Consider the following 288358-nt stretch of genomic DNA (forward strand, 5'->3'; position numbering starts at 1 on the left):
GTCCATGTCGCCCTCGCTGCTTCGCCTCTCAGCTCCTCCACTGCTGTCAGCTCCCTAGGAGCCGGCCGCGGGTTCAAGCCCAGTTACAGTCGCACCCGCAAAGCCGAGCGCGCGGGCGCCCCAGGAGCAGGCGCGCCCGCGCGGGGAGAGGGCGCTTTCCGCGGTGCTGAACTTCGCCGCGCCCGCCTCGGAGCACAGGGAGAGGCTGGCGGCTGGGATATTCCTCCACTAATGCCCCTTTCCCGTTGCGACGTTTCTGAAGGAAAGACTCTATTTCTTACGTTGCAGGAGAATATCAGCTTTGATTGGCGATCCACTTTTCTTTGTTTTTTTTTTTAGATTTATTTATGCATACAAGAGCTGGGGTACAGGCTAGAGATGCGGGGGGTGAGAGGATTCACCAGAGACAGAGTGGGGAACAGAACAGGCAGACTGACAGAAAACACTGCTGAGGGGAGCAGCGGGCGAGACAGGAGAGGTCTGCTGCGCCATGTGGGTAGCTCCCTGGCCGGCCGGGGATCGAACTGGTGCTGCAGAGGCTGCAGATTGCTTCATAGTGCATAAGTAAATAAATCTTAAAAAAAAACCAAAAAACTAAAAAAAAAAACCAAACATAAGGATTAGATTTTTTTTTTTTTGGTTCACATCCCCTTTGTCTTTGAGGTTGTCCCATCGGATGGAGTATAGTTCTTAAAATGTGCAATTGAGGGCCTCACCGGTGGTGCAGCCGGTTGAGCGCTGCGCTGTGAAGCTGTCTGCAGTCTCTGCAGCGCCGGTTCAATTCCCAGCTGGCCAGGGAGAGTCCCACATGGCGCAGCAGACCTCTCCTGTCTCCCCTGCTGCTTTCCTCATCAGTGTACTTCGGTCCGTCTTCCTGTTCTGTTCCCTGCTCTGGCTCTGGTGAATCCTCTCACCCCCACACCACTGGCCTGTACCCCAGTTCTCGTATAAAAAAAATAAAAAAACAAATCCTTAAAAATTTTTTTAAAAAATTGTGCGATTGTGACCACTTTTCTTTTTAAAAGTAATGACAGTGACCTCTTTTCATGCCCATATCCTAAATCAGATCATGGGCTTTTATTGGATACACACACAAAACTCCACTTCTCCTTATGTAATTCCCTGGCCAGTTTAATTGGTGTCTGTGATTGTCAGAAATTTCAAAGCAGGGGCCTGCCTGGTGGCCTAGGGATTAAGTCTCAGCACTATCACTGCTATGGCCTGAGTTTGATCCCCAGCCAGACCAGGGCCAGGGAGCAACCCACATGGCACAACAGACCTCTCCTGACTCACCTGCTGCTCCCCTCAGCAGTGTACAGTGTATTTCAGTCAGTCTGCTTGTTCTGCTCCCCACTCTGTCTCTGGTGAATCCTCTCACCACCCCACCTCTAGCCTACACCTCAGTTTTTCTATGCATAAATAAATAAATCTTTTAAAAAAATTTCAAAGCACATAGCAGAAATCCGGGTTTAAATGTTACCCTTTGCTTTGGTGTATTTTGAGAACTAAAGATAAGCAGAACATATAATCGGTGAGTCACCTTCTCAGACATTAGATACCAACCTGTTCAGCACTCAGCCCCGAACTCTTCAATAAATTATTTACTCACACACACTCTATGCTCTCTTTACCTTGATATAGTTGGATTAAAGATTCCATAGGGGTGGTTTTGATCGCTAGCTTCCTCCAATTTTCATTGCTATTATAATCAGAACTCTTTATCAGGTGTTTTTCAGACCAATACAAACAAATTCTAAGGAATCTTCCCCTTGCCTTGGGCAAGAGGAACCAGCGTAAACCATTTGAATTACTTCTCAAACTTCGGTTTATTTAAATGGGGGTTCAACTTTTTTTTTTAGGATGGACTTAAGAAATTCCACATTTTTTCCTCACTGGCATTAAATTAAAATAAAAATATCTTAAGTGTAATTGTTCTCTCTCCTAGGGTAAAGCAAAGCTTGTGACTTTAGTTAGAGATAAAGAAGATATGATTTTAAAGCAGAGGAGATTATAAAGTAGCATGGTTAAAAAGAAACATGGTATCTAAAACATATGCAAGGAAACAATCTTGATTCCAAAGCCTGTGGTTTCTAAAGAACATGCTTTGCAATAGATGCTGCTCTGCTCACACTGCCCGCCAGAGGTCACCCCGGCTTTAGTCAAAACCAAACTCCAAACTAAACCACCTCCTTTGAAGAGTTTCAGTTTGGATAAACTAAGCGCTGCCCTGATTACTTCTCCCAAGACACAGGTTGTTTCTGTGGACTTTTCTTATTCCCATTTTATTTTGTTTTATTAGTGTATATTTTCTTTATTTGGTTTCTCTATTACATACCATATATGAGTGAAACCTTACAGTGTTTGTCTTTCTCCATCTGACTTATTTCTCTAGGTATAATGCCCTCTGGGTTCATCCATCTTGTGACAAGTGACAGGATTTCATCTTTTTAAAATAGCTGAACAGTGTGCCTATGTGTGCCTGTGTGTGTGTGTATCATATGTTCTTTATCCAATTACCTATTGATAGGCACTTAGGGTGTTTCCAGCTCTTGACTATTGACTATTGCAAATAATACTTTCATAACTATGTCGATACATATATTTCTTCAAACTAGTGTTTGTATTCTTCAGATGAATGCTCAGACATGGTTCATATCCCTGTTTTAGTAGATCACCTTCAAGCTTACTTTTCACTTTATTTTTCATCAGTTATTTTTCTATCAATTTTTAATCTCTCCTTTACTTAAAAAAATTAACATGTCAAGGTGCTGTTGAAAAGCAAGGAAAACTACGACATACTCTGGAAGCCTGTTGCTGTCAGGTGCTGATACGTTCACATGATCTACTCCTACTCTGCATATACTCGGCTTCTTTTGCCTTCATTTTTCCAGTCATATCTACCTCATCTGCCCCAAATCACGTATACATATTCAGACTTTATGACAGCTATTTCTGGAGCTGTTTCAATCCATCTCACATCCACTGGTAACTTACTCTTTGCCAGGCACTGGCTTAAGCTAAAAGACAAAGACATAGTATGATGTAAGTCCTCTATTTCTATCCTCTGTGAACTGTTAATCTAGATGAGTGTAAAATTTACTTGTGTCTGGGACCGTAATTTTTGTTTAGTCTCATGTATGACTAAGTTAGCAAGAATGTAGTGATTTATGCCAAATGCCTGGACAATAATTTTAGCTTTCTTTATTTGCCTCCTATTTTTAAGGAGTGAGCAGGTAATGACCAGTTGTATTTTGATAGACTGTTACATTTTTAGATATTTTTGTTACCAAATCTACCCTGTTAATGTTTATGTTTGAATTATCCATAAAGGAAGGATGCAGAGCTTGTTATGTTACATACATAGTTTCTGTGTCTTCCCCCTTCTACAATGAGATCAGGTTGTGATGGATACCTGGAGGAAAATTCTGTTAGCAACAAAAAGCCCTTTCTCCTTCACAGTGGCAGAAGAAGGGAGATTGAAATCTCCTGGATTGGCATTGTGTCTCTCACTGACTGGCTGGGACCCACTGGTTCTCTTAGGTTACCGAGACCCACTAAGTCTCCCAGGTTACCTGGCCCACTTTCCCAAAATAAGCTTTGGCCCGTTGCTTTAGCATTGTGTCACTGTGTTGGTGTCATGAATGTTCCATTGTTAACTGGGTTGAGGGCACCTTGACTCCAACCAATTGTTTCTCAGTCAGATTGATAAGTGGACTTAGGGTACCTGGGTTTGGCGGGGGGGACCCTCCTGTTCCAACTGATTATTCCTTATCCAGACTGATAAATGATCCTGGGACACCTGGACTTGGGTCTTGGGGGACCCTGTTGCAAACTGACCACCTGTACCCCTTTCCTAACTTCCTCATTTTAGGCAAGTCATTCGAGTAGGCAACAACAACGAACCTTCATCAGCCATGCATGAGACCATCCTGGGTGGAGTGAGACATGCCAAGCGCAGGGTGAGTGAGAGTCTCATCATACAGAGCCCAGGAAGAGTAACTAACTTCATTCAGAATCCAATGGGAAGTCCCCGGAGGGATGTCAGTGCGGGGTGTAGCTGTGGTGATGGGCCTTTTGCCCATCTCTCCTCAGCACATGCTGTTTCCCTACTTATCAGTGTGACATTAAATTACCAGCACTTGGGATTCTCTCTCTGTAATGGGGAGGCTGGGAAAAGAAGGACTTTATTGAAAGACTAAGAGATTTCTTACAGACATGTTGCCTTTTTGAAATCCCGGTGGAGAAGTCAAACAGGCAGTTGGAAATATAGTCACATGGCAGGTAAGGGGGGTTGAACGGACCTTTAACGTCAGAACAGAGGAAGTCACCTGAGAGAGAGAGGACACACAGGGGAAGGTCTAAGTCATCATGGGCACTGCAGAAAAGGTTGGTTTCTGAAGCTGCAGTTCCTGTGGCTTTTTACATGGAGGGTTGTAGGGAAAAAAGGAGTTAAATCAGACTTTTTGTCGCCCTCCCACTCCAGCCTCTACCACCGGCAGCTGCGGTCTTGCATTCCTGCTAGGTCGCAGCACCGGCACTGGGGCAGAGAGGCATGGGGCACACACACCTGTAATTATGGACACCCAGGCCCAGAGCATGTGTGTGTGCATATGTAAATGCAGACACTTGGGTCTAGAAGGGAGGGATAAAGAAGCAGATTCACTCAGGCTAAGAGGGTTTAGTTGCTGTTCCCTTGCTGGCTGGTCTGTCCCCTGATTCAGCATTAAAGGCCTGTAAAAATCTACTGAGGGCTCCAAAATTCCCTTCTACCAGAACCTACAATGAACCTGCTGTAGGGTAAGTGAAAGAAAAAGTATCAGGCTTTTCTGCCCTCCCACCTTTAGGATTGATGATGGATCCTTGCGGTCCTGAATGCATGCCTGATGGCGGGCACCTGGAGTAGGGTGTGGGCATGCGTAAGTGGATACACCTGTGCTTAGAAGGGCGGCGTCATGGGGACGCCAGCAGGAAGAGCAGAGCAGCAGAGAGAACAAGAGTGAAAGAGAAGCAGAGACCACTAGAGAACGCCAGAGAGCCCAGACAGAGTGAAGACTTGCTGTGTACCTGGTAAATCCCAATAAAAGCCTGAAAAGCCACCAAGGGCTCCAGGGCTTCTCCTTACCCCCTCTACTCGGGGTCATAGAAAACCTGCCCTGTGTCTTCCTGCCCCTTACACCTACCCAGTCTAGGATGGTTGCACAACAAGGAAATTAGCAGGATGAGCATTTCCTTTAAGTATTTGTTTTTATTTTTTATTTTTTAAAGGTTTATTTATTTATACATACAATAACTGGGGTACAGGCCAGAGGTGTGTGGGGGCAGGGGGAGGGGGGGAGAGGATTCACCAGAGACAGAGTGAGGAACAGAACAGGCAGACTGACTGAAATACGCTGCTGAGGGGAGCAGCAGGCAAGACAGGAGAGGTCTGCTGCACCATGTGGGTATCTCCCTGGCCAGGGATCAAACTCGTGCTGCAGTGGCTGCAGATAGCTTCACAGGCTGTGTCCCAACCCCTGCACCACCAGGGAGGCCCAGTACTTATTTTTATATAAGTTCTTGGAGAAAACTAGGACTATCTCCACCAAGCTGATGCAGATAATGAAGACTAATAGAAAATGTTAAAAAAGGTAAGTTGAGCATATCTTTACTGAGACCAAGAGCAGGAAGAATATGATAATATAGTTGTATAGGAAACAATTCATACAGATGTGAATGAAATACAGAAAATACACTGTCTCTAGGACCTTTCACAGGCTGAGAGAGGCCTGGGCCTCCTCCAATATTTTCCCCATGCTCCTGATACAGACAGATGGATATAGATATAGACAGATTATATAATGACATACAATCCAACTATGCAAAAACTGAATTGAAAAATAATATTGTTATAATTTATATATTTACTTTTAATTTTTAAAAATATTTTTTTACATTATTATTCATTTTTGTACAGTACATGCTTTCTCCTCTCACTCCCTATAAAATTCCCACCACCTGGGTCTCCCGGTGGTGCATGGGGTTGAGTACAGTGCTGTGAAGCTGCCTGCAGCCTCTGCAGCACAGGTTCGATTCCTGGCCGGCCAGGGAGATACCCACATGGTGCAGCAGACTTCTCCTGTCTCACCCACTGCTCTCCTCAGCAGTGCTTTTGGTCTGTCTGCCTGTTCTCCCCACTCTGTCTCTGGTGAATTCCCTCACCCTGCCACGCCTCTGGCCTATTCCCCAGCTATTGTATAAATAAAAAAATAAATCTTTAAAAATACATATGTTTAAAAAAAAATTCCCACAACCAAGTCATCCATGAACCATCACCTCTGTCCCCTGTGCTCTTGTCTTCCCTGTTTTAACCCCTTTTCCTTCCCCTCCCTTGCAGAATGTCTCTAACAGTTTAATATTTTAACACAGAAAAGGCTGAGATAAAACAAAAGCCGAAGTTTGAAGTTCTTTACAATCAAGATCCAAGCCCGTTTCTCCATCCCCCTTACCACCCATTCCTTCTGATGCCAGGGCATCCTTCTAAACCCAAGGAGGGCACATCTCATCTTGTGAGTAGGAATGATAATTTCTCTTCTTCCCTGAAGAAAATAAATCTCTTCCTCCCTCTGCCCTTTAATAAAGTTTAGGCTGTGAAAAAAAGGCCTTATTTGCTCTTGAGCTGAGGCAGTTGTGCCCTGGCCTGGGCTGGGCACTGTCTGGGTGGGTCAGGACATTCCTATGGAAGGAGTTAAATTGAGATCCTTAGGTTGTGAGCCCCAAGATAAGGGGCTGGATAAGTAGTCCTCTATGAAATTTCTCTCAGTGGCTGGAAAAGCTTTGTTAAAATTTTTGCTTGAATTTAGGAATAAAAAAATAGATCTGAATCCATGCCTAGAGTAGGCATGGATTTGGTGCTGGGAGAGGAAATAGCTGGAAAATAGCTGGCAAGAGTTACGGGACTGTGTACTGTCCCCTGAGTTCCAGTACACCGGTGATAAATTCAAAGCCCACACTACTGGCAGAAGGGACAAACAGCCACTAGGCAGATTCGTGGAAGATGCAAGCATTTGTCCTGGATTCTTGTGGTTTCTTGACAAGAACCTGCCCCTAGGTGTGGATGGATTCTTACAATCCTCCAGATGGAGCTTAGAAAATGATCTCTGGGTATAGGGATAAAAACTCTGACCTCATTTTGTCATGGTTAGATGTGGTAATCAGGAAGTATGTGCTGTTAAAAATGTAGCAACATCCATTATGTCTAAGAAAGTCTCCCTGCTGTGTTTCAAAACGATGAAAAACTGGCCTTCTGATGTGTAGGTACGTATCCTTAAATTAGAGAAGTAATATAGTGATATGTGAAAAGTTGAATAAATACAGACCGGACTTAAAACCTTTTAAGATGGAAGAGGATGTATAAATACTCTAGACTTTCAGTTGAAACCCCACAAGGGATACATGCTAAGGGTACCTTCTACACCCTATTGTCACCAGAAAATATACATTTTCCTCAAGTATAGTTAGAATGTTCACTAAAATATACCAAAGGCTGGGCCAAATTTAAATGTCAACAAATTTTAAAGAATAGAAATCATACAAACATATATTTTAAAGCACAGGAGAATTTAAAAATCACTGAAAGAATGATAACTAGAAGCCTTTAAGTATTTCCAAATTAAGCAACACACTTTTAACAATGAATGAGTCAAAGATTTGACATTTACAAAATGTTATAAAGTAATTACAAATTAGAAGATATTTTAAGGTAAATTATAATTAATTATGACTTATCAAAATTGTCTGATGCAACTAAAGCATTACTTAGTGGAAAATGGATCGCTATATCTGTGCGTTTTTAAAAAGAAGAAAGGTTAAACATCAATAAGCTTCCAACTCCACATATGATAGGAAGATAAATTAGTTTCAATGAAAGATGTTCGGGAATGTTAAAGATAAGACCTGAAAGACAATGGAGGGTCCCCACCATGTCAATTCTAGTTTCTAGACCATAGAGATGTAAGTGGAGGGGTCTTAAGAGAGGACCAGAACAGGTCAAGGTGTAGCTACTCAGGGGGTTCAGAGCACAGAATAACCTATAGATACAAAACTACATAAACATTTTTTAAAAACTTTACTGTTTTTTTTTTAAAGACTTATTTTATATATTTATCCATATAACAATTGGGGTGCAGGCCAGAGGTGCAGGGGGGTAAGAGGATTCACCAGAGACAGAGTGGGGAGCGGAAAAGGCAGATGTACTGAAATACACTGCTGAGGGGACCAGTGGGTGAGACAGGAGAGGTCTGCTGCACCATGTGGGTCAGCTCCCTGGCTGGGGGTCAAACTCAGGCCACAGTATCTGGTCATAGCTTGATAGTGCTGGGAATTTAACCCCTGGACCACCAGGGTGGCCCTCTAAAACCTCTACTGTTAACTCACTCAGAACAACTGAATATGAATATGAGGTTTTCTCTCCACCAGCAACAACCTCCCTAATGCTGAACACACTAACAATCCCCCGCTGGTCATTTCCCGTATTTTGATAAGCAGTCTCCTTCTCTTTTATTTCTCCACTGTGTTCTCTCTGTCTAAAGAATATTTCTCTCCTATCCCTATTGTCTGACTGGAGAACTACTAATTGTTCTTTAAGGTTCAACTTACACATCATTTCTTCTTTGGAAGAGTTTGTTATTCCTAGGACTTCCTAGACAAAATTCGTCATGGTTTCTGTGCTTCCATATTGTATGCCCTGTTTTGTTTTGTTTTTAAGATTTATTTATTTATGCATAGAAGAATTGGGGTACAGGCCAGAGGTATGGGGGGGTGAGAGGATTCACCAGAGACAGAGTGGGAAACAGGACAGGCAGACTGACTGAAATACACTGCTGAGGGGAGAGGTCTTCAGAGCCATGTGGGTCTCCTCCCTAGTGGGAGATTGAACTCTTGCTTCAGTGGCTGCGGATAGCTTTATAGTCTGCATCTTAACCCCTTGTGCTACCAGGGAGGCCCCTGTATGTCTTTATTATGGTGTTTATTATTGTTTCAGAGAAACACAACAACAAATACCTCCCCTGCCTCTGAACTAATTATCTCTTGAGAACTATAGTCCATTTCAAATTCATCTTTGTATCCTCAGCAGCTGACATAGTGCCTGGAAAATTACACACAGCTTGAACCCATGAATGAGTCATTAATTCCACTTCTTTACTAACCACTAACATTCAACAAGAAAGCGATTCCCAGCTGGAATACTCTGTAGTAATCTGTAAACCGTTTCACATGCTTCTCCAGTCCCCCTTTCTACGTCCCACACAATCACAACTTGGGGCTCGCCATGCCCAATGTAGAGGAGCAATATACCTCCTGCCCTTTGTTCTAGTTAAGGGAGCCTTTATAATTGGGGAGAGGACTATGGTTCCCAGTCAAACAGTTAATGGAACTTATTTCACAAGAAGATATTAAAACAAACCTGGATTACTTCACAGTTTTCTGAGGGCAAACAATTGTCAGTTTAATCATTTTTCTAAATCAAATTAAACCTGGTTTCAGGCTTCCTTGACTAAGTTGGAGAGAAATCAAGACTGACTAACTTTAGTGACTTCCTGCTCTTTCTTCTTGGGGTTATACCTCGGAAGAGAGAGCAGGTAGACATCTGGAGAAGACAGGCGGGTCTCTGGCCCACCTCCCATGCTGGCCCAGTGCTGCTCCTTTTACTGTGTCCAGATCTGAGTGGCCTAATATTTTTGGGAAGTTCCACAAGCAACTTGGTTCTTTTCATACCAAACTCGAATCTGGAGACCTCCTTTGACTGTTTCAGTGTTATAGGAGACCCATATAGTCATCTTCGCGCTGCAGGTGCATTGAGGTGAGCTCTGAACCCAAACCCCTTCTGAAATCTCCACCCTTCCTCCTATCCTAGGATTCATGATCTTCTGGGGGTCATCACTTCCTTCTTTAATTACTGAAACTCCATTTTTTTTAACTATTGAGAAATCACTCTCTCATGCTCTCTAAAATAGCAGTTCTCAAAATGTGGTCCCAGTCGGCAGTATCGGCATCACTGGGTTCTCTAGCCCCATCTCTTGTCTATACTGAACCAGAAACTCAACGGCCCAGGCCCAGCAACCTCGGGTTATCAAGAACTCCAGGTGACTGTGATGTATCTAAGTTTGAGAACCACTGTTCTGAAACCAAGACATAACTTTTCCCCACTCCCCACTCTGAAATGCTTAAAAAGAAGAAAGGACTTTATTTTATTAAAGGAATTTTTTTAAAAAGTTTTACTTATTTATTTATACAAGTTTTACTTATTTATTTATACAAGTTTTACTTATTTATTTATACAGTCAGAAGTGCGGGAGGGTGAGAGAATTCACCAGAGCCAGAGCAGGGAGCAGAGCAGGCAGACAGATGAAATACACTGCTGAGGGGAGCAGCGGGCAGCAGGAGAGGTCTGCCACGCCATGTGGGACCCTCTCCTGGCGGCCAGGGATTGAACCAGGGCTGCAGAGGCTGTGGGCAGCTTCGCAACCCAGCGCTCAACCACTGCACCACTGGGGAGGCCCAAGAAGAAAGGATGTTATCTACTCTTCCCCATAAAGAAAATCCAGATAGCAAGACAACAAGGATACGACAGAGGAGGGGGTGTGGATTTGGGGAATGTCTACTTTTCCCTTCTAAGGTTATGAATACCAGTCAGAGAAAAAAAAAAATACACAGCAAAATTTCTGTTGCAAAATAACCTGCTGATGCCTATTTCTTCAGCTGTCTCAGGATCTCTTAAGGAGCAGGAAACATTCCATTCTCTGGGTTCCTCCCCTAGGAATGCTGGTTTAATAGGGCTGAAGTGAAATCCAGATGTTCTTTTGTGTGAAGTTCCCCAGGTTATTTTCACATGCAGCTGGGGCTAAAACCCATCACCCCACATCCCTTATTGTTTTGAGGATGACATAGCGACAGATGCTCATCCTTGTGTTAACTTCTTGGCTTGCTTGTGACAATGAAGATGACCCAGAACATCTCGCCATAGGTTCTCTCAGTTGCTTCACCTTCAATCAACAGCTGATATTACTGCTCTTTACTTGCTGACTGAATCCTGATCAGAGGAGCAATTCTACCATTCAACATAGGTCTGACAATTACAAAACCAGTAAGGAGCACTTTTGAACACCAGGCCCAACGCTCTTCCCACTTCTATCACTGCAAGCTACTGTCTTAGACAGAATTTTCTTGTGTAGTTATTAGGTTCCTTTGTTAAAAATCTGTAGTCAGGGCCTCCCTGGTGGCGCAGGCGGTTGAGCACAGCGCTGTGAAGCTGTCCGCAGCCTCTGCAGTGCCGGTTCAATCCCTGCCGGCCTCAGAGCAACCCACACGGCATGGCAGACCTCTCCTGTCTCGCCCACTGCTCCCCTCAGCAGTGTATTTCAGTCAGTCTGCCTGTTCTGCTCCCTGCTCTGTCTCTGGTGAATCCTCTCACCGTCCCGTGCATCTGGCCTGTACCCTGGCTTAAAAAAAAAAAAATCTGTAGTCATCCGTAGATAGAGGTGGGTAAGAGATGATCTTGTTTCCACCTCCCCACCATCCCTTTACCAGGTTTCAAATAACAAGTTATGTCACACATTTATTTGTAAATAAAAATAAAAGAATACTATAACCCATTCTGTAGCCTCAATGAATCTATAATAAGGTTCTCCTGATAAAAATGCAATTATGGGGCCTCCCTGGTGGCGTAAGGGATTTGACTCAGCACTGTGAAGTGGTCCGCAACCTCCACAGACTCCGCAGCATGAGTTCGATCCCTGGCTGGCCAGGGAGCAGCCTGCATGGCTCAGCAGACCTCTCCTGTCTCGCCCGCTGCTCCCCATCAGCAGTGCATTTTGTCAGTCTGCCTGTTCTGTTCCCCACTCTGGCTCTAGTGAATCCTCTCACCTCTGGCCTGTACCCCAGCTCTTGTATGCATGAATGGATGAATCTTTAAAAAAAAAAGGCAATAATGTTCTATCAGCAGCATATGGCTAATGAGTTTTGGAGTTAGACTCTAAGAATCATCTAAAACTAGAGACTAGACTATTTATTAATTGGGCCAGTGATGTCATTGAGAAAGATCAACTAGCATCTAGATTCTAAAAACATGTTTAAAGCTGATATAATTGACACAAAATTTGCACATACTTATGTGTCATGCCCAAAAGTTTCCTCTTGCCCATTGTAATCTTTCCTTCCTACATATTCACTCATTTTGATTTAACTTTTGTCACTATAGATTAGTTTGTTTACTATAATTTTATTTATAAATGGAATCACACAGTGTGTATCCTAGTTTATTTTAGTCTTTTCACCTAGCATTACTTTAAGATGCTAGCATATTGCTCAGTATAGTTTTCTCCTTTTTATGACTAAATATTATTTTATAGTAAACATCCAGCTATGATGTATTTGAATTGCTGTCACTTTTTAGCATTGTAAATGAAACTGCTATAAATGTGTGTACATATGCTTTCATGCCAAGGAGTGAAGTGACTAGGTCATGGGGTAGGTGTATATTTAAATTTTTAAGAAGATAGCAAGCTGCTTTTAAAAGCGGTTTTACCAGGCTTCCCTGGTGGCACAGGGGTTAAGACGCAACCTATGAAGCTATCTGCAGCCACTGCAGCACAAGTTTGATCCCCGGCCAGGGAGATACCCACATGGCACAGTAGACCTCTACTGACTTGCCCGCTGCTCCCCTCAGCAGTGTATTTCAGTCAATCTGCCTGTTCTGTTCCCCATCTGCTTCTGGTGAATCCTCTCACCCCCCCACACTTCTGGCCTGTACCCCAGTTCTTGTATGCATAAATAAATAAATCTTTAAAAAAAAAGTTTTACCAATTTACATTCCCAAAAGCAGTGTATGAGAGTGCAGTTCCTTTACAGCAATATGCCAATATTTGATGTAGTCAGCCTTTTAAATTTTAGACATTCTACTGTATAGTGATATATCATAGTTAATTTGCATTTCTGTAATGACTAATGATATTCGCCATCTTTTCATGTGGTTATTTACCCATATATCATTTTTGGCAAAGTGTCCATTTAAATATTTTGCCCATTTTTATTGGTTTGTTATCTTATTGAGTTGTCAAAGATCTTTATATAATCAAGGTACATGTCATTCTTTAGATACATAGTTTGCAAATATTTTCTCTTTGACTAACTTTGTTATGAATGCTATAGTATCTCTTTAAAGATCAATAGTTCTTCACTAGTTACAAGGGATATATATGCACTCCTATGTTCATTGTAGCACTGTTAACATAGCCAAATTATGGGAAGAACCTATGTGCCCACAGAAAGATGAGTGGATTAAAATGTGGTATATATGCACAGTGAAATACAACTCAGCAATGAAAAATGATGAACTCTTGCTGTTCGCAACAACATTGATGGAACTGGAGGGAATTATGCTAAGTGAATTAAGTGAGAAAGTGAAAGAAAAATAGCATATGGTTTCACTTATATATATATGTACAATATAAAGAAACAATACGAAACAATACAAATGGCCAGTGAAAACCAAACCAATAACAAACCTTAGAAATACGTTGGTAGAATTGAATGTATAGAAGGGACAGGGAAGGTGAAGAGCAAAGTGTGAAGGAGGCCCAACAGATACTGTGGAGGACTCTGGGTGACTTGGTGGTGTGTGTGATATAGTGACATACATCTGAACAGGTGTGATCCTCAACCTCTGAATCACATACGGTGGTATAAACCAATATCACATAAATATAACAATAAATATCAAAAGTTTTTGATATTTGAGGAAGTTCAATGAATTGATTTAGAATTTATATTTGGGGTTGTCTAACCCAAGCTTCATAAGAATTTTTCTTAATTTTTTCCTAAAGTTCTATGAGAGAGGATGCTTGAAACACTGTCATAGAGCTCCAAGTAGTGGCCAACACCCCACCTTCTGCTGGGGTACATGTTGTCTTTCTTTGGAACAAATGTCCTTTCGGTGAATATTTATCAAAACTGTTGCTCTCAGCAAATCCACAAAGGGAGATATTTATCCCTGAGGTCAAAGGAAGAGGGGATAGTCTAATACTAAATGAGAATCTATTTCCTAAAGTCGAGTGGGAGTTAGGAGAGGAAGTCAGCTCTTTAAAATAGGAGACTCTCAATGGGTCTCAAAGTAGAACATTCCGCACTAAGTCACTCCACCCATACACTCATTCTTTAATCAAATATTGGCCATTTTTATCTTTCGGTAAAATGCAGAAATGAATAAAACATAGTCCTTATACCTAGGTTATAATCAAATGGAAAATTAATCATGAAGAACATAATATTAATTAACTTGAACCTCATTGAATGAGATGCAGCTATTTTCTAATTCACTACTTGTGATAACATCATGTCTTTCTATGAATCTTTCAAAGATTTCTCTTTGCCTTACATTCTAATCCATGCATTCAATAAATACATCCTATGTACCTTATTTTCTCACACGAGCTTTCAAAGACTCCATCTGTCTTTCTATGCAGGTATCCCCCTTCTCACCTTCAAAAGATGAATCACAAACACCTTAATCTGATCATGAGCATCCCTCTACTGCAGGAAGTATCGACTGAATCAATACAACACTTTGCTCTTTCAGCTCTCAGGAGACTTGCTACAGATTGAGCGGGAAGGCAAAACAAATAAGTAATAGTGTGAGTCAGTATCTGCAAAACTCAGAGGAATTACGAGGCAACAAACAGGGGCTTCTTATTACTAAGAAGGTGATCCTAGCAGGCACCAATTGGAGAGCGTGGCAGAGATGGATAAAGGGGTTAGCAGAGACATCCAGCCCTCTGCTGGCTGTCCCCTGGGCCTCATGAAAGAGTTGCTGACAGCACAGCCTGGCTTTCTGTGTTCTGAAGAATCAAAGTGCTGTAAATACCCATCTCGTGGCTGTGAAGATAACCTAACCCTGTCTGACAGTGTGGACGAGCTCTGTTGAGACTGCAAAACCATAAAGAGCTCTTTTATCTTAATCCAGGGTTCACTTCAAAGCTGATTTTTTCCTTATTTTGATGTGCATCTTTTAAAATTACTTTATCCTGAGGAGAGACACATACTATCCACTGAAAAACAACTGTTGGAATTTTGGGGGCCTTGCTGTATCATTGCCAAGAAAGATCTTTAACTTGAATTCATAGGATTCATGCATCTGTCTGATTTTAGGCTAGGTATCTGTCACCAAGTTTCCCTCCACTATTTTTTCAATGTTTAACAGGTAAACTAGTGAATAGACCAATTGCAGTAGATGCATACAGTGAAATACTATGCAGATTACAAAAGGAGTATAGGGATAGAAAATGTAATAAGAATCTCAACTATGTTGAGTGAAAGAACACAGACAAAAATGAGCACAAATATTGTATAACTTAAGTAAAATTCTAGAAATGCTAACTTATCTCCAATGATGTAAAGCAGGATGGTGGCTCCCTGTGGTTGCACATGTTGCAAGAGAAAGGGATTACCAAATGGTAGAAGGAAGCTTCAGGTTACACATACACAGCCACACATCAAGACTTTATCGTGGTAGGCCTCCCTAGTGGTGCAAGGGATTAAGCACAGCACTAGGAAGCTATCACAGCCTCTGCAGCAGGAGTTCAATCCCCAGCTCACTAGGGAGCTACCCACATGGTGCAGCAGACCTCTCCTGTCTCGCCTGCTGCTCCCTTCAACAGTGTTTTCAGTCAATCTACCTGTTTTGCTCCCTAATCTGGTAAACCCTCTGGTAAACCCTCTCACCCTCCACACCTCTGGCCTATACCCCAGTTCTTATATACATAGATAAATAAATCTTTAAAAAAAAAAAGACTATCATGGTGATTGTTTCTTTTTTTTTTAAAGATTTATTTTTTTATTCATACAATAGCTGGGGTACAGGCCAGAGGCGCAGGAGGCTGAGAGGATTCACCAGAGACAGAGTGGGGAGCACAACAGGCAGACAGACCAATAGCACTGCTGAGGGGAGCAGTGGGCATGACAGGAGAGGTCTGCTGCGCCATGTGGGAATCTCCTTGGCCAGCCGGGAATTGAACCTGCACTGTAGAGGCTGTGGACAGCTTCACAGTGCTGTGTTCAACCCCCTGCGCCACCAGGGAGGCCCCCGATGGTTTCATACTCTATATATGTGTATGCATATAGCAGGTGTACACTGTAAAGAAGTGTCTTCTCGGCTCCAGTCACTCAATAGGTTTTCATGATTGTCAGTATTATCCACAAACCTATGATGATTTTCGAATGTATACCTCCCATATGATGCTCTTTCTGGATTTGTCTAGCCAATGGTCTACTTGGCATTTTCTTTCGAATGTCTAATTGTTCTATCTTTGACTGGTCCATAAGGACATAACATACTATGTTGCATGAAAAAGGAGATAAAGGATGTAGAGGAAATTAAGGTTGCTGATCAGCTGACTTTAAAAGAGATTAGCCTGAAAGACCTGGGTGAGTCCATTGCAATCACAAGGGTCCTTATAAACGGAAAAGGGGAAAACAGGTGAGCTAGTGATGGGATGGTGTGGCTTAGGGACTTGGCTGGCCATCCCTGACTTTGAAAACGGTGCAAGAGGGATATGAGCCAAGGAATGTGGGCAACCTGTGGAAGCTGACAAAGACTAGAAAACAGATTCACCTGCACAACTTCTAAGTGGACTGCAGCTGTGTTAACATCTTGATTTTTTCACTCAGGGAGATCTGTCTCAGACTTCTGACCTCCAGAATCATAAGATAATTAATTGGTGTTAGGTCCCCTAGTTTATGGTAATTTTAAGAGCCACTAGAAGAAACTAATAGGTACCCCTTGAAACTTCATGTGTACGTGTATCCAATCTGAAATCCTTCAGACGATCTACCCAGGCCTGTGAGGGCCCCCATGCGTTTGAGGACCCCCCACTGCTTTGGCTAGGCTGTGCTGCCAGTGCAGGGTCAGATGCAGACGGCTGGTTTTGCCCTCTTCCCTGGGAGGGCTGGTGGTTGGCTGGAGGCCGTGGAGAACCAATACCAGGGCCAAATTCCTCCTGGATGGAGTAAGGAGGCCTGTTTCAGCTTAGAGGTGCAAAACTCTGGCTGGATAGCCCAGTAAATTGTCAGGATGCCTGGCAAGCTCCTTGGTTTGTGGCATTCTCTCTGTGATGTAAAGCTTCTCTGGCGGGATGTCCCCTCCATGTGCAGCCTGGGCAGATGTACTGCAGAAAATACCTTCACACTCCTGGGCTGGTCCCTTCCCGCGCCCTCCTGCTTTCCTTCTGGATGAGCCCAGGTGGGTCAGGAAAGGGGATGGTGGTTATAAAAGAAGGCAGGCACCTGAGAGGCCTGCAGATGTGGGGCTCGCAGTGCTAGGGTGTCACCATCTCACCTACAGACTAAGGGGGTGGAAGGGGCTCGCAGTTTAGCTCAGACGGTTTCCCATTGTGTGACTTTGTTGTAGAGCAACCCCGATACAAAACGGGGTGCCTGACTGTGGGTCCTCACCGCGTGCTTAAAAGGACTTATCAATGCTCTACTGCAGGCACACGTGAATGGTTAATAAAAGGGTCCACAAAGCCTGTATGGGATTAGCTCAGGACATCATTTCCCCCTAACAACTTGACCAAGAGGAAACTTGGTTTTTCTTTTTTGCCAAAGGACGTCCTCATCTTCCCTGGAGGAGAATCCCTGAAGTCTGATGAGGTGAGGGCTCTGGGGAGCGCAACCTTAGGAAAAGTTCTGGAGCTGGGGGAAGCAAGGCGGCAGCACTGAGCCGGCGTGAGGGAGCGGGTCCCTCGCCCCTTCTCTGCGCTCCACATTCTCCAGCTCTAGGGCCGGGTGAGGGGCTGGCCCGGGGCCTCTCAGGGAGTCCCGCCCAGGGTGGCTCTCCCGGGTCTCCCCTATTTGGCCGGCAGGCCCGGCTCTGGGCGGGGCTGAGGAGGGGGTGGGTGTGTGTTTGGGGGGAAGATGAGCCCAGCAAGCGGCTGCGAGGCGCGCGGCAGGCCGAGGGGTGGGGATCTGGGGTGGGCTGCACCCTCCCTCCCTGGCCCACTGCACACCCCGCGGAAAGCAGACTCTGTCCACCGAATCACTCCCCTTTCGGACGGAGGGAGGGGACAGAGGGGTAACGAGCCCCTCTCTATTTCAAAAAAGCAAAGGGAGATCGTGGCAACTCCGCAGCCGCTCCCCCCCACTCCTGGACCATGCCCCCCCGCCTCTTCCTGCTCGGCCACGGGCGAGGACTCGATGTTCTGAGCTGAGCTAAAACTTGCTGCTTCTCCCCAACAACCGAATCATGCCATGTGCCCAGAGGAGCTGGCTTGCAAACCTCTCCATTGTGGCTCAGCTTCTTAATGTGGGGACCCTTGGCTATGGGAGACCAGCTCAGCCGGGCCCGGTGCGCTTCCCCGACCGGAGGCAAGGTTAGTGGCTTCTCTTTATTTCCTTTGAAAGCCTTGGTGGTGAGACGCGTGAAAAGTTGGTTGCGCCCTCTTCCCTTCCCCCACTCGGCTGAACTCTGCAAAGCCTTTGGGCCCAGTTGCAAGAAGCTTAGACTGGGAAATGCAGGGATTCTCAAAATTCAGTGTCGAAGGTGATGACACCTTGAGTCTTACCGGAAGGTGAGGATCCTGATCTCTAGCCCTGATGAGGCTGCAGCCCACAGCCTAGAGGTAGCTGGTAAACCTCCTCCTTCTCTTGTTTTGTCTCCACTGTGAATGCTGCACTGTCTCAATCCCCTGCTTTGCAGATTCTGAACAGGAAAAATGACTTTTTTTCAACAAAAATTCCAACTGGCCACTAGCAGTCAGTGCAGTGTTTCTAGTTAGTTTTAACTGCTCAGGGCAGGGGAAATGTGGTTCTGCCCCCATGCTGAGTGAACTTGCCTCTGTTTTGGTTTCCTGGAAAGATTAAGGGCTGTGTTTTTTAAATAGCAGCCTTTGGGAGGGGTAGGAGGGAGGTGAGAGGAGTAATTTGTCCCTGGGGGGACTCACCTTTGCCTGTCCTGTTTTCCTGATCACAGTTGCCTGCTGCTCTTTGTGAATTTCCTGGACTCATGAAGCTCAAGAAAGCAATGGAGAGGAGATGGGCAACTTTTTATTAATTTATTTTAAGCCCCACACTGTGAGCAGGGTGCTCCTGTTGCCTCTGTTTTTTTTTTTTTTTTTTTAATTGAACTGGGAAGAGTAGGATCAGTTTCCTGTTTGGTGGGGAGAGCATGGGCCAGAGCCATAGTGATGGACGCCACGGCTCGATGGCCCCAGTGTGATGGGCCTGGTGGTGGCTGGAGCAGGTTCCTCAGGTAAAGACTGCTCAGGCACTCTGTGTGGGTCTGATGGAGGCTTAGAGTAGAAAATTTGGGCTAGAGGCATCACAAGACCAGAAACTGGAGGTGGGGGTAGAGAAGTTTAATATCTTCATTAAACCAACTCTAGAACCATTCACCACCTTTCAGGAGATGGGGTATGGAAGTTGTCAGTCATTACAAAAGGACAAAATATCCTAGAAGTGATTAATTTAACAATAGATAACAATTCCACACAGGAATGAAGCCCTCCCCCAAAAGGAACCCATCAGAAAAACAACTGCCCCAGGGAAGGGCAGCTCTCTTCCCAGCCTGCCTCTGCAGGCTTCCTCTCCTTTCTTTTTTCTCTAATGAACGTGTCCTTTTGGAGGTAACCTTTGTATGCTTGCATCTGTGAAAAAGTCTTCGTCTCCTTGCCAAACTCACCATGTGCCAATGAAAGAGGAACTCTGCTGACATTTTTCTCAGAAGTAAAGTGCTCCGAGCTTATTAGCCATGCATATATTTAGGTTTTAAATATTTCAGATTGTAAAAACCAAGGACCTCCGCTCATCCGAACCCTACATCTTGTCAATACCCCGTCAGGTCCATCCACTGACCAAGACAACAGCCTGGTGGCCGGTGCAGGGACCACTGTGACCAGTGCTGCCTGACAGATGTAGAAGCTGAAACCCAGAAACTGATGGGCCTGGCTGATAGTGGAGCATGGGAGGCCACTGTAAACTCTGGTCACCTGACTCCTTTAATCAAGCAGAAATTGCCCTGAGCAATATTCAGGAGGATACCCGAGGATTAAGTCCTGTGTCTGCTGTGTGTGCTCAAGACTTGGGAAGCTTCCATAACTTTTGACCCCCTTTAATCCTCAAGACTACTTGGGTGGCAGGCACCCCCAGCCTGTGCTTGTAGAGGATTTCCACTCAGGGTTTTCTGCCTACGTTGCAAAGTTTGAATGCTGCTGGAGAGCTTGCGGCTGTGAGAGCTGTCAGAAATAAACCCCTTTGCTTTACTTGGAAGCTGGCGCCCACAAACACTGGGGTTAGATGTCAGTCAGCCGCACTGCTTGTGTAAACGGTCCAGATACAATCTCCCTCCCCCAAGTTTAAAATAGCAGTGTTTGTTGTTCTTTGAAAAACAGCCCCTTTGTGAAAAGTCTCTCCTCTGGGGCAGCACAAAGCCGGCCAGCACTTCCCAGGGCATTTGGAGGCGATTCGGTTCAAAGACACACATTCTCCTGGGTTGATTTTCAGTTCTGCTTGCTCCACATCTTTGTGAGCAAATTCAGCTCCGTGTGGAGTAGACACCACTGGGCTTTGCTTTCTCCTCTCTGGAAAGTGAGATGGTTGCTTTCCCTGTCACTTGGAGTGTTATGGGCTGAGGGTCTGCCATGCTGAAAATAGATGCAAAGAGCTCCTAGCTTATTAGCCATGCATATATTTAGGTTTTAAATATATTGTAGCAGGGTGGTCCCCAGGAAAGGGGGAGGTTCCAGGCTGTCCCTCTCCCTGCCCTGTAACAATTTCAGATTTAAAAGCTTTTTCACCCAAATATTAGTCTTTTTTTTTGAACGTTTAGCCAGACTTTAATAGGCAAGAAGGAGAAAGGTTGCTTTGGCAATGTATTAAATGGCAACTATTGTATACAAACCTTTATTTGGTCAACTTTTATTAAATATTAAAATGCAATAGTTCTTAATAAACTCACCAGTGGATTTAGAATTAATTCACATTTTGTGCAAAGGAGAAATTTCTGAGCAGATTTCCACTGAGAACTAAGGAGGGAGGGAAGGAAGAAGAAAGAGACACAGTGGAGAGAGAGAGAGAGAGAGAGAGAGAGAGAGAGAGAGAGAATAGAGAATATAAGGGCAAACTAGTGAGCAGGAAATTTGAAGGCTTCCTGGGAATAGGATGACCTGGGCTTTGCTTCCAAGTGCCCTGCCAGCCGCTGCCTCGCAATAATCAATCTCCCTAGACTTCTATTTCCACTCTGACAACATTTTTGAATCGTTTCCAAATTCCAAATATTTAAATTTGCAAATTACTTCAGCTATCATCTCGCCCATCCTTTTTCCCTTTATAGCTGAGGAAGGAAAGGCCTAGGCAGCTCATCCCTCTGTTAGCCCAGCTATCTTGAGGCCGCTCCTACTGAACACTCAGTGGGTGAAAGCGATTGTACAGGGACCCACAGCTGGAAATATGTTCACAACCTAGGTAACCATTAAGGTTTCCGCAGTGGGAGAAATAGGGCTGAGGCCAAAGCCGTGGGGGTGAAAGAATTCACCAGAGATGGAGTGGAGAACAGGAAAAGGCGAATTTATTGAAATACCCTGCAAGAGAGCTGGGGGCTGGTAGGGAGGAGTCTGTGCTCCAAGAGGGCTTAAGCCTTTCTTTTATGACCTGTTATCTGCTCTGCTGTCTGTTCTTGGGTGTTGACCTTTGACAGAGAATGTGTCCTGGCCCTGTTATAGGACAGGGAGAGGGGCAGCCCAAGCCCCGCAAACCTGCCTATTCTAAATGGGTTCTGCCATCCGCCGCATCAACACAAAACATAGGAGACTTTAATGAAAAGGAACTTTAATAAAACTAGGAAACAATACAGGTAAGGCAAAGAGTCTAGTTTCTAAATGAAGCACCCAAAGTTACCCGTCCCCTAGTGGGTAAAAGTCCATCCAAATGGGATTGGCCCAGAGCAAGGCCCCAAAGCCTGCCACAAGTCTAAAGCATCTTCCAGTGGGGACCCACAGAAAAGGGTCACAAACAACCGGACAAGCCCGGAAGGAAAAGAGCAGAATCAACATCAAGATAAAAGCTGCCATAGTCACCTCCCCACGGGTCTCACCCACATCTGTGTCACCCAGTCCACGACTAAAAGACAAGCGCAGTTTCTTCACGTGTCTCTAGGCTCCATGCGCCTCCTCCAGGTCTCCTGGCTCCATCCTGCTTCCTACCTCAGTCTCTTCTTCAGCTTCTCCTCTTCCTGCTCAGCTCCACCCTCCCTTGGGTGGGGCAGGGAACCTCCCCCTTTCCTGGGGACCACCCTGTTACAGCCCTGCTTCTGCATTCATGGTCAAGGTGATCGACCTTGTGGCCTGGTTCCCATAGCAGCCTTGGTGATTTCCCCTTATCTATTCTAGGCTCCCAAACTTGCCTGCTGGGCAAGGAATGGGGGTTTAGTTTTTAACCTTAGAATGAACCCCAACTGTTTCTAGTTCTAAGGGTCAGTCTTAATTAGGATTTTGTATCTTCATTAAGATTTTAGACCTATGGCCTCCCTGGTCACTCAAGGGGTTAAGGCAGCCAGGGGGCTACCTACATGGTACAGCAGACCTCTCCTGACTTGCCTGCTGCTCCCCTCAGCAGTGTATTTCAGTCAGTCTACCTGTTCTGCTCCCCGCTTTGTCTCTGGTGAATCCTCTCACCCCCCACACCTCTGGCCTGTGCCCCAGCTCTTGTATGCATAAATAAATTTTTAAAAAAAAAAAGATTTTAGACCTACAAAGGAATATTGAGATAAATTCAATACTTTCTGGAACCAAAAGGGCAGATTTGATCAACTCTGCCCAGTGCTCTTTCCACATCATTCCTTTCTGATGGATGAATCTGCCCTGACTTTCAGAAGGAAGTACCAGAATAGCGGGAAATATTAATCTTCTCTTCTGCAGAGCACAGTATTCCTTAGGTTCTTTGTTTCTTGGTTTACCAGTTACCAGTCACTTTAGTGGTCTCATTTGGGGCTGGTTACCTGTAAGATCACCAGGGCAGGTGCTCCTCCAGATGTTCCAGATGTGCATTGGGTCACACAGGCTTGTTATGTTGGAACACAGCGAGTGTTACAGCACATTTCAAGATCAGTGTTAAAATTGTGCATTTATGCTACTTGCAAAAAATAAATCCTGCCAGGAGAAAATGATTTCAGGTGTTTTCATAATGTAAAAAGAGACTTCACAGTTTTGATATTTTATTTTGTGAATTATGAAATTATTTATGTTAATTAGGCAATTCTAGGTTGGTCACATGTAGGGTTGAAAATTCTGTTTTTCCTTTTTAAAACGTTTTTATTTTGAAATGCATTTTGACTTACAGAAAAGTTGAAAAAAGTACTCATCACTCAGCTCCCTTGAATGTTCATGATAACATAACCATAGTACAGTATATGAAATTAATATCAATGCTATGAATATTACTATTAATGTTATTAATTACTATCAGTTCACTACAGGCCTAGTTTGAATTTCACTGGTTCTCCCACAATGTGGCTCTCATATTGCATTTAGTTACTGATAAACAAATCCAATCTCCTGTGGCATATTTTACAATTGCAAGGGGTTCAGCACCATCCTCCACAACATTTCAATATGTTAATTTTCCATATTAAAACTATACTTGGGCCTCCCCGGTGGCACAGCGGTTGAGCGCTGGGTTGCGAAGCTGCCCGCGGCCTCTGCTGCGCTGGTTTGATCCCCGGCTGCTCCCCGGCCACCGGAGGAGGGTCCCACATGGCGCGCAGACCTCTCCTGCCGCCCGCTGCTCCCCTCAGCAGTGTACTTTGGTCCTTCTGCCTGCTCTGCTCCCAACTCTGGCTCTGGTGAATTCTCTCACCCTCCCGCGCTTCTGACTGTACCCAGTGCATGTATAAACAAAAACAAACAAACAAAACAAATAAATAAAACATGCCTCTATTAAAAAAAACAAACAAAACTATACTTGAGGTCCTCCCTGGTGGCGCATAGGGTTTAATTCTCAGCACTATGAAGTTATCTGCAGCCACTGCAGCACGAGTTCAATCCCCGGCCAGGGAGCTACCCACATGGCTCAGCTGACCTCTCCTGACTCACCTGCTGCTCCCCTTAGCAGTCTATCTCAGTAAATTTGCCTGGTCTGCTCCTCGCTCTGGTGGATTCTTCCACTCCCTGCACCTCTGGCCTGTATCCCAGTTCTTGTATGCATGAATAAATAAATCTTTAAAACAAACAAACAAACAAACAAAAACTATACTTGAAAGTTACAATAGCCCATGGAAGCCAATTATGAAAATAAGCTCTTGACCATTACAGGAATTCCCTGCTCCTTTTAGTAAGTGGGCTAACAAAGTGAAAGTTTTCTCAGACAGATTTAATCTAAACTTTATAAAACCTGGCAGGTAAGTATCTCTCCTTTCTAGACAGAGGGCAAAAGATCACTTGGTATGTGGTATTTCCAAAAATACTTGTACCAACAGGCTTCATGCAAAGTTTCTCATGAGGTATCATTAAAGTTTGTGGTCAAGGATTTCAAATCTAATTTTAAATACAACAAGTCAAACTCTTCAGGACTTAAATGTATTTCCATAAATCTTAGTGTAGATCATGAGTAATTACAGTGTGACTCAACCAACTTTGTTGACAGCCCACTATGGAATCTGGTTCTCGAAACTTCAGGGGCAATGAGGGTGTTATGGCAATTTTCCCAGAGAAATCAGGTGGCACTCAGAGAGGTAGAGAGAGAGATTTATTTGGCACACCGGCAGGCCCACTGGAATAGCTCCCAAATTCTGAGCCCTGAAGAGCAGAAATGGCAGGGTTTATACAATTTGTATGCGGAAACCTGTCACCCCATCCATCATGGACTTTCCTGATTGTTTAGGAAGGGGGTCAAGGTAACCACTGCTACTACTGTGGGCAGCACACCCAGTCACTTTCTGCTCCAGCCAGCAGCAGGATCCAAGCAGCAGATTCCAAGCAGTAGACTTAGCAACTTCCTGCTTCAAGGGCAGATGTTAGAGGGATTGTCTCTGGGGTCAACTTGCCCGAGTACAACTCATCTCTTTTTATTGCCTGATTCCCAGAGGGAGTGAAAGCTAACCTGAGGGACACTGTTACTAATGCCCAAGAGAACTGCCAGGATGAGACAAGACCAAGTTGGTACAGTCTTGATGCTTAGCCGGAGTAATAGTAAAAACCAGGAGCTGTTATTGTTTCCCCACTGCTATCTTATCCCCTCTGAGCTCTGTTTTCTGTTTGCCCCAAGTGATAGCCAGCTCATTTTTCAAACTGAGCTCCTACTGAGAGGAGACCAAGGTGTGTGCCCTATCTCTTGAAGGTTATATATACAGTCACCCCTTGAACAAAGGGGTTTGAACTGTACAATTCAGATTTTTTTCTATGGGGGCTCCACATTCCCTCATTTGACCAACTATAGATGTCTGTTGGTTGAATCTATGGATACAGAAGACTGACTAGAAGGGACTTGAGCGTCTGTGGATTTTGATGTGGGCAGGTTGGGTCCTGAAACCCATTCTCCTGGGAGACTGAGGGACTGTGGTTAAGTTTTGGGGGGGTCAAGTTATGTGGGTCTTGGCTTCCCTATCCCCCATGTTCAAGGGAAGTCAAACCTTGCATAATTCTTGACTCCCCCAAAACTTAACTACAGTGATCTCTGGGAGCCACGCTTCTATCTCTAATATCAACAATAGCTAATGTTTAGTGGACGTTACTTGTCAAGCACTGTTCACAATCTATTACAGAGAGCAATGTTTTGGCGCCTAACAGCCACCGTAGGAGGTGGCTACTGTTGTTATTGTTATAGGACAGGGAGAGGGGTAGCCCAAAACACCGCAAACCTGCCTATTGCCTATTCTAAATGGGTTCTGCCATCCGCCGCATTAACACAAAAACATAGGAGACTTTAATGGGAAGGAACTTTAATTAGGAAACAATACAGGAAAGGCAAAGAATCTAGTTTCTAAATCAAGCACCCAAAGTTACCCGTCCCCTCGCGGGTAAAACTCCATCCAAATGGGATCTGCCCAGAGCAAGGCCCCAAAGCCTGCCACAAGTCTGAAGCACCTTCCAGTGGGGATCCACAGAAAAGGGTCAGAAACAACCGGACAAGCCCGGAAGGAAAAGAGCAAAATCAACATCAAGATAAAAGCTGCCATGGTCACCTCCCCACGGGTCTCACCCACATCTGTGTCACCCAGTCCACGACCAAAAGACAAGCGCAGTTTCTTCACGTGTCTCTAGGCTCCATGCGCCTCCTCCAGGTCTCCTGGCTCCATCCTGCTTCCTTCCTTCCTCAGTCTCTTCTTCAGCTTCTCCTCTCCCTGCTCAGCTCCACCCTCCCTTGGGTGGGGCAGGGAACCTCCCCCTTTCCTGGGGACCACCCTGTTACATTATGTCTGTAGTATAGATGAGGCAGCTGCAGCTGGGTCACCAGCTTAAACCACACTCTAAGTAATCTCTCTCCATCCACACCTCTGTGCTGACATGGCTTAGCTGCGTTCTTTGCAATGACATCAAGAGGCAAATTGGTCTTATGTCCCAGCACTCTGCCCAATAAAGAGGCAATTATCTCCACTTATTGCTGAGCTAATTAAAGCTTCTTAAAAAAAGCCAAGCAGTGCTTTTCTTGTCAAGTCATCATCCCCAGGGGGCAATGCTCATTCTCCTACTCTGTTATACTCTCCCAAGAACAACAGCTCATGGAAGTAAGAAGGTGATTTTGAAATCACTAAGAAGGTGATTTTGAAATAAGAAGCTCTTGATTTTAATCCAAATAATGGCACATATGAATTAGCTCTGTAATCCAAGTAATGATGCATATTGAGCAGCACTGTGATCTCTTATCAGTTTTTTAATCCACAAAATGGTTTAATAACAAATTTTTATCATCATATCATTACTCAAACAGCTTATACTGATTCTCTCAAAAACCCATCAGATCAAAAGCAGTGGATTCAGGGCCTCCCCGGTGGCGCAGCGGTTGAGCACTGGGTTGTGAAGCTGCCCGCAGCCTATGCAGCGCCGGTTCGATCCCCGGCTGCTCCCCGGCCACCGGAGGAGGGTCCCGCATGGCGCGCAGACCTCTCCTGCCGCCCGCTGCTCCCCTCAGCAGTGTACTTCGGTCCTTCTGCCTGCTCTGCTCCCCGCTCTGGCTCTGGTGAATTCTCTTACCCTCCCGCACTTCTGACTGTACCCAGTGCTTGTAAATAAATAAATAAATAAACAAACAAATAAATAAATAAATCTTAAAAAAAAAAAAAAAAGCAGTGGATTCAGAAGCTGTAAATTTGTTTGCCTTTATATTTTTTGGGCAAAATGTGCTGGGCTTAGGTAAGCTTTAGTTTTTTATACTTTGACAAACTGTGTTTAACTCTTTGAGCTTTATCTTCACAGGCAGGCTAATCAGGGGTAGGAGAAAAGGAATCAACATCTGGAGAAAAGGAATCAACATCTGGACATTGACCTTATAAGGGGCACCATTACAAGATGACAGTTATACCCAGTGGAGCAAGACTTTTCCTGCCCCTGACTTCCCCATACTGTTCCAACTCTGCAGGACGCAGAGATATCACTGCAAGTAAAAGGACAGGGGACATAGGAGAAATACTGCAAAGCTGAACTATATGCACCCCACTATGCTGGCCAGTCCTCTCCTAAGGTTCTGACCTTGAAACAGAATATCTGATCGTAATAGGTCCAGATATTCCTTGGAAAGCAGGTGGTACAGAGGACTGGTCAAGTTGACCCCTAGTCATGGCTCTAGTATTATTAATTTGCGTAAAACCCTTTTTTTGTGTTTTATTTATGCATTTTTAAATCCCCATTCCCACTCCCATTCCTCATAGAAAACTGTTCCATTTTAATGGGTTCCATTTGTATCTTTTTGTTGTTTGCTTATATTCTGGCAAACTTTGTATTGTTTCAGTGTGTGTGTATTTGCCATTAATGTAAATGACTCTGTATGAACTTGTTTTTATTTTCATGGAGCATTGTTTCTCAAGATTTATTCACATTGCTGGTGGTCTGTTGCTCCTAACTGCTGCAGAGGAAGCAATGGGTCTGGGCTTTTTACTCCTAAAGATGGAGACTGTTAGTTTCCTAAGAGTGAAAGCTGTTCTCTGTCATGTTTCTGAGGCAGAGAGGAAGAATTCTACAGAGTGTGTTTGAAGGCAGTTGCCTGGGGAAAGGGGAGGTCTTTTTTAATTGTATCTGATAAAGTGCAAATCTTTTAATTATCTAGCTACAAATGTTTTCACAGTTACATCCATGCGTATGAATCAGGCATAGACGATATGCAAATATGCAACATTCTGTGCTCCAAAGAGTTTGAGGAGAAATAGTGTAATGAACAGAAAAGCATTGTAAAATAAGGCTGTCTGATATCTACTGGAGGTTCAGAGGAGAAAGAGAGAACTTCAAAACTTCAACCAGGGACATTGGGAGAAAGAAGAGAGAGCATCAGAGTTGGGGCTTTAAAAATATTGTTGGGCCTCCCCGGTGGTGCAGCGGTTGAGCGCTGGGTTGCAAAGCTGCCCGCGGCCTCTGCAGCACCGGTTCGATCCCCGGCTGCTCCTTGGCCACCGGAGGAGGGTCCCACATGGCGCGCAGACCTCTCCTGCCTCCCGCTGCTCCCCTCAGCAGTGTACTTCGGTCCTTCTGCCTGCTCTGCTCCCCGCTCTGGCTCTGGTGAATTCTCTCACCCTCCCACACTTCTGACTATACCCAGAATAAAATAAAATAAAATAAATAAATAATAAATAAATAGATCTTTAAAAAAAAATATTGTTTAAAAATTAACAATGTGTGCTCCCCTCTCTGGCTCAGGTGAATCCTCTCACCCTCCCGCACTTCTGACTGTACCCAGCGCTTGTATAAATAGATAAATAAATCTTTAAAAAATAATAAAAATGAAATGAACACTGATGTAAAAAATAAAAAAATTCAGAAATTTGCATTAAAAAATAAACCAAACCAGGACTAAACAGGATATTGCTAGCGATTGCAAAGGACATACTAAGTAGCTGGGGAAGGACATCAGCAAAGCAATGCAAGTTAGTGCAAGGACTGCAGCTGGGAGGTGGCAAGTAGAATTTTCCCCTTCAATCCCTCCCTCTCCCTCCCACCGTCCTCTCCTTCTCTACCTCCCATCCTTGCCTTTTCTGATTAGTTTATCTTGCTAAGTGGTACATGGTTTGTTTTAACTAACCTGTAATCCAGAGTGATGATTAGTTCCAGCTAGTTAGATCCCTTGTTATTCTCAAATGTCAAAATGAGGAGGCAGTGGCGGGGATGTAAATTTGAGGAAGTTAAAAGGTGGATGTATTTTTTTCAGGTGGAAGGAGTGACTGCTTCTGCCTTGCATTTGTAAGATGGCAGTTTTCATATTTTAAGACTAAGTCTCAGATCCTACTGTGTTCCCCTACCACTTTATTTGTATATTTTGTGTTTATTTTGCATAATTTGTGAAACTATAAAAAAGGAACCCCCAAGTCCTTTGTGCACTCTGGCTACCTTATGGAACACTTAGGCTGTAGCTGGTGCAGCCTGGCAAGTGGATATGCTGGGCTCACTGTGATGTTGTGTTTTTCCACTACCCTGCCTCAATGGGAAGTTCTGGACACAATTAAAGTCCTGTAATAAACAGTGAAGCTCTGTGATATGTACTAAGTGGCTCTGGACTTGAAATGTTCCTGTTCATCATGGTGACCTTGCCCGGTCCCTCAAAGTATTTGTCATGAAGTAATTCTATCTTAATTGGTCTCTGGTGAAACATCTGGCATCCCTGTTCTGCCTGTCTGCTCAGGCTGCCACATGCTGTCCAGGAGGGCCCTGTCTCAGCTGTGAGTTGTGCTGGGTGTTTTCTGTGGGCAGCGTCCAGTAATTGTGTGGTGGACGGGACCTCTGCCGGCAAGTCAGCCTCGGAATTTTGCAATCGATCAATTAAAATCTAAGTTTCACAGACAAAACAAACCAATGCAAACCCCAGAAACCTGACTTACAATTGAGTCTGGGGGTTAGGGGGCATGAACAATGGAGGGAGCCCAATGAACTATAATAGAGAATCGTGGGTCCTCTGATGGTGGGCCTATGTGCTAACATATCTCTAAAGAGGTGTGAACCACTAATCAAATCATATACATGTAAAACATTGTTACCACAATAAAAATAATACAATTTAAAAAAATCTAAGTTCTAAACAGAAGTGCATTTGCCTTGCTTATAGACCTGCCCAGCAGGGATCTCTCTTGGTGTTACTCTAGGTCTCCTTTTCTTCTAGAGCATTTCATCAATGCCCTGCCAGAATACCACGTGGTGGGTCCTGTTCGAGTAGACGCGAGTGGGCATTTTCTATCATACGGTTTGCAACATCTCATCACCAACAGCAGGCGGAAGAGAGATGTGGATGGCCCAGAAGACCGGGTGTACTACCGAATTTCACATGAGGAGGAGGATCTGTTTTTTAACTTGACGATCAATCAGGGATTTCTTTCCAAAAACTACATTGTGGAGAGAAGATACGGGAACCTCTCCCATGTGAAGATAGTGACTTCCTCGGCACCCCCCTGCCATCTCCAGGGTACAGTTCTGCAGCAAGGTACGAGGATTGGGACTGCAGCCCTCAGTGCCTGCCATGGACTGGTGAGTGCCCACAACCACCACCTCCTTCCTCTGCCCCCAAACTCATGGTGTCTTGGCCAGCATGCCAATGACCAATGGCCCACCAGTGCTCCCGCACAAGCGAACTGAACCGGTGATGTGCATGGTTCTGGACTCCAAACGTGTTGGGTAGAAAGTATATAATAAATAAAACATGATCAATTAGTCGGGAGGTACAGAGAGTAAGGACACTGGGGGTTCAGAGGAGGCAGGGAGAATTTCAACCAGGGACACCAGGGGAAGAAGAGGGAGGACTGGAGTTGGGTTTCAGTCTCTGAGGCAGCTCTGAGGGGTATTGCTGACTGACCGACTGCCCAGCCCCTTTTGAATTGGATTTGGATGGAGTGAGAGGCTTCCTGTGACAATGGCGCTGCCATCAGCCTTTACGTTCTCATAGTTGAGTGTGTGTTCTTGGTGAGCAGGCTTCCTGTAGGATGGGGGCTGTGCCTTTGTGCCTCTGTTTTCTCATCTGTAAAATGGAGATCAGGATAGTGCCCATCAGATAGAGGAGAGGTTGGCAAACTATAGCACACAGGCCAGATCTGGACCATCCCTTGTTTTATAAATTTTATTGAAACACAGACACGTCATTGTGCTTAATATTGTCCATGACTGTTTTTGAATTACAACAGCAGAGAAGTTGCCAAAATTATTTATTATCTGGCCTTCACAGAAAAAGTTTACTGATGCTATTGTTAGCGGGCAGGCAGAGGGGTGCCCCAAGACCCCCAAAATTGCACACTCTAATTGTGTTCTGTCATCTGCCACATAAAGACAGTTACTCTTGGTGCCTAAGACCTTCAACAGAAAAAAACTTTACTATAATTAGTGTGCATAGAATGAGGAGCAAGAAGAAAAGGTAATAGTTTCCCAATGAAACTGTCACCCATCCCCTAGTGGGTAAATGACCAGCCATACAGGGTTGGCCCAAAGTGGGCCACTGAGGCCTGTAAGCTTGTCATAAATCTGAGGCACCTTTTGGAGGGGAACCACAGGAAAGTGTCAGAAGGGGCCAGACAAGTCTGGAAGAAAAGTAGTAAAATCAAACCACAAGCCAAGATAAAGGCTGCCATTTTCCGCCTCCCCACTGGTCTCTCAACTATGTCTCTTTCAAGTATCTCCTTCCATATCCCCCAAGTCCCAGGTGCAACTCCAAGGCTGAGAAGCAAGTGCAGCTTCTTCACATGTCTCTGCTCCACAGGCCTCTTCCAGTCTCCTCTCTAAATCTCTCCCAAGTCCTCTTGAGCATCCCCTCGCCCTTTGCTAGGTGGGCAGGGAACATGGAACCTCCTCTTTTTAGATTATACCCACACTACATCTCAAAATGTGGCCAGCCTTATTTTTTTAATTTAAAACTATTTTAAAAAACTTTGATCCTTTTGTTCCCCCAAAGAGTATCAGCCCCATGGTAACTGCATGGCAGACAATGCTTTGGGATTTAGGGGTAGGAGGTTTTTGACTTGAGTAGGAGGCTGGCAGCAGCCTAAGGGTGTGTTTCGGGCGTGGCCTTAGGGGAAGAGATTCCAGAGTCCTGAAGGGCGCTCTTTGCTGGCCAGGAGGACTGCTCTTTACCCTGAGGCAGGGCTGGTTTGCTGAGCAGAACCAGCCTTAGGGTGGCATTTGCATTTCTACCACAGGTACTCATTGCAAATCCTGCCAGTGATACTGCTAGTATGGTACAAATCCTGTTCTTTATAATTTAGGATTCTGTTTATCCCGTTTGTGTAGCTTGACTTTGCTAGGAAACCAGGAGAAAATTAATGTAAAATGTGCCAGTTTAAATGTACCAAGAATGTTGAATTTTATGAAGGATCTCTGGGGATGAGTCGTTTTGTGCAATCACTGGAAAGACTTCCTTTGCTTTTTCTGTAAGTCTGGATTTTCATGTATTGGCATTTATCATTCCGCCCCTAATTGGTCACACTATGTGAAATCAAGAATGATGCCCTATTCTCTTTCTTCTTCTTGGGCCTTACCCATCGTGCCGTTGAACTGGGGAACAGCTCTGGCTCCATGGGCCTCATTCTTTGGGCTTGCTCTGAGTTTGCATCACATTTTCCCTTTGAAATCCTGGCTTTCATTTCTCTGGGATAGCCCTGGAAGTATCAGTGACTCCTGATCCTGCATGACTAGGGAAACAGAAGAAAGAGCCCCTGTTCTAGAAGGACAAGCAAACAGGGATGAGGGGAGCCATGAGACAAACATACAGAGGCCACAGTGCTCCAGGGTAAATGGCTGTGGGCTCACATTTATTTATTTGACCTTGAAATCATTATCATGCTCATAAAAAAGTTTAAACATGGGCCTTCCTGTGGGCTAGAGTGTGGCCTGTGGCCCCATAGAATCAGTATCCCCTGAGAACTCATTAAAAAAGGCAAGTTCATGGACCGCACCTCCAGACCAAGAGCATCAGAGTCTCGGGGGTGGGCAAAAACCTACCTGCGTGTGTTTTAACAGCCTTATTGAGATATAATTGACATACCTACCCTGACCCATGTCAAGTGTACAATTCAGTGACTTTAATATATTCACAGAGGTGTATGACTGTCACAATAAATTTTAGAGTATTCTCATTAGTCCCCCAAGAAATGTCTTAGCACCTAATCCTTGGGAACCACAAATCTCCCTCCAGTCTCTATTTGCTGCTTATTCACACTTTTTGTTTTAACACTGCAGCACATTCTGATGTCACTGAAGCCTGAGAAGCTAGGATTTAGAGCAGTCACTCTTATCCCTGGCTGAACATGAGGATCAGCTGGGGAGTTTTTAAAAGTATCCATGGCCTAGATGTTCTGATGTAACTGATTTGAAGATGGAGTCCAAGCATCAGTATTTGTTAAAGCTTCTCAGGAGATTCTAATGTGTAATAAGTGCTATGAAGCACCGAATTAGCATGAGGGGGTGTTGGCTGTATTAGTCAATGTTACTCCAAAGTGGCAGTTCTCCCGGGTGATTCTGTCATGCAGCCAGAGTTGAGAACAGCACCAAGGTTGGGAAGACACCAGAAGCCCAATGAGAAGTGTTCTCTCAGTTGTCCCCTGCTTTCATTTATGGCTTCTAAGGAAAATTACATACTGGTTAGCATTATTCTGAGCTTGGGAATAGAATACTGGGAAATTGCAATCTCAAATGACCCTAGGGAGCAGTGACTAACTCCATATGGGCATTTTCAGATGCAGATTTCAGATCCATACTAAGTACAAGAATATGAAGAAGCAAATATTAAGCAATGGATTTATGCCATAGCCAATATTATAGAAAATTGTTAGATCCGCGTCGATTTCTCCCAAAGAAACAATTCATTGGAATTATTTTGGAGCCTTTCACATATATAATTACCCAGTGAATGGATGGTAATACAAATGGCACCAAAGCCATTTGGTGAATTTCTTTCCTTTCTGCGAGTCCGCAAGTTGTCTGGCTTCAAGTTCATTTGCTCACGTGCATCATAGCCAGTGCCCACTTAGAGTGATCCTCAGTAGTCAAAAGGCTGTGCTTGGATTTGTAGTTGATCTTTCTCATCACTTGTCTGGAGACTGACCTTTAGTACGTTTATTTTCCTTTTCACCCAGGGATGACCCCACACTCAGATTCACAGGATGGCAGATTTAGGATGAGCTGGCGCTAAGCCTCCACCACTCCCAGGACACAGTCCCATCTGGGAAGACTTACTTGGGAAGGAATTGCCATGAGAAGCAGGACATCTGCCTTTCATTCCCACGGCTACGGGCTGGCGTATGCTTGGCCTCAGAGGTGGTTGTCCTAATGTTGGAGGCTGTGTTCCCACAGTTGTCTATAATTTGAAGTTCATTTTGTCTTCCTTGGAGCAGACTCGGAGAGTTGAAAACTGAAGACACAAGAGAGTTGAAAACTGAAGACACAAGGTTGTCGCTCTGAGACAACCTCTTCCTTCCATGTTCTGACCCATTTTCCTGGAGGCTGCTTCTAACTCTCAGCCCCAGCACCCAGCCCAGCAGCTCGCTGTGTTATCCCCACCATTTTCACTGTCTTTCTCCCCTCGGTGCTTTCAGGACTTTAATGTTACAGAATTTGTTGCATTTGCACAGTGTAGTCGATTTGGTACAGTGTCAGTTCTTCAATGGAGGAAGTGTATTTTCAATCAATTTGACTCTGAGTTCATCTCAGCAGGAGCTGTATCCTGATGGGGTGGTTTGGGGGTTGTTAATGCCAGAAGCCCTGCAGGATTTGTCCCTGGGTAGTTTATTAGTATTTCATTTAGATTTCTTTTAAAAAATTTATCTTATTATGCATACAAGAGCTGGGGTGTAGGCCAGAAGTGCAGGGGTGGGAGTGAGAGGATTCGCCAGAGACAGAGCGGGGAACAGAACAGGCAGACTGACTGAAATACACTGCTGAGGGGAGCAGCGGGCAAGACAGGAGAGGTCTGCTGTGCCAGGTGGGTCAGCTCCCTGGCCGGGTATCGAACTTGTGCTACAGTGGCTACAGATAGCTTCATAGTGCTGAGACTTAACCCCTGGTGCCACCAGGGAAGCCCCTATTTCATTAAGATTTCTGCACTGGGAGCACAGTGCAAAATAGACTCCACAGGTATGCATGACACTGGGTTGGGATTCTGATTCTTCACTTTCACCAAGAGCCTGGTCTAGACACCTACTTCCCGGACTATATAGCTAGGTCAGTAAAGAAATATTTGTAATTCCTCTTTATTGTCAGGGACAGTATTTCTCGACTCAGACTTTATTAAAGTGAGCACAGTTCTTGCCTCTATCCTAATCCCTAGTCCCCAAATTCCAGTCCCTGCTGGGAAAGTCATTCCTAACTCAACACGAAAAGCTGATTATGACATGAGGGTCTTTCAGCTTCAACTTGCTCTCAGTTCTCTTTCCCTTTTCTCAATGGCACATTGAGATTTCCTTGTTTTGAGCTCACGTATGAATTAACATTTTGAGGGTTATTATTTTTAGTGTCTGAAACCTTTTTATTTTAAGACAGTTGTAGATTCATGTGGAATTGTGAGACCTAATTCAGAGCTGCCCCAGGTACACTTTCTACAGTTTTCCCCCATTGGTAACATCTTACCAATTTATTATATCACATCATTGGCAGGATTTTGACATTGATGGGCAAGATGCCCATCAATTCCATCACAAGAGTCATGCTGTCTTTTTATCACCACACCCTTCTTCTTCTCCCACCCCTTATCTTTACATTTTGCACTGCAGTTCATAGCCTGTTTTGAATTAATTGAAAAATAAAACAATAATCCATCATCCATTAGGTCCACTTCATTCTTGTTCCCACCCTCATCCAACAGAATCTTGTTCTCTTGTCAATGTCTATTGGTTTGTTTTGTTTTGTCTGTTTATCTCCTTTTTCCTTATATTGCACAAATGGGTAAATAATTTTATCTTTCCTCTGCCTAATTTTGCTTTGCATAATTCCCTACTGTTCCTTCTGTTTTCTGGAAAATGGCAAAATTTCATCTTTTTTTTTAATAGCTGACGAGTATTCCATTGTGTATATATATTACATCTTCTTTAGCTAATCATCTATCAGTGAGCACTTAGATTGTTTTCATATCTTAGTTATTATAGATAATACTGCAGTAAACATTGTGATACTTATAACTAATGTTACATTTTTCACATTCTTTGGATAGATACCAGAAGTGGAATTAATGGTCATATTTTTCAGTTTTTGTGGAACTTTCATACCATTTTCCAAAATAGTTGCACCAATTTAGTCTTTTGATGAATTCAGTCTGCTAGTGTTTTGTTAAGAATTTTTACATGTATGTTCATTTAGAGATATTGACCTATAATTTTCTTTCTTTTTTTTTTTGTGATATCCTTGTCTGGTTTTGGTATGCAATTTTGACTTCATTAAATGTATTTGGTAGTGCTCACCTTCAGTTTTGGGAAGAGTGTGAGAATAGGTGTAAATTCTTTGAAGGAATTCACTAGTAAAACCACTCATTCCTGGACTTTTGTTTTTTGAAAACTTTTTGATGGTTATTTTAATTTCCATACTTGTGATCTGTTAATTTCCATATTTGTGATCAATCTATTTGAGTCTTGCTGGTTCTGTCTTATTAGGCTGTATTCTTACACAAATTTATCCTTTTCTTCTATATTATCAGATTTATTGGCAGATAGTTGTTCATAGTAGTTTCTTATTATCTCTTTCTATGTTTTATTTCTGTTTTCTGTTGTGATTTCTCCTCTTTCATTCCTGATCCTATTTATAAGAGTTTTTGCTATTCTTTTCTTTGTGAGTCTAGCTAAATGTTTGTTGGTTTTGGTTGTGTTTTCGAAGAACCAACTCTTAGTCTCACGGATCTTTTGTATTGTGATTTTGGTTTCTGTTTCATTTATTAGCAATATAGGCACTGAATTAAGCCAGTATGCTACCTTTGTGAACCCCACACCAGTGGCGCTAAAGCCATCTGCAGGTGTGAGCTATAATCACTATCATATATCTCTAACTCTGTATATGGATTGAATAACTGCTAAATTTATAGATCTGGCTCTGCTGTTTTCTTGGAACTTCACTATCTGCTAACCACATGGATGTCTGATTGGAATATTACATTTAACACGTTCAAAACAACATTCTTGAGTCCTTCTCCTGCAGTCTTCCCATTGCTGTACATGTCAGCTTTATTCTCTCAGTTGCCAGACCAGAAACCATGGAATCATCCTGCCACTTACTCCTCTCAGTTCCACCAGTGACTCTCTCACACTCAATGCCTATTCTTATCAGTGAACCTGTTAACATTTCCTTCAAAATATGTTCAGAATTTCCCACTCTTGTCACTTCCACAGCTAACACCCTAGTCCAATCATTCTCAGCAGGGACAGTTTTGCCCTTTAGGGGATATTTGGCAAAGCCTGGAGACATTTTTGGTTGTTACATCTGGGGCATAAGGACTGCTTCTGGTGTCCAGGCAGTGGAGGCCAAGGATGCCGCAAAACTTCCTACAGGGCATGGAACAGGCCCCACCACAGAGTTATATGGTCCAACGTGTCAGTATTTGGGGTTGAGATACCCTGCCCTGGTCTTGGTCACCCTCTTCTCTCCACTGAATCACTGCATTGTCCTCCCAAGTGGTTCCTCCATTTTTGCTCTTAATTCTCTGTGAGTCTTTTCTGGTGTAGTTGCCAGACTATACTTTAAAACATATTTGTAGATCAGTTGAGCTCCTCTGCTTAACTTCATGTACTGGTTTCCCTAATCTTTGTTATATTCTAATTTCAAGGAATGATTGAATTAGGTAGTCTCTTCATTTTGCTGCGTGAATGCTACAAGTGAGATCAGCAACATTTAAATATCTGTGCCATTCCGTGGCTTCTCTGTTGAGAGAGCTGTGCTGTGCTCGCTCCTTCAAATGAACATTCATCCTTCAAGTGCAGCTCAGCTCTTGGCTCAAATGGAAGGTCCTGCCGGCTTCTTCCCCAACAATCAAAGAATGTAACCACTTCTGCCCTCTTGTTCCTGATCTCCAACTGCAGTCCGGAGTAATGTCGCTGAGGAATGAGACCCCTGGCAGCGTTGTGTGGGAAAAGTTTCCCAGGGTGGCTTCTTGCCTGGCCCCTTGATCTGGAACTCCCAGCTCCTTTGCAGACAAGGCTCATTTGCCTTTTGGGAAGCCTGCAAGTCAGGGTTTGTTGTTTCTCACCCAGGGAGGGCAGAAATGCTCTGTGTATCCCCTAACCCTGCTCTCCTGATGATGTATTCTCTTTGATCCTTGACCTCTGGGGGGCACCTGGCAATACCCTTCTTATTCAGACCTGAGACTTGGGAATGGGGCCTCTGACTGGAGGGGTTCCTCTCCTCACAAGGCGTGGTGTGGCCGGCTTGTAAACACAAGTGGTCTTTGTTTCTGTCTTTTTGTCTTGCTGCTTACTTCTAGTGAGTTCATCAGGTTTGTTTTGAGAGCTCGCAGTGTGATGGTGTGGCAGTGGGAGTGGAAGACTGAAGCATTGGACTTCAAGAAAAAACCGTGGTTTTCTTCCTTTTCTGAGTCTGAAGTTAGGGACTTGCCTGTAGGTCTAGGGATGGTGCTGACCCCCCACCATTTTGGAGAGTGGGCGGTGGGGGCGGGGGGGAGAGGTCACATGCTCTGCGTATTGCCCTGTCAGTTACTTAGCTTATGGGGCCACCCCAATGCAGCAGAGAGGTGTCACTCCCTTCCCCTGTGTGTCTCTTGACTTTTCTTTGAATCTCATTTCTGTTTTCATTACAGACTGAGACTAGATGTCCAGCGTCTCCATGGTGTTTGTGTATTAAATATTTCTGTTGTATTTTTTTTTTTTTTTGGGAGCCAGCATGAATTATAGGTCCAGGGAACTACAACACTAGCTTTCAGAGAAATTTAGTTACTTTTAAAAAAAGTCTCTATTGGCTGACAAATATATATATTTTTAAAGATTTATTGGGCCCCCCTGGTGGTGCAAGGGGTTAAGCACCACACTATGAAGCAATCTGCAGCCTCTGCAGCATGAGTTCAATCCCCAGCCGGCCAGAGAGCAACCACATGGTGAAGCAGACCTCTCCTGTCTCGCTTCAGCCAGTCTGCCTGTTCTGTTCCCCACTCTGTCTCTGGTGAATCTTCTCACCTCCCTCACCTCTGGCTTACACCCCAGGTCTTGTATGCATAAAGATTTATTTATGCATACAAGAACTGGGGTACAGGCCAGAGGTAGAGGGGGTGGGAGGGTTAGAGGATTCACCAAAGACAAAGTGGGGAACAGAACAGGTAGACTGAAATACACTGCTGAGGGGAGCAGTGTGCGAGACAGGAGAGGTCTGCTGCACCATGTGGGTAGCTCCCTGGCCGGCCAGGGATCGAACTCGTGTTACAGAGGCTGCAGACAGCTTCACAGTGCTGTGCTTAACCCTGTGCTCCATCAGGGAGGCCCCTTGGCTGACAAATATTAATAAGTACTGGGCCTCCCCTGGTGGCGCAGCAGTTGAGTGCTGGGCTGCGAAGCTGCCTGCAGCCTCTGCAGTGCCAGTTATATCCCTGGCCTCTGATAAGGGTCCCACATGGCGCTCAGGCCTCTCCTGTCGCACCCACTAAAAAAAAAAATAAAAAAATAAAAATAAGTACTTTAGAAAATGAGAAAGCAAGAGACTCGGATCTTGAGTTTTATAATGAAAAATTGTTTTACTTAGTTGCGGGAGATGAACTTTTGGTATGACCTGACTGATGCGTTTTAAGCAGACAACCTATGTCAGAGACATTGCCAGGTCTGTGGAGACAGAGGCATGTTTTTCATATGGAATGATCCCGCTGGCTTTGGGAGTCAGAGGATCTGAGACCAAGTCCTAGTTCCTGTGTGACCTTCAACGAGATCCTTTGCCTTCAACGAGATCCTTTGCCTCTTTGGGTTGGTTATTTGTGTGAACTGGGCCTTTGTTACTAAGTGCGTAGTTGGCCCCTGGGCCAGCAACATGAACATCATGTGGGAGCTTATTAGAACCACAGAGTCTCAGCTCATAGTCTGAACCTACATTTTAGCAAGATCCCCAGGTGATTTGTAGGTACATTAAAATTTGACAAGTATTAGCCCATTAAACCCAGAGACAAATATTGCACTTGAGTTCACCCTTTTATGTGTTGCATCCTTCTGGCAAATTGTTTGGCTGAAAGTCTAATTAATGATACTTGGAAGCAGTAGGGGAGAATGCTGCTGCTGTAATTAGTGTGATGGGTGAAGGGGTAGAAGAGGAATCAGCTAATATTCAGAAAAAGACTAAGATACATACTTGGGATTTTGTTCATTTTTTTTTAAAGATTTATTTTTGCATAGAAGAACTGGGGTGCAGGCCAGAGGTATGCGGGTGAGAGGATTCACCAGTGACAGAGAAGGCAGCAGAGCAGGCAGATTGACTGAAACACACTGCTGAGAGGAGCAGCGGGTGAGACAGGAGAGGTCTGCTGCGCCATGTGGGTAGATCCCTGGCCAGGGATCGAACTCATGCTGCGGTGACTGTGGATAGCTTCATATGTTCTGCCTTTGCTGCTCTCTGGGCCCTGTGGGGTTTTGTTGCGTTGGAACCCGTGTCCCTGGCATGGACAGCTCTCTCACCAGGGCAGATGCCAGTTCTTCTCAGGCTCTTTATCTCATCTCTCCAGTGGAGTGTGCAAAGTGACAGTCTCTTGGTGTCTTCATCTAAGTGCTTGAGAAGAGACAAACTTTCTGTCCCTGTCTATACCCCCAAGGTTGGGACTGACAAAAACATGGGGCACTGTTTCGCCTTTGCCTTCCTCCCACAGGGTATGGGGATTGTGGAGGCTAAATTTGGGTTAAGAATGAGGAGACTAAGGCCTCCCTGATGGCACAAGGGGTTAAGATGCAACCTATGAAGCAATCCACAGCCTCTGCAGTACGAGTTCGATCCCTGGCCAGGCAGCTGACCCACATGGCACAGCAGACCTCTCCTGTTTCACCCGCTGCTCCCCTCAGCAGTGTATCTCAGGAGATCTGCCTGTTCTGCTCCCAGTCTGTCTCTGGTGAATCCTCTCACCACCCCTGAACCTCTGGCCTGTACCCCCGCTCTTGTATGCATAAATAAATAAAACAAACAAAAAAAATGAATGAGGAGACTATACAAAGGAAGCAAGGGGGGCTGGGGTGAGAACGAAGTGGGGAGGGAGCACAACAGACTATGGTGGAGCACTCTGGGTGCTTTGATGGGGGAAGCACCGTGGCAGCAACACCTGAAGGGGGGAATCCTGCACATCTAAAATACAATGACATAAACCAGTGATAACTCATTCTTGAAAAGAAAAAGAATGAAGAAACTTCAATGCTTATCAATATTCCTTAAGAGACTGTCAGTGTGGAGTTGTGCAGGATGTTAATGAAAGTCTGGGTATAAAAGGGAAGTGGCCAAAGAAGAATGAGGCTTCCTCCTCAGCTCTGGGGGGACAGATCCGTGCAGGGAGGGCCGCTGGTGGCTGTGTATTTCTTGGGAATAGGGCCAGGACACACGGCCTCTGCTCCTGGCCAGGGCCACCTGGCTTCTGTTAAGTTCCATATCCTTGACTAAATACATTGGGGAGTTCAAAGAGGTGTCTCCTTCCCCATAAACCATTGCTTTACTCTGCAGTCATCCTGATGAATTGTCTTCATCATTGATCATGCCTGGTTATTTGCTTTCGGGGCTTTTCAAGTAGTGAAACACAGAACATGTTCCTTTAAATAAATGCCTAAAACTGACCTCCTGGTTTTTCCTAATGTTGCATTTGCTTATTTCCTGGGTGAGAAATTTTCAGGGCTTTCATTTTGAAAGAGTGACTCTCACACTATGGTGCTCCCTACAGAGCCAGCTTCTCTAGCTGTCACACCACACCTCCCCAGTGACACATTCCTTCAAGGGTCGGAGGTGGAGTGGGTTCTGAGAAACAGATCTATCGGACTGCTAAAATCTCACTCTGCTTGGTCCCATTTGATAACATTGATCCCCCTCTTTACAATCCACCCTCCTCTCCCTACTCGCCACCCTGTTTATAGACAGATTTTTCTCTGGAAATTACTTGCTCACTTGATTTCTGCTTTGGCCCTGAGGAATGAGTCACCCCTTTAAAAAACAGTCTCTGCAGTTTCTCACTGGGTCCTCAGATATCACTGCCTTTCTTCCTAGCAGACTTTTTCTAGAAAGTCTTGTTTAAAGTTTGCAATCTAATTTCTCTTTTTTGATCATTCAACATTCTTAACTTATGGCTAATGACTGAGCCCCAACTCCTGCTCCCCGCCCCAACACCCCCCCCCCCGAGGTTTTCTGTTTGGCTTTCCTTTCTCCTTTTCACTCTTGTGTTTTAGCTCTGCTTCCTTTTTCTTGTTTGTCAATCTTAGTAACATCTGCAGAAGAAACACAACAGGTTGAGCTGTTTGCTAAAATAAAGTTTTAGGAGTAGTCAGTAATTTTTTTCTTTAAAGATTTATTTTATTTATGCCTACAAGAGCTGGGGTGTAGGCCAGAAGTGCAGGTGGGTGAAAGGATTCACCAGAGACAGAGTGGGGAGCAGAACAGGCAGATGACTGAAATACGCTGCTGAGGGGAACAGCGGGCAGTACAGGAGAGGTCTACTGAGCCATGTGGGTCACCTCCTTGGGGATCGAACTCGTGCTGTAGTGGCTGCGGATAACTTCATAGGGCTGAGACTTAACCCCTTGTGCCAACAGGGAGGTCCATAGTCAATAATTTCTTAGCTCTTCTCCAGCCTTTGCATAGCTTGCTTTGGAAAGAACATTGGAAATAGGCTACTGATTACAGAGTTTCCAGATAAACTGGAGTTTATTCCAGGTAGAGGAGCAGGGTGTGTGTGTGTGTATGTGTGCATGTGCGTGCATTCACAGTGGGGAAAGGAGATAGATAGCAAATTCAGAGTAAGTCCACAGAAAGAGGTTTTCACCTGAAGCTCTAGTTGAGATGAACTGGATGAATCACAGTTAAACTTGCAGTTAGAATTACAGATACAAAACTTTTTTGATCAACATTTATTTGAAATGGCGTTGGGGCAGGGGGCACTTCTGAACGTGGTGGACGATGGGAGATAAAGACCTCCTTCCTTCTACGTGGGTATTGTTTTCTGCCTGGAAGGCTGAGATGGCAGTTGCCTGGAAATGAGTAGGAAAGGGTTGAGATCTACTGATAAAGGCTTTACATCCTTCCTCTGGAAAGGATTTATTCTTTTATTAGTTAATTCTGTTTGCATTCAACTGTTTTAGAAAGATACAAGTTTGATAGGCAGATTTTTCTTCCCTTTACTTTCATCTCTAGCTCTGTCCTTCATGATTTAAGCTAACAAAACTATTTTATTAATCAAAGACATTGGACAAGGAGTTGAGAGGCCTGTACTTTTTGTCTGCTCTGCTTCTAGCTCGCAGGGAGCCTTAAGGCAAGTCCTTTAACACCAAGGTCTCAGCTTCCTGGTCTGTGAAATGAAGGATGAGCACTCCCCATGATTTTTTTTTTTTTTTTTTGTAGAGGCATGCTTTATTTATTTGTTTGCTGGTTTGTTTGTTTGTTTTGTTTATACAAGCACTGGGTACAGTCAGAAGCGCGGGAGGGTGAGAGGATTCACCAGAGCCAGAGCGGGGAGCAGAGCAGGCAGAAGGACCGAAGTACACTGCTGAGGGGAGCAGCGGGCGGCAGGAGAGGTCTGCGCACCATGTGGGACCCTCCTCCGGTGGCCGGGGAGCAGCCGGGATCGAACCGGCGCTGCAGAGGCCGCGGGCAGCTTCGCAACCCAGCGCTCAACCGCTGCGCCACCGGGGAGGCCCACCCCATGATTTTATTGAATTTAGGAATTCCGATATTATAGATCAATCTGTGGCTGAGGCATATACCACTATGTGATAATGTGTGCAGAAACAGAAGGATTTAAACAAAATTTGGTGGGTGAGTAAAACTGACAACTGAACCAGAAAAACTAAAGGCAAAAAATATTAGAGTGGGAAACAATGTTCTAGCCTATTGTTTACCAGGGTGGGCATTGGTATTTCCAGAGCTGTCAAGAATGGATGGGCAGCAGAAAGACGATGATATCAAAGCTTTACTTGTGAGAACTTACCCTGGAGATTTCCCAAGCCCACCTGGGTGATTAGCAAGGCTGGTAGGCTCCTGAGTCAGGTAGATTTTGGTCATTGCCTCTGTAACTTTGGGCAAATTATCTCTGAGATTATAAACTGTGGCTAAACTAATAATACTTATTCTATTGGTTGGTTGTGAGGATCAAATGAAATACTGTATGTAAGCAACCCTGAATCGTGCACAGAGTAAATGTCCTAGAAAGTGCAGTCATTATTATTGTTGCTATTATTGATATTATTAATGTTACTGTAACAATTACAGCATAACCAGGAATTTTAGTGTCCTGCAGAAAATGTCTTCTGATGTTCATTGAATAATTTCATTTATTCACATTTATCTGCAATGTTCTAGAATTATTATATACTTTGTTGTTTTGTCTTTTGGACAAAATTAGTTAAAATTTAATTGTTTCTACCTTGAACTTGGCCATTTAAAGTGTTTACCCTCTCTGTCCATATTCTTTTTTTTTTTTTTTTTTTTTTATAGAGGCATGCTTTATTTATTTGTTTGCTGGTTTGTTTGTTTTGTTTATACATGCACTGGGTACAGTCAGAAGCGCGGGAGGGTGAGAGAATTCACCAGAGCCAGAGCGGGGAGCAGAGCAGGCAGAAGGACCGAAGTACACTGCTGAGGGGAGCAGCGGGCGGCAGGAGAGGTCCGCGCGCCATGTGGGACCCTCCTCCAGTGGCCGGGGAGCAGCCGGGGATCGAACCGGCGCCGCGGAGGCCGCGGGCAGCTTCGCAACCCAGCGCTCAACCGCTGCGCCACCGGGGAGGCCCCATATTCTTTTTTTTCACTGGTCCAGGGTAAGAAAAAAAAATAATTTAGAGAACAAATCATCAAAGGAGAGGACTCCAGATTTATCCTACATTTATAATAACATCTTTTTTCTTTTTAGCAGTGAATATATTCACATATTGCAGCATCTAAAAGGTCACCATATGTCCTTCCAGTCCAGATACTCTGTGACCTCATGCTGGTCACCAGCTCTCCCTTGGTGTTTTCTGTGTGCCCACAAGGTCTGATTGCTTCCTGCCTTGCCTTTGCTCCTGGCTTTGGTGTTCGCACCTCACTGTTAACCCTGGCACTTGCTGTGATGCCCACTGTCCTGGTGTTCTAGCGTCTTCTGTCCCCCTGTGTCTCATCTCCGGGGCCTCTGCATCAACTGTTAGAGGGCTTGAGCTGGAGAGGCTGCCCCAGTCCCTGGCACTGTGCCTGCTTCCAATTTCCCTGTGTTTTCCCAGCTGCCCTTGGAGTTTTCTCAATAGTTCTTTATGCAGCACTGTGGATAGTAAGTAAACTTTATGCTAGTTTCATCATGAAAAGATCTGCTTAAAAGTTGCCACATGGACAGTGCTGTCTTCAATTCCCTTTGCTCTAAAAAGTTTTTTGTGAGCTGGAGACATTTTTTTTTTAAGACTTATTTATTTATGCATACAAGATCTGGGGTGTAGGCCAGAGGTGAGGGCAGTGAGAGGATTCACCAGAGACAGAGTGGGGAGCAGAAGAGGAAGAGTAACTGAAATACACTGCTGAGGGGAGCAGCTGGTAAGACAGGAGAGGTCTGCTGTGCCATGTGGGTAGCTCCCTGCTCCCTGCCTGGGGATAGAACTCTGTGCTGCAGTGGCTGCGGATAGCTTCATGGTGCTGAGATAACCCCTTGCACCACCAGGGAGGCCCTGGAGACATCTTTTTGTTAGCCCTCTGTGGACACATTACTCGCAGTGGCGCCATCCCCCAAGCAGATTCTATTTTATCATCCACTGCCGTGTAATTTAAAATATCTCTAAGTAAAGCCCCTTACATTTGTGTAGCATTAGAAAGGAAGAATAGAAATCAAGAAAGGGAGATGGAAGAGTTACTGAAAAAGCAGGGGAGAACCCGCGTCACTTCTAGGTGAGGGATATTTTCTTTCTCTTTGAGCTATAGATCAACATTTCCAGTCACTTCTTGGGCCTACAAACACAGATATCCTCACAGAGTAAGCCCATAATCCTTTTTTGTTCTGGAGATTGAGGAGGCATTTCTGAGGGATGGCTAAGGAGGCGTGACTGAGGCTTCTCAGGTGTATGGGGTTAATTCCCTTCACGCAGGTATCCAGGTATGCAGGGAGCACGTGCAATCAGAAAGGGGATAGAAACTGAGGGGGTGCCAGGGTGTGGAATGCCATGGTGAATGTGAAGAAGAGAGGCAGAAACCACAGAGTATTACAGGGAGGAAATTAAGCTCCAAATAGAGGCCTCTCTTTTCGAAGGGGAGAAGAAGGACAATAGGTAGAGAGAAAGAGAAATAAAGCACTGTTTTGGGTTGACATTTTCTTTTGAGAAGTTGGGAGAGACTTGAGAAGCCATGGGTATGGCCGTCAACCATACCGAGAACCTAGCTGTTGAAAGCAGGACAGTGAAGAAGCAAGAAGACCCTAGACCCACAGGGCAGTGATTAGACTTGACCTTGGATGGAATCTTTTGTTTTTTTAAAGGTGTGGCATTTATAAAGACTTTTTGAGTATGTTTGTGCTTTTCTATTAGAGAGAAATAAATGCTAGGGTGTCCGGCAGGGGCCCTGGGATTGGGAGGGGGTGGCTGGTGTAACCCCAGGGCCTCTGGCGTGAGTCACCGGGTGTTCAGCGTGCCCCCTTGGCCTCTGTTGCGGGCCTGGATTTTAGTAGGTCCCGTTCATGCTCCGTGTTGGGTCTCCACTCACATTCTGAGGCCCCTACTCCCGGTGGGACCTGCCGGCCACAATGCCCATGTGCTGCTCCACCTCATGCGTGTCCTCCACGCTCTGCCTCGGCTCTGCTGACCATCCCACGATTTCTCTGGCTGCTCCTCCAGGGCCCTCTCTTCAAGGATGTGCTCCACGAGTTACTCAGCTCTGTCCTTTTCTCTGTAACATCCTCCAGTGGCCTCTCGGCCCCCAAGGGTAACCCCCATCCTCCCAAGGGCTGCCCGCAGCCCAGGCCAAGGCGTCTGCCCGCCGCATCTTCCCCACTTTAATCTCCAGAGTGATGAGCTGCTCGGCCTGTAGGTGAGGGGTTTGCGGGCGGGCTGCTCGGACATTGGGCAGCGGTGGTCTCTTTCACATGGGTTCCAGCTCGCTAGGCATGTGCTTCTTGCAGGAGTGAGGCTGGAGGCCAGCGTGGTGCCCACCAGGCAGGCCAGCTGCTGCTCTGAACATCTGTGTGCCCACTGCATGCAGCTTGGGCACGAGGATGTTCGGGAGCAGGCAGAGGGCGTCCAGGACAAGGGCATGGGGTAAGGCCTGGCCGTGGGTAGCCTGTGCCATACCTGGCACCACTCCCTGGACCCTTTCTGCTAACACAGGAGGGTAGAAGTGAATGTGAGTGACGGTAGAAGTGTGGGGATGCAGGGCAGGAGGTGAGGGGAGCTCTAGTAAGTCCGGAGCTTCTGAACACTGGTCAGAACTGCAAAGGGTTGTAGCTTTCAGACCTTAACTGAGGAGTCTGGAGTCAGGGGTGAAAATTCAGTGTGTGAGCCAAGAAGCTGTGCTGAAGGTCAGATAGGAAGATGGGTGAACACAACAGGGCTGGGCTTGGCTGCAGCTTAGCTTAGGAAGCCTGGGAAGTTCTAGTCTCATGAACCCGTGCATTAAACTATGGACCTTGGTAGCTAGAGACCTAGGCTGATACACTGGCTGGATCGGAAATTAAACAGACGCTGAGTTTTTGAGTTCCAGGTTGTGAGGAGCGGAGTCCAGGGAGGGAATGAGCTGGACTCTGGTAAGGCTGCAGCACTCCTGTGAGCTTGAGATAAAACTGAATGCTGTTATGATGATTACCAGCTTGAACTGTATGTGGTAGGTACTGTCATTGGCATCTTCCTTTGTTCTATTTGACCCCTGCCACAAATCTGTCCCATGGAACAGTTATGATCTCTCTTCAGAAGAAACTAAGGCACAGGGGAGATAAGTAAGTTGCTCAAGTTTGCACATCTGTCAAGCAGCTGAGCCCTGGGTTAAACTCAGGCTATTCCAGTCCTGATTTTAGCTCTTAGAATGTCAAAGAGACCAAGGTCAATTTAAGGGTATGAGGAAAGAAACTGAGGCAAGGGAGGAGTCAGGAAACCTGCCCAGTCACAGCTGGTGGGGGCGGGGGGAGAATTTGAACACATGCAGTGGGAACTTGGAGGCAAGTATGGTTGTGGCTTTACTTAACCTTACAAAGAGGAGGTGAAGAAATAAAAGGCATGAAAGAGGCCATGCTAATCTTTTGAGTCCTGGACCTCGATCACGCTGCCTTTGTAAAGCCTTAGAGAAAATACAGGTACACATGAACTCCTCTCAGGCACTGATTCCTTCATTGAAGTTTGGCATCTTTCTGCAAATGGAGCCTGCTTAAGCTTTGCCAAGGAATGTCAGTGAATGGGGAGTTAGGGGTTTGCTGAGAAAAAACCCTACAAGGGAGGTACTGTCAACTCCCATTTATAAATTTTTTCCATCTTTTTATCAAAATACATTTAGAAAAATAGCTTTGATTTCTTTGATGCCAAAGTCGTCTTTGTCTTGTATCTTTCACCCTTTAGCTAGTCATCTTTTTCGAACCTATTAAAACTCAGTAGAGTTTCCTTATTTTCACTGGATGAAACTACCAAGCAAAGTACTGTAGATTATTTATAGTGAGCATAAATTGTTAGTGGCAGAATGAGGCAGAATTGTTAGTGGCAGGATCCCCCAACTTTGCACACCTTGAGTAGGCTCTGCCATCCACCACACAAAGACATGTTCTTCGTGCATAAGACCTTCAATCAGAAAGGAACTTTAATAGAATTAGTGTGCAATAGAAAGAAGAGGAAGAATGTTCAAACAAAGCACCTAAAGTTACCCATCTCCTCATGGGTAAATGCCCAGCCAAGCAGGGTTGGTCAAAGCAGGGCCCCTGATTCTGGAAATCTTGCCACAGTCTAAGGCATCTCCTCATGGGGAACCATAGGAAAGGGACAGAAAGGGCCAGGAAAGTCTGGAAGGAAAAGAGCAAAATCAAAATACAGTCACGATTAAGGCTACCATCATCAGCCTCACCCACAGGGTTTTCACCCAAGTCTTTTCCAGGTGTCTCTTTCCATGTCCCCTAAGTCCGTGGTACAAGTTCAAGGCTGAGAAGCAAGCACAGCGGCTTCTTCACATGTCTCTGCTCCATATGCCTCAAGTCTTCTTCCTTCTCCTAGTCCTTTTTAGGACTAGGATGCTCAGCTCCACCCTTACTAGGTGGGACAGGGAACATGGAACCACTCTGTTTCGGATTACACTGTTGCACAATGGTAGTGTAGATAAATCCCGGGAAGCAGGGCTAAGTTATGTTTTTATTGCTTTTGTTTCAGCTAAGAACTCTGTGAAACCTTTCTGAATGGGCAAGATGTCTGGAGATAGGAGTGGGGAGAGCACAGTATTTGTAGAAAGAGTTTTGAAAAGTGGTCAGATAAATGGTAAAAAAAGAAAAAAATCTAGGAGGTAAGAACTTGACTTGATGCGACTCTAGCAAGGGTGCCCCCTGTTAAGTCTGCTTTCCTCAGCATGGACCGCAGACCTGTGTCCTCTGGTTCCCTCCCAGTGTTGGGAGCCAGGAGGCCAACTGCACATCAGGCTGGAAAGGGAGATTGAAAAGGGATCCTCTAAATTAAAGGAAGCTCTTTGCTCCAGTGTGACTCATTATGCATTTACTGGGGCAGACATTTGTCATTTGGTGTCTGCAAAATATCTAACGGTACATGGCAACATTCTGATAAAAAATGGGGGTAGATACAACCCCTTACCCCTACCCCTCAATAGTAAAAGGGTGATTGGAATTTGGGATAAGAGGTCTCTGCTAAAAAAAAATAGTTGACAGTCATATATAACCAGGCACCATTCTGACTCATTCAGTCCTTAGCAGAACCCTACAAGGGAAGGACAATCAACTCCCATTTGTAAAGGAACTTGAGCTACAAAAACAGTTAAAGGACAGACCTGGGGAGGAGATGAAAGAATCTTACCTCCTGTTTCTCTGCTTTAATGTCAATACTGTTCTGCCTTTTTTTTTCCTACCTCCAAATCACAGATGGGTCAAGTTTGAAAAGACTTGTTTGGGAAACCTCACTTTATAGACAGGACTTGGAATGGAGGGAAGTTGGACACACCTCAGATTGGAGCTGGGACATCCCAGATCAAGTTGTTTTTCCAGTCAGAAGAGGAAGTTACTATAATCATGCTCTTATTGTTTTCAAGTGTTTTTCGTCAATTGTCTATCCTAGGGACACATTTTCTCTTAGAAATCACCCCCCTTTGTCGATAGTAAGTTCTGCCTTTTCTCTTTTTTCCTCCTACACATGTGTGCCCCATCACCTCCTTCCCATTATGCCTCTCCTTCCCTGCCTTACCCTGTGTCTGTCTGTCTTTCTCCCTCTCTCTCTCCTGTTAACTTCTACTTCTCAGATACCTTGCTGTGCTGCAATTCTCTTTAGCTTCCCTTCTCTTCTCGAATATTATCATTTCCTTTTCCTTTTTTATCTTTGACTCCATTGAGTCTGGCTGTTGGGTTCTGAGAAACTATGTTTTTGACATGGTTCTTCTTATTGAACATCTTTAGTCCTTTAAACTCTTGAAAGATCACTCCACTGCTTCATAGTCTCTAAATTTGTACACCCTGTGTTCGTACGGAGGTCTAGACATGGATGTGAGGCCACATGAGGCATGGGAGGAATTTCTATGTAAGCATTTCTGTGGTGATGTTGTGGAGCATAATTAAAATCCAATGTGATTCTTCATGATGGTTCTTCTTTTAAAAAATGCGAGGGATTTTAAGTTGAACCATTCATACTGATCTAATTTAATTGTGACACTTTAATGTTCTAATGAATTATAGTTTCTATTATATTGTACTTTCCATTGTATACAAATTTAAAATTTCTTGAGAGTAAGCTCTTTGAAAAGGCAGGTTATGCTCAATAGGAAACTTATTTCTCTGGTAAAAAGTTACAATTGAGATTTCTTTAAATAATTATCAGCTGTCTTCTGAATGCAGGGCGTGCTTGTTGAGTAATGGGGTGATTGAATCCAAATATTCAGTGCCATTGACCTGTCTCCTTGGCTGTGTTTTTATCATATTCCACACTTTCTTTCAACTTTCTTTCACAAAATAATCCTTCCCTTCAAGAAGATATGATCATATTCCTCAAGCAGGAAAGCCTCTGGGGAGGTAATAGAAACTGCTCTTACCTAAGCCCAGGAATCCCATTCAGCTGAAAACAAAGACCTTCCTTGTCTTACAGGCTCAGATTCCTATGAAATGGATGCTTTTCAAGAATTTCCTGGTGGGCCCAAATTGTTGACTGTTGAAAGACTTTTGTTTATATGTGGGAGTATGTGAGTGGAATCCCCCCCTTTTTTTTTTCTGAGTGGAACTCTTAAGATGATTTCTTACAGTACTTATTAAATCTGACACAAAGGAAATGTGATCCCTACTCACTAGTCCACCATCACATCTACCCATCCACAGTCTGCTGATTCTGATTCCAGAGTATCTTTGAAGTCCTTCTCTTCTTCCCATGTCCACTCTCACTCTGCTCCATTCTAGGCCCTTCATTCCTTATCTAGTCTCATTCCTGTTTTTCTTGCCTGTGTGTGTTTTGTTCTACAGAGAATAGCTAGAGTGACCGTTCTAGAACATAAATTGGGTCTGACCTGGAACATTTAAGCCGTTTCAATGGTTACCCATTATTCTTGGGCTCCAGTGTAGACTCCTGCAGAAACCAGGAGTGATTTCTCTTTACCAACTTTGGTCTTTCATTCTACTTGTTGGTCCTTGAGGCCATTGCCTACTTTTGGTGTTTCTGGATACCTCAAGCTCTTCCTCTTCCCAGAACTGTGAACATGCTGCTGTTTTTGGCCAGAACATTCTTTACCTGCATCTACTTCCTTCTGCATTTGGTCTTCTAGTTCTTAGCTCACTCATCACCTCCTCTCAGAGTCCGCAGAATGCGCCAACTCAGTCTCTGCCCCACTTCATTATTCATCACTGTTTACCCATTTCTTTGCTTCCCAGCAATTTCCACAAAACATAATTTGTGTTCTATGTTGCCTTAAACCCATTATCTGCCTCCCCCACTGGAATGGAGCCTCCCTCAACAGTAGAGGAGTCCCATTTTGTTCATTCTTGTTCTCTATTCTTTATATTTCATGAATAGGAAGGAAAGTTTTATTGAGTGAATTTGTTTTTAGTGTCCCAGGTTGTCTAGCTGACTTGTATCCTCCCCTTCCAGAAATTTAATGTGCACCCCGTCTGGGCATTTGCGTTTTAAAAGAGGATATTTGGAAAAGGCTGGTGCCAATACAGGGAGTGAGTCACCCATTGGAGAATGTCGGGCTTGGGGGAGGGACATTTTTCCAGGGGTGGAGGGACTGCCTGGCTTCTTTCAAGCCTTTCCAAATTGGCACCACCTGTTCCTCTAGGCAGAGGGAATTTTTTTGTGACTGGTGAACCCCCTTCTCCCTCCACCCGACCAAACCACAGTGGGCCTGGCCAAATGGCTTCCAGATTCTGCACTCACATTCACTCGGCTTGCTCACTTGGGAGAATGCTTTGTGATAACTTAATGTGCTGAGCATGTAGATGTCAAGAAAACAAAAAGAAAACCAGGGATACTGATAGGTGAACAGAGCTTGTGCAGCACTTAGCTCTCATTTGGGTCTCGATGGAAATTGTCTGTGGACAGTCAAGACAGTGGATGGATGTTATCCTCAACTTGATTCTTCAGTCTGTTTAGGCAGGAGAGAATCTTGTACTGCTCTGTATTTTCCAGTCCTGAGAATGCCACACATTTAATTTCTCCAAGTCTCAGTTACCTCAGCTCCAGCATGGAGATAATAATGCTGCTTTTCCAAAGATGCTGTAAGGATGAGGGAAAATGTTTGACAAGCCCTTGACTGGTACTGGAGGTTCTCAGCAGAGGACGCTAACTTGGGGGCCAGGGTGTATGGTCTTCCTCGTTGAGTACTTATTGTGGCTTCTACTGTGCATATAACAGACTAGACAAGGTCTGCCTTTGTGGAGCCCGTGCTCCTGAGGGTGATGAGTGGGGGCTTTGGAGATGGCCAATCCTGACTCAGCCATGTATTAACAGTGCAGCCCTAGGAAAGGTAACTTCTCTAAGTTTCAGCTTCCTCATTGGCAAAAAGGAATATGGACATCAGAATGGACATCATAGACTGTTCTGAGAATTATGGGGATAACATTTGAAGCCCTTTAGAGTGTTCATGGGTAATGAGGGGTCCTGTGAGAGGGTGACTGATACTTGTAACTCATTGATGGCCTGCACAGGTGTCCCCACAGGTGCAGCTGCTTTTTTTTTGCTTCTTGCCTCTCTCTGTGCCAAATACCACCTGGGACTTAACTGTTCCCAAGGATGTTAGCTGGGTTGGAATTAGTCTGGTCTTCCTGCATCTCAGTAAAGACTCAGCCTTTCACTTGTGACCTACATATGTGCTTGAAGCAGGCATTTGAAAGAAGCATCCTTAGCCAACAGTGTCATGCGTGTGCACAGCTGGAGCAGTGCCTTAATCCTCCAGGGACCTGGTGACATCTGTCTTAAATTTCTCTCTGGCAATATGGGTGACACATATATGTGTGAAGGAGGAAGATGGTTAGGAGGGGCTGATCTGACTTTGGTGGGTGGTCTTTGCCTTTTGTGCTCCTCCAATGGGGCTTGTGGAGTAGGGCAGGGCTACTGGCCTCCAGGAATGAAAGCCAGGAGTGCAAAGGTGGTCAGGGGTTCCTGAATGAGGGGTAAGCCATGCTTGACACATGCCTGGCAGCTGGTTCATTGTTAAGTATGCAGCTTTGCAGGAAAGTCTTGTGTTTCTCAAGAATGCTAAGAACGTGTTTTAAAAATAACCTTTATTATTTTTTCTAAATATAAAATTAACATCTTATTGTACAATATTTGAAATTTTCATAAGATTACTAAGGAGAAAAATGAAATTTGCTGCTGATCCCATCACTCAGGCACTATTGTGTATTTAGGTAATGTCTAGGTGGGGTTGCCTGTGCCCCTCCCCCATATTCATATGTTGAAGACCTAACCCCCAGACCTAACCCCCTTCACAATATGACTGCATTTAGAGGTAGAATCCTTTTAGAGTTGAGTTAAAATGAGCCCTGAAGGGAGCCTTAAGCCAATTGGACTGGTGTCCTAGGAGACCAGACTCAGTCACACAAACTGGGAACCTATTGTGGTAGTTTAGGAAAGGAATTTTTAGGTTTGAACCAAGGCAATGACAATGGAAGCAGAAGAGGGAATGTAATCAGGAACCTTTAGGAGATAAAATAAGTGAGATTTGGGGCTGGTCCTTGAAAGATGAACCACTCACTCTTTGTTTCTGAAAAGAAAAGAGGAATGATACAGAGGACAAAATTCCTGGGCTCCTCTAATGAGACATCTGGGAGAACCCACAGTACAATGCCTGTGATCTTGTGTGTGCGCTTGTTAGTGCCATGGATCCAGAAACATTTATCAGAGCTTAACCTTTTCATTTTAAGCCCAGTGAAGCTAATTTGTGCATCGATGCATGAACTATAAAAGCAAACACTGCTATGTGTCAGAGACATACTTGGAACTTTCTGGAACAAGTAGAGAAATTTGAGTGGAAATTTATTTTCTCTCATCCCCCATTCCACCCGCAACCTGGTTATTCATCTTTATCATCTCACACTAATTACTGTGTGTCTTTATAAATTATGGGGACAGTGACTCATGTCTTTTTTGTGGTGACTTATTCATAGATGTCGTACTCTTGGGAGGTCTATTATTAGAGAGAAGCAAATGTGTTCCTGGAGCCTGTGCTGATGTGAGGATTATATTGACTGAATTTAAAGAAAGGAAGAGGAAAAGGTTCATCAAAGGATGACGGAGAGTAAGCAAGTAGCTTTTCCCCCTTTACTTTTTGATGTCAAGCCAATTGTCCCACAGTCTCTGCTTCCCACTGTTGTCTCTGGTGCATGTGGGAGAGTCAGGAGTGAGTCTTATATTTATATTAGAAAGAATGAAGGCAGAACATGGAATATATTTAAAGAAGGAGTAAGTCTAGCTCTTTCATAAATCATTACTTCGCATGAACAAACAGGGTATCATTGTCCCCCAAATCAAAATAGACCAAGAGGAAACTCCCCAAATGCTAGTGGAAATTTTCTTCCCAAGCATGTGCCAAGTGGGAGAAATTGTGCATACTATGTGTATTGCAGAATTGTTCATGTATAACACATTTGCCTGCATATCAGTTGAATGGACCTTAATTGAAACAACGAAATTCTGTTGTATTTGAGAAAATTCCCAAATGCATTGATTATTTTTGGTTTTCATATTGTAACTGTAAAAACATACACAGTATCCTTGCCCAAAGGTTCCCCCCCACTCTTCTTTTTGTTAAATGTTCATTTATTCGTTAGGTCACTGACTTTGAAAAACAGTCAGATGGGACCCGTTCTACAGTGCAAATGAGGAAACTAAGGCAGGGTAGGTTGGATTTTGATGAAGCTCCTGCAGTGACTCAGAGGCACAGTTTAGAAATGAATAAAAGACTCTGTTTCCTCTTTAATTACTCTAGCCACCAGCCTACATGCTCTCCCACAGAGGCCCAGACTTTGCCTATAAAAAACGAACTGCTCCTACTGTTTCTCCCTCTTCCATTGGAACTTTTCCAGATAATTTTTGGCAACAGGTTACACGTGGCAGTCTTGGTGATCACCATGAAGCTGAAACCAGCAAAGGGCTGCATTCTCCAGAAGGGGAGCCACTGTGTTCGGTCCCACGCAGGGCCTGTGGCTCCCCTTCTAATGGGGACCTTGTTTTATCCCGCTTGGCAAGACTGCCCTGGGTTCAGGAGCTACTTGAGAAGACCTTTCTTTCTGCTTCTAGCTCCCGCAGAAACATTGGCTGTGGGACAATTTTTCCCGATTGCCTCTGCTTCCTGGCCCCTGGCCCCTCTTCCAGTCTGGGATATCTTGCCTGTATTCCTTCTTATGGTGGTGCTCAGGACTCAATTATTTTACAGCGTCAGAAGTTTAAGTTGACCAGGAAGGTTATGAAGGGGCTCTTTGAATGCCCCTGAGGACGTGAGGCTGTTGGTCTTCCCTATCCATCACTGGTGCCAAAGCAAGGCTGAATTCTTTGAGAAAAGCTGGTTGACATTAGAGCAGGACTGGAAGGGCCATTCTTAAGGGAGGCTTTGTATTTACTGACCATAGTTGCTTAGCGGAATGTGCTCATAGTTGTATAGGGGAATTGTTTCCAGGGAATGAGTTCATGACAACAGAGAGGCCCTGGGAGGAATTAATTATTAAGGCTCATGGGGGTTGAAGGAGGCAGGGCAGCCCAAAGGTCAGGGGTCAGACCATCCTTCCATGCAATGCCTGGGAAACCACTGCTGAACTTCCAGGCTGTGCATCAGGAGGAGAGCAGACATAGCAGAAAGTTAGTTGTGGGTTGCTTTGGAACGTTGGGGAAGGGAGGTTCTGGCTAATGAGACGAGGGATGGAAAATTAGCCCTCAAAGTTTTAGAAAAGAGTGGCTGAGTTTGAAGTATGTAGTGAGAGATTGTGACCAGCTAAGGCCGTGTTAGCCAGGCAGATGCGGATGCCTGATCCCTGAGGCCGGTTTCTGCAGCAGGCCTGGGGGGTCTTCCCTGGTTATGCTCAGGGGGAGCCACTGAGGAGGAGGCACAGTTCATGAGTCTGGTCCTTTTAGCGGGTTCTTCCCCTGGAGTGCTCTAGGCTGAGGAGCGACGTCATTTGTTTATCTCACTGGACAGTTTTGTGATGAAAAAGATTTTAAGAGGGAACTGGCATATGTTGGAAGAGAACACATTCAGAGCAGTATGGTCAATTCCAGCTGCTGAGGTCACCAGGCTTTTCCCTGCCATCTCCCAAGGGAAAATGGACTCTGGGTTTTAAAAGAAGCAGATAAATTAAGATTAGTCACAGTAAACCCAGGCCAATGTTCAGGACAGTTCTGCTGAGACAGACCCTTCCTTCTGACTCTTCCCGTCAGTAACATCTTGAGTCACTACATCTTCCCTCCTCCAGACTAATTGGGGTCACTGTGGCCTCCTTCCCAGCCCACCCCCATGTTTCTCACTACAGGGTAAACTGCTGGAGAGATGGTGTTAAGAAAAGTGGCTCACAATATTAGAAAAATAAAACCAGACAGTGCCATCCATATCTGCACTTCACATAGAGTAAGGACTGAAGTGAGAAAAGTAAGTGTAAAGATGTCATTGGGGGAAAAGTGGATAATAACTTAGTTACTTTATAGTGGAAAATATTTCTTAAAGAAATAAAACGCAAATTACAAAGCAAAATATTGATGAATTTGATCACAGCAAATGACAGATTTTGCATTAACAGAAAAATACCACATTGGGAGATAACAGAAGAATCTAATAGGACTGTCCAGAAATAAATAAGAAAAAGACAGGAAACCTAGTAGAAATATTGGCAGTGCCTATGAGCAGGCAACTCACAAAAGGAGAAACCCAAGTTTAATGTGTATGAAGTGACCTTCAGAGTCCTTGAAGCGCAATTTTAAAGAACTGGAGGACATGGTTATGCCTATCAAAGATGTGGATGTTAGTAAATAATGTCAAATGTGTCTTAAAAGAGACAGAAAACAGGAACGCTTGCCTGGCGTAACTATTCGAGAGAACCATCTGAAAGCTCTTAGTGAAGTGTTCATATACCCTGGGGCTGCCCCTCCCAGTTCTGAATATACACATTGGAGGAATTCTTAGATAAGATCATAAGGAAACATTTGTGAGGGATGCTTATGGTGCTGATCGGAGGAAATTGAACGCCTGCTGAGAAATATGTGCAAAGAAAAATGTAGTAGAGACACATTATGGAATGCTTTGCAGCAGTGCAAAGAAATGTGTTAGAGCCACAGCAGCTAGGGAATCCTGAGGAGATAGATGAGTGTAAAAAAAAAAAAAAATCAGTAAATAACATTTCGTACACGTGGTGCAATACTGTTGATGTAGATTAAATTATGTACTAAAAAATTACATTTTTCAGAGTCAGATACAAATTCAAGGATATTTGTCAACCACAAGCAGAGCAGTTTGCCTGGAGATAGAGGGTGATAAGGAGAGGAGTAGATCTAAAAGGAGATTTGCAGAGATATTGGCTTTCTGCTGTAAATGAAATGACTTTGGAGCAATACCCATGTATTGTAATGTCCACAGTTCTGTAGGGGAGATGTCTGTGACAGCAGGGCTGGGTTCTCTGCTGGGGGCAGCAAGGACTGAAAACAAGGTGTCACTAGGTTGAACTCCCCTCTGGAGGCTCTGGAGAAAAGTCTCTCTTTAAGCCCTCTTCGTTGAAGTCTTACAGGCCCCTAGTCTTAAGTCCTAGAGGCTTAAACCAGGCTCCTCCTGGTTGTAGGACTGAGGTTTCTGTTTCCTTCCCGGCCATAAACCAGGGTCACCGCCAGCAGGATCCACTTCTTGCATTCCTTGCCACCTGGCTGCCCTCCATCTTCAAGCCAGCAGCCCCGCATAGATCCTCTTGTGTTTCCAATCTCTGTCTTCCCCTTTGATGAGCCAGGAAAATCTGCTTTTAAAGGGTTCATGTGATTCCATCATGGCTGCTCTGATAATCTCACAATTTTAAGGTCATCTGATTTGGGCCTTAATTACATCAACAAAACCCAGCACAGCAGTCATTCTCTGACTCTGAGAAGCTGTGCTTGCAACAGTGACTGGGTCCAGGGCTGGCTCTGCCTGCTGCATTGACCCAGGGATCAGATTTCTTCCCTTCAGGGCTCTTAATCTCCAGGAAAGGGCGTCATATTTATTTGTTTATTAATTTGTTCATTTAACAATATGTAGCCTGCAAAGACCTCATCCTCATCTGAAATCTTGGTCTGGGAGTGAGCGTATCATGCAGTGCACCACAGGGACATCATCTGGCGTGGATATAATGAGCTGCGTGCAATCTTGCCGTAAAGGAAGCCAATTTAGGCTTATCTAGCTTAAGTCAGTGTTCCAAATACCATAAAAACACCATGTTCTTGTGAGAGATTTGACTTGGTCACGCTGCCTCATCTGTTCCCAGCAGCCTGCCAAGTGGAGCAGGTGCATCCCCTCGAGCTGGGGAGTGATGTTCTTCCCCACAGGCTTTCAAGAATAGCTTTGGAGTTCCAGGTCTTTCTCACCTGGGATGTTCTTCTGTCTCCCTGGGCCTTTTCTACACCATCTTCTCCTAGTGCTCTGCTTGGCTTGGTGTGAGAAATGGCTGTGTGAAAGAGAGATTTGCCTGAAATGTCAAGGTTTCCTCTTAAGTCCACTCTCAAAAGTAGTCAACCAAGTGCAACACCTGCTTATCTTTTTCTGCAGAACAATCCCTTTGGAAATACAGAGTAGAAAATGAGAAGTAAGGATGGATGACTGATGCAGCCAGAGTGCCAGCGTTCCTTCCAGATATTCTAGGAGGAGTATCAGGAATTTAGTTACCTTATGCTGTTGCTGTGAGTTGCTTTTGCACTTTCTTGAGTAATAAATGAGAACAAAGTGCATGAGAATGCATGAGAATCAAAGAAAAGCCCTTTGCTATTCAGACTTTGGACCTCACATTTTTAAATTAATTTCTGTAGTTTTTAAGGAAAGCCCACGTCACTCTGTGTGTGCGACATAACATTTTCCCAGGGCCCTTCCCATGGCTTCCATCACAGCCCCTCTGGGTTTAACTATTTTATGTGTCTGGGTGACTTTCCCTTGAAATCACATGTTCTGAGGATCTGCTGCCAGATCTACTCTTCATCTTTAAGTGTTCTCTTTTGCTTCGTAGCAGCTTAAAATTTACAAGTTAATTTTTCTAAGTGGTGATATGCAAAACACTAAACATAAAACAATAACTAAGTGTTTATATGCTAAGCATTGTGCAAAATGGTGTCAGGGGTCATACGGTAGCCCAATTTTTTGTAAGGGTCAACTAGAAAATATTGCAGTCCTTGCAGTCATGCAGTCTTCATCACAGCTACTCAGTTCTCCTATCAGGCGTGAAGGCAACCACGCAAGGTAGGTGAATGCCTGGGCATGACTGTGAAACTTTATTATGAAAAACAAGTGGGCTGGGTTTGTCTCGTGGACCATGCTATGCCAACTTAGGAGTTATATTGTTCAATCCTCCTAAGATCCGGTTGGGTAGAAAATAGTGTTCTTTCCCCCACTTTACAGAAGAGTTAATTTGTCTAATATCACACAGCAAAGCTAGGATTGGCTTTTTCAGTGTGATTCAGGACTCAGCACTTATTCCTTGAGTTATCAATTCTCCTGCCTACCACTAAAAAATAATACAGCAAAAAACACTTGGGTCTCATGTTCTGTCATGGGCATTGACAAGAAAATGTCATCTTCCTGAGCTACATGCACAAAGTTTTACCATTATCTTTTCCTCCATTTCATCAAAACAAATAATTCGGACCCTCTCTGCTCCTTACTTAATCCTGGTTGATGGTGGTCAAGGCTGGGGACTCCTCAGGGTTGATTCAGAACGTGCTGCCTGATTTACTTGTTAGCCTTGAGCAGCCTCCTGATGGGCTGATAAGGGGCCTGGCCTTTCTGAGAGGAAAGTCAGGTCCACAGACTTTAATTTCTGTGCTTGACGAGAGCTATTTAACGGCAACAATCATATGAGTAACTAGGGGTTATTACATGCTAGCATCCACGAACCAAAAATAGTGCATGTTATATGAGCTTATGAGGGACTCCAACTTGGTGATTTTATTTTATTGTATTTTTTTAAATTTTTTAAAATTTTAAAATTTTTAAAATTTTTTTAAAATTAAATTAAATTTTTTAATTTTTTAAATTTTTTTACAACTTGGTAATTTACTAGGTAGCCCTGTTTTCCTGTAATGCCCACTGCCATCCAAACACATGGGTGACCATAGCTCTGCAGATTTTGGACAAAAACTCTTACAAGTTTACCACCCAGGTATTTTTTAACTGATTTTGTGTATTTGCTACCACCCTTGCTTTTTAAATACACATTATGCTTATTTCTATCAATTTAATTTGTTATTTGTTACATAGTTAATCAAATAATGCATGTAGGACACATTTGCATATATTTGTGTGTCTACATATGTATGTGTATGTCGATATACAACCCTATTGTTCCAACCTTTGTGTGTGATCTCTCCCAAATTTGCCAGTGCTCTTCTCACTATTTTTCCATGAATGAGTTTTTAAAATGTGTGATTCATGAGCTATGACTTTTTTTGTCACCACAGAGTAGACTGACATTTAAAAAAAAGTTTCAATTCCGTGACTAAAGAGGAAAAGTTCTTCATTTCAGAGCACACTATTATGGACTCTATCAAAAGGCATAAATTGAAAAGGAACTTCAAGAAAAGAAGAAATAGAAGAACCAATTTATTTCTTGACTCCCTTTGGAAATGTTGCTAACTCTTAACACCATCAACTCATCTAGGAATATACAGCTGGAAATATCATGTATTTTCATCTTCTTTGTTCTTAAGAGGGTGTTTTTTTTTTTTTTAACACCCACCCTGAACAGAAGTCAGACAACTGAATAAAAGACACGCCACAGCTGCCCATACATCCGTGCAAGGGAAGGATTAACCCCAGGGTGCAATTTTTAAATTCAGTTTACAGAAGGGACTTGGAGAGCCACATTCTCTGGAGCAGCCTGAGCCTGCTTCTAGAGGGGAGCGTGTCATTAAGGACAGCACGCCAGAAGTGTTGAGCAAAAATTAGGGTGGAGAATTGCTTGCAGTTTGATCCAACTTTATCTCCCATTTGCAGAGAATTTTCATGTAATCGGTGCTCCTTCTCAATCACAATTTGATGAGTGAAATCCATACATTTTAGAATCGTCCACTGGAAACGAATCCTTTCTTTGTAAAATTTAAAACAATTCCGATCATATGGTTTTAAAAAACTAGGTAAGAGCTTCCCGTGTTTATTTTTCTTGTAAACTCTTTTTGGTTTTGTGAGGCATTTGAAACACAAATTCTTGGTGAGCAGATGTTCCTCTTAGCAGGAAATCCTGCCACACTTGTTGGTCTATCAGCAGGAAGTCATTAAGCTTTGACCAGTGAAATGATAATGTCCACCCCAGTTTCCCTCCCTGAAGAGTTTGGGCCCAGTTTATCCACAGGTATCTCTGCCCTTCTGGCCTCCTACTCATTTCCTTCAGATTCTCTGTGCTCTTACGTGTGGCCGGGAGAGTGTATCTGTGCCACTCTTCACACACATGGGGAGATCTTCAGCAGGCTCTGGGAGGTCATCTCTGGGGATCTCCACTTGAAGGGTGGTAGAAGTTGTGCAGAGTGGATTCTTGGTTAGCCCTAGAAAGCCCTCAAGTTTTCCAGGGAACTCTATTAAGATATGCTTGCTTGTGACTTTAACACATAGCTCCCACATCTCCGTGGCCAATCACCATAAACGTTTCTCGTTCACATGATGGCCCGTCTGGGTTGGCCTCTCTTGTGGGAGGCTGTCCTCTAAGTAATAGCTCCCTCCAGTACTGGCTCCATGGCCCAGGTTCCAGTCCATCATGTGGCTTTGCCAGGTTGGAGTCCTTCACTTCCCAGCCCACGCAAAGCTATCAAGAGCGAGCCGAGGATCTCCTAGATTTGTAGGGACAGGTCAGGAAGTTATCAGCCTAGCCATAATTGCATAACTTCACAGGGCAAGTGATGCTGGGAACTAAGAGTGTCTTGTGTGCCCAGAAACAGAAACTGGGATTGGTGGACATCTAGATGGATTCAGCTACAGCTGCTGTCACAGGAGCTTTCCCTTCATTTTCCTTCTACACTGACTTAGATTTCAGTTTGCTTAGGTCAGTTTGCATTTAGAGCCTTCTTAGTCCAATGGCCTCCTTGTTGGATCAATTCAAAGAGACCTCACTGACGGATGCCACTCTTAGACAACTCGCAGAGCTCTCTCCCTCCTTATTTACTGCTCCTCTGGTTGAAGACTGAATAACTCGGAGTGGAGAAATCAGTTTTTTTTCAAAAATGATTATGTTGTTATTGTTCTTTATTTTTATTTTTATGTGGATTAAACTGCCTGATAAAGCTTTTAAAACTGACTTGGGGGGCAGTTTCCTCTTCTACAATGAAGAGACAAATGGTTTTTTAGTGTAGAGGGGCTTGCCTTCCGGGGCAGTTGAGGTCCATAGTTATAACGGGGCTGCTACAACCACAGGTCTCCCCACACTGCCCCCTTCCTTGGCAAGCAGCTTCATGGGGTGAGACAGAGATGGTAAGAACATGGTCTTGGGGTAGTATCTTGGGTTCAACATTTAAAGCTCTGGGATCTTGAGGGTTCAGTGAATTTAATCATATAAAGCCCTAGCACAGTATCTGGAATATGGCTCTTAGTATATCATAGGCCATGTTATTATTTTCTATTATTATTGAGAAGGAAGAGGCCCCTCTCCATGATGTGCTTTGCAATCTTGCATAATTGCCAACTTTAGAGATTGGTTTTTTCCATTCTCCTCCCTTTATATACCTCAATTCCCCTCCGTTTTTTTTCATTCTACAATGTGACCTTTGTCTCATCAGAGGTTCCTTCTGATTGTTTTTTTGGGGAAGGTATGACCTGGTCTGACTGCACAAAGATACATAACCTATTCTATTGGGCTCGCATAATACTATAAAGAAACCAGAACTAATAGGTAAAATAGCAGGAGTTTCTGCCCAAAATGTGAAGTTCCTATTTCTCAAAAGACCTGAAGCTCTCTCAGTGATAGGATGCCCCTGCCTGCCGGTGAGGCCCGAGTCAAGGGAGGAGGGGGCCAGGGTCTGAGTCATTCTCTTTCCCCTGGGGGTCCTGTCCAGGCCACCGCAGCCCTCGCCATTTCTTACTCTGTTTCTGACACCCAGGCTGAGATGGGGCAGCCACCACTTGTCATTATATTTCTGTTGAGTAAGTTGTTTTTCTCATGGACAACTGTATACAAAAGAGAGAGAAGCAAAAAACAGCACAACGCTGTTAAATATATCATGAAGACGGGAGAAAGAATTCTTCATGAAAGTGGAAATCATTCCTGTGTCTAAGTAAAAGCATATGCCTGTTCTGACAGAATACAGCCCGGCATGTTCCACTCGCGTAGATGACCGCTTTGGCCGCTGAAAGCAATTGAGCTTGCCACTGGGGAGAAAAGCTCTTAATTGAATATAATTAACTGACAGAATAGATAGTGCAGTAATTATTGTGGGTAGTCTGAAGGAGGGCATTGCATTTTTTTGATTGAATTTAATTGCTAGGCAGTAACATTTCTTAATTATTGATGTCTAGAAATTCCCTTTTCATTGGGACTTCAGGGGAAGACTGGAGAGAGATAAAGGAGGTCTTCCGTGTGTGTGCCCACACGTATATATTCTTGTTTCCTCATTTTCACATGAGAAAAACTGAGGCTTAGAGAGCAAGTGTGTATGAGTAATATCACACAACTCAGATCTGCCTCTTGTTCTGGCTTTTCAAGTAGCAGCTCCCCGGATGAGCTTTGTCACTTGGAGAGTTTCCAGAAGTGGATTTGCTACACAGGGTTAGAGATCATGTGGAGCATCTCATGGCTTTTCATTGTCCCGGCATTAAACTGAAAGAGATCAAGGGTTAGGGCATTTCCCCAGTCAGCCCTGGGAGAGAGAAACACAAGCTCTGTAATTGTGGGAGATGGAACATTTCATCATAAATACAGATTCCAGGAGCAGAGGGGGCCGGGGTGAAGGAAAATATATTATACTTATTTTTCATAGACAGTATCCGAGACATTTGCAAAAACAAAACAGAACATGGCGTGAGGACTCCTAAATCTTGATCAAACACATTTGGAATAGAAACTTTTACTATTTCAGTCTAGACAGGAAGTAGATGGTTTCAGCAAATGGGGCACGGGTGGTGGGCAAGGTGTGAAAATACACATTTGTAGAGGTTTAAACCTATAAACCCCAACACAGTTTACCTCAATAAATATAATTTGGAAAAAAAGGGCAAAACAACTGAATATATCACAACTTTTTTAACATCTAATTTTTTTGTCATTATTTTGACTATGCCTATTTCTTAGAATTATTGTACAAAATGCCCATTAATTCCCTATTATATATGATATAGTTTAAAGTATATTGAATTAAAAAAATGAAGAATAAACATTAGAGCTTACAAAATGCAAAACTGAGCAAATCCTAGTGAAGCGCGGGAAGTGAGTAATCAATGATTTGGTTGTCTTATTTGATTATTATACTGGAGACTTTTCAATAAAGGGATTCATGGGATGCAGTTGGGAAATTAGAATCCACAGGGTAAATTCAGACTAGAGAAAGGAAGGAAGCATTTTTTTTTTTTTTAAGATTTATTTATTCATTTATACAAGCACTGGGTACAGCCAGAAGCGCGGGAGGGTGAGAGAATTCACCAGAGCCAGAGTGGGGAGCAGAGCAGGCAGACTGATGAAATACACTGCTGAGGGGCGCAGTGGGTGGCAGGAGAGGTCTGCGCACCATGTGGGACCCTCGCCGGTGGCTGGGGATCTAACCAGTGCTGCAGAGGCTGCGGGCAGCTTCGCAACCCAGCGCTCAACTGTTGCGCCACGCGGGGAGGCCCAGGAAGGAAGCATCTTGATGGGTTTCATAACACTATGACAAAGTAGCTAAGTCTTTTTTCATTTGAAATTTTAAGTAAAATATATTTGTTGCCTATCAGATTTCGATTACTTTGAAGTTAAAGGGCTGTTTCTATGGAAGGGAGAGGGCATGCCTGGGAGTGATGGGTTGGAATGGATTATGGCATAGGCATTCTGAAGGGAGGATGTTACTACAGATCAGAACAAACCTTTGTATGACTTATGACCCAGTGATTCCATTTCCAGGATTTTATTTCTGTATATTCTCAAAAATGCAGCCATATTCACAAGGTTTACAGAAACACTGGCCACAAAGAACAGAAACTGGAAACAAGCCAAACGCCTAAGAGTCTGGAAATACTCAGTTTCTTCATACAATGGAAAATTCTATAGACATTCTCCATATTCTGGAAGATTATTTGATGACAAAGAGAAATATACACAATGCCACTAAATGTAGAAAACAACACATAACTTGATTCAGAAATTTAAAGGGTGACGATTACAGCTGTTAGCACAGCTGTGAGAATCCCATCAGTCGTCATTGCTGGTTCTATAACCCGTGGACATCATGCTTTAACCTACAGATTCCAAATTTTCTTTATACTTTAGCAATAAAAATTTATAGACTAGTAATAAAAACAAAGCCTAAACCTATAACAGAACTGAAATTTCCTCTCAGTTGAAATTGGCTTTGATTCTACTGGCTCTATTATAATGTCTCTCCTCTACTCATTAACTGTTTTGCAGTGGTCTTTAAGATCTGTACAAATGCTACAATGATCTACTACTTAGATTTTAAAAGCTTTTTATAAAGTCTGTCTCTCAGGGGTCTGGGACAGGTCACATGTAAAGCATCTTAGAAGCAGACAGTCCTTGTGGTTCTTTCATTATGTTGCCCCATGATAACAGCAGGCTTGTTATTAGCCGTCTACACTATGATTAATCTAAACGTACTGCTGCTGGTTTCCGGGAGTGAAGTTTTCCCTGTAAAGAGCGAAGTCCTAATTTTTCTACTTTAAATATCCACAAATAATTCTAGTGATTTCAATTTTTTCCCTCTTTTCTTTTCTTTTCTTCTTTTTTTTTTTTTTAAAGAAGACACCATGCTAGAGTTTGAAGGAACATTTGAGATTATATAACCGATTCTCAGCATTCACAGATAATACAGCTGAGACCCAGAAATATAAATGATTTTCTCAAGGTCATAGTCAGTATCAGAGATATCTAAATTTCAGCCCAACCAGATACCTAAATGTGGGCCCAACCACATTTTGAGGAGCCTGCGTGTTTGCTCACCAACAGAAAGGATGTGATAATTTTACTAGATAATCACAAACACAAAATGGAAGTTGGGGAATGGTCAATAGTCCCTTTTCCTTCCCAGCTGGGCCACTTTTATCTTTCTAAAAGTATTGGTTGCTTATTCTTTCTCTGGCTTCCCTCCTGCTTCTCTTTTTGGCCCCTCTACCCTTCCTATCCAGGTGGAGAATAGGAGGACATCACTAATGGCCCCACTGTGGGGTGCTCAGATGCTTTTTAGTGGAACATCTATGAGACAAATAAATCCCTCTTGCTAACACGACTTTCTTTCATGGGGTAAAATGGTGTTTTATTCTATTATCAGAGCTTTAAAACATCTCTACATAGTACCATGGACTGATATCCGTGATGTGATGATAACTGAAAACAAAGCAACGAGGGGAGTCTCACTAAAAACTAATGAGACAGCCAAGGGTATCTGAAGACCAAATGAGTAGTTGATAACATTAAAGAATTCTGATTTCTTTCTTTACATGTGATGGCAGTATCATAGTTCTATTTTTTCATAAAATCTGTATTTTTACAGATGCATACTGTAATATTTACTGGTGAAGTTTTCTGGTGTCTAGTGTTTGTACCAAATAATCCAGGGGATGGGAGAAGTGGCTAGAGAGTAGATTAATTAGAATAGTCCACAAATTGGTAATTGTTGAAAGTGGGTGATAAGTATGTGGGGGTTCATTATGTTGTTGCATTTTGTTAGGTTTGATAGTTCCCATAACAAGTTAAAGAATCCCTGTTAGAATCCTGGGAAGAGGGCCTCCCCTGGTGGCGCAGGCGGTTGAGTGGTGCGCTGTGAAGCTGTCCGTAGCCTCTGCAGCGCTGGTTGATGCTGGCTGGCCAGCGAGGGTCCTACATGGTGCAGCAGACCTCTCCTGTTGCGTCCGCTGCTCCCCTCAGCAGTGTATTTCATCAGTCTGACTGTTCTGTTCCCCACTCTGTCTCTGGTGAATCCACTCACCCTCCTGCGCATCTGGCCTGTACCCCAGTTCTTATAAAAATAAATAAATAAAAATCTTAAAAAAAAAAATCCTGGGAAGAGGAGGAGGTCAAGCTCCTTGAGGAGCAGGGATTTGAGAGGAAGGAAGGCTCTGTTCCCAACACCACGGCCCAGTCACCCACTAGTACATTGGTCATTATCCAGCATTCCTTCAGGGCTCCCGACTGACACAGAGTAAAAGTCAAAGACCCTAACTAGCTAGTGGGGCTCTGGGGGTGTGACACTTTTCAATCTGTTTCTCTTGCATCTTTTCTCTCCCAGACACTCTGGCCTCCTTGCTGGGCCTTGAACACAGTCTGCACACCTTTGCCCCAGGACCTTTGTACTTCCCATTCCCTCTTTCCAGGCACTTCTCCCCCAGATAACTGCGTGGGGCTCACCTCTTTAAAGCCTTTTCCAGTTACCAGCTTCTCAGTGAGAATGACTTAGCCTTTCCCTTCCCCTGCACCCTCTGCTGTGCTGCGAATTTTACCTTTGTACTTACCACATTCTAACAAACGGTATATTTTCCTTATTTATTATTTGTCTTTCCCTTTTATCACCACCCTCTGGGAGATTTTGAAGCATTTAAAATTTGAAAATTCTCATTTTGATCTTCCTGCTTGCCAAGTGTTCTTTGCATCATTATTGAATTTGATTTGACCCTGTGAGTTGCAGAACAAGTCCTGTTTGCTTCTGCCTTTTTGTTGCTGTTAGTAGATAAGAAATTAAGGCTTGCAGACCAAAATCAGGGTGCTAGAAAGTGGCAGAGCCAAAACTTGTACTTTCATCTTCAAGGAATTGACTGTGAGGCCAGTGTTCTTTCTACCGTAATACATCGTCCCCTACGGCTAACAGCTGTATCTAGAAGGCAGATGAGGCCTGGGAGAGCGCCCAGCCAAGAGGTGGGCCAAAGAGCAAAGGGAGTGACTGTGGTGAGGAGTGTACGGACAGACGTAAAGATGACAGAGCCTGGCTAGGCGATAACCAGTCCTTCGCCCCCAGGGCCTGTGTGGAGTCAAGTAAGGACAGTCCTGGCTTTATTCCATGTCCAGAGGCTGGAAGTGGAGCAGGAGAAAGGCAGATCCTTTAGCGCCCATATCCTCAATGCAGGACGAAGTTCCTGGATTATGATGTTATACTTTTGGGTTAGCTGGTGCCCACAGACCGCTTACGAGTTTCAGATATTCCAGGGCTTTCACATGAGGACCAGGTCTACGTTTCTAAAGATCATTTTGCTCATGTTTTTTATACTTTTCCCTGCCGACTGCTCTCAACAGATTTGGGGCAGCTTACTAGCCAATAGGGCTGACAGCATAAACATGAAAGATAAGCAGCTCATGTGGGGGTGAGGATGTTCCGAGCCAAAGATTCTTACTAGTCAATTAGTGCAATAAGAACATTTGGTTTTGATCATTCCGAAAGCTGGAGAGAAACTGAAAAGTAGCAGTTATTGAATGATTAAATCTTGTTCCACAGTTGGTTACAGCAACAGTGAATTTTTAGGGAGATATAATCTAAGGAGTCCATCACACAAGTCCTGTGTAAGGGATATTGAATTCATTTGTTGATCTTATTTTTGTAGCATTTTTAAAAAAAGATTTATTTATTTTTTAATTTATTTATACAAGCACTGGGTACAGTCAGAAGCGCGGGAGGGTGAGAGAATTCACCAGACCCAGAGTGGGGAGCAGAGCAGGCAGAAGGACCGAAGTACACTGCTGAGGGGAGCAGCGGGCGGCAGGAGAGGTCTGCGCACCATGTGGGACCCTCCTCTGTTGGCTGGGGAGTAGCCGGGGATAGAACCGGTGCTGCAGAGGCTGTGAGCAGCTTCGCAACCCAGTGCTCAACTGCTGTGCCACTGGGCAGGTCCTATTTTTGTAGCATTTTATTCTTACAGCATTTCTTCAGCTACCAGATCAGTGTTGCATTTACTCAGTAGCATTTGCTAGAGATTAGACTGCTCAGGTTCAGAGAGGAGAGATTTGCACTGTGAGGATGACAGTCCAGATTCTAGGCCCTCTTAGTCAGTTTTCCAGTACATCACTGTCTTCATTACTTCTTCCCAGTTAAATTTAAACTTCTTCAGGATTGAACGAGTTGAAATTCCATTTCTTTCTATGTGTCACTCAGTGCCAGACCCAAGGTATTTAAAAGTTGCAAGAGTCTTCAGGCATCTCTTCACTGAGTTTGACTGTGGAGTCAGATCAATGTTAAGATTTGACCCTGGATTCTCAGCTAGGATTGTTCTGGGTAAGATATTTGGAGCCAAGAAACCTTGGCTTGTCTCTTGGCTCCAACATTTACAAATCATGAACCTAAGTTTCCCCCTTTCATAGAATGGAAAGGTGATTCACAGCGGTTTCCTCTGATATCTGAAAGTAGAAGTTCCTATGTGATAGGATTTGGAAAGTTTCTTTTTGAGCCTGGGAACATTATTATCATTAGTTTATATGGAAAAAATTTTTGAGCATTCCCAGGCCCAAACAATAACCTATCAAAGTATACTAGATAAGAAGGTTCTACTTTCAGAAAGCAGGGGAAACCTGTATCTTATATGACCTGCACTGTGATAAATTTGGAGGTCAATTTTCAGTTTTAGTCTTAATTAATCTATCAGCTACATTTTTGAGACAAATGATCCCTTTTTCCTGTGTTCACATAGTTTCCAGGGAATCAAACTCTCTCAGATTCCTTCCTCTGTCATTGGTCACTGTGTGTCAGTTTTATTTGCTGACTCTTCTTTGACTTAAAGTAGGTTTGTCCCATAGTGAACTTTTATTCCCTCTCTCCTTACTCATTCCTATAGTGAAACTCACCCAATTACAAATCAGGCTGATACATTTCTCTCCCTCAGACTTCAGGCTGTGTTCATCTAACTGATTATTCAATACCTCTGATTAGTCAATACCACTTCCTCCCCACTCCTTAAACTTGGCTCTACCCATAGCTTATCCCACTCAGTTGATAAATACTTTGTCCTTTTGGTTGCTCAAGTCATAAATCTTGGACCCATCCCTGATACCTCTGTCTTTCTCTTTTTCTCTGAAACCCTTTGGGAATCCCACTGGCTTGTATTGGTTCAGGAGGATTGCTGATATTTGGAATATCCAGACTTCAACTTCACTCTGCCAATTTCAGTGCCACGCTAACACTCCATGCTAACATCCCTCTGTAATTTCTTATGAGGATTATTGTGAAAACATTTCTGAATTCTCCTCCTTGCTCCTGTTTTTTCTCTGCTACATGACTGTCAAAATGATCCTTTGAAAATTTAAGTCACTGTATGCCATTTTCTGTTTGATACCCATGGGGTTAACATCCCATGCCAAATGGAACCAAACCTGCCTACAGTGGTCTGTCAGGCCAAGTCCTACATGATCCCCATTCCCAAACCATCTCCACAGGAGGATTTGTATTGGCTCTCCCTCAGCCTGCCACACTCTCTCTTTGACATTCTCCACTTCTTCATTAAAATGAGACATTCCCCATGGGGTCCATGCTATCCGTCAGACTTGAAATTGCACCCCCGCATATCCCTAAATAACAACCTTTTTCTCATCAAAACTGTCACCATTTACTTATTAATGTCTGTTGCTTATTTTGTGTCTCCTTCAGTTAGAATGTAAGATCCATGAAGCTTTATTGGAAGAAGTAATGACATAATCCTTCCAAAATTGAAGACTCAGTCCTTGGATTGAAGAAGCATCCCAAGGCCCAAGTAGGAAAAAATAACTATAAACCTTGGTGCATTGTAATAAAATTGTATTACATCAAAGGTAGAGGGGGGGAAAATTAAAGTAACCAAGGGAAAGAAGAGGTTTCTTTGAAACAAATATTAAATTGATGAAGAATTTTTCACTTGTGACAGTAGATGTCAGAAGACTGTAAAATATCTTCAGAGCACTGGGTGGAAATAACTGTTAACATAGAATTCTGAATCTGATCCAAGGGCCAGCAGCTCCAGAATTACCTTGGGAGCACGTGAGAAATGCAGAACCCACCCCAGACTGCCTGAGTTATAGCAGTTTTACAAGCTCCCCAGGTGTTTTATGTACACCACAATATGAGACTCCTTGAGCTAAATTGTCATTCAGAACATCTTCAAAGGAAGAATTCAAGAGAATTGCTTCAAAATTACTTCAATAAAAGAAAATCAAACCAATAGGAAAGAAGAAGGATGTGGGAAGCAAAGAAATTGGCACATGTGGGTGAACCTTAGCCTCAGGAACTTACAATAGTGGTGAGAGGGGAAACCAGCAGACACAGGAAGTGGAGGATCAGGAGTCGTCCTGGAAGCAGTTGTCAGGGAAACTAGAGTCTAGTCTGGAATTTGCTGTCATTTAAGTGTATCTTCGTGTGTTACTTCATAGAAAACTCTTTCTCTGAGCCTCAGTTTTCTCATCTATGCAAGGAGTTTATTTAGATCATTGGTTTTCAAACTTTTTTGACCCTGAGCCTCAACAAGAAGTACATTTTACATCTTGACCCACTCCATTCATATGGACCTATGCAATTTAAGTGTTGATCAGAATTCTGCTTTTCCCATCCGTGCGCCTTTGCACTGAGCTAATGATATTTTCTGTTCTGTTGCCTCTTTAAATTTACTGGTATGCTGTTGATTTGAGAAGAGACAAAGCTGGAGGTTCACTAGTGTTCTTTTTGCTTCTAACCATCTATAATTAGTTCTTACTGTAAATATTTAATCATATAATGTCTCTTGAGAACTGCTTCTCAAACTTGACTGCACATTCGAATCTCTTAGGATGTTGTTTCTTCCCAACTACTGACATTTGTGTGCCACCTCAGAGGCACAGATTTAATTGGTATCATGCGTAACTCAGGGTCAGGATTTTTAAAAACTTCTCAGCGAGTTCATGGCTTACCCAAGTTTGAGAACCACTGCTGCAGAGACTGCCCTGAGCCCAAAGCATTTCTGCTTCAAGTTTGCAGGCTATGCTTTTTGGTAGCTCCCCACAGAACACTACACTAGTGTACAAAAGCCACACACTTCTCTAATTCCTTCTGGTTACACATAAGAGGAGTCCTTTCTTGTGTCTAAAGTTCACGCTTGCCTTCCTCTTAAACACCGACTTTTTTAAAAAAAGATTTATTTATTTATGCATACAAGAACTGGGGTACAGGCCAGAGGTCCAGAGGTGAGAGGATTCACCAGAGACAGAGTTGGGGAGAAGAACAGGCAGATCGACTGAAATGCACTGTTGAGGGGAGCAGCAGGTGAGACAGGAGAGGTCTCCTGCGCCATGTGGGTAGCTCCCTGGCTGGGATCGAACTCATGCTTCAGTGGCTGCGGATAGCTTCATAAACTAAATCTTGTCAGCCTCACTTCCTTGGGAACTTGCTAGAATCAGTTATCACCTCTCTGTCCTGCACTTCACCTTGTCCTCTCTCTGACTAGCTCTGTCCTGCTGTCCCAAGGACATTTTACTTTTTTTTTTTTTAAAGATTTATTTATTTATGCATACAGGAGCTGGGGTACAGGCCAGAGATGCAGGGGGTGAGAGGATTCACCAGAGACAGAGTGGGGAACAGAACAGGCAGACTGACTGAAATACACTGCTGAAGGGAGCAGCGGGCGAGTCAGGAGAGGTCTGCTGCGCCATGTGGATTTCTCCCTGTCCGGCCAGGGATAGAACTTGTGCTGCAGAGGCTGCGGATTGCTTCATAGTGTGGTGCTTAACCCCTTGCGCCACCAGGGAGGCCCCCCAAGGACATTTTAAAAGACTCTAATCACCTGAGAAAGTAGCTTACCCCACCTCACCTCTCTCCTCTTTCACAGTGAGACCAAAGTGAGCAGGGCTGTGCAGGTTTATGCTGCGTCGCCAGCGCCAGCCCCTCAGCCACAAGCTGCCTTCTGCCTTCCACACCTCCTCTTAGCAAAACTGCTTTTGTCGAGATCACCCATGTCTCCTGGATGGCTGAATTCAGTGGGTATCTTCTATTGCCAAACCTGCTTAAACTCAGAACAGCACTTGGTGCTGTCACCTCTGCCCTTTCTGTAAAGCTCTTCCCTTGGATTTCTAGTAATTTCACACTCTTTTTTCCTTCAAGTTTTAGATATTAGTCATGTAAACCCCAACACAATACACCCAACATGATTTTGTTAAATGTGAACTATTTAAATGGGAACTATTTTCCTGGTTAAGTGGAAAATTGTGGATGGCTCTGGAAGACCTTCATTTTAAGCAGCTTTGTAGCGAAATATTTCCAAGTCCGGGCAGTCTTTCTTCAGCTTGTGGATCTCCATTCACTGAGTAGCTTGTGTTGATCATTGAGACCCAGCTAGTTCCAGCGTTCTGGGTGGTTTATTCTGTCTCAAGTGCCATCTGGATTGAACAGAAACTACAGCACTGTTCCCCAGGAGCTCCCGCTCTCTTAAGTACAAAGCAGAGGATCAAGCCAGGATGTTTCTTGGTCTGACCGAGGCTCTGTAGAGCATGGTTGTGGGGCAGACCTTGGCCAGGGGGGAGAGGAGTATACATCTGCAAGGTCTGGGATGCAGTCTCCAGTTTCACGCTTTCTTACATTGCTTCTTATTACACAGGTCAGTTCATCTCTTCGCCTCTTGCTGGTTTTACTCTTTCTCACGGTTTAGTCCCATGTCTTGCATTTCATTTTTCCATGCCATTTTCTCCCACTTCCACTCATATAAAGCAAAATTTTAATTTCTAAATTTGCACCCAATCTTTGTCTCCAAGACTGATAATCTCCAGTATGACAGTAGATGTCATCATACAGGCTTGTCAAATTCAGTTTGTTCAAAACTGAAATTCATTTTCCTTTCTAATCTTCCTTCCTGTGAGTGGAACCAACACTGCCAGGTGTCTGGCGGGAGCCAGGATCCTGTTATCTCCATCCTGTTATCTTCCACAGCCAGTGAGTCATCACGTGCCGCTGAGTCTACACTTCTCTGCACAAGCACTGCCATGCAGCCCTGTCACTGTCCTCCCTCTGCAGCCCCTGAAAGCTGCTGCAGTTTCTGGGTTACCCTGCTCTCTGAACCCACAATCCATTCTCCACCTTCCTGCCTCATATTTTGAAAATGTACGTCTGCACACGTCATTCCCTTCTTTAAAACCCGTTAATGGCTCCATGCCCTCCGTATAATGTCTGACCTACATCAACCAGTTAATAAGGCCCTCACTTCTCTGGCCTCATTGTGTGTCTCCAATCATTATTTTTTCTTTATTGAGGTGGCATTGGTTTACAACGCTGTGCATGATTTAGGGGAATAGGTTCAGACAGATCTCCTCAGATGTCTGTACCTGACCCCATGATCAAAGCACCCATAGGTCACTGGTCCCCTCCACCTTTCTTCCCACTCCCTCCTCCTCTGGCAATGTTAATTCTGCAGACATATCTCTAGGGTTTGTTCTGGTTTAGTTTTTTTAGTCCCTTTGTTTTTTTTCCCTCTCTTATTCCACATGTGAGTAAAATCATTCAGTGTTTGTTTTTCTCCTTCTGGCTTACTTCATATAGTATAATCCCCTCCTGTTCTATCCATGGTGTTGCAAATGACAAGAGTTGTAGGCTAGCCCAGCCTATCTTGTCTTATCACCGAGTAGTAGTAGTCCATTGTGTATAATTACCATAGCTTTTTTTTCTAAAGATTTATATTTTTATTTATACAATAGCTGGTGTACAGGCCAGAGGTGTGGGAAGGTGAGAGGATTCACCAGACAGAGTGAGGAGCAGAACATGCAGACTGACTGAAATACACCACTGAGGGGAGTAGCGGGCAAGACAGGAGAGGTCTGCCGTGCCATGTGGGTTGCTCTCTGGCCAGCTGGGGATCGAACTCGTGATACAGAGGCTGCGGATTGCTTCATAGTGTGGTACTTAACCCCTTGCACCACCAGGGAGGCCCTACCATAGCTTCTTAATATACTCATCTGTCCTTGGGTACTTAGTCTGTTTCCTTAGCTCGGCTATTGTAAATAGTGCTGCAATGAACACAGGAGTGCTTGTATCCCTTAGAATTAGTGTTTTTGTATTCTTTGAATAGATACCTAGAAGTGGAATTACTGAATTGTATGATAAATCCATTTTTAATATTTTTGAGAAACTGCCACACTCTTTTCCATCAGGGCTGCATTAGTCCACGTTCATTTATAGGGGTTTTTAAAAGGATATCTAAAGTGTCTCAGAGAACTATAGATGACTCAAACAACTATTTCTCAGAAATTTCAGGAATCAAAGTCACAAGTGCTTGTGGGCATTTTCTCTAGAGAGTTTCTGTTGAAGTGACTCAGCACTCACTGGGCACACTTTACAAGAGAAGGCTCCCAACACACCAGGTAACCTCTGACAAGGGTGTTATTACTGAATGTGGGAGAACACGCTGTGAGGGATAGTACATGTGAAAGAATAGGAAGAAAACAGCATCCCCTGGGAGATACTCATGGTTATATATAGATCTTGCCAGTATATATCCACTGCTTAGTTGTATGTGTATAAGTATATTGTATATCGAGTTGGACAATCACTTATCTGATTCAGATATATATATATATATACATAATATGTCTGTGCACCCACACATGATTATGCATACACACATACTGCATACTTGAATCTAGTTTGAATCAAGTTTCTAGTTCCATTTACTGTTTTACAGAACAACAGGGCATTAAAGGAAACCACAAGGATAGACAAATCTAGAATGTGGGACATTCTTTGGGACAACTGACCTGGTTTCTGCAACCAGCTAGGGGGAAGGAGAGGTGGAGCTTCTCTAGAATAAAGGGACATAAGAGAAAGGACAACCTCATGCTAAGTGTGGACATATTCTGCATCTAATGTGAGCAGGTGAACTGTGAAGAGATGGTTTTGAGAAAAATGCAAAGTGTGTATTTTTATAGCACGCAGGATTGACTTCTTAACCTTATTAATTGTGATAAAGGCATTGTGGTTATGTTTGAAAATGTCTATAATCTTAATAAATTTAGTGTGGTATTGGGGTGAAATGACAGGCCTGGGATTTGCTTAAAAATACTTCAGGAGCCAACACTGACATATCCTCAGCCACAGAGAAGACCCGATGGGCAGGCCCAACGTGTCCAGCAGGCAGGACAAGGCCACAAGAGCTCTGCACACCGTCCCTCCAAGAGCCAAGTGGAGAATACTCATGGGAAAAATGTGCTTTCCCCTGAGCCAGTCCATTTGTCAGGAACACCAAGTAATTTAGAACAAGGGGAAGCAAACCATAGCTCTGAAATGCCAATGACAGGATGTCAGGAGCCTTGTCTCTAAGTTATTATCAAAATCCTGCTGTTGCTAACACTTCATCATTTATTTTCAAACCTGCTGGGAATTTGTGCTCCCTTTAGTCACCAGCAATTTCCCACCTCAGTGGGCCAGATTACTAGTTTTAATTTTTCTCTCTGAGAGGCCAGTGGGGGAAGCCACAGAAACTTACCTTGAATTTCTCTGGTGAATAAAGGAGGGCTCTCCCGAGCTGCCAGTGGGCAGCGGGACAGTTACCTTCTCCTGGCTCCTGGGTCATGGCCCACACTGGGGGAGGGAGGGATCCGATGTGTGGACAAAGCCTGTGAACATTCAATTGACACATTGGACCCTTGATGCCCACAGTGTCCCAGCAGCTGGTCCTCTGGGGATCTGAGGCCCTGGGTCCAAGACAAGCAGCTGCCAGGCCGTCCCCTGGCTGAGTGTGTATGGCCAGTCTGTAGGGAACTCCACAATGGCCACAGTTTATTAAGCCTCCCAGTGTTTCCACAGATCCAGGTCATTACTCATGAAGCAAAACCACCCTTGATTTACAGGATCCGTGAGATCCTGATCTTGTGAGTCAGATTTCTGTGCCCTGAATCACATTTTCTCTGAGCTGGGAAAATGGCTCTGAGAGACTGGAGTTTCTAGGCCTCTGGGGAGTGAAGAATCCCCTGCAGAGCCCTGTGGGGGCAGCCAAAGGATTTGGAGGGAACTCAATTGCTACATCTGTAGAAGAGAGGGGTGCCCGCCTCTTAACAGAGTCTGGGAGGCAAAGGAGAATGTGTGTGGAGAGTCTTCAGAAACTGTACTGTTCCAGTAAATGTAGTGGAGTTTTTACGTAGTGGATTTGTTTATGGTGAGTTTCTCCCTACTCTTAAGTAGACCCTCTTTCTCTAAGGCTGTAATCCATGAGGCCCCTCACCACTTAAGAAATTCAAAATGGCTGCCTGGAGCATTGATTGCTGATTTTTCTCCTAATCATCCCCATGCCTTTCCCCACCAACTCACCTGAATTCCCCTGAAAATGAAATCCCCTGTGACCATCAAGAAGAATAAGGCAGCATTTCATTCTCTGTACCTCTAACTGATATGTATCTAATAGCCCTTATTTCTCCCTCCTTCCCTCCCAACCTCTTCTGACCTTATGTGCTCTATTCTTGATACATTTCTGTATCATTTCAGTCAGTCATTATCCAATTTAATTGAATTTCTCTCCTGGTATTAGTTTTTATTTGTTGGATGGGCAAAAGGAGAGAGATACCCAGGCCTCTCCCAAGTCGCTGTTTGTTTCAATTAGAGGAGATTCCCTGATGATACTGCTCTTGATCATGACTTCTAGTAACTCCTGAAATGTAGCTGACAGTGAGAAGTGGAACGGCTAATTTCACATTAATTAGACTCATCTCAGTAGATAGCTATAAAAGGAAAAAAGCCAGCTAAGCAGCATAGGGTGCCTTCCCAGTGAGGTGAGGTTGACTCTTCACCTCTTGAAGTAAAGTGATTTGGAAAGCAATTTGAGTGTAATGTTAGCCTTATAAATTCCCAGAATCAGTATTTGGTGGTAAAAGTAAAAGTTGAGACTCCTTTGTAGAAGATCTTTCCATGGGAAACTTTTCAACTCTGTTTCTTTTCACGTCGATCTGCCTGAATCACCTTGGCGTCATCTTCTTTCACCTCTTCCTGTCACCTCACCCAGAAACATCCTCAGTTTTTATTGCAATATGGCAGAAATAAAGTAGTCCCGTGACTCATTTGTGCTTTCTGTCTGTACAAATATTATTGTATCCATTATCTTTGAAGCATCCACCAGATATCCTGTGCAAATAGCATATTTCTAGGGTCAAAAGTAGTCTTTCATTACTGAAAATTCATACATTTCCTTCTTTCAGAGAACAAGCTTCATGTAAATCATCTGGTTTCTTTTTAACCTTGGCTGACAGGAAGCTCAGGGCAAATTTAGTTTTCAATTACAATAATGCTCAAATTCAGGCTTTGTGTTAATATACTTACCTTTTACCCTTCTTCATGTGTTTGATTTTCCTTCTCTAGCTTATGAAATGGCTTTGTGTATTTTTTTTTAAAGATTTATTTATTTGTGCATATAAGAACTGGGGTACAGGCCAGAGGTGCAGGGGTGAGAGGATTCACCAGAGACAGAGTGGGCAACAGAACAGGCAGATCTACTGAAATACACTGCTGAGGGGAGCAGCGGGCAAGACAGGAGAAGTCTGTTGTGCCATGTGGGTAGTTCCCTGGCCAGGGCGGGGATCAAGCTCTTGCTGCAGAGGTTGCGGACAGCCCCATAGTCCTGTGCCTAACCCTTTGCACCACCAGGGAGGCCCTTTGTGTATTTTTGAGTAGAGGAAACCCTGAATATTTTTGGTAGCTAGTGGTGTATTATTGAAATTTGCTTCTAAGAGTAGTTATGCTCTGTAGTGCTGTAAAAAAAATAGTGGTGATGATGATGATGATGTTGTTCAATAACCTGCCCACCCCATCCTCATTCTCAACCCTCCCCACCCCATGGGTCCTTTATTCACCTCAGAAATTCTATTCTTCCATTTTATGACCTGTTCTTCTCCTACCTCAAAATATAAATGACTGATAATAGCTTTAATTACACTCTTCAAGAGGAGTTTGCATTTTCCAAGGATCAATGCTCTGAGTTAAAAGGGAGAGGCTCATTTGATGGAATGACAGCTTTTATGCCAAAGACCATTTCTCTGGGCATTGGGACATTCTTGGAAATTTTTTTCTATTGGTTTCCAAATACTGTCATACTGACTTTTAGCATCAGCCTCATCAGGGAACCTTTTTTAAAAAGGCAAAATTCCTAGGTTCTTTCAACCAGAGATTCTTATGCAGTAGGTTTTCCTGGACAGTCAGAATCTGTATTTTACATTTCTCTTTGCTCCCTAAGTGTTTTCATGGTTATAACATCATTTTTAAGAAGTTGCAAGCCTGATTTTCTCACACTTATTTGTATGTAAAAGTTTAATTAATTCATTAAAGAGGGAACCAGCAACATAATGAAGTTCTAGCCAAAGAAAGACATGAATTATCATTAATCGAAAGAATGTTAGAAAAAGAATGCAAAGTCAGACACAAAATGCGTTAATGTTATGCAAGTCTAAGTAATTAACGTTTAGGCTTATCTTCTCTACTGGACAATAGCCATTTGCATTTCTACGGGACCATAATAATTTTCAGCTTTTCAGTTTTCTACTGGTTATTTCTTACTTCACAAGACCACTCTCATTAAAGGTAAATAGCAACTTAAGTAAGAGTACTTTCCATTAGAGAATTAGACAACCTTTAAGTGGGCCTGTTATACAAGATGCCAGTATGAAATCAAAGGACATGCTGTCATCATTTTGCATTATCCAAAGTTTTGGATGATTTTTCTTAGCACTATGTACAGCCAGCTTATACTACACTACACAGTTCGCCCATGTAGAAGCAACCCCAAAATGTGTTATTTGGTGCCAAATTGGCTTAAATGTCAATTCCTCTGAGGATCTTGGAACCCCAAAGTTCTGATGTACTCTTATAGAGCCCTGTACTTCCCTTATCAGGACTTTTACTCCAATTTATTTGGCTCATTTAATTCTCTGTTTTCTACTAGACAGTAAACTCCATGAGGGTGGGGGGTATCTACTTTGTTCACTGTGGTATCCTTAGGGCTTTGAATAAGAAGCACCAAATAAATGCTTCTTGAATGGATAGATGAAAGTAATGATCTCAGAAGTGAAACAGAAATCCAGTAGTGTGAGTTCTGAGGAACCCAGGGCAATGCTTGATGGTCAGCTGCTTCCTAGCCTGACTTCTCTGCATGAGGGCCAACTCAGCTCCTGCTTCTTCCTCCTCGACATAAAGGACTGCTTCTTCCAAAAAATCAATTATCATTAACATCCTAAATAAACTTAGTAGCTCAGTGTGTAGGGGGCTGTGTTGGACTCCTGGGAAAAAAGTAGTCAACATCAAAAATACTTTGGGGTTAGGCAGATACACGTATGAGGTGGCCAAAGAGAACTGATATATACATGATTCTTCTCCTTCCCAGGGCCAAAGAGAACTGATATATACATGATTCTTCTCCTTCCCAGGTTGGTGCATATTATAAGTCCGGGCTGTTCCAGGGGTCAGGATGATTCTGAGTCCAGTTACTAAGACTTCACATAGATGGCACCACGGTGGAGCTAGGACAGGACATGAAGGGAGGGTGTGTGGACGATACAGGTACTCCCAGAGCACACCCCAGGCTGTAGCTATTTGGCAGCAGATTTCCATGATATAGTGCATAGTTTACCCATCAGCAGCCAGTTCTCACTTTGAAGTACCCAAATGAGGATACTAAAAACTGAGTGTGGTTCTTTTCTAATTTTCTTAATGATTTGGTCTTTTGTTTATTATTGTATTATTTTTATTGGGGGAACATTGGTTTGTTACATCATATGTGACTTAGAGGTATAGGCTCACACTTCTTGAGATGTATGTTGTTACTACACCACACCCACCACCAAGCACCAGAGTCCTCCACCATAGTCTGCTTGACCTCATTCACTTCTGCTCCCCACCCTCCCCTACTCCTCTGGTACCCCCAGTTCTACAGTTAGACGTCAATGTCAGATGATTTCACTCATACGTAGAATTTAGAGAAATAAAACAAAGAACCAGACAAAACTAAACCAAAACAAGCCTGAGAAGCTATGAAAACTGCCTGCCATCCACCAAACTCCAGTGAAAATATTAAGAATGTGACCTTTTTAAGAGTTAAGCAGGCTGAATATTGGAAAATTGACCACACAGTTACTGTGTTGTGTCTAACTTCAAGGAGAGACAAGCCCTGGAGGCTGAAATGTCTTTAAGTAAAAAGATAAGCAATAAGTGTTATTCTTAGAAGAACAAAGAAGAATTGGAGCAGGAGATTCAATCAAGAACAGCTCCCATATTCAGGCAACCTGGCTCTCCCTGTACCTTCCCTGGCTGGGCTATGTGCAAAGTCTTTTCAGCTGTCTGAAAGATTCTGTTCCCAAACTGGGAAGCAGCGCTCATTCTCCAAGGCCCAGATCACAGATACCTCCTTTATGAACCCTTCCCAGATGGAATTAATTTATTTCTCTTTAGAAAAATCACAGCGTGGTGTCTGCTCTTTTCCATATCCTTCTTTGTATTAGAGTTATTCATGTGTGTATCTGGAAGGAAAATACAAGATTTTTTTACATATATGTCACGTGTGATGGTGCTTATCTGAATGCACTTCAAACAGTAGGAGCTTAAAATGATTTGAATCTAGTGAAAAAGTGTCCAGGACTAGCTCAGTTCTTAAAGTACTACAGCACTGGCTTTAAGATTGTACTGTGTAGAAAACTTAAATAAGAGACCAGGAAAAAGAATAACTATAAGAAAGTTATTCTTGGGGCCTCCCCAGTGGTGCAGCGGTTGAGCGTTGGGTTGCGAAGCTGCCCGCGGCGTCTACGGCGCCGGTTCGATTCCCGGCTGCTCCCCGGCCACCAGAGGAGGGTCCCACATGGCGCGCAGACCTCTCCTGCTGCCCGCTGCTCCCCTCAGCAGTGTACTTCGGTCCTTCTGCCTGCTCTGCTCCCCGCTCTGGCTCTGGTGAATTCTCTCACCCTCCTGCACTTCTGACTGTACCCAGTGCATATATAAACAAAACAAAACAAACAAATAAATAAAACATGCCTCTATATATATAAAAAAAAAAAGAAAGTTATTCTTTCAAAAATCAAAATCAACAAACAACTATGAACCAGAGATACTCTATGGGGGGCTGGGGGCGGGGAAAGGAGGGGTTGGGGTCAAAATAAGGGGGTTGCAATTGTTTGGGGAACATAAAAATAAAATTAAAATTAAAAAAAAAAATTTTGCGTTAGTGATCATCGCAAAATTCTACTAACCTGTCAAAGTGAAATTTATGGATGAAACTTCAAAATAAAACAAATTTATATAGAAGCCAAAAAAAAAATATTGTACTGTGTATTGATGCACAGCTCAGTGACTGCCTCTTTCTTATTTTTATATTTTGTAATATTTTTATATTAGAGTGAAACACAATATAAAATTACTCTTTTAACCATCATTATGTGTATAGGTCTCTAGCATTATTTGCATTCCCATGTTGTGCTACCCCAGAATCCATCCACAGCACTCATCTTGCAGAACAGAAACTCTGCCTAATAAACTATACCTTCTTATTTAAGATTTTTTTTTTTAGAGAAGTTCAGCTTCATAGCAAAATTAAGAGGAAAATCAGAGATTTCGCATATACCCTACCCATACACAGATCTTCCCCATTTTCAACACCCCCACCCGCATCAGAATTGTACATTGTTACAATTGATTCTGTTCATTGACATTGAGCAGAATAGATAAAAACTCTTCCCATCGTGGAATTGACATTCTAGTGTTGAGGGTGATATTAGATAAGATTAAGTAGTAAATATATGCCTGTATACTATATGTAATAGTATTATGAAGAAAAATAAAGGAGGCAAGGTCGATCGGTTACCAGGGTGGGTGTGAACTGTTTTCATTTCTGCTTATGTAGCCAGGGAAGGACTTTCTAGAAGATGTCGTCAGAAGTGCACGTGTCTGGGGGGAGCAGATGAGGGCAGAATTGGAGGGCAGGGATCCTGAAAGAGTATTTAATCATCCCCAACCCCTGCCTAGCTCTAGTGCAAGGCTGGCTGCTTGCTTCGATCCCTAACTTTTTCTGAATGCTTATATCAGACAGCTTTGGGAAGTACTTTTTAAAACATCTGCATATTGTCACTAAAGCCCCAGATAAAGCTGTGGACACAGAATCAATGTGAGCTGGGCCTATTTGGGATTCCTAATAAGTCCTGAGGGAAGCTAAATCATAGGCAGTTGAAGATTCCTCTCTCCTCACACAGTGTACACTCACAAATTAATAAACAGTGAGAGAGGAGCCAGCTTGTCCACACAATTTCCCAGTTGGCTCAGGAAGGGTGACACTTGATCCTAATGGGATCTCTTACTCCCCAAAGATTTCAGATTTTCCTCTACTCTGTTCATAGTTGGAAACAATGAGGGCTCAGCCTGTGCAACCATTTCCTCCTTTATGCCCCAGAGGTCAAGCAGACTGTTCTGGGAAGGTCTCTTTGGAACACTGAAATGAGGACTTGATTCAAACCATGAGCTCCTACTTTACATAGAAGAGATTTTATCAGATGGACAATCACTTTATAAAAAAAGCAACTACTCACCACTCCCAAACATGAACTCCTTTGAAAGAAAACTATTAGTAAGGCATAATTGTGATTTGTAGCAAAATAACTTATTGTGATTAAGCTGAAAATCATAGGGGTATGCACATATGTCTAATTGTTTGTGTTTTCAGTGTCCCTGAAACCATCAAAAATTTGAAAGTTCAAAGGTGACAGATGTAATAATAGATTTCCCCTCTTTCCTAACAATATCAGAGCATTAAGAGAGGAGCCATCTTAGGATATGAGATTTTGACCGCCTTCTAGAGGATGGGAAGTGGGACAAGTAATAGCCAATGTTTCCTGACCAATGAACAACACCTTAGAGTGTGTCCATCAGGCACACGGGTGGATGCAGACTAAAAGAAAGCTTATTTGATCTGGGAAGCCCAGAGAGGTTGGGACTTAAGTTACAAAGGAAAAAAAGAAACAATAGAAGGTGTTACCTGTCGTCTTCCTGACGACATGGCAGCATAGGTTAGGTGACTCTTCAAGGACTCTAGGCTCTGTGCTTCTAGAACATTCTAGTCACCAATTCCTTGTAAAATGCATCTTATTGCCTACTGGCCCTTAAATCAATGCTTTAAAAGAAGTAGTCTGAGACTAGGAAAAAAAAATCATTCTGAAGAGTCTGTGAAGGTCCTTCGCTACCTGTCCTAAGCAGAGAGCAGTAGAAGTTCAGTGCTAACTGACTCACACCAAGATTTCTCAACCTGTCTCATCCCCACCACCTGGGTTTGCCTGAAGAGTGGGAAGCAACACAGAACCCAATCCACCAGCCTTAAATGACGAGTAGACTTTTTTTTTCCTCTTTGTGTCAATTAATACATCCTGTAATGAATTAAGGGTAGACTGAAAACTATTGGTGTTAGAAATCAGAGTAACGTTTACCCTTGGGGGACAGCATTACCTGGAAGGGGGACGGGAATTGCTCGGCTCCTGGGAATGTTCCCATTCTCCCTCTGGAAGTTCCCACTGCGAAATATTTGTGGGGCTTTACAGTTATGATTTGTCCATTTTCTGTGTGTTTATAATGCTTCAAAATGAAGTTTATATAAAGCAATTCTTAGAACATAGCTTTGGGAAGCATTCATAGATATTTATAACTTAGCTAAAGCCAGAAGGTGAGTTTATTTCCAAAAGAGAGTTAGCATCATGCTGAGACTACTGGGGAAGGGAGAGTAACGACAGAAGAGGTAAAAGGGCAATTTTGTCTTGAGCTTCTGTCTGGAGCTCATTCTGCCCTGGTTCTCCTGGATACAGAATACAAGTTCCTGGTGAATTGGATGCTTTTTCCACAATGCATTCCCATTCTCTTTCAAAGATGGGCTGTAGAGAAGATTGGAATGAAAAGTGCCTTCTTTGGTTCCACTCCAAAGCTGGTAATAGGAGAAGGTGCTTCTCTTGGGTAGTTAGCTTCGGAAAGCATAGAGCCAGTTCTTCCTTTGCAAAGTGGATTGTTTCTTCCAGCGCGGCCTTGCTCCCGTCACAGGCAGAGACCAATAAACCACGGCCACCTGAGCCCTGTGCCTGTATTCAGTAGAGATCGGAGATGCAGAGCTGAGCTAGGAAATTGCTCGTAGCTCAGCAGGTGTCTCTCTATCCTTATCCTGCCTCGTCCCTTCTCTGTGGCACACACATGGAGTCCTGGGGCTGACAGGCCTATGTGAATGTGAGCAGATCTTCCTTCTCCCCAGCTGATGAACCCCCTGCTCTCCCAGGTCTCCATTCAACTTCTGAGAAATGTTTAGGTGGTATAGGTGTTTCCAGGCCGGCTGGCCTTGTGGAGGAATGCAAAATGGAAGTGAGCCTTGAAGAGAGTGCTTCTTTCACTTTTGGGTGTTCTCATTCATGTTGCCCATAAGATCATCATTATCTTCTCAACTGAAATCCCATCTGCTTCTTCTGCACCACCTGGGTCCCAAATATGAGGCTGATGAGATACCATCAATCTTCTGACTGGTGATTTTTTTCCTTCAGACATCAGTATTTGACTGATAGCAGTTGCACAAAGGGGGCCCCCCACAGGCCATCCCCGAGGAGCCCTTCAATTCTGCTGTTTCCATGGAACAAATGAGCTTCGTTAGCAACAGGCCCACATTCTTTTTGTGCCCCTTGTCTTTGTCTCAGAGTAGAAAACGGAACCAAATCTTAGCATTGGACGGAGTCTGTCTCCTGCTATTTTACTGTCATCTGAGCCTTGTCAGGACTCCTGTCCCAGAGGCTTTTCCTCAGAGAAAGCTATTGAGAAAAAAAAGTCATATCTTCTTTTTTTTTAATTCATTTTTATTTTTTTTATTTATACAAGCACTGGGTACAGTCAGAAGCGCGGGAAGGTGAGAGAATCCACCAGAACCAGAGGGGTGAGCAGAGCAGGCAGACTGATGAAGTACACTGCTGAGGGGAGCAGTGGGTGGCAGGAGAGGTCTGTGCACCATGTGGGACCCTCAACCGGTGGCCGGGGATTGAACTGGTGCTGCAGAGGCTGCGGGCAGCTTCGCAACCCAGCGCTCAACCACTGCACCACCGGGGAGGCCCAAAAAATGTCATATCTCCTAAGAAACATAAGCAGATTTGGAGTTAAAGGTAGCCACTCTCGGAGTTGGCAGTTAAAATATTACCACCTTGCATTTATAAAGCAGATTGCATAGGCTGGAATGACATTGGGTATAAGATTATATTGGTTTCAGGTGCACAACATTTTATTTATTTATTTATTTATTTATTTTTTTGGGTTTATATTATATTTGTTTTTTTAATATTTAATTTTTAATTTTTTACAACATTATTTTTTTTGGGTGCACAACATTTTAATACTAAACATTTAATATGCTGCATCAGGTTCACCACCAAGACCCTAGTTTCTGTTGCCCTTTTACCCTGTTTCCCCACTTTTATAAACTTGAATTCACTTGATTCTCTTAATAGCCCTAGGAGGAAATCAGTGTCACCCAGCTTTACAGCTTGTGGGGCCTGTTCCAGGCCACATGGCTGCTCTATATCTTGCAGTAAAGTGTTGCTTTTCTTTTTTAAAACTTATCTTTGGGGCCTCCCCTGGTGGCTCAGGTGGGTTGAGCACAGCGCTGTGAAGCTGTCCGCAGCCTCTGCAGGGCGGGTTCGAGCCCAGCTGGCCTGTGAGATACCCACATGGCATGGCAGACCTCTCATCTCTCCCACTGCTCCCCTCAGCAGTGTATTCCAGTAGATCTGCCTGTTCTGCTCCCCACTCTGTCTCTTGTGAGTCCTCTCACCCTCCCATGTATCTGGCCTGTACCCCAGTTCTTGTATGCATGAATAAAATAAATCTTTTAAAAATTATCTTTGTTATTAATGATATTTTAAGGTTAGTGATCAAAATAGGAAGGCAGCGATATGATTTATGTCAAGATCTGGTTATATTACTGGTCCAAAGCAAACAGTCTGGAAAGACACCCATTTAAAAGCTGGCAGCCTCTATTCCTGCGCCCCTTCTGCCTCCTGACTGTGGGGGCTGCACAGCTAGTCTTCAGGCTTTTCTGCAGAGGAGATTAGCCCAGGCATGCTGAGGTGTGTGAGGGGACCTTAAACTTTGGAAGCCTTCCATGGTCTCCGTAAGCCTCAGTAAGTTTCCAGGTTTATTTTTGCACACTTAATACTCATTGAATTGCCACATTCACTCTGCACATCATAATTCAGTGAAATGGCATAAAATCTGAGAGCTGCAAAGAGCCTTCTGTTAGGTAAAACTATGAAGCAGACCCTTTACTAAGAGCTTTGCTTATATTAACTCATTTAACCTTCACGGCACCCTTTGTTATCCCCATTTTTCAGCTGAAAGAATTGAAACTATCATTTGCAGAAGGTCACAAAGCTAATAAATGGAAGACCTGGGGTTTGAACCCAGTTTAATGCCAGAGTTCAAGGTCACCTAGGACTGCTTCTTTGTTTCATAGATACGTACAGAATTCAGTTCCTGGGCACTTTTTCCACCCTAGGAGATCATCGGCAGAGGAGTTTGCTAAGTACCTCAAATGGACACTAAGACATTTCCTAGAGGGAAAGGAGAGTTGCTGGCGATACCACTTCTTGGCCTGATCTCCTTGACCGCTGTTGTCTAGCATGTGATGGGTTCCCAGAGCTGTGAAGTGAGTGTCCTCTCTCCCTGGAAACTAACCAAGGGCTTTCCCCTGCGGACTCCTGGCATTTCAGTCGCCTGCTAGGGATTTATATTTATGTTTCTTTGTTTTCTTTGATAACAAAGTCTGGTCAAGTTACAGCAATTGGGTTGTAGCTATAGAACTACAGCGCCTGTGTCTTAGCAGGAGTTATAGCTCTACTTTACAGCTTGAGTATTATAGCAGAAATGTCACAGCTCAAGTATTATAGCAAGTGTTTATTTGGGGCTTCAGGATTGCAGTTCTCGGGGGTGGAGGGGGGGAGAGTACAAACTCAAGGAGCACTTGAGCGGAAAGCCCAAGGAGCTCTGAAGGGAGAGTGCTTACAGAGGCAAGAGGTAAGCTTTATGCAATGAGATTTTCAGTTAGTGCAGTTTTGATTGGTGAAAAGTTTATAAAGCAATGATTGGTTGAATTTCAATCTTGCAAGTGGCTTGCTGGTGCAGTTTCATTTCTTGTGGACCGTGGCTGTCAGCATAGACCATGGTTGTCAGCATAGTGGGTACAGTATTTACATGGACCTGACCCTCAACAGCCTCCCCCATCTGTCTGGTTGGTACCCGACTCTGAATGGCTCCATGTTTGTTTTTCTTTTCTTTATCATTCCCCTCCACCTTGATCAAAATTTTTCCTCTGGAGAAGTTCCCAGATGCTGGGATGGAACTGACCCAGGAGAACATGTCCCTTGTCCTGGGACAAGGGCAGCAAATTCTTCTTCTTTTTTTTTTAAAGATTATTTATGCATACAAGAGCTGGGGTACAGGCCAGAGGTGTGGGAGGTGAGAAGATTCACCAGAGTGGGAAACAGAACAGGCAGATTATCTGAAATACACTGCTGAGGGGAGCAGCAGGTGAGTCAGGATTGGTCGGCTGCTCCATGTGGGTTGCTGCCTGGCCAGGGATCGAACTCGTGCTGCAGAGGCTGTGGAATGCTTCATAGTGCAGTGCTTAACCCCTTGCGCCACCAGGGAGGAAGGGCAGCAAATTCTAATGCTGGTGCAGTGGAGATTAGTTTTAGGATTTTAGGATAACATTTGAAAGGAGAATGACATTAAACTTTTGAAGTCAAACAGCTGTGTGTACATGGAGCTGGGCTACAGAGCTACAGGCAGATGTTTCCAAAGTTGTCAGTGGATTTCTGGTGTATAGACACCAGCTCCATAGCAGAGCAACTGGAAGGCAGTGGTTTTTAATTTAAGAATCATAGATATCCAGTGATGGGCTTTCGGGGAGTGTCCATGCACCTGCAAAATTGTATATTACCTTTGGAGAGATGTGCTTATGTGCACTTTTTTTCATTGCAGTCTCAAAGAGATACATGAGCCCCATACACTTGATAACTGTGACTGTAAAAATATTTCATGAAATTATTTCTGTGTAGCTCTCCTGTGTGAGCCAGTGGCAGACACTGAGTGCACAGGTCTTCAGGTTTCAGGGATACTCATGGTCTATATAGTTTTCACTTTCCTAATTTTCCTTGCATAGCTATAAAATTGATTCAAATTAACCTTTGTATTGCATACATTACAGACTGGAGTTTTCCATCTGCCACATGGAGATTTTTTTATTGAGCCTGTCAAAAAGCATCCACTGGCTGAGGGAGAGTACCACCCACACATCGTTTACAGGAGGCAGAGGCGGGAAATTCCAGAGATGAAGGCGCCAACGTGTGGTTTAAGAGGTATTGTGATTCAAATCTCTTCACTGGATTGAGGGCTTTGTTTTGTTCTTTTGTTGTTTCATTACAACATGACCTGTTCTTATTCAAATCTCCTCCCCTTTGTATTTCTCCATCTTCAAGTCTCGTGTATTCATACTGGGATGCAAAAAAAAAAAAAATCTGTATCCTTGCCACCATCATATACCAATGATACTCATGGCATTTGTGGTGGCAAATTTGTTTTAACCTCTTCTGAATCCTTTAGAGAAAGTTAAATTGAAGACATGATTTTCAGCATCAGCAGTGTCATAATTCACTAATGTGAAATATTACCAGATAGCTCATTGTATCTGCATATGGAAGACAGATTTAAATGTTTGATGATAATGATGTGTAAGGAGAAACTGAAAAAAATACAACATAATATCAGATGATGAATTGCACTCAGCTGCTTTTGGCTGCATTCTGTTCCTAGTTCCTGGAGGCCTGTTCCCTAGCTCTGTACCCCGGAAGGAGCTGAACTGCTCCTTTCTGCCTTGTACAAAACAGTTTTAGGTAGTTGTCAAAACTAAAATGACCTGAATTATTTCCTTGCATCTCCCACATGCTCTTTAACGTGTAGGAGATAATAGACTATATACCAAAGGGCCGCTGGAAATTGGCACATTTTCTTTTTTGTGTAATTTCTCCTTTCTTCAGAGGAAAAAAGAAAACAATGACTAGAGGAAACAGTTAACAAAAGGAACCTGTAATATTACTTACATCTCTTAAGGACTTCAAAAGGACTAGGCTGTTAGATGGAAGTGCCTGGAGCCTTTGGTTTTAGAAGACACTAGTCAGATAGGTCAGATGACAACAGTTACAGGCGTCAGCTATGGCAGAGAGGGGCCTACACAGGAAAGGTCAGAGTTTGGGATTTCCTACATCAGGACTCACAGCTAGAAACACTGGGTCTAGTTTGTGGCATGCTTATGATCACACCCACTGACCTAAGCATGAAGTGCACCTAAGTGCTGGCTTATGACATGGCCCCTGTCAGTTAATTCCATCATCTCTGCAGAGTAACATGGTATAACGCGCTCTGACCGGTTTCAGCAAACCCAGTACATTTCAATATACCAAGATGTCAGTCTCCAAATATCATATATACTTGAAGACTCCCAGGCACATTTAGATTATTCTTGACTGTCTGGTTACCATTTAAGCATTGGCTCACATTTATTGTCTTAGGGAGGGAGATGGCAACTGACATATGAACAAATACTTCCTCAAAAAAATGCACATTTGTTTTCTTTCCCTACCTGGTTTACATTTTGTTCACCCCGCTGTACCACTCATTCAACAAACAATATACTAGGTATCTTTATGCCTGGGTCTCTCCAAGGCTGTGTGGATAGGATGTAATTCTTGGCCTGAAGAGCTGACATTCTGGTTATAGGATATGGATAATAGGGATCCAATTCTGGCTTTATCTTTATGATATGTGGTTAAGACCATGAAGAGAAATGGAATCTGAATACGTACATTGGGATTTTTGTAACTGCACATTATGTTTGTGCCATAGTGTACTTTACTATATCATCCATTCATTTTCTCTGCTGTATAGTGCTCTATTATGTGACTCTTCCACTTGATTCAGTTTTCTGTAAGTAGATCTGGATTGCTTCCAGTTTGGGGTTATTATAAACTGTGTTGCAAAAACTATTATTTTATGTGTTTCTTCAAACAAAGATTCATAGGGGTTTCAAGACTATGTACCTAATAATGGAATGAAATCAATGTCTCATAGAATATAACTTCTGTGACTTTACCAGATGATTTTACCAGATAAGCATTGGTAAAATGCTTTCCAAAGTTGATGTTCAAAAGCAGTGAATAAGCATTCCCCGTGTTCATATTCTGTGCAAATACTTGGTATTCTTAGTCACCAATCTGGTGGCTCTGAAGTGGTATCTCATTTTGTTGAATTGTTCATGGATAGTTTTTCTCTCTGTACCCTCTACCCAGTTTGTGTTTGCTTGTTTTCCAGTTCACTTTTTCAATAAGTCTTTAATCTGACTTTCTACCCAGATGGGTCCTAATTTTGTTTTTCTCCAGAGTAAAAGTAGGCAGCAGCCAGATGCCCCAGATCAGCTGCTAGCTCCATGCGTCAGTCAGGGTTCACCCAGAGAAATAGAACCTGTACTAAATATATATATTATATGTAATAATATTACATATATGTAATAATATTACATATAATACTATTATATACTAATATATTAATAATATATTATAAATATTATATATATATATATATAAAGAGATTTAGTGCAAGGAATTGGTTTATGTGATCATGGAGGCTGGCTAGGCAAATTGGAAATCCAGGGGGAAGCTGTTAGGAGGGGCAGGCTGGAACTCCCAGGCTCTGCTGAAGCAGAATTACTTCTGGGAAGCCTCAGTGCTGCAAAGAAGGTCTTTCAACTGCTTGAATCAGGTCCATCAGATTATTAATAATCTTATTTACTTAAAGTCAACTAAGGATAGACTTTCATCACAGCTACGAAATAACCTTCACAACAACAACCAGATCAGTGTTTAAATATCTGGTTGACATAAAAAAGATCATTGCCCTGCATCTGTTGCTGTTTTTCTCTGAATTTCTGCTTACTTCCTTTTTTTTTTTTTTAAAGATTTATTTATTTATGCATACAAGAGCTGGAGTACAGGCCAGAGGTATGGGGGTGTGTGTGAGAGAGGATTCACTAGAGACAGAGTGGGGAGCAGAACAGGCAGACTGACTGAAATACACTGCTGAGGGGAGCAGCGGGTGAGACAGGAGAGGTCTGCTGCACCATGTGGGTAGCTCCTTGGCTGGCCAGGGATCAAACTTGTGCTGCAGAGGCTGCGGATAGCTTCATAGTGCAGTGCTTAACCCCCTAGGCCAGGAACGCCCCTTTGTTTACTTGCTTTTAAGTTTTCTTTTTTTCTACATTTGGCCCATTTCCTACATTGGCCCTTTTGTTGTGCCTTGAGTGTTTTTAGGAGCTTAACACTGGGAGAGTTTTTCAGAATATTTAGTCCACCATATTGTAAGAATTCAGCCTTTAGTGGATTCCTTGTCTAGGACATTTGGAAATCTTTGAGTTGCTTTTTAACTGGCAGGCAGAGACATTATTAAATATTAGCAAATGCCAAATACAGTAATGCTAATGGCAGCACATTAGAACTAATTAGTAGATCAGGTCACTAATCTGATATAACCTGGGGAGCTTTCATGGAAACCCATTGAAACTAAAGTAGATTCTCAACAACCATTATAAGCTGCATTGAGTCTCAGCTGTGCTGCTAGTTCTCTTTGGCTAATAGCAAAATTTCTTGGAACAACCAGCCTGAGATTTGCCTCGAGTTTCTTGATTACCTGATTGCCTCCTGATTAGAGAGCTCTGAAACATTCTGTGCTGTGCTTTGCTATGAGGTGGCACAACAGTTTCATACTTCCATGCTTCTTTTTTAATTTTAATGAAGTGCCATATTGTTTTTGATTACCAGTTTTCAGAACTGGCGGGAGGATTGGTAAAGTGCTTCCAAGTCGATACCAGTGAAAGGGCTGAGAAGACTTTTGAGAAAATTTGGGGAAATACTACTTAAATTGTAAATGTACAGGAAGTTAAAATGGCCACCCTGTTGGTTTTGCTTGCTCAATAAAATGCAAGCTGAATAGCCTGACAACTCGAGTACCCGACACCTGGGCAGAACTGCTCATGCTCTGAAATACTCATCATCTGGTCGAGGGACTTCATTCACAGCCAGGCCGCACCATGCAAGCCCTTTCTTTGCGTTTCCTCAGCAGTTGACACTTGCTGCCCTGTTCCTTCAACATTTCATGTATGTAGGTTTCCACGTCCCAGCAGAAACAGCTTCACAGGGAAACTTGTCATCTGTTTTTCTCACCTGCTCCAGGACGCTCTGTGCTGACAGAATGGCCAGGACTGTTCTGGAGTGTGGGTGAAACTTGAACAGGTGGAGAACACTGGGGAATTTGTTGGGAAGGGAATTCGGATCATTCTAGACCAGGAAGGAGATTTGGATCAAAAGGAGGAAAGGATCACTTTTGACAAAAAGATGGTTCTCTTAGAGGACAGAAAATCCTAATTCTGAAAAAACACTTTTGAGATGTTTATTACCTAAGTTCTGTTGAACTTTCCATAGCTCTGTAGGGAAGTTTTGACTAGTAGCAGCTGCCAGCTTTGCTCTGGGGCATTCCTGTGCTTGCATGTACTTTGGGTGGTATAGAAGGAGGCATATCCTATTCTGGTCGATTTTTCTGGCTTCTTCCTACCACCTGCAGAGACTTCAGGCTGTCTCCTTTCTATCCCACCATGGTCTGCAAGGGCCCTCACACTGCTGAACTTGTATTCTCTCACTGAACTAATCTTTGTATTCTACGTCCCAAGGATATTTGTGTCCTAAATATCAAGTCTGATATTGGATATGTAATAATTCCCCTTTGACAAATGCTTGTTCACTGAACCAATGAATGGTGTGTATTTGCAGCCACTAGGGTCTTGCTGATGTACATAGATACCCATCCTGTCTGCCTCCGGGTCTGAGGGTTCCAAGTCTGAATCAGTGAGGCAAGGCAAATGTGTTCTTTTTGAGAGCAATTAATGTTAACTATGTATTTGTCCCACAGCTTGATTAATACCATGTTTGGGAAAACAAACATTCCCACCCCCACACAGTCCCATTTCTGTGCAGCAGCTGAAAGTCTCATAAATCACTTGTAAAATTGTTTCTTTTTGAGGAAGGAAGTTTGTTAGATTTGAAATCAAATATTTGAGGAAATCATCAATATACTTTGTGTTCTAAATCCTCTCTCCAAAGGCAGAGAAGTGGGTCCCTCAAATACTTATTGAGCAATAATCCAAAATCTAGACAGTTCCAGAATTTTATTTATGTTAGTTTGTGTGTCATTGATTGACTTTCCTTCCTTAAAAAATACTAATTTGGTGCCTTCTATGGGCCAGATACTAAGGGACACAGCTATGAACATGCCAAGTTGAACCCTAAGCTCATGGAGTTATGATCTATTGAGAGGAAAACTTACCCCAAAATGATAAAAATAGTCTGTATGAATATTGTGACCAATACTGTCATAGTGTATAACAGGAACTGCACGTAATGATGAGGGTTAGAGAGGGCCTGTCTGAAATAGGCCATAAGTGTGGGTGTAGGCTTACAGGGAGCCATTTTTCCTGGGATCTCTGCACAGAACATCCATCATCGAGGAATGACGTCTGTTGTGGACAGTATTGTGTAACCCCTGCCACGCCCCCACCCTGCAAATGTTGCAGTTCAAACTATCTGCCCCAGATTGTGACTGTATTGTGGATAGAATCTTTAAAGAGGGAATTGAATTGAAATACGTTCATTAGGATGTAGTATGGTGTTCGTAACAGAGGAGATGTGTGGAGACATAGGGAGAACATGGCCAAGCAAAGAAGGGAGGTTTGAAACAGACCTTCCCCTCAACATCCCCCAGATGGTACCAGCCCTGTTTGGCATCTTAATCTTGTGCTTCCAGCTTGTAGAACTATGAGAAGTTTCTATTGTTTAAGCCACCTGCCTGTGGGACTTTGCTGTGGTTGCCCTTGTGATAATATGGTGTCCATTCCTTTGCCCACCTGTGCAGTGACCCTCTAGTTCCTTCAAGCTACAGGCAGCAGAAGTTTCTACATGCACCACTAAGGGATCATCAGGGTGACTACATAGTGTGGGACAGTGCAGTGGCTGTTGTGAAGCTCTTAATTGCTTTATCTTTGACTCTGCAAGTGAAATCAGATGGGATGGTGGAGGTGGGGTATATGCCAGGAGGCGCCTGGAACGCCTTACACATGGCCTCCCCCTCTTGCCACCTTCCTGCCTTTCCCGCATGGATTCTACCCCACTAATCCCCTGGCTCCTTGGACCCTGTCCCACTTTCCATGCTGACCCCACTGCTTCTGTGACTGTTGGGACAGTGACCAGATGGCAGCAACTTGTGCCTGGGCATATGTGGGGAGAGTCAGGAGACCCACAGCCTCATGGGGTAAGGTAGTATGGGTCTTCCCCACCCCACGCTGGCATTTGACAGGTGCCTTGGAGGGGGACAGCGCATCTCCCTCCCACCCAGCCACTGACCATATCCTGTTGTGGTGTTTGCAGTTTTCCAGGGTCCCCTTCCTGCTGTGAGTTGGGGTAGTAGACCCTGAGAAGGAAGACTGGCTTTCCTGCCCCTGTGTTTGTGCTCTGCAAATCACATGGTGGGCCCTGGGTTTGAAGTTGCTTTGCTTGCAAAAAATTAAAATAAGTTTGCTATATATTAATGGTGTGTATGGGATTGCCGTATAATGAGCCAAATATGGAAAGCAATTCTTATTAATCATTGTTTTTGGTTTTACATGTAGGTAGGCAAACAAATTTTGCATTTTTCTTTCACAATGGTTTTGAGAGAAATAGAATGGTGATGGGAAGAGCCACATTCCAGTGCCACCTTTGTCATTCTCTGACTTGGACAAGGGATAGAGTTTCTTCATCAGTAGATTAAGGGGTTGGAAGTTCTTTCTGGATTCCTTTAATTCTCTGTGTTATAAGTCTGTTTCCATGTTTATTCTGTAGTGTCTGGAAACAAAACAGTGTTGGCATTCTTCATTTATGCCAGTGTGGTTTAATACCGTGAAGGGCATCTGTACACACTGGAGTCTCACACACAGAGATGAAGGTCGTGACTCACAACTCCAAAATCAGGACAGACATGGCTCCCAGGGCGTTCTCTTCCTAGGCCTCTGCCTCCTTCACACTCTTGCCCCATCCCTACAGCTACACCCCAAATGTGGGATCTCAAGCCACTTGCCATTCACCCACATCTGACCCAGAAGGGTCAGCCAGTCCAGCATTTTGAGGCCCCCAAACTGAGGCAGCATAACTTCAGGGTCATGAGTTAGCAGGTGTCTGTGGTCTGTCCTCATTAGGGGGCATCACAGGGAAGAAGTAGCTGTTCACAACTGAGTCTGCACCCAGATCCCCAATCTCTGAGACGGGAGAGAGGTGAGAGAGTGATGTAGCAAGAATAGACAGCCTGTTTATTCAGACATATCCCCTACATTTTTCTTGTAATGTGGTGTTTAGTTAAAAAGAATTCACATTTTTGAGTAATATCAGATAAGTGGGCTGTTATTCTAAGCTCATGTTTTCTCTCAGTTCAACCAAATGTTAGACTTTGTGTATGTTTGTGTGTGTGTTATGTGTTTATGCGTGTGTGTAGTAATGCACTGTGTGTTGCTGTGTTTTTGTGTGTTTATTATATTTATGTTTGTGATAATATGGTGTGTGTTTATGTGTGTATGTTTACTGTGTGATAAGTGTGTGTGTTTATGTGGTATGTGTGTTTGTGGTTGTATAAGTGTGTATTCATGTATATTTATGCATCTGTTTGTGTTCCTGTATATATTTGTGTGTGTTTGTTTATAGTTATGTGTGATGCATATTTGTGTGGTGTGTATATGTGCATATTTATGAGTGTATGTTTATGCGTGTGGTATGTGTTTATGTATATGTTTGCATGTGTATGTGTTTGCGTGGTGTGTATTTGTGTGTGTGACGTATGTGTTTAAACACATGCATTACTTTTGGCTCCCGGAGGCAGTTTGCTCAGCTGTGATGACTCAGGGTTTCATGGAAATTCTTTCATTCTCATTAAATATACCATGTTGGAAACCCAGTGTATTCTCTCAGTCAAGAGACAGAGGAGTTCTTTGTTTAAGTGAGAAGGGAGAGTCCTAATCCCACAGAAGAAAGACCTTCCCTTGCTGAGAAGCTGTGGTGAGAAGAGCATGATGGCTGCCCCGCCAGTGGCTAGCCAGCACCTCAGCTGCCCTTCTGAGGGAGTCAGGGCTGTGGAATCACATAGAAAGGGGCTCACAGAAAGGGGCTGGGGCTCACTTCCTAGAAAGCCATTTCCTCCCTCACTCCCTCTCCTCAGAACACATTTAGTTAGGTGTGAGCCCTTCCCCAAATGCCTCTGAAGCACAAACCTTTGCCCTTCTCCAGTGAGATCAGCAGACACCAAGGTTCTGAGCCTGCCACACTGTTCCTTAGCCAGACAGCACCATGATGCCACAACTGGCCACCGTGACTCCTCTAGTGCCTGTGCTGGTGTGCAGAGGACAGGCAGGTCGGAGTGGAGGCCGGGGGGTACAGAGGACAGGCAGGTCGGAGTGGAGGCCGGGGGTACCCCCTGCAGATAACCAGTGACTGGCCAGTGACCTCATACCCGAGAGGTGAGGGCCAAATCTTTGTTCCTTTTGCTCTGTCAGAGATCTCTTTTGGTCTTATCTCTCCTGGGAATTTGCAGGATACTGTCAGGTTGAGGGACTCAAACAAACTTTCAGTTTGCACACCTTCTATCTCTAGGGAACAGCCCCAACTGAAGCAGACCCTTGGCAGTGGGACAAGGGAAGCAACGCTCACTGACTGGAGATGTTAGGCCTGAGTAACAAGAGAGCCACGTCCAGTCCCTGGGGACAGAGCAGTGCTTTCCCCTTCTCATGATTCTGCCTTGGAGAGATAGCAGGTCATGGCCTTCCAAGGAGGGGGGGGGACATTATCAAAATCCCCAAATGGCTACATCTCACACACCTTCAGCGGGATGAAGTCTCTGGGATTCTTTATTTGAATTTCCAGGGATACCTTCAGATTCCACCATTTGTCACTCATGTCTTGTCTTCAGTACTCTGGTGTCAAGATGCAGCCTCAGCAGTGAAAGCACAAGGGTTTGAATTCCCTCTACTGGCTAAGCTTGAGCAAGTGACTGTTTTCCTCTTCTTGTTACTGCAATGTATGCAGAATGGCAGTGCTTAAAATTGAATTTCCATTTGTTGTGTGTAGGACATCGGAAACATACTACAAGCACCATGTACTTAATTTTTACAATAATACTTTCAGGCAATTTTGAAAGCCCTTTTAACTAGTGAGAAAACTGCAGCAGGGCAGAGATCTAGCTCGTAAGTGTTGAGCTGGGATTTGTATCTACGTTTATCTGACTCTTGAGCTGTTATCCACCATGCTTGACCCTTCCATGGCCTACTCAGGCAGAGACCTCTTCATGGCTGAGGAGCTTCGGGGAAATGATTAGGCTCTGCTGAGTGAGCCGAGGTAAAGGACATGCAGTGAGTTGTGTGCGCTTCATGGTCAACTTAGGGATTTGGTAAAGTGTATCAGTGGGGTTAATGGTGTCATCCCACTGTGGGGAGCAGTGTGTGAAGAGGGGGTGCCCAATGAAACAATCCTGGCTGAGTCATTAGGTGGCAGAGGGGCCTTGCTGTCTTTTGACACTGGCTTCCTGTAGATCAGTGGTGGGGACTGGCCTTTGGAAAACTAGTGACAATTTTTAATGTATTTTCATGTTATTTTTGAAAATATTGAAATTACACATTTTATCCATCCTCTGAAGTTGAGATACTGAATCAAAATTCTATAAGAAAAATAAAAATAGGCATTTAAAGGCTACATTTTTAACCATTTATATGAGCAAGTACAAGAGTAGGAAATTAAGGGAAGGAGACCCAAGAAAAAGACAGGTTCTGTGGCCCTTCTCACCTCCCACCTTTTTGTGATTAACTCTTGCTAGACAATTGAGACACACACACACACACACACACACACACACACACACACACACACACACGGCGTTGATAGCATCGTGATGCCATCTTGTGGCCTTGTGCAATATCAGTATTTACAGAACATCACAGGTAGGCTGTTTTTGCAACTTTTGGCAAAAACTGGTATAATTCCATTTCATATGGAAAGATTCAGTTAGAGCCTCTGCTAGGAGGCTCTCCCTTCTAGCGGTGGATGGCTGGTAAAGGACATTGTTAAGAGCATTAGGGTAGAAGAAAGAAGACTTCTGTGCTTTCATCTTGGAGTTACAGTATTGAAATTTTGCACATAGTTGCACCCTTAATTACTATGTATATGAGAAGTTGGACATTTAGTAAGTAATACTTGAAAGGCTACACACTCTGTATGGTTGATTCACACACACACCACACACACACACACACACACACTGATTTCCGATCCTCTTGCTCTACCACCTGAAACTAGGTGTTACAGATCTCACCCCTACTGGTGCCATTATTTGGATAGCAACTTTGACAGATGCCGTCACTTGCCACCAAGCAGGGTTTGCCTAACCAGTCAGTAGCCAAAACCACCTTTCATTTGGATGATGCCGAAGATTCTTAGCACATGGCCCCACTGGATCACCTGGCTACCTATGCACATGGTAGACTGGAAATTGTTATCGTAGTAAACTCTTTTTCTGATTATGTAAGTTATGTTGGCATAGTATAACATTTGAAAACCTCATACGAGTATAGGCATATAAAATACCAGCATGCTCTCATCACGCAGAGCTAATATTGTTAACATTTCATATTTTGTGCACATCGGTTCCCTATGCAGACATACAGGTGTGTATGCATATAATGTACACATGTGTGTATGTAAATATTCCATATATATGCCTGCACTTGTTACTTTGCAAAGAAATGCTTATAAATGAACTCCCCACAGCTGAGAGGCTAAATGACTTGTTCAGCCATGCTGGCATTCCTGGTTAGTCAGGTACATATAAAAATTTTGTCTACCCTTGTGCTATTTGGCCTTCCCTCTACTACACACTGTCTTGGTTCTCCACAGGGCTCGGTGGCCTTTCCCAGACTAGGGTGGTAACAGATCTTGTGGAAGGCCTGGGACGGCCTGTGGGTTGAACTGCTAATTGGGACATTGTCCTTTCTTCTCTTCAGAAGGAGAGAGGCTTAAAGCACAAAAGACCTTGTCAGAGAGGCTCAGGGACAGACTGATCCCACCAAATGCTGGTGACCAGACCTCACACTGGCAGAGGGGTTATTAGGCTCAAGGCTAAAACCCCCGAGAGAGAGAAAGGTTGCGGGGCAAGCATGAAAATCCCCTCTCCTCCTCACAGTCTGTGGCTCGCTCTCACAGGTGGGGTGTCCCAGAGACCCCCGACGCCTGGCGCGTGAGCACCTCAGCCTGTAGGGGTGGCGCGTGGGGGAAGCTGGAGCTCTCTCAGGCTGTCCGCATGAGGTCCCTCACAGTCAGTGCTTTGGCTCTGTGCCTCGCCTTTGCCTTTCTTCGCCTTGAGCCTGTGAGTTTTCAGCTGAAACATATTATTTCAGTAAATATCCCTAGTGGGCTAATTTCCTTCAGTCTTGGGCAATCCAGACTCCACAGTGGGCCTCAGGCACCCTGGGATGGAGTCGGGCAGTCGTTTAAATGCCACCTGAGAGTTTCCCAGACACACCAAGACTTTGAGCCAATTTTTGCTACATGTTTGTTCTTTTTTTTCCCTTTTCTTTTTGATCAATTTTTAAATTTTTTAAATTTTTTAAAATTTTTTTACATAATTGTTCATTTTTAAATATTTGCTTCCCCACCCCCTCAGGTGTAGTCCCCATAGAGTTTCCTTCCCCAATGCACCCGTGCACCATCACCTCAGTCCCCTGTGCTCCTCCCTCCCTCCCTCTGGTCCCTCTCCCTCCTCCTCCCCTGCAGGATTTCTCTGGTTTATAATTGTCCATTTTGTCTTTGTTGTGTTTTGTACTGTTATTATTTTTTTACCACGATGTCTTATTTGGTTCCCCTATATTCCTGCTATAAGTGAAACCATCCAATATTTTTCTTTTTTCTTCTGGCTTATTTCCCGGAGCATAATTCCTTCTAGCTCCATCCACGTTGCTGCGAATGGCATGAGTTTATCTTTTTTGATTGCTGAGTAATATTCCATGGTGTATATGTACCACATCTTCTTGATCCAGTCATCTATTTTTGGGCATTTGGGTTGTTTCCAGGTTTTACCTATTGTAAATAGTGCTGCAATAAACATAGGGGTACAGGTTGTCTTTTGAATCAATGTTTTTGTGTCCTTTGGATAGATGCCTAGGAGTGGAATTGCCAGATCGTATGGTAGCTCCATTTTCAGTAGACTGAGGAACCTCCAGACAGCTTTCCGTAGTGGTTGGACCAGTTTGCACTCCCACCAGCAGTGCAGGAGAGTTCCTTTTTCACCACATCCTCGCCAACATTTGTTGTTGCTTGTTTTTTTGATATGTGCCATTCTCACTGGTGTAAGGTGGTATCTCAATGTGGTTTTGATTTGCATTTCCCTGATTAAAAGGGATGTTGAACATTTTTTCATATGCCTGTTGGCCATTTGCATTTCCTCTTTGGAGAAATGTCTTTCAAGTTCTTCTGCCCATTTCTTGACTGGATTGTTTATTTTGTTTTTGTTGAGTCATGTTACATGTTTGTTCTTTGCCTGAGAAAACATGAGGGGCTGCAGTGAGGGTACTTTCCCTCAGCCTGTAGGTATGTGGTAAATGCCCATGTTCTAGATGTGGCGGGTAGAAGGTAAACACAGCTCTGAGCCCCAGGGAGTCTGCACTCTCCTGGGAAGACTGATGAAGAAACTGATGAAGAAACTAATAGACAAAAGAGATGAGACTTTTGGTGGTGATCTTGATGTAGTGTATTCAGATGTCAGATGCAATGCTGTACACCTAAAACCCATGTAACGTGATAAACCAATGTTGCTTCAATAATTAAAAATTTATTTTAAAAAATCAAACAAATAAATGCAAACCAGTAAATACCAGAAATGGAATTAACTACCTGAGGCACCAGAGGACAATGAGAAGCATCGAACAGCCTGGAGGATGTTCAGGCTGAAAACAGAAGGTGACTGGTCCAACTACTATGGAGAGCTGTGTGGCGATTGCTCAACCTGCTAAAAATGGAGTTTTCATACGACCCAGCAATTCCACTCCTAGGGATCTACCCAAAGGACACAAAAACACTGATTCAAAAGAGCATCTGTACCCCTATGTTTATTGCAGCACTATTTACAATAGGTAAAACCTGGAAACAATCCAAATGCCCAAAAATAGATGACTGGATCAAGAAGATGTGGTATAGATACACAATGGAATATTACTCAGCAATCAAAAAAGATAAACTCATGCCATTTGCAGCAATGTAGATGGAGCTAGAAGGAATTATGCTCAGGGAAATAAGCCAGAAGGAAAAAGAAAAATATCGGATGGTTTCACTTATAGCAGGAATATAGGGGAACCAAATAAGACATCAGTGTAAAAAAATAATAACAGTACAAAACACAACAAAGCAAAAAGGGACAATTATAAATGAGAGACATCCTGCAGGGGAGGAGGCGGGAGAGGGATCAGAGGGAGGGAGGGAGGTAGGCGCACAGGGGACTGAGGTGATGGTGCACGGGTGCATTGGGGAAGGAAACTCTATGGGGACTACACCTGAGGGGTGGGGAAGCAAATATTGTTTAAAAATGAACAATGATATAAAAAAATTAATACTAAATATATATTAAAAAAAAAAAACGGAAGGTGAAGGCGCCGTCCTCTCGGAACCCAGGAAGAAGGGGTGTGGTCCAGAACAAATGCACAGTGGTCTTGAGCATGAACAGCTTGATGAGTTTGGGAAACTGAAAGAGGCCAGGGTGGCCAGAGAGGCAATTAAGAGAACGAGCCTGGAGAAAGACCCAAGAATAATCTCAGCTAACACTCAATTATCTGTCATAACCGAAGGCCTTGGACAGACTGGGCATGGAAATGGCCAAGAAACAAGCTTGGGACAGTCTCTAAAATTCATGTTTGATGGGCTTTGGGGTGGTTGTCTCTTCAAAGCAGAGCTGCTCCCAGTCAGAAAAACGGCTCTGAACTTCCTTCTCCAGAAACTGCACGGTGGCTCCAAGAAGAGAGAAAGTAGGCCCAAGCCTCTGGGTGACCCACTCTTGGACAACTGAGGATTCCTGCAGAAAAGCCAGCGCAGGTCCAAGGTGATATCATCCCAGACCAGACCTCAGGGCTGTGAGGCATGACTTGACCCAGACTTATGGGACCAGGGCAGCCTGATTCATGGCCCCCAGCCCACCCCTGTCTTGCGCCCATGCTTTGCAAGCCTGTTCCTCAATGGGCAGCAGGTAGGTGGAAACACCCCTCCAAGGAGGGGAGAGGAGAAGGGACTCTCTGTCCTGGGGGTGGGGGACTGACTTGAGAGACACTTGATTCCACTGGGGAGCTGCCCTGCGCACTGAGCAGCAAACTGCAGCTGTCGAAGATCCATCTTAAGGAAGCACCATCTTGACAAGTTGTTTTCTAGACCTGACCTTCCCCAAAGTGAATTCACGTGGCTTCAGAGTGTGAAGGAGTTTCATAAACTGTGGGCATCAATTCACATAAGGGATGATTTTTAGTAGGCTCATAAAGACAAGTCAGTGACTTCTAGTTGGTCAACAGTCCAGAGACTTGGGGCCACTGAATTTCTTTAGCGCCCACATAAACAGCCCAGGGCTCCTTTAAGTCAGCATTCTGTGTAGGAGAAGTCAGTGTATCACCAAGCAAGGCAGTAAAAGAGCTCAAGATGAGTCTCCGAGACTCCACCTTCAACCACATTGCTGCCTAAGCCCCTTGATTATAGACCTTTCCTCGTGACTCCTGTCCACTGAGGCTCTTTGGTGGCCATTGCTTAGGTCATAGAGTGGAAGGGTATCTAGAACAGGATACAGGCTATCTGGGTTCTCAGCCTGAACCTGGCACTAATGAACTGTGTTGAGTGGAGAAAGTAACTCGGCTTCTCTGGGCCTCTGTTTTGTTTCCTTGGCTATAAAATAAAAAGAGTTGGGGGGTTTCCATGGTGGTGCAAGGGCTTAAGTTTCAGCACTATGAAACCATCAGCAGCTGTTGCAGCCTGAGTTCAATCCCCGACCAGGGAGTTAACCCACAGGGCACAGCAGACCTTTCCTCTCTCACCCACTGCTCCCCTCAGCAGTGTATCTCAGTAGATCTGCCTGTTCTGCTCCCCACTCTGACTCTGGTGAATTCTCTCACCCACTGCACCTCTGGCCTAGACCTCAGCTCTTGCATGCATAAATAAATAAATCTTTTTAAAAAATAAAAAGAGCTAGGGATGTGATTTATAAGAGAGCAGTGGTTATTGAACTTGAGCCTGCTTTGGACTCACTTGGACGGCTTGCTGAAGCACAGATCACTGGGTGTTCCTGCCTTGAATTTCTGGTTGGATCCATGTTGAGTGGAGCCCAAGAATTTGCATTTCTCTCAAGTTCCCAGGGGATGCTGATGCTGCCAATCCGGGGAGTCTACTTCAAAAATGGTATTAGTAAGGTGTCTTTTGCTGAGTTACAGCTATGACTGCAAATTTCAAAAAGTGAGAGTCCTCACTGATCTATTTGGCAAGGTCATTCATAGCTGCAGTTCATATGCCTATTGCCTTGGGGACTCTAAATGGTGCCCAATTCCTCCTCCTTTTTTTAATTTGAAGGGTGTGATCTACTTTCAGATATTTTATCATCTTAGCCCCTTTTGTTTCCATCTCTAACTTGGCAAGCTTCTATACACAGGGCTTTAAATATTTCAGTTTCTGACCTTTGGAATGGCAACAGAACTTGACATAAGAGGGCAAAGTTCTGGGTGCTGCCAAACCCTATTCTTCAGGTATGCTGGAAAAAAAGACAAGTCAGGGATATAGGGCTGGCTCTTGTGCCAAATGCTTTCCTTTAATACTTGATTTTAAATAATCAGACAAACTGTATCCAGAAAACCAGGCTGGAGGATGCACTGGGAGAAATCAGGACTGGAATTTAAACGAGAATGTTAAAGGGAGGGGAGTGGTGGTTTCTAAAATGTCCTGGAGGAAGAAGGGAAAGGAGGTGGCACAGGACTGCCCCACCCGCCAGTCTGCAGGGGGCACTGCAGATCACAGGAGGACAGACACTAGGTGAGCACTGAAGACCTCTGCCTTGCCCAGGATTTGTGGGTGCACAGATGCTCCACATAGGGTGCTTTTGATCATTAAAATGTACTAATATAAGTAAAACGGTGTTGAAATATGTTATTATATGAAAAACACTTTGATCAATATATGGATAATCTAACTGCTTACCATCATCATTGTTATTAAATACATAAGTAACACAATATGGGGTCAAGAATAATAAGAATGGTTTTATAGCCACTGCACTTTCTACCACTGCTTTGCTTTATTCTAGTAGCACATAATTACTGGTGGATCATATTGTTATTTTGATTGTAGCAGTATTTTTAGGCTCAAATATTAAAATGTGTTTTCTGAGTTTGATGGAAATGTAGTTGCTGTGTTCGGCATATGGCAGCTTCATCCCCTGGCCATAGGAAATACCGTGACCAGAGGAGGCCTTTCATCTCAAGTTAGAAGAAAAATTTTTATTGAAGCCAGGATCAGGGGGAAATCTTGTCACACTGCCATCAGCATGAAAAGAAAAGTCTTGACATTCTGGTCCAGCCACGTGTTTATATAAAGAAATCTCAGCCTCTGATCACAGTGAGTCATGACTGCAGCATTGGGGTTTAGCCCCTGGGAGGCTCAGAGGACCACTGAAAAGAGAGTGGACTAATTTCGCGAGATGGTAAGCCGCGCGGCTGAGTTTCACTTGAAAACAAACAAAGGAAGGTGCAGGTGGTGAAGGGATAGCCATGGAAGCAACCTGAAAAAGCTGGGAGAATTCCAACTCAGCATGTTGGATTAAAATATTGCCGGGCATTGACAGGAATGGTGCAGGGAGGGTTCACTCATCTCAGCAGTCTCTCCTGGCCTCTTCTCTTCTCTGTTACTATCAGGCATTTTCTTTAAAATAGCAACACTTAGGAGTTTGCAGGTGGAAATCCAGATTTAGGGAAGAGGAAATTTCCATACTGGGAGACCATGGAGTCTTTGGCTCCAGCTCCCTTGGAAGTGCAGAAATGGTAAAAGGTGCCCATCCCTGTCACGGTCCATCCTGCCTCCCACTGTATTTCAACTAATTAATTGGATATGGAATTTCAAAACTTTTTAATCAATTCAACATAAAAATCTTATCAAGGGGCCTCCCTGGTGGCGCAGCGGTTGAGCGCTGGGTTGCGAAGCTGCCCGCGGCCTCTGAAGCACCGGTTCGATCCCCGGCTGCTCCCCGGCCACTGGAGGAGGGTCCCACATGGCGCGCGGACCTCTCCTGCTGCCCGCTGCTCCCCTCAGCAGCAATAAATAAATAAATAAATAAATAAATAAATAAATAAATAAAAAATCTTATCAAGTATGTGTGTACAGTTTGTAAATTTTCACAAATTCCACACCCATGTATCTCATACCCCATCAAGAGACAGAATGTGACCAGCCCCCACAAAGTCTTCCTGTGTCTCTTTCTTGTACCCTGATTTCGAACAGATTACTTTTGCCCTTTTGGTCCTTCATGTAAATGAAATAATTGAATATGCACTCCTGTGTACCTGACCTTACTCTCAGCATGACTTTGGTGAGGTGCATCCACAGTGTTGCATGTAGTTGGAGATCATTCTTTGCCGTAGAGAATTGTGCAGTGTAAGTACTACCAGGCATATGGTGCTTTCCACTGGGGTATATGACTAGTGTTGCTATGAATGTTCTAGTACATGTCTTTCAGTGAACACCTGCACATTTGGGATAGATATGTTTGCATACATGTTTGGGATGTGTGTGTGCATGTACACACACACTTACTCTCTTCCTCATACTGAGGAGTGGAATTTTTGGGTCATACATTACATAGATCAGTTCCAGGGTCTCTCCATTCAATTTTTGTTTCCCTGTATTCTAGAGCCAGGATGATAGACTGACTACAAGTGGGATCAGCACACATAACAGGGAACACACAATCCTACTTGAGTAGGTAACAAGGCGATCTTTTCAAAGCAGAGCTACTGTTATTGCCACTCACCTCAGTTGCTCTCTGACTCAAGAGCTCTCTCCTTGAGCCATCAAGTCCCTAGTGATAGAAACACAGATGGGGTTCTTGGTTTGGTTTTTTGTGTTTATGATTTGATCACATTCCCATAGTCAGGCAGCTCTTACAATAGAAAACACAAAGCACTGGGAAAAACAGCCTGCCAGCAAGCCTCACCGTGGCTGATGTGGGTCCCGCAGGAGAGGGGTGTCTTGGAGAAGCAAATACTGACATTTCTGCCATATAGTAAGTGCCAGAGATGATTTGATGCTTAAAAATAATTTGGCAATAATTGTTTACTCTGAATTTAGGGTCTTACTCACAGAGCACTCAGAGGAGACCAGATTCTTTATTCAAACAGAAGCCTAACTGCCAATAATAAGGAAAGACTTTGCTATTTATTTATTGAAATGATAAACTAATAGTCAAAAAATAAATATGGCCCAAAGTAACATTAGGTGCTAGCTTTTTCAGCACACTGGTATTTGTTTTTTTTTTATTTTTTAATCAAGGATATACAAAGTCAGCACCAAGCCTCAAAATTACTCTGGTGAGAAGCCAGATCTCTGTTCTTTGTACAGATTATACAAAAAATAAAGAATAACTTATACAACCTCTTGTTAAGAGCAGACTGGATAACTGAAGACTAATGTTTCATTTTAATGGAAACATGACCACATTTTCATTTTGCATTATTGTAATATTTGACAGTAAAGAATAATGAGCTTTTTTAAAAATGAAAATTTAACTAGCTTTTTCTAAGTTTTTCATAATTTCTTTCTCTTCAGAGTCTTAAATTTACAGGTTTTGTAAACTAAAGCAAATGAAATATTTTCTCAAGCCCTTTGCTCCTGTTCCCATGCAGCATTTGGCTTTTGTTGGGTTTTTTACCTTCTGACACCACTGATTATTGTACTGTAAGGCAGAATTACTTCCTTTTTTTCTGATAAAAAAAATCCATTATCTTGAGATAATGTTCTCAGTGTAGTCTCACTACTCACCTTATTTACAGCTTTTAACGTAAGCAACTACTTTTTATTTAGCTGTGAAAGCTAGGAGGTAATATTTAAGAGCTCCTTGCTACAAAAAAAACCCATAAAATACTAGGAAAGTTCATGAACACACGTAATGAAACATACTATAACCACGTACATCTCTTTTACTCATGCACAGCTGCCCCAAATGCAAATAGAGAGCACATACTTATTCAGACGAGCCTGTCAGCCAATTCCTGCCTGAAGTTAAAAAAAAAAGAAAAATAAGAGCCTCCGCAAGTCAGCAGACCTGGAGGACAGATAATTACCTTTTCCTGTCGTTCAGACATAACATATGCACAACCATGGGCCATTACTTTATCTACCATCTACGGTTCCCCAATCTGTGAATTTTTAAAAATTGCATTATTTTTATTGAGGTTACAATTTGTAAAACTGACTAAGATTTAAGGGTGTAGGTTCACCCCTCTTGAGATGAATGGTCGCACGCCACACGTACCGCCAAGCACCCGTAGTCCTGCACTGTTGTCCGTTAGCCCCCCCGCCACGCCTCACCTCATCCTCTTTTGGTAGTCTCAGTTCTGCAGTCCAGTGTCTAGGGTTTGTTTCGGTTTCGTTCTGCTGTTCCTCTGTTTTATTTCTTTACAGTCCACACATGAATGAGATAATCAGCATTGGTCTTTCTCCTTCTAACATTTCACTTGGTATTATCCTGTCCACTTCCATCCATGTTGTCACAAATGGCAAGAGTTCATCTTTTTTTTTTTTTTTGTAGCTGAGTTATATTCCATTATGTGTCTATACCACATCTGGAAGTTTTTAAAAGAAAAACAAGCATTCCTAGAGGTGTGCATTCCATACCTTTAGAACATACATTGTCATAAATCTGGGTTACCTCAATAAACATAATTTAAAAATAAAAGAAACACCAGTTCTTCGAAGACCATTTTGTGACTTGTTCAGACATTCAATAGAAGCAGGTAGTCTCACACAAAAGCCACACCACTCACAAGAATGCTCTAGGCTCTACCTGGAGGGCAGGTGTGCCAGTGAATAGCCACACGCTCACTTGGGAAAGGATGTTTTCGGTTTCTTTTTTTTTTTTTTTAAGATTTATTTATGCATACAAGATCTGGGGTACAGGCCAGAGGTGTGAGGGGCGAGAGGATTCACCAGAGACAGTGGGGAACAGAATAGGCAGACTGACCAAAATACACTGCTGAGGGAAGCAGCGGGCAAGTCAGGAGAGGTCTGCTGCACTATGTGGGCAGGTCCCTGGCTGGGGATTGAACTCATGCTGCAGAGGCTGTGGACAGCTTCATAGGTTGTGTCTTAACCCCCTGCGCCACCAGGGAGGCCCTCGGGTTTGTTTTTTAAAAAATGATTTATTTTATTCATGCATACAAGAGCTGGGGTGCAGGCCACAGGGGTGTGGTGGTGGTGAGAGGATTCACCAGAGACAGAGTGGGAAGTAGAACAGGTGGATGTACTGAGATACACTCCCAAGTGGAGCAGTGGATGAGACAGGAGAGGTCTGCTGTGCCATGTGGGTCATCTCCTTGGCTGGGGATCCATCTCATGCTGCAGTGGCTGCCGACAGCCTCATAGTCCTGAGACTCAACCACTTGCACTACCAGGGAGGCCCTAGGGTTTGATTTTTAAGACTCTCGCTCTGAATGATAAAAACCTGAACTTTTCTCAGGTCACAGAAATAGCTTTGCCTCTACTAACCAGTGGATTTTTGTCATGTAGACAGTCTGACTTGAATTAACTAATCATGTTTCTCTTTTCTCAATAATAGCTAGAACTGGAGCCAAGTTTGTGTGCAACCAAAGGGAAAACAGGCAGACTAGAGTAACCTTTTTTTATTAGTCTCATTATTTTTCATTCCCTTTACTTTTTTCTGCTTATGTTTCCTTTTTTCCTGCTGTCTTCTCATTTAAATTCTTTTGCTATAGTGCCTAGTTTGGAACCACATTAACTCCTTTGTGACATAAAGCAGGCAATATATAAATCAAACTGGGCCCCTTTCCAAATTCCTGTCGGTGGTGGTGGTGTAGCTTAGGAGATCAAGGTACACTAAACAGATAAGAAAAACGTTTTCTAGCTTTAAATCTGTATTTTTGAAAAGCTCTTTAAAAAAAAAAGATTTATTTATGTATGCATTCAAGAGCTGGGGTACAGGCCAGAGATGCGGGGGGTGAGAGGATCCACCAGAGACAGAGCAGGGAACAGAACAGGCAGACTGACTGAAATAAACTGCTGAGGGGAGCAGTGGGCAAGACAGGAGAGGTCTGCTGTGCCATGTGGGTTTTTCTCTGGCCAGCTGGGGATGGAACTCATGCTGCAGAAGCTGTGGATTGCTTCATAGTGCGGTGCTTAACGCCTTGCACCACTAGGGAGGCCCTTTTCAAAAACCTCTTATGAGAACCAATAAGGATGTTATATTTTATGTGGGTGACTCCTATTAGTTCTGTTTTTGCTTCTCTGGAATTTGGTTTCCTCAGCAACAAGATGATAGCACTAGCTGCTGCTGCTGACTGGACACAGCCACATACAATAAATCTTGATAAAACGATATACACTATGGGCTGTAAGTATAGCTCCCTGATTGGACCTTTTGATAATACTGATTGTTCCCTTGTTGCATTTCACACTGTGAATCAAACTCTGTGAACTGAATGGGAAGCATCTCCTTAGTTTCAAAAATTACCAATTCAGAGCCTAAGTCCCCAGACGATGGACCTTCCACAATTACAAATCCACCATGAAATTTGGGGCATTCGACTAGTATTTGTTTGAAATCAAAATGTGAATCCCAATCGAGCCCCAAATTTATTCTAAAATGAGGCCAAGATCTGTGGAGTCTTGCCATATCCCTGTGTTCTGCTATGGACTTAATTTCGGTTGGGTCCAGGCCATGACCCAGCCAGCGGCCCACAGGCAACTTGGCAATCCCATGGCCAGATGTTGGGTTGAGTGAGCCAGAGTAACAGTGTCCAGCCAGAGAATACTGATTAGCTTATCTTGTCTGGATTCACCTCTTTTTACAAAAAGAACTCAGTAGGCTCAAGGGGAGTGAGGTTTGGGTTGAGAGGCCAAACTAGTTCATCTTTGCAGTTGAATAGTGAACAATCATAGCTTTGCATCTACTTCACTGATCTTAGAGTTGATCTTGCCTCTCTCCTTTTTCTTGTCATTGACTCTTTTCCCCACTTTGTTACCCTAGAACTAGTAGTAACTTCTTCACTCACACTCAACTGAGTCCTGTGACCCAGTGTTACAATATCCCATCCCTGCAAGAGGCAGGTTTATTGCAAAGATCAGGATTTTATGATTTTCTTCTCACAACTAGCTTTCCCTCCTGTCTGTGCAGTTCTTTCCTACCCACACACTATGTCATCATTTATATTTGCAGTCCACCTTTGAGGACCACATGAAAACTTCTGAACTCTCTGGGTAGATTGAGACATGCTTTCACCATCTAAAGCCCTGAGCTCACTGATGCCATTAATTGAGATTGAATTTTTTTGGTTTTTCCAGTCATCTTTTTATTTATTGGATCTCTTATTGATAATAACATAACATTTGTTAAATTTTTACAATGTGCCAGTTATTGTCACAGGTGTTTGTATGCATCTACTCATTAAATGCTTATAAAAGTTCCATAAAATGAATTCTGCTATGTTCCCAGCTTATATATGAGGAAACTGAGACAGAGAGAAGTCAAGCAAAATCCAAAGTCATTCAGGAGTTAATAAGAAGTAGTACTTATTTGGCACAGGGACTACACCTGAGAAGAGAAAGCATGCATTGTACAAAAAGGAAGAACGATGTAAAATATATATAAAATAAAATTAAAAAAAAAAACTGCACATAGACATCATTCTGTGCCCCAAAGTGGGATTAAGATCCTGATCTCTCATCTGCGCATGTCCTCAGGACCACTCTGCTTGCTCGGGTTCATTGTATTCTCCTTGTGCATCTTGTCATCGCACATCTGAATTTGAAAAGATAATAAATACTGCAGTTCTAACTGTAGGACTTTTTCTTTCTTTCTTTTTTTAAAGATTTATTTATTTATTTATTTATACAAGCACTGGGTACAGTCAGAACCACGGGAGGGTGAGAAGATTCACCAGAGCCAGAGCGGGGAACAGAACAGGCAGACTGACGAAATACACTGCTGAGGGGAGCAGTGGGCATGGCAGGAGAGGTCTGTTGTGCCTTGTGGGACCCTCTCTGGTGGCCGGGGATTGAACCAGTGCTGCAGAGGCTGCAGGCAGCTTCTCAGCCCAACGCTCAACCACTGCACCACCAGGGGAGGTCCTGTAGACCTTTGTCTAAGAGGTGATGAGAGGAGCAGTGAGGGAGGCAGTGATCCTATTCACTTATGGACATTCATTTTGCATTTTGCTTCTGTGGGAAGACATGGCTTGTGAGTCTTGATCTAATCCCTTCTTTCAGAGACTGAGGGGGTGGTGTTGGCCGAGTGTTTGGAAGGGCACCAAAGTCTGTTTGTGCAGCACAGACCCCAGGCCCTGGAGGCCTGGCTGGGCCAGCTGCAACTCAGCAAGGGCTTGAATTTTGAATTTCCTGAGCCACTTGTGGATCCAAAGTATTTCATACATGTTTCAAAATAATATTGAAAAGGAAGCAAAAACACTAAGTCAGCTGTAAAAATTGTGTGACATCTAGCAACAGGGTCACCTCCTGAGGGCAATCAAAGTACCTTGGAAAGTTCTATGTTAATTTGGATGGGGAGAGCGGGGTGGGGCTGGAAGGGGGAGAATGTTCTGGCTCTGCCAGTGAACTGAGTGGGCAAGTCAGTTACTCACCAAGCTGTCATTTGGGTGTAAGGACATTGTCTGATCCTGAGCTGGGGAGAAAGTCAGCCCAGGGGGGGCAAAATATGGTATTTGAAAATAGTGCAGGTAAAAGTGATTGGATTCTTCAGGGTGAGAGAGAAGAGCCAAAATAAATGAATGAATGAATGGCATATATTTTCTAACATGTGTTTTCTCTCAAAGCCTTGTATCATCTGGCCCTTCTATCTGGTCAGGGTCTCTTATCCACCTGCCACCTATTCACCTAGTGAATTCACTAGGTGAATAGGTGTCCCCATCCATCTTTCTGATCATTTCTATCATCCCTTAAGCTTGTTACTGTCATAGTATTCACACTTGATCTTTTTTATGTCTGAAGTATTCTCTCTCTCTGTCTGCACATCAATTTCTCATCACCTAAGTCTCCATTAAATGTCACTCCCTCAAGAGGGTATTGTCCAGGCCACCCTGTGTAAAATACACTCTTCCCCTATGCTGCTGAGGAACCCAACAGTCTATGCGTGTCTTTTGTAGAGAATATTACAACCTCTAATTTTTTTTCCCCCCAAAGATTTATTTATTTATTTATTTATTTATTTATTTATACAAGCATGGGTACAGTCAGAAGCACGGAGGGTGAGAGAATTCACCAGAGCCAGAGCGGGGAACAGAACAGACAGACTGACGAAGTACACTGCTGAGGGGAACAGCGGGCGCTGCAGGAGAGGTCTGCGCGCCATGTGGGACCCTCCTCCGGTGGCCGGGGAGCAGCCGGGGATTGAACCGGTGCTGCAGAGGCTGCGGGCAGCTTTGCAGCCCAGCGCCCAACCATTGCGCCACCAGGGGAGGCCCACAACCTCTAATTTTTTTTATTGTTTTATCACCTCACTTGTTTGTGGTGGCTCTTCATCATTAGATTCCAAGCTCCAAGAGACCAGAGACTATAGCTTTATTGCCCACTGCTGTCTCCTGAATTTCTCCCTTTATTGCACAAAATAATTGGCTTGATTTCTTCAAAAGTTTCATGTTTGTAAATAACACAGAAAAAGTGAGGAACTGTGCCAGGTTTGAGGATGTGAAGGAGACATGATAACTTAATTCGGTTGGAAATTCTGTTTTGATGCCTGAAGAGATAAAGAGCACTCTCTGGATCTTGGGAAAGTGACGAAGTCTCGAGGTTAAGAAACTTTATTTTATGTCAGTGAAATTGCTTGGTTTTGACAGTCGTATTATGATTAGGTATGATGTTAACATTTGGAGAGACTCGATGGAGGGATACAATAAATACTTCATATTGTTTTTGCAGATGTTTTATAAATCGGAAATTATTTCAAAATAGAAAGTTAAAAAAGCTAGAAACAGATACAGTCCCTTCCTTCATAACATTTGCAATGTTTTAGTGGTAGGGATTGACATTAACATAAAAACTGTTGACTACATGTGAAACTACATCTGTAAGAATGCTGCGAAAGGCAGTACATAATGGGATATGTTTGTGGAAGATTGATTCTAGTTTTAGGAGGCTGGATAAAAGTCAGTGAAGAGGGGATATTTGAACTGAGATCTGAAGGAAGATTGGGAGTAGATGAGATGAGGTCTGTAGGTTAAGTAACTTTATTGTTTGTCAGAATTGCTGGGCGTGGGAAGGGAAGGGAAGAGCTTTCCAGGCAGAGCAAATGGCATATATCAAGGTTCTAAGGTGGGAAAGAGCAGGGCACAGTCAAAGAAATCAAAATAAGGCTAATAGGATGGAATTTGGAGAATGATGAATAGAGGAAGGAGATGGACTGGAAAATTAGGCAGGGAAAAAGACAGATAGCAGTGGTTTCAAGAGGATGATAAGGGCTTCAAGGAGGGAAAAATTATTGTTTATTTAGCATTTATTATAGACTAGGCTCCATGCTAACCCCAGATTTGACGTGGAGGCTATTGTTAGCCTTCTTTCGCAGATGGAAAACTTAAGTCACATGCCAGTATCATTGAGAAACTGTGGTTTCAGCACATTGGTTCTTATGAACTACCACCAATACCACCAAGTTCTCAGATCTCAAAAGTACCATCAGATGGTCCTCCAGAAACTCTGTGATTAAAAAAGACATGCATATTTAGTTCATAGAAGAAAATACCTTGTGCTGATTAGTTGAAAAATACATGATTATCTTTTGCCACTCAGGGCATTTAGCTTGGCATTTGCCCTGGGTGAACCAATTCCCTTGAAGCTCATTGGACAGCAGAAGACTCTTCTTTATACAGAACCATTAGGTGATAGAGGGTTCTGGAAAATTTTTCCTTCTGTTTGGCTCACACTCTATTAATGTCATCATGCATCGCTGATATTTAAAAATAGAGAAGATGATGAAAAGTGTTTCAAAGGAAATTCAGATGGGCACAAGAATTTCTTTGATAATTGAGAAGACATTTAGATTTTTACTGACTCATGATCCCCCTCAATGCCATGTAATACTGTAGCCAAAGAAAGAATATCCTGTAGTGAAACTGGCCTGATTCTAGAACAAATCCTGGAAGTTGCTTTATATAAATTATTGAGATCCAGGCCTTTATCATTTGCTCAATTCTCTTTCTCTTGAATAGAGTGTTGAAATGGAGGATAATGTCCCAGTTATGTCTTAGATTCAACTTTGTGCTTCTTGAAAATCATAATACTTCTTCTGTGGACTTGGTTATAGGACACTTTAATCTGTCTGTTTTCAACCACCTTTAATTACCTAGAAAATCCATTTGATCCATTGCATCTACCACCGAAGTCCTTTAAAGGTTGTTGGTAGTGGCTGTCACTCTCTTTAAGCTGACATTAATAGGACACCCAAGAAAGGAAAATGACAGGGATGTTTTGGATTTTGTGGCTGTGGGGGATTTTCCATCTTTATTTCAAATGTCTTAGGCAGACTGGAGAGAGATTATGTTGATAGTCAGATGGGGTTTGTATCTCAAATTTTATACCCTGACTCTGGACTAGGAATTTGGAGATTTAGGGTCAGTTTTTGTGTTTGTTACTGCTGTGTGAGCTTGGACAAATAATTTATTTCTTTAAAAAATTAAGAGTTTATTGAGATGATTATAGATTCACAAACAGTTGCAAGATCTAATGCAAAGGGATCATGTGTCCCTTTACTCAGTTTTCTCTGACAGTAACCTCTTCAGAATACTAGTATAATTAGGTCATTGCCTTTGACATTATCCACTTATCTTAATCAAATACCCCCAATTTTACTTGTACTCATGTCTAATTACTTCTACAAAATTTTATCACGTGGGCAGTTGAATGCATGTACCCACACACTCCAGATACTGAGTAGCTCCATTTCACAAGGGTTCTTCATTCTGCTCTTTTATAACTCACCATCCTCCTTCTTGTTCCACATTTCTAATGTCAAAATTTTTTTCATTCCAAGTTTTATCTAAATGGACTCATACATGTGTAACCTTCTGTGATTGACTTTTTTTTTTTTAACTTGGTGTAATTTCCTAAATACTCATCCATGTTTGTTGTGTACACTGAGAACTTGGACTTTTTGTATGTTTTTATATCACCGAGTAGTATTCCATGGTGTGTATGTGCCAGAATTTGTTTAACCATCCACTTGTTGAAGGACAACTGGGTTATACCCATTTTTTAGTTATTATAAACAAAGTTGCAGTGGACATTTTCCTGTTGGTTTTGAAGTGAAGGTATATTGTTACTTCGTGGGGTAAATGCCCAGGAGTGGGTCATTGTGTTAATTGCATGCATAATTTTATAACAAACTACCAAGTTGTTTCTCAGAGCGATTCTTCCAATTTGCATTCCCACCAGCACACTTCAGTGACTGAAACAGTGATTTCTAGAACTTACCCTCACCCTGCCAGCCCTTGGAAACCACTATTCTATAATGTCTGTCTATGGACAACACTGGAATTCAGGATGCTAAATTCCAAGTGCACTGTCAAAAATCCAACAATAATTTTTGAGTCTTTCCAAGCTTAGCTACTAGAGCCTGCTGTTGACCAGAAATCTTACTGATGACATATGCAGTCAGTTAACACGTATTTTATATGTGTAAATGTATGATATACTATATTTTTATGATAAAATAGACTAGGGAAAAGAAAATGTTATAATATATTTTTTTAATTTTATTTTTATATTCTCCATAAAATAGCAACCCCCTTATTTTGACCCCATCCCTCCTTTCCCCACCCGACACCCCATTAGTGTGTCTCTGGTTCATAGTTGTTTGTTGATTTTTTTCTTTCTTATAGCTATTCTTTTTCCTGCTCCCTTATTTAGGTTTTCTAGATTCCTGCTATAAGTGAGACTATCCAGTATTTTTCTTTTTCTTTCTGGTTTATTTCGCTGAGCATGATCCCTTCCAGCGCCATCCATGTTGCTGCAAACTGCATGTGTTTATCTTTTTTGAATGCTGAGTAATATTCCATGGTGTATATATACCACATCTTCTTGATCCGGTCATCAATTTTTGGGCATTTGGGTTAGTTATTGTAAACAGTGCTGCTATAAACATAGGGGTGCAGGTGCTCTTTGGAATTAATGTTTCTGTGTCCTTTGGTTAAATACCTAGGAGTGGAATTGCTGTATCATATGGAAGCTCTATCTTTAGTAGTTTGAGGAATCTCCACACAGCTCTCCATAGTGGTTGGACCAGTTTGCACTCCCACCAGCAATGCAGGAGGAGAGTTCCTTTTTCTCCACATCCTCACTAACATTTGTTGTTGCTAGTTTTTTTAATATGTGCCATTCTCACTGGTGTGAGATGGTGTCTCATTGTAGTTTTACATAAGACCTGAAACCATAAAATATATAGAAGGAAATATAGGTGAAACACTACATGACATGCACCTCAAAGACATCTTTACAGACACATCACCCAAAGCAGTGATAGTGAAGGCAAAGATAAACAGCTGGGACTACATCAAATCAAAGAGCTGCACAGCAAAAGAGACAATAACCAAAACAAAGAGAAATCCCACCGACTGGGGGAAAATTTTTGCACACAACACTATGATAAAGGACTGATCACAAAAATCTACAAAGAGCTGATGAGACTCAACAAAAACAAAGAAATTAATCCAGTCAAAAAATGGGCAGAAGAGCTAAAAAGAAACTTCCCCAAAGAGGAAATACAAATGGCCAACAGGCATATGAAAAAATGTTCAACATCACTTGCAATCAGGGAAATGCAAATCAAAAATGTTATAATATTAAGAAAACGGTAAGGAAGAGAAACGACATTGACAGTACTATTGGAGTTATCATCATGGTAAGTTTACATCATCTTTTTCTAAGAAAATCTGCACAAAAGTGGACCCTTGAAATTCAAACCTGTGTTGTTGAAGCATCAGCTGTACTCTAGGTGCTTCATGTAAGTGGAATCATCTAGTTGTCTTTTTCTGATGGGCTTATTTTACGTAGCTTAATGTCCTCAAGTTTCACTCATGTGGTAAGTGGAGAGTTTCTTTCCTTTTTAAGGATGAATAAGACTCCATTGTATGTATATACTGATTTTGTTTATTCTTCTGTCAGTAGAAAACAAGTCACCTCTTGCTTGGAACTTGTGATTCTCCCTCTCAAAATAAAAAGAAGTGAAGAACGAAGACATTTTACCAGAGTAGGGCAGGGATGAGGCAACAAGCTGGTTGAAGTCATGGCATCGCCAATCTGATCAGTGGAATTCCATCAGTGGAAGTTAATTATCATTAACCTTATCTGATAATGAGAAGAATTGGGGTTTTGACCTACTGGAACATTTATCTTTAGTTGCAAATAGGTTTGAGGAAAACAAAATAACACTTAATTGAGACTCTGGCTGGTGGCAGGTATTGTGCTTGACACTCATCCCTCGTTCTTATTTATTTCTTCCAGCAATTCTGTGAGTCAAACTTTAGGCAAAACTGCAAATATTTAGGAGACCCTCAATTCATTGCCAAGGGCCTTGAGCCTAAAATAAAAGTATCATGTGAGTCAGATATGCAAGTCATAGATGTAATCCTCAGTTTCTATCAACCCAGCAAGAAGGGAGTGTGATCACATGGGCAGTTGAATGAGTGAACCCACACATAAGTTACTGAGTAGTTCATTTCACAAGGATCCTTATGCTGCTCTTTTATAACCCACCATCCTCTTCCCAGTCCACATTCCTTATGTCAAAAAATTATGAAAATTAATTGTCATAATTTATTTAACTCAAGATATCCAGATTATCTTTACCTATAATCAATGTAAATTGCTAATGTGATAGTTTATATATATTTATTTTATTTATTTTTACATCATTTTTCATTTTTGCACAATATATGTATTTTCATCTTGGTTATAGTCCCCATATAATACCCCAACCCCTTATTTTGACCCTAATCCCTCTTCCCTGCCCACCCCTCCCCCACTCCCATAGTGTATCTCTGGTTCATAGTTGATTGTTGAAATCCAGGCATGTATGTTACATGGACAGCACATTTCAAATGCTTGATGGTCACATGGGGTTGATGCTGTGATTGCCTTGTACTTGTCCACACTCAGTGCTCCTTCCTCTGCCACAGGAAGTATGTTTATCCGACTGAATAAGTTCAATGTCTCTCATTATGGTTCATGTCTTTCTACTTCCTTAATGAAAATGGTAGCTCTTTACCAGCTACATACCGTCATAGAAGAGTGGCTGGCTTCTTACTTAGAGAAAATCATTCCTCCTTTGCTCCTTGATTTTGCATTTTTCTCCAAGTCTGTTTTTCTGCCTTTGGGCAACCAGGAAATGAGTGATTAGATAAATTGGGGAGATTTATTTTTCTGAGTAATTACATAGGTTACTTTATGATTGCTGCTGCAAAGGGAACATTTTAGGTGGTTGGGGAGAACAGTCTGGTTATCCAGCTAAAAGACAGCTAATAACAAGAGAATTAGAGAAGAAATTCAGAAAAAAAACAAACAAACATTGCCATACATTATAAAATTGTGCTGAATAAAACAAAAGTGAAGCGTCTTTACTTTATCTTTAAAGCTTATTTTTCGAACTATAAAAATAATACTTTTCTAACTAGAAGAATATACAGAAAATAAGTAAAATGGATAAAAAGTTTACCCACAATACCATGTTCTCTAATGAGCTTCCAAGAAATCAGAGCCAAGTGGGAATGCCTTGTTATATTGTGGGTTTTCTTGTCCCCTAAAGGCAGGGGGCCATGTTACCCACAAAAGTGTTTCCTTTAGGAAATAAATCTTACGCAATTTTGAATTGTGAGCAATTTGTTGTTAGCAGTCTGCTTTGGAGACTGGGAGATGGAGGTGGACAAATGTGTTGAGAGAAAGGTAGAGGTTGGGAAGGAGAAACAATGATGCCTCATTGGTTCTGGTGTTGGGTGACACACCCCTGAAAGAATGAACAGGGTCCTGAAGGAGAGTTGGTAAGTGATGACTTCAGTATCTGTGGGAGTTAGATCTTCCATTACAACCAGGCCTAACCGGAAGCTTGAGAGCCTGGCCTTACATAGTAGGGCTCTAGTTCTCTCTGTGAGTATAGACTTTCTCTTGTTGCGCTTAGCACAATTCTATCTTTGTGAAAGAAATTTTCAGAGATTGAGCTCTCCTTCTCCATCACCCCAGGTGTCTTGCCTTCCTTAATCTCCAGGTAAATCCATTTTTCATCAAGTTCCAAAGCCATTTTGAGCCCATTAAAACCTTCTAGACTTGACTATCATGGGGGTTAAGCTTCCCAGTATATGAAGCAGTATTTCATTTCATTTTGGTTATAGATTTCTTTCAAGATTCAAGGAAATTCTCCCTAGTAAAAATGTTCTGGAATTTTAAGAATGATTCTTTCTAGTTTTCTTCATAATTCCATAGCCTCTCCTAGGTTATGCCTTCTGAACTATGGTCCTTATATATTCAGTCTCATTCTTCATGACATCTTTTGAAGAGTGAGGGATATCTTTAATGCAATAGGTATAATCTTTTCAAAAAAGTACTTTTGAACCTCCCTGTAAGATTGGAATTTCAGTTTTATTGGTTTCATTCCAGTTGATTTCTTTTCAGTCATGTATATAAGAACATTGCATTTGTACATCATCAAATGCAAATTAAACTTATGGCCTTGAATCTTTACATGAGTAAATGAGTAATATATGAAAGATATATAGAATAAGTCCATCATCTTATGTTTAATGTTTAGATAGTCTTGGCATCTCCCAGAAGCAAGAGAGACAGCAAGAGAAATGGGAGAGGAACAGTTTGGCAAGCAGAAGTCTCTCTCGGCGTTCCATCAGCAAAGAGAGGTGGGTGGAGACGCTGGTGGTGGCTGACACGAAGATGATTGAGTATCATGGGAGCGAGAATGTGGAGTCCTATATCCTCACCATCATGAACATGGTATGTCAGCCTGGGACGGGAGAGGGGCATCTGGCCCATAGCAGTCATAAAAATGCACCACTACCCCCAAATAACAGAAATCTGTTTTGGGTGAGTGGTATGTAGGGTGTAATACACATAATTTCTGTATATGTATATATATATACACACACATATATACATGTACAATGCATGTATGTGTATATGCACAATGCATAATAGATAATCTATTCCCTGTCTGAATGAATAAGGCTGGTAATTCAGGAAAAATTACTCTTTTCCTTAAAAATGTGCATCCTAGGAAAATTTGTAATATGTTTACATTTCCTACTAGGTATTTATCAAGGGATTCAGTCCTTTTAGTAGACTTTATCACTGACTTTGTTAGTGAGCAGATGAGTAAACTGAGGCCAAGAATTAGAACATGGTTTTTTCCATGTAGCTAGATCTAAATTTGGAATAAAATCGAAGTGTTGAACTGTTGACATTTTCTGCCTTTCTAGAATGCTAGTCCTGCTAGATGACAAAAGATATTTGCCTAAGTAACTATAATAAAAGAGAGGAAGACCTGGGTCACGGATCAGGTTGAAGAGAAGGCACTAATTCCTCAAGCATGCAGGCATCCACTCACTCTGGATAGGTTGTCTTTAAATATCATAATAGTATTGGACTGTGGGCATATCTGTTTTTGTTCCACCAAAAATTCCCGATCTGTAAGATGTTATTTTAAGTGCACCACCATTCTAGTTTCTTCCTTGTCTGTTATCTATTCATGTGGGGTGAATGGTTTTCCATTTCTGCCTCTAGGTCACTGGGTTGTTTCATAACCCAAGCATTGGCAATGCAGTTGACATTGTTGTGGTTCGGCTCATTCTGCTTGAAGAAGAAGAGGTAAGGAGCGGCTTTCCCACCTTGTACTCTCTACCTCCTTTCTCCAGGACAGCTCTTGATACACAAAAATGAGGTTATCAGAAAGGTCTTTATGAATCCAATGGGAAGGAAAAAATGCTTAACGTTATTTTCCTGGCAATCTGGTGATGTCAATCCAGTGATACCCAGTGAGGGAGAAAGAACATTGTCTAGGAATATTGAGTTGGAATCACCAGACAGTCATTGCAGCTAGTAACACAAAAATCAGATTTACTGCACTGACCAAGAATGTCCTAAGTAGGAAATAATCTACATCATGATATGCTTGGATGATTTCAATAAAAGTTAGGAGGAATGTTTTTAAACTGTTTATTTACCCTTTCCATCTGAATACATAGCTCTCAGATCTGGGCCCTTTTGTTCATGTCCGTATTTACCCTTAGGGATTTCATCTATTCTCATGTCATGTACATGCTGATACCTGACTTGGTGTGGCATAGGAGTGAGTTGCAATGAAACCAGGAGGACCCCAGGTCACTGTCCACCAAGGGTGGGGCCTGAGGGTGTCAGGCCACCAGGCAGGAATTAGATGACTCCATAGAATTTCCTTCTTAGTCTACTGGGTGATGTGCTGTTGAGTTCATTTTTTGTGAGACTCTGGAGTTACAAGCTTAGTAACTGGAAATTCAGCTGATGCTTTCCCCTGCCCCTGGGGTGATGTCAAAAATATTCACAAGGAATTTGTAGACTGACCTCTTTTGTTGTTTTTTGCAAAGTGCCTTTTCTTGTGATAATCAAAGAAGTTATTCCTTAGTCACCTGGGAAGTTTTCAGATTAGATTTTTCCCTGATTATTTCTTCTCTGCCCATTCTTTTTTTTCCCAGTCTAAGCCTGGTGAGTTTGTGCACTGAATCAAAACCTGCCTCCAGGAATTCCAAAAGAAATCAATACAAGATTTTTTTTTCACTATAAAAAGAGCTTACAAGGGAGAAAACAACTTATAACAAAAGCCATATTCTTGCAGAATCATTTTCTGTCTCCAGTTTCTCCAAGCTTTTGCTAATTTCTTCTAGGTCATCTCGCTTCCTCTAAGTTCACATATGCAAATGAATTGGAAAGGGGAAGTGGGAAGTGAATTGGACTCCTTTGAGAAAATGAAGTGAGAAAAAAAATGATAAAGGAACAAAAAGGAAAATCTGTTTTCCTTTGCAAAGAAAATGGGAAAAAATAGTGTGATTTGTTCTCACAGGCTCAAATAATTGTAAGAGTGCTTTATGGAAAATGTTTAACATAAATCTCCCCCTGTTCATGGTAAGCCAGCATAATCTCTCTGAAATTCTTGGCTCTTGTGCCTGCTTAGGGCTGCATGGTCTTGAGACAAAGCTTATTCCTCTTTCCATGGCTTTTGTGATCAAGTGCATTCAACAAATGACATGAATGTTTCTTAGACTTAACCTCTTAAGAGACTTGGAGATTAAAAGGCTGAAAAAAAATTGTATTCAATTAAAACCATCTGGAAGAGTTAAGCCATTTAATAGGAAAGTAGTGAGATATCCTGAAGACCCTGTGACTTCACTTGTATAAAATACCACATATGACAGATCCAAGTTCTACATGGGAGCAAGGCACTCAGTTTCAAATGATCCACAACTCAGTTAATTGTGCACTTGCTTTGTCTGCAAGAGGAACCAATGAAAGCAGTAGACAGAAAGCAAGCAAGATTTTGAGGGTGAAAGCAAGCTATCACTACTCACTGCAGCATGAGTTCAGTCCCTAGCCAGGGAGCTGTCCCACATTGTGCAGCAGACCTCTCCTGCCTCGCCCCCTGCTCCCCTCAGCAGTGCATTTCAGTCAGTCCAACTGTTCTGCTCCTGACTCTGTCTTTGGTGAATCCTCTTACCTGCCTGCACTTCTGGCCTACACCCCAGCTCTTGTGTGCATTAATAAATAAATCTTTAAAAAAAAATAGAATGAGGTATAGTTTGAGTCAACTGCATGTAGTTTATTACCCAAAATAGGACTGTGATTGAAAGTGGATTAAGCCAAAAGAAAGCAGAAAAACCCAAAGCAGTAAGAGGAGACTGGAGAGTTGGGGACCTCAAAAGCGGGAGGTCTCTGCCTGTGTTTATCTGCTCCCCAGGGGTGGGACTTTGTGGAATGTTTAATCATTTGGAACTAATGCTGGCTTATTTATTTATTTTTGCATAGAAGAACTGGGGTGTAGGCTAAGGTGTGTGGTAGGGATAATGGTGGGGTGAAAGGATTCACTGGAGACAGAGTGGGGAGTACAACAGGCAGATTTACTGAAATATACTGCTAAGGGGAGCAGCAGGTGAGACAGGACAGGTCTGCTGCACTATGTGGGTGTAGCTCCCTGGCCAGGGATCAAACTCAGGCCACAGAGGTGCTAGCACTGAGACTTAACACCTAGGCCACCAGGGAGGACCCCAATGAGGTTTGTAGCTGTAAACCTGGGTGCTATTAGCCTCACCATTTACATAAGGGAAGATTGGATACATATACAATTCCTATGGCCCTTGAGGGAAGTGGGCTCTTCAGAAGATGGGAAAGTGAGTGGCAGAGTTTGTGCTGCAGCATCTGGAAAATAATTCTGCTTCTCCATGTTGAAGATGTATGTTTACTGACACTGAATTTGGCCCAGGAAAGGGGGAGGAAGAGTGGGTGTTTGTAAACTTTCACTTTCCTCTAAACAGACATGCATGGATTGGTATGTAAGTTCTTCCAAAATGCTGAGTCCAATCAATGTAGAAAGGACAATACTGAAGCAAGCAATTGAGCTTTCCTGACCTGGCAAAAATTCCCATCTTGAGCTCTATGGCCTCACTAAGGACTTTGTGAGTCAAAGGAGAATATTCTGAGATGAGTTCCACCTGCTTCTGCCTGGGTGGCCACCTTGACACTAAAAAAGTTTTACATCCATGGCCATTTAATTAGGGATCTTAATTGAACCTTGTAGTAAGTGTGGGGTATATGAGAAATGTGAACTCTCCCTACTCATTGTGACCCATCTGAACAGCTACAATTTCCTGTGGATTCAAAACAATGGGATCTCACATGTGATTTCTAAGTAACTCATGTAGATTCTTACTGCAAAGTGCTGTATAAGATTTTCTAGTGCAACCCTTCAGCCTTGATTCTCATCAGTTATTATTTTGAAGCTACTTAATTTTTTCTATTTTGAGAAAATTGTAGACTTGCACACAATTATAAGAACATCTTGCATAACTTCAGCACAACATCACACCCAATAAATTAATATTCATGCAAGCCACCTGCATTATTCAGATTTTATCAGTTTTACAAGCATTTTTTGGGGAGTGTGTGTGTATGTGTGTGTGGTGTGTGTGTGTGTGTGTGTCTTATTGTAGGGTAAGCTTTCCTATCTGGTAGGATAACTCATTTCATTTTTTTCCAGTTATTTTAGTGACTTTTGTGCCTGTGCCTTTGCACATAAACCTTATGTGCATGACTATGAAAGATATTGTGGAGATTTTGATAGAATTGCAGCAGAAATATAGATTAATTTTAAGAGAATGGACATTATTACTATTTGAATCTTCCAGGCTGTGAATTTGGGGAATCTGTTTCTCTAACGATTTAGGTCTTTGATTTCTTTTATCAGCATTTTGTGATTTTTAGGATACAGTGCCTTGTATGTGCTTCATATTCATGCCTAAGTATTTCACTTCCTTTAGAGCACTTTTAAGTGGAACTATTTTTATTTCATTTTACTTTTTCAGTCATTTCTTTTTTAAATTGAGGTGACATTAGCTTACCTTACTGTTGGTATATTGGAAATATAGGATCCCTTCCCTCAGGCATTTCCACCTTCGTACATGTCATGTGGTCCCCTCTCTCCCCACAAACAAACAATGTAGGGCTCAGAACAGACCTCAAACAGTGTCATAATAGTTGATCTTTGTTTGATGATCAGCCTCCTTGTCTGAAGGAGCTGGAGTCAAGGCGCCTGTCCAGTGAGGCTGGTCACCAGGGAGAGCTGTAGCTTCATCAAGAACTTTGTTCTCATATTGTTTGACTCAATATCTGACCTGAGTGGCCTTCAGCTAGTTCTTTACTTCACTGAGGTTTAACTTCCTCTTCCTGTAAAATGGAAATAACCATGTTTCTTTTATAAACAATGTTAAGAAGATATAATTAAGTGAAATGAGAGAATGTATGTGAAAGTCTGGCACATAGTAAATGATTCAGAAATATTTCCTTCCTTTCTTTTCCCATTTCCTTTTATTCTTCTCTCACTCTTATTTTCTTTCTTTCCCCTCCCTTCTCATGGCTTCTGACTCTTGCCATCTGACCAGTCCCTTAAGGGAGTAGGTACCATTTGTCTTCATGTAAGGAGGGTTGCTATTCTAACTCCAGCTTGACCAGGTGAATTGGAGACTGACTCCCCTGTACCCAGTCAGTCCCCTAGAACACCCCCTGTTCCTTCACCTGACATCATTCTGCTGGACGATGTAATGAGGAGACGGAATAAGTATCGAGATCTGTTTTTTCTATTTATATTCTTCACGCTAATCAGTTTGTGAGTTTCTATGTATGATGAGCCACATTTCTGTGTTGTCATGTAAGGAATGTGGCGCATGGTAGTTAACTGCATGGCTGAGGAGGAGTAATTCTAGCAGGCAACTGAAGCCTCTCAAGCCTTGTTTGATTGGGGTGTGCGCCTCAACTAAATACAGAATAATAGAGAAGCAAGGTCATACTTTGACAGAGAGACTGCCCTAAAGTTCTTTGACTGAGTTCAGCATTAATAGACTCAGATTAGAGGGATGCGTTGGAGCTAGTCATTTTTCTGGAAGAATCCTCTTGGCATCAGTGATGACTCTATGGGGAGGTCCCGAAGAAAATGGACAAGGGAAAGGAATTTCTTCTTTAGAAATTAAAATTTAACTGGAGTCCCTCTGGAGCTGACTAGCCCTTTTTGTGTCCCCATTTGGCAAGTGCTCATCTAGTTAATGTGGAATCAGCCCTCTCTTCCCATCCCCACACTGCGAGCCCCATGGAAGACTCTTGAGCTGCCCTGGGCCTCAAAAACCCTTGGGTATCTGCTGCATCTGATTGTTGCCAGATGGTTAATTTCCTAACTGTCTAGAATCCTGGCAAGATGATGTCATCCTTTTCCCTTGACCCACAGATGGAAATCAGGGGCAGGGAAGCATGCACTACAACCCCAGATTTGCAGGATGCTTCCTAAAAAGAAGATGCTTTCTGTTAAAATTATTTCCATTTTGCACTAGAAATAAAATGTCCCCTTGGACTCTATCAGTTTAGGAAGGAGAGACCTACTAAAGACAGAACTTTCAAAAAGTGTTGGTCTTGCCAATATATTTAAAGTTTTACTTCAAGGGCTGCTTGTCTTAATGATAATTTTTGTCCTGCATTCTGCCCTTCAGTTTCTTTAGTGGAAATCATAGAGTGACAGTGTGTAGAGCAGGCGGACAGCCCAGAGGGCTTTGGTGGCTTCTGCAAAGTTTCTGAGCTTCTCTCACTTGAAAGCTTCAGGGGACAGTGTGAGGGGCCTCAGTGAGCTTACCCGTGCCCACCTCTTCCTCTTCTTTCTCCAGCAAGGACTGAAAATAGTTCATCATGCAGAGAAGACACTGTCCAGCTTCTGCAAGTGGCAGAAGAGCATCAACCCCAAGAGTGACCTCAACCCCGCCCACCATGATGTGGCCGTCCTTATCACCAGGTACCCCAGAGGCTGTGTGGATGCTGAGGGCTGCAAGTTGGGGAGGCCAGGCAGGCGAAAGTGTTGCCACACATTCACACTCTGTGATTCTTGCTCCTCTCTGCTGCTCAGTCATCTCTGCTGCTCATTTTCAAAGGCACCTTGTATAACCTGGACCACTCCTGATTCCCACACCATGGGCCATTGGAAAACTCGCTGATGCATCGAGTGCTCCATGATAACAAACTGTCTGCTGGCAAAGTGCAGGCCTCTTTCCTGTCTCTGTGATGACTTCGTCTTTAAACTTGACTTCTTTGTGTAGCTCTGTAAACAATCAGGAACCTCGTTTGCAGAGCCTCATTAGAGACTCTTAATCAGTCAGATATTCAATCCTTTATTTACTTACTTATTTTCATCCAGTTTAGAATGGATGAACTGCATCTATGGAAATACAGATGTAACTGCATCTATGGAAATCAGTCCTCTTCTAACCCACCCCTACTGAGGTGGAAGCAGAATGTGGGGAGCAGAGCCCCCCTGTGCAGGCAGACTGATGTGGCTTTATCTTCCTCTCTTTTATCCTCAAGAAGGTAGACCCTGTGTTTCTAATGAAATCCATCAATACTTACAGGACTCTTGATATCCATGAAAGGCTGGTGAATTTTCCTCACTTTCAGCCCAGGCTCAACCCAGGGCCTTTTAGCCCAAGCTCCTAGAAGACTGTTTACTCATTGACTTAATATTTATTTTTTGAGCACCTATGATACCAGATTCTATTTTAATCTGGACAAATGACAAGATTGTGTTCTATGGGGGAAATAATTTCTCATTGGGTGCCCTTATGCTGATTCAGACTTCTAGAAAATCCAGGCGTGTAGAGTAGAAGCAACCCCTTGGCCTGCCTTTCAGCCAGTGTGCCTGGGTGGGCAGGCTCCCCTTAAGCATTTTAGCCTGTCATTTGTCACTTTCATAGGATCATTTTAGTGCATAAGATGAAAAGGGTGATAATCAGCCCCCATCTATTCAAAGGTCTCTTCAGACGGTCTCCAATTGCAATCATCAGAGTCACTCTTTCGACTTTAAGCATTAAAATTTTCATTAAACATGAACATTGTGGCATAAACCTACTCTCTTAGGTTCATGAGGACCTGTTTCACCTTGGGTTGATCAGTAGCTCCCCTGGGGAATGTCGGTATAGGGGTGCGATGTAAGCACAAGGGCTCTGGGGAGGCAGAAAGAGACGAAGGCCCCCTGAGAACCTGGGAAAGAGGCCAGGAAGATGCAGTCCAGGCAGGACCTACCTGTGGGGAAGACCCTGGTTTCTGGAACAGCATTGGCCCCTGGCAGCTCTGTCTCAGCTCTATGTTTTCTTTCCCAGAAAACAGAAAAGCAGCTCCTCTCATTCTCACATGAAGAAATGAGTGAGTTAGTGATAGCTGGTGTTTGGGGAGTGTTTGATGAGGGCCACAGGCTGTGATACACCCATTAGGACAACCATCATTCCATTTTACCTCGTGACAACTCTGGTTGTTGGGGAAACTGAGGGTTGGTTTCGTGCTTTGCCCAAAATCTCATTGTTGTTAACAGGTACTTAAGCTGAGATTTAAGCCCATATTTTAACTCTACTGCATTAGAATATAAAGGATCTTCTCTCCTTTCTTCCTTGTGATGATCATTTTTTCTTCCTTACTGCAGAAGTCTGGCTTCAAATTATGATGAACCTCACCAACTCCCAGATAGTGGAGAGACTTTCAAGTGCTAAAGTAGGATTTATCAGCCTTGACACTGTTAACATTTTGAGCTAGATATTTGTTCATAGTGAGGAAGTGTCCTGTGCAGTGTAGGATGACCAGAAGCATCCCTGATCTCTCCTCATCAGAGGCCAGTAGTACCTCCTCCAAGTTGCGACAGTCAAAACTTTCTCCAGGGGCCTCCCTGGTAGCACAGGGGTTAAAGACAGTTGCTGTCAAGCTACTGCCAGCCACTACAGCATGAGTTCAATCCCTGGTCAGCCAGGAAGCAGACCCACATGGCACAGCAGACCTCTCCTCTCTCCCTTGCTGGCCATCTCATCAGTGTATTTCAGTCAATCTGTCTGTTCTTCTCCCCACTCTCTCTGGTGAATCCTCTCACCTGCCACACCTCTGGCCTGTACCCCAGTTCTTGTATGCATAAATAAATAAATCTTTAAAAAAAAAAACCTTTCTGCAGACATTGCCACATGTGCCTTTAGACAAGTGGGGAGCAAAATCAACCTTGTTGAGAACCTCTGGTCTGTAGAGATAGGTAGGATCAGGAAAGGAGGGAGGAATTAAAATGAACTTGCCTCTGGAAGGCTATGCCGAGATCCATCTTAGCAGAGCCACCTAGAGAGTTGCATTTAGTGGAAGGTGGATTTGGCCGCACATACCACAAGGAATGGCACTTGTGGCTGCATTTTTCTTTACTTGTATCCCCAGTGCATGGCTGTGGTAGAGCTCATCCCCTTTGGGGAGCTTAAATTACTTGCCTGCAAAAAGCCATATTCCTACCATTCTTTTGTATCCCCTTTTTTCCACTTTAGTTTTGGATACTGCTAGTTACTCAACAAACAACTGTTTAATGAATGAAAAGTTAGCGGATTATCAGGATAAAAAGGTAGTGGATTAGCAACAAGAGCCCATCATCTCTTCCCAGCAGCTCCATGCAGACAGACGTAGGCTTTTTTTAATGAAATAGTAGCAAGAACATTTTGCAGGAATGATGGTCTGGGTCCTGCAGACCCAGAACCTACTGACAATGATTGGGCTGTGTGGGTCAGCCATGCTCTCTGACCAGAGTAACAGCTGCTGAATGACTAACAGCTGCCGTGAGTGGGGTGGGATGGAGCTGCACCCTCATCGCGTGGCCCAGCCATTGCCTCTGAAGAACTGAGGGCTTGCAGGGTCCTCAAAGCCTGGATCTTTCCTTGGCCCAGTGGACACAAAAAGTAGATAGACCCTTTGTCTCCAGAAAGGCATCTACACAAACCCCATGAGTTGAAGGCCTGCAACTAACTAAAGCTTGGAATTTGCCAGCATTTGTAACAATCATTCTTGGCAGAGAGCACTCCTTGCATTGAAGGAGACCCGTGACTAATGAACAACTCTTTCATTGATCGAAATAATTCCTACCAGGATATGGGGGCACATTTTTACATTAAAAGGTGGTAGCTGGAAGTCTTTCCCTTTCTTTTTGCACAGTAGGAAAATAGTGAGGTGCTGGTAAAAGTGAAAACTCTGTGTGTGTGTGTGTGTGTGTATGTGTGTTCATGCACCCTCATAGACAGTATTGTTAGGATAATGAGGCTGAAATAAAATTGATTGATATATGAATGGGTTGATAAGACCATTGCCTTTTTCTTGAGTTAGAAAAAGTTCTCAGATGAATTGTGAACACAGATCTCAGAAAGACCAAACAGGGTTTCAAATTCGAGAAACTTTCATCACTGCCAGTTGTCTCCTCTCTGTTTAAAAGCTCAAATTAAATTGCATTTTCAATAATCTCCCTCTCTTTTTGGCCAAATAATATAATTTGGCCTCCTGAGATTGAGAGCAAAAGCAGCTCAAAAATAAGGCATTTGCTCTATTTCCCCATATTTATTAGGCATCAGTGAGAGTCAGTAATCAAGAGGTTAACATTGAAGAATCTTGGTGAATTAGAAAATGCTCCCTACATTCCTAATAAATAAGTAAATGTGATCATTTTTCATAGACCATATTGAATATGAAGCAATATCCAGATTTTTTTCCAGGAGAGTTTTTCCAGATGTTTCTTTGGGCGCCAATGCATCTCTTCTCCGCTTTCAGAAAGGACATCTGTGCTGGTGTCAACCGCCCCTGCGAGACCCTGGGGCTGTCACACCTCTCAGGGATGTGCCAGCCTCACCGGAGCTGCAACATCAATGAAGACTCTGGCCTCCCTCTGGCTTTCACAATTGCCCACGAGCTGGGACACAGGTAAGCAGAGATTCCTCTATGCTTATGCCTCAGTGGGCAGAGGGACAGAAAGCACCATAAGCTGGGGTCAGGAACACTGGACAATATTGTGGCTTGAGACTCACCTTCCTGGCCCCCGCTTCCTCCTCTGTAAAGTGGGGCAGTCACACATGAAATTTCATTGGCATCTCTTCTTTTTTATTTTTAAAGATTTATTTATACCATAATTGGGGTACAGGCCAGATGCACGGGAGGGTGAGAGGATTCACCAGAGACAGAGCGGGGAACAGAACAGGCAGACTGACAAAATACACTGCTGAGGGGAGCAGCGGGCGAGACAGGAGAGGTCTGCTGCGCTATGTGGGATTCTCCCTGGCCGGCCAGGATCAAACCCGCACTGCAAAGGCTGCGGACAGCTTCACAGTGCGGCACTCAACTGCCTGCGCCACCAAGGAGGCCTTCATTGGCTCCTCTTCTTTGACCACTTGTTCATTACCGTTCTCTGAATTAGCATGGGCTGAGCACAGCCCTGGAGATAAGTTTTAATTTAGCTGATTAATTCAGGAGTAATAATACCTATTTTGTGATTTATCTAGAAACCATTGCTTAATGATCGTGGAATACTTCATAAGCTAGGTAGCAGGGGATTTGCAATTGGGGAATAGTCTGGGAAATATCTGTTAGGTAAAAAGCTTTCATTGAATTTAAAACACGTTCTTTGTGAGTGGGTGGTAAGAGCTTTGTAGATTAATCATCTGACTCCCTGTGACTTTCGTATCCATGAGGTATGTGACCAGAGTCCGTAAGCTGATAATGCCATGATGCATAAAAATAGATACAAGAAAATCTCTAGATCCCCAAAGACTATTCTCTGATAGAGTTGCTAATGTTGCTTAGGAGATTTTATTAACCTCGGATATGAGTGTCCGAGTTAGAAGGGTTGAATTTCACTGGCAGAGTAAAAAGGTCCTACTTTCCTCTGTTCAGATACGGAAATCTGAACAACATCTCTTGGTTGCAAGAGTCCAATAAGCAGACTTCAGTGGAGAGAGTTCTTGGGGAGCAGCAGGGGGTTCAGAAGGCATCTTGGGGTACTCCTGAGGACATGGCTTTTAAATAGACATTTTTGAGTCTGCTGCTTTCCCAGGCACCCCTTTGCTTTTTAGGCACACAGTTAAGCTTTTTGTTTTTTAAAAGATTTATTTATTTATGCATACAAGAGCTGGGGGGCAGGCCAAAGGTGTGGGATGGAGGGTGTTGAGAGGATTCACCAGAGACAGAGTGGGAAGCAGAACAGGCAGACCTTCTGAAATACTCTGCTGAGGGCAGCAGCGGGTGAGAAAGGAGAGGTCTGCTGTGCCATGTGAGTTGCTCCCTGCTGGGGGATCAAACTGGCACTGCAATGGCTGCAGATTGCTTCTTTGCAGTTCTGAGACTTAACCCCTTGTGCCACCAGGGAGGCCCCAGTTAAGCTCTTTAGGACTTTTCAAGGCTGCTGCACCTGGTCAGCCCTGGCAGTGGAAAGTCAGAGAGCAGAGACATGACAGAGAGGGAACGCTAAATTCGGAGCACGGAGATCTGCAGAAGATCTAGTTTTTCCACTAACTGTGACTTTTAATAAGTTTCAAACTCTAAACTTCACCTGGGAAAGGAAAATAAGCAACACAGTGATAAAAATAACAGTAATTAACAGTGATTAAAAATAACAGTAATTCTATCACTCATGGTACCTTTCTCCTGTGCCAGGCACCTTGCTAACTCTCTCCCATCCGTCCCGTTCACCCTAGCACCATGGAAACGTTTCCACTTTCCAGGAGAGGAAAATGAAGATGAGAAAGTGTCAGCACCTCATAGATTAAGTGACAGAACTGGAATTCCAGTTCAGATAATCTGTCTTGAGAAACCCCGCTCTTCACCCCTGAATGATGACTTCTCCTTAATGTCTCTGATGTTGAAGGAGCAACATGAAAAAGAAACCCATTCCTCAAGGCTTGTGGCTTTGCCACTTTCCCATAGGCATCCCCTTCTTTGTTTTCCCTCCAGTTATGATGGAAAGGGAAGGAAGGTTTTGACTTCTGTGCTTTGTTACTGCAGCTGGAGAGAGCAGGGAGCTTGGGGATTGTTCTGACAGGATGCAAGAAAGCCAAACGGAGCTCTCTTAGCTTTCTGTCCAACAGAAATTCTTGACTTCTCCACACAGCCCCTGCTGATGCATATCCGAGGCACAGGCATGCCTGCAATGTCCCCAGTGCTTTTTTTTTTTAAATAGAGGCATGTTTTATTTATTTATTTATTTGTTTGTTTGCTTGTTTTGTTTTATACATGCACTGGGTACAGTCAGAAGCACGGGAGGGTGAGAGAATTCACCAGAGCCAGAGCGGGGAGCAGAGCAGGCAGAAGGACCGAAGGACACTGCTGAGGGGAGCAGCGGGCGGCAGGAGAGGTCTGCGCGCCATGTGGGACCCTCCTCTGGTGGCCGGGGCGCAGCCTGGGATCAAACCGGCACTGCAGAGGCTGTGGGCAGCTTCGCAACCCAGCGCTCAACCGCTGCGCCACCGGGGAGGCCCCCCAGTGCTTTTTAATCCAAAATTAGCTACCCCTCTCCAACTTCACAGACCCACTTTGTAAAGAGAAGCCTTAGGTGTAGAAGTTATTCTCTGCGTCTCACCTGTGGGTATTTTCACCTTGGAGAAACTGGTTTCCTCCCTGTCTCCAGCCTGCCCCCTTGATATTCATGTGCTTTGTGCCTCCCGCCAGCTTCGGCATCCAGCATGATGGGAAAGAGAATGACTGTGAGCCCGTGGACAGGCACCCCTACATCATGTCCCGCCAGCTCCAGTACAACCCCACGCCGCTGACGTGGTCCAAGTGCAGCAAAGAGTACATCACCCGCTTCCTGGAGTAAGTCAGCGCCTCGGGCCAGCCTCGCTGGGTCTCTGTGAACTGGAGGGCCCTTCGAGTTGTACACAGAGGCCCTGAAGCCTCGAAGGGGCTCGGTTGCTCCCACCGGCCACAGTGTGAGGGTGGTGTCAGAAGGAGTGGATCTCACTTCTGCTCTGACCCAGAGACCTAGGTGGATTCTACCCCCCAGACACAATCAGGTGAGCGTCCACACCGTCTGCTTGTTCCTGCCTTAAAGTGGCTCTTTATGACCTTTATGATGGGGAGTTAAGTTCTTGGGGACTGGCAGGAACAACCAGGACAAACCATAAGTGGCCACCAAAACCCCATGGAGGAGAGAGTAAGATGGTAATTGTCTCATGGAGGGGGATGTGATTTGCAGTTCCTTTCAGATAACCCTCAACTTGGGCCTGGAGGGCTCTCTGCCTTATAGAAATAAAGTTGTCTTGAAGGACAAAAAGACAACTAGAGGGACAGAGTTTCTGTGGAATAAAATGCCAAAGATGAAGGAACTCATAAGCAGCTGCTCTCACTTCTACTATCTTGTTTTCAGCCGAGGCTTGGGGTTCTGTCTTGATGACATACCCAAAAAGAAAGGCTTGAAGTCCAAGGTCATTGCTCCTGGAGTGATCTATGATGTTCATCACCAGTGCCAGTTGCAGTATGGCCCCAATGCCACCTTCTGCCAGGAGGTAGAAGTAAGTATTGGGGAGCTCAGTGCCTCTGGTGGGAATGTAAGACTTGAGGTCTCCAGCATGCTGAAGGATGGGCCAGGGGCATGTTTGGAAATCTAAAGATCTACACCTATAAATGGAAAATTTCTATTATAAGGCAGAAGGATTGATGTTTATACTTCTCAGGACCTCACAGATTATTAAGTGACAGAACTGGAATTCCAGTTCAGATAATCTGTCTTGAGAAACCCTGCTCTGCCTCCTTGGTCTTCTGTAGAGCCAGCAGTGCTTTGCAACTGGGTAGGGGTGAGAAAAGTTCTATAGTGATTTTCAGGAGTTGGAGTGATTCATGCTTGCACACTGTATACCAGCTCAACCCTAAGATTGCTCCCTTTCCTCAGTTTTCCATCTGGTTGGAGAACACTGCCAGATCCTGGGGTAGGAGTAAGATTTGTGCCCATTTCGTTTTTCTCCTTTATTTTCTATATCCAAATGGTACAGCAAGTCCTGGCATCTAAATAGTTTGTGACTGTCCAGTCTCCATTCTTGCTGCCATTTGTCTGGATTCAGTCTCTAGTCATCTCCCTTTGCTATTATAATTACAGTGATTCCTGCCTAGTCTCTCTCCCATTCATACTGTCACTCAAGGTATTTAAAAAAATCCACAAATCCAACCACAGCTCTGCTCTGCTCTCAGGATCCCAACAGAATACAGGATGAAGCTCTGGATCATTTGTGATCTAGATCTTGCCTGGTCTCTGAAATCATCCCTCTTAGCACAAAAATGTTGGTATTAATGCAACTATACAGACAAGGCAAGTCTCATTGAACATCCTGCCAGGTTCTGTGCTGTGCCCTGAAAAAGGTGAAAAAAAAAAAGTGTTCTCAAAACTTAATACGACAAACCCTTTAGCCTTGAGAAGCTCATGTTCTGGTGAAGGAGGAGGAAGATAGAAAAATTCTAGTATAGTGAGATAAATACATAAAGAGACAGAGAAAGAACTTTTTGGAAGAAGTAATATCTGGCCTAAAACAAACAAAATTGAAAAAAAGATAAAATTGGTGTAAAAATCCTTCACTTCTCACTGATCACCAAATTCTGCTAATCCTGCTTCCTAACTATCTCTAAAATCCACCTACTTCCAGATGACTGAGTAGCCCCCTGCCCTGCAGACACAACCAGGTATGTGAAAGCAGTTGAGCCAGATGACATATAACATCCTGGCAACCTTCCTTTGTTCCTGCTGCAGGAAGAGAAATGAGAGGACAAATCCAATTCACTCCCCGAAAAAACAAAATGACTACTTTAAGTAACAGGTAAATGAATTGAGTCGTTCTGGATGGATTAGTTTCCACTTCCTTCATGGAGCAAGCTCGTGTTATAACCACCCCAGGTGTCTGTAATCGGATCGCCTTCTATCCACAGTGTGGGCTGAATTTGATGACTGGTGTCACCAGTTACCCTCCCCAAGGCCAGTGAGTCCTGGACATGGCACCGCACACATAGAAATGAGTCTTTACTCTTGGGCTTCTCTCTCCCATTTTATCAGGAGTGTTTTATCTCCCATTTTCTTTTTGGCTCTTATGGTTGACAGACCACTGATTGCGACAAAGTCCAAATGAATCTTGAACTAAGAGTTCTCCAGTGAATCCTTTTCTTCACTCTTACTCACTAACAGCCACAGCGTTCATTGTGCATATATTTTTACCATCATTGTGGAAATGCTGTTTTGCAGAATTTGAAAACACGGGAAAGTACAATCTCACATTTGCTTTCCAGAATGTTTGCCAGACCCTGTGGTGCTCAGTGAAAGGCTTTTGTCGCTCTAAGCTGGATGCTGCTGCTGACGGGACACGATGTGGTGAGAAGAAGGTGATGTATCAGGCTGAGGAATGAAGCAGGGTGGGCAGTGTGCACAGAACTCTCAGGAAGAGCTGGGGAGAAGGTCCTGGAGAGCAGTTGGGTGAATGGAGATCGCACTGTCAGACCAGCAGGGGAAAGACTCTCCTTCCACTTCACCTTTCCGACCTTCACTGTGGTCCTCCCTGGTGGCCTTGGGGTAAAGTCTCAGTGCTGTTGTAACAGGGTGTACACTGTCACCCCCATGGCTTGAATTCGATCCCCCTCCAGGGAGCTGACCCACATGGCACAGCAGACCTCTCTTGTCTGGCCCGCTGCTCCCCTCAGCAGTGTATTTCAGTAGATCCGCCTGTTGTGTTCCCCACTCTGTCTCTGGTGACTCCTCTCATACCTCAGCACCTCTGGCCTACACCCCAATTCTTCCATGCAAAAATAAATAAAATCTTCACCCTTCACTGCAAATAAGTAGTTAAGGGGGGAGGGCTGGGGCCCAATTCCACATTTCACTTGTAAAACATCTGTCCCATCATCCCTCGATGAACATCTGTAGAGTTCGTGGCCTACAGCACCTGCTGAACTTTCTACCCACCTTCACTTGCCTTCCTCCGCTCCATATTAAGGCAGGAAGGTGTGCCAGTGGCTTCTTCTTTCCATAAATGCCAGATTTGGACCATTTGTACCTTCCTTGTCATCATCCGGTCTGATCGCATTTCTTGAAGTCCTACCCACTTTGCTGAGCAGAAAAGTCACACCCACAAGGACTCAAAGCCACTAGGTACCCTCAGACTCCCTGGAACAGGGTAATAGTGTCACTGGGCAAAACCTTCTGGGTTTTCGGGCTGAGGTTTTGGCATTTGGTGGTGTCTTTATGCATCTCTAGAGTGACATCAAAATACACTGAGGAAAAGGTCAGCAGATAAAACATGCACAAACGCCCCAGGACATGAGGCCGTTTCTAATAACCAAGTTGCATCTTCCTTTGTTGTCCTTTTTGTATGTTTAATCCTTAAGCTCCTGTTCATTGTTGAAGAATTACCCTGAAGGGAAGAGAGTGGTGGTGGTGTTTTTCCTGAGTTACTTGATAGACCACAACTAGAAACAATGGGTAGAGTTACAGGAAAGCAGAATTTTTTTTTTGATCTTGGAAAGAATTTCAAGTTTTTAACAATTGGGGCCTTTTGGCAATGAGTGGGCTTTTTGCCAGAGGATGAGTTATCTGTTGCAGACATTAAGCAATCACAGAGGCTTATTAAAGGAGTGTGATCACAGAGCCAGACTGTAAAATGTTCTACAAAGAGCCTGCACCAGAAAGTAAACCCACTGAGTTACTGAGGAACTCTCTTACTTAGCATGGCTTTTCATAACAACACTTTCTCAATGAAGGAAGTGGTGTGTTGATTTACATTCTGGCGTGCAATCTGCCAGCCACACTTTGGGTAACATTCCTGCTTTGGCTGCAACGAGGCACCATAAATTTCACTTGATTCCTGAAATTCTCTAGGGGCAACTCTAAGGGGAAATTATTTTATGAGCCTTTCTTCATTGTATATCTGACATGTGACTATAAGAAGCCTGCTAGCTCAGGAGAATTGGGTTTCAACTTATAGGATTCTTGACTCGGCTTGCGATGAGAAATGTCCTGATTGCTGCATTTCCTGTGCCTTCCCTTCCAGTGGTGTATGTCTGGCAAGTGCATCACAGTGGGGAAGAAACCAGAGAGCATTCCTGGAGGCTGGGGCCGCTGGTCCCCCTGGTCCCACTGTTCCAGGACCTGTGGGGCCGGAGTCCAGAGTGCAGAAAGACACTGCAACAACCCTGAGTAAGTCTAACCAGCTATAGTGCCCCACGGGAGCTGGGGACCAGTTTGGGGTAGTGTGACATCAGTGTTCTCAAGTCTCCCCAAGGAAACTAAGTAGATTCCCAAAGGCGAAAGGGAACCAGACAATCTATGCAGGAGTGACCCAAAAAAAGTGGTTCTGTTTTGTTTTATTTCATTTTGACTTGGTGCTAGATTCTCACTAGAGCTTGGATAAGTAGGCTGATTCCTTCTCTTAGAGAAATAAGCATTGTTCCTTTAAAAGTGGAATCATATGAGAAAACCTTGAGGAGATTATGCAATTAAATCCTTCCAGATAATCTCTATCAGCGAGAGATTAATTATACCCAAGTTTGCTGATAAGATTGTAGCTTTCTTTTCAATCATAATGAGTTTTATAAAAATATTTTTCTTCCCTTAGGTAACTAATAAAATAGCTAGGCACATTTTTTTGGAATAACTATTTTAATGTTTCAGATAAGGATTTTGTAGTTCTTTTTTTTTTTTTTTTGCTCATTATATACTATTTTATTTTATTTTTTTTAAATAATAAATTTTATTTTTATATTCCCCCATACAATTGCAAACCCCCCATTCTGACCCCAATCCCTCCCCTCCCACCCCCATCCCCCAAAAAGTGTCTCTGGTTCATAGTTTTTTGTTGATTTTGATTTTCACTTTCTTATAGTTATTCATTTTCCTGGTCCCTTATTTAAGTTTTCTAAATTCCTGCTATGAGTGAGACCATCCGGTATTTTTCTTTTTCTTTTTGGCTTATTTCGCTGAGCATGATCCCTTCCAGCGCCATCCATGTTGCTGCAAATTGCATGTGTTTATCTTTTTTGAATGCTGAGTAATATTCCATGGTGTATATGTACCACATCTTCTTGATCCAGTCATCTATTTTTGGGCATTTGGGCTGTTTCCAAAGCTTAGCTATTGTAAACAGTGCTGCTATAAACATAGGTGTGCAGGTGCTCTTTGGAATTGATGTTTCTGTGTCCTTTGGGTAAATACCTAGGAGTGGAATTGCTGGATCCTATGGAAGCTCTATGTTTAGTAGGTCCAGAAATCTCCAAAGAGCTCTCCATAGTGGTTGGACCAGTTTGCACTCCCACCAACAGTGCAGAAGAGTTCCTTTTTCTCCACAACCTCGCCAACATTTGCTGTTGCTAGTTTTTTTAATATGTGCCATTCTCACTGGTGTAAGATGGTATCTCATGGTAGTTTTGATTTGCATTTCCCTGATGACAAGTGATGTTGAACATTTTTTCATATGCCTGTTGGCCATTTGCATTTCCTCTTCAGAGAAGTTTCTTTTTAGCTCTTCTGCCCATTTTTTGACTGGATTATTTTCTTTGTTGTTGCTGAGTCTCATCAGCTCTTTGCAGATTTTTGTGATCAGCCCTTTAATCATTAGTGTTGTGTGCAAAAATGTTCTCCCAGTGGGTGGGGTTTCTCTTTGTTTTTGTTATTGTCTCTTTTGCTGTGCAGAAGCTCTTAAATTTGATGTAGTCCCAGCTGTTTATCTTTGCCTTCACTATCACTGCTTTGGGTGATGTGTCTGTAAAGATGTCTTTGTACTTAGAGTTTAATATTAGCTGATTAAGAATTCTGTTGAATTTATTTCACAAGTAACTTTCAATTTTTTCAAAACAATTACTTAATTTTTACTTATTTTAAATTTGTATAATGATATTATGTATGAATTCAATTTAAGTTCCCTGTTTCCAAATATATATTACTTTCTTAATTTCATGATTTCCTGATATACTAGTTTCTACGTATATATATTTTAAAATGTCCATAGGATCCCTTCTGCAAGTAGAAAGATGTATTAATTTTTTGCCTATATTTATATTAGTCTTTATTATAAAATAAGTCACATTTTAATAGGCAACTGACAGATATAGTTTTAATTCCCTCAGTATCTTAATTCCAAATTTTACTTCTTTTTATTAATAAATATATGATTAAATGTATAAGTGTGCCTGTATAGATATACAAATACGTAGGCTTTGTATATAATAAATTTCTCCTAAGAGCTAAAAATTGAACATCTATAGAGTTTAACACAATATACCTACTGTATAAAATTATCAACAATGGTAGTTAAAATAGTTACTATGATATCATAGTGCTTTATCATTCACCACATACATGTGTAGATTTGAGGAATTCGGACAACTTTTAAGACTTTACCTTTGATAAAGTTGTTTTTGTTTAAACATGGGTTTCTATGACTTCAAAAATTCAAAATGAGGATTTTCTTATAGAGGACCTTATTTTTAAAGAAAATCTTCATTTTATAATCTGTTTCCAGGTGATCAAAAATGTATTTCAAATGTAGAGATTAGGAACTACAGGTCATTTGCTCTGGGGCCTGTGGTCAGTGCTGTGTGTCAGCCACCTCCTGGCTGTTTCACTTCCTGGAGAGAATGGTCAGTGACCTTGATTGTCCGCAACACATTTTGTTGAGAATCTCAAGGACGATTCTCTAACTTGGGTTCAGGGGGAAAATGGTCTTAACTTCCATCTCAGAGGCCACAGTTTGTTATAGTTCCCATCAAGGTGAGTGAGTTCCCATCAAGGTCAGTTGCTGTTTGCTTAAATTTGTGGAGTAAAAGGCTAATGGAGCCAATCCAAGATTCAGCTCTGTGTTTAAGGTCACAGATTCAGGTTAGGGCATGACCAACTTGCATGACCTTGAAACTGTGTCCTTGATGTTGGTCAGCTGTTAGTAAGAACCCAGCAGAACTCAGTACAGGAAGGACTCTTAGTGATGGTTTTGGATGGAAATGAATGCGAGGGGTACCAAATCATCAACATGAATAGAAAACCAGCCTCATATATCAAGGACATGTCCTAGTACTGCCTACAGTCAACAGATGTGGTCTTGGGCAAAGTTTCTTTATAGCAACAAGCAAACTTTTTCAAGTCATATTAACAGAGGTGGAAAGGGAAGTATAGAAAATCTCACAGGCTGTCAAGTAGAACAAAGTACAGCAGAACACAGATACAACTTCAACTGAAACTGCCCTGCGCTGTCAGGACGTGAGGTTTCTGTCCCTTAAGCCACATGCTCAGGCAATTTAATACAGTTGATACGGGCTCTGGCTGTGGAGTAAGGAGTTTACATCTTGGCTCCTCCATTGCTGCTGGCCACTTTGGGAAGATGTTCTGGCTTTCTGTGCCTCTGTGATATGATTTCTGCTAGCCTGCTCTCTTGGCATTACTTCTGCCTGAAAAGCCACTTCCCATCCGTCCTTTAAGACCATTCTCCAGGACTGTGCCTTCCGTATTTCCTATTTGGCAGCCTGCTTCCACCTTTCATTGTCTTTTAGTTCAGGAATATGGAGTTGCTATCTTAAATTTTCTTTCATTTATTCTGATTATGTTTGTCCCGCCCTAGTGAAGGGAATATATTACAAGACCGCCAGTGGATGCCTGAAATTGTGGCTACCCAACCTTATATATGCAATGTTTTTTCCTATACATACATACCAATTATAAAGGTTAATTTTATAATTAAATTGTAATATAATTTGGTATAATTTAATTTTAATGTCTTATAAGCTAAATTAATTTTAGTAACACTAATTATTAAATTTAAGTTTAATTTAGACACAGGAACCAATTAACAGCTAGTAATGAAATAAAACAATTATAACGACCTACTGTGTCATTTAAGTTATGTGAATACAGTCTTTCCATCTCTAATATTCTCTCTTAATACCTTATCTATGTAATATTTTTGGCCCACAGTTATTGGTAATTGAAATTATGGCAAACAGAGCTACAAACAAGAGGGACAACTGTATTTCTTTCTCCCCGACAAGATAGTCACCTTCTAGAAACACCAGGTCTGGGCTGACCTTCTGAATTCTCTCCTCTTAGGACATGGTGTTGAGTATGTGGTAGTGAATAAATATCAGGGGACATTTTAAGCAAAGTGTTGGTCTTTAAGGAAGCCACAAGAATAGCCTGTCTGTTCCGTTCACAGACCAAAGTTCGGAGGGAAGTACTGCACAGGTGAAAGGAAGCGCTACCGCTTGTGCAGCGTGCACCCCTGTCGCCCCGACACCCCGACATTTCGACAAATGCAGTGCAGTGAGTTTGACACTGTTCCCTACAAGAATGAATTCTACCGCTGGTTTCCAGTGTTCAATCCAGGTAAGGAGCTGTGGCTGTATGTTTTGGGATTGCAGCCATTGACAGAGAGTTCTTATATGGCACAGGGTCTGCTGCCCTGCACTTTCAACCCAAAGAGAATCACAGCCTCTGGGCTTTCATACTCAGGGCTAAATACTGATCTGATTAAACTGATGAGTAAATGTGAAGGGCTGAGCATGTCCTAGTTTATGCTGAGCTCATGAGTCATCAAAGAGAATTTGATCAGACAGGAAGCCTCCCTCCAAACGACAGGGTGTGAAAAAAAGATGAAATCTGGCCATTTGCAACAACATGGATGGAACAGGAGGGGATGATCCTCAGTGAAATAAGTCAGATGGATAAAGCAAATGCCATGTGATTTCCCTCATCTGTGGAATATAGAGAAACCAAACAAAGGAGCAGACAAAAGTAAACTAAAACAAACTGTAGAATCTGACTACAGAATTGAGGCTCCCAAAGCGGGTTTGGCCAGTGGATGATGGTGGAGGATTATCCAGGCTTTGGTGATGGGTGTGGGGTGGTAACATACCTGTGATGAGGTGTGAGTCTGTATCTGTCAATCACACAGTGTTGTAAACCATCAATACCTTCATAAAAAATAATACAATTAGAAACCAAGACAGCTGAAGTGCAGCAAAGTAACAAACGGCACATGTTAGAAATTCAGTAATTTCTGATGAAAGTGTTTGTTGAAGAGCATGTGGAACGGACTGTAATTTTGGCAGAAATTCAGAGGATACCATTGTAGTTTTGGAGTCATTTCAAAGGATTCCAAGGAAGCATTGATGATTCTGAGTGTGAGTCGTCTTTCTACTAGAAGAAGGAAAAGAAAATACGTTCAAAATAGTCATTCCTAGCAGGAGGAGAAAGGCACAAGAAAATACAAGAGAGTAGGAAGGTCTTCCTCAGAAATGAAAGAGCCAGCCTGGGCCAGAAATCAGCACTCTCGACGTACAGGACAGAAGAAAGGTCAGAAGAAAGGTCGTACAGAAGAAAGGTCAAAAGTAAAAGTAGGCACCTTCAAGGTTGCACACTTGGGGATAGGCAATACCTGGGGGAATAAAGGCAGCCTTGGCAGCACTTTCCCTGAGAAAGGACCAGTTACACACGTGTCCTGGAAATGAAAGTGAGTCACTAACCACTAGTTATAGAGTAACGCCAAATAGACTTAGGCAATTTGTTGTTGTTCAAGGGCAGGATGAAACAGAAAAGATTTTCCTGAGTTAACGAGATCTGAGACCAGGTAAAAAAAAAAAAAAGCAAATTTTTGTGATTTTTAGGTTTTGAAATTTCAAACATAAGAGGAATCAAAAATGGCAGCCAAACAAAGAATGAAAAGTATGTTTGGGGGTGATTTGCTCCTGAAAGACTCTAGTGCTTTGCCCACTTTGGGTTTCCAAAGTACTCTGACAGCTATTGGTTGTCACAGTAACCAGCAATCTCTGCTTCTTGCCCCCAGCGGATTAGCATTATTCATGCTCTAGGGGAGTCAGTCCTTTGGTTATTGCTGCAATTAGTTCTGGAGCCAGGTATTTGAATACAGGAAAATGCATGTATATATTCACCTGCACGCCAAAAGACACTACTGATGAAAGGACAGCCAGTTGACACCACCTAGACTATACTCTGGCTAGTCTCTGCTTTGTTGAAAGTCTTTGGTCAGTGGTGCTATCCACCTGGAATGAGATTCAGCCTTCCAGAACTAAGGTGACATAACCACCCCGTGGTGGTTGAGAGGTGCTTAGTTAAGAACCCACTGTCACCCTATCCCTCTTGTAGATTTGGATAAGTGTGTGCTGACCTCTGGTGGCTCAAGTACCTGGACTTGGAGTAAAAAGATGTGGCTCAGCGTGGCTTTTCATTTATTTTCAAGCACGTATCACCTGCCAACATTTTGCATAACAAAGCAATAGGTTTCAAAGAAATGAGTTATAAGAGTAGACATGCATCTCAGTTGTTTGGAGTGATTGCTTTCCATCTGTTCCTGGCACTGAAGCTGTATAAACCAGGCATATTGGAGGGTCTTGTCCCCTCTAATGCTCTCGAAGAGTGAGTGATCTCCTAGCATTGAGTATTCCCATGGTCTGCCCACTAAGTTCACAGCCTACCTGAGCTGTAAGGCTCCACCCTCCAGTCCAGTAATTTTCCTTAAAAAGCCATTCACAACGTTCTTTATCTCACTTTCCTCTGCAATGGAGGGAGGAAAAGTAGAAGACTCACTAACCCATATTCCCAGCAGACGCAGCTCTGCAAAGAGACAAAGATGGAAGTCTTCCTGGGCCAGAATCCTTCCTGCCCTTCCCTCTTGCCCCTCTTGCTGCCCTGGGGGGTTACAGGCAGATGGCAACATGGAAGCTGAAATCAGTCCATGCTGAGATGGATGAGCAGGAAGGTAGGAGGAGGATGGCTTTGACCTCCTATTTGTGGATTTCTTGTGATGTGGAAAAAATAAACTCCGGACCATTTTCTGTAAGGAATCGACATTTTGTGCTACTGGCAAGAAAATCCATTCCTGACTGATAATGACGACAGTTTGTATTAAACATATCAGTACTTGCTTGGTGCCAGGTACTTCTCTCAGCACTTTATACACATTCCCCTAATTTTATCTCCAAAAAACATCCTGTGAGGAAATTTAAGTTTTTGACCCAATTTGATTAGCTAATAGATTTCGAGAACTTAAGATACTTGTCCAAACTTTCATGACAGTGAAGACTTAGCCCAGGTCTGACTTGCAGCTAAATGGTAACCACTCAGAGCCTAGGGTCAGTTCATTTCCTTGAAACTATACACAAGTTTTGAATTTTAATTGAGATAATCATATATTTTTAAAATATTTCATGGTTGAAGAGCTCTGGGGAAGGAAAAGAGCCTCTACAACTCTTGATATCATGAGAAATGTCCACTTTATCAAACTCATCTATCTTGTCTTTGAAACCACGTTTTTCTACATGTAAGCATCATGACAACGTTAACTGTATTTTTTAAACAATGTAAGTTGCAATTCCAAATTTGGTATCACCATTCTTAAACACCTTGACCAAAGGACAGAGCTTAAAAATATACAGTAAATAGAATACTGCCCTCGTCTAAAACATCCATGGCGTGGGCTTAATTCCTATTTAAAAATTAGTTCTGTTCTTGTTTTCATACTTTTCTGTGGTTATTGTAGAATATACAAGTTTTTTAAGCTTGCTTATGTTAACTAATAGATACTTTGACATATTTGGGGATTACAATAATATTACTGTGTCAGAAAGTGAAAGTACTATTTTGGATCAGCTAAAGTCACAGTCTTGGTGCTTGCTTGTTTAAGTTTTGATTGGGTTTTTGGTTAGGTTTGTGTTAGTTTTCTTTTTCCCTGAAACTGATCTGAACCTAGTCATTTAACTAAGCTTCTTTTCTTAAGTTAAATATGACCAGTTACAACATAAGAACACTTGAAGTTATGCCTTTTGCTTATGGGTTAGTATTTCTGGAAATCTGGAAAGAAACAACAGCCCTGCACATCACAGATACCGCCTGCTGGTGCACTTGCTTCAGTGTCCCAGTGGCCTTCCCTTACAAAACACAAGTTCAAATATAAAACTTTGTGGAGTTTCAATACAGTCACCACAGGGCACTCAACCAAGCATGAGGCCCTGTATGACTGCATAGACTCATACCCACAGAATCTTGCCAGCAAATGGATTTTAGAAACTGGATTTTAGAAATATTTACTTTTTTTATTGAGGAACATTAGTTTACAGCACTGTGTGATTCAGAGGCATGGGATCACACCTCCTCAGAGAAACTGGCCTTTTTTTTAAAAAAAAAAGATTTATTTATTTATGCATACAAGAACAGGGGTACAGGCCAAAGGTATGGGGAGGGGTAAGAGGATTTACCAGAGACAGTGGGGAACAGAACAGGCAGATTGACTGAAATACACTGCTGAGGGGAGCAACGAGCTAGTCAGGAGAGGTCTGCTGTGCCATGTGGGTAGCTCCCTGGCCGGGGATAGAACTCGTGCTGCAGTGGTTGTGGATAGCTTCATAGGTTGCGTCTTAACTCCTTGCACCACCCGGGAGGACCTGGCTTTTTTTTTTTTTTTTTTAAGATTTATTTATTTATACAAGAACCGGGGTACAGGCCAGATACACGGGAAGGTGAGAGGATTCACCAGAGACAGAGCGGGGAGCAGAAGAGCCAGACTGATGAAATACGCTGCTGAGGGGAGCAGAGGGTGAGACAGGAGAGGTCTGCCCTGCCATGTGGGGCCCTCGCCGGCCTGCTGGGATTAAACCGGCTCTGCAGAGGCTGCGGACAGCTTCACAGCGCGGCGCTCAACCGCCTGTGCCACCAGGGGAGGCCACTGGCTTTTTTTTTCCAATGGTGAAATTCAAATTGCAAACTACTAAAAAAATGGGAATTGCATCAATACTTTCCCTTGACCTAAAAAAAATTCATCCTTCTTAACAAGTTTTGTCTTTGGTTTCTAATGCTTGCTAAGATCATTAGTTAAAAATGTTGTACCCATTCTGTTTCAGCGGAATTAAAATGTATCCCAGGATTAAGTAAGTTTATTCAGTCACCTAAACTACCTTTGAGAGGATTAATCAGATAGTGTGAGGGTGAGAGTTCACTAGGAAATTAGAGTTTTCACTTAGCTGAGTTATAAATAGATTTGAAAACGAGAGAGAAAAAGTCACATAGCTTAGACAAAAGATTGTGTCAGAGCAGATGAGTAAATCTGAGACCATGGAGATTCTCAACTCTAGGGAGATTATTGAATCTCCAACTTGAGGCAGGGGACGAGAGCCTCCGGTACGCCTGATGTCACTGAGGAACCCAGGCCATCCATCACCGCCCTGCCTCGTTCTGCAGAACCCTGTGTCATAGGCCACCTAGTGGCATTACCAGGGCACCGGGAAAGACAGGGCCTGGAGGAGGAGAGAGGGGAACAACGTCAGGTTTGGCCTTGCAAATTGCTTAACCATCATCACTAACGATGACCTAGCATGGGGCTCTTTCTGATCTCAATTACACCTGTGCTCATAGGTGTGGCGGCTCTGAGAGGACAGAGCAGCCGGTCTGTGCACTGTTCTTGTTGCCACAAAGGTTATCCACTAGAGGCTCCTAACACTCCACTACCCACCTCGATTACACGCAACCAAAATTTGTGTCTCTTATGTGCGATGCGCTTAAGCTACCTTGTCCAGCCTTGAAGGGCGTACAAATCCTAAGTTGTACAAGCAAGGTGAAGAGAAGTCAAAATCACAGCCCGCTCTTCGTGGAGCTGTGATCACAGGGAACGGAGACCTTTCCAAGTTTTCTTTTTTGAGGGCCAGAACATTTTCAAAAGGGAGATATGCTTCTCATAAAAAATGCACATATGCGTAACAGAATGCAATAAAGTAAAATCTCCATGTTCCACCATGCTTAGGGTAGTCCTCCAACGAACCCATAGTTAACAGTAAGTTACCACTTGCATGCAAGTGGAATCATGTTTCCCCCATCCTGCAACACTTCTGAGTCACTGAGCACTAAGTGACTGCAGATCACCATATTCAGGCCCTGCGAGAGAACACTAGAACAGAATCCAGTTGGTATTCTACCAAGTTTGAGCCTCAGATATGATCCATGAATAAATGCATTCCTTAAAACATGAAGAGTGGTTACTTTAAGGAGCTCATCGAAGACACTTCTTTTACATTAAAGAAAATTTTGTGTTTGTCAATTAGGGCTTACTCATTACTGGGCTTCTCTGAAGCGAAATGACCAGGTATAGCTCTGCTACTCCTACCACGAGATCTTGGGAAACTTAATCTTTCTAGGTCTCAGTTTTGTCATCTATGAAATGAGGATGATAAAAGAACTAACTTCAACTAACTTGAGTTGTAATTGTTAAAATGAGGTAAGATAGCCATTGCGAAGCACAAGGGCCGGGAGATGATGTTTGAATAAAATATTGGCTGCCATTTTAACAAGCAAAATTCCTTTTGACACTACATTAACAAGACTGGCAAAGGTTTCTATACAGTTTTATCCTTCAGAGAGTAAGTCAAAGACACAAGCCCAGATGGAGCAAAATTAAGACAAAATTGGAACTTCATCATTCTGGTATTCAATGCAATGTTTACCATTGGAAGGGGGTGTGTTTGCTCCGAGGACCCATTTATATAACCCTGAAAGTGAGTGCCTTCCTGAATTTTGCACCCTCGTTACCTCTCATCACAGCTCTCTCAGCATATTCAAATGGAATATTACTTTATGAAAGTTCCAGAAATATGCTAGGGCTGCTTTTTCTTTTTGTGTCCAAATACCAAAAGCCCAAATTCAAAAGCACAAATCAAAGTCATATTTAAAGTGGTTTTTTTTTTTTTTTTTCACTTCCTTCCATCTATTTGATAGCTCAGTGTTACATGAAATGATTCCCTGGACTCAGCACACCTGGATGGATGTTCGCATCCCTTGGAGGGCAGATTGCTCCCAGGTGGCTCCAGCTCAGGCGGTGACAGAGCTAATCCTGCTGCTGGAAAGACTTATGAGAATCCCAAGTCACGCCTTGTCCTGGAGACTTTTTCATTGGCACTTTGTGCAATTCTCTCTCCAGTTCTCTTTGACCATGTGCATTTTCTCAAATGACTGACCTACTGCACCTTACTGAAAATCATTTGATATTCTTTATTTGCTTTTACCTTTCCCCTTTAAGTTTTGAACAGATGTTTTTGTCTCAAGTTCATCCAGAGTGTCAGTGTTTGTAGCTTTTGCTTAGTGTATTTGTGTGAGTTTTATGCTTTGATTTCTGTGCCAAATGACTTCGAGTTTGGTCTCATTGAGGTCTCAGCTTGTCAAACTACCAAGAAACTAACAGCCAGCCCCACAATAAGCAGATCCAAAAGAGATCCCAAAAGGACCTATCTGAAGAATACATCCTCAAGTTTTCTATTTAAAACCAACAACACATGACATTCAAAATAAAATTACTGCTTGAATTCTTGTCATATGCATGTATGGCCTATTTAAAATTCTAAGACAATATGTCTTAAAAGTTATCATCTTTCTTGTTACTCTGTGTACAGATGTATAGGAAAGTATTTCAGTAAGTAAATCTTCAGTACAATTCTTATCCTGGAGATCACATTCATTCATTCATTCATTCACTCACGAGGGAGTCAAAAAATTGAATCTTTGACAGAATTCAGTGTAGGCCCCAGCATGATGGGACAGGCTAATATGATAAGCATCTTTGGCCAAAAAAGTAAATGCTTTATTTCTCTGTGGTTGTAAATCTGCATCCAGGGACTGTTGGGACTTGAAGAGAATAAGTGAGGATATTTGTTGGGAATCGGTACCCGGGTGGGGGTAGTAGTAAGCTACTACCTGGGAGGGCCCAACTCTCCCCTGAAGGTCCACTTACTTTGCTACAAACAGTGGGCAGGTGGCAGGCCTGTCTGGAGTCTGCATCACTGGTAGCTATTGCTTATTTTCTAGGTAGTCCTCAGTGACCATTTTTATAAGTACAGTTCAATGTTGGATTGAAAGGTCTCATCATTTATAACAAAGGGCACAGTGTTAAAGCAATCTTCCCTACTTAATTCATTGTAAAACTCCTTAAATGAGAAGAAAAAAAAAAGGCTACATTTCAGGATGTGTCACGTGCAGCATTTTGGGGGCATGCACGTGGGGGAAGGGTGCTAAGCAGAAACGCTAACTTGCAAGGATTTGTCTCTCTTTCACCCCAGCACATCCTTGTGAGCTCTACTGCCGACCCATAGATGGCCAGTTTTCTGAGAAAATGCTGGATGCTGTCATTGACGGTACCCCTTGCTTTGAAGGCGGCAACAGCAGAAATGTCTGTATTAATGGCATATGTAAGGTATTGGGTATGTTTCCTTAATCTACAACTTTCTGAAGTGATTTGTGTTAATTTAGCAAATCAGAGATTCTAACCTTTGACTGGCATGGCATTTGCATGTGTTTTTATATCTGGTCTGGGATGTTCATCGAAGCCAGAATTTTGAACTGAGTAGTTTTCCTCCTGCTCTCATCTGCCTTTCTTGTGCTGATGTGCTCTGTGATATTATTTCGGGCATGCAGTGGGGACAAACGGAAGGAGAACCAAATGAAAGGAGGAATTCCTAGGAAAAGTCACCCCAGATTATTTCAAGCTTTTGAAAATATGCTTGGGTTACTTCCCAATAGGATGAATGTAGGGGAAGGAATGGACACAGAGTAGGTTTTCTGATCCAGTGGACCAGGTAAAGGAGGATTCAGAGTCCTCAGTGGTTTCTTGCAGGTCTTTTATTGGGATTTAGCAGGTACACAGCAGGCAGGGGTGCTGGGGGCCGGGAGATTGGCAGGCCTCCCAGCCCCCAGCAAGTCTTCACTCTATCTGGGCTCTGGTTCTCTCTTGGCTTCGGCTTCTGCTTCTTTCTCAGCTTCTGTTGGTGTCCCCGTGACGCCTCCCTTAAAAGCCCAGTCTCAGCCCAGGTGAATCCCATCTACCTATGCCCACACCCTATTCCAGGTGCCTGCCATCAGGCACGCATTCAGGACCGCAAGGATCCATCATCTATCCTGATGGGGGTAAAAGCCTGATACCTTTTACCTTACCCTACAGTGAGTTTGAAGAAAGGCTAAAATTAATAATAGTTTGGAGAGTGTGTTTCACAAAGCAATTTTACATTGTATTCTCCAGTGATTACCAGCATGATCTTAGGAGAGAGGTGTTAGGTAATTATGAACCCGCTCTTCCGATTCCTACTTAATTTTTCCACACTGACTCCATTAATCAACTTTGCCCTCTGAATTACTTGGACCTAATTAGTTAATACTTTCATGTGGACGGCCGCAGAACTCTTTCCCATGGCTTGCAGTCACTTTTGCAAGGACTGATGAACAAGTTTTACTATCCAATACCCAGGCATAAGTCTCAGTTTTTAGTCAATGAAAGAAAAACTGTATAGAAATACTTATTTATCTGTTAGTATAACATAACAGTTTAGTACTCCAGCTCCAGAATATGAACTCAGTGCTGTTACTTACTAGCTATAGGGTCCTGTATGTCTTTGTAAGACTACATTTCCTTTCCCAAAATTGGGATATACATTTACTTTCCTAATTGGGGCTGTCAGAAAGATTAAACAAGCGCCATCTATAGTAAGCCCTTAACAGAGCCCCCAGCACACAGATACTCTTAATAAATTATATTCGCTTTGCAAATATTTGGCATAGTTTCCCTTACACTGGGCTACATTGCCCCTGTGAAAGAAACCTTCCTGCCCACAAATGTTCAGCACCCTGGTGGGTATACTTTTCACCTTGAAGTTGCGCATTGATTTATGTCCCTCGTGAGCAAAGCACGGGAGCAAGGCGATGCTCCCAGGAATGAGTGAGCTAACAGGAGGCCGTCATCAGAAGCTAATTTTGAAAGAGCTTAGAAAAATGCTCTTTTAGATTCACTAATTACCATTGTACCTACAAAGAGCCAAACATAACTAATATATTTTTGGTTCGATCTGTTCCCCAGAGAGGGAAAAGATTTATTTAGCTAACTCAGGCCCCAAAACAACTCCACCACTGTCTAAAGCAGAGGTTCTCAAGCCTATTAGAATCACCTGGAGAGCTTTTACAAACTGCTGCCCTCTGGGCTCTCTTTCAAATCTACTAATTCAGAATCTCTGGGACTGGCTGTCTGGGTACTGATGTTTTCAGAGCTCTCTGGGAACTTGCCATATATAACTTGGGTTGAGAACTGCAGCCACACAGAAATGAATGGGATGCTAAAATTAGCTTTAAATACCTTTGCATGTATAGAGATGGCATCTTGAGCAGGCTTTAGAACACATAGGCATTTTGAACAAAATATAATGGGCCTTGGGATCCTCTCTTGAAACCTATTCAGTCAACTTAATACAATAAGCCAGATACTCTCAGCTTCCAGAAACTCCTTCTTTTTGGAAACCCGGTAAAACCTTTTAGAAACTAATTACCCACTGTCTCTACCACACTGAACTGAGTTTTTAAGCTGGAGAATTATGTCAAATCAAATTCACCTCTCACCCCCACATCTGTTCTGGGTCAACACAAATGCAACCCTTTTTGGCTCCTATGATCAGCCTGCTCTGTGCTGCATAAAATAAAAAGTCAACATGTGAATTTGTGCCTTTACAAAGTCATTGTCTTTGATCCCATTTGAGTCCTTAACCTTACTTGGTGATCTTCCTTACCTACCCTGTTAATTTCCTCTTACTCCTCTCCTGAAGACCTCTCGCAAAGCCATTTTGGTCATATCAGTGAGAGACTGAACACCTCCAAATCAATTCTTTCTCCCCAGAGTGGGCCATTTCAGATCTCTATCCAGAATGTCAGACCCTATCTCTTGGATCTCAAAGTTACGGTGAGGAAACGTTCTTGCTTCTGTCCATTTATTAAAGCGCTTTACCTGTCGTTAGCTAAGTGTAGTTCTCTCTGATTTCCCACTCAAAGTTTCTTTGGCTGGGAGGGAGTTTCATTTCAGCCAGGCATTCTTGCAGTCTCTCCCTTTGCCAAGGGACTGTAGACAGAAATGATGCATTCTGGGTGGGTTAGGTCATGGCGCCAGCTGTTATTTCAGTTCTTAGTCACTTAAGAATTTACAAGTAAAAGAATGTTATCTCATAAGCAAAAAATGAAAATTGGTAAAAATACATATTACTTATTCACTCATGTTGGGTGACCTGATTTCTCTTTAAGTTTTATTCAAGATAATATGCCCTTCAGTTCAAATGACAAGGTCAAGAATTGATTGATATATTCCACACAGGAAAGGAAATCACCGTCAGTATAAAAGGATATCAGGGCCTCCCTGGGGGCGCAGTGGTTAAGTCTCAGCACTATCAAGCTATCGCCAGCCAATGAGGCATGAGTTCGATCCCCGGCCAGGAAGGTGATCAACACAGCGCAGCAACACTCTCCTGTCTCGCCCGCTGCTCCCCACAGTATATTTCAGTCAATCAGCCTGTTCTGCTCCCCACTCTGTTTCTGGTGAATCCTCTTCACCCTCCGCACCTCTGGCCCACACCCCAGTTCTTGTATGCATAAATAAAATAAATCTTTAAAATAAAATAAAAGGACATCAGAATAAAAATGTTTGTAAGACATTATGCTACTTTAAATAAGCCAGTTGCAGAAGGACAAATGCTGCGTGATTCCACCATGAAAATCTAAATTATTTGCAAGTTATTCATTTGGGGGTAATATCTAAAATGTGTAAGAAACTCCTACAACTCAGTAGCAGGGAAAAATAACTCAAAAAATGGGAAAAGAACTGGAATAGATATTTTCTAAAGAAGGCATAAAATGGCCAAAAGTTATATGTCTCTAAACATGAGGGAAATACAAATCAAACTCATATGTGGTCCCCAGAGGTGGAAGGCAGTTACCATTGGAAACTTGATGTCAAGGGTAGTATTTCAGTTATTCACAAAGTTCTCGTCCTGGAGATGGGCTGCGCAGCTTGGTGCCTATAGCTCACAACACTGTGTTGTGCACTAAACATTTGCTAAGAGGGTAGATCTCATGTTAGATGCGCTTATCACAAGAAAGAAGCAGATGTAGGGAAAATTTTGGAGGTGATGGGTGTCTCTTATCATGACTGTGGTGATGACCTCACAGGTGCTTATGGATTCCAAACTTATCAAAATGTGCACATGAAATATGTGCGTGTTTATCAATTATATCTCATTAAGCTGTTTATTTTTTAAAAAGTCAGTGTGACGGGAGTTAAGTGATTCATTTTTTTAAAAACACAAATGCCCATTGGGTGGCCATCTAGTCTCTTAAGAGTCCCGTCCGAAGAGTCTGTCCACATTTGGTGACAGCAGCAGCAGAGCCCCTCAGATGTCCCCGAAGGCAGAAAGACAGCCTTGCTGTGGGCCCTGTTTCCAGATCACGGGGTGACAGGCAATGACATCTGTTTATTATTCCCTGAGGACCCTTGTGTTTTATGTACAACTCTCAGGACTGGCTTCTATCTTCATCTATCTCTGCTACATATGTAAGCAGTGTTGCTATGCTGTGTGCAGCTGATGGGAGAAGTAAATAAGGTGAAGTCATCCCCATTTAATATGCAGTGGGACAGCAGATTGGGGCGTGGTGTCTCTTTCCTCACCTAGCACCCCCTACCCCAGGTATAAAGGCAGGTGTTGCTGGAGAAACATGGTCACTCAGCAAAGGAGATGAGCACAAGAAACTGTTTTGTGGCTTTCTTTCCTTTATTCTTCACACTTTTTAACCTGTCCTCTTCTGGTAGAGATGTAAAAAACATTCTTAAAAATGAACACGTCTGAGTAAAGTTTGTTCAGCTCATCTCAAGTCAGTGAAGTAATGAAGGTCCTTGGGACAAGATTTGTCAAGTTCAGCTTATGAGAGGGTACTCGAGCTTGACATAACATGTCACGTACGAAGATTTGGACTTCTGTACATGACCGCTGAAGGCATCTGTCCAAACAATTTATTTTCCTTCCATTGTGATTAGTATGATTAAGTGTTGGTTGTTTTTTTTTTTTTTTTTAAGTAAATCTCTTAGCACTTTATTTTTTTCCTCAATTGGGTCAAGAAGCACACACTCTTTAAATTTAAAGAAATCAGATGATGAATCTGAAAAATGAAGCTGGTTTCTGTCAGTGGGCATCGTCTGTTTAACTGTGGGGAGCTATATCTAAAATTCAAACAATTATTCTTTTCAGTAGATTGGAGGTGGCTTTAAAATAAGCAAGAACATGATCTTTAGGAAAAAAAATCAAAATAACGACTGGGCACAAATCTTCCCCAACAGGAAAGAGAACCATGACTGATAGAATATGGTTTAGTTTTGCAATTTTTTTTTTAACCTCTGCAGTGTGGTTAGGAGCACAGGTCCTAGAAGACAGCAAGCGTCATGACTTTCCATCTGAGTCGGGATTCTTTGGTCTCTGACTGCACAGCACCCCCTGTTTAATTGCTCCCCTTTTCAGAATGGGAATCTTAGGATGGGAAAGATTTGGCCATATAGACGGACTGAGGCGAAGGAATCGGCAGAGGGAAAGCTGATGAGTCAGTGGACAGTGACACAACCCTGAGGAGAGATGGGTCCAGAGCACAAGAGCAAGGGTAGTCTTGGCTGAGCAAAATAATCAGTCCTTCCCCTGTGGAGTGGAGGAGGCCGGGATGGCTGGGACATGGCTAAGTGCAGTGGGGACTGGGGCCTTGGAGGCTCCTAAGTGTCTGGTGCTTGGTCCTCTGCTCAGAGATTTCATCCCATGCAGCTTAAAAGCCAGGTTGTCTTCCATGGCTGTTGATTCACATTCTGTCCTCAGACAGAAGCAAAGAGATCACTCCAGTGTGGATTGGAAAGGGAGTGAGGAGGCGAACTACAGGTAGAGCAACTGCATCAGCCCTGGGAAGTCTCAGCAGAAGGGGAGGGGCATGAGGTTTGCCTGTCCGAAGGGACTTGCTGTCCCAACACTGATTCCGTACACTTCCATAGTTAAATTTTCGGAACTGAGTTTCAAATCAGCATGTGACTTCAGGAAAATTAGAGCCTCTCAGTATGTCTGAACAGTTTATTTCCTTTACCGTCCCAGGTGCTTTGGTTACTCCTCTGGCTGCTGCCAGGGAAAGGAAACATTTGTTCTTGTATTTGCCACCAGCCCCAAGTTCAGCAGGAGGAAAGGGAAGGCAGGAGCCCCAGGGAGGTGTGGCTCCTCCTGCCCGCACCCCTCACCCCAGCTCTCTCCCCTGCAGGCTGTGGGCTGTGACTATGAGATCGACTCCAGTGCCACCGAGGATCGCTGTGGTGTGTGCCTGGGGGATGGCTCTGCCTGCCAGACCGTGAGGAAGGTGTTCAAACAGAAGGAAGGATCTGGTAAATGAACAAATAAATCTTTGAAGCAATAGAGGAATTGAGAAGGGGGTGGACAGGGCAAGATTGATTGCTGTTATCTTTAAGTTGATTGTGACTTTCAGAGAATTCAATATGGAATCTAGCCTTCACTACAAAAGAGATAAGGGCTCTTTGGCAGTTCTGGGAAAGGGGTTGATTGCTAAGCAATTGCAGGAAGTGTCACACTAACTAGAGGTTTAAATGGACTGGTAACGAACTATAGAAATGGTCTCTGAAAGTATAGTCTAGCAGTTTGCTTGTTTAACTAAGGGCTACAATGATACTTTCACATGCATTCTAGAGTACAGTCATGTCTGCCCCAAAAGGTACGTGAAGGTTGAAATATTGGTCAGAAGGGTGGTGAGCACCCTCTGCTCATTCAGAGGGGTGAGGAACCACCCCAGATAGATGACTGAGAGATGATAGATAGGTAGATAGATAGATAGATAGATAGATAGATAGATAGATAGATAGAAAGTGTTGCTAAGGACTTTCACACTGAGAAGTAGCATCTTCCCTCCCCGTGGATTTCAGAAACTCTCTAGACTGAGAGGTCAGAGCTCACACTGTGTGCCAGTCCACCAAGCTTTGGCAAGAAGTTCCTTGCCTTCATCCGTTTGGTGTCAATTGAATTGTACATTTGTTTTATTGTGATATGGATGCTCCCAATAAATTCTTAATGTGGTGATGAATAAATAAATGAATGAATGAATAAATAAAATGGACTGGTGCCTATGCTCAGGAGCAGGTGTCGGAATGTAGTCCCTGGGAGAGGATCCAGGGCTGAAGACTAGTGAGAGAAATGGAGCCACAACTTGGGGAGAGAAGAGATCAAAAACTGTTTTAAAAGATGCAGACATAGGGCAGGTTCTGTATGTGGGGGCAGAAAGCCAGCAGTGGTTTAAAGGCAGCAGGATCAGGGCACACCTGCAGAGGAAAGGCAAGGCAGGGCTGCTTCCGGTCTGTCTGCATCCCAAGTGCTCCCTCAAAGGGGGTCCCACCCTGTGGTCCCTTATGTCTCCCCAGGTAGCTTCTGCCACCTTAAGTCCCCCTACCAACCTATACTCTGCTGGTTTGTATCACGATTACCTTTTACAATGTTCCTTCTTTGTGCAGCTTCGGGCTACTAATAATCCTTGGGAGTGGAGAGCCCTTCCTCACCCCAAATCAGATTTGATACCCCGCATATTTGTCTTCAGTTAAAACACTTCTTGTAGAAACTTAGCACCGACAGTGATTTGTAGCTGTTGGGTTTTGGCAGGAAGCTTAATGTAGACCTGGGGAAGATGAAGGTTACTCTTTGTTTAGGTTCCCCCGATAGGAATTCCAGTGCATATATTTTATTGAGGGGTCAGGGAAGTGAAACAGGGAAAGGAATGCAATCAAAAAAGAGGGTGTCATTAAGCCAGTGTTGAACTTGTACATCAGACTTTTCCCACTCCAGGGGTGAAGGAGTTGGGACAGTAGACGCCAACTCTCACCAGTCATTGCATGAGGCCATTTTGGGCTGCAGGGGGTGGGCTCAGTGTGTTATATTCTCTGGATGCCGTAGAGATGCTGATGCTGGGAGTAGGGAGTCCAGTGTGCACTACCCCATAGGACCCTTGGGGAGGGGGCAGTGTCTCAGCAGAGGGAGATGCCAGGCACAGAAGTGATGAGTGCATTCAGATACAGTAGCACCCCTTTCCTGGGTAGGTCTTGGCATCCATCTCCTAGGCAGGCTTACCCCCCAGAATGAAGTTACTTAGTTGCTTCCCAGAGTATGGGGTGCATTGATTAAATGACCTCTTGTTCCCTAGTAAGCATAACAGTGGATAATCTAAATTTATTTAAATTCCATCCTATCTTTTCATCTTTGACTATCAAATTAATAAGATTGAATTGTAAAATGAAATGTTTGTCTTTCCCTTTGGAATTATCTTTGGAGGATTATAGCCCACATCCTTGATTGTTGGCCTCATTATGCATGAAATAAGTATTCTTTGCATTATGGATTAGGAATGTGAGTAAATTAAAGTCCTAAGTCTTTTCCTTGAGCTGGTTATGAATCAGTAGTCTGCTGTCTCAGGCAAGGGTATAAAGGCCAATGGGAATTCATCAAGTATTATGAGACACAGTTTGGTCCCCCTAATAGGACCTGCCCATTTGGAAACTGGCATAAAGTTGTGCCTGGACCCAGCTTCTGAGCAAATCACCCCAGCTGGATACTCATTCCCAATTTCCCATGTCTCTGAGTGTCCAAGAGAGAGGGAGATGTCAGGGCACCATCAGGTGACAGACGCAGGCTTTGTTTCTGCACTGAAAAGCTAGTGCATGTCCAGTGGGAAATGACCAGAACCTTAAGACCATGTTTCATCTGGAAAGGTTAAAGGAACAAAGAACGTCTAACTTAGAAAGGGCAAAGTAGGGGCCTCCCTGGTGGTGCAAGGAGTTAAGCACAGCACTATGAAGCAGTCCGCAGCCTCTGCAGCATGAGTTTGATCCCCGCTGGCCAGGGAGCAATCCACATGGCACAGCAGACCTCTCCTGTCTCACCCGCTGCTCCCCCTCAGCAGTGTATTTTAGTACATCTGCCTGTTCTGTTCCCCACTCTGACTCTGGTGAATCTTCTCACCGGCCCCCCCCCCCCACACCTCTGGCCTGTACCCCAGTTCTTGTATGCATTAATAAATAAATCTTTAAAAAAAAAAAAGAAAGGGCAAAGTAATCAAATATCAGAGCTGGCAGGGACATCAGACATCATCTCATGCAAGCCCCAGCGTCATGTAGATGACATTCAAAGAAGTTGATGATGTCATAGAGCTCACTCATGCAACGAAGAAATTAGAACTCAAATGTTCTCACCTCTAGGCCCCAATCCTCTCTCACAATGCCATCCCCAAAATCCATGTTCTTTTCTTTGATGGCAATGGTAATGGTTCTTAAGATATAGGACACATGCATAAATACTTAGCATAGAGTTTGGCAAATAGAGACAGTGCTAATTCCCTTTCCCCCAGTTTGCCTCCTACCACAACAACCAATAAGCAAGGTAAAGAATGTGGCCAGAATTGATCATCTTTAAATGATGTCCGCTATGCTTTTTCAGAAGGCTGGATGAGAAAGTAAAATATAAATTCAGATTTCAGCAAAATGTGAGAAAAAATTCTAATTTATTGTCCAGCACATAAAAGGGTATGTTCGGAATGCATTTCCATCACAAGCTAGAGTCAAGAGCACCAGGTGGCAATCAATCCAAGATTCCCTCCAGAATTCTTTGATGAATTTAAGCTGTGATTAACTCACTTCTGAGAGTCTGTCTTTAACGTGCAGGTAATGAGGATAAGGAAAAGGATGTAACCAATGCAATATTTAGAAAGATTAATCTGATAGCTGCAAAAAATGGGGGAGCAGAGATGCTAATGGAAAGCCACCCAGGGACTGTAAAAATTTTGAACTAAACATGCAATCACAGAAAAATAAATGCTGGATCAACCACACAAGCTTCAGAATCCAATTTACATTTTTTCATCCTCTTTATAAAACTGAATACTGAGTCACTCAACTGAGAATTCTGCTCCTGGCCAACATCTCTAAAATTCCCTATCATCAGTGCTTCTGCCAATCCCACTTACTACCCATGAGGGACACAGGGCTTTGAATGGTGGAGATGCTGGCAAGAGGGTAAGTGTCAGATCAGAAACAGGGTGTGTTCAGCTACGCTAGTGTGACTTTTTCATGATCATATCTTCTCTCCTTAGGTTATGTTGACATTGGACTCATACCAAAGGGAGCAAGGGACATACGGGTAATGGAGATTGAGGAAGCTGGAAACTTTTTGGCCATCCGGAGTGAAGACCCGGAAAAGTATTACCTCAATGGAGGATTTATTATCCAATGGAATGGGAACTACAAGCTGGCAGGGACGACCTTTCAGTATGATAGAAAAGGAGAACTGGAGAAACTGATGGCCGCAGGTCCCACCAATGAGTCGGTGTGGATCCAGGTAAAGCAGAGGGGAAGGGAGCTGCAGATATGTACATTAGTTGGCATTTTCTAATTTTCTTTTCCTAGATGTTTGCTAGGAGACATTAATCAAGAACCCTTAAAGCAATTTCTAACAAGGAACAGGGAGGGGAGCACAGTTAGTTTATGCCATTGATCTTTTCTCATCCAAAAATTGCTTAAACCTCCATAAGGAAATGCCAGGGGCCTTCAAATCATCCTTCAAGAGGTTTGAGCTTCATTATGATTGACACAGGTTGTTTCTATGAGGATGAGTCCCTCGAGGATAAAAGGACACCATCAGTCTGTGTCACTCAGGGGGAGTTGCCAGGTAGTTTCCAGCAAAGGTGAAGAACTAACATGGTTCTTTCACAAGTCATAATATAGTTGCCTCAGGCTAAAGGTTTGACTTGGTGAAATTCATCCAGAAGAGGGGTTGAATGCAGTATGTGCTCTTCAAAAGTGTCTGTGATTTGTGTTTCATGTTAGCAAAGAACAACTGAAAAAGAATGGATTAATAATGCCAGGAGAGGCATAGCTGCTTGGGGGTGACAGGTAGCTCGGGAGGGGTCAGACCCAATGACACGCAGGTGATAGAGGGAAGCAGAGCCAGAAGATCAGAGCACTCTTGGAAGTCAGAGCTCAAGGCTTGACGACTGCATTCCGAAAGTGTCAGGAGATCTTGCAATTTACCTGCCACGTGGGAAAGGATTTAGAGGTGGGCATCCCCAACCCATGAAGCAGCCCAACTCACAACCTCTAAGTTTAAGATAAATCCATTTTAAATGTCTGCTAAGTAAATTGCTGTAGAAGAGGACGGTCCTAAGAGTAGTATACTTAGGCTAAAACTTTTGACTATTTTTACCCCAGATCTGCTTACTATTCTTTAAAAGAACAAACCAGCATGCAAGCTAGAGAAGAGTATCATAAGGCAACAACAATGGTAAAATTAATGCCTATTGATTACTAGCTACATGCCAAGCACTGTTCTAATCATATCTAATTATTTTACATTCATCATTTGAATTTCACTGAAACCCAACAAATAAAAACCCTATTATTATCCTCACTTTGTAAATGGGGAAACTAAGGTACAAAGAGATTAAGTAACTCACTTATAATTACAAAGTTAGTGAGTACACGGGGGTACAAGGTGATGAATAGTGAGGGGCACATCTCACTATTCCCTCAAAGCAATTTCCAAATGATGAGATCTCTCTGTTTACATGAACTGGAATTCCATGGAAATTCAGCCAGTAATAACAGAACGGAGAAGACTAGATAGCCATCGATACAGATATAGATGTAGAGAAAGGTAGAGTAGGGGCAGGGCTGTCTTCCCTTAATGTCATTTATTCCAGTGCATGCACCATAGTTACTTCCAGGTCACAGATGCTGTGAGGTGCATTTACATGACAGAGCCAGTATAAAGTCATGGCTGAGTTTGACATGACCCCTCTCTTGCTTCTTAGCTTCTATTCCAGGTGACCAACCCTGGCATCAAGTATGAGTACACAGTCCGGAAGGATGGCCTTGACAATGACGTAGAGCAGCTGATGTACTTCTGGCAGTATGGCCGCTGGACAGAGTGCAGCGTGACGTGTGGGACAGGTGAGAAACAGCTGCTGTCACTAGAGCCCTGTGGGCTTCAGAACAGGCTGTAGAGGCAGCGTGAACTGGTTGTGCGCTCTGGATCTGCAGGGCACTGCAAATGGCTCCAGGCTCTCTGTAGGGGGTGGGTGTGCTGGTGCTGGTCTAAAGGGAGAGGCAGTTTTTCTTTGCCATCTTTCTGTACTGGTCTTCATGGAAGGTTTTGTTTGAAGAAGGGTTGCATGTCTTCTAAAAAATCCAAAGCAGGAAGACTTAGGAACCATCGTACTGATGGAGGCCGAAGGACCACAAAAGTAGAAAACCCACTCACGTTTGCTGTACATAAAGGCCAAAAGCAAAATGAAACCAGCTCTCTGCATTCCCAGCCCAGTCTTTTTTTTCTATCTCCAGTTTACCAATTTTTTATCTCTACTTGGAGAGTAGTTTCTTCTCACAAAGTCAAGCTTTGGAGAGATTCCACTGCCAAGTATTAGGTGGGGAGATTCTGCTACCGTAACAAAGAAATAAAAATGTCACGGGTTCAACACTGTGAAGGTTTACAGTTGTCTTTCCTTATCCAGGGTTTCAGTTCCTGCGGCCAACCATGACTTGAAAAATGACATACTGTAAGATGTTTTGAGAGCAAGAAAGATCACATTCACTTTTTATTACAGTGTATAAAAAGTTATAATTGTTCTGTTTTATCATTATTGTGGTTAATCTCTTACTGTGTCTAGTTGATAAATAACCTTTATCATCAGTATGTATACATAGGGAAAAAGTGCAGTATATTGAGGATTTGCTACTGTCCACAGTCAGGCATCTACTGGGGATATTGGAACATATCTCCTGTGGAGAAGGGGGAACTACTGTATTTTTTTTAAAGATTTATTTATTTATGCATCCAAGAGCTGGGGTGCAGGCCAGAGATGTGGAATGGGGGTGAGACCCACCAGAAACAGAGTGGGGAGCAGAACAGGCAGATGTACTGAAACACACTGCTGAGGGGAGCAGTGGGCGAGTCAGGAGAGGTCTGCTGCACCATGTGGGTTGCTCCCTGGCCAGGGATCAAACTCATTCTTCAGTGGTTATGGATAGCTTCATAGGTTGCATCTTAACCCCTTGCACCACCAGGGAGACCTGGAACTACTGTATTTTTAACTCAGTGTGCGTTGACACAAGTTGCCTTCCCCGCTTCATCTTGTAGCTAAGACATCTGAATGTGTGGCTTCCAGTTTGCCCCACCGGGAAGGAGAAATGGGAAAGGCGGGCTGGCTGTTATTAATGCTCTTGGCCTGCAAGTGACATTGTTCACTTTGCTCTCATTCCATTGCTTGCCCTTAGCCCTGTGGGCACTACTGGCTGGACACTGGATGGGAGCTTATGGACATTTGTAGAGCATAACTGTCTCCGCTATGGTGTTTAATGAATTTACCCACAGCCTGCGAGGGTTGGGGCCATCTCTGTCAAGTTCTTAGGACTTTTGGGGGTTTTACTAATAGTGTTTTGGGGGCGGTTAATAGACCGATCTATGAGGAAGCCACTGCCTCTCTTTCTCCTTTTGGATCATGTCTATGTCTGTTCTGGAACTTTCTTGAGTCTCTTATAACTACTACCTGTGCAGTAGGGCAGCTGCAGGGTAGACATGGCTCCCTTTTCCTTCCCCCAAATTAACGAGGGTCATGAAATCAGTGTTTATAATTCTCTTGTTTGTTGTTCAGTCCTTTTATTATAAATGTGTGTAGCTGTGCAATGGGCCATCTGGCATCGGGTACCTGGTGCTTCTCAGGCATTTTGACTGTCTGTTATACTCTGTGCATCCCTCTTGATCTTTCTGTTTTCATTCAGCATTATGCTTTTGATCTAAGTCCACACTGATGAAGGTAGCTCTAGTACATTCACTTGAAGGGCTCCATGCTACGGCATTGTGTGAGCGCACAATTTATTTTACAGTTATTTTACAACCCATTATTTTACAGTTATAGACATTTCTCTGCAGAACAATTGTCAACACCTAATTGGCTTATTACCTATTATTGGAGCTTTTTAATATACACTCACACACACTAGAAGTAGAATTCCCGCTTCAAGCAGTCAGTGCATTGTGCATGAGTGAAGTGGGGTTAAAGGGCTGCTGTGGGATATTTCAAACTTTCTAGGGAAGCAGAAATTTTAAAGGGAATCACAGCTGTACTGAACATCACTTGTATATTATGTGAACTACTAGCTCAAGGTATTTCAAAGTTTCAAGATTAGATCTCATTGCATCCCCTTCAAGGACATCCTATCTTTGTGAAACTAGTTTTTCAGTTTCAAGGACCATGTGGTAATAGTCAGTACTATACCTGCCTAAGATGATCAGGATACTGTAGGGAGATATTATAGTTCTTTATAATAAAGACTCTTAAATGATCTTTCACTTCTAGTATCCAATAAGATTTACTGAGTATTTACAATTGCATGAAAAAAGGAAATCTTCTGGAAATAACTTGAATTTGATTTTCATTTGTACTGAATAGCCTTTTCCAGTAAACACTTCCAGACAAGCAGCTAATTTAGTGCTGTAAGAACATATTGGCTGACTGGCATTCTTTCTGCCCAACCTCCAGGTGTCCGCCGCCAGACTGCCCACTGCATGAAGAAAGGCCACGGCATGGTGAAAGCTACATTCTGTGACCCAGAAACACAGCCAAACGGTAGACAGAAGAAGTGCCATGAGAAGGATTGCCCACCCAGGTAGCCGTTGATACCAGCTGCAACCCTGTGTCTGCCTAAAATTATGATGTCAGATTTAGTAGGAGTCCATGTTCAGTGATAAGGGCTGTGTGGCTTTCCCCAAACATTACCAAATGCCTCCTAGAGACACAGTCAGTCTTCAGGGAGGACTCCAGTAATAGAGGTATTCGTTTGCTGCTGGCCATATTCATTCAAGATATTGGGATCCTAGTGCGTAGGGCCCTCAACTTCGTAGAAATAGATCTACCATATAACCCAGTAATTCCACTCCTCCGAACCTACCAGTGGATACAAAAACATTAATTTGAAGGGAAACCTTCACCCTTACATTTATTACAACACTATTTACAATAACTAAGATGGAAATGACCTAAATGCCCAAAAGCGGATGACCGAATCAAGAAAATGTGGTAGATATACACAGTGGAATAAGATATTCAAAAGTATAAACATGCCACTCGCAGCAACATGGATGGAGCTGGAAGGGATTATGCTCAGTGAAATAAATCATAAGGTAAAAGATAAATAGCAGATGATATCACTTACAGGAGGAATGTAGGGAAACTGAACAAAGGGTCAAAAAAAGAAGACAAAACTTGTAGGCAACTATGGATCTGAGGCTTAAATCAGGGAAAGGGGAGGAAAAGGGATCAAAACAAGGGTGGGAAGAGCACCAGGGACCGTGGTGGTGGATCAGAGGTGCTGTGCTGGTGGGAAATTTACGGGGACTACACCTGAGGGGAGAAATCAAATACTATACAAAAATGAACAACAATGTAAGGAAATAAATAAAAGGAAAAAAAAACACAAGATATTGGGATCCTAGAAGGTCCTGGGTTGTTTTTATGAGGGGCTTGTGCTGAAGAGAGAGAGAGATGTGGGGTGGAGGGAGAGAAGGAAAGGGGAAAATGCAGGCAGGCAAGAAGAAAGGAAGGATAAATGAGAAGAAAGAAAGAGATTTTAATTCTGGGGTGTATCAGTCTCCAGTGACCTTAAACGGGTATGTCTGGGCTATAGCTTCCAACATTCATTCCAGTTCTAAGAAGACGCACTAAGGGAGTCCTGTTAAGCAGAATGGGACTAGTTGCTACCATCCATCAAACAGGTGAGTCGGGACAGGTCAGCTTAGGCGAGCAATGTTGGTCTCTTACAGGTTCAGTTAGGACCCCCAGGCCAGGCCATCTCTCAGTGAGGTGTGTTCTCTTTGAGTGTTGTGGTTTCTGTGGGCAAGAGGTGGGCTGTGAGACAGGACCTCAGACCCCACCTCTGTGGAGGCAGGACAGAGGTACTGTAACCACCTCACTAATCACCTCTAAGCCCTTTGCTGGGAAGGAGTAGGGACTTCTGGGGATGAAGGGCAAGCCCTAGGTTTTGTGTGTAGTGTCGTTTTTATTATACCTTCTAAGGGAAGAGGGGGCCAGGAAAGTGAACCTATCTTAGAGCTACCAACTGCCTGGTACTCTACAGACTTCATGTGCTGTAGACCATCATATTCCTTCTACCTCAGAGCCAATGACCCCCTTCCACTACATTCCTTTGCACTCAGTAAGTATCAACCACTACCTCTACACACAGCCTGGGATTCCTCCCCCATTCTTCAGAGCCACTCTCTCTTGTGCATTGGCTATTCTCTGAAAACCACAGCTATTTATTTCCTGAATCAAATTTTATCCTTGGAATTCAAGTTCTGTCTTTTATTGTTTGATGTCCTTTGGCCTTAATTTCTCCAGCAACTATTTGTTAAGCGCTTGTTAATTCCTTTAAGAGATACAATGGTATAGGGGGCCTCCCCGGTGGCGCAGCGGTTGAGCGCTGGGTTGCGAAGCCGCCCGCGGCCTCTGCGGCGCCGGTTTGCCGGTTTGCCGGTTCGATCCCCAGCTGCTCCCCGGCCACCTCCTGCTCCCCGGCCACTGGAGGAGGGTCCCACATGGCGCGCAGACCTCTCCTGCCGCCCGCTGCTCCCCTCAGCAGTGTACTTCAGTCCTTCTGCCTGTTCTGCTCCCCGCTCTGGCTCTGGTGAGTTCTCTCACCCTCCCGCGCTTCTGACTATACCCAGTGCATGTATAAATAAATAAATAAATCTTAAAAAAAAATTTTCTCTTAAAAAAAAAAAAAGAGATACAATGGTATTAATAACCATGTAACAGTTACCTTGTATTTGAGTGATATTGTGATAGATAAAAATGCATATATTTTGTCATGTTCTGGTTCTCAACAGAGCTCCTCAAACCCCTGGACTCTCCAAAGAGTTGTGTCCTTTTTTCTCTTTTTAAATTGAGATAACTTTGGCTTACAACATTATGTGATTCAGAGGGTTAGCCTCTTTGGATGTTTGTTACCACCATACTCACCACCAAGGCACCCAGATTCCTCCACCATCATCCGTGGGGTGCCCTCTACACACTATTCTCCACTCTCCCTCTCTTGCTTGCAGCCTCAGTTCTACAGATAGATTTCTAGGGTTTGATTTAGGTTTAGGTTGTATGCGACCCTTTGTTTCATTTCTCTGTATTCCATATGTGAGTGAAATCATCTGGTATTTGTCTTTCTCCTCGAAACTTTTTTCACTTAATATGATGCAAAGATATTTTGGAATAGCACAAATATGTCACTTCCTAAGGGAGCTACAGTCAGGCAGACTATGTGAGATACATGGCCACAGGCAAGGCCGGGCCATAGTCAGAACAGGAACCTCAGCCAGCATCTGGGTTCCTCGCCCAGTGCCCTGCCTCCACATGTTCCCTGCCTCCCTCCGGGCTTTGGGTTGAATTCACATCTCTTCATCTCTCAGTTCTAAGAGCAGCTTCCTTCCGGTGCTTCTTAAACTGAGTACAGAGATGCAGCTTATTGATTATGAGCAAAAGTTTGAAATGGATCAATTATGCAGCCCTGCTCATATAATATCGTCTGTAAATAATTATAGATGATAGTTTTGTTTCTTCTTTTCCAGTCTGGATTCCTTTTATTTTCTGTTGTTATCTGATTGCTCTAGCTTAAACCTCTAATGCTAAATTACATAAGGATAATGACAGTGGGCATCCTTGTCATGTTCCTGATCTTAATGGCGAAATTAATTTTTTCACCATTGAGTATTATAGTGGCATTTATTATGTTGAAGTAGTTTCTTCCTATCCCCATCCTTCTTTTTTTAAAGTCAAAGTTTTGCCAAGTTGGCTTTTTTTTTTTTTTCCCCAAAGATTTATTTATTTATTTATACAAGCACTGGGTACAGTCAGAAGCGTGGGAGGGTGAGAGAATTCACCAGAGCCAGAGCGGGGAGCAGAGCAGGCAGAAGGACCAAAGGACACTGCTGAGGGGAGCAGCGGGCGGCAGGAGAGGTCTGCGTGCCATGTGGGACCCTCAACCGGGTTCGAACCGGCGCTGCAGAGGCTGGGGGAAGCTTCTCAACCCAGCGCTCAACCGCTTCGCCACCTGGGAGGCCCACCTATCCCCATCTTGTTAAGAGTTTTTATGATAAATGGATGCTGAAAATTGTTAAATGATCTCTCTGCACCTGGTGAAACTATTATATGATTTTTATCTTTACTTTTGTTGATGGAATGTATTACACTGAGTGATTTACCTGTGTTAAACCATCTTTGCATCCTGGGATAAGTTCTACTTGATCATGATGTGTAATCCTTGTGATACATTATGTAATCTGTGCATTGGGTTTCTCTTTCCAGTGGTTGAATTAAATGTTTGTACACTTTTGGACATCTCTCACCTTTCTGTGTGTGTCTGCAGGTGGTGGGCCGGTGAGTGGGAAGCGTGTTCAACAACATGTGGCCCCTACGGAGAGAAGAAACGAATCGTGCTGTGCATCCAGACCATGGGCTCCGATGAGCAGGCCCTCCCGGCTAAAGATTGCCAACACTTGCTAAGGCCCAAGACTCTCATTTCCTGCAACAGAGACATCTTGTGTCCATCAGACTGGACAGTGGGCAATTGGAGTGAGGTGAGCTCAGGGGTTAACAGGGAAGCTGGCTTTATTCAAGCTTTATCAGCACCCCCACACCCATTTCTCCCATTGACTATCCAAGGTGATCCTAAACAAAATGGCCAATATTTATCCCCTCTGGCCTGTTTTTTGCAGCTCGTACTACTCGGTATCCTTTCTTATTTCCTCTCCTGACAGATCGTCCTCTCACTTGTCCAGCAATCAAATGCCTGCTAGGGATGAGCGGGTTCCAGCTCACAGAGGCTCATGATAGTTAACTGATAAATCCTCTGGATTTTTTGCTGATCCATTGTTAAGTTATTGGTAGCAAATCAAGGTTCACCACCCACCCCAACAACTGATTTGCTAAACATTGACCAGTTCTTACGTTTCACTAGAACTGCAATAGTTAGTGAACACCAAAGGCATGCCATTTTAGTAGGGGAAGGATGAGGAGTGCATCTGATAAATAGAGAAACTTTCAAATCATCCCTCTGTTCACATGTGTCAGGTCAGATTTAACCAAGGTTTACGATACTTGCTATTATAGTAACACAAATCCAAATAAATGTTTTATTTTCCCAAAAGCAATGGGATCTAATTCTGAATATAATTAGAAATTAGAGGGCTAGAAGACTATAAAACAAACCAAAAACCGAGGCTTCCATTTTCGTTAGGTCACCGTGGAACCTGGTACTCTCAGGCCTGGTGCTCCAGAGTAAGTAGGAGAAGTAAAGTCCTTTTCCAAGGGCCCTGAAGTCTCCAGTGGCCTCAGATCTGCTTTCTCTGCATGTTTTAGTCAGTGACCTAAGTAATGGCTAGAAAATAAGTGATCTTTTAAAAAAAAACCAACAAGGCAGATTTTATAGATTGTTAGTGACTTATTATGAACTTCCTTAGGAAGCCACGTGATTTCCATAATAATGCCACCATTGTCCATTTTAGGAACTTCTCTTCTGACTTCCCTTTGGAGAAATAGAAAGCATTTGAGTCAGAAAATGTTTTAGCATTAAGTCATAGAAAATCAATTAGCATTAAGTCTGAAGAATAAGGGATATGATCAACTTGCATAAAACCTTTGTGCTTAAAAAGTGATATTCGTTTATAACTAAATGAGATTTCTTTTCATCATTTTCATAAGTGCTCTGAAAGTATTATCTAAAGAATTCTGAAAATTGTATAAGCGAAGGTATCATCTCTGCAGATAACCATTCAAAAGCAGAAAATGTTAAATTTGAATATAGTTACTTTGATAAGCTTATTCCCAAAACTCTTGTTAGGTTTACTTAACTTCTAATTCTGTATAGGATGCTCTCTTGGGCAACTGGTTGAAAATGAAAAAGAAATAGGAAGTATGGTCCCTATATTGTAAGAATATCCTATTAAATGAGGACATAGGATCAAAATAAGAAAAGACAAAGGTATACATGTAAAGAAAATTCTGCAAGCTAATATAGATGTGCTACTGATATATGCACATATGCATGCACCAATAGGCCAGAATATTCCCCCTGATGTTCCTGGGAGGGCACAGTGATAGCCTGTAGCTAGCCTGACCTATTAGTCCACTGTAACCTAGATTGCTGTAAATTACAGTGTTGTCAAAATAAGGCTGAATGGAGGTATTGTAACTGGTCCATTAAATCTGTTTACCAAAAGAGTGTTGGCATCAAAAGCAGTTAATAATTCTTGTCATGAAGAATTTACTAATTGCCAGAACTTTGGTTTTTCAAAAGGCTGTAATTACATATTTGGCTGAGTAGTCATTCTTATTGTGTTCATGTTTATGGGGAGCAAAACGATGTGCCTTTACCAGAAAACAAGAGACCAAAAAGTTGGCCCAATTTGACAAATACTCATGTCTATTGTTCAAAATAGAGGCCATTGCATAGTGGATTGACTACAAACATGGAATCCAGTTTCTAGTTTCCACTTGATGGAGTCAAGAATAAAGATTGAGCTGCTACCTTCATTCAGGAGATGTCAAGAGAGTTGCCTTTAGTTAAATCAACAGCAAAATATTCATTGAGTGGTTTTTCCTTTCTTCCCCTGTCTTAGTAATGTCTGTATGCATCAGCCTACTAATGAGCTTTGCTAGAATATGGTGGAATGTCTTTGATGTCCTAACTGTGCCTATATTTTAAGGGTGATTTATAATTTTTGCTACACATAGTATTTAGGATCTGGATTTTGTCTTGAGATCAGCATTAACTGATGCAGGGTAGTGCATGCCAGTGGGGTCACCCTGGATGAGTCTGATGCTAAAGGTAACTGGACCAAGTCTCAGAAGCTCTTAGATTTCTTGTTGCCTGGGCCAACAGGGTGGGAAGGAGAAAAGGCAAGTCCTTGAATTGTCTTCCCTGCCCAGATACCTCTGCTGACCCAAGCAATGAAGGAAAGGTTGGCTTAACTATGTGAGGTGGGCACACTCATCACTAACCCAAGAGGAGTCAGAGAAGGAGTTACGAGAAGTGTGGGTTTTCCTGCCCTTTCTTAGCTCGTGTTCTCTGGATACCCAACCCCAATTCCAATCCTAAGTTTCAACAAAACCTTAGCCCACTTGCCCAACCTATTTTCTGAGCTTGTAGGCTAAAGAAGGTGGACTCTGTTTTTTGGTAAGTGAAGACAAAGTATCAGAGTTTGTGTGGCTCCTATTTTTATGAGGTGACTTGTAAGAGATAGCCTCTCTAGTGGCAAAGGGCATGCCTCCAGGGCATAAACCTTGGAGTTCAAATTCTGACTCTATTGCTTATTGGACTTGTAAACCTAATCTCTCTGTAGGTACTATCAGTTTTCTTATGATTTGTTGTCTCCATCACTAAAATGGGGATATATGTTAGGAGGATTAAATGAGTTAATATTGTTAAATTTCTTACTAGAACATGCCTGGCATATAGTACAATCTGCTCATATTATCATTTGTTACTTAAGTGAATCGATGTCACTATCTTTCATGAGTGCTTTCCACACTATATAGGTTTATCTCGTTTAACCCTTAAAATAGTTTTATAAAGTTGATATGAGTTCATTAATTCCCCTATTTTTCAACTGAAGAACCTAAAACTTTGGGAGTTAAATCACTTGCCCCAAAACTACCAGCCGCTAAGTGACCTATCCTTAATATTCCCATTTGAATTTTTAATCAAGATGTTTCTGTGGGGTTAAACACAGAACACACCTTTTAAACTCCACCTTTTCTTTTGGCCTGGGACATCTGCCAGTGCCAACACCTCAATTCTTCCCAAATGCCAGCTTTGCTTGGTTTCCTGGAGGATAAATTTGAGCAAACTTGTTGGAAACAACTACTCACAGAAAACCAGCTGGGGGCCATGTTGATTCTCTCCATCTTTTTTTTTTTTTTTTATTTTTTAATTGTCTAGGTTATTGTATTACTTTGCTAGGAATGCTGGACCAAAGTACCACAAAGGAGGTGGCTTAAACAACTGAAGTGTGTTGTCTCAGCTCTGGAGACTAGAAGTCCAAGGTCAAGGTGTCAGCACTGGTGCCGGTTCTTTCTGAGTCTGTGAAGGATAATCAGTTTCTTGGCTTTCTCCTTGCTGCTGGTGGGTTGCGGCAGTCTTTGTTTTCACAGCTTGCAGACATAACCACCCTGACCTCTGTTCTCACCTTCACGTGACTATGAACGTGTCTCTATGTCCAGATTTCTCCTTTTCATAAGGACAAGGGTCATAGTTAATTAGGGCTCACCCTAGTGATGTCACGTTAACTTGCCTGCCTCTAAAGTCTCCATCTCTACTTCAGTCCACATTCTGAGGTCCAGGGGGGAGGTGGTGGGCAGAGGTTAGGAGTCTTTTATATCTTTTGGGGGAACAGGGGACTCACTTCAACCCATCGCTTGTACCTGAGTGTTTACCTTACTTTGAAAGCTGATTTTAATATGAGATTCAGTCATTCATCTATACATTCCTGAGACTATGAATTTAATGTTTTCATGCCTAAAACATTATTCCTCTACTCAGTGATTTAGCCTAAACTCTCTGTGTTTTTTAATAAACTCTCTCAGTACTCTGACTCCAGCCAGTTGAGAGTCATCTCCCCTACAGTGCACCTCAGGCGAGTAGCATCCACTTATTTAGGGGTAGGCCTCTTTCTCAGGGGGTTCCCTTCTGAGGCCTAAATCTAGGCGTGGTGGCAGATGATAACTCCCAGGGAGGATGGTAACAGATTGACAAGAGGCTTGTCTGGTACAAAGTTCAAAATTATATAGTAATCATAGCAGAAATTGGTTTTGTGAATTCCGAAACTACAACTGAGATGAGTTCTTAGTATGGTGTGTGTCCTGCATTTATTTCATCTCAAGGACTTGACAGCTCCTCGGGAGATAACACAGTCGGGAGATGCACTGGAGGATGCATGGGCTGAATCACAAGCAGCACTGCTTGTTCTGACATGACAGCGAGAAAAGGCAACTCAGTTGTGAGGCCCAATATAACTGGTAGATGGTTGACACTTTCCCACTGGGCATAAATTTACCAGTGCTCAGGAATGGAATTACCAGTTATTTGGAAGATTCTGTGTCTACTGGGCAAGGAAAACAGATAGGGCGACAATGGGTGTGCTGGAAACAGAAACTCCTCTCAGACCCAGCTCTCTGTTAATGAAGTTTTGAGTTGCCATTTGGGCATGGGGCCAATAGTTACAGATTCGATGGCATTTCAAGAAAAACTAGAAGTCAGGGAATTTTACAATGAAATTGTTTAATTTTTAAATGCTGTCCATTAATTCCATTTTTGTATCTAATTCCTTTTTTCCAGTTTGATTAAGCAAACCAAAAAAATGCATGTCAGTGGGTCAATTTTAGCCCTTCAGCTGCCACTTTGGAATTTCTGGTCTAGAATAATCTTCTGTTTTAAAAGCTCAAAATCTAATATATTTAAAGCAAACAAACAGCTAAACAGTTATTTTTTACTTAAACCTGCAGAAGATGTGGACCTCCACAGTGTTTTCTTTTTTTTTCTGATGGCAGGTTTTTTGTTTTTTTTTGTTTTTTGTTTTTTGTTTTAATTTTCGCTCACCTCACACCTTCCCTTAGGTCTATGGGGGACACTAGAAATTAGAGATTCCCCAAGCCTTTTCTTATTATCATCACTATTATTATTATCAGTGTCATTATTGTAACAGTGATAATTGTAGCTTTCAGCTACAACTTGTTCTCTATACATTATGCCCAGTGTCAAGATTATTGTATCACATAATCCTCACAACAGTCTTAAAGGTGGGTATTAATTACTTTCACTTTCCAGATTAGGAAGCCGATGGAGTTGAAGCTATTTCTTTCTGGTTTCACAGCCTTTTTATTTAATAGTTGAATGTGGGAGTGAAGAACACATAACTATAAGCCTTTGTATTTTCTAAGTGTTTGTAAAGTTGTACAGTGAAGTCTGAATTCCCTGTGGGCATTAGAAACATTTCAAGTCAAAACAAATAAACAAGGGAATGAAGAGAAACAATAGAAAACCAGACTGTCTTATTATTTCTGTCTACTTTGACATTTTTTTGGAAAGAAAAGCCCAAAATGAGCTATGTGTACCTGCTGCTCTAAAATAGTTGGCATTAATTAGGGGCCTCGTTTATGAATTAGCTCTCAAAATCCAGCCTGCCCGAGGCAGCCAGGGTGGAACATTGTTTAGATATATGAAGTTTGGTTGGATTGATAAATTTTTACAAAGTGATGATTTGAAAACTCAAGAGATTCTAACCTAACAAGTAGGAAGCAGTCATGATGACTAAATAAATGGAGCATTAATTATCTTCACACACTCTGAGACTTTTAGCTGGTGATCTCCATTTTAGTGGGAAATTAATGCACAGTTTTTCAGTCCATGAAGCAATGTCTTAACAAATAAGAGTATTATATCAAAATAAAGTTGAAAGTTTGATCTTAAAGTGGGCTGTTTTAAGTGTTCTGTTGACATCTTAAATTCATAGCTTTATTGGTTGATCCCAAATGTGCAACTGACACTCCCTCAGCTGAGCATTCTCCTGCACTCACAATCTCCAGCTTTTCAAAGGAGCTGATTTCACAGAACTGTCAAATTTCAGTGAATGATTATGCTTGATTGGAACAAAAGGAAGGGGGAATGTTCTACATCAGTATTATTTTCTCACACAGAGGAAATTGAGAATATGTGAAACTTTGCCTAAAAATTGCCCAAGCTCATGGTAAGAATTTTCCCATCCCTGATTGTTTCCAGGTAAAATAGTCAATTAATGAATATGTATTAAATGATAAAGGTGTCCCAAGATCTATTCTGGAATTCAATTATATATGGGAAGCAGTTTCAGCCTTAGGTAACTTTTCAAAATTCAAGAGTTTGGTTAAGTCATTAAGCAAACTCAGTGGATGGCTTTTTGTCCAGAGTGTTGTACTAGGTTGACTTTTTTGGGGGAGAAGGCAAGGCGTGGAATAAATCTGATTTTTACTCTGATACTGATTTGAAACCTTTCAAGCAAGTCCTGGGTCTTGGTTTCCTCTCCTGTGGATGATGAAACAACAATTTCTGCCTTGAGGGCTTGTAGGACTGTAAGGGATGTCCTGGAGAATTAGGGCAATGAAGCCCATTGAAATCCACTGAGCCTTATGCCGTCGCCATCTTTAAAAAACTTGCTCTCATATCAGGAATACAAGAAAGACAGGTGTAAAACAGCCAGCAAAGGTCCCTGGACAATCCGTGTTCAGGGGTCAACTAATTGGTAGATGACTTTAAATGTCTTTGGAAAGGAAAGCTAAAACTGAAACAGTTTGGTGGAAGCACGCATTTTTTAAAACATCTAGAAATTTAGTGTTATGTAGTAGCTCTATGTGGTTTGCAGCTGCTTTGACTGATGACATAAGTGTTCTCAATACTAAATCCAGAGGAAGAGTTGTCCTGTTAGGAATCCCCCCATGGCAATCTAGCTGCCTGTGCTTTGGCATGCCCTAGAGAATGTGGAGGGAATGCTGGAGAGGGGAGTATGCCACAGCCCTCGTGTGTACGTCAGCCCCATGCCAAGGGGCTCGCCTAGCTCTTCAGAAAGTATATTTCCCACCTTTGATTGAGATTCACACTTTAAACTTCAGAAAAAGGTCTTGGCTATGTACATGTGTATGATCATTGTGTAGCCTTTAATCTGGTTCCTCCTAGCACAGGTAAGTGAAAATTGAGCTTATAGTACTGGGGTGAGGCTCTCTGAGTTCTGATGGGTATTTTCTAAATATGAAGGAAATCTTTATTATACCTAATGTAATAGAACCCAGAGAATAAATAAAAATTGTAGCTTAAAGTAATACCACCACCGCCCCAAGAAAGATAATATTACTATATCTTAGAAGGATTGGGTGACTTGTTCAAATTCTTCCACTCTTCATGGACCTGCTTTACAACATTCAAAGCCCAAGGAGACTTTAGTTTTTACTCTATCAGGGTTTGTAGTTTCAATTTGTGAGAGTAAGTAGTTGGAGCTCACCCCCCAGTTTTTCTCCAGGAGATACTTTCTTTCCATGGGAAACTAAAAGAGCACAGAAACCAAATGTAAAGATAGAAGAAAATTTTATCTGCACAGGACAATTTGCATTAGCCTGTCCTGATTAGCTGTAAATGTGAGTGTGAGAACCAGTGCTTGCTCGCTGGACTAACAGCCACCTCTCTTTCCAGTGTTCTGTTTCCTGCGGTGGTGGAGTGCGGACTCGCAGCATCACCTGTGCCAAGAACCACAATGAACCTTGTGATGTAACAAGGAAACCCAACAGCCGAGCTCTCTGTGGCCTCCAGCAATGCCCGTCTAGCCGGAGATTTCTGAAACCTAACAGAGGCACAATTTCCAGTGGGAAAAAGCCACCACCATCTGAGAAAGACCCGGTACAGCCCGTGGCTCCAACTACAGCCAGTCCCAGAATGTTGACCACAGCCACAGTGCCTAAGCCTGTGAGCACCAGTTCGCCATCAACCAGCAGTCCTACACCTACCACAGCCTCTAAAGAGGGAGACCCAGGTGGCAAACAATGGCCGAATGGTTCAGCCCAAACTGAATTGGATCCCTATTACGTCATTTCCACTGAAAGTACTTCCCAGCCCACTCTCCCTTCCTGGACTTTAAGTGTTCTGCCCACAGCAGAGATGGCTGGCACATCAGACACTGCTCCTACCTCAGGAGATCTTGTAACCACCACAGTGACCGGTTCTGACTTGTCATCTTCCAGCAACCCTGTCACCTGGCAGGTGACTCCAGCTCCTAGTCCTGTGACCAAAGAGCCCGAAATAGAGATTCACAGTGGCTCAGGGGAAGATAGTGAACCACCCGAGAAGAAAAATGAAAGCAGCTCTATAACCTGGACCAAAATCAGAGTACCTGCAAATGATGCTTCAGCAGAAATGCCACTTGGCCCCCCACCAACACCTCATCTCAAAGGGGCACCTTTGTGGCCGCCCTTCAGCACAGTGATGGCAGGACTGCTACCCAGCCAAAGACCTACCACTCTCAAAAGTGGTGCACCCAGAGCCGAGAGGGTGGTCACTGAGAAGCCGGCTAGTACTCCACTCCCTCAGGGAGGAAACCTCAGGCCTGAACCCACAGAAAAGTCGGTGAGCCATGACCCCTCAGAACTTCCAAGCGATGTGAATCTAACGCACAGTTCGGCACCAGTCCTGACTGAGGAGGATGCAACAAGTCTGATCGCTGAGGGCTTTCTGCTGAATGCTTCCAGCTACCAGCAGCTCCTGACGAGCCGCGGCCCTGCCCGCTGGATTGTTGGGAACTGGAGTGAGGTAGGAGTTCATTTCCTACCCCATACCTGAAGCTGTGCAGGCAGCATCTAGGGAGTCTGCATTCTCGTACACATTTCAAAATGGCCCTGTATAAAATATAGTCTAGTAAGGAAAAAACATGAAGCAAGTAGTTCCAGGCTCTCGACTCCCTGCTTTCTCCCTATGCCCAAGTGAAAACAAAGTCTCTATGAAAGGATAATAAACGTAGTGAGGGGGTTTAGTGAAAAGAATCTGAACTCAAGTTCATTATCTCCAGAGTCACAGGGCTGGTGTGGATCAGCTGCAAGGTCCTGTCCCGCTATGAACTGTAAGGAGCCTCTGATGGAGACAAATAAGGGGGCCTGAATTCACATTTCATTCAGGAAGCTAATAGTGACACTCTAATTTAAATCTGTCAAAGTGTGATTAGACTCGAAATCTACGACATTATTTGAAATGATTCTATAGTTCACTGTAGCAATGATTTTAATCTGTTTGAATGCTTGCTTGAATAAAAAAACATGGAGCCTCATTAAAAGAATTAGAATATAGAGGCAGAGGAAAATAAAGAGGGTGACTAAATGTTGGTCCCTACTGTCAAGCTTCAGGAATGTGACTAGATATTTATTTTTCCACTTTCAGAACTAATTACATCCTTTGCAGCATCAAAATAATTTCTCATCCATTTGAATTTTGAATGCATAGTATAGGAAGTTGTTAAAATTATTTGACAATTCAAAGTTGTTAAAATTGCTTTCCTTAGAGCAAAATGATCTCACGTTTAAATCATTCAGTATTTTCGTGATAATTCATGACTCATCTGTCTTGTTCAGGTGACATGAAGTATTGCTAGCTAATAAAGAAATAACAATACGTTTAATTAAGAGAGTGTGTTCACTTCCGAACCAAACTAATTTCATGTGTTGTTTCTTGTTTTCTCCTATTGACAGTCCTGGAAGCAGGGAGGGTCACATTTATACCAATTTATCAAAAAAGAAACCAGGATTTTTAAAGTGGCACATGCCAGCTGATGGTTACCCTGTTCACTCACTAACCTGTCTGTCTGGTGAGTTTTAGCACCAGCTGACAGCTTAGCTCCATAAAATTCATTTGTAGAAACTGATTGGAATCACTGGCCATGCAATTGACTGTACTGGTAATAAATAGGTAAATTCAAACTTTCACAAAATTTTTGTTTACAATTGGACTATGTTTCACATTTGTTCCCTAAAGGGAGTAATCGCATTCCCTGTCAGTGGAGCAGCATCTTATTTCCATTTGCAAATAAAGATCCAAGGTTCTGGAGAAAAAGGTTTTCATGCTTAGAGTAATCTAATTTGTGCAAAGAATGAGGTTCATGATCCCTGAAATTTTATTCATCTTTCTTTCCTAATCAGTTCTAAAGAGCTGCTAATGAGGATGTTGACAGTGAACACTTATAAAGCATGTACCTTGATGGCATGATTTATGCAAATCAACATGCATTTTCTCACATTTAATTCTCACCATGGCCTAAGGATATTGGCAATTTATCCCCATTGTAGAGACAGGAAACTGAGCTGAGGGATGTCAAGTGAGCACCCCAAATCCCACGCACTCTGGAGTGATAGAGCAAGTCTCCAACCCAGACAGAAGTCATAACCTCTGATCCATTGCTCTGCAAATCAGTGAACAGTGCCACTCCACCTTCTTTTCTGTTTGTTTCTTCTTTGGTCACATGACATAAAAACAAATGAGTAAGGTGAAGGTCCTAGGTGGACAGTAGAGAATATAACATAGCTCACAAGGTCATAGTTTAAAATAACATCTAGGGCCTGATGGGTACTTTCAAGTTAGTTACAAGCAAGTGTTCTCTGTCATGTCACCACCAAGGGTTCAGGCTAAATATTTTGAAGTCAGATGGATCCATTTAGATGTTTTGATTATCCACTGGACCCTTCCCTCCCCCACTGCTGTCCCCCCAACCTCCCCCTCTGGTTGCCTCAGTTTTGCAGTCAGATGTCAAGAGATTATTGTTGGTTTGGTTTTACTGCCATTTTCTTCAGGGTCAAGCTGTGTGCTTCTATGTTTTCCTTGATTTCATGGGTAGGAAGTAATTTCTAAAGTTCCTTAGAATTTGATCTGAAATCTCCTTTTTCATGTCCTCCACCTTCTTCTGGTGGTGAAGGGCTGTTCATGTCCACATTGTACACAGCACACTCCTCTAAGTGTGGTTTCAAAAAGTAAGTCATTGATGTGAAAACTAAGTTCACACTATAACAGCCATAAAGTTTGAAACCAGACTCGCTGAATTTGAATCATGGCTTAATATCAATGGTCTGCAAGAATTAGGCTTATAGACTAGAAAAAATTAAAGGAGGAGAGTTTGTGTACATTTCCGGTTACCCCATGCTAAACCTGTGATATGTAAGAATTATAAATAAGTGAAAACCTCTTGTGAGGGATGGACTGTACTTGCACAAGAGCTGACCATCTGATTCTCCAGCGTTGGGTCAGGTGCTGAAGAGCAGAATCCTGTAACGTCTGTGATTGGAGGTCTAACAGTATTGGCCTCACCTAGGGGCTTGGAGACAGGCAGGATCACCTGGGAGAAATGCAAACTCTCCAGCCCCTCCCCACACCTTCCTGTCGAATCTGCAGATAGTAAGGTGATTCCCTGTGGACACTGAAGTTTAGAAGCTGCCATAACTGACTTCATACCCTGTGTAGAGGCAGGAAACCCCTGTCTCTCCTTGGACAAGCCAGCTCTCTAAGCCACAGGGTCTTCGTTCTACACTATAGCAATACTGGTCTGCGCCACAGGCTTGTCACAGAGCAGAACGGTGGGGGCCTGTCATTGGATGCTATGGGGGTGTGAAGTAAGCGGCAGAGGCAAGGTGTGCCCCACTCTGAACAGCTTTGGTGTGAGAAATGCAGCAATTTGCCTGCAGCCCCCTAGCCATTCACGCCAGGATCAGTTTTAAAGGAAAACAAATGCCCTCTGCTTCTTTCTTGCAATAGCTTTTCTTCCCATTATATAAACCAAGGATTTTCCAGCCCAGCTGTTTGCTGAAATCTCATGGAAATTTTCTTAAGCACTGATGCTCAGTTTACCCCTAAAGATTCAGATGGATTTGTCTGGGGGTGGATGCCCTAGCACTGATACTTTTTAAAACTCTGCAGGCAGTTTTATTGAGTGGGAGGAACTGGAACCTCTGACTCTGGGGTGTGTCTGGGAAAGTCACCCCCAACCTCCGTGTTCTCCCTTCCCCACGCAGTGCTCCACCACGTGTGGGCTGGGGGCCTACTGGCGAAGCGTGGAGTGCAGCACCCAGGTGGAGTCAGACTGTGCTGCTCTGCAGAGACCCGACCCAGCTAAGAAATGCCACCTCCGCCCCTGCGCCAGCTGGAAAGTGGGAAACTGGAGCAAGGTAAATCATCAGGTTCAGCAGAGTTGGAGTGAGGGGGAGCTGGAGGGAGGCCTGTTTTATATAAGTCTTTGCTAAAGTAGCTTGCTCTCCTTCCTTCCTTCCTTCCTTCTCTTCCCCTTCTTTGACAGAACTGTGAGCAAATCATTTGCATGACCATAGGCCTACTCCAAGTTACACAGGAGACTTAGGACAGGTATAGAGTTTTTTCAACCCACGAGTTTTCAGCTGCCTGTCCTTTCCCTGCCAGATAAAGCAGACTAAAAAGTTAAATTTGCGTAAATAACTGCTGTGCAGCATGCCACACTATTCTGAAATCACTTAAAGTTAGCAGCATAATTAATAATCATACATAGCCCCTGTATAATTAAATCATGACTCAGCAGCTGCTCACAAAGCAAATATACCATTTAATCTGCTGGACTTGATATGAAAAGGAAGCTGAGGGATACAGAATAGTTTGGTCTCTAGCAGCATATTTTCTGTACTGTGATTTTTGAAGTGTGATTTTAGTCTTTGCTAACCCAGCCATGGTTCCTCATACCGCTTTGCATCTGCTTAGAAGCGCCTTGTGAAGGCGCTCAGGATTTCAGATTAGTCAACCTTGCTGATTTGGGGCCTTAACCAGGCCTTGTCTGCCCATCTCTCAGGGTTGGGGTTGAGCCAGCCCCTGGGGATTCCAGGCTGAAAGACACAGGTCAGCAGTGGGCAGAGAGCTGCTGCAGGAGGCGTGAGGTCTCACACAGCCCTGTGCCAAGCCCAGACCCTGTCTTCTTGCCAGGGTGCAGCTTCCCTTGATAGCTGAGGCACAGAAGGGAAAAAAGTACCCAGAAGTTTGGGGAAGGTTGGTGTCCCCTCTAACATTAGTTCCCTCGCCTAGTGGAGAATCCATGTCCTCCAACAAGCAAGACTAAGGGCTGCTCCTTGAGAAAGTTGCCACCTGTTCCTTCAATACCTGCCAGTCTCCATTTTCTCCCAGGAATGAAAAGTTGATTTTTCTTTCTCTTCCAACTCATAACACAATGTAGGAACCAACAAGGGCTGAATGCTGGACAAATTCTCTTCCCTATCCACAGACTCTCAAACACCTTACATCCCTGACCTTGCCATGTACTGCCCAAGCCCTAAAGTTCCACTCTCCCATCGCTGGGAATAATCCTTTCCTTGAACATTGCCTGGCTCATCAAAAAGGACAGATGGGTGAAACCACTCTCATTTTTGAAAAGGTCACCAATGGAAATTTCTAGTAAACCCTAAATGAGAGACCAGGGACTGCCCTGGCTTCCGACCTGTGAAGGAAAACCCTCCTCCAACAGTGTGTCCTGCCTGTGTCTGTCTCTTCTCTCATGCCGGGAGGGTTGCAGGGATATTTATTAAGTCCTGCAATGCTCCTGGTGACTTAATAGAAGCAGTCTCTTGACAAATAATCAGGTTCTGCCTGAATTTGGTAACTACCACATCTAAAATCTAATCCTCAAAGTTACTGCATTTTATCAGTAAATAAAAGTCTTCTCTCCAGATAACTAAAAAGTTAAATTTGCGTGAATAACTGCTGTGCAGCATGCTAGAGAAAATGTCTTCTCTCCAGATAATCTTATGTCAAAGACACTGTTAGCTACTGAGAGTCAATTGCCCTGATGTCTGTTTTTCTCTACTATTGTGAATATTGCATCCATGGCTTCCATTTTACCTAGAGCTGTTCATTTAGTTTTTCCTCTTAAATTGGGCTGGTTAAGTGAGCCTCCTTTTCGACTACTTTAACCAGCTCTAAAGTCCAAATCGTGAACTAGGAAAGATTTGTGGGCCTTCTTCTCACTAATTCTATCAGGCCTTTTAAGCTCACTCAGAGGCGAACATCTGAAACCTACAGTAGAATTATGGACCCTTGAATTTTCCTTTAATCATTCACAAGATTTAGGTTTTTGCTGAGCTCACAAGTTTACCTTTCACAGATGCTTTCCAGAGGGAAGAATTCTAACTACCGTTAACGTTCAGCATTATTACACTTACGTCTAAGCTGAATTCAGAGATAACTTTAGTTCTCATAGGATTTAAGGTATGTTGCAGCCTCACCTGAACCCACAGGAATCACATCTGTATATTTACAGTGTGGCAGGAAAATGAGTTTGTTTGTTTTGGGGAGACTGCCAAGTGTTGCTTATTCCTGAGAAGCCAAACACACCAGATCTGTGGAAGTGTTGGCACAACCATCTGCCGCCCGTCACATGGGCCCACGTCTTTCATGTTACACTCAAGATTTGAAGTCAGAGGACTTAAGGCCATTCCCCAGGGGGGCAGAAGAAAGTAAAATCTAATTATGTGGGAGATGGCGTAGCTTCCAAAACCCAAAGGGGTCAGAGAGAAAGCAAAGAGGTGCCCCAGAAAAGGACAAATAGACTGTTTTTAGGTGGCCTGCACGTCAGTGTCGAGCATCACCTTAAGGAGGTCAGCAGCCCTCATGTGAACTGTACCTTTCACTAAGAGCAGGATGGAGGGCCTACGATACAGGTGTGGGCACGTGGGAAGAGGCAGTCAGGGAAGCCCTTTCATGGCACTCAGTGGGCTTATGCTAAGAGCTCAGGGATGGATGCAAGTGATGGTGGCCGGAGGAGGAAGGACTTGGTGGGCACCATCCAGGATTTGCTCACTCCCTTGGGTCAAACCACGGAGCAACTTTGTAGCTTACTTCCATCTCGGCTCTTCCTCAAGAAAGAATAACCTATCTTGTGTCCAGAGCCATGGAGAAGCCAGGTTTCTGGCAGGATTCTGAGAGATGGGTGTGGCCAGCAGCCAGCCTCCCCCTCCCCCATCCTGTTCAACCAGGAGTGAATACAGATGTCAGAGGACAAGCCTTGACACCTGGACTTCCCACCGAGTTCTCACACTGTAGGCCTGTTCCCCAGCATGCAGGGTCCAGTGTGAGGAGCTGTGTGAGTGACTCCTTTTCTAGGGTGTGTGAGGGAAGTCGAGGTTCACCTGAACTTGACCTAACCCTCTTTCCACTGGAACCCTGGAACTTCAGGGTCTTTATGAAATCCCCCCTGAATCAGGGGATTTAAGGCTGATGCCAAGGACCCAGGTGTCTCCTTTTCTCTCACTCCCATCCAGTGCTCCAGAAACTGCAGCGGAGGCTTCCAGATCCGGGAGATCCAGTGTGTGGACAGCAAGGACCGCAGGAGCCTGAGGCCATTTCACTGCCAGTTCCTGGCGGGCATCCCTCCCCCGCTGAGCATGAGCTGCAACATGGAGCCCTGTGAGGAGTGGCAGGTGGCGCCCTGGAGCCAGGTACAGCCCCCAGACAGTGCCCACACGTCTGGCAGACATGAATCTGGTATTACCTGTGTTCAGGACTCAGCCTTATAAGTTTTATTTGTGTTGAGCCTAGTTATAGCTTCCAGAATCCTGGAATTTGCAAAGGAGCTTAGGTTGCCTTGTCATAGACATGGCATTTGCCTATTATCAAAGACAAGCAATAAAATCTGCTTCCGTTATGAAAAAATATATTCTTTATGCTTCCCCAATACCTTGTGAGAGTCCCAGACATGAATCTGCCCCCCAAAGGCCTCCCACCACCTCTTTTCTATATTGCTTTGTTCTAGGCAAATTACAAATAATGGAAGACTTCCCCTTGAGGGAACAGAGGAGATGAAAAATGCAAAATAATCTGAGTATTTTCCTGAGGCTCTTGACGGACTAAGCATCTTTCAGTGCATTCCCTGACCCACATAAGGCTTTTCTGTCTATAAACACTATCAAATGAACTGACATCATGGAATGTTCTAGGCCCCTCCAGTGAGTGTCATCCAGCTCAAACTACCTGCATGGAAGATGCATGTCAGCTGTGGGACCATCTGTATGCTAAGTACTTCTTAGCATGCTTTAGAATCATCTGGAGAGTTTGTCAACGCACAGATGGTGGACTCCATCTCTAGTGTCTGAGGGGCCTGGGTGGGACCTGAAATTTTGATTTTCTAACAACTACCCAAAAGATACTGAAGTTACTTGTCTGAGGCCATACTTTGGTAATCATTGGTTTATGTCTTCGCCATCCCCATTTCCTGGGGTGGCTTGGCCAGCTGGCCCTGAGTGCCTGCACATGTGGAGGGATGTGTAAGGGTCTCAGGTGGGGTTTTCCCTCCTCTCTTTGTATAGGCTTTGAAAAAGATTGAAGAAATGAGGGGAAACCTCATTTTTAACTCTCAAACTTGGAATATTGTGAGGGCAATAGGTTTGTTCTTTTTGAGCAGACAGGGTTAACTGGATATCATTTCCCTATTTCCTGTGGCACCACCACACACGCAGGGCCTGGCATGATGGATGTGATGTTGGCAACCATAATTGTTCTGTTGTGGTTACTATGTCATAATTAAGATTTTATTTATTAAGTCTTTTTCATAGTGCCCAAGTACTTTTCAAAGATTCTTGGTGAATTAATTTCCTCTTGGAAACTTGATTCCTATATGAAACAATATATCTTATAAAATTATGCTAGTGAGCAAAAACCTGACACATTTTAGAATTGTTGATCTTTAAGAAGCCAAGTTGTCATCTCGAATTTACTTTATGAGAGTTAACAGCCAGTGCATCAGAACTCTGAATGAACCTGTCAATTTCCCTTCTCAAGTATTGACAAATTTAATGTCTCCTTATGGACCATCAGAGGTAGTCATAATAATACATCTAAATTTACATTTTGGTTTTCAGACACTTGTGCTAGAAGCCAAAATGCAGATAACATGACATCCGTTCTGAAATGAGGATTCATTTAGGTTTTTAACCAAAAAAATTCCTTCCCTTTGATATATTATTTGATATTGAATTATTGGATACCTTCTGATGTTTTTCCCCTCTTAGCCTGAGGATTTACTTTATCAATCCTCTTTCTTCTCTTTAATTCTTATGTTACCACTGATGTTTGAAATGATTGGTCTTTGGAAGGCACTTGGCAGAGATGTTACAGATTCTAATAAAGATACTAATATTCTTGATAATAACTCTACACAGCAAAATTGATAATAATGCGCTCTTATTACTGGGAAGGTCACCGTGTGATTTTCACCTAAGCTTGTCCCTTCTGTGTGTCAGTGTTCCAGGTCCTGTGGGGGCGGAGTGCAGGAGAGAGGGGTGACTTGTCCAGGAGTCCTCTGTGACTGGTCAAAAAGGCCCACGTCTACCACACCTTGCAATGGGCAGCCTTGCTGTCACTGGGTCACTGGAAACTGGAGCCTGGTAAGAGTTGATTACTTTAGTCTCTAAAAAATTAAACAAATAACATATTTCTTTTGATTACAAAAGAAATTACTCATAGTAAATGTTCAACATAGCTTATGATGTACAGCATTCACAGCATGTTTCTATATTTTTTTTGGTACTCACCTCACATCTAGTTTGCACAAAGTTGGGCCATAGCTGCTATGGCTTGGAGTGTTTGCTGCCTGAGTTTAGAAGAGAAAAAGATCAAATATTTTCAAAAGAGAAAAAAAAAATAGCCAAATTATCCCAGAGGCACAGAGTCTAAGGAAAGGTAATTTTGGGTCTCAATACCTTGGATTTTCTGGCTTTTCCTAGAGCAAATAGGAGTCAAGAGCCCTGAAGCTTGAGACTTAGTCTGACTTAGCCAGTTTTGGGTATCTCATTAACTACAGATGAGTTTTTCAGATGGCCAGCTTGTTTGATGGCAAGACAAACAAAACAATTCAACTGTACATGAGGGAAAGATGTATTATTCTCACAAGGTTTATGTATTATATAAATATCACTGAATCAGTGACACTGAAAACCAAGAAAATTCTGTGTTAGATTCTGCCATCATTCTGATGTCTTATACTGGATTCTCTAGAAAATAAGAGTCTTAAGGCAAATTCTAATACTTCATTAAGAGATACAATATCAGGGAAGCAGGAGTGTTAGAAATAGGAAGGAGACAGGGAAAATGTCATTTTAACCTAACTGACCACAGTTTGCCTTCGGGAGCAGCTGATTCTTGCTCTCCAAGGTCTTCTAAATGCCGTAAACTCCTGCATGTTAGGGCACTTTGTCCAGGAGTAGGAACAGAGGTGATAAGCTACTGGCTCCTGTATTCCAGATGGCTGGGAAAGATCTCCCCTCAGATAGTTATGACCCGCCTCCCGCCACATTGTCCTTTCGTATGTGGGTACTGGATGGGTCCCATCATGTCTCACATCTCATTGGCAACAAGAAAGCCCAGAATTAGGAGATGAGGTACAGGGCAATGGATGTGCTTCCACGAAGTTGGTTAACACCTCAGACTAATGGCTAGGAGACCAGGGAGCGAAGTCCTCATGCTAACCCCTCAACTACTGATGTTCCTAAAGTAATTTGCTCTGTATATTTTGATGGCTAGAATTATAACACAAGCTGTTGCAGTATTTTGTCAACCATAAAGCCCCCAGGTATTTTTAGGTTAATAATTCTCCTTATTTGTAGCTGCATAGTTGCACCAGCACAGCCATGATCAGCATGAAGCTGGCACATTCTTTTTAAAAAGGCTCCTGCTGATGCACCCATTGGTCTTTGGATTCCAGCCACTTTAATCCAGGAAGAACAAGATGATTCATGAATGAGAAAGGAACATTGTACATTAATCACTTTGCCTGCAATAAATAAAAAGTACATCTTATTATTTTCACAATTAAAAAAAAAGTCTCTTAAAAAAATGACATCAGTCATTCCCTTAAATAGATCCATAGTAGGTTCTATGAAGTCCTTATTTTCATTGGCCTCTGATGTTCACTAATAATGAATTGCCAAAGGAGAGTCTGGTGTCTGGGCAACTTCTGGTTTTGCCCTCCTGCTAAGCTGTCCCCCCATGGGTCATTTGAACAACAAGAAATGGCATGTGTAGTTGTATTTTTGTCATATAAATATAATTTAATCACTTTACATTAGGACATCTTATAATAGCTCCCTTAGAAATTAACATTTTTCCCAGTCATTAGAAATTCAGTTATTCCAAGACCAATTTTCTTCATCTATCTTTGATCTGACAACTGAAAAGATTATATCTAACAATTAAAAATATGTCTGGGGATTAGACTCTTGAACAGTGGAAGTTTATGTAACAATATTAAGGTCTCTAATCAAATCAAATGTGACCCTCATAACAGAACATTTATACAATGTGAGCCATCATGAAAATGCTATCAATTTTGGCCCATTCAGAGACACAAAATTCCATACAAAACTTAGAATGACAGGTGAATATTCCTAAATCTCACTGTCAATTCCCTGCCTCCCTAGCACTTTATATCATTCATTGCGAAAGAAAGCTGCACAGTGCAACTTAAACCATAAATAAAACTGCATTCAATCCACACAATTTATAATATAGACTTCCTGAACTCACACCTCCAAGCTAGTAGTGCCTTCATTCTATGACTCCTTCAAAAAGTTTCTGATCACCGAGATCAGAAATCTTGATCTCAGTACAGTTCTAAGAGGTTTTCGGCTGGCGAGCGTTCACCTGTCCATTCCAGGGAAGAATGGCACCTCTCACGTGCCCCCTCTCTTCCAGTGCACGGCTTCCTGTGGAGGTGGCTTTCAGAAGAGGACCGTCCATTGTGTCTCCTCCGAGGACAATAAAACCGAAGATGAAGACCGATGCCTGTGTGACCATGAGTCCAGACCTCCAGAATTGCGAAAATGCAGCCAGCAGGCCTGCAGGAAGAGTGCTGGTGGGTGAATGTGGGTGAATGGGTTGCTCAGAAGGGAGAGAGATTTTCATGAAGAAGTCATGCTGCTTGGTTCCACATGTGGACTTATTTGTGGAATATAAATAATGAGAAAACAGATGCAAAGCTCAGCAAAATAATTCTTAGACTGTGTGGAAAATATACTGGTTACCAGAGGGAATGTGGAGGAAGGGTCTAGGGCATTGGCAAGGGAGTCTTGGTGGACAGCAAATAAAGCATGTGCACATATGGGGATGTGAGAAGGTACCCCCAAATTTATATAGCCATGTAGACAACTGAAAAGTTAATTTTTAAAAAAAGGAAGCACAGCTGCCACCAGTTCCTTAATTTAAAGAGGCAACCACCGACCCTGACTCCTGTCGCCTCTAAAATGCTCTCATTTTCATGCCCCACTCATTGTCCAGATTCTTGTTGGCCAATCAGCCATTGCCGTAAACATACCCACTGTCCATCTTATAGGATAGGGTATGAATTCATGTAAGGTTTACTTTCTTCCAGGCCATGTCACGTGCTTTAGGTACAAAATTGTTAATGATTCAAACCTAAGAACTACCGTTTCTGGTAGGGTCTACCAAAACCCATTACAAGTATCTGGGTTAAAAGAAACATCAAGATGGGCCTCCCCTGGTGGCGCAGCGGTTGAGTGCTGGGCTGCGAGGCTGCCCGCAGCCTCTGCAGCGCTGGTTCATTCCCTGGCCGCCGGCAAGGGTCCCACAAAAAAAAAAAAGAAAGAAAGAAACATCAAGAAAAAGATGCAGAAACAGGTAATGAATATTATCTGCATTTCAGGGATTAAGTAATGATTAAAAATAAATGGTGGAGGACTGTGGGTGCTCTGGTGGTGGGAGAGCTCCCTGAGGACAGGAATCCTATACTGTCAAAATATTAGCAAGAATAGAAAACAATGGTACTTGATTAAAAAAATATATAGGTTAATTAAAATCAAAAAGTTAGTTGCAAAAATCTAAAGAAAATTAGAAGCTAAACCTTGAAGTATGCTCTTCCAGGGTTGTTTGGGGGCTTGAGAGGGGTATAGAGGGCAAGGAAAAGGGTAAGGAAAGTAATAAGGATTGTATTTAGACTCAAACTTGATACCAGTGAACAACGAACTTTCTACTGAAAAATATTCTCCCAGATGAATAGAATTTTATTTATTCAGCATAACATTAATGATCACACAGTATATCTCAGGCAAGTGATAAAAACTGAGGATGCAGAGATGAGTAAAACTTAGTTCTGGCCACAAGATGCCTAAAGTTTCCTGGAAACTGTATTTGTCGACCATATTGAAATTGGTTTTCAACTTTCATGGTCAAAATAGTATCCCTTTGAGCTACACACAGCAAGGAAACAAGTTTATGATGGTCTCTTTAAATTTTTTAAGTATGGTTTTTGGTTTTTTGTTTTTTTGCATAGGCAGAGGCAAATTGGGGGCGCCTCTTGAAGTTGCCCCTAATTAAAAGCATTGTGTGTGCCTCAGCTGGGATCTAATTGGCTGATGAACACAATAGCCTTCATTGTTTCACAATAATAAGGAGAAAAATTAAGTCATGCCACAATGTTAGGCTGATAGTAATTTTCTAAATGAGCTGCTAAACATAGACCTGGAACAGTCTCCCTCTATGTGCTACCACTATCCTCCATTCTTCCTTCAGGTCCCCCATTCTCAAACAGGAGGACCCCACAACTTAACATGTTTCCAGGGCTCTGAGGCCCATTGAAAAGTAGGATTCATGATCTCTGGGTTTCCAAGATCAGGCAAGGACACTAGACATCGTTGAATCTCATCGTTGAATACTTATTCAGAGACATAAGTATCAACCTAACCTGACTAGTGGTGACCCTGTGTTGAGCAAATGAGATGTCTGGTCAGGGGTAACACCTGTTCAGATGGCCCCTCGTCCCCCATCAGCAGTACAAGAGATCCATTTTTTTGATGACCAAACTTAAGATGTATAGAAGCATTATTCAAACTCCAGCACTGCCACCTATCTACCAGCTGTGCGACTTTGGGCTAGTTACTGAGCTTCCCAGGAACCCTGTTTTTAAAAGAAGAATAGATATACCTACAAGTAAATTTCTATGAGGAGCATAGCATATAGCCTAGTCTGTAGTTAGTGCTTAACAAATTGTACTGGGGAGGGCTGTGTTAGTTTCTTAAGGCTACCATAATAAACTACCAAAATCTTGTTACTTTAAAGAATTCTATTCACCCACAGCCCTGGGATCTAGAAGTCTAAAATCAAGGTCTTGTCGGGGTCATGTTCTCTGCCTTTGCTTCTGGGGATTGCCATGATCTCTGGCTTCCTTGGTCTGTAGCTACATAACTCTGATCTTTACCTCATCGACACATGTCATCTTGCCCCTGTGTGTCTGTGTCTTTATGTGACTTTCTCTTCTGTGTGTGTGTCTGTGTCTTCTCTTCTTGTGAGGACACCGTGATGTTGGATTCAAACCTAATCTACCTAGTATGACTTTATCTTAATTTATATCATAAACATCTGAAAAGTAGTACTTCCAAATGAGGTCACATTCACTAGTATCAATAGTTAGGGTTTCAACTTCGGAGGATGCAGCTCAACCCAAAACACAGTTAAAAACTTCAGGGGGCTGCTACAAGGCCATTTTTATAATAGTATACACCCTTAGGACAGATTAGAGATCACTCTTCAGCTTTCAACGAAAAAGGCTCAGAACAGTTCAAGACGGAATGAAAGGCCATGTTGAGCAAATGATATAATAATACTGCAAATTTGGGGATTGGGACAAAAAAAAACAACAGCATGTGGCCAATGTAACAAAAAGCAGCTTTGGGGAGAGATGAAAACTAAGCTCTCATGCTTCCTCTGGCTTCTGTCTTAAAGTAGCCATGGGGCACGGAGCTACCAGTAACCTCCAACCACCATCCACAAGGGCATCAGGAGAGGTTGGCTGGCAAGTTGGAGCAGCCCTATGATGCCAACTCCTGCTGGGCCCTGTTCCAAAGCCAGAAGTCTAGAGAGGAAGGGATCCTGTCCTAATTCTAAACAGCAGCCTACATGATGCTTGGCCCCGGCGCCATGGAGAATGCCCACCTCTTGTGGATGATGAAGAACTCAAATTCGTGTTCCACAGTAGGAATACTTGACTGGACCATGTGCTCTTTATAAAGTGTCAGAAAATGTAAGGGAAATTTTCTGTGGGATTTTAGGAGAAATTGGTTTTTATAATAGATGTAAAAAGGCCTGAAGAAGAAAAGGATCAGTTGTGAAGAGCCTCAGAGTGCTAGGAACATTATAGATTATATGTTCCCAGGGGCACTTAAAACTTGAAAACTAATAGAATTCTAACAGCTAACAGGAAACATTAGCTTCTTCACAAAAAAAAAAGAAAAAGAAAAAGAAAACAAAACCAAGGGAATAATGAGTTCTGAGGAGATAAAAAGCATGTTTTTGCCTTTGTCACCCAAAGGTGAGAAATCCACAGAGAGGCAAAAATACTGTCACAGGTTTGGGGTAAAGAGAATAGTACCTCCATTTATACTTTTACTGACAGTTCTGTTTACAAAAGACAGTAACCTATTTGTGAAAAAGCTTTTCTTCAGGGATGTTCAAATCTTTACTGTAGAGGAGAAAGAAAAGCAGCCAGAGCTCTGAGAGGCCCTCAAGCAAAGTTTGAAGCAATTTTGTTTCATGGAAGGAAAAGCTGTTATTTGGGCCTTCCTCAGTTCCATCCAGAGCAGGACAACATAGGCCAGTGCAGTCTGAGTCTCGCCCACAGAATGTGAGTGGGTGGTCCCTGCTTCATGTACGAGATCCCAGGCCCCAAAAATAAAGGGACTCACTCACCCTAGAGTTAGGGATTCGAACCCAAGTAACTAATGGGATGCTTACTATCCTATTATTAGGGGAATTATTAGGGGAATAACTAGGGGAATTATTAGAATATGTCTCATGCTTTTACCAGGGTAACTTTCTGGAGGGCAGCAACCATATTTTATTTACTTTCATAGAGCTGTGCTCGGGAAATGTTAGTGGGCTGAGTGGGTTACTGCTTGGCACTCTGAATAGCATTACTGATGAAATATATATATAAGGTCTAGGGGTGAAACTGCTTGTGTTCAGATCAAGCTGGGCCACTTACCAGCTGGATAACATTGTGTAAGTCCTGGATTTCTTTGGGCCTTCAGTTTCTCATTTGTAGACTGGGAAGGATAGTCCTATTTTCCTGTAGTACCACTCTGAAGCTTAAATGAAGCAATGCATGAGAAACTTGGCCTTCTATCAATATTACTGTGGGACAGTATAGCAGAACACCACAACTCAAGGTTTTCAAACTTCAGCCATGTATTTTTCACTCAGTATTTACAAGTCAATGAAAGTTTAGCTGTTCTAGTCTGGCCTTGACTGGCTTGGGCTGCAAACTGTAGGTTGGATCTAGATCTTCCCTTGTGTCTCATCCTTCTTGAGTCAGTGGCTGCACAAGCGAGGTTCTCCTTGTGGGCGATTGCAGAGGCTCATCCTCATGATGCTCAATGGCCCTGCAGCATCCTATTAACATCCCGTTATGCAAAGCAAATGGTGGAGCTGAACCCAAGTCAAGGAGTAAGGAAGTGCTCGCCGCGGCTCTGCAGCACTGGGAGGATGGGCCTGTGTGATGCAGCTACACAGGAGTGAAGAACCATGATTGATAATGCAGGTTAACACCGACACTTTGCCCTGTGCCCGATGCATAGTAAATGAGCAGTGATGTCAACTCTTTATGAATTGTTACGGAGCCTTTCTAGGTAGACATAATGTCTTCCATCAATAGGAGTGGCACCCATTCACTTACAAAGAATAATGTTTTATTTTCTTATTTTTTTCTCTCCCACAGATTTACTCTGCACCAAGGACAACTTATCAGTCAGTTTCTGTCAGACACTAAAAACCATGAAGAAATGTTCTGTGCCCACCGTGAGAGCTCAGTGCTGCCTCTCGTGTTCCCAGACACGCGTCCATACCCAAAGGCTGAGAAAACTGCCATTGCTCAAGAACCCCAGAGCACGCTGAGACTAGAAGGGAACCCCCCCCCCCCCAGAGACTGCAGCTGCCTGCTGACCAGGCCATGTTCTAGCTCCAGGACCACTTCATCCAGGTTATACTATGTCGAGGTTTTCAAGTCCAACTTTGGGTCATAAAAAACCAAAATCCATTGTGTTCCTTTACCCAAAATCCAAACTGTCTCTCACAGGAGGCCTGGACTATAATACTTGCTGCTCCTGCAAGAAAGGGAAACACTCCAGAAGAATTGGGAATCTCCTGGGATCAGCTTCTGGGAAAGGTGCCAAAGTAGGCCAGTGTGTGACATGATCCCACCCCTAGAATGTGGGTGCCCCCCACCCCTAAAGATAAAAACAAACCAGGTTTTCCCCGGACTACCTCAGGAGATTCAGGAAACAGCCACACATATTCAGGGGACAGGTTATTTTGTTCCTTTATCTTAGAGAAATCATCCTTTTGTTTTTCTTCTCTGCTTAGGGACAGGTCCTGTTTAAAATGTCATGGAAAGCTTTGAGGAATCTTCCTCTAATTCATCCAGGCAGAGGATGTATTCTCCACCCAAGCATTCAGTTGGGGCAGGGAGAGAATGTGCTGGCTACGCCCCTCTGTCTACCCCAAATCCTTGTAGACTCCACCACTGGGCTGTTTAAGCTTCTATGACTGCCTGGAGACACCAGGATAAAAGGGCTGAAGCTACAGGACTGAGTAAATCAAAGGGGTTTTGGTTAGTTATATGGAAGACATTCCTTGATGTCTTGAGGATAATTTCTATGAAATCTCGTAAGCAGATGAAATCAACTCCTTGCTAGTATAAGAAAGGGAATGTGGGCCCTCATTCTTCCCACTTTCCAGACAGATGCCCATTCCTTTGCAGAAGAGCAAATGTATCTTCCTGTCTCATTTTCCCTCTCCAGAATATCTCTGCCTAAGCCATCAACTCAGATTGGACCATCAGTTTCCTGCTGGGGATTAATATACAACTCTGTAGCCAACTCCAGACCTGCCACCAGCTACCACCACCCCTAGACTGGAAAACGGAGCTCTAGATTAAAATACTTCAAAGAACCAGGTATATTTATGAAGCATAAAAACTTAGTACAAACTTCTGATCTTGAGACTAAAACTTAACAAAAATGAGGTCAAGATGACCTACTCCTCAGTGAACCCAATAGTTACTTTTGAGGGTTTATTTCCTTGGGGGCAACTGGTGAGTCAGAGGAGTCCAGAAGAGCTGACACGAAAGCTAGACTGCTAATCCTGGGTGTTCCCGCTACCCATCAGGAGCCCCGGGAGACCACAGGCAGAGCAAAGTTCCTGGTTTCTGAGAGGAGGTACTTTCATGACCTGAAATGAGGGGGAGGGTGGGCAAGCAGGACCTCAAGGAGCAGAAGTCCTCAGAACCAGCCCTGACAGGCAAAGGCAGAGCTGTGGCCTCCAGGTGATGGGCAGCACAGGTTCAGACTCACACACAGGTGCAGTTAATATTCACGTGGGACAAGTGTCCTACATTGCCCTTGAATTATCGATCCGTTCAGCAGAATGGTGCTATTGAAAACGGTGCTCATGGCCAGACGGTGGCAGAACTAATATAAACACACAGATGTGCAGGTGGGCGAGTCCATCTCCATCTTCTGTTAAGTGTGTGATGGTGTTGCTGGCCAATGCCCATTGTATTACATGGATATCAGAAGCTTCAAGTTTTTATATTGTGTGCTTTTTATTTTTTTTTAAACCATCCATATGTCTTATTTTGTAAATTCCTAGGAAAAAAAACAACATTGGGGGTGGGATGAAATTTGAGCTAGACCAGAAACAGGAGGAAAGTAGAAATGTTTACCTAAAGCCAGGGAATTTATTTCTAGATAACGATTACATTCTTACATTCTCTGTCTTTAAATATAAACATTGCTGGCCGATGACAGTATCTGGTGAAACAACAGTTGTAGACAGACGATACTTAAATTGTTAGTGACATAACAGGAGGAGAACCTAATTTTTTCTCATGAGATAATTCACAAAGGCTGTCCCCGAGTGCAGTGTAGACTCTCGGCGGGATTGCATGAGCCAGGTTGAACTTAACGTGGTCCTGTGCTCTCTGGAGTCAGACTTGTCATCAGAGACCTGGAAATGACCAGCAAAACTCAGGAACAAACCCAGATTCCTACTGACCTCAACAACTGAAGTAGACCAGACTTCCGGTACACAAAATGTATCATGTGCTAACCCAAGTGGTGGGGAAGATGGTGAACATGTAAGGAAGGTCCGTCCAGGTACAAAATTCTAGGCCTCTCTCAAATGCACAATATTGGCCCCTAATTGTGTGCCATGGACTTTCACGTCCTGTATTGAGGCTGTGTCATGAGGTGACAGTATGGCTTCTGGCCTTCTGGATCTGCAGATTGAGAGAGCACTTGATGTTGGGGTCACCTGGCACGTTGATTGTTCCCATGACCACCACTCAGCTTTGGGTCACCAGGGACCTGAGACTAACAGGGGACTCCCAAGACAGGAACCAGGTGGTGTCTTCACCATCTCGATGTTCACGGGAGTAGCAGGAGGTAGATTTGTTGGTTTGTTTTATTCATGTTCACCTTTTCTTCCCACCTTGAGCCAACAACTGAGAAATGTAGCATTGAGACACACTGGATTCACATCTATCACGAACCAGGGAAGTCTGCCACGGGGCCTGGTGCTTAAATACATGAAGTTTCTCAAAACCAGTTGGGTTTACATTCCTGTTTGCAGAGGTAGAGTTAGCTCTTCTCTGAACAGTCATTAGTCCTTAAACATGGAAACATAATTAAATAGGCCATAAGAGAATTGTATTTGAAAAGCTAAATATTACACTTTTCCTAAAACGGGGGAATCATTTTTTAATACAAAGAATTGCTTCTTAGGATTGACTAACTTTATAATGGTTTTCTTAAGAAAGGGCACACCTCCACCCACTCTCCTGAGCCACCCTAGGTCTCCAATTGCACCCCAACAGATATTTAGTGACTGCTTTTGATAACTTTCATAAGATTTCTGAAATAAAATTGGAGGGATTTGTTTCAGATCATAATTTCCCATTCAACTGAGTAAAATCTTCCAAACTCTGAAAGCTACACATTCCCACCCCAGAGATTGCAGGTGATAACTCTTCTCCCTTCTGACTTTAAGATGAAGCCCTGGAACTGTTTATCTGGTGCTCAGTGCCTGGCAATTCATTTTTAAGAGCGAGACCACGTGACAAGAACTGCCTGGTGCTACCATTTAGCCAACATATCTGATACTACTCTTGTTTTTATATTGCTAATAACTCTAGTATTGTATTATTACTAAATTGTGTCATTTACAAAACATGGTTGGGGAAGCACAATTCTCCCTGTATCTTCCAAAGTGGGTGTGTGATGTGCATGGCCCAACCCAACACCCTCCCTGCATCTCTGTCCTGCTTTGCCAGGCCCAGCCTCTTTCTGGGGTATTTCATTAGGTACCTCAATGTGTAAAACCAAACTTAATCATAGCCTGGCTTTGTGGGGCATCAATAAACAGCCAAACTCACTGATGTCTCCTTGTGATTCATTTGCCCTGCTGTGAGACCCCCACCACCCGCCTGTTTTACCCTGGAACATGATAGCTTGGAGGATGATGCTATCAATTTCATCTGCCCACAGTCTACTGACCCCCTCCTACTACACCCCTCGATTAGCTTGTCATCAGATGAGTCACATCCCAGGTTGAGGCAGGCTCAGATGTCTTCTCCAACTGAAAAATGTGCAGAAACTGACAAAATCCACCACGTGATAATCTGAAGTGGTGTCTATAACGCTCCACAGTATCGCGTCCAGTGTAATTGGACTTGCAGCTCCCAACATAACCTACTTCCTCGCCTGCACACAGTGAAGAACTAATGCTTTAAGAGGAAGACAGTGCTTAACCCACCTCTAGAGGATTTTGGAAATCAAATCCTTTTTTCAAAGACCATGCACAGTACACTATATATGACCAGCAAAAGTAGAATTTGACATCTGGGCACGTCAAGTGAGCAGAGGCATGCGGTTAAGAAGAGCAGGCCTCTACAGGTGGCCCCTAGAATCCTTTGAGGACTTGAACAGGAGTGGTAGGAAAGCTGGGTAAGTAGAACCTGAGCACCTCTCTGTTTATACCTTAAAAACTTTCTCTAGGACTATCATGTAATTTTTTTCTTGTCCTGAAAGGCTCAGCTCAAATGCTGCTTCCCCCAAAATGTCTAGCACGGATCATACCAAAAAAAGGGATGTACTTTTCTGCTCCTGCTTCACCCCACTCATTTTCTTCTAGAACAGTTGTTTTTAACCAAGGGTGATTTTATCCCACAAGAGATATGTCACAATGCCTGCAGGCATTCTGAGTTGTTACAACGGGGCAGGAGGGAGGGTGCTACTGGTATCTAATGAGAAGAAGCCAAATTCCAAGTTCTGTAAGCAATAAACCTTCATTTTTTGGCAGATTCGATATTTACAGTTTCACCTGTTTGTTAAAATGTAACTTCAAAATCAATGCTAGTGGTGCTCACACGGATAGGCACAGAGTTGTGAAACAGGCAGTCACCCTACAAGCAGGCTCCTCGCTGAGACTGAGTGAAGGAGGAGATACTCTACCTGCTTGCTTCAGTGCTCATACTGTAAATGATTGTCTTTGACATGGTCGGCTCAGTGTCATGCCTTTCACAGTTTAGTGCTTTTTGTTGGTGATTTCACATTTTAAAATGGCCTCCTAGAGTAGTGTTGAAGCACTCTGGTATTCCCAAGCACATGAAGGTAGTGATGTTTGTGTAAAACTGTAAGGAAACAGTGGGTTAGAGTGATCAGCACAGAAGATGACATTATACAGCCACAAGGGTTACAGGTAGATTTACTCCTAGAAATATTTTGACACATTTAGTAAATTGATATTCTAGTTCATGCATCAACTTACTGTGAACTTGGCTAGTGTAAGTCAATTCTTCTAATAAAATTCATTCTCTAAAGCTGACAAAGTGTAGGCCAGACCCTGGACTATAACTGATCCACTTCACACCCCCACTGCAGGATGCGTGAAATGCCCCTCATAATGCCACCTTCTAAGGATCACTCTGGGGAGCTAGCTGATCACCCACTGCAGCACTGGAATTTCTGCCCTCTTTGATCTCATTTACCAATGACTGAGAGGAACTAAATGTTCTAAGATTTTTCAACATTAAACATAGTACCCAACATAGTAAGAATTTTATAACTTTCGTTGAAATCATTGTGCCTTTTGTTCATTCCCAGAGAGAAGTCAGATATTGGAGGTAGAAGCAGCAAACATAGGGGCTGGAGTAATGGAGGGAGCAGGAGGAAAGAATACACAGATCATGCCTGTGGGCTTGAAAGTAGCCTATTTGGGGTGGAGAGGACAGTGTGTGTGTGTGTGTGTGTGTGTGTGTGTGTGTGTGTGTGTGTGTTGGTGTCAAGGACTGAAGCTGAAGTGTGGAATGCCAAATATACTGAAACGCAGGACAGGACAGGAGATGAGGGCACGGCCAGGCTCTCTCACAGTGCGCTGGGTGGGTACATCGTCCAGGTGCTTGCACTAATCCATCTCTCTTCCTGTCTGTGCTAATCCAAGACTTTGTAACCCGGGCAATAGAGGGAGGTAGGTGCTGGTTTTCTCTAAAATGGCTAAGTTTTTCCACCAGGTAAGAAGCTGGTGTGCTCCCTGCTCATTCTGGACCCTGAGAGATGCTTGCTTCAGGTTCACCCCCAGAATGTGGAGGGCCTGAAGTATGAGTGAAATTGAAGTTTCACTGCCAAATGTAATACTTGGCTAACGATAACATGCTCCATCCTGGATCCATGCCACTCCCCACCAAGGATCACCTGGTAACCCACACCCAACAGGGGTCCCTGCAGTCTGGGACTCAGAGTAGTACTGCCCGATCCACTGTGGCTCTGGGGATTTACAACTGTGAGCAGAGACTCTTGACGTGCTCCCACCACCTGCGTACCCCTCCTCCCCCTCCTACCTCCCTAGCAGGGAGTTGTAGGGAGGCCCTGGCCTGTGTTGCTTCACCTGAGCTCAGAAAGCCAGACCCAGCCCATTGCCCCTGCCACCCTCTACCTCCCATGCCCATGGACCCGATCCTGCTACCACCTCTCCCCCGCCCCATCTCCCCCCAACCCTGCAACTGGAGCAGCCATGGGAGGTGAGCCCCTCCCTGCTCTGAGCACCCCCTCCAGGTACCCTCTCTGCAGACCCGCCACCTGGTCCCTCCCTCAGGTGGTCTCATCCCTGGTCCCATCAGACAGGAGCTGATGCGAAGGGCTCCTCTGGTACCGATTTGAACCTTAACTCTGGGCCCCAGACACGTTTCCCCCAAACTGGCTGTGCGTTCTGGGATCTGAATCTCCATGGTATCGCCTCTGCGTGACCCTGCCTGAGGCTTGAGGGAGGCGAGCAGGTGATGCTCAGGGTGGAGCCATGCCCGCCTGACCTCACCATCTGTGGATGAAAATCAGCCAAGTTTAGGAACAAAGGGAATAGCCCCGTGTAGGCTGTGATGAGCAGCTGCTCAGCAGGAATCCACCCCTGAAGCTGGAGCCCCTTCCCCGGCCCCTAGAGACCCACAGTGCCCCCAAATCTGGGCATTTCCTTAGGATGGATTTTCATCTCCAAGTTCTTGCCTTTCTCAAACAGAGATTTCATCTTCCCCAGAGTGAACCCCTCGCCCCCACCCGAGTTCCAGCATCTCTGTCAGGATGTTACGAATCATCACATACCTGAGAAGGGAGCGTGGTTCCTCCCCTGAACTTGCCATCACGTCACCTGTTCTACTGAGAAAACCCTGGGTCCCCCCCAGGCATGGGGGTGGGGAAGGCAGCAGAGAGCCAGGAGCCTTGCCTGCCTGCCTGCTCTCCTCTGTAGCTCCTCAAATTTGGCTACAAAGTTTGCTTTCTCCATACAGGGGTAGGTGGTTTAGGTTTACAGATCCGAGTCAGGGGAGACTGCGGTGAGATCCAACCAGCTGAGAATGTGGCGGCCGTGTGTGCAGCGGTGCCACCCCAGAGACACACGTGAGTGCCAATGAAACAATTTATAGCGTGTGAATAACAAAGCCCATACCACTGGCAACTCGGCGAGGCCCCCTCCCCTGGCCTCCTGGGGGTGCTTACCCCCATACTCCCAGGAGGGAGTAAGTGTGAGAAAGGCACTTGCATGGGAAGGCCAGTTTTCTGGCCCACAGTGTTAAGATTCCCGCTCCCGATCTTGGCCTTCCAACAGCACCCAAGGACAGTTCTTCCAGCTTCTGCTCTTCAAAAGAGTAAGAAGCAAAGAGCTCCCCAAGTAAAAAGCCTCCAGTTCAGATGACTGAAACTGGCCCCAGGCTGCAGATCTTTCAGCCAGGGGCACGCCAGCATATTGAGCCACCAGAGACACTGTGCTGTGAATGGCCCCAACTTCCAGCCAGCCCCCCTCTGCTGGCCACCAGTCACTACCCTTCTGGAGCCTGCCAACAATGGGCATGGAGCTCATGGTGGTCTGAAGGGAGAATCCCAGGACAGGAGTCCCACTGGTGGCTACAGGTAACAGCAGGTCCCCACACACAGCTCACTGTGGTATAAGGAGCAGCGGCTATGCTTGACGATCCAGTGGTGACTGGAGGCAACTGCAGGTCCCCCACACAGCACACAGTGGCGTAAATGATAGGCGCTGGGCCTGGTGGCACAGCCGTGGTTGGTGGGAGAGCCAGGTGCCAGGTACGGCTCATGGAGGTGATATCCTACAGAGCCGACGGGCTGTGTGTCTGTGGGTATTGGCAGCCACACCTGGTCTTTACCATGCCAGGAGGTAAAGCTCCTGGGGTGTGGGTCTGGCAGGAGTTCTGGGCCGGGAGTCTGAGCTGGGACTGGCAGCAGCCCCGTGGAGCAGGTGCTATTCCTGTCCGGGTGCTGGGCATGGGACCCCAGGCCTGCCTGCAAGTCCTGCAGGACCTGCCATGGGTGCCGCAGGGCTGTGGGGACAGTTGCTCGGGAGTATGGTGCCCTGGTGGATTGGGGGCCACTGGCATCCTCTTTGCCACCGAGCCAACAGCCCTCTGAAGATGGAACCAGGTAGGTGAGCAGTTTGGCCAGGGGGTTCCATGGTGACCATAATGGAACCTTGGATGCTGAGGTTTGTAATGGCGCTTATGCCAACTGCCAGTTTTCTGGCTCAGTTAAGGCAGACCTCAGGGAAAGGGAGATAGAGGGCAGGGTGGGGGACTTAGGTGAGCTGGGGCAGGGAAGGCAGGACTCCAAGAGGAGGAAGGGTCCTTGAAATTGAGCCAGGCTGGGGGGGTGCCTGGGTGGGGCCTCACCCACATGCTTATTAGCAAAGGACACAACCCAGAAGCAGGCAGTGTGAAACAATGAAAACAGGATTTGTTTATACAGCGAGACAGGCTGGTACATGGCCCCTGTCCTGTCCTTTGCCATCAAGTATGCCGAGCAGAGACAGGTCCAAACCAAGGCTGTACTTCACCAGCTGGTGTCATCTGCAGATACCCCACCTCACCAGTGGTTTAACTAGCAAAGCTGCTGCTTAAGTGCCTCAAAGCCCAGTGGTTTTAACTACCAAAAGGCCCGTGGTTTTACCTGGATGAAAGTCTCCTTTTTAACGGCAGGTCTTTAATAGTTTTGCACATTTCCCTTCAGTCTCCAGATGAGGGGTGGATGGTAAAGTCTCCACCTCTGCCATCAAGTTGGTGAGTGTCACCTAGTGGCTCAGAGGTTGCTCCTCATTGTTCCTCTTACACCCTCACTTTGAGGACCGGGCAACAGAGGGCACAACTGTTGATCTGAGAGAGTGGAGGCCCTGGCCCTTGACAGCACCCCACGCTCCTATGCAGATGTCTGCCCTTTCTCGGCATGGTGGTCATCATGCTGCCACCTGCACAACGTTTTCAGCTCCACCTGGAGAGTGAGCTCATGTGGAGTGATACTCCTCTCAGAGGCCCTTGTCCACCCGGTCTTGAAACATCTACATGGGAGTGATGCCTGCTACATCCCATGCACCCACATTTAAATGGCTCCTATCTGCACAGGCACACTCAGTGAATCACCCGATGTTGACATTCATACACCAAGGATAATCCTAAGACTGACTAACACCCTAACATGATAGGGTCCATTATTAGGGCATATGCCCTTCTGAACTCTGGCAAAGGGATTTTACCCTGGCACAGTGTATCTCTGCAGATACGAATAAAACTCTGGTTCCCTAAGATACTCCATGTGGATTAAATGAATAAAATTAAGAATGCTGACTGTGTTCATAGATTCCTCATCTTCCCATTTGTGCCTAATTGTTCTGGCCTCCAGAGGATAAAAATCAAATTGGTATTGATGGCAGTTAAAGAAATTTTGAGCTCAGAAATAGAATGGGAATTCTTTCAGGTATTTCCATGGTAGGTGTGTCTGTGGTCTTCCCTGCTCTATCTTAACATCAGCTGAATAGCAACATTAATTCCATCTGCAATCTTCACTCCCTTTCGATATGCAAACTCACATAGTCACAGGTTGGTCTGGGACATCTTTGGGGAACCATTAGTCTCCCTATCCTAAAAGACAGATTTACAAAGGGCCTTGCTCCTTTGCTGAGGAGAATTTACTTTAGCATAAAGACAGAAGAAGGCAACTGAAGGACTTTAAGTAAGTGAGTGACATAAATATACTCTGTTTTAGACTAAGCTGTTGTGCAGTGGGTCCTCACTTAACATCGTGGGCAGGTTATTGGAAACTGCAACTTTAAGCAAAACAACATGTATTGAAAGCAGGTGATTGAATAGCCTCCTTTCATTCAATTTGGCCAGCATTGGTGTTTTCTCATCAATGTTATAAAATGTTGAATGACATTATTTGAGAACCTGATGTTTTCTTTCTTTCCTGGGTTTGGAAAGGGGTCTGGGTGCTGCAGTATCGAACTACAGACATGGTCTGAGAAAGGTCTGTAGCCCAATTCTCAAACCTCATCTTCATCCTCACCTACACCTGTGAAGTTGATAGAGGCCTGTAAATGATATAGTCCCGCCCCTTTCTACTAACCTATAATCCCTTCCTTCCCCCAAGAGCCAGCCTCTATCAGACTTTAATTGTAAGGAATTCTGAGTTTCACCTTGTTTTATGTATTGCTACTGAGTTGATTCTGACTGATCAAGAAATGTATGTAAATGAAATGTAATGACATAGGTTGACAGTTTAAAAGGAAAGCCACCACCACTTGTTTATAAGGACAAAGAGCTACCAGGTGCCTCTGATAATACACATCTGAAGTAGTGTAAATGCAGGGCCTGAGCCACAGGTGAGAGCTAGATGCAGGCGGTGTGAGGAGAGCTCCATTCCTTCCTCTAGGTTCTTGCGCATGTCTGCAGACGCAGCCAACACTGGGACACAGCCCTGGAGTTTATACATCCGGATGCAACCCAGTTTGGTCACTGGGATTTGTCTGTGTTCTTTATGAGCTCAAGATCCGTTCATTTGACTCCTCCTTACATGGCTCGACTCTTCTCCTGGTGATGCTGGCAGAAGAATATTAACAACTCGGGGAGCAGGACTGTGTGCAACATTCAAAGAGTGGCTCCTGCACCAGCATCCACTGTAGTGAGTGATTTGCACCCACAACCTCCTGTCCATACAAATACCAGAGGCTAACTGAGTCAAAGGTCTGGTAAGCTCCCCCCAGACTCTAGATTGTTCTGATGGACAATACATTTGGGAAACACTAGCTTCAAAATCTTAGTGAGTGGGAAATAGTGGTGGAATATTTTTCCTTAAAGAAGGGTAACTTTTAACACTGGAAAAAATAAATGCCAGTTAGAGAGTAAAGCCCAGTTGGAGGGAAAACAAGTCCTATTTCTAGTTCTGCTTTCATCAAAGACAATGATTTAGTGGCTTAGGTAAGAAGCTGTTTCCTGATTATGACCATTAGCTTAGAAAAATGTGGACTAATGACTGTCAGGAAATGTCAGATATTAGAAATTCAAATGTACTGCTAAAAGACTTTCACTTCAGCATTTGTATGCTACAATGTCAGTAGCAGACATAATTCTAGTCAACAGACTAGAAAAAATTACCCAAAGTCAACAGTACCTGCCGTATGAATAAAATCATTAAGTTTAAATTTATTAATACTCCCTCAGTCTCTTTATTTCCCACACAGAGCAATAATTTTCAAGCTCTGGTGTCTGGGAGTAATCACTTAAGGAATCTGAAAATATGTATTTCATATTTTTCCCTTGGCCCCTCTGCTCCCAACCAAGACCAATTCATTAGGTTAGGGATCAGCCTAAGCTTTTAACAAGAATCCTAGATAATTTTGAAATGTGTTAGAAGGTTTGACCTTTGAAAACAAACATTTTAGAACTGGCTAGCCTCTCTGACAACCTGTCCATCCCTAATGCCCCCCACCCCCTCCTCCAAAATGCTAAGATAATTTATTTAGCCAGCCTTTCCATTTAGCTTCACAGTAAATTAACATTTAATGGTTCATTTAATGTAACATATTCTTTTCCAGACACCTGAGTACAATAATGATTTTCACTTCCCAGAAATAACAAAAACCTATTTTTTACAAGAAGAACTGTGATGGTAAATTATCATTATTTTGAAAATAATGCTTACAGAAGAAACTCAGGGTCCTCCTGTATGCCTCACAGAGAAAACACCTGGCTGAAACTTTGACCTTTGCTGTCGAAACAACCACATAGGCATTCTATTGGCAAGCATCTGAGTAGGAATGAGTTTAAACAATTGTTTTTTTTTTTTTAAGATTTATTTATTTATGCATACAAGAACTGGGGTACAGGCCAGAGGTGTGGGGGTGGGTGAGAGGATTCACCAGAGATAGAGTGGGGAACAGAACAGGCAGACTGACTGAAATACACTGCTGAGGGGAGCAGCGGGCAAGTCAGGAGAGGTCTGCTGTGCCATGTGGGCAGCTCCCTGGCCATCCTGGGATCAAACTTGTGCTGAAGTTGCTGCCAATAGCTTGATAGCGCTGTCTTTAACAACCCTATGCCACAGGGAGGCCCGAGTATGAACAATTGTCAGGAGGAAGTACTACTTCCCTACTCCTATTTAGACTGTCCCTGGTTCCACAGTTCCCCTCTCTTCATTGCCCAAAGAAGGGGGCCAAGTCATCTGCTGGGCAGAGGAGGGGAGAGAGACATGTCTCAGCAGCCCCCTCCCCACCTCCCCACTCCCACTATTTCCCTTTTGCTGTGAACAGCCTGTCCAGGTAGCCGGTCTCAGTCTCACATTTATCCGAATGGAGAGCTGTGTGCGCTCAACAGATCCCCAGTTTCGCCAGTGATAAAGATGATTGACTCTCCAGCTTCCAGACTCTTGTCTCTCCCTTTCTCCTCAGCCTCCCTTTGCCCCTTCTCCTCCCTCTTCTCCCACACCTCCCACCCTCCCTCTTCCAGCAGGGAGGAAGGGGAAGAACAGACTAAGGCCCTTCTATGCATAAGCTCCTCCCTCTCCAATCCATCCCCAGTACCTGCAGAGGCCCACTGATCCTATGACACCCTCCCCTTACCTAGAAGGAACATGTTAGAATGTTCCTACAAGTCTCCCAGTAACAGGGCATTACCGCTCCTCTCCAGGGAATCATGTCATAGAAGAGTGTTTCCTTCTAGGCCCTTACTGTAACAATAGCTCCCTGCATCACGGTTTTGTGTCATTTTGTATTTTCTGGTCACACTGGAAAATCCCTGGGCCTGTCTGTCTACCTGCTCCCTTTCCATCATGCCTCTGGACATCCTGAGCCACAGAGGCCAGGCTGCTGTGTGGGGTGTGTGCAGAGCGGCCAGGCTGGAGCTTGGCTTTCCTTGTTTGGAGTCCCAAGGCTCCCTCTGAGAGCAAATTCACCTTAAACTCAGAGGAACCAAATAAGAGATCAGGGGAAAAAGTAATTATAACAAATTAAAAATCAAAATCAACAGACAACTGTCAATCAGAGGCATTCTGCAGGGGAGGGGGAGGGAGAAGAATCAAAACAGGAGAGGAAAGAACACAAGGGACTATGGTGATGGTGCACGGGTGAATTGGTGGTGGGGATTTCATGGGGACTATACACAAGAGGAGAAAGCATACATTGTACAAAAATGAAGAATGATGTAAAACCAAACAACTTCATCCAACTCTACCATCTCTTATCTTCCGATGTGAAGCAATGCAGAGATTTGTCTTTCAACAGGTTTCTTTTCTATCATGGGAAAAAACAAAATGATTCAATAATGAGCTAGCATTTTTTACTCTTCAGATAGGCAGAGTTGTCCTTGTTTTTTAGATAAGTGATTACATCTTGTGATCATGAGCAAGTGGAGGAGGTCTCTGGTATATGTTTTTAGGCAATCTATCTAAGACAGTTTATGACTTTAAGAGGTATACAGATCCTCTGACCTTAGCCTTGTTCATGCTATCCATCAATCTGGATAAGCAGGGCAAGACTCTAAAATGCCTTCAACTTTCCATGAATGCATTTCCATAAATAAAGGTTTCCCATAGTAAAGACATTCCTGATACTTCCTGCAAGCAACACCACAAAGCCAAGGCTTACCCTGCAGGAAAATAGGAAGAAGCTTTTCTGAAGAAACATACTGACCCCTACAGCATCCTGTAAGGAATAGAGTAAGAACAAGGAAGAACGCTTGAAAACTAAAAAAGGGAAGGCTGAATTTTTTTTTAATCAATAAAATGAATGAGAAGATAAGGTTAAGGAGAATTGCCAGAAAGTAGATCATCTACATAATAGACATTTATTATGTTATTATTTGACTTTTTCTTTTTTTTAAGGGAGAAGAGAGTAAGAGTGATCAGCGTGGGGAATGACAGCCTCTTCCTCAGTGTTGTCCTCAGCACCAGCGGGAGCTGCCAGTGGCCTCTCCCAGGGCCCAGAAATACAGGTATCTGCATCCACAGTATCTGGTGATTCACATGCCCAATGTGAGTTGAGAAGCACTGGTCCAGCAGTCACGTGCCAGTGCCCTGACACTGGACAAGTGGCCTCTGCTGTGGTAAAGGTGAGGAATTAAAGCAAGGGGATTTGGTGGGCATGTGAAGACATCAAAGGTATTCAAGGGTGAATACAATCATTTAAAGAAAGCATTTTAAAAGAAATAATAAAGCCAAACTAAAACATGGTGCTAGAAAAAATAGTCACAGAATATTAGCATCCATGTAGCTCCTTCATCTTTTTCACCTGCCTTAATCTATTTGCTCGGTACTCCTGATTTCATCTGTCTTTAGATTTTGGTTTAGCCAGATTTTACACATTTTGGTAACTACTTTGCTTTTGGTACCTATTTTACTTTGCAATGTCTTTAAGATTCTATCACATAGTTATCAGTTCTCAAATTGTTACTGTATATTTGATTACCAAAAAGATCATAGAAATCTACGTAAACCAGAGGGTCCACAAAAGCTTAGTAGGTGGGTTCTTTCAGTTTTTCACATTACATGCCAGAACAGAACAACCGTAAATAGAACAGTCTTGCCCTACAGGAAAGAGAAGGAAAAGAAAGCAAACTTAACTACAGGAATGAGCTTTGATGGGTAAGTCAATAGTAAGAGCTATTAGAGGGTGGTCTCCTAAGGCTTCCAGATGTCAGCTATAGAGGATTTTGATTCCTGTTTCTGCCAACCTATGTCTTTATTATACTTTTATATCTTAAGCTTTGCTAGATTTACACAGCTTTTCTAAATATTTCTAGAAAATCATAAGTTATTTGTTACCTTAGATGTAACAAATAATTACTGAAAAAAATCTAGCTAAAACATTTTGGGTTTTCAGGTTATATATTATGGAAACCATTACAATGACTTATAACATAAATTTTTAAAAGCTGAAAAATTCAAACTAAGAAACTGAAATTTTAAACAAAAAGATCAAATATACTGGTTTAAAATGAATCAAACTTTAATAACATGATTTGAGAATGCAAAGTTCTAGTTTAAAGACAAAATTAGTTTCCCTCAAGATACATATAAAAATTACAAACCTATCAAAGGCTGTCTTCAGAGTCATAAGCAAGGCTCAATTATGAAGTTTAAAATCCCTATGATTAAAGATCTTATCTCTTTAATGAAAGCATGGTTCAATCTATGCAAAATGGCTTAATTTTGAAGTGACTTTTGCAAACAAGTTCTTGAGGTTATTAGAAAATTGACAAGGTGTTGTCTTCTATTAATGATATTAAAGAGAAAGTATTCTATATCCACATAAAGAATATATTTTTTAATGTTCTCACAATCACTAAACGCTGACAGAATAATTTAAAATTCACCCTTTACCAGCAATCTGTGTAACAAAGGATTCTATTGACTAAGGCAGTCTGCCTTATACATATATATTCTTTTGGAGAGATAAACTTTGTCTTAAAAATGTGTGCAAATCTACCCTATTATATCAGTGGTGGGCTTTGTTTTAAAAGGTTTGCATCCACAAATTATTATCTCGGTAAAAGATGTTACACTGTGAATACTGAGAAGCAGGCATTCAGCTCAGACTATGGTGTGAGAGTAGTAAACACTGTAGATTTGCCCCCCATTGCCCATCTTTTATCATTTAAATCATGCAATTTGTTCCAAGTAGGAGAGTGTATGCAATGAATAGTCATGACACATACATCAACGAAAGTTTTTATTTTTACACAATAAATCTAATTTTTCTTTTACCTGAATTAAATTTGAAGAATTTATTCAACTGCATTCAATTCGTAAAACGTTCTCCCACATTCCTCATGTTTTATCGCCAGGGCTCAGATATTTAAGGAGTACAATCATTTTAATGCATCTCTTTTAATTATATCCTTCAAGTATACATTGTCTAATACCTGTCTAGATCAAAAGGTTGAGCCCCTTGTTAACCTATGTAGCTACCTATGTAGATTTTGCAAAACTATTCCAAATTCAGAATAAAATGGTATTTCCCATGGTACAAAGTTAGTACTATGGAAACACAGTTCAGTCTTTTACATTCAGCCAATATGGGCGAAGTTCTTCATTAAAATTCTTCTTCCGCCTGTTTGTTGCGGGACTGCTTTAGCTGCTGCAGCCTCTCAATGGTTTCTGAAATAGTGCGCTCTCCATGCACTTTATTATCTCTTGTGCGAATATTAACGGTGCCACTAGTTTTCTCTTTTTCACCAACAACTAAAACGAAAGATACAAAACTTAGTTAGATGGAAAGATTCTTATTGGTCATTCAAATAGAAAAGATCCTAGGACCCAAAAGCTACACTGTAGCTAGATTAATTAAAATATATTGCTGACCATGTACAGTTCTGTAGCCTATTGAAAAATTTATTCATTGGAAACCATGCTGCAATGCCTGTAACTGCTGTGCTTATTGAATCACTAAATTCAACCAACTTAATACCTATTTAGTATATAAAAAATAGGCGGAGAAGGGGAGAAAATTTTAGACAAATCTTTGTGACATCAAACGAACAAACTTTATAGGTTAAGAATCAAATATAGAAGGAACTAAACTGATGACCAATTCTCTTATACCTAAAAGCATCAAGATTTTAGTATTTGCCTAAAGTTTGGCAAATTTTCTCTCTTACCTAGGATGAAATTATATTGGGCTAACTGTGCGTTTCTGATCTTTTTATTTAATGTACAGCCAGGATCCAGATCGATGTCCGCCATGAATTTAGCATCATGGAATTGCTGCCGTACCTATTTAAATGAAGACACAACATTTTTCAGATCTGAAATTAGAATTATATTTTGAACCTGAATGATTTTATTTAACATACAATTTGGATAACCATGTGAGTGCTAAAAAAAGAATGCAACAGGTATACTGAAGCTAATATTAATTTATAACTTCGCTCCACATTTTAAAAAATCAAAATAACCTATTCTGCTCTTAAGAGACGTTTTAGAAAAGACTTAAAAATCAGAAATCAGGTAATCAGCTCTTAAAACATACATTATAATAAAAAAGAAATTCCTTTATAAACATTTCACCTTCCCTATATGGCTTCCTGGAAATGAATTATCAGTCTACATATAACATCCACAGATGGATGTCTAGTCTAATAGAGAACATATTTCCAATCCTTCATATAGACAACAAGTTGGTAACATGAATCTACTCACTGCTGCCAATTATACATTCAATATTTTTTAAAATGAAAAGTTGATAGCCCAAACTTTATATCCCTTCAGAATAGAATACAAGTAATAAAACAATAGCTGTGCATACAATGACTGAGTTAAACAGACTTCTACAAGATTAATTCAAATACGAAAGAAAAATCAGGTGAGACATAAAATAAGGGGTTCCCCCCCACTTTCTGAACAGTGGTTTCCTTTTTCATTAAAAGAAAATTGATTAAATGAAGGATGCAAAAGAAGGAGTTAGCAATTTAAGATCAAATCAGGATTTCTTGAAATAAATTTCTAGGAATTGACAGTTTGCAAACTACATTATATATTATTCCCTGCCAATTACTAGTTTCACTTTACTGTCTTAAGTCCTTGTATATTAAGAAAACAATGTTTTCAGTATTTTTCCATTCCAAAGAAGCAGCAATAGATTAAACTTTATTAATTATAAATGAAAAAACCAGATTAATTTTTGTGTAGAACAGGGGTACAGGCCAGAGGTGCACAGGGTAAGAGGATTCACCAGAGACAAGAATGGGGAGCAGAACAGGTGGAACTACTGAAATACACTGCTGAGGGGAGCAGTGGGTGAGACAGGAGAGGTCTGCTGTGCCATATGTGGGTCAGCTTCCTGGCCAGGGGATCAAACTCAGGCCGTAGTGGTAATAGTGCTGAGACTTGAGCACTAGGGCACCAGGGAAGCCCCAGATTAAATTTTTTATCTGCTTACCAACCAATTACCACTAACATGACAAAAAGATCTAAGTGAAGCATTTTATGTCATTATTAGGTTCACATGCTTTTTTAGTGATCATTAACCAATGAACCTATTGGGATTTTATATAACATGTATTTCATAAGCATTCTTTGCACAGTACTGGAATGTCAAGACTACACCTTCAACTACTTGAAAGAATAAATTGCCAGGCCTGTGTGCTGCAGTGGCTGCTGACAGGTTGATAGTACTGAGACTTAACCCCCCAAGCCACCAGGGAGGCCCCACATTTTGTTAAAGACAGTTACAATGCAAGTGAATTTATCCTGATCTGGAAACAATAGTTTTGATGTTACAATATTGTCCACTGATTTTCAGATTTTTGCCTGTTTTAATTATTACTTTTAACATATAATCCTGAAACAGTATTTTTTCATAACACAACTTTTACTGATTTGAAATTCCTTAGCATGGAATTATAACTATAGCAGTACAGATTGTTCAAGTCCTTAAAAGGTGTGAAATATGAATTAGTACTATACATTTGTTAGTAAGTTAGCTTTTGGTGAGCAAGGCAAAACCTTGGTCTGTCATGATGTTAACCTGAAGAGTTTCAAATAACTGAAGAAATTTGTATTAGAAAGTAAAATTACTCCTTGAGTCAAAAAGCAATTTAAACTGCATTATGCATTTGGACTTACATGTCATATAAGGCATTTGCTAGTCACTATTTGCTAATACTAAATGCTAAATACACAAGTATAATACAAAAACACTATCCAAATGATGTCTTCTGCTCATGGAACAACACAGAAAAGCATTAAGAAGTAATACAATCTGTTCAGGTTTTTTGAAAATAGTAACATTTTTCTTCATCCCAACAGCTTGATTTGCCAAGAATATACATGTATCACTTAAGAGAATTAAAAAGCTGAACAACAGATACTACATTTAGAGAAGAGTCATACCTAAGGTAAGTCAGACTTACCTTCTGGGCATATTCATCACATGTTGGTCCCACTGGAACTACCATTACCTGACGAGGAGACAGCCAGAAGGGCCTTTTGAAGAAATCAAACATTTAATGTGGATTTGGGCACTTTCCCTCAACAGGGATGGCACATTTCTTAGTCTACTCCTCAGACTAAGTCTACGCCTCCTTTCCTAAAGCATGCAAAGCCATTTAAAGATAGAGACTATAAGGTGCAGAAAATGATCTTGTAAGGAAAATCATAATGAGAAAGTGTTACATACTACTCGAGCAAATCAAGTTCTAGGATAAAAATAATTACTCATAACAAATAAGTACTATTAAAACTAAAAAAATTGGGGCTTCAGATTGTGGTTCCTAATATTTTACTGAGCACTTATCAGTAATTAAGATGACTAATTGGAATCATTCTCCCTTTTCACTGCAGGACAAAATTAGAGTAAACATTTCTAACAAATTTACACTGTCCAGTTTACACCAGAAGATGATAACAAAAATTACCATTTGCCGCCATAGTTTTCAGTGAGGATAGCAATCATTCTTTCTACTGACCCCAAGATGGCCCTGTGGACAATCACTGGCCTTTTCTTATCATCACCATCATGGCTAGAGAGAAAAAAACAATTTGTTTTGCTGTAAATATGTGTGTGTGTGTGTGTACATACTTAGTACATATATATTCCTTTATATGTCCCTGAACAATAACATTCAGAGCAGACACTAAAAACTCACCTTACAAAAGTAAGATTAAATCTGATGGGCAACTGAAAATCCAACTGAATCGTTGCACACTGATGGTAGCGACCGATTGCATCTTTAATTTGTATGTCAATCTAAGAAGCAAAGATTGGTTATTGTAAGATGCTGTCCATATTAGAGCTGAACTCAACAGTGGTATTAAGGTTAATTTTCCTTTTTTCTTCTTATACTTCTTCACCCAATAATAAAAACCATATTATTCACATATACTTTGGCACTGACCTTTGGACCATAGAAAGCTCCATCTCCAGGGTTTAACTCCCACTTTTCTCCAAATTCATTCAGACTGTTTTCAAGTTGCTGAGAATAAATTAAAATCACTTAAAATTTTGTTCATCTGAAACTTCCCTTCTTCAAGTCTAATTTGAGACTAAAAATACTGTAATTACTTTCATGGGTCACTATTCTCTGTTTTATAAATTTGCCTACCTAAACATATTCATATACCAATACTTTGTAATTGTTATAGCTTGATAACTGAAAAAAACATGCAACCATTTCTAAAATACAAAATCATATAGAAAAAAAGTAGCTGACAAACCTAGGAATCATTTCTAATTTTCTTTTGCTTTTATCCATGTAAAGAGGTTTGGCTTTCTTACATGGCTGAACAGGGCAATTTTAGTCGAACAGTACTCAGGCATGCAGAAAACACCACTTACTTTCTCAGCTTGATTCCATACTTCAATATCTCCGAGGAATTTTTCTGGGCGAGTAGACAGGTTAAGTTTAAAAGAAAATCCAAATATGCTATATACTGTGCGCAGAAAATCCAAACAACCCTTTATTTCATCCTCAATCTTTAAATGGAAAAAAAAAAAAGGGCATGAATCATTTTCCTTGACTGTCTTAACTACTTCTTTCCAAGTATTTAATCCTATATTCTCATACCTGCTCTATGGCACAGAATATATGTGCATCATCCTGTTGGAATCTTCGTACTCGGGTGAGTCCTGTGAGGGCGCCTGAGAGCTCATTTCTGTGAAGTACCCCAAAATCTGCTAGTCGCAGAGGCAACTCTCGCCAGGATCTTGGCCGATGATCAAACATAAGGCTGGCGAAAAGAGAAAAGTAAAATCCACTGTTATTTAGTTTCACTAAATAAAACTGCTTCCCTAGTAGTAGTATGAAGGGCTGGCTAAAAGCTATTGATTCTAGTTGTCCATACAAGCAACATTTTTCAAATTCTGGGCTTCAGTATATGCCCTTGCATGAATGAAACAGCAAATGTAATAACCAACTATAACCAGAAAAGAATAAAAAGTTTATTCCCATTAAGTCTGGAGTCAAATCTGAGGACTGTCTTTAAGGCTTATGAATATATTTTTGAAATCTTAAGTTATACCTAAACCACTTATAGCACTGGAAGCTAAAGTCTATTATGTTCTTATTGCTCCAAAAGTGCCTCAGTTTCCTGTTAGTCTGCAGGTACTTCAGAAATTTTTAAAAATATTAGGGAAAACTCAAGGAATTAGGTTGCTTCCCTGACCTACAACTGAGTATCCTTGTGGAGATTCCTTTCTCACTTCCTCTGCTAGAGGCCTTGCTATGAGGACCTGTGGACAATGAGCTACCGCAGTCATAGCTCCCCCTAATTGTCTCCCAAAGGTTCTTCACCCAGCTTTCAAAGACATAGAAAGCACAACAGCCTCAAGGTAAGGTAGATTTTTCAGAGATGTCAATTCATTAGCAGTAGGTTTTGACAGAATACATTTCTCTTAAAAAACAACCGCCTCCCCACTCCCCGAGAATGCACTGTGCCCCACGTTCATCTCCCTGTTTTATCCTGCCTGTTCACTGACATCACCCCAGCACCATTCGTCAATGTCTACAGATCTGAGGATCTAATCAGGCAGGCAAGATATAATATCACAAATGTTGCATTTAAATACTTTCTGATGACACAATTTATCTTTAACAAAGATCCTTTCAAAGGAGGGGAAGCCATCTAGGACTCATGCACGATGGAAAAATCTTTGATAGAAACTCAAAGTCGCTGAATACCAGTGTCCCGGGCAGTTCATGGGTTTCAGAGCAAACAGCTCCTTCTCCACCTCAAAGGAGAACATATTATCGCTGTAGTGCTGCCAGTGGCCTGAGGTCATCCAGAGTCGGCTGTTGTAGATGTTTGGGGTGACCACCTCCTGGAATCCTCGTTTTCTATATTCACTCTGTTAGGGAAAAAAAGCACGTGTGGTTAAGTAAATGGTCACACTTCCAGAAGGAATAAAATTTTAAAGGGCAATTACGCATTTACGAGCTAGTCAAAATAAGATGCACATAAAGAATGATCGAGCAATTCCACTGAGAGATGTACACCAAAGAGGAAAGCCATGCTCACATACATAAGAGGGTTGTGAAAACAATGCCACTGCAGCAAGATTTGCTATAGTGGAGAAACTTTTACACCAGTGTCCAGTATACGGATTACTTTACTTCAATAAATGTCTGAAGTGCTCATAGTCCAATGTAAGTATGCGCTAGATTAGGTGGTGAGTACACAGATGTTGGTGGTACTAGTCTCTATAAACATGTACTTCATAATTCATAAAGAAAAGAAAAAGCAATGTAAAAACTAACTTGTTTTTTCAAGAAAATACAAATGAAGGGTCAAAGGCTCACACAGCTCCTATATAAAGGGTCCCAGGTGCTAGGTCAAGTTCTTTCCTGTGTACACACCCACATATGCGGACAAAATCAGGATTAGGAAGAATTTTTTAAATGTTTTAAGAGACGCCAAACTTCCATTTTTATTTATCCTTTTAAATGTTTCATCTCAAATACAAGTTATCTTTCCTTTAATCAGACCTTATTTAATAAAGTCAACACAGGTCCTAAATCTACATAAGAAAAGAATGAATATGGGTTACCCTGATGAATTCCATTAGTGTATTATAAATGTACGCTCCCTTTGGCAGGAAAAAGCAACTTCCGGGGCTGAGTTCATGGAAGAAATACAATTCCTGGTCCTAGGATTAGAAAAAAAAAAAAAAAAGCAAAGAATGTTTATAGAGACATAAAACATCAACATAAACTTGTGTTCTTGAGTTCAGAATACAGTCACGATGTCTCATATTTTAGTTTGTCCCACTCTCCTGCGTGAAAGAAAACATGTTTACACTCTGCTATACAATTTAATGGCACAGAGTTGCAGCTGATCTACTACTCAGCACAAGTATGTCCTCTGCCTGTTACATTGCTGAACACAGTCAAGTTTACCCAAGAGTGACATGAAACAGGGGCCCAACTCTCTCCACTACCCATAGCAGGGCCTCCTCTATTTTTACTTTTTCAAAGCTCCAAGATCTGTTTTCCCTTTTTCCTGAGAAGTAGGAACAGCAGAAAGGAGACTGGAAAAAAGAAATGATAATGAAGAGAAAATGGGGAGGAAGGTGACTGAGTTTGGGTCACAGTAAAAGTGTCCCCTCTAAATGCCCAAGTCCTCACGGAGGGGACCAACAAGGGCTGCCTCGTTTCCTTACTGCTAGAACTTATTTCAGACAGTCATGCTGCCTTATGTTGAAGCTTTATACCCTATAGCCAAAAGCACTTAGCACAGAGTGAACAGTTTCAGAAGGGAATGTTTTTATTAAACCTAACTTCCAGTTTAGAAAATATTCAGGGGTAGAGGGAGAAAGGAAATGACCTCATAGCATCCACCCATAACTCATTTATCATCTTGGGCAACAGCAGAGTAAATCTAGGACTCAGCTTCCACATCTTTAAGTCAATAAGACTAGGCAATTTCCAAGCTATTTCCCAGCTCTATGAAAAGCTGCAATACTTCTTTTACAGAATATGATAGGTCAACAACATTTGTTCTCAATAAAAGAAGAAATTAAAATGAATTTGTGTGGTATTGACCACACTCCAGAAAAGATAATGTGAATAATCAGTCAGTAGATCACACGTTACATAGCTGCATCTAGTTATTGCAGCTAAATTTCAAATGAAAATGAAGAAAAGTCAGTCTAGATACATTACTGTTCATTTTAAACATACCCTCCCAATTTTCCGATGATCTCGGTTTTTAGCTTCCTCTTGGAACTTCTCCCACTCCTTCAACATTTTAGGATCCGGAAATGAAATGCCATAAATTCTCTGGAGTGTCTCCATATCTGCTTTACCTTCCCAGTACGTAGAGGAATTCTGAAAACAAGCATTAACCAAAAAACAATATTGAAATATGTAAGTATCTCACTTATTTTAAGAGTTAAATGTCATTTCTCAGACACTTTATTAGTGACACTCCTATTAGTCCTCATGACCATAAAAGTGGCACCACAAGTGCATACTTAGTAAACACCTCCCAGCTGCTTTGAGGCCTTGCTAGAAGAGCTGTGCTCCCTCCACAGCATGAAGCTGTTTACTTCCCTCAAAGACCAGCTCAACCACAACTTCATGATCAAAAAGGAAAATAAACCCCCCAAAAAATCTCGAAATGACCCAATTACTAAGATTTAAAGTGCATTTTAATAATCATCCATAAAGTATTTATGAGCTACTATAAAACTGGCAGGTTTAATTGTGGTTAAAAAGCACATACCCCTACAGAGACTCAAGATTTGTAGAGCAGTGATGGCCGATGACTATGATTTTAGGCCCCCAACCCCACATCCCTGTGTGCTCTGATGACCAATGACAAATATATCAGTCACTCTTTGAGAGAACTTGAATTAAAAAGGACTAACGACATTTAGCACTGAGACGGTAGGCAGCAGAAGGAAAAAAATTCACCCTTACATATGCAAGAGAAAAATGGTAGCAAAGAGAAGAAACCAATAAAAACTTAAACATTTATCTATAGCAGAAAAATCTATTTATAGACAGAATCTTTGAAGATGCATTGCTTACTTTGTGTATTTTTAAAGTCTTAATTTTGCCAGTATGTCTGACATGTGGACCCCGGCAGAGATCTATCAAGGGACCACACCTAAGGATAGAAAGAAAGGAATTTTAACAAAGACTTAAAATGACACAGACACCACATGCATTTAATGATCTTTGATTTTCTCACCTATAAACTGTGGTAGTGGGAGTATTCACTTTCTCATTCAATATCCGGCATTTGAACTTGTTGTACTGAAAATAGGAAAAAGTATTCTTCAAAAAAACTCCCCTTCGACTTGTACCTCTAAATACTATAGCTAAAATGTAACTCAGAAATACAACTTTTCAAAGCATTGCCTGAATATGTCAATGTTTCATGTTTTGAAAACTGTTAAAATTTTTCTAAAGAATAGAATAAGCTTCCACTTAGTACACTACACCCCAGTGGGACAACTTCAAGTGATATTAACAGTGCTGTGAGTGGAGGCCATGTTCTCGTTCAATTTACCTTGAACATTTCCAACAAAGTTTCTTTCTTAACTTCCAATCTTTCAAAGGCTTGTTTTTCTTTAATGATTTTCTTACATAAAGTCTCCAAAGAAGAGAAATCATTGCTGGACACACCCCTGAAGGGAAAGAAAGTATAATTAATCTTCTTCCGTCCATTCCACTCTACTCTCAACTGCAGTTTGGAGGAACGATTCTTTAGAATACCTCAAGGGTTTTAATATATAAAAAAAATTAGACTTTTGCCTCATATACTGAATTATAAACTAAATACTTTTCATAAGTTATCGCTCTATTTTCAGGGGCATTTACTTCAGTTATCGATATAGTTCCCTCTAGTCAACTATCCCTATAACCAGGTTTCCAGAAGAGGAGAGGACCAACTTAACTTGTTCTTCTCTAGTATACCTCAGGGTTCCACTTCCATCAGTTTAGACCAAAGTTATCTTCCAAGTGTCTACAACTTCATATGCTACTACAACATTTCACGTTTTGATAGGGGGAATACTTTGTGACTATGATGCAATAAGCTTGTTTATTGAGATATCTTTAAAAATAATGTAATTCAGATTTAATTTTCTTTAGTCACATAACTCACCCTTCCTCAAGGTACATGTCATAATAGAATCCATTTTCTATTGGTGGTCCATAACACAAACATCCACCATATACTCTTTCCATGGCCTCACCCATTATGTGAGCACTAGAGTGCCAATATACCTGAAAATCCAAAGAAAAAAGGGATGGTTTAAGTGGGCAAACAACTTGTAAATGAAAATGATTTATCTGCAAGCGATCTATGAAATTTATTATGACTAAATCCAAGAGATAAAAATCAAAATGTACAGATCTATAAACTGCAGTGTGATTCAGAGCCAAAATAACTTGTTCTAATCACTAAATTATATTTGTATCTTAGAAATCATCTGGATTTCTCACCCACAGTGTGATGGTCTTATTAACATTACTGCCACAGGGTCTTCAGAGTCCACAGCCCATAGCACTGCATGCCAAGCACGGGATTCTGCCCTCTACTTGGCTTGGAGCATCTCTTAAGAATCACATTGTTTTTCTTATTGACCCTAAACAACTAAGGTGGTGCAACTTGATCACACAATACAATTGTAAAACATAAGGACAAACATAAGGAGACTGAAATCAATGGCAGCACTTGGTTTAATCTGATGATTCTGATGAGTCTGGATATATACAACACAACATTTTAAAGATTTATTAGTAATGATTTTTGAAGTTCTGATTTAAAACTTAAAGAGTCTAGAATATATCTGAAAACCACTGATTCACACACATAAGTACAGCAACCATCATCACTGAAACACAGTATTTTTTGTGGCTTGTAGTCATGGAGAAATGAGGAAACCGTGCCATCAAATGCAGGCTGATTTTTATTGTATTTTAAGCAGATCAGCATTTTAACATAAGAAAAACTGTCCACTACAGGCAAATATATTTGTTCAAATATATTTGTTAAACAAATGCATCTTGCTGAAGTGTTGATTAATACTATAGAACACAATTTTTACTTGCTAAATCAAAGTTTAATAAAACTCTCAGAACATAGTCCCCATTTGAGCATGTAGAAGTGAAAATGAATTTATTCAACTCCATCTCCTAATTTTAGAGGGCAAATATTTTCATTATGTTCCCTAAATAAAAAACAAAATGAAGATACCAAATAAGACAATGGGATATCCATAAACTTTAGCCACCCACTGGCAGTGACATTGACTGGAATACTGAAAATGTGATTCTTCATTTGAAATTCAACAAATACTGAAGGAAAACTTACTGCTTGAGCTTCTTCATCCTCAAACTTGAGAAGCTCCAAGGTACAGTCTTCCTCCAGTGGACGGTCTAGGTCCCAAACAGCCTTATTCACTTTCGCAATAACGGTGTTGTCAGCCAAGCCTTGACTTAAAAAATACAGATAGGTTTAGAAACACAAGACTCTAAAAGAGTATTCTGTAGCACAACATTTGAGAATAAGAACAGGAAAATAGACACTATATGAGTATGTATGTGTCTCTTCTGAAATAAGATGGAAAAAGGAACAAAATCTAAAACATGCAATTCAAAACACTATTATTTGTCACTCAATTCTTATTTAAGCAGACATGGTAACTTGGTTGAACAAGCAATAATAAATTTCCTGTGTTTTGATTAACTTTTACTTTCTTCAAAGTTTCTCACAAAGCCAAACTATTTAGATGCCAAATGAAAAAAAGGAAAGTTACAAAATAACTTCTCTCTCTTCCTCCTACTTGAAATCTAAGCAGTATTTTCTTTGAGCGGCAATGCTAACTTCAGAAAATCTATAAATGCCTAAGATGATATTACTTAAACAAATATATAGGTAACATAAAGGACTAATCAATAAGACCTTTTAAATAATGTGGATAAAAAGGACTTCTAGACACCCAATACAATGTAGACAATAAAACTATCATCTGGGGATGAGATGTCAAACAACAACAAGCGTACAAGGAATCCCTAGAGGGGAAAGCGCATGGGCAGAGTAGTTTGGACCAGCTCTGGCCAGTTTGCCAACACCTGATATAAAATATAGGCACCAATACATATTCCCAACTTTATTAGTTTCTAGCAAACATACCAACTATTGATTTCTATTCTATCAGATTAAGAAAGCATTTACTCTACTAATATACATCTAATTCTCAGTTACTTGAAATAACTTCTTCTAAGTGCAATTACAAGTTTTAAGATTAGATAGCACCTTTCTATGGATTAAAAAAAATAGTATTGCTTTTTCTTGTGTCATATATTAGTTTAACTTTCCACATCTGAAATAATTCACCTTCATTTTTAACTTCAAAACTTAGGTATTTAAGTCTAAATAGGTGAAACATTATCTATTTGGTTTTGTGACATTTGTGAACAAAGAAGAAACCTAGTGTATAAAATTCTTCATAAGAGAAGACAAAAAGTGAACTCTTTCAGAAATTAACATTGAATAAAGACTACCAAGCTCCACATAATTTTGGATTTTAAAAATCCCAAATGAGGTAAATTAAACATGTTAAAAACATTAAGTAGACACATAAAAACATTATGAGGTTAAAAGGTGGCAAGATAATAAAAGAAAGTTTGGTCACAAACAATAGAAGGTCCCATCTACCTAATTCCACAAGCGATTTGGTACGGTGTGGTTTTCCAGGATGCCCCGTCAACCTGTTTACCATCCGGCAAAGTAATTTTAATTGGCTTGCTGGCTTTTTCTGCCCTTTCTGCCAGAATGGAATCATGTTCTGCTTTTAGTTTATTGTACATCTCAAGACGTGTGTTAATATATTCAGGCCAAGGATCCAACTGCAAGACACAAAGGAGGAAAGACATATTCAGCAAACACTTGCTTTTCCTTTTCAGAAAAGGGAAAGAAAGAAAAATAACACACAAACTATGATTATCAATTCAACACAGTAAAGAGATTGCTCAAATCACCAGGTATTACCTTAACCTTGTTCTGCATGAAAGTGAAAGAAGAAAGTAAATGCTTCCCTCTTAAAGTTTTTACTTGAAAAAATTTAAAAACAAACAGCAAAGTATAAATAACATCATAAAGATCTGGGTGGGCTGTCAAAATCCTGAATGGAAATCATTATCATTTTGCTGTTATTTGTATAAGGTGATTTTTTTTCTTTTAAGATGTTCTCTTAAGGTCTCTTTTAAGTAAATGATCTTATAACTACAAATAAAAACAACTAGCCGGCTTTTCTATTTTGTTTCAATCTTGTCCAAGGGATGCTCTGTAGTTGGTCAGGCTATAAGTCCATTGATAATTCTTACCTAACCAACTATAAATTCATTTGACGGAAGGGCTCCCATTTGAAGAAATATTTGCGGAATTCAAAAAATATAAAATTTATGCTGTCAGCCTGTTCAAACATAACTTCTTGGAAATGGGAAGTTTATCTCATATAGAGTAGCACTTTCTTCCCCCCTTATATAAAATCTTTTCATTTCAATCATTTCTTTCTCACCCTTTATCTTTGACATGGAAGAGCCCTAATCTCTTTATAATTTCCCCCTGCAGCAGCCCTACCTTTTCTTTAATGGCTCTTTGGGATCTTTTCATTAAATTATCACAGGGTCCATAAACCTCCATGGTGAAACACCCATGAATTAATTCCAAGTTGAGAGCCTGTCATCATTCTGCAGCCCAGCGCTGAACTTCTCAGGCCAAAGGATACTACCTGGCCTTGCTCACTCAGAAGCACTGTAGTCCTGCCCACCCTGTGTCCCTCTGCATCTTAGTGCAGTTTGTCTCAGTATGTACTTGGCACTTTGCAATCAGAACTATTCGACATTCACTGAGCAGACAGCTACTGAGGCCCTGGGATTGCAGAGAAGAATAAGCCAGCAGGTCGCCCTTAGAAGAGGGACAAGACAAGTATACCAATGCCGGGAGAGCACCTCCCTGTACACTCTTGGCCAGACAGACCACTGGGAACACACATGGCCACGTGCAGCACTTAAAATTATCCACTCAGAAGAGCCCTCTAATTGTACTGTTTCCTATCTCCAGGCTAATTCTCATGTTTCAATAGACTAGCATGTACAGTTGTACTGAAAGTACTAAAACAAAATTAGGGAACACATGCATTTTTCTATTGCGAATTAAAAAAAATCACAACCAACCTCCCCCCCCCACCCCCAATTACAGTGGAATATGCTGGATAAAACGTAAAAGAAGTGATTAGGTAGGGCTCCAAGCAACCTTAGTTATTCTTGATCATCCACATAACTATCCTTAAGTAAATGAAAGCATTATAAATTTTGCAACACAGCATTTATAAAATTGTTCTTTACAACCAGTTTATAGTGCTATAGTACACTTTTAAAAAGCCTGTTCCTTTGTGCTTCTGCATTCTGGTAGTTTTGTAGTCCCCAATAAAACAACTGCAATGACTAAAGCAAAAAGTGAAGCATAGTTCACAGCAGTTCAACTTCAAAAATGAAGCAGAAGGCAGGCTTCACTGCCTCCTAGAGCCAAAACTCGGGAAGCACATTGACTGTGTGGCTTTTGAAAGCCTAATTCTCCCCAATGTTTCCATCTGTTGCCACAGCCCCTGTAATCTTACTCACAGGCTTAGTCTGAGACCGCCACCTGTCAACCTCCCTAAACAGAGCCTTCAAACACTTACCTCTGCTCGTCCTCCATCCCCAGATCCTTCTTTTTTGTTCTTCTTGCCCCCTTCCTTTCGCTTCTCCTCATTGGCACTTACCTAAGTAAGAAAAAAAAGAAATGGAGGTTTTACATTTTAATCTAATATGATATCCTTCATGCTGTCCCCAGAAAGTTGTCAGGATATTATTTTAGAATCTATTTAATAATTTTTAAAAAAGTGTTAACTCATTCTGAAAGCTGGTAAAGTTCACCACTGCCAAAAAGTAACAATTAAGTATAAAAAGTTCTAAAAACAAAGTTACTTGATAATGTTCAAGTTCTTATATTTTATTTATTTTACTGTTCCTGAGACTCTCAATTCGGGTTTACCTGGACACATACTAAATATTCATTTGTAGCCAGTTATTTTCAGAGAGGAGGAAAAAAACCCTAACGCAGTGTTTCTCCACAAGCACTACCAAGCACCTGTGTGCTCATAATATTTTGTTAAACCCTATATTTAACAACATTTTGTTAAACATAAGCCCCAACCCTTACTCCAGGCAAACTTATTCTCTCCAGGAAAACTAAGGCATATGAGTGAGACATTCCTGGAGAAGAACACAGCTGCACGCTCTGACAGATGTCCAATCAGTTAGGACAGCAGCAAGTGCTAGGGCCTTAAGGACTTTAAATGCATAGGGGAGATTTCAGTAGACTAGATTTTAAAGGGAGGAAATGTGTTTTAGGGGTACATAAGAACTTATTGTCAAAATGCTAAAAAAAAAAAAAAAGGGAAGAATGACTAAATTAGTCTGACTAAAACATAATGATTTTTAAAACCATAACCCAGATACTACACTTCCCTGCTTAAAAACCTTTATGTGTAGAATTTCAAATATCCTTGGTTGTCTAAGGTTCTTCTGATTGTTGTCACTCCCTGCTCAGCTATACCTCTTGCAAACAACCCCAAGGACACACTTGGTGTGCCTTTTCACTGTCTCCCCTACCTTTACCTGGAAAGGTTTGCCTGGCTATCTGGTGAACTTACCCTCTTTCTCTCAAATACAGTGGACCCAAGCAGAGTTAGTTAGGCACACCCTCTCTGTAACTCCTCAGGGTGGATCACACTGCATTATGGCTGTTTTCCTGCATTATGGCTGTTTTCCATTATGGCTGTCTCTCATACACCAGCTGTGGGGCTCTCAAAGTCAGGTACTGCACCCTATTCGTGTTTCTAGCTGCCTCACCCAGCACAGGGCCCAGCAAGACAAAATACTTGACACGACCCGGTGGAATCAAAGTGACCTGGACATGTCCCAAACCAATGGATGACACCAAACGGAAAGTTCAGAGGTGAAATGATCAACATGTGTAACTATATGGCGTGTCTCCAGCACCAGATCCGGGAAGGGTGTGATTTCTCTCTCTCTCTTTCAGAGAACCTCTCTCTCTCTCATGGGAACCTCTCAGAGAGAGAGAGAGAGAAAGAGTGTGTGTGTGTGTGTGTGTGTCTGGGGGGGTCATCTGGCTTCCACCATTTAATATAAACCACCCAAACTTGGGTAGGTTGAGTGTGGTCTCGGGACTAGGGTTTCCTTCCTTAACCTGGAGATCTTTGCCTCTACAGTGTTTTAGGATTAAGTGAGGCTCTGCAACATTCTTCCCGCCTAAATTGAGGCAAAAATACTAATCTGGGTCCGAAGATTCTAGATTGTAATTGTCTCGGCTTCTAATTAGATGTGTGTCTCTGAGGAGGTGACTCCAAGTCTCAGTTTCATCTGCCAAAAGAGGGGCACCCCAGAGGTGTCTGGCAAAGTTCTGCTTTGCTTTATGAATGGGCGATTCCTCCCCACACCGGCTCTGACTCGTCCAGTGGCTCCATCGTCGCCCCCGACTCGTCCCCCCCAGCTGGCCCGGGAAGCTTCCTTCTCCCCCGGGCCCGACCGGGCGACGGGGGCGTCAAGGAGAGCCCCAGCCCGGCCTCCGGGCCCCACTCAGAACGCTCACCGCCTTCTCCTCTCCTCCCATCTTCGCTGAAGGGCTGCTGGACGTCTCCTCCAACATGGGCGAAGCAGGAAGAGGAGACGGAACCGACTGGGCCGGCCCCAGGAAAGCAGAGCGGCGGGCGCCGGCAGCACTGCGCCTGCGCCACGTGGCCGGAAGGGCCCCGCTGATGCAATCCGCGCGCGCCCGGGCCCCGCCCCTCACTAGGCCCGGCGCCCCGGCGGCCAATCGGCAACCGGGGAAGGCGGGCCCTCCCCTCTTTGAACTAATGGAAAAGCTTCTTCGGTGACAGCCCTTCTAGGAAATCGGGGTGCGGTGGGTCTGGCGCATAAGCGGCCGACACTGAACCCCCACTCCCGGCGGGACCTGGGCTGGCCTCTTGCCAGAGCCGGGAAGTCCGCACTGCGCGTGCGCCTGCTTCCGAGCGGCGTCGATCGCCCAGCCTGGCCCTTTTCGGCCACCGTAGCGGACGAGAGGACTGGGCTGAACGGCGTGCGGGGCCCTGGAACGGGTCCCAAGTGGAGCCCAGTTTCATGCGGCCTTCGTGGCCCGAGACCTGGAGGGACTTCCGTGTTGTGGGGCTTTCCCGGACCCACCCCCCATCCCCCCACCCCCCCACCCCCCCACCCCTGGGGTGCAGGGGGTGAGAGGATCCACTAGAGGCAGAGTAGGAAGCAGAACAGGTGGATCCATTACAATACACTGCTGAGGAGAGCAGAGGGTGAGACAGGAGAGGTCTTCTGTGCCATGTGGGTAGCTCCCTGGCCGGGGATTGAACTCATGCCACAGTGGTAGCTTGATAGCACTGAGACTTAATCTCTGTGCCACCAGGGAGGTCCTCAACTGCCTTTTGAAAAACCACCCTTTTCTTAATTTTCAAAATTGTTCTATTTTATATCTATCTTTCCCTTAAAGTTACCATTTTCCTTGCTTGCCTCTTGCCTTTATAAACAAAAAATAGATGAAGAGAATAACAAAGGTGGCAAATAAGGGGAGACTTGACGAATTTTGCAATATTGGAATATTCTTTATCATTAGCCTGTTTATTCTGGAACCTTCCCTGCTCTGTGGTTTGCATCTTCATCTCATCATGAAGCTCAAGGTGTACCATATTTTCTGTCCTTCTGTCTGCAGGATGGTCATTTGCATCTAAGGGGACTCCAGTCTGGGTACCTCTCATTTGAACATCCATTTCCAGGTGTGATAGTCCCCTGGAAGACAGCTATGATTACCGGTTTCAAGCTAGTGAACAGCTATAGTATTAGGGATCATGGCAGCTTTGCTAAATATTACTTAACTGTTTCTTTCCCTCATTATTTATATACTTCTGCCTTATATGAAGAAATAATGCTAGCTAACATTTAGTTTTCAGGTGGGAACATGAGTAGTTATCATCCAGAACAAAATTATTGATATGTGTTGGTATTACAGTTTTTATTCGAATTCAGATGACTCCATGCTGAGGATCAGAAAGGATGGACTGTGTTGTGGCATTTATGATATTTGCCCTCCAGATACACACTTTGTAGACTTCCCTTAGGTCTGATTTGGAGACTGACTATTATGGACTAAATGTTTGTATTCCCAAACACTCAAATACCTACTTGGGGAAATCCTAATTTCCAGTGTGATGCTATTAGGAGGTGAGAACTTTGGGAGTTGATTAGGTCTTGAGGATGGAGGCCTCGTGAATTGCCTCCATGATGGAGACCACAGAGAGCTCCCTTATCCCTTCCACCATAGGGGAAACAGCATGAAGGCAGCCATCTATGAACCAGGAAATTGGGTCTCACCAGATACTAAATCTGCTGACTTTGTGACTTTGGAGTTTCCAGAACAGTGAGTATTACGTTTCTGTTGTTTGTAAGTAACACTAGACACTCAACCCACTAGATGTCAGTAGCACCCTTCTAGTGTGATAATGAGAATGTTTCTAGATATTGCCAAATGGGCTGTGGGGCCAAACATCTCTCACAGTTGAGAACACTGGTTTAAAAAAATGAAGTTCCACCTTATTAAACTGAAAGGAAAAATGGTGGTGGTGACGGGGTGGAGTGATAAATGGGAGATCCTTCTTGAGATATGGGTCTTGAATACCTGTTGGTAAAGGACCACCTGGTTTTCTACCTGAACTGTGTGGTCAGATCATTTTTTCTCCAAAAATATCTGCACATATCTGTATTGTTCCTGAACATTGCCCGGTTACGTGATAGACTCAATAACTCTGGGTGCTGGGGCTGCAAAAGTGAGTGAGACCTGGGGTACCTAGCCTCATCAAACTTAAGACTAATGGGGAAAATTATGCAAGTAAACAAACAGAAACCATCATGATAACCACTAGCAGGTGTGATGATAGATTATGATGTTACACACAAGAATGAAATCCTTCTCACTCTTTTCTGACGTTATTTGTTGCCCTTTTTTGTTGGGAACAAAAATTAAAAACAAACACTGAATTTGAAACAGTAGACTTTGGATAACCTCTAGCTGTGTGAACTGAAGCAAGGCTGTGACTGCTTTGGTTTTCAGTTATCATGAGTGTAAAATGGGGAGATTGAAATAGATGATCCTCTATGAACCACTGTGTTTTAAAATTCTACATGTTTGCATGTATGAGATGTTAGCAATCAGTGGTGACTACCTGGCGTTGACTAGTAAGGATGTATAAACTGAGAAGCCACTAGATGTCATCCTCTTCACAGATTTTGCTTTCAAATCCTACTTTAAATGCCAATACTTCTGAAGGCTGAGGGGTTTGGACTTTTAAAAATCACATTTGTTCAATCATATTAGGCAATTTAAAAACAAAAAAAGACTATTTGGAATGGAGAAGCCAGTTACTTAGCTAAGTTCACATAGCTCGTTCTTGTCAGTATCAGATAGCTTAACTTCTAGGGGATTTTCCCCTCTTCAAAGTGAGCAATGCTTGGAAACAATGTTTTTGCATTAGTTATCAACTACGATTTTTTTTCTCTTTTTCTTCTGGAGTTATTAAAGCAATTTTGAGATCTGGAGTAGATTGTTAACATTTTTGTGATTTAAAATAATACTATTAACACTGGAGAAGAAAGTAATACTCATAGATTGCTACTCTGCCTCAAGACCTATTTGCAGATAACTTACAGGAGAATGTAAGGAATTGGCTGATGTGAGTGCAAATAGATATCAGAGTGTACAAGCTCCTAGCTTATCTGAAGTTTGGACTCGGCAGCACCAGGTTTTCCTTTCTTGACCTGGAATGGGAAGTCTGTGTGGAAAGGGCTTTCTTTGAGAAGTGAGATGCTTTTTTCAGGTTTCTGTAATAAACCCATTAACATTACTTTCTAGATCATCCCTGAGCCCTCTCTAATATGCAGTCCTTAATAAACATGATTATTTAATTCTTGGCTTAGAGGAGTTGGGGCATTTGAAGCTGAAAAGGGGTTGTAAGTGTCAGGTTCACTAAAGACGTGAGAGCAGATAACCGATAAGGGGGAAACTGCTAGATTCAAAGAAGCAAAACTGTATCACATCATTATAAACTAACAGATGTTTGTAATGACAACCTCGTGTCTTCAAGAAAAGGTTAAATTATGTTGACTATCTTTGTGACATATAAGCTTTTGGAGGAGGATTTCCTACAGAATGGTTAAAATGAAGCTTTGGTGTCCAAAAGGAATGAGCTTTGCTTACATGGAAAAGTCATTTACGTAATGCATATCCATGTGAGCCACAATAAATCCCTTTTTCAGGATGGGGGTTGGAATGGATCATGTGTATGAATGGCAAGTCTGTGAATACTGACTTTCTTTCTGAGTAAATTGGGAGTAATAATGCTACTTCTGTGGGATGTTTGAAAGAGTGTGGAAAGTGGAAAGTGCTATATAATTGTAAGTGATCAAGATGATGACAGTAAGGAAAAGTGAATGCACACACCCTCCCATGCAAACCTCTCCCTGAGGAGATGAGCTGAGAAAACTGAATAACTGAGAATTAAAAAGACAGAACAGAAAGAAGGACCACAGGTTAACTTCTCTTGGATGGTGAAGTAGCAGTGCTGATCTACTTTCCAAAAGATAAGAAGTGGTCAGAGAGTCATCCAAGGATAGGAAATTGAGAATACTCTGAATCAATACTGAGATGGGCCCATCTCCTTTCATAAATGCATGTAAAACTACAGCTCTCCAGTTGGGATTGAACTCTGTGAACCACAGGGATCAGCTCTTGTTGCCTCACATTTTTTTTCCCTGCTCAATTCTAATCTGAAGGAACGCCAGGCCTGTAAAGTGTCTGTCTTCAGTGTTTTCAGATTTTATTTTATTTGAGGTATAACTAATATATAACATTTTATTGGCCTCAGGTATATAACATAATGATTCTGTATTTGTATATATTAAGAAATGATCACCACAATCAGTCTAGTTAACATCCATCCCTATCATACTTAAAAACAGTTTTGCTTTTATATCTACCCTGTTGTTGCACAATTGGGATGTTCTACTCTTTTGCCTATTATTTGTGATCAGAATTCAGTATTTTTCCTTCCTGTTTTAATCCCCTTAATGAACTTATACTTAAAAAAAAGTGGAAGTTGCTTGTTGCAGAAAGATTCCAGTTTGACTCACTGAGGAAGCAAAACAATTGATGTGTCAGCGACCCTCAGGCATGTGCTGCCTGGATCTCTGCCTCCCTTCAGGTCACCTCATAGAGTGCAGAAGTGTTATGATGTCAGAATCTAGTAATAACCAGCAAATGTACTTTATTTCAATGTAGAAATTTCTTCTTCTCTTGACTGTTACTAAAAATAAATTATTTGCCACATGTTTTGATTACATTGTGTTGGCGCCAGTCATGTGCTAAGGTGGGGTCAGCATTCTATTGTAACCTTTGTCAGGCTTTGTTACTTTGCTGTAAAATTTAGCTTCAACTCTGAGAGTTGCTCTCAACCTCAGAGCCATTTAGGAAAGAAGAAACTTCACTTATCCCAAATTGAGTGAGATGTTAAAGAGTCAAAATAAGAGCAAAAGCTCCAGTTGTTCAAATGTAGTTGCTATTTTTCATCAACTCCATACCAGACAGCGTACTTCTAAATTCATTAAGTTCTTTCATTCTGTATGATGTATAGTATAGTCTGGAAGTTCATCTTTAGATTAAAGAAAGACAGATAAACAGAACATCTGGGTGAAAAATAATTCTATTTTTAAAAAAGTTTTTTTTTTTTGTTTTTAACAAAGTAGTTTCCATATGGGCTACACAGTAGAAAGGCAGATAAGGACATTAGTTTCTGGTAGAATCATTTATTTATGTCTTCATGACTTCTGTCTTTAACCTGAGAGAGAAGTGCATGGAAATTCTGCTTCATTCACCTTTTTTCTTATGAGTTACTTGTGGACTTTTTCCCTTTTAAAATTTTACTTCAAAGTCTACTCTTTTTTTTTTTTTTTTTTTTAATAGCAAGGTATTTCTGGGGACAGAAGTGAATGTAACATAGCTCCATATCAAATTCACTTTGTAGAAGTGTTGCTTTATTGGGCCTCCCCGGTGGCGAAGCGGTTGAGCGCTGGGTTGTGAAGCTGCCTGCAAGCTCTGCAGCGCCGGTTCAATCCCCGGCCACCGGGTGAGGGTCCCACATGGCCCGGCCACCAGGTGAGGGTCCCACATGGCACGACAGACCTCTCCTGCCACGGCCACCGGGTGAGGGTCCCACATGGCCCGGCCACCAGGTGAGGGTCCCACATGGCACGACAGACCTCTCCTGCCACCCGCTGCTCCCCTCAGCAGTGTACTTCATCAGTCTGCCTGCTCTGCTCCCCTCTCTGGCTCTGGTGAATTCTCTCACCCTCCCGCGCTTCTGGCTGTACCCAGTGTTTGTATAAATAAATAAATAAATAAATAAATAAATAAATCTTTAAAAAAAAAAAAAAAAGAAGTGTTGCTTTATGGCTTATCAGTAAGTGAGCAGGGTGTGGTGGAGGTGAAATGCTTTTTCAGCTGAACTATCTTTCTGGAGAACTTTAGTTTTTAAGCGTCGGTTTGTCTGCACTGCTCAGGTTTGAACCTGTGGACTCAGTGATAACTTGGGTGAAGCTGAGGCTTTTGTTGTACTTTCAGAGATCAGGTCTCCATTCAGAAACACTCCCCCTCTCAGGATATTTTCTGCTCTCAAAGACTTGGCAGGGAACTGAGCCCAGAGAGAGCAAGGCGTAGTGGGGATAACTGAGCCAAAGTATATTTTGGGGTAGGGTTCTTGGGATGAACTATGCCTTACATAACTTGTAATCAACTTTCACCACCCTAATGATAATGTTTTGTTTTACTAAGTTCAATTTGAATTGAAAGCCAATCAGTTGTGGAAAAAATAACAGATGTGTGAGTGGACCCTAAGCTAAACATGCTTCCAGAAAAAAAATGACTTTGTTCAAGATTCTAAAAACGCGGTGAGGAATATAGGATGGGAAAGGGAATAAGAGAGAAGACCTGCCACCACTTTCCTGGGTATTTTCACTACATTGTTTCACTTCTCTGCAAATCAGTTTCTCTCTAGTATGAGAAAAGGAAAAAGAAAAGCAAGTTATAATAATAATTGTTTTTGTCATCTGTACAGAGATTGGAAGACTTTTCCTGGGATATTTTCAGTTTAGCGCACCGCGTGGTCTCAATTGCAACTGCTCAGCCCTGTTCTTGTAGCTAGACAGCGACCGTAGGCAATATGTAAACGAATGGGTGTAGCTGTGTTCCAATAAAACTGTTAACAAAAACTGGTGACACCTAACTTAATGCACATTTGCATACTTACGATGTGCCAGGTACCATGTTAAATGCTGTGTATACATTAGTACAACTATAAAGTAAGGACGGTTATTGTCATCAGCTCAGAGGAAACCAAAGCTCAGAGACATTAATTCACTTGCTCAAGGGCACATAGCTAGCAAGTGGCAGAACTGAGTTTTGACATCAAGTCCATCTGCCTCAGCCTTCCTTTTTTCTTTAGACAAACTTTCGTACCTAAACGAGCGTCCATGAAGGAATCGCTAAGCCCCATCACTGCAGATAGGAAATGTGACACAAATCTTAATAATTCCAAATGGTACAAGGCAGTAGACCAGCTTCAAAATAGTTTGCCACTGGACATATTTGCCAGATGATTCTTGGACTTCAGTTTGGAAATATGTGTGAAAATATTTTTTTTGATAGGTGACGATATGTATTTTACCCATATTTTAGCTTAAAGGGGTGAGATTTTCTTTCTCTCCAAATGTATTTAATATTTTCCCCACTTGTTTTTCTCCCTTGAAGGCAACTCTTAAGATGCAGTCTTTACTTAAACCTGAGTTTCTCTTTTTAAGTGGGGAAAACCCAAAGCATATTTTTTGTTTTACCCCACAAGAAAGAGAGAAAGAAATGGAAACAGTGAGAAAATCTTGGCAAATACCAGAGAGGGTGAATTGTGATTCAACTTGAATACCATTCCCATCCTCTTGTGTGATTTGACAATCACTGAAGGGCTTGCATTTTCAGCTGCATGGCGGTGTAATATGGAAAAGTGTATGCATTTTTACAGTAAGATTGTTGGATTGCTACTCAGGCAGAACAGCATATTTGGAAAAACTTAGATGTACTGAGACTCCAATTTGGTTTATCTCCATAAGGGAGGGGAGAGCTCTCCCAGTACCTCATGTCTTCCAACTGGCTCAGGTTGGGACAGAATAAGAAAACAGTAGAATATTGACTGGAGACAACCACATTTAGGTGGTTGAAAGACTCAGTTCTCAGTTCTCAAGCTTTTCTTTTTTTTTTTTTTTTCAAGTCACTTCAGGTAATTTAATTTTTTTTTAATTTAATTTTATTTTATATATTTTTTTACATCTTTTTCATTTTTGTACAATGTGTGCATTTTCATCTTGGTTGTAGTCCCCATACAATTCCCATCCTCCCTGTTTTGATCCTACTCCCTTGTCCCCCCTCCCCATCCCGTAGTGTGTCTCTGGTTTATAGTTGCTTGTTGATTTTGATTTTTACTTTATTATAATTAGTCTTTTTTCTGGTCCCTTATTTAGGTTTTCTAAACTCCTGCTATGAGTGAGACTATCCGGTATTTTTCTTTTTCTTTCTGGCTTATTTCGCTGAGCATGATCCCTTCCAGCGCCATCCATGTTGCTGCAAATGGCATGATTTTATCTTTTTTGAATGCTGAGTAATATTCTATGGTATATATGTACCACATCTTCTTGATCCAGTCATCTATTTTTGGGCATTTGGGTTGTTTCCAAAGCTTAGCTATTGTAAACAGTGCTGCTATAAACCTAGGGGTGCAGGTGCTCTTTGGAATTGATGTTTCTGTGTCCTTTGGGTAAATACCTAGGAGTGGAATTGCTGGATCATATGGAAGCTTCATCTTTAGGAGGTTGAGGAATCTCCACACAGCTCTCCACAATGGTTGGACCAGTTTGCACTCCCACCAGCAGTGCAGGAGAGTTCCTTTTTCTCCACATCCTCGCCCACATTTGTTGTTGCTAGTTTTTTTAATATGTGCCATTCTCACTGGTGTAAGATGGTATCTCATTGTAGTTTTGATTTGCATTTCCCTGATTACAAGTGATGTTGAACATTTTTTCATATGCCTGTTGGCCATTTGCGTTTCCTGTTTGGAGAAGTTTCTTTTTAGCTCTTGTGCCCATTTTTTGACTGGAATCTTTACTTTGTTTTTGTTAGTCTCATCAGAGTTCTCAAGCTTTTCTATAGACTGGCTGTGATCTGTAATGCCCTTTGCAGCTTTTCTTGTAGATTTCCTCAGTATTATCAGAAGGCCACTGAAAGAGAACATGGGCTCAGAGGAGGGTCTATAATGCATCACAATTTCCCAGTGAAGCTGACCCAAGCAGGATGAATTTCCTCAACTTGAAGCTTACCTCTTAAGCAGTTAGATCTGGAAGGCCCAGGACAAAGTGTGTGTGTGTGTGTGTGTGTGTATTTGTGTGTGTGTTGTGTGTTCCTGTAGTTATAATGCTGCTGGGATGCCTGGAGCATTCTTTCTTTTTTTTTTTTTAGATTTATTTATTTATGCATACAAGAACTGGGGAACAGGCCAGAGGTGTTAGGGATGAGAGGATTCACCAGAGACAGAGATGGGAACAGAACAGGTGGATTGACTGAAATACACTGCTAAAGGGAGCAGTGGGCAAGTCAGGAGAGGTCTGCTACACCATGTGGGTCACCTCCCTGGCTGGGGATTAAACTCATGCTGCAGTGGCTGCTGATAGCTTCATAGTGCTGCATCTTAACGTGCCACCAGGGATATCCCATTCATTCTTTATGATAGTGCCATTCTGGTCTCTCAGACTTGGAAAACTTGCCCTGGTATTGGGAATGGAATCATTATGTTTTGTGGCTAGGAAACCTTCTTGGTAATTCTCTACAGATTTCTTTGGATTGGTTCTGCTGAAGGTTTGGTACAACCAAGGCAGCATTTATGGTTTATTTCTGGGGAGTAGTGATACAGGTATATAGTTGCCACTCACATCATCACCAAGCAGTAATAAGTGGCCCGTTTGGGGACAACACTCTACATCAATGTCATCACTTCTCTTTCCAGAGTCTCGTTTCCAGGAGTCTCCCATTCTGGGGTCCTGGTGCTGATCTATATTTTTATGTCTCATCCAAGCCTGACTTTTTCAGGCTTTCTGTATTTTATTTATTTCTCTAACTCTACCATGGGCATATTTCTTATGTTGGCATAATGTCTCATTGTATTGTTTTTAGAAAAGTTTGTTCTCTATTTTTTTAAATTGCAAATAAGTCTGAAGGGGGGGAAATCACATAAAATTACTCATTGATATTTTTTTCCCCAAGGAACAAAGGAATATCAGCTAGATCAGATGCCAGGTTGACTTCTCAAAAGAACTAATATATATAATATACATATATATTAAATTGCATGGTTACATAGCATTAACATTAAACTTTGAAGACAAGATGTTTCAAGGGGAGTGCCTTACAAAATAACATGAAAGTACCCATTTATGAAAAGAGGGTAAGAACAAGTCACCTATGTAAACTATTTCATTTCTTCATAGAGACACCAGGGCAAAGATGTGATATTTGAATTCCCAAGTTGCCTAGAGAGTTCAATTAACTATCTGCTTATTAATTAGACTGGATCTCCTAGGATATTTTTATGATTGTTCCTAGAGAGAGGTAATCACCCTTTGCTTCTTTATTTCTGGTAAAATTTACTTTGCTGGGAAGAGTAAAAGATGCAATAGATGACACTTTCAATTATAAGTCAGCAGCAGAGCTATTTGGCATTTCTTCTGTCTATAGTGTTATGTTCTTCTCCCTGACCAAATTTTTGTTTTTCGTAATAATAAAAATAAATATCCACCTTTAAACATTTGGAGAATGGATAACATTATATGAAATTATGCAAAATATCATTCATAATCCTACTGTCCATAAATAATCAGTTACCATTTTGATATATTTCCTTCCAGTCTCATACATGTGTATACCAATAGATCATAAAAAGAATATTAACCCAAATTTGACCATGTCCTCTGCAAAATTCCGCCTCTAACTGAAGTCCTGCAGTTCTACTTCACCTCAGTTATTTTTGAGAGTCCCTGGGGGGATCCCAAATAAGCTCATAAATAGATCTCATGTGCTGCTCTATTTCTCGTCTGGCTTTTTCTGCCCTTGATTCTTGCTCAGTGCAATATCCTCAACATCTAGAAGAATGGCTGGCACAGAGAGCTGCTCAACAAACATTTATTGAGGTTTTCAGTAGGTGAAAAGTCTAAAGCGCAGGCCCAGTTGAGTCCTTAGTGTTGGTACTCTGTCTGAGAAGCTGTTGTCCTCCTGAGGGTGCACTCTTCTCACAATCTTTCTCAAAGTTCTCACTCTCCAGGAGGGCTAATGCACACAGAGATGGGGAGAAGGCATACTTCCCAGCTCTGCGCACTTTTCATCCAAAACATCAGTGCCTTACTGAGCATCTCTCTACATCTCACGGCGTCCCTTTGAAAATATTTCTTTCAGGGCCTCCCCGGTGGCGCAGCGGTTGAGCGCTGGGTTGCGAAGCTGCCCGCGGCCTCTGCGGCGCCGGTTCAATCCCCGGCTGCTCCCCGGCCACCAGATGAGGGTCCCACATGGCGCGCAGACCTCTCCTGCCGCCCGCTGCTCCCCTCAGCTGTGTACTTCAGTCCTTCTGCCTGCTCTGCTCCCCACTCTGGCTCTGGTGAATTCTCTCACCCTCCCTCGCTTCTGACTGTACCCAGTGCTTGTATAAACAAAACAAACAAATAAAATAAATAAATAAATAAATAAATAAACATGCCTCTATAAAAAAAAAAAAAGAAAATATTTCTTTCAGCTTCTGCCTGTATGCCCCTTGTCACTGGACTCACGCCATGATGTCTTCTCCACTTTTGTGTCTTTGTTTCCCTTTTCTCCAAATGTTTCATACCAGTGAAACTTGAGTATAAGAGCAGACAGAAATGACATAGTTGGCACAGCAAATATGTTTAAATGGTTTGAGTAGTGGGCAAAATCACCTTAATGTCTTGTTGGTGTGTGTTTTGCCTGAGAAATGCCCAAGAAAGTAGAAGAAAGATAGTATTTTCTTACCACCTTAGTTATTTCTTGGCGATAGACTAGATAATGAGTGCTAGATTAAAGCTGTGCTTGCCTCCTTACATTTTTTGAGATTTCAGCTAGGCTATCTACTTTCTTCTTTACCTTTTTTTCTTCTACAATGCCAGTCTCTCTCTCTCTCTTTTTCCCACTGTTGCTCTGTCTCTACCCCTGCATATACATTTTAGAAGAATTACCTCCATCTGTAATGGGCCAGTAGAATGAGGTATGGCTTCTTTCTTTTTGCCAGGTAATCTTTCAGAAAAGCTGACACTTTTTATGAACTGCTCTTCCCTGAGAACGTCTTTTCAATGGATCTTTTTCAGGTTTTGATGAAATTTTCATGTTTAAGGTTTATTTATTTAGTTTGGGTATGGATTAATTCAACATTTTGAACCGTATAATCAGATTCACTTAACTTGTGATTTACATACTCCATTCAGTGATGCCAGACTCATCCCTTGACACAGAGGGAAAATTTAGCTTGTGCAAGACAAAAGGAATTCAGTCCACTTTAATATTCAAGATCAAATACTAAAGGGAAAGAAGTGATGAAAGTTTCAGATTTAGACACACAATGGTTGTTTTTGTTGTTAGCACTTTGGTGTGTGAGAAGATGGAGCTCAGAATTTGAATCTGGTGCCTTTTGGGGCTGGCCAAACCCCAAGGGTGCCTGAAGACTTGGGGGGACCTTTCACCTCTAGCAAAGCTGCTCCCAGAGGCCCTCTCTGGATAGTAGGGTGTTTTGAAGTTAAAGAACATAAGTGAGGACAGTACCTAGGAAAGAAAACAATCTGGGATTCCTCAGAATGCTTTGAAAACTACCCCAAGTCTTATTTTTGTTCTTTCCCTACATGAACTCAGTCCCTGGCTCATCTTAGCTGACTCTATGTTTCCTCTCATGTCATGCCCAGCTTGGCACCAAGGCCACGGGAAAGATACTGAAATGACCCTCCAAACCTTCCCTGAAGCCACCTGTGATCTTCAAGGCCTGGCCTGAGTCCTTCCTCTGCTTTGTTGCCTTTTCTAGCTATTCCAACTCTTACTGAGTTTCATGTCACTCTGAATAACTCCAGCACTTGCAGTCTGCCTTATACTATTTAGCAGTTAGCTAAAATTTAAGATTGGTCCAAGTTATTGACTGGGAGTCAAGACACTAAAGTTTTAGTCCAAGTTCATTTACTCAGTCGATGTCCTTAGGTCATATCACCTTTCTGGATTTTATTTTTCCCATGTAAAAGACAGAAGAGTAGGTTAATAATTTCTAAGATGGTTTTTAGTATAATTCTATTGCTTATACTGCCCAAGTAGATTTTAATTGCTCATAGAACCTATTAGACATTTCTATCTTCCTCACGCCTAGGGGAATACTATCTGTGAAAAACTTAGTAAATGAATACTGAGTATCTGAGTCAAACCCCAGACACTACAAATCTTTTGAGTTTTGTGTTTGGACTCAGTCTACAAAATGTAGGAGAGCCCAAGATTTTTTACATTTCCTGTAGTGAACAGGATTATGAAATGAGGATTGGTGGTCATAAGATGACTCTGAAGCCCTATACAATTTTAAGTATCTCTTCTTGCATCACAAAGGTTCTCCACTGGGGCAATTTTGTTCCTAGGAAACAAATGTAGTAGTGACTGAATTCATGACTGTCAAAAGGGGAAAGTGCTACTGGCATTTAATGGATGGGGGCCAAGGATGCCATTAAACATTCTTAATGTACAGACAGCCTTTTACAATGAAGAATTATTTGGTCTGAAATGTCAGTAGTGACAAGGCTGAGAAAGCCTACTCTCTGGTCAGCCTATTGAGGGTTGAGATTATGTCTAGTTCATATTTGTTCCCTGGAGATCAATACTTATAGAGATCAATATCTTATAGATGTGAGAAACAAAGCTAATTCTTTCAGTCTGGTTTTAATATTAGCTTCACTTTATGGAACTTAAGTAGTCTAAAAGTTGATCATCCATGTGGATCTCTTATTTGATGATTTTTAAAAATAATTAGAATATAAGATGAATTAGAGCAACCACCATTCTAAACCAATATGGTTTAGTATCAGAGCCTTTAACACTGTAGATTTCTGCATATCAAGCTTACATAATGTTACTCACAATAATATAATCCCTTTATAATGAAAACCCTGAAATTGACATTTCCCCCTGAAGTCAAGTTTAATATATGACTTGAATAAATGTGAAACACATTTCCAGACCTGAAGATGAAAAAGTGATATCTAGTTGTTCTTAATTGAATTAGTGAGTGAAAAAAGAAGGAAACGAGAGACATATGTGCTTATCCTTTTAGAGTTTAATATTTTCATTTTCCCAATTTCAGCTTTGAGACTAATACTGTTTTTCTTTAATCATTTGAGGATTTATGTGGATTCCATTGTTACATGCCAGCAATGGCACGGACATTTAGAAGATTCTGGTTCCTAGACTGACCCATTCAATCAAATTTTTATAGATTGCTCCTATGTACAAGGCCTTCTATCTATGGTAGATAAAGATTGAAGAATGAAGAGTCTGTTCTTTTACAGTATGTAAGCAATTAGGACAGATAAGATATATCTGTACATACCTATGATATAAAAAAGAAATTGAAAACTTAATTAGGCAGTTGCAAATATCTACTATAGTTCAGAGGAGGAGAGATTTTTTTCAAACTGGTGGAAGTGTCTGGGAGGGAAGTCAGGGAAGAAGTTTAGGATCAGGAATTATAAACAATTTGTACGGAGGAATGAAGTGCACCTTTGGTCCAGGAGTCTTTGTTCTTTTGGCCAGTAACAAAAACCATCATTTATTATTTGAGGAACATCTTAGAGTCTTTCATATGTCAAGTAAACCTCTGGAGAAGGAGAGGTTAGGCAGTACATCTCAAATGTATTAGTATCACTTTATTTGTTTGTCAGGATCAGAGTTTCATAGAATACATTCCAGAAAATGCTGTTCTACTCTAAAGGAGTTGAGTGAATGTGGTAGAAGGCAGCCCATTGGATGGCTTTGGCATCACATTTGGGGAAGAAGAAAGGAAATCACAATTCTCATATGACAGGAACTGTCCTGCAGCTTATAGCTAACCAATCTCATGAGCCACCACAGAACGCCAGCTCAAGGAAAGGGTTGATCTGGAGACCAGGGTTGAATGGACAAAAGGCACAAGAATTTTGGGTGCCATGTACGACTACATGGGTATTTCGTGTCTGTTTCCTCCATTACACAGGAATCTGGTTTAGCTCCAAATTATCTGGCAGACTGGCTACATCACAATCTGTTTCTTAACTATTGTTAAACACAAACAGTATATGAAAAGCAGGTTTGAGGTCCTTTTTTTCCATTTCCAGATTAGAGATTTTCAGATTATACTTCCTTTATCTTTTTAAAATTAAACAGCTGTGGCAGTTTTGAAAGCAGTAAGGATGCTTCTTAATTGTAAATAATTGTTTCATATATTTGGCAACAGGGCCCTCTCGGAACTACCGGGTCCCAGGGTCAAAATGTGGAACCCATTCTGACATCAAAGTCTCCTCTATCCTCTCCAGAAAGCAGAAAGCAGACATACCAGCTTGATCCAACACATACTTTTCTTGTAACCAATAGGTTATTTATTGTTGTTGTACACATTGACAAGCAATGAGACAAGGCAGGGACTGGGGAGGCATCTTGCCAAATGACTGCATCCCCCAAACATCTGTAAGGGAACATTATAAAGTCACACAATATTGGAATAGAAGGGAACTTTGTGACCCAAATAAAAGAAACCCCCTCTCCTAGACAAGAAAAGGAGAAACTGAGGCCTGGAAATGTGAAGTGACCTGTCTCAATCAATCAGGCCATAAAAACAAATTCTGAATTTAACATCTCACTCCTAAGTCAGCATTCATCTTCCCACACCACTGATGAGGATTCATGATTTCAATTTTAAGTAATTTTATGTATCTCTGTGCACTACCCCCCCCCGCCCGCCCCACTTTTAGTTCAAGTATAAATCGTGATTCCCTAATATCCTTTCCTTAGATACAAACCTTTAGAGGCTTCCAACAAGAAACACTAGATGGCCTGGCAAAGTTGAGTCTGGAGGGAATGGAACACAGATCTGCCCAGAGATTCCGTTTTGTAGAAAGCACACTGGCTGAAGAATGAAATACAGAACTGCCGGGTAGGAATGTGTTTGGGGTTTTAGAGAATCTACATTATGGAGAAAGAGTAGGAGAATTTGGTCCAAACTGCTCATTGCTTAACTTGCTAAGCCCTATTCATTATTACAGAAAATTTGGCAATCTCAACCTTAAAAATAAAATGGCTGGTTATTTTACCAGCAAAGTGAGTCTGTTCAGGAATTGCAACCCAGGACAAGAAAACTGTATCAACTATAAGTGAATCAAGACACAAAGGGCTGGTGAGCTTTTATCGAGGTTTTGAAGGAAATCAGGAAGGACTATTTTGAACAAACATTTATTTGGGGGAGCAAGGGCTTCAAAGGTGTGGTGGTTTCTCATTGGTGGTAGGCAGTGGTTAGTGCAGCCTTGGGAAGGAGGACCCTCCCTTCTTCCTGCTGCTTTTGTGAGCTGCAGGGTAAGAGTAGTAGTATGTTGAGCGTTCCTCCTTCTGTCCTGACTCCATTGTGTCTTCATTTTTTCTTTTTATTGAAGTAACATTGGTTTACAACACTGTATATGATATAGGGTAACAGGTTCACACCTGTCATATATATCACCACACGCCACCAACCACCAAAGCACCCATAGTTCTTTCCCACAGACCACTGGGCCCCCCCACCTCTTTGTTTCCACCTCAACATTCTCTCCCCCTCTAGTAACCTCGATTCTGCAATCATATTTGTAGGGTTTGTTTGGTTTAGTGCTGTCACTTCCTTTGTTTTGTTTGTATATTTCACATATGAGTGAAATCATCTGGTTTGTCTTTCTCCTTTTGACTAATTTCACTTAGCATCAGCCACTCCAGTTCCATCCATGTTGTCTGATTCCATTTTAAATAAGGTTTTCCTGTGTTTGTTGTCACATTAGAAAACATTAAAAATAGGTTTAGTCTATAAATATCCAGCTGGTGAGCTGGAGAGCATTCTAGTGGTTAGTGGGAAACACTTCTAACTTGGAACTACCTCAGATGTAATAGCATTACAAGAGTGGAGATGGTGTGCGGACATTACTTTAAACAAAGAATTTAGCATTCTCAGGAAATCCTCCTAGATTCAGCGGGGTCTATACCCAGTCTGCACAATCCTGAGTCTATACTTTTACTCATTATAGCCACAAAACAATTATCAGATATTTTTAAGCACCTTCTATGTGTCAGAAACAGAACATAATGCCTTTTAGAAGAGCTCCTTCCCTTGAGCTGGTCATCTTCTAGCATGAAATTACCATGGAACCTCTGGAAATTCCCCTTGACCTGCAGTTCAAAGACACAGCAACAGGTGTCCAGGTATATCCTTGACTTGTTGTGGGAGGGAACTTGAACTCAGCCCACACACATGTATATGAGAGTCTATTTATAGATTTAATTTCTGTTCCTTTGATCTGTATGTTTAACTTCCTGCCAATACCATTTTCTATTCTTTACTATAGCATTAGAGTAAGTCCTGAAATTAACTTAATTCCTTTTCAAAATTGTTTTGACTCTTAGTTCCTTTGTAATTCTTTATACATTTGAGGATCAGTTTGCCAATTTCTAAAAGGTGGCTGCTAGGATTTTTGATTATGCTTTCACTGAAGCTATAAATTAATTTGGAGAGAATTGGCATCTCTACAATATTCAGTATTCTGATTCATGAGCATGTTGTACCTCTCTATATATGTTTTTAATTTTTTCAGCAATATTTTATATCGTCTATGTATAGGTCATACATATATTTTGTTGAGTTCATACCTAAGAATTTTCTGATTTTCGTAATTAAAAAATTTCTATTTACAATTGCTGCTAGTTCATAGAAATGCATTGGTTTTTAAAATATTGACCTTACTGACTGCAGATTTGTTAAGCTCACATATTTGTTCTAGTTCCTTTCAGGTGTATTACTTAGGATTTGTTATAAGCATGTCATCTTTAAATAAAGATAGTTTTATGTTTCCTTTCCAATCTGTGTGCTTATTTCTTTTCTTTGCCTTATTGATTGGTGCCTGATTCATTGATCCAATGTAATGTTGATTCCCAAAATCAGGAGGAAATTGTTTAAATTTTCATCATTAAGTATTACATTAGCCATTTTTTAAAAGATTTATTTATTTATACAAGAACTGGGGTACAGGCCAGAGGCACAGGAGGGCAAGAGAATTCATCAGAGACAGAGCAGGGAGCAGAACAGGTAGACGGACCATAAACACTGCTGAGGGGAGCAGCGGGCGAGACAGGAGAGGTTTGCCGTGCCATGTGGGTATCTCCCTGGCCGGGTGGGAATCTGACCTGCACAGTAAAGGCTGCAGACAGCTTCACAGTTCTGTGCTCACCCCGCTGCGCCACCGGGGAGGCACTGCATTAGCCTTTTTTTTTTTATAAATTTTATTTTTATATTCCACATACAATTGCAACCCCCTTATTTTGACAAGCACTGCTTTAACTGCAACACACAAATTAAAATATGCTGTGTTTCATTTGCATTCATTTAAACTAATGAATTTAAATGAATTTCTGATTTCCCTTGTGATTTCTTCTTTGACCTATGTTCACTTAGCATTGTATTAATTTTAAAATTTTTGGAAAATTTCCTAATATCTTTCTGTTACTGATTTTTAAAATAAATTATATTGTGGTTAGAGATCATAATTTGTATATCTGAATTCTTTTAAATTTATTGAGTCTTATTTTAAAGCCAAAGATATAATCTATCTTGCTAGCTATTCTGTGTGCACTTAAAAGAATATGTATACTGCTATTGTTGAGTGGAGTGTACTATAGATATCAATCAGGTTAAATTGGTTCACTGGATTGTTTAGATCTTTTCTGTCCTTATTTTCTATTTATTCCATAACGAGAGAAAAGTACTGAAATATTCAAAGTTGTCTCTTTCTTTTTAGTTCTGTTGGTTTCTGCTTCATGAACTTGAAGAAGCTCTGTTATTAGCTTCCTAAAAAGGATATTTATCTCTCCTTTCAGTCCTTACTTAGATGTTGCTAATATCCACAGTTGAGGGTCTCATGGCTGAGGCATAGGTTTTATCTTGGTGACTAACTAGTGCCTACAACACAACAATGAAGCACATAGCATTTGCTAACATTGGTCCCTTGTTTGAGGAACCATTCCTTATTTTCAGAAGTCCATTTCTATCTAGCTCCTCTGCCCTTTTCCATCTCTTTGTTGCACAGGAGGTCATTTAAGGTTGCCCCATTAGATTTATATATATTTTTCCTCTTTTACCTCTCTCCAAAATTTCAGGCTCTATAGCTTAGTTGGGTGGTTACTGTAACTAGTATAATGAGATTAACAGTCTCTAATCCAAGTCTTCTATTAGTCAGGAATCGTGGTTATATGTACTAGACATGGAATATATCTTAAGCAGAAATGGAGTCAACTGAAATACACTGGATAACCCACAGAAGGAAGGGGAAGTTTGGTAGGCTCAGATAATGATAAAAACTAACGGTGGTGAGGCTGCAGGGTACATAGTTAAAAACATGTCAGGAAAAGAGCTGGTGGGAATACATGGCCCTGACAGGACCTGCCCTGCACACTGGGGCTCTGGCTGAGGTCTAGCTGCTGGCCTGCCTTCGGGCAATTATCTCTGTCCTTTGTGTTGTTCCTTCGAGATTCAAAGTCTCAGGAAGAAGCATTCAGTTTGCAGGCTGTGGTTTTGGCGCACTTAAGTTCACTCTGCCAGGGACCTGAAAAGAGATTATCTGCCCCCTACCTCCAGCTTTTGTAATGAGACAAGGGCTCTACCCATAGGCAGACAGTAGGTATAGATACTGGGCTGATACCAACCAAAAAATTTCATTGAGTAATTAACCTTTCTCAGCATATTTTAGTAAGGGCCTTAAAATGTTAACCCAAAGGAGAGCCTAATGTAACAGGAATGAACTATTGGCAACACAGTGGTTATCTGTCTTACTGACACCCTGTTGTTCATATCAAGTAGTAATAATAACATAAAATTATAATTTATATAACTTAAGCGTAATTTGAAACTCATTCTTGTCAATAGCTTCATTAAAAAAAAAGATACAAACTCACAACTTTGAATATTTCAGTACTTCTCTCTCGTTATGGATCTAAACAATCCAGTGAACCAATTTAACTTGATTGATATCTATAGTACACTCCACTCAACAATAGCAGTATACATATTCTTTTAAGTGCACACAGAATAGCTAGCAAGATAGATTATATTTTTGGTTTTAAAATAAGACTCAATAAATTTAAAAGAATTCAGATATACAAATTATGATCTCTAACCACAATATAATTTATTTTAAAAATCAGTAACAGAAAGATATTAGGAAATTTTCCAAAAATTTTAAAATTAATACAATGCTAAATGAACATAGGTCAAAGAAGAAATCACAAGGGAAATCAGAAATTCATTTAAATTCATTAGTTTAAATGAATGCAAATGAAACACAGCATATTTTAATTTATTTATTGAAGCTGCAGCAAGAAGGTCTTGCTCTCCTAATTTCCAGGAGGCATCTCTTAAATACGGAGAGATCATCAGGTTTTATGTCTGCCTCTTTGTGGGTCTGGACTGATGGGGTTAAGGCCTTGCAGAGTGGTCTCTATGTTGTCAGAGGGTGCACACCAAGAGCCAATCCTGAGGAAGTCTCCTTGCCTTAGTGACAGTGCCTTAGTGACAGAGGTAATTACTTAATTTTAAGAAAATCTTTAGAGGACAATTTAGAACTGTGAATGAGTACTTTGATTTTAATCTTTTGGGGAGTAAGTAAAGCAAAGAATTTGAAGATCACTATTATAGGGGACATGTAAGGTGGGTGCCCAGCTTACAATGAAAAGCAGAGTCTTTTGGAGGAATGGGGGATGTGAAGAATTAGTTGTATACATGTAGTAAGTGGATGGACCATTGAGGGGCACTGGAAGACTGAGAGAGGGCTTTCCTGGGCTCAGCCTTTGCCCTTGGAGCAAGCTTAGGGGGGAAACAAAATGGCAGCCTTTAAGAAAAATGGTGCTTCTGGGCCTCCCCTGGTGGCACAGCAGTTGAGTGCTGGGCTGCAAGTCTCCCCACAGCCTCTACAGTGCCAGTTCGTTCCCCAGCTGCCGCAAGGGTCCCACAAAAAAAAAAAGAAAAAAAAAAGAAAGAAAGAAAAATGGTGCTTCACGAATATCTGGCCAGATCAACAACAGTGAGTTGGTTTGAGGCAACAGTTGCTGCCAGGACAGGTTTTCAGAGAGATAGGACATGACGTGCTGTCAACCAAGAGCAGCTGTGAGTTGAAGTCAGTGCCTGTGGAGAGTGGTCCTGATGATGTCACCTGGGAGATGTGGAAAGGCCATTCCTGAGCACTAAAGTGTCAGCTCACACAGAGTGCTCTGTGTCTTACTGGTCAAATGTAAATCTAAAAACATCTTCCAAAACAAAAATAGCTATTTAGATTATCACTTCACATTATCTACACCCTGATTTCTAGTCTACCCCCCTCCTCCCCTGTAGTAGCACAAATGAGCATCTCTTCAATAATTGTATTTTTGCTTTGTAAATGTTGTATTCCAAGTTTTCCAACAGTCACCTGTGCCTATAAGTAGACCCCCCTTATCCACAGTTTCAACTGGGGTTCAAAACTATTGTATGCAATAAGATATTTTGAGGGAGAGAAAGATATTTTGAGGGAGAGAAATTATAACAATGTATGTATTGTTATAATTGTTCTATTTTATCATTGTTGTTAATCTTTTATCATGCCTAATTTATAAATTAAAATTCACAGATATGTATATATAGGGAGAAGCACTATGTATAGGATTCAGTACTGTTCGTGGTTTCAGGCATCTGCCACGCATCTCGGAACATATCCCTGGTAGGTAAGGAGGGACTAATAAAGAGGAAAATACAGTTTTTTTTTTTAATGACTGGCATTCAGGGAGCTCCACAGTTTTCCTCAATCTATATTTTTAAACTTTATTTTCCATCATTTCCCTGCATGGAATTGGAGCTCAGTCTGGTGCATTTACTGCCATCTGAAAAGGACTTCAGGATAGAGTAGGTACCAGATTAAGATACAGAGGATGATAGGAGACCACTTTTGGTAGGGCAACCAAAGAAGGTTTCATAATGGAAACAGCAATGTAAACCAATACTAACTCAATAAAAATATTATTTAAAAAAATGAAGGTTTCAATATATCCTAGATATATTGGATTTTTAAGGCATGGGGTTAGAGTGAAACTGAGCTGTTGTCGAGTAACTAGGCATGACCTAGCTTTTTATTTACTCCAATAAAAGACAGGGGAACCAGGTACTATTTGCATTGTTATTCTTATACTGCTCCAGTGTAGTAAAAATGCCTGCATTAGATATGTGCTTGAATCTCTTTCCACACATGGAATTGTAAAATAGGAACTTCTTGAATTTTTATCCACTCATAGGCAGAATTTGGTATAGGATGTTTCTTTTTATTATCTTATTGTTTCTGGTTTATTTTTGCTATAAGCAAAGAATCAAAGAATAACTCCATTCTTGTATTTTACCTATAACACTTTTATCTAGGTGTTATCTAGGAGTATCTCTAGGCAAAATGGTGATTCAGTTTTTATTGTCAACCTGGTGAAAAAAAAAACAAAGCCCTGAATCAGGAGAATGCAAAGTCTAGATCAGGCAGTGCCACTGAGTAGCTGCGTGCTAATAAAAACAAAATAATAACTCTTCCTAGCCTCAGTTTCCCCATCTGAGAATATATATATGCGTGTGTGTGTGTGTGTTTGTGTGTGTGTATCCACTAATTTGTTAGAGAGAACTAATTTGATCTCCTTGTAAGAATGCAGTGTGGTTTAACTCTGTTAATATGTTTAAAAATATTTCTAAGGAGGCCCAAATTCCAGGCTCCTTGTTCTCTCTGAGAGTACATTTAGATAACCCATCTGAAAAACACTCAAATGTATGTGTTACAGATGATGTCCATGAGAGCTGCTATTTTGTTTGTCTTCTATTTTCAGTGCCTAGAACAGTGTCTGTTACATAGTAGATGCTCACTCTTTATTATAAACAAATGGAATGAGCGAGTGGCTGGAGTGGTTTAGGGGCCCTGCTTTCCCTGACTGACGTGTCCCCGGGGCGCTGAGTGGAGTCTGTGAATGTGTGTTTGCACCCTGCTCCCACAGCTTTTCTCTCTGTCTTGAGAATAGTAATAGCTAATATTACTTGAGAAACACATATGTGCTCTGAATTGTGAGGTGCTGTATATAAACTACAGATAATCTTCACCACTCTGAAAAGGTGTGTTTCCTTACTTTAAAACTCATGCTCAGAGAGGTTAAGAAACTTAATAAAAATTATATAGCTAAGGTAGGAATTTGGATAGGCCAGATTATGCTGTGATAATAAATAATCTTCATGTTTCAGTGACTCAAAGCACAAAGTTTTTCTTTTTTGCTTATGTCATAGTCCATAGCCAGTCATCAGGTGGGCCCCACCCATTGTGCTTAAGGATGCAGCTACCATCACAGATGTGGCTGTACCGAGGAAGAGACTTCTAGAAGTGACATGCATCACTTCTAATAATACATTGGCCAGGATCAGTCACGTGACCCTATCAACCACTAAGAAGTGTAGCCCTTTCATTGGAAGACAGTGAGAAAATTGGGGGCCGTCAGAATGACTACTTGAACAAGTAAATGGAAGACTTAGTTTCTGAATCAAAAGTTAACCCTCAAACCAAGTTTAATTCATGGAACTTCATTGCTGTACTCAACTTGCCTAGAGTTCTGGGAGTGGGGAATATCCCTATCTTTTGACTTTTTATTGCTTGTCAGTGTGTTTTTTGAGGTACAGTAAGAGGAACCTTCATAGGCTGAGAATAACTCCTCCTTTTCAGTTGTCATAACAGCAAGCCGGACCCCTTTGGACAATGGCAGATGGGAACTTGCAAGTGACACCCTGGTGTCCTTGTCCATACGGTGTGACTGCTGTATCTGGAGCAGAAGTAACATCATTAATACCACTCTCCATTATTTCACTCCCAGAGTTGCTGGAGTGACAACTGAGAAGGAGGAGTTATTCCCAGCACTGCTGGCAGGACTTTGTCATCAGTTTCTTCCAAGTCTGCAGGAAGGAGGCTTAATTCTGGTCCAGCATACATCTGTGGTTTAGGTTGCACGTAGCCAATTGCTAAGTCACGCCAGCAGTGCTAGGACTGTAATTTAGGATCATTCACATTTCCATCTTTGTAGGTAGCTTGTGAAGTGAGTTTGGAGGCTGCCCAGCAAAGAACCCTGAATTGAAAGTCAAGAGCTTTGAAATCAGTCCTGGCTCTATCATCACTAGCTGTGTGACCTTGGGCAAGTAATTTAATCATTCAGAGGTCTGATTTGTCTCATGTGGAAAAAGAATTTCCATTCCTGTATTCAGATTTTAAGAGTGTAACTTGCCAATCTGCACACAAAGTGAATGGCTAACATCTGAATAGCACTTAATATTTTACAAAGCTTTTCTTCAGCTGCTCTGTTATGCAGATACCATTACCATGATTCATCCTGTGAAGAAACTCAGTCTTGCAGGATCAGGTGAGTTGTCCAAGGTCTCACAATTTAAAAGAGCAGAAGTAGAACTTGAACAATATTTTCTTCCAAATATTGTATTCTTTTCCCTGAAAATGGTATTCTTTTCCGTGGTCTGAGCCATTGAGTAGGGCAGTCCATAGCATGTGGAAAAGCAAAGAAAGTATATGGCAAAAAGAAAACAGTAGGTGATTTGGATCTTTGAAAACTATCTTTGAATCCAAGTTTGGCCTTTTAGTAGTTTTTAGTGCTAGAAAGTCCACTTCATCCCTTCCTATTTTGCAAATGTAGGCAGGTCTGTTAGTCATCTGGTAGAGAATGGTACAGTCATTCTGCTTATTAAAATATGGAAATGCTCTATGTTGTTTGGTGAATAACCAATCCACACCTCACTCCCTTAAGATCCACTTCTACCTCCCTAGGATTGAGCAACAAAAGGATTGATGTGTGACTCACCCAGCAGGGGTGCATTAAGGACGCACCCCATTCCAGGACTTTAGTTGGTCTCAAGTCATATTGATTGTTACAGATCTTTAATATCATTAGTGACTGGGGAAAATAATGGTAACATTTTCCCCAACTGTTGGGAAGATCAGAAAATATAAAACAATGAAGATGACAGGTCAATTATAAAGCTTAAAAGCACTCTTTTCTAAAATGTCTCTGGAAAAAGAATTATGTTGAATAGAAAATAATGCATAGGGTTTTATCTTGTTGAGACTTCTATTAATCTATTCAAAACTCTGAAATGGTAAATGTTATTATTTCACATTTTTTTAAGCTCTTTCCATGTTTTTAAATGGTATTTATTTGTTTTTATTTTATACAAGCACTGGGTACAGTCAGAAGCATGGGAGGGTGAGAGAATTCACCGGAGCCAGAGCGGGGAACAGAACAGGCAGACTGACGAAGAAATACACTGCTGAGGGGAGCAGCGGGCGCGGCAGGAGAGGTTTGTGTGCCATGTGGGACCTTCGCCGGCGGCCAGGGATCGAACTGGCGCTTCACAGACTGTGGGAAGCTTCGCAGCCCAGCGCTCAACCGCTGAGCCACCAGGGGAGGCCCTATTTCACATTTTTTAACTTTGATTTTTCTATTTGAGAACAGAATGCAATTCTTCTACTATACTGCACATATCTTTTTTTAAACCATTACAGGAAAATGTCTATCTCTCCTAATATTATTCTCATTAATTCTTCTTTTATTGTTATAGTATTGGTTTATAACATTGTTCATAGGTTTATTCTTCTCCATGTGTGTGTTACCATACCAGTGCCCCCATACTAATAACCCTCCATGAGAGCCCATTGGTCCTCCTCTACCCTCCCTCCTTCCCACCTGGTTACCTCAGTTCTGTTGTCTGAATCCAAGGGGTTTTTGTTTTGTTTCATTGTTCCCTTGCTTTGTTTATTCCACATATAAATGGAATCCTTCAGTATTTGTATCTCCTTCTGACTTATTTATGTTTCTCTCAGATTTAGCCATACTATTGCAAATATCAAGATTTCACCTTTTTTGTAGCTGAATAGTATTCTATTGTATATATACCCATCACATCCTCTACTAGTGTTGGTTTTTGACCTTCAGCTTGTTGTTTTCCATATCTTCCTTTTGTACATAGTATATTTTTCTAGCAGTGGCTTATATGGAATAGTCAACTCCATATGGCACATTTATTACAGAGCAGAGATTTCTAGAGTCTAGCTGTCCTAGAATAATAAGAACAAGGAAAACAATATTATCATCAAAAACAATGGAAGTAATATTTTACTTGTTGAGTGCTTTTTACAAATTGGAGACTGTTAGTACTAGACATACTCTAGTGGTCATGCTACTTAACTAATCATGCCACATAATTAGCCAGTCTAAGACAGGGTTCAGGAAACTATGGCCTGAGGGTCATATACTCTCCAGTGTCTAGCAGTGCTGATATAAAGAAAAAAATATATCATTATCACCAGGATAGCCATATCCCCAGATCTCTAAGGAAAGAAACTAACATTCCTAAAAGCTCAGACAATGTAGATCACAAGGATTGCATATACCAGTGAGCTACATGCAGTAACTTAGCTACATGCAGTTAAACCATTATGGGAGGCAATACAAACAGGAGCAGTTTGGAACGCTTTAGTGGGCAGTTCTACCTTAAGACAGTAATGACATCACACCCTACTCAGATACATTATGTGAAAGTGACAAATTTATCCCACTTAACAAAATCCCTGTTTGCTTACTGGGTGCCAAATGGCTCACATGTAAACACTGAAGGACAGATTAAAGACCACATTGTACTTTCTTTGTCATTGTGTGCATGGCATTATTTTCCAAATTGATAAGATCTGGGGAAAAAATAAGACACAATGGATTCTTATTTTCACTAAACATTCACCATATCCCACAGAATGCCTGGAGCTTTGTTCTACTACTCCTGGTTTCAAGGCTTCTGCCATTAGGAAAGGTCAGCAGTTGGCTCAGAATTTATCCCTGTGGGGCTGAACAATGTCCTGGCTGGCTGTTAGTAAGGAGTTGAGAGGAGGGATGAAAAGGCAGAAGTAGAGTGCTCAGAGGACAAGCTGATGTGACAGTAGTTAGGCTAGTGTCCACTGCATGCAACGTGATTCTTACTTTAGGCTCTAGAGAGGCAGGTGCTGCCAGGTAACTGAGTCAGAGCATATGTGACAGGCTCAAGCAAGACCCTTTTCACCACATAGCCTTTCCTGTTGAGCTCTCTTCTCTGTATTTTCTCCAAACCAGACTAGCAATTCTTTTACTACTCCTCCCTACTTATCTCATGCCATATGCTATCTCAATTTGTTCTTGAATTTGAAGTCACATTGGACTGGATATCAACGGACTTACTCTTAGCTTTGCTGTTTATCTTTGAACAAATCTTTTCAGAACTTATAATTTTCTTAACTGTTTAAAGAAACATCTATTTGCTATAGTGAACAGTGTTGAGAAACCAGGGAAGTATATGTATGTGGGAGGTTTTTTTTTTTTTTTTTGGAGGTAAAATGTATTTAAATACAGTGAGATTGACACATTTTAAAGGTACAATATGATGAATTTTAGAAAATATATTCTTCTGAATAAGCAACAGTCAAGATATAGTGTAATTCTCATACCCTAGAAAGTTCTTCTACCTTTTTATATCTCCTTCTATGTCTTTTTTATATCTCCTTCTAATCAGTCACTGCCCTCACCCAGCATTGTGTAGAATAACTTCCTGCTTTGAAGAGTTATTTAACTAACAATGATGATAACTAAGATTGGAGTGCTTACTATATATCTGGCACCATTCTAAATATATTTATAAACTCATTTATCTTCATAACAGCTCAATAAATCCTATTTTTCCCATTTTACACATGGGGAGATTTAGAGATTAACTCCCTTAAGATCATGGAACGCAAACGTGGGCAGTGCTATGATTTGAATGCACACTTTGTAACTGTAGAGCATGTGACTTAACCACTACACTCTGCTGTCAGTTACTCAGCTGATAAATCAGTGTAGTGCATGGGTGGGGAAATAAGAAATGTGAGAAATGTGGCTCAGCACTTAGGTCTAGGAATGGGTCACATTTCAAAAGTTTCAAAATAAACTTTCCATTTTGAAAATTTCTAAATGTACACAAAAGAAAAGAGTTCAGTAAACCTCCATGACATTTTCAGTAGTTTCAATAACCATCATTATTGTGCCTACTCTTTTTGACTTCTCTTCCTTAAAACCATCATGAAAAAATTTCAAATGTACCTGTGTAAGTAGGCATCATGACATTTTATTCTTAAATACTCCAAAATGCACTGGGAAAAAAAAAATGGCTTTTTTTTTTTTTAACCTAACTGCAATGCCATGTGGCATCTAACAAAATTAACAACAATCTTCATTCATTTTATTTGCTTATGTCTCTTACATCTCTTTTAATCCAAAATCCTCCCTGTTTAGAGAGGAGAGTTTTAGGTACTTGTGAAGAAGGGGAAAACCATGGGGGAACCTTTTTCTTTGTATCTCATACACAAAAACAGGATGATGGGGTTGCAGGAGAATAAGGTAAACCACCCCAACTTCTTCCCATTTCCTGGACCCCTGACCCACTCTCTTACCTTGTATTTGCCCATTCTGTTCATGTAGACCACTTTCTTATATAAGTAGCAAAGGGTTGCCAGGTGGATTTCCTTGCTTTTACAAGATATTGAGAGTGTATCATTACTGAGGGAAATGACTGAGTAGCTCTTTCCCATGCTAGCAGAAACATGGTCTCAATGTGGAATTGACACTTGACTAAAAATCCATTATACTTTTTTTTTTTTTTATGGTACAGGGAGAAAAGAAACCAAAAACAGAGTTGTTTACATTGTAGGAACGGACCTTTCAGGTCAGAACTGATTCCAGGTTGGACGAGGTCCATGGACCTATGGTTTCTGAGACTGCGTAGGTATCCAGAGAACCAAGTCTTTCCTCTTCACAGCCTGTTTATTAGTGCAGACAATTTATTAGTGAAAAACTGGAACCATAGGAATACAGTGCTAGGCAAGGTGGAGAGAACAGCCAGTCAAATGTCTTCAAGCCCTGTTCCACAGGTTGCTCCCCTGGGGTATTTCACGTATTCTACAGCTGCTTGCTTTGAATTTTTTTTTTTTTTTAATTCAGTCAGTTCCTGATTTGGTACTAGTCCTTATTTTGGTTTTTTTAACCTGATGTTTGGAAACCAGTTTTCAGTAGACCTTACTAATACTAAATAATAACTTTATCTCTTTGTAAAGACATTTCTAAAGTAATGTTCTCCAAACCATCTTGAAGAAGATACACATTTTTGATGCCAAAAAATTTTGTTGAAAAGGTGCTTCTTTCTGTTTACTTTGGTAAAATAAATTTTTGGAAGTCTATTATCTTTGATGGACCCTAAAATCTGGAAAGGCCCATTTTGGAATGCCTCTATATAATGAGTTGGTAAATCAGGGTTTTTATTTGTTTGTTTGGGTGTATAGACTGTAAAAATGATTTGTTCATTAATTAAACATAAAGCAAAAATAATATATTTTATATGGCAACATATTTCTGTATGCAAATGTGTTTTTAAATGTCTGCAGGACACATGCATAATTTTTCATCAGTTATCTTGGAGAAAGCAGGAAGGGGATGAGGATTGGAAAGGTGGGCAAAGAAGACTTTGCTATATATATTTGGTTGTAAAGGAGAATGATTCATTGATTTTTGCTGTTGTTAAATAGAAACTTAAAACTTATGAGTTAAAGACTTACTGAATCAAATGTGAAATAGTTTTGAAGGAAGAAAAGAAGTTAGGATGGTTGTCCCAAAATAGCCTTCCCGTCTCAGGCTATAATTCCTCTAATCACGCCCTTTGTGGTTCCCCTGCCCCTTTCACAGTCCCTGCTTTACCTTACCACTAAGTGAAGACTTTCCACAAACTTGGTTACTCTTGGGAAGAACTGGAAATAGACTGTAAGGAGACTTACTCTGCATTGTGGGCATTGTGCCTAGGCATGCTGTGAAACATGGAGGCAAATCCTACTTCAGTCATTAGCTGCCTTTGAACCCTAAATAAGTAAATCACTGAGCTTTTAGGATTTAGTTCTCTTATCTCTCACATAGATATAATTTTATCTACTTCTTAAGTCTGATGCTGAGGATTAAGTATTGTTTGAAAATCTCTTGCATAATGCCTAGCACATAATTGTAGTCAGATTTAATAAATACTAAATCCCTCCCTGTTAGTTTTCTTGTTCTTTCATAGCCCCAGGAGCTGTGTGGTAGGAGCCATTGTTCTGAAAAAAAGAAAAAAAGTAAGAAGTGATCCTTGTCTAGAAGCTATGTAAATAGTTAAATGCAGTAAAGTGCTTTGAGTTTTGTGATATGATGGTACTGAGGACAGAAAGAAAGGCAAAATACCATTAAGATAGTAACTGCAGTTTATCAAATGTTTACTCTTAAGTGCTTTTATTTTATTTTTTTAACCATTTCTTATTTAATCATCCCCACATCCTTTGTTCGTTGAACTATATTATCCTAATTTTTATAACAAAAAATTGCAGTTCATTGATGTTAAACTTCTTGCCCTAAATCATCTATCTACTCCATAATAGAATTGGGGTTTGATTTTGGATCTTCCTAACTCCAAAGCCCATGTTTCTGACCATTGCTTGGTGGATGAGAATAGAGGCAAGATTTTTTTTTTTAAAGATTTATTTATTTATTTATACAAGCACTGGGTACATTCAGAAGCGCGGGAGGGTGAGAGAATCCACCAGAGCCAGAGTGGGGAGCAGAACAGGTAGACTGATGAAGTACACTGCTGAGGGGAGCAGTGGGAGCAGCTGGAGAGGTCTGCGCGCCATGTGGGACCCTCACTGGTGGCCTGGGATCGAACCGGCACTGCAGAGGCTGCCAGCAGCCCAGTGCTCAACCGCGCTGCACCACCAGGGAGGCCCAAGCCAAGATTTTATGGAGAAGTTTTATATGTTTACCTATTATTCATCCATTCATTCAGTCTCCTTTCTGAATATTCCAGAAAGGATTAAAGGTGATTTTTAGAACACTAGCATTTGAATAGAGTCTTGAAATATGCATGCCTCAGTCAGGTAGGTAGAGCCAGAAAGGATTTTCTTGAGAGAGGAAGCAACATGAGAAGTAGTATGAAAGAATCCATCAACGAGTGGCTTTGTGTGGCCTCAGACTAAGGTGAAAACAGAGATGACTGGAGAGATAGATTTGGCTGGATACCTTGGATGCAGGCAGTTAAAGGGATAATGATACCATAAAACCACTAGTTTCATTAACAGAACCACACCTCATGTTTTGGTCCCAAATGGAGTCACCTTGCTTGATCATTCTCATTCATCAGCCTTTCTAAATAACATGTGGCAGCTTTCAGAAAGTTAATCTCGTTTCTGCGGCTGAAGCTTTAATTCCATAGAGGCTAGTGGAAGGAATGTTCCTCGTCTTGTGCAGGCCATTCCCAAGGAGGAGTTAAAAAAATGATTTGGGTTGTGGGAAGTGTGACTGGAATATATTTTCATCTTGAGGGGACAGCATTGCCAGATTTAGCACATAAAAATACAGATGTTCACTTAAATTCAAATATCAGGTAAATAAAAACACTTTTTTAAAAGTCTGTAATATTGGGGACTTATTTAAATTTAAAAAGCATTTGTTGTTTCTCTGAAATTTGAAATGGAAAACAGGGTGTGATATTTATCATCTGTGACCCCATGAGTTGGCTACTTTGTTTTAATATATGTGAAATTCTAGATTTATTAATGTGTAGTCACTTCCCCATAGGCCTTTTTTCCCCAAAGTGCTGAGGTCCTGCAGGGCGCAGGGCCAGGAGAAATGAAACGTGTGGTGCGTATAGTGCACTGCACTTCCCACACGTATGGACCTGGGAGAGGTTAACGCCAGGGCAGTGAGAAACAAAGGAGGAAACGCAGGCCTGGGTCCCTGTGAAGTCTTTTTCAGGGCCGACCTTGGATGTTTTGTGGCTTCCCGGTGGCCTCACAGCCTAGTGGTTTAATGTTGAAATTCTTTTAAGTGATTGTGTCAGTTTCCTTTTCATAAACCTTATCTCTTCCTTGGAGTGTGTTTTAGTTTGCCTGGATGGAGCTGAGTATTCTGTTGGCTCCCTGAGCCCTCACATCGGACCCTGTTTCTGTGGGATTTCTTTCTTTGCTTATTTGCTTTAGGAAGAGGCTCACTGATAAAGGAGGGCAGCCATCTGGGGGCTGGAGGATCCCAGCTGCCCCCTGGGACCCTGCCTCCTCACCAGGAGTTCACTTCCCAGTCATGGAATATTTAAGTTGAGAAGCACCTTAATGCGAATGGGGCATGGCTTTGCTTCTTTTTTTTTTTTTTTTTCCCCCCACCCTCTGTTACACATTGTGAGTTTCCCTGAAAGGTAGCACATGATGGAAGGATTCTGCAGCTAAAATTAAGTTACTAAATTCTTTATTGTAACCTCAACTCATTACCAGTAAGGAATCTGAGCGAGATTTGAAAGAGAGAAGATAGCAAGTTAGTAGCAGAAGTGGGAAAACAAGAGCCTAGGTCCTCCCGCCCCCAATCATGCATTTTACTCACGACAACCAAGTCTCCAGAATTGTAAGGTGAGGGCTCTGTCAGAGGTCGGAGGGGAACCCTGACTTTCCAGTTCACATGTCTTCTCTGCCTGTTCAAGGAGGACTGAAGATTGTTTCGCTTGCTGGGAATATGTTAAGGCTAAAACATAAATACCTGGAGGAGACTAGACAACTATCCTATTCCATCCTAACAGGTAAATCTAAATAAGCATTTGTTGCCTAAAAGAAATGTTCCACGGAGGACAGCACAGAACAACTGGGGATATATGATGAGAAGATAGATGGGAACACTTTAGTGTCAAAATGGATCCCAAGAGCAGAGCGTGATCCTCCCATATATACTACTCAGTTTTTCTTGTGCTGGTCCTTATGCTATTTCATGAGCTGTAGCTGTGGCGAGACATATGATTCCCTTTTGTCTTTTCTCCTTCTTAGGTGGGAACTTGGCTGAGGTACAGTACTTCTGTTCCTTTGTCATGTACTTCTCTTGTTTGTAACCCTTTCCCTGAGGAATTTTCCACAGCTCTTTATTAGATTGTATCTTAGACACTCTAGGCAACAATATGAAATCACTAATGCCAGGAATCACAGCCCTGAATACCCTGTAGGCTGCCCTTATATGTAGAGGAATTTATGATGCTATAAGGGAATAGAATAACATGATGATTAAAGACCTGGGATTTGGCTCAAACAGTCCTGGATTAATGTCCCAGTTCTGACTTTTACTAGTGTGTAACTATGGGTGTTATTTTTACCCATCTGTACTCAGTATCTTCAAATTGAAAAGGGTATTAAGAGTTAGATACTAATAAAGCCCACACTTCATTTATTGCTGTGAGGCTTAAATCAGAGATGTATAAAAAGGTTTGCATAGTGCTGGGCAAGTAGTAAGGACTCAATCACTGCTAGTTATTGGTATTATTATTATTAATATCTTTATTATTGTTTTTCTCATAAAAATTAACTAATTTTGCTCTCCTACACCATGAAGCTAATTTTCTTATTAGGGAAATTTCAAGTTTGCATAAAATTCATGTATCCTTTACCCAGTGCCAATAATTATCAACATTTTGTCAATTTTGTTTATCCATCTCTCTACTTTCCTTTTATTTTTATAATCCCCAGATATTATATACTTTCATGTGTAAATAGTTCATTATGTTTGTTCAGTTTTTAAGGACTTTTTCCCCTTAAAATTACAATGTCATTTACCAAACAGAATTAATGACATGTTCTTTTCTCAATACCTAGAAAACATTCAAATGTCTTTGATTTCCTCAAAAATAGTTTTTATTTAAATATAACCTACATGTTGCATTTGATTGCTCTATCTTTTCAGTTTCTTTTAAATCAATTATAACTCCTCCTATCCCCCTACTTATTAAATGAGTTTTCTAAAAACTCAAAGCCTAGACAACAAAAAAGACAGAATTTATTATAAAGAAGTCATTTCCCTGTTATGTGCATGGGAGTATCTCTATCTATCTATCTATCTATCTATCTATCTATCTATCTATCTATCTATCTAATCTATCGCCTTCACTCCATCAATATGAGGTAACTAGAATTTGGCCTGTTCATTGGCTACCCCATGTACTTTGTCTTCACCATGATCCTGGTCAACAGAGATGAGGGGAGCATTTTCCCTCTCCTGAAGTTAGAAGGAGGGGATAACATGAAGTCAGTGGAGAGAAACATGGGGAGAGACAGAAGCTCTGAGAAACACAAAAGTCTATAGAACTGAGTGAAGAGAGACTGATGAAGAGGAATATGCAGCTTTGGTAGTTACAGAAATTCTGTTGTAAGACTGAAAGCAAAGATGGTGTCCAGTCCATTTATGGCCTTCATTTAGAGTAACAGGTGATATGTGAAAAACTGAACAAAATTTATAAAGCTAGTAGCATGTTTCACTGAAGTCCCCTTCAGACAGGCCACAACCCTTTCCATTTCCTTTAGCAGTGGTTCTCAACTGGGACTGAACCTTGGAGTCACCTGGGAGTTTTGTAAACTGTTGGTTCTAGGCCCTTTCTGGGGTGGGATCCAAGAATTAGCATTTTTAAAGCTTACCAGGTGACTCTAATTGCACCAGCATTCATGATGTATTTTTATAATTCTTATTTCAATATTTTCCTCTGGTTTTACTGTTATAATTTATTGGTAAGTCCTATGATGTTCCTCTCTGAATATTTTTCTATGAATTTGGGTAACTCAGATATATTATTTATTATTTTATTGTTTAAAAATGTCTAAGCACACTGGCTTTTGAATACATTATGCTTATTGCTTTTTGTGGCCTGGGTTGGGACTCTAAACATCATTTTATTAAAATGGCCCTATGCGAAAATACACTCCATTTCAACCTGAAAACTTCTATCCAAATAGAACTCAGCAGTTTTTAATTAGGCACTGATTGTGCTGTAAAGTTTCTCACTTGTGTATAAACTGGATGTAAGGCATTAAGGGCTGACTTGATGCTCCATGTTATCAGAGCCCTGGGCTTCTTCTATTTTTGCTCCTCTGCTGGTGAGTCTTCATTTTCATGGTTATTACATGGTCCAAGGGGGATGCAAGAGGCCCATCCATGATGTCCCCAGTGCAACAGCCAGAAGGAAGTAGGGCAATGCTACCTTCCTATATAGACACTTTAGAAATAGCACCATTTCCTTTCACTAATCTCTGGCCAGAATTTAGAACTTATTCTGGGTGCCTTAAGACCAAGCAATCTCAGTTTAAGGAGGAATGACTAAGTCATGCATTCTTCTGTGTACATGATATGTCTGTCCCTGTTGTCCAGTTACCCAGTAGGTAAGTCTCACTTGAGTCTAGCCTGCAGAGATTGTTTTCTTCAAAGTGCATTTATGCAGTATTATATCAACATGATTTATTGATTTTTGTGGCCCATCTTGGAATTCTAGGTGCAATTTTACTAAGTTGTTCCTATGGGACATCTTAAACTGCAAACGTCCATCCAACTAATAATGGATTTCTCTATCTCAAGTGATATTTTTATTTGTTTTAATTCTGTTCAAAACTTAGTGATGCTATTTTCTGTAAAATCCCTGTAAAAGTTTGTATGTGTGTGTATATTTGTATGTGTGTGATGCCTTTAGCTCTGTTACCTTTCAATATTGCTTTGACTATTTGGAGTCTTTTTTATTTTGTCCCATACACATTTTAGTTTTTAATTTTGATTTTACTTAGATGAATTCTACCTAGCTATTTGGGAAAATTAAAAGTGGCATTAAGTTTACTTGGGTTGCAAAGAAAAAAGAAAAATGACATTTGTTTTCTATTCAGTCAAATAATATATATGCAAGAGAGGCCAGATACCCTACCCTCCTCATATTGGTGATATACAAAGAAATATTTTAAATATTTTTAAATAATAATCTCTGATATGTGTAGACAATTTACATGTATTGCTTCTTTAATTTTTCCCATTAATGGGAAATCAAGTATATTATTAAATATATGACAGTCATGGATTATTTTTTTTTAAAGATTTATCTATTTATGCACACAAGAACTGGGGCACAGGCCAGAGGTGTGGTGAGTGAGAGGATTCACCAGAGACAGAGTGGGGAATAGAACAGTCAAAATGACTGAAATACACTGCTGAGGGGAGCAGCGGGTGAGCCAGGAGAGGTCTGCTGTGCCATGTGGGTAGTTCCCTGTGCCGGGGATCGAACTCATGCTCCAGTGGCTGCAGATAGCTTCACAGGTTGCGTCTCAACTCCTTGCACCACCAGGGAGGCCCTGTCATGGATTATTTTTATGAAAGTATTTTTGAGCTGAATAGTTAACATGAGAAAATATAAGAGGGCATTTGTATTTATTTTGAACAGTTTACAACAGAAGGAATAAAACCATCTTTTGGAATTGCTAAAATTGGTTTTGCTGTATAACTCCAGACTTTCTGCTTTACTTGAGGTTTGGTTATATTTTTAGTTAATTATATTGTAAATTTGTCAAAGATATGAAAATGTGCTGAAAAATATTGACTGAGAACTCTATGTAGACTCAATGTAGTAGGAGATTTACTTGGTTTAAATGAAATCCAAGATATTTTTGCTGTTATTTATACTCTAACTAGGAAAACAACACATATGAAATTATGAGAAAACAGTGAATAATGATAAAGTGATATACTATGTCATACAGTTACTACTTGGGAACAGAATTGATTATATAAACTAAAGTATTCCATCTGTGGTTTCTGAGAGAGTCATTAAATTACAATTCTAGTATCTTCCCAGACTAGCTATTTGGTTAAAGGTCAAATTCCTCCTGCCACATATTAGAAATTCCATCTATAATTTTTATTTGAACTTTCCCTTCCCTTTTCTAATAAAGTAATCCCACCCTAACCACCCACCAGAGAAAACAACACAAGATTCTTTTGTGTGGTAATGGCATTTTGAGAACAAAAGAACATGACACATGCAATTAGACTGAATATCTAGATGTCTGCATGATGCTGTAATTGTGGTCTTTTGGACAAGAATTGCCTGCATCCATCTTGGAGCCACCATACCAATATAGGAGTAGAGAAATCTTTGGACTTGGTGCGTGTGGTGTGGTAACATACATCTGAGAAGGTGTGATCCTATACCTCTGAATTACATACAATATCATAAACCTGTGTTACCTTAAATAAATACAATAAAATCAGTCCCCTAGACAAAATTCTGGTTTTGAAGGGAACAGAGAACCTGAGAATGGGGTGTGTGTGTGTGCATGCACATACAGTGGTGGTAATAGTGCCAAAGAACTCTTTCCTATTAAATTGAATGAATGAGGAAGTGTTTATCTTTCAGCTCTTTGCATGATATGAGATGTGGATGGCTGAAACTAGCACCTGGCTACTTAGGGAGTCAGCTACTATGTCACAAAACCTTTATTCACCAGGCTACAGTGGACTGTGGTAACAAACCACCCCAGAACTTGAATGGCTTAAAACAACAAGGGAATATTTCTCGCTCCCACCACATCACTACCATGGCTCAGCACAGGATTCTTTTTTTTTTTTAATATTTTATTTTATATAATTCTTATATCATTTTTCATTTTTGCACAATGTATGCATTTTCATTTTGGTTATATTCCCCATACCATTGCACCCCCCCTTATTTTGACCCTAATCCTTCCCCCGCCCCCCCCCCCACAGTGTGTCTCTGGTCCATAATTGCTTGTCAGCACAGGAAACAGGTTTCTTTAATGCAACACTGTTGTTCTCAGAGCTACCATCATCTGAAACACAGCTGATCTCAGTGGGGGAAGGAGGAGGGGGTGAAGGTTAAAACAGCTCTTTAGGGTCTGGTGTCTGCATCAATATTTGACTTAATGTAACACAATTAAATCTTGACATTTATAAAAGACTCCATTGAGATAAATATAGAATCTCACATTTAGGACCTCAAAATCTTTTGCCAAGATATGTGCAAAAATGGCTGAGGGCTCACTATGAATGAGCCAGTGGTAGAATACAACAGTCCAGAAAACTAAGATGATTTCAGAATGGGTACCATGAATGGAAGGGAGAGGATTTCAGCTCAGTATTGAGAACTGAGTAGAAATTAGAACTGTCCACAGTATCATAGACTAGGGTGTGGTTCCCACCCCATGAGAGGTTCTAATTGAGCATGCTTTACTACAGAACATGGTCCTTGTCATCTCTGATTGACTTTTATTCTGGGATAGTGGGCTGCATTTCTGTTGCATGTACTTAAAACGCTATTTGAATTTTATTTGGAATTTTTCAGACTAATAGCTGGCTTTTGAAATTTTTGTTTGATAAACAAATAATGAATTTTTAAAACTCTTTCAGGGATCATTAAATGACATGTGTTGGAGTTAGGCTGACCTGTGTTCATATCCTAGTTTTCCCCTGTTCTTTCTATTCCGTTATTCTAAGATATATTTTAAAGTTGATTGCCAAATGACAAAGCCATGTCAACATGCACTAATGTTGCAGTTAGGCACTTTGAGATGTTTCATTTGATGTAAATTTAGATAGGCTGTTATTCAGCAGTTGGTCAGCTTTAAACCTTTCTGAGACAATATAAACAAGTAGGATATAGTCAATCCTCAATTTGTGCAATTCCCATATCTGCAAATTTTTATGACAGTTATTTAGTTAAATAACACCTGTCTCTTAAGTACACAGTTCACTTACCACAGTATGTTAACTGTAAGTAATTATGTGAAACACTTCCATGCTAGCTTTTGGGCTCAAAAATTACTGAGTGAATAACAGATCATCAATCATAATTCATTCTCTCAAGTTCTGCTAGTGACTGTTATTGCATGTCTGTTATTCAGTTTACTCACAGTCAGCAAAGCATGTGGCTGTGTTGCTTCATTGTCATCCATGAGACAGTTTACAAAAGCGTGTAATTAAAAGAACTGGCCAACAGAGATGAAAGTGCAGCAAAGAAATGAAAAAATACCAACACTGAAAGTGGAATTTGAATTAAATATAAGTGCAACTTGGAAGAAATGACTAGCCACGGGAATGCTGTCAGTTCTGCTGTTCTAGACTCTATTTCTGTGGCCAGAGGAACTTAGTAAGCACAGACTTAGCAAAGCAAATGGGGAAATGGCTGTGGTGAAAAGAGTGGACATGTCCCAGAGGAAGAGATAGTTCAAAAAAAGTCACATTAAAGCAAATTACAGAGCTATTTTACAACATTGAAAGCATGAATAATAAAATAGTGGCAGCTAATCTGAACTTAAAGGAGTGTGACAGTTTGCCTTGTTATGGAAAAGATTCAAAAGAGAGAGGGGGGTGGGGAGAGAGAGTGACCATTGCTCAAGCTACTCTTGAATAGATTTTTACAATGAAATATTTCTAATGTTTTAAATTACAGTGTATTAAATAATTTTTTATATTTTTTTCTGAAAAACAAAGCAATGTCATTACCCCCACCCCCATTCATTTACTTTCCTCACACTCAGATGTTCAAGAATTTCCCAATGGTGTATGCAGCTGTCATTTCTGATAAAATCCATCCTACTACTGCATGGCTGTCTAATTGGTCTTTGAACAGCTGCTCTTGTTCTGTGCACACTTCAGATTTGTTGGTCAGGGGCCTACTCAGATTTGTGTATGTGTTCCTCCTTCAGTTTTCCTTAGATTTGAAGACATTTTAGTTTTTCTTTGAAAATTATCTCTAGTGAGGTTCAGATAATCCTATTAACTTGACCATTCCACTGAGCCTCAGAAAACCCAAAGAAGTAGCACCAAAACCCCTGGAGATAACAAGCTTTAGGAACAATGACATGTGCAGCATTGAAATTTGTGCTTTTTATTGGTTCATTTTACCCTTGACCAGAAGAATTGTTATACACTGGAGTCTACAAAATGTGCATAACCATGTTTCATACATGTTCTGCTTTGTAAACAACCAACATATTAATACAAAATAAAAAGAAAACAAAAACCAATTTATAAAGGCATTTTTCTGAACATGACAGTAGATTTGCATCTGCTGTTTTCTTAGTCGTCCTGCTTAGGTGCCAATTTGCTTTATTTCTCCTTAGGTCCAAGTTGTTGGCTTCATTATTGTTTGTAAGGAATTAGTTGTCAGTGTCGCCACAGGGACTAGTGAAACCTAACTGCATTGTGATACCGGGAAGCTGCTGCCTTTGGAATTTATGAATCATAGCAGCCAGATCTGGAAACAGTCATGTTACCCTTTGCCTGAAAACATATTTTTGAGCATGCAGTTCATGGTTATTGCTCTTCCCTTGTGCCAGTTCAATTGTAAGTCAGTTAGAAACCTGCTCACGTAGCCATCGTGTGCGAGACTTATGTTGGCAAACACTTCAGTGTTACAGGCGTTTATTACCTGACTGAACATTTCCATCACTGTTCGGGGTTTTTCTTTGTTCTTTCTTTTTTTTTCCCTTTCTTTTTCTTTTTTTCTTATTTTCCTCATAATGGTCCTCAGAGGGCATTTATTTTGCATAGCTTCCCACTCACTCATACTTTCACCAGCACTCCCTTGATTAATTGGTGTTAAAATGATGATGGGGGCATATTTTCACTTTTTTTTTAAGGAGGAACTTATGGTTTTTGTCAATGGATTTCTGTAAGCTAATCTTTTCTTTTTTCTTATATTATTGTTAATTTTTGGACAGTATTTGATTTCTCCTCTCAGATGTAGTCCCCATAATTCTCCCCCTACCATAGCACCCGTGATCCATTCTCACAGTTCCTTGTGCTCTCCCTCCAACCCCCTGTATTGGTATTGATCCCTTGCCTCCCTCCCCCTGCTGTATGTCTTTTGTAATTGGATTTACCCTACTTTTTGGAATGGAGGTAATATTAAGATATGTGAATTTCTTATCTTTTATAGGCACTGTTAGATGCAAGAGTGAATTACTAGAGAGAGAAATTTAGGTATAAGTGACATTCATATGTTTATTCCTTTGGAGTGGTTTGTTTGGAGGAGAATCCTCTAATCTCCTGCCCTAGCCATATAACCTTGTTTTTATCATTACAAGCAATAACCTGGGAGTAGTGGACTTACCCTGTTTCCTGTATAAAAGTGTTTCCTGTATCAACTATGCCTAATGTCTCTGAGTCTATAGTCCTTCAGTTTCAGTCTGCTAATAAAAATCAACATTCAGACTTCTGTGGGGTTGGGGTAGAGACAGTCTCTTGGCTCTACAGGGTAGAACAACTTGTTTTTTTTTTACATGAATGCTTCACCAATACATCCCCATGCATAGAGATACTTGGTACATCCAGTTCCTGATTCTTTCTGCAACACTATATTATATAGAATCTGCTTCCTCACTACCCCCACCCCCAGGCTGCTTGTAGGTAGATAGCTTCCCTCCTTATTCAGTATGTTGTCTGTTTCCTCTCTTTTTCTGCTTTTTTTGCTTCAAAAAATTTTAATTTGGACCATTTACTATCTTCTTCTCTCCTGTTTTGCTTATTCTTATGGTTTTGAACCTTTTTAAAAATTAAATAATTTTATTATTTTTGCAGGGATGTTTTTAGAGAGAGGGCAAAAGCTTAAAATCATGTGTTCAATCCACCATGTTTCACCAGAACCATTTTACTTATTGTGAAGTATTTAATATATATTAGTTTTCAATTTACTGCAGAAACATTACCTCTTGTGTGTGAATTATCCTTTTCAGTCTGCTGATTGCTTTTTGTAGTGCTTAACTTTCTTATATCTGTAATTTTTTAAATAAATATTATTTTATATGACTTTAAAATACTTCCTACTTCCTCATGGTTATCTTTCCCTTTCTTTTCCTTCTCTTTTTCATTGTAGTGTGTATATTGCTTGCTAGACTTTTCTTGCACCATTCAGAGTGTTTTTTGGTTCTGTTTACCGCGATAGCAGTGGTATAAGTTAGAATTTCAAGTGTCAAGACAGGAGGGCTGCAAGAGAGAAGGGTATGGAACTACCTCTCTCTCTTCCCCTCTTTTCTCTTTCACTACAGTTATATTTCCTAGAGTTTACCTTCACCTACTCAGATCTTTGCTCTTTTTCTGACCTCAATGCAGAGGACCCTCTGAGGAACTCCAAGTATGTGCCACTAGCCCCAGTGCTGTAAGCCACATTTTGCCCTTTCCAGTAATCACACCTCAATCTCAAAAGTTTAGTCCTCTTAGAAAAGCTTTAAGTACTTTTATTTTAAGTGGATAAATCTTGTGAATGTCTTGTTTTTTTTTTTTTTTTTATCAGGATCTTTGTAAAGAGACAGGAAGGGTGTTTTTAAAACAAACAAACAGATGATTTTCTGTTCCCCAGGAAAAGAAAATATAAGATATTGGGCAAAAAGAAATTGGCAAAAAAAGTTACAAGTGATGTCTGCAGAAGCGAAAAGGCAAATTTGTCCTGGGAGTTCTTGGGAGAAACATACTTTGCTCACAAGGCTTTCTTCTTTTTTCTGTTTTCAAAGTCTTCTTTTCCCTCAAATTCCTAAGAATAAAGTGATTCAGAGGGAGATTCTAGAATCTGACTTTTTTTTTGAATCCTGGCTTTGGGGCTTTTTAGGTATATAAATTTGAACAAAGTTATAATAATTACTATAGTGTGATATTGGTGTAAGCATAGACAAATAGAACGAAAGAGTTTTCAAAACAGCCTCACTTAGATTACATGTAACAAAAGTGATCCCTCATTTAGTACTTAACCTCTCTGCATCTGTTTCTTCACATGCAGGATAGGAAAACTATGCCTGTGGTTGCTTTGTGCTGATTAAGTGAATTAATGTGAATGTGCTTAGAATAGGGCTTGGCATTTCGTAAATGCTTACAAAATTGTAGCTATTATTTTTTGCCATCTTTATTTCAACAAAATGTTCCCTGGTCTTAATGAGTTTTCTCTAAAATTTCACATTCCTTATTCTGTATCAGTTCTTTTGGAACTTAATTATTTACTGTCTTCCTTTGCTGCTGAATTTTTTTAAATGCATGAGTTGTGTTTTTCCTTTTATTTTAAGCTCTTTGAGGACAGAGACCACATAAAATGCAAGTAATTGCTTGTGTAGTTCTCATCTAGCACTGTTTAGGGCTTAGGTTGGAATTCAGTCTGTGCTCATGAGCTGATTGAACAAAAGTTCACTTTAGGTTAACAGTGATGCTGGTCAGGTGATCTGTTTCTAGCTCTCCAAGTCATCAGGTAGTAGCAAATCTGTATTTTGCAATCTTAATTGCTATCAGAAATGTTTGCAATTTTTACATTTTTAGTAAATAGGCCTGGCTTTATGAATTCTTAGGGATTGTACCTGACAGAATGCCCAGAGGTAAACACACTGCCAGGAAATGTGAAAACTTGTGGTTCTTGACCTCCCTTTCACCTCCAGGGACTCTAAAGGAGACAGAGTTGATGATTTTGCTCATTCATGAATGGAGTTTTCTTATCCATATTGTTCTTTGAGTGTGCTTTAAAGTTTATACAAACTAAAACTACAAATGCTTGTTTAGTTTACACAAACTAAAACTACAAGTGCTTATTTTTTCCTTTTTACCTTTTGACACCTTCAGGAAATCTTTTTCAAGGTACCTCCGCTTTCCCAAGAAAGAACTCCACCTGTTGGTTACCTGGAAGCTGGCATATTGCTCTTCTTCCTGTTTCATTCTAGTCTCATGGTGCTTTCTTTCCCCAAAGGTGGCCAAAGATTGCTATGCTGAAATGGTCATTTGTGAATACAGTAATTCTCAGGAGACATAAATTCATATCCTGTTCTCACTGGGCATTTTACTAACTGTTAGAGTCATTTGACTGCCAGGCCCTGGCTGGAACCTGACTTGTGCCCAGTGCTAACAACTGTCTATAAAGGGCTTATGAAAAAAGGTCATAAACACTATTTACACTAGTAGAAACGTGTACTTTTGGTATTTCCACCACCTATTCCAGCTCATCATCGCGTGCATGGGCAGCCTGTAATGAGTGTAATGAGTGTAACTCTGTCCTTCCACTATTTATTTGTTTACATGTGGATAAATTCATCTGTTATTTTCCATAATCAAGTCACTCTTATATCCTGGCCTCCAGTCTTCAATTATATGAACCTTCCCAGGTAATATGTTCCAAGTTTGTTTTTCCTTTCTTTTTAAGTGGGTTCAAAAATAATAAACCTAGATTAGGTTTCAATAAAAAATGTCTGAAATATTTTTATGAATGTGGTCCACATTTGTACATTTACTGTGCTCAAGGCATTGCAGTTGATAGTGAATATACAAATCTGTAGTCGGATGAAATGGTACTCATAGGCTCCTATCTTCCCTCCTCTCTCCCTCCCTCGCTCCTTCCCTTTCTTCCTACCATTTTATTGGTATACAATGTTGTTTATGATTTAGAGATAAAGGATCTCCCCTTTCAGATGTTGTTACCACACTACATTCGCCATTAAAACATCCATAGTCCCCCATCGCCATCCATTCTTAATTGCCTATTACAATTAAGAACCAATTAAGATCCAAGAAAATAGCATGAGGCCACAGGACATGGGAAGTAGGAGAGTAAGAGGAGCTATATTAGTCAAAACAGTATAGTACTGGAATAATAGGCTTTTTTATCTTCCTCATTTAGCTGGCACTCATACTCCATAGGGCAATTATAACTTGGTCACCTTTACTTCAGTGTTGTGAATAGCATATGCCAAATTTGTAGCTTCTAACTCTTTAAAATGTTCCATTTGGAGTTAGATGAGATTTATCAGATAAAAGACCTCTTGAATTGGCAAGGGAAGGAGTGTTTGGACAGGGAGAATCAGACTTAATATAGTTTTGCTGTGCTCTGCTTTCAGCATTCCAGGGGAAGCACGGCTGGGCTGAGGACACAATAACATTCCCCTTGAGGTTTCCAAATCTCTAGGAGTAAACATCTACTCTTGTGTGTTCTACTGTCCCTTTTGGAGACTTTGAAGGTACAGTCTCACAGATGTGTTGTGCTATCTTTGTATAAGTGAGTGGGTGTAAGGTAAATGGAAGTTATCAGGTTTTTTTCCACCCTCCCACCATTAGCATCTGTGATTGACACCTGTGGTCTTACATGCGTGCCTGATGACAGCACTGGAGTGTGGTATGGGCATGCATAACAGGGGATAGCTGAGTCGAGAGACTGAGCATATAAGGCATGCATAACAGGGCATAGCTGAGTCGAGAGACTGAGCATATAAGCATAGTGACAGAGGACTGTGTGATACAGTGCAGTAGAGGCCAGCGAAGAGACCACAGAACACCAGAGAACCCAGGAAGGGTAAACATTCACCTGGGTCTAGGAAGCCTGCCAGTCTTCTGGCTCCCAGGCCTCCCTGCCTGCCCTGCACCTGGTGCCTCACTACAAATGGTGTAGAAAGATCATTAAAAGCCTGAAAAGGCCATTGAGGGCTCCGGGACCCCTCCTTTACCAGTCTGCCCGGGTCATAGAGACTTGCTCTGTGCCTTCTTGGTGCTGCAGTGGGGTAGAGGTGGTGACTATCATGTGCTAAATGACTATAGAATGTGGGATAGACTACAGAATTAAGAAGAGGTAACCATGGCTTGGGTTTGTTGGAGAAAGTTGATTTTCCTGCTGTAAGGAACATAATTGCCTCTCGCCACCTGCCTCTATAGCCACTACCTGTGGCTTTGCTTTCATCGCCTACATGTGATAACACGTTGTTGCAGAGGGTGCTGGAGTGTGAGCCCAGGACCTGTGCACCTGTAATTGTGGATGCCTGGGCAGAGAAACCAGAGAGCACAGGCTGTGTACTTATATAAATATGGGCACCTGGGTCAAGAAGCGAGGGATACAATGGGAGATTCACAGGGTCTTGGGGACTCAGCTGCTGCCTCCCTGCCTGCTGGTCTGCCTGTGAGTCTGATCTGCTGATTCAGCATTAAAGGCCTGTCAAATAAACAGACGGCTCCAAAATTCTCTTCTGCCCAAATCAACAAAGAACCTGCCCAGCCTGGGATGTTTTCACAACACTGTCTTAGTAAGTTCTGCATAGGAAACAATATTATGTTGGCTGGTTAGAATTAATAAAGTGTTAGTTATTCCTATAATATGAACAATGGTTGACTTGGCTTCTCTATTTTTGCCCATAGAGATAATAAAATATCTACTTCTTATGTACTAAAGAATAGATAGGACACATATTCCTTTTCCTTGACTCTTCGATTGCTTCTACTTTCTTTAGTCATTAAGTTGCTCCAGACCTGATGATTAATAATTTTGTTTTCTCTTTACTAAAAAAAAAATACCCTCAGGTAGCAGTTGAGATCAAGTGCCACCTATCCAATATACAATATAAAAGAGCTACTAGAGTCTCTTAATAGAACAAATTCTAGACATTACATTTTGGAAATAAACCTAAGCCATAATAATCATTCAGATCATAGGTCACACATATCCCTCAAGGATTTTCATCCTCCACCATAACTCATTTCTTCCAGATGTTCCTTGGTGTCCAGAAACACAGAATAGCCACTGTAAAGGGTCAGGACTGGACACAGTGCAGGTTTTCTGATCCCATGCAGACCGGGTGAAGGAGGAGTCAGAGTCCTCAGTGGTTTTGCAGGTTTTTTATTGGGGTTCAGCGGGTACGTGGCAGACAGGGGTGCTGGCTGGGGGGCTGGGAGGCTGGCAGGTCTCCCAGCCCCCAGCAAGTCTTCACTCTATCTGAGCTCTCTGGAGTTCGTTCTGCTGCTTCTCGGCTTCTCTTTCGGCTTCGGCTTCTGCTTCGGCTTCTACTGCTGCTTCTGGCGTCCCCATAACGCCGCCATTAAAAGCACAGTCTCAGCTCAGCTGAATCCCATCTACCTATGCCCACATCCTATTCCAGGTGCCCGCCATCAGGCATGCATTCAGGACAAGGATCCATCATCTCTCCTGATGGCGGAAGGGCAGAAAAGCCCGATATTTTCTTTACCCTACAGCCACTAAAAAGGTATCACTATCATACATTTGCCTTCGTCAGAAAATCTCCAGGTAAGAGTCTCCTCATATCCAATTCCATTCTAAGAGTAAAGTAATAAACCAAATTATAGCAAGCTAATAAACTCCCTTTTTATCCTATGCAATTTGAGCTCACAGGGAAGCAGAAACAATAAAAAAAATCATTGAATTAGCTGTAAACTGTACCATATGAACTGGAAATAATGACTTTAAAAATGTTTGCAAAAGCCTGTTGGAGATGTTGCTTAGATTTAATTACTGATACTTTATATTGAATTTTGTCCTTCAGAAATGCTATGTTATTTAATGGCTTGGGGAGATAACATAGAAGAGTATAATGTAAAATTTTAATTCAGAATTTATATTATACAACTATTTATAATTGCATCTAATCTTATTGTCTTTTCTAAAAGAAATAGCATTTTCTGTTCTGGCAAAGTTAGAGCTGAGGTGTGACTTTTCACCTTAAGTAAGCAATCATATAACTACTTAATGGTAATCACTTTACCATCTGCATTCTACACTAAATTAAGAGACAGTGATCCCTAATTCTGATCCCTAATTTTGGCTCTGAACTATGCCTTTCTTTTCATTGTTCAGTAATGAACAATCATTTTAATGAACGATCATTTCCATCCTGGTTACTAAGACTGTCTGTTGGATGGAACACCAACATTAGGTGTGGCTGCATTTATTCTGAACTGATTAACGCCACCCATCTATGGAGCTCAATTATCAGTTAATCCAGGCTTTCGTGTTTCTTCAGCCCATTTTGATCTGTAAATAGATAGCCCATTTGTATTAATTTTCCATTGCAAGGTTTTTTAGTCTTGAGTGAGATTCCAATGGGTTCTGGAAAGGAAGGAGAAAACTGAAAGGCCAAAAACTTTTTTTGTAGATATAGATTGCTTTTCCCGTCTCCATGGAGAGAAAAGGGTATCCCTGATGGGTGTTTAGATATTGGAAAAGCTCTACTCAGACCTGGATATTAGGAAGGTGTTTACTCTTTGTTCCAGTATGTAACAGGCTTTTACAGGAAAGTTAAAAAATATCAATCACATTTCCTGACTGTCTAAACACCTCTTTAATGTATTGCTCCTTGCTGGTGCTGTGAGGAAGGGGAATGGAGTGGAGGTGTTGGCAATCAAGAAACTTTAGTTATTGACTTTTTTTGTTAAATGCCACAGGTGTTTTGGTCCAAGAGTCTTTTATTTATTTATTTATTATTTATTTATTTATACAAGCACTGGATACAGTCAGAAGCGCAGGAGGGTGAGAGAATTCACCAGAGCCAGAGCGGGTAGCAGAACAGGCAGAGGGACCTAAGTACACTGCTGAGGGGAGCAGCGGGCAGGCAGGAGAGGTCTGTGTGCCATGTGGGACCCTCGCCAGTGGCCGGGTATTGAACTGGTGCTGCAGGGGCTGCGGGCAGCTTCGCAACCCAGAGCTCAACCGCTGCGCCACCGGGGAGGCCCTGGCCCAAGAGTCTTTAAGACAAAGATGCCCACTGTCACTCTCTTGTGATAGTTACAAGAGAGTGAAAGATACATGCAGATAATTAATTTTAATTAATTCTTAATTAAAATTAAGAATTTTAATTCCAGGGCCTCCCCTGGTGGCACAGCTGTTGAGTGCTGGGCTGCGAAGCTGCTCTCAGCCTCTGCAGCGCTGGTTTGATCCCAGGCCGCTGGGCGAGGGTCCCCCATGGCGTGCAGACCTTTCCTGCCTGCCCACTTCTCCCCTCAGCAGTGTACTTTGTCAGTCTGCCTGTTCCGTTCCCCGCTCTGGTGAATTCTCTCACCCTCCCGCACTTCTGACTGTACCCAGTGCTTGTATAAATAAATAAATAAATCTTTAAAAAAAAAGAATTTTAATTCCATCACCCACCCTCCAGTCTTCTAAGTGCCTGATATACTCTCCTCTTTTTATTCTGTCTTTGCTTTCACGCCTCCCAACTCTCCATATCATTCATGTCTTTTTATACTGAGACATCTGCTTTGCTGGGCTTAAATGATTTGAACTTGTAGTCAATGTTGAAATTATCCCTGGGTTATTGAGGCTGTGTCTGTGCCTTGTGGGGTCTCCTGTATTCAGGATTAAGAATCCTTGACTTATTATTTCTAGCAACTCAGCCTTGTGAACTGGATTCAGGAGGATTTAAGAACCTCTGAGAATGAGCCTGGCTACACTACTCTGGATGATTCTTTTTGAGTATAAACTGTTAGTGTTAGTGCAGAAACATGCTTACATACTAATGCAGAATGACTGCAGTCAGTCAAGATACGATTATGGAAACATTTTCAAAGTTTGTGTGAACTGCAAAATGAACTCCCTAAATATTTTTTTTTAAACTTACATGACTTGGGTGGGCATGAAATAAATATAATGTGCATGTATCTTTCAATCTATTATATATGTACACTATATACATGTACTATATATATACTATATATTATCTATATATGGATACATGCATATGTTTCCAGCTATGCTAGATATTGTGTATGCTATATATGTATAAATCTGCTATAATATATACTAATTATACTACAAATACTATATATATATATATATATATATATGTACAGTCATTTTAACTGAGTGATTGTCTAACTTTGTCAACCTAGAAATGTCTTTTTCTGACCCTCTATAGAACCTTAACTTTATCAGTGGGGTTTCATTCCTTTAAGTTCTGAAGTACATTCAACATTTTAAGTACCAATTAAAATTTAAATGTTCTTGGGAATACTTGTCAGATCTAACCTGCTTGAAAGGATAGGGAAAAGAGAGAAATGGTGTCAGCTGACAATCAAATGACAGGACAATCTTGGCAAGAGTGAGCCCAGGGTAGATACCCAGATTTAGTAGTGGGCCAGTGGGGGAGAGAGGATGGGCCTCACAGCTAAAAGAGGTGGAAAGGAAATTTCAGAGGCAAATTCACTTACTTGGTTCTGCAGAAGTCTGGCCCAGGCCTTTAATGTGTAATGGTGTTCACGCTGTCAAACAAGTACTTGAATGGTCTCTAAAGGGAGGTAGAGGAATAACGTTTCTCTCCAAGTTAACAGCCAGAACCTTTACACACCTAAATAAACACTCTTCGATGCCAGACATCACATTAGCTTATAGGGAGATGTCAGTGGTAGAGCTAAAACATTGCTTTAAAAGATTTCCTGTTGGAGGGTCTGACAGAGAAGTTGGAGGACAGTTTTGCTGGGCCAGGCCAATAAATGCTCTTCAGTGTTTTCCCAGTGGCTCTGTTGCAGCTGTAATTCTTCCCATACAAGCAATTTAATGTGTTTCCTTGAAAGTAACATGACTGGACATGGGTAGAGAAAGCAAAACTTTAAATCTATTGGATTTAATAGTGACTAAGCTAGTGACAAAACCTTTAGTTCTTTTAGCCTCAGTCTGTGCCTCACTTTCAACCTTTTAAGATGGCCCAGTTTCTTTTGTTGGCAAAGCTTGACAATTAAACCTTCCTCTCAGCATTATTGATGAACACCAGGGTAACGCCCCCTGGCAAGTCTCATCCCATCCCACACTTGCTTTTCAGTGCTGTTGGTTGTCCCTATGGTTTCCAGGTTCCAGACTTAGTGTCTCCTTTTTTTTTTTTTTCCTCTTTAATTTCCTATTGGCATAACATTTTGACCATACCAGAAAGGGAGTAGTCAAAAAATAATGAAAGGAGTAGTAAGTACCTATTATGTCAGTACTGTATAGGGTTATTATTTCATTTACTCCTTAAAGTAATGTTATCAGTATTGTAACCATTTCTCTATATGTGCATATTACAACTAAGAGAGTCTAAGAAACTTTCTTAACCTTACATGGTAAGACTCTGAGATTAAAATATAGTTAGGTACTGCTTGAGTCTAAAATCAAGTTTGGACTATAATCTTGGATCTATCCATTTGCTACCTCTTGTTAATTTCTTTTGTTTCCACTTTCTCTTGTTTAAGCATATATGGTTTAAGTATTATCTGCCTAATACTGAAATATTTTCCCATGATTTATAATAAATTACAAAACAAGGCAGCTAAAATATTTTTTAAAACCATAGAGCAGTAGTTTTAAAATGATGATCAAATGACTATCACTGGAATGCTAAGGGGGGTGGGGATTTTTGAGGGAGTCTTAGTTGAGTCTAGCTCTGAGCTCTACTCTCAACAGCTGTACTTTCATGTATCAAGTTTCCAAGTAATGTATTTTTTTCAAACTGAAGAGTCCATTGTTTTACAAATATATATATATATATATATATACACACATACACACATATATATATAAATCCTGATTTGTTATAATGTTGGAGAGATTTTAGTTAGGACTTTTCATTTAATGTAGTTTTCAATTATATGGATGCACTACAGTTTATTCATTTTCCAGTTGAGAGACATTTGGGTTTGTTTTCAGTTTAGGGTAATTATCAGTAATTTTGGGGTGATTATTAGTTAAAAATTCATATAGGAACATAGGTTTTCTTTTTTTTTTTCTTTTTTTTTTTTTAATCTTAAATTTTATTTTTATATTCCCCCATACAATTGCAAACGCCCCATTCTGACCCCAATCCTTCCCCTCCCGCCCCCACCCCCCAAAAAGTGTCTCTGGTTCATAGTTTTTTGTTGATTTTGATTTTCACTTTCTTATATTCATTTTCCTGGTCCCTTATTTAAGTTTTCTAGATTCCTGCTATGAGTGAGACCATCCGGTATTTTTCTTTTTCTTTTTGGCTTATTTCGCTGAGCATGATCCCTTCCAGCGCCATCCATGTTGCTGCAAATTGCATGTGTTTATCTTTTTTGAATGCTGAGTAATATTCCATGGTATATATGTACCACATCTTCTTGATCCAGTCATCTACTTTTGGGCATTTGGGTTGTTTCCAAAGCTTAGCTATTGTAAACAGTGCTGCTATAAACATAGGGGTGCAGGTGCTCTTTGGAATTGATGTTTCTGTGTCCTTTGGGTAAATACCTAGGAGTGGAATTGCTGGATCATATGGAAGCTCTATGTTTAGTAGGTCCAGAAATCTCCACACAGCTCTCCATAGTGGTTGGACCAGTTTGCACTCCCACCAACAGTGCACAAGAGTTCCTTTTTCTCCACACCCTCGCCAACATTTGTTGTTGCTAGTTTTTTTAATATGTGCCATTCTCACTGGTGTGAGATGGTATCTCATGGTAGTTTTGATTTGCATTTCCCTGATTGCAAGTGATGTTGAACATTTTTTCATATGTCTGTTGGCCATTTGCATTTCCTCTTCAGAGAAGTTTCTTTTTAGCTCTTCTGCCCATTTTTTGACTGGATTATTTTCTTTGTTGTTGCTGAGTCTCATCAGCTCTTTGCAGATTTTTGTGATCAGTCCTTTATCATTAGTGTTGGGTGCAAAAATGAGGAACATAGGTTTTCATCTTACCTGTAGTTGATGAAAATGGGTCAACGTGGTTAGTAGGGAAATGCAAATAAAAACCTCAGTAATGTCCCACTTTATGCCCATTAGGATGGTTGTAATAAAAAAGATAGCTTGTAATAAGTGTTGGTGGGAACATAGAGAAATTGAAATTCTCATATACTAGGAATGTAAAAGAGTACAGATGCTTTGGAAAACTGCGGTGGTTCCTCAAAATGTTAAACATATGACAAATAATCTCTTCCTCGATATACATCCAAGAAGAATAAAAACATGTGTTTATACAAAACCATGCACATGAATGCATGGTCATATTAGCATTAGTCACAATAGGCATAAAAATGACAATCTGAAATCCATCAACTGATGAATGGATAAAGTGTAGGATAGTGTAGGATATCATACAATGATATTATGGCAATAAATAAAACAATTTCCAATAAGAAATATTGCATGAATGAATCTTAAACAATATTCTAAATGAAAGAAGCATGTCGTAAAATCACATATTATATTATCCTATTTCTACGAAGTGTCCAGAATAGGCAATCTGTAGACACGGAAAAGAGATTTGTGATTGCCTAAGACTGGGGGTTGTAGATAAATTGCAAGTGACTAATGAGTATGGGGTTTCTTTTTTGAGGTGATGACAAAAATCCAATGTAATGGTTGCATCATCTGTGAATAACCTAAGAACCATTCATCTGTACATTTTATGGATGAATTGTATGGTGTGAAATATTATCTCAATAAAGTGGTTTTATTATTTTTTAAAGGAAAAAATGAGGGAGAAGCAAAAGAAATCTTTGTTCATTTCCTAAGTTTCTGATAACAAATTGCCACGAACTAGGTGGCTTAAAGCAACAGAGTTGTTATAAACAATGTGGCTTTGGAGGTCAGAAGTCCAAAATCCCCTTCACTGGGCTGAAATTAAGATATTGGCAGGGCTGCCCACCCTCCAGCAGCTCTGGGAGAAAATCCGTTCTTAACTTCTTCCAGTTTTTGTTGGTTGCTGGCAAACCTTGGCTTGTGACTGTATCGCTCCAGTCTCTGCCCCCATGTGCCATTGCTCTTTCTCTTTTGTGGCCTGTATGTATATGTCTGCTCATTCTAATAATAACACATGTGAATGTATTTAGGGGGCACCAGAATAATATAATAATCGGTCCATTTCAAGATCCTAATCACATCTGTAAAGACCATTTTCCATTCTAAGGTAGCATTTACAGGTTCCAGAGATTTCAGGTTCTAGTGGTTCCAGGTTTCACTTAATATCTGTGGGAGGGGCCGTTATTTGAACTACTGCAAATTCCAAAAGGCCTGTTTTTTAAAGCATTCATTGATGTCTTTAGGGGCCATGCGTACCATAAATTTTTTACATTTAATAGTAAATTTGAGGGGAAAAGACCAAATGATTACTTCCTCTCACGATTTACTAGCTGAAAACCTTATTGGGCCTCATGTATTTAATATCCAGGCCAAGAATTTTGTGTGTTGTTAACTACTAGACTTTTCAAGTTGTAGGCTACCTGAGGCTTTGTCATGGTTCTATGGTCAACATGCTATGTACTTGTGGCCAGCTGAGATGCCCCAATTTGTCTTGGTTCATACCAAGTGCTGATATTTTCCAGAAACTTCAGGATCAGAATATGTTTCTTTTTGTTCATTTTACAAATTCCTCTGTAAACTGTGAATTGCCATAAATATAAGAGATCATTTTATTAGGTCTGTTCTACTCAGATAGTTCTCACTGTAGGGCATAATTATGTGTCCCTTGACAGCTTTAGATTTTTAGGGAAAAGGAAAATAATGTACCATAAATTGAAAACACAGTATGAGTATGTGTCTTTGAAATATGCCTTCTAGGCCTCCCCTGGTGGCACAGCGGTTGAGCGCTGGGTTGCGAGGCTGCCCGCAGCCTCTGCAGCACCTGTTCGATCCCTGGCCACCGGCGAGGGCACCACACACACACACACAAAAAAAAAACAAAAACAAAAACAAAAAAAACAAAACAAGAAATATGCCTTCTAAGAGTTTAAGAGGAGTGAGATTTTCACTCCTAAAACTTATTTGACCCTTCAATGGAGTAAAATCTGAGACTCGTGTAGGTGAGGGAGCAATGAAATGATTTTTGAAATTATAATATTTGCACTAAAATGGCACTTTTTCTTCAGAGTGGTTACTCTGAAGTTCCTTCTAATGATATGGTCAGTGTAGAAATGTTCATTGCTTCTTTTGGCTTGGGGAGAGCAGTGATTGTCCTCAGAGCCAGCAAATAAATGTAAAATAGTTACAGACTGAAAAATGCTCTGAGGGAGGTATAAGACCATGAGAATTTATATAAGAGGGGTTTAATCCTAGTCATAGAGGACTAAAGGGACTTCCTTTAAATTGTGATGCTTCAATTAAAGAAGGATGAGTAGGAATTGAGTAGGATATCATCTTTTCAAATAAAAACTAAAATAAGTCAGTAAAATTGCTTATTTCCCAACAGAAAATTGTGTGCCTTATAAGTTGTCTGGCTCTTTTCATTCTTTTCTTCAATCACTAGGATGACCCACTCTGACCCTAAAGGAGATTGCTCACAATGACTTCTAGCTCAGAACATGAGGGAGGTTAAGCCAAGAGTCCTGGCATTGCTATAGGATATTACTGCCTATAGAGGCATTACGAGATCATCTGACCCAAGCCCTGTATTTAACAGGGAAGGAAACAAGTGATATTACTGGGAGAAGAATCATTTGCCTTCTCACAGCTTTTATGCTTGCAGGTTGGTGTACTGAGTCTCTGGAAGGAAGAGTGAATGAATTGATGATTGAAATATTAATTCTAGTGATCTTTATTGGGATATGAGGAATTTCTGGGCAAATTATTTGTCACTATTGCTCTGGTTTTGTTTGAGATCAAGACTTGTTAATCAAGATCACTAAATAGACTTTCACAAACACACTTTTAAAGTAGTGTATACTATATATTATTATATGTTAATATGTCATTGGATTTTTAAATTATTAGATAATATATCCTTATAATAGCCTAAGTTATTAAAATTTGTTTCAAAGCAGAGGAGCTAAGTCAATGCTTCACACTGCCTTTAGAGAAAATGTAATCTGCCTCTGATCCCAGCTTCAGAAGGTTGGACTAGCCTTTGGGCCCAGGTCTGCCTGACTGGAAAGGTTAATTTCTCTTCCTTGAAAAAGTACACTTTCTATTTTGTAATAATTTTAGGCTTCTCTACAAGTTGCCATGATAGTATTCCGAATTTTCATATACTCCTCACCCAGTTTCTCCATTCATTAACATCTCACTTAATCTCTTTAAAATAGCCTCTAACTCACATGTGTGGTGCTCAATAAACAGATGATCCACCAAGGAAAATTCTCCTCTAAGACAAAACATCTAAAAAGTCACTAGTCTAAATTGGGAATTCCTCACACAGGCTAATCGAGCCTGGTAGTTGCTTTCCTTAAGGGCTCTTAATCATGATAGGGGGAAATGATCCATGAAAGTAAGGTGCAAAGAATAAGGTGCAAAATTCAGGTAGAAATTAAGTGTTTCTATTAGGTATTTGAGCTTTTAAGTTTCTCCATTTTTAAAACATAATTGCATATTTGGAGTTTCTGTTCTATAGCTAGATAGGATTGTGTCTGTATTATTTGATAAGAGGAAAACACTGATACCTCCCAGCATATTGCAACTTGTGTTTAATTTTGGTTTAGGATGAGCTGATTATTTACTTAATTGATACAGTCCATAGTAGAGACTTTTGTCTCAGCACACATGGTGCAATTCTCACTTGCCTCTGGGATCTTTTTAAGTGTGTATGGAATTTAAAACATATATATGCTACGCACATCTTGTAGTTTACAACTTCTAGTTTCTGAATGTGCGACACTAAAATTGTAAATGAAAGAATAAAGGCAACCATAGCTTGGATGGTTTTACAATTTTTTTTTTTTTACAATTTTGAGAGCAAAGGCTGAAACAAACTGCAAAAATGATCTATGAATGTAATCACCGTGTTCGTAGCCCTTGTTTTCTATTTTGGCCACAAGCCATTTACTGTCTATCAAATGCAAGTCTTTCCAGTAGACTGACTCTGCATTGCTTGCAGCCTGGACTTACCCCTCAAGAGCTATTGAGGTGCAGTTTAATGGTTAGTAAGTATGTTGGGAGCTGAGGCCGAACAGGACACAATTGTCCAGCCTAGTTGCTGGGGGAGCAAGGTTGCCTGAATGGTATAAGTTTAACTTAATAGCTTTGGCAGTGGCTAAAGGCAATGGTTAAAGAGAGTCTTTAAGAGGGACAGAGTAAAGGAGCCTCAGCTCTGGAATTCAGTTGGAGTTCAGTTGCTCATAATTTTCATTTTATCCTCCACTAATTTGGGGTCCTATTATAGTTTGGGGGCATATAAAGCTTTGAATGAGAATGGAAGATCATTAGCAAACCACCTGTGGGGAGTTGTGTCCCAGAGCAGCAAGGCAAGTGTCTATGAATGTAATGGTGAGCTGGGCTATTTGTCCTTAGATAAGTTAGTGACATACATCATGCCTTTGCCTTTCTCTTTGTGCTTGGGAGACCTTCATTTATAATAAACAAGCTTATAATGTCCATGGAGGAATTTTGACTGTAAAATTATATGACTTTGCTTTTCTTTACCATAAATGTTTATATCTTAAGAAACACTCTATGCCCCCCCAAAAAAGATTTTAAAATTAATCAGGCCCCAAACAAAGTCATAAGTCTAAACAGAATTTCATGTGTTCTGTCTAGCTCTTTCTTTGTGACCTTGGTTTTGATAGAAGTTTATTAAGGTGCACATGTGATTGGGATTGGAGAAGAAGGAGACTCAGCTTATGTAAAGAGAATCTTCTATTAATGATATGCTGCTATACAATGGTATAGCAGGGACTGAGGTTTGTGAATCTATTTGTCCATTTTTTTTAAAGATTTATTTATTTATGTATACAAGAGTTGAGGTACAGGCCAGAAGTGTGAGGGGGGGGTGAGAGGGTTCACCAGAGACAGAGTGAGGAACAGAATAGGCAGATTGACCTAAGTACACTGCTGAGGGGAGCAGCGGGGTGAGTCAGGAGAGGTCTACAGGAGAGGTCTAATGTGGGTTGCTCCCTGGTTGGCCAGGAATCGAACTCATGCTGCAGAGGCTGTGGACAGCTTCATGGTTGAGTCTTAACCCTTGTGCCACCAGGGAGGCCCTATTTGTCCATTTAATAGAAATAATTTGACACTCTGTAAAGGTCAGCTATGTTGGTAAAGGAAAAAATACATTCATGGTCATAGATTATACCTTAAATAAGGGCCCAGTAGATTAAAATGGTCTCTTATTAGTCTCAGGAGAAGTGTTTGAATGGATTAGTGACAATTTATCATTTCTATACAAGGGGAAAAATATCTTGAGAAAAGGATGCTTATGCCGATTCTACAATCTAGGCAGACAACAGCACTGGTAACAAAATCCAGGAATAATTTTGAGGACAGAGTAGAATTTTTGTTCTTGAATGATTTCTGTTTTGAGTGATTTCAGAAGTGTTTTAGATTTTACTTTAGAAGGGAAGTGCACATTTATTTCGGGCGAATTTGTTCTACACAACTTTGAGAACAGATTATGGCTTAAACCTAGCAATAGATATTTTTTTCATGAATGTGCAAGAATTCCACGCTTCTCAGAAGAAGGTGGGAGTTTTGACCTTTTGTGGAGAAGCTTTCCTGGAAGAGAGCTTCTGGCGCTTGGTAATAAGCCATGGAAGGGAACACAATGTTAAGTCCCCCTGTGGGCAGCAGCGTGGGGTCATCTGGAGGCATCTGAAAACTGTTTTGTGACCCTTTGGGGATGTTTTCACAATTTGCTCATTTGAAATGCCCCATTTTTTAGTTGTAGCCTCTCTCTTTGCTTTGATAGGACATTTCTTCAATGTTATGTGAAATGCAGACCTTAGTAACTGAGAAAAAAGTAAACGGTGCAATTTTCTCTAGTAAAAATACCCATAAACTCCTCATCTTCCAACTTTTAGTTCCTCAGTATCTACACCCACATTTTCTAAGGGCTTCCATTTCCACCTGTATCTTATTTACAAATCTTGCAACTCAATTATCTCTTTTCTCTGTGTATTCGGTATTTGGACAAATTTAGTTATGACTTTAAACACAGATGGAAACTATTTGAGTTTTTGAATATCCAAGGTTTCTGCTGTTTGTAATGTCTTTCCCAAGTTGCTAATAATAACTTCCTCTGATCTTTCTGGTGGCAACCAGGAGCTGCTTGAGTGACCGAGTTGCTCTTTCTAAATGTAATTTATTGCATTTTCCTTCATTAGAAGAGATGGCTATGTTTGGATAGTAAAAGGTTAGTTAGGATTAATTGATTTGATTTAATAGTCATTGTCAAAGCATAAGGCTTTTAGGACTTAAGCTATGAGGTTAGTATAAATAGCAGTTGTTTGTTTTCTGTGATCCACTTGCTCTTAGAATTTCACTAGATTCATGGAATTTCCATGACAGCATGGAATATCTGTGTATCTTTTGCTAAATCTGTTGATGTCCTATTTTAGTGCAAGATATACAATAAAGGGTACTTTGTTTTTTAATAGCCAACTTCTTCTGTTTTAATCTTCATTCCTCTTGGAGAATAACTTCTCTAACCAAAACTTGCTTTGCTTACTAATGTTCATTTTTAAATCAAAAAAGTCTTAAAAAGAAATTTTAGAAATTCGTTATCTTCTATTTTGTGAAGAAATACCTTCAAAATCTGATGTGTCCTACTCAAACTAAACATCTTGCCTCATAGGAACCACTCCAATTATGAATACAATTTTTATACATTGAGCATAAATATGCTTTCTGTAGGTTTTACTCATTTATTCTAGATGGTCTTCTGTAACCAAGTAGCATACCTCTTGCTTTTGACTATTTTAAAAATTAGTAACTATTTCCCATAAAGGATTCTTTCCTATAGAGCAAATATCCATGGTCAATTCATCAAACTGGTTTTTTTTTAATGAATTTTATTTTTATATTCCCCATACAATTGCAACCCCCTTGTTTTGACCCCAATCCCTCCCCTCCCCGCAAACTGGTTTTGGTGGCTGTCATTATTCATATCTTCTTCAGTACAGAAAGTGAGGACCTACTATGTGCTGGGCATTATTCTACTCATTGAAGTTACAAAGGGATGAGAACTACACAATTAAATTCAAAGAGTGTAAAGTGTATGGGAAAGGTGATTAGTGTGATAACAATAAATGAAAGCATATACTAGATGCTATAGAATGTATAATAGATACATTGAGGACTGTTTCATGAAAAGGTGACCTCAATTGGGACTTGAAGGTAGAGAGATATTTGGATTGAACAATATCAAAACTATAGATGCATGCAAGTGAATTATGGCTAGAGTGAAAACAGCATGTGGTGTGGTAATGGGAAAGAAGACTAGAGAAAGACAGGGTCCAGAGTCTCAGGTGCTTAATGGAATTTAAACTTTATGCTGAATATTATGGGTAGTCATTGAAGTATTTAAATCAGAGAAAAGCAATTAGATCACATTTACATTTTAGTCTGATCACCCTGGAAGTAGGTAAAGGGAGAGAGGCTTAAAAAGTAAAGCAAACTCAGGATCCAGGAATCTATTTAGACTGTTAAGGTGATTCAGGAAAATCTTTGTGGATGAGGTCTAAACTTAAGAGAGAAAGGAGAGGGGCAAAAAGGGGAGGGGAGAAAGAAGGAGATGGGGAGAGAAGGCGGAAGGAAGCAAAGAGTAAAGGAGGGAAGAAGGGAGCAGGGACAGTTGGGGCAGGAGGTGGATATGAGTACTCTCTACTATCTTGGTTTTCAAACTTTACTGTGTTAGAATCATATGGGGATTTAAACAAAAATGTCTGCAGCCCACCCCCTAAGTTCTGATTAAGTGGTACGGGGTACAGCCTGGGCATCAGGAATTTTTAAAGCTCCCTAAGAGATTCCACTTACACAGCAATGTTTGCAAACCGGTCATCTATGTGTTTTAGTAACTGCATAGGTGATAATTTTCAACATCTTTTTAATATGTCACCAAGAAGTCAACAAAATGCTATGCATGTGTTCTGACCAGGGTAAAGTAGAAAAATGAATTCCTTGGATCAGGAAGCTATTCCAACTTTATTGAGAGATTTTATGAAATGGATTTTTTTAATCTTGTTAGATGTTTTTTCTGAATCTATGGATATAATCATGTGATTTTTCTGTCTTAGTCTGTTGATGTTATGAGTTACTTTAATTGATTTTTGAATGTTTAACCAGCCTTATATATCTGGGATAATTCCACTTGGTTGTGGTATATAATTCTTTTTATACTTTTGGATTCAACTTGCTAGTGTTTTGTTGAGAATTTTTCCCATTATGTTCATGAGCGATATTGGCCTGAAGTGTCCTTCTAATGTCTTTGTTTTTTGGTATTAGTGTAATGCTGGCCTTGTATGAATTAGGAAGTATTCCT

At 41.9% G+C, this 288358-nt stretch overlaps 2 protein-coding genes across 3 annotated transcripts; one reads left to right on the forward strand and one right to left on the reverse strand.

Moving 5' to 3' along the window:
- The first annotated feature begins 18000 nt into the window (after window positions 1–18000).
- Window positions 18001–199202, forward strand: ADAMTS12 (ADAM metallopeptidase with thrombospondin type 1 motif 12). Of its 2 annotated transcripts, XM_037530308.2 has the most exons (24): window positions 18001–18398; window positions 30313–30674; window positions 90405–90555; window positions 122402–122598; window positions 123385–123468; window positions 129051–129175; window positions 132982–133131; window positions 135868–136011; window positions 136565–136709; window positions 138466–138558; window positions 140220–140365; window positions 144366–144535; window positions 152263–152396; window positions 158285–158405; window positions 162164–162408; window positions 163880–164018; window positions 166607–166733; window positions 170481–170691; window positions 178329–179438; window positions 182675–182827; window positions 185933–186109; window positions 187910–188053; window positions 190359–190518; window positions 195391–199202. In XM_037530308.2, exons 1-24 carry the CDS (start codon window positions 18272–18274, stop codon window positions 195564–195566), a joined length of 4791 nt encoding a protein of 1596 aa, XP_037386205.1. In that variant the 5' UTR covers window positions 18001–18271; the 3' UTR covers window positions 195567–199202. The 2 variants fall into 2 exon arrangements, with proteins under 2 accessions (XP_037386205.1, XP_037386207.1); XM_037530310.2 differs by lacking the exons at window positions 152263–152396; window positions 158285–158405.
- Window positions 199203–210973: 11771 nt separating this feature from the next.
- Window positions 210974–227800, reverse strand: TARS1 (threonyl-tRNA synthetase 1). The gene is made up of 19 exons (XM_037529423.2): window positions 227657–227800; window positions 225684–225764; window positions 223658–223848; window positions 222311–222434; window positions 221099–221220; window positions 220502–220619; window positions 220181–220245; window positions 220018–220096; window positions 219166–219312; window positions 218034–218132; window positions 217168–217334; window positions 216055–216217; window positions 215826–215963; window positions 215386–215463; window positions 215137–215237; window positions 214906–215010; window positions 214402–214474; window positions 212149–212263; window positions 210974–211732 (listed from the first exon to the last, which is right to left on the reverse strand). The coding sequence occupies exons 1-19, from the start codon at window positions 227711–227713 to the stop codon at window positions 211584–211586; spliced, it is 2172 nt and encodes a 723-aa protein (XP_037385320.1). The 5' UTR covers window positions 227714–227800; the 3' UTR covers window positions 210974–211583.
- Window positions 227801–288358: the final 60558 nt, after the last annotated feature.

This window comes from Talpa occidentalis, unplaced genomic scaffold (assembly GCF_014898055.3).
Source record: "Talpa occidentalis isolate TD23 unplaced genomic scaffold, MPIMG_talOcc4v2.1 talOcc4.6, whole genome shotgun sequence".
In the NCBI taxonomy this organism is placed as follows: domain Eukaryota; kingdom Metazoa; phylum Chordata; class Mammalia; order Eulipotyphla; family Talpidae; genus Talpa; species Talpa occidentalis.

Bases quoted from the DNA above. Each gene is read 5' to 3' on its own strand.
- TARS1 (XM_037529423.2), bottom strand. From the start codon at position 227,713: ATGTTGGAGGAGACGTCCAGCAGCCCTTCAGCGAAGATGGGAGGAGAG. The intron at 221,221-222,310 runs GTAAGTTTTCCT...TTGGATTTTCAG, and splicing joins AGGATGAAGAAGCTCAAGCA to GTATATTGGCACTCTAGTGC. The intron at 211,733-212,148 runs GTAAGAGAGAAA...CTTTCGTTTTAG, and splicing joins CCAATATAATTTCATCCTAG to TTGTTGGTGAAAAAGAGAAA.
- ADAMTS12 (XM_037530308.2), top strand. From the start codon at position 18,272: ATGCCATGTGCCCAGAGGAGCTGGCTTGCAAACCTCTCCATTGTGGCT. The intron at 123,469-129,050 runs GTAAGGAGCGGC...TTCTTTCTCCAG, and splicing joins TTCTGCTTGAAGAAGAAGAG to CAAGGACTGAAAATAGTTCA. The intron at 133,132-135,867 runs GTAAGCAGAGAT...GCCTCCCGCCAG, and splicing joins GCCCACGAGCTGGGACACAG to CTTCGGCATCCAGCATGATG.